The sequence below is a fragment of the Haemorhous mexicanus genome, chromosome 1, assembly GCF_027477595.1.
Source record: "Haemorhous mexicanus isolate bHaeMex1 chromosome 1, bHaeMex1.pri, whole genome shotgun sequence".
Classification (NCBI taxonomy): Eukaryota; Metazoa; Chordata; class Aves; order Passeriformes; family Fringillidae; genus Haemorhous; species Haemorhous mexicanus.
Genome location: NC_082341.1, coordinates 115,527,983 through 115,816,340, shown reverse-complemented (window position 1 = coordinate 115,816,340; position 288,358 = coordinate 115,527,983). Strand labels below are relative to the sequence as shown.

Here is a 288,358-nt window from a genome sequence, read left to right as displayed (position 1 = left end):
ATCACTCAAGTGAGGTGGGACGTTGGAGTTTGCAGTATTGATGACAAAAGCTTGAGGCATCCAGTGCCAATACAAACCATCCTGCTTTTTACTGACAGCTGCTTTTCATTATTTCCAGAGAAGCATTTCCAAGACACAAGATTTGTATCTTGCTGCTACATGCCTTCTACACGCAGTGCTTAAGAGATAATCCCCAATGCACTGTAGTATATGAAGCAATAAATGGCTGCTGAGATTAATAGACTGAGCAAAGCTGAAGCATTTAATCAATCTGCAAAAAGTACTCATTGCCAGAATACTGCAGGCAAGAGAATTTGTTCTTCATGTACAACAAACCTTAAGAGGCAGCAGCAAAATTTCCACTCACCAGTGAGCACTTGAACTGCTGAGCTGCCTTCTTTCTTAACAGGGCACCTCAGTGTGGGGTGGAGATGAAGGGACCAGCTGCAGTCATAACCAAGCAGGGAACAGGTACAGATTTAGGCCTGACTCTGCAAACCATGGCCAACAGTTTCCATGCTTTACATTGAACTTATATTGTCCTATATCTTTGTGCCATGGTACCCCCATTTAAGACACAAGAATATTAGAGCCTCTTCCTGGTACGAGAAAGAGCAGGATCCAAGGAGACTTTGGATTGTATTGATCCAGCCCAACTTGGATGCAATTTATAGCAGCTGCCAGACTGCTGCAATTTACATCAGTGCTTTAAAGTCCAGGGATTACTGGAATGAGGCTTCCTCTGACAGACCTTGATGGACAGCTCAGCATCTAGGTGGTAAGGAGCTCCTGTCCAACAGGGAGCTCTTGTATGAACACAGAACCTGTGTATGCCTTACCAGCACAGAGGTCACTGCTCAGGCTTTCTGACTTCAGAAGTTGTCCATAGGCCTCCAGTTTCCCATACAAACCCATCCAGCTGCCTCAGAGGCACTTTCACTTGCCTCAGAGGGCATCACACTCCTCTTCCTGGCCTCAGACACCAGAACAATCCATAGAGTTCAGCAAGTCCCTCTCAAAAGGAATTCATATTTCATGATTCCAGAAAAAAATATGCAAGCCCTGAAGGGACAGAAAGAAGATGGAAATGCCATTCCGTGCACTTCCCATCTTCACTCACATGTTCATCTGTACCCTTACAGCACATGTTTATTTTACTTCCCAATATCTGATCAAATGGGGAGCTAGAATTTTCACTGCAAACCCAGTTACTTTTTATTTAAACCTGAAGAAATGAGAAATGCTGGTGCAGGGCTTGGATGCTCTGAGAAGTGTTGGTGCTGCATGCCGTCTCACACTGGACTCCTAACTCATTTCTGTTTGCATCTTTTCCCTGGATATCATATTAGATTGGATGTTAGGAAAAATATGTTCACTGAAAGAGTAATCAAGCATTGGAGCAGGCTGCCCAGAGATGTGGTACAGTCACCATCCCTGGAGATGTTAAAAAATGTGGATATATGGCACTTAGTGGTAGAATTTAGTGCACTTAGTGGTAGAATTTAGTGGTGGACTTGACCATGCCGTGTTGATAGTTGGATTCAATGATCCTAAAGATCTTTCCCAGCCTTCAGGATTATATGATTCCAGGATTTTGTTGCGGATTGTCCCAGTTTTACGTGTCCACTATCACAGTCTCTTCCAGCCCTTCTTCAGAATTTTCAGGTCAGTGCAAAACATTTCCAGAGAATTCATACATGTTAAAGGGAATATATCATCAGTGGTCCCTCCAAAATCTTCTCCTACGTGACCAGCTGACACTTGCTGAGGTTGAGTGAGAATACAGATGAAGAAGCATCCCTGCCTTAAGGTCAGGTGTTTCACAAAGCAGCTCAACAAATTCAATTGGATCTGAATCAGGTTTCTAATATTAATCTTTTCAACTTCACAGACAGGAGAAAACTAGAAAAGCACAATAAAGAAGGTGGTGGCTGTTCATTTGTAAGGACTTTGAAAACAAGCAAACAGACAATAAGCAAAACCAGCTTTACCTTTCCATAAATCCAAGGTAATCTGCTTTTCCCTAGTACCTTTGTAATGAATTCTCATTAGTTTACAGATAGGGCTGTGGCATTTAAGTGCTAATGATACATGCCCTCATTTATCTTTCTTCACTCATCTGGCAGATGCCCACAGTGTCCTGAGGATGTTATTCTTTTTGAACTGAATATGACTGCAATATTTATTGTCAGACTTTCATATAATGTTGTAAAGTCAGTTAAGGAATTATTTATTAGAACAATACACTGAACTAAACATTTTTAGAAAATTGACTTAGTCAGTTAAATGGGAGGAGAGACTTTCTCAAGGCTTTACTCTGGGTTTCACATAGACTTTATTCTGAGGAGATCCTCCAGATTTTAATCACATCAGCATAAAAGTGGAGAAGCGCAGTGCCAGGTAGTTTATGTGTTTGTAGAACATGCTCTCCAAAAACATTTCCAAAGCAGGAGGCACTCTAGGTATACTTATCTTTCATGAATGTAGGAAAGTTGGAATTATCTCTGAATTTTATCTCTTTTGCATAAGAAACACGTGAAAGTCTTGGGAGTTTTCCAGAGCTAATTAATTTAATCAGTCCTTATCAGCCCCAGTTCTGAGCCTTTTAAGGAACTGGTTTGAGCATTTGTCACTGCTAACTTGAAATGGCCTGATTTTACAGTATTATCCTTTCTAGTTCTGAAAAATAGTTTAGGACTATAGCCACAATTTAGACATGTATCTTACAGGCTTTCTGAAAGCTCTGTCATCGAAATTTATGTATGTTCCTGTGAGAACTTAAGGGATGGAAAATGTCATGCTACTGTAAAGAAACAGATTTTGACAGTGACAATCCATTACTAATTTGAAGGAATCTTACCAATTAGTTTGAACTCAAGGTTGTCCTGCCTCAAAATTATTTTGCTATGAAAAGAAATGTGTTTTTCTTCTTGAAATCACATTTAACCTTTATTCTTTTTTAGAGAAGAACATCAACTACTTTTTCACAGAAAAGCAGAAAAAGCTGTAACACAGTAACCATTTAAATGCATTATATTTGAAGTGCTGTTACAGCAAGAAAAGCTGTCCATGTGGAGAAAACAAATTATCAAATGTGAATCCATTCCAATTCTTTATTCTATTGTCAAAAAAAAGCTATTTAGATAAGACTGTATCCCTATTTCTAGAGTACTGTTGACTTCTGCAATGTACTGATTACATTGCAGATATTAATGAAAAAACCAAAGTAAACCCCATCATGTACTTTTGGCATGGGATCCATAAAAAGTGTAGAAGGAGGAAACTATTATTCCTATTGACTTCACTGGGGAGGGGAATAATGTATGTAAAAAGATAGATACCAGTGTCAGAACTGAGATCACTCAGTCCTTTTCTATGCATTTAAAGGACAGGATGGCCTTCTGACAAAGACATTTTCTGTTTTCTTTAAACTTTCCTTAAATACATACAGCAAGAGAAGTGGATTTGATACTGCCATATGCAGAAATTGACAACACAGTAAAATAAGTGTGAAGATCACTGCAGCCAGAACAGTGACATTTTATTCTGACTACATATTAGCATTTTTATGCCTACTTTGCAAAAGATGTAAAATAGCAGGTAGAGAGTGACTCAGGCACCAGAGCTATTTCCCAATTAGCTGCCTTTATTAATTCTATGAACCAAGAGTATGTCTCATTCCATGCTACTGCAGGCCATTTTCAATAGGGGTTTGCTCTGACACACTCTAATGGCAACTTTTAAACAATCAAAACACATATTTTTCACTTCTTTTTAGGTATATACATATGACTATCTAATTGCTCCATGAAGAGCTTTTTGTAATCTAAACTTTCCCCAGCTTAAGGGCCTTTCTTCTTGACCTGCCATTTTCTGAGAATAAATAATTCCCTTCTTTCATTTGTGATGTTGGTTTGATAGTATTTATAAAGCCTGCTTGTTTCTCTCTTGAGTATTCACTAAGCTAGATAGTACAAAATATGTCTTATACCTCCTCTATGTAATACAAATTTATTTTACAGGTGGTTGTGCTTTAACTGCAGCTGGCAACTCAGCCCCACAGAGCTGCTCACTCAGTCCCCTACCAGCACCATGGGGTGGAGAATCAGGAGGGTAAAAGTGAGAAAAGTCATTGGTTGAGATAAAGACAATTTAATAGGCAAAGCAAAAGCCACATGCACAAGCAAAACAGAATAAGGAATTAATTCACCACTTCCCATGGGCAGGCAGGTGTTCAGCCATCCCCAGGGAAGCTGGGCTCCATCACATGTAAGAGCGACTCAGGAAGACAAAAGCCATAACCCCAAATGTCCCCAGCTTCCTTGTTCCCCCAGCTCTAAGTGCTGAGCATGATGCCATATGGTGTGGGATATCCCTTTGGTCACTTGGGGTGACACACAGCTGACCTGGCTGTGTCCCCTTCAGACTGCTTGTCCAAACCCAGCCTGCTCACTTGGTGGAGTGGTGTGAAGAACAGAGAAAGCCTGGACACTGAGCAAGCCCTGCTTAGCAACAGCTAAAACATCCCTGTGTTATCAACACCATTTCCAGCACAAATGCAAAGTATAGCCCATACTAGTTACTGTGAAGAAAATTAGCTTTATCCCAGCCAAAACAAGCACTGAGGCCTAAAATACTGTGGTTGCCCGGGACCATATTTTTTGGTTCTTTTTATCAGCTCACTGACTTCTACATTTGTGGATTGGAAGTGCCCATAATTCCAGGTGTGGCTGCTACCTGAGCCACGCATAATCATCTAGACTCAAGATTTGCACATAATCCTCCTCTTTGATATACAACCATTAATACCTTTGAACTTTATGGTAGTGGAGCTGCACTGCAAATTTTATTTGGTCGCTTGCTGTTCAAGGGGAGCCTACTGGCACAGGAATAGGCTGCACAGCCTGCTCCAGCTGCACAAGGAACCAGGCTCATGGGCTCTTGTCCTGCTGGGGGACTTCAACAATTGCAACATCTGGGAAAGAAGCATGGTGAACTGTAGGAAATCATTCCTGGAATGCAGGGAGGATGACTTCCGAAGCCCAGTAGTAGGCAGCCCTACCGGAGGGGATATGATACTGGATCTGATGGTCACCAACACAAGCAAACCACTCAGGGACATCAAGATTGGAGTCAGCCTGTGCTGCAGAGATCACAAACCAGTGGAGTTTGCATTCCTGAGGGATATGGGTCAGGCAAAGAGTCAGGACCCTGAATTTCAGGAAAGCTAAATTACAGCCTTTCAAGGAGTTAATCAATATGTTCCCCTGGGAAACTGACCTGAGAGAAAAGGGAGCAGATCGGAGCTGGCAACTCCTTAAAAATGCTCTCCCATAGGGCACAAGAGCCAGCAATCCCCAGGTATAAGAAATCAGGGAAGGAGGGCAAGAGACCAGCATGGCTGCGTTGGGATTTGCTGGTCAGGCTAAAGGGCAAGAAGGAAATGCACAGATAGGGGTGGCAGGCACAAATATCCTGGGAAGAGTAAAGGGATGTTGCTCAGTTGTATAGGGGTGGGGTCAGGAAGGTCCAGGTGCAGCTGGAGCTGAACTTGGCAAGAGATTCACAGAGTGGAAGAGCTTCTAACAGGCATGTCAGCCAGAAAAGGAAGATCAGAGAAAGTGTACACACATACACACCCACAGAGATAAATAATGCTGGCAAACTGGTAACAGTGAATGAGGAGAAGACAATTTTTTTGCTTCTGTCTTCACTGGTAACCTCTCTTCCCTCCTACCCTCTCTGGAGGGTACTGCAAGGGACGATCAGGTTTGGAAGTACCTGAGGAACTTGAAGATACATCAGTCTACAAGACCTGATGAGATGCATCCCAGAGTTTAAGGGATTGGCTGATGTACTTGCCAAGCCACTCTCCATGATGTTTGAAAAGTCATGGCAGTCAAGTGAAGTCCCAAGTGACTGGAAAAAGGGGACTATTGTACCTCAAGAACACTGGGAATTAGCAACCTGCCATCCTCACCTCTGGATCTGGAAGACCACAGAACACATCCTCCCAGAAGCTATACTAAGGTACATGGAAGACAGGTCCCTTCCAACCCAAACTATGCTATGATTCCATGAAAAATGTCACAATATGGAAGAAGGTCAGCCTTGGCCTGCATATATGCAATGCATGCACTTTTTCTAACTACTCTGTCTCTGGTACTTCCTGCAAACCTTGCACTGAGATCCAGGCCTTGCCAAAACTGGAGAGCAGCAGCTACTTCTTCACTTACCCCATCTACATCTGCAGACTCTGCAGAGAACAAACCAGGCATTTCTGAATAAAGTATTTCCAATGAGCATGACTGGAAATTATGTTAAAAGTATCCTAACATGTGCGCACCATGTTAGAAAGGATATAATTCATTGACAAATTAAAAGTATTTAACCAGGTTTTTAAAAAGAAAACCATGTTTTTACACACTGCAGAGAGAGTTCTTCCCCCAAAAGACTGCAGTATGGGCACTGATACAGGAAAATTGTCACAAACTTCTTTTTTACACTATAACCACTAAGGCTGCTACTCTGGGTAATTTTATTTTTGTTGTAAGGCATTCTAGCTACCTGCATATTTTCAAGCCATGGATACACAAAGCGACATGAGATCTTTCACTGCTGGCTCACCTGGAGATCAATCTGTCCCCCTCGGCCACTGAGCAGTGTTTCTGTAAGAGCCCTTACCTCTGTGTCACTGCAGTTCTTTCCACAGAACCCTTTCTGGAAGTCCATCTAGAAACCACTGTTTGCAGGGCAGGTATGCTTACCTATCTCAACAGGCCTCCAGTGCTTCTGGCTCTCCAGTAGCCATTTAATCTTCAGGACCTCAGGAGACAGGAATTGAGCTGTTTCAGAGCAGATTCCCCAAACTGTCTTTGTTAAACTTATTATTGTGTGCTAAGGTCCAAGGATCTTTTGCAGCCCGGCCAGAGATTTCTGTAGCGTGCACAGGCTCAGCTCAGTGCCCTCTGTAACACAGAAGCACAGGGAAAAGAAATACATGACAAATTAATGATATTTGTTACTGGCATTGTGTTTATGAGACTGCTGCCAGTCCCTTTACAGTCTGCTGCTGTTGCAAACCAAGCCTGCTGCTATTATCTTTGTCAGTCCAGAGAAGGTGCAGCACCACCAGTCAGTTTTTCTAACCCACTGGGGCAAAGGGTGGGTATTAAATCTGTCTCTACCCAGGGATGGATAGTGGTATTCTGCAGTCTGCTGCAGAAGACATTGTGGCCCTGTAGGTGGTGATGTTAAAGATTTCCCCCTACACTGAGTAGAGGGAGAGCTGCAGCTACAAAGAGCAGCTGAGGCAAACAGGTCTAATTAAAGAGTAATTCAGTGAGGAATAAAGCTCCAAGACTTACTGAGTTTCCATTTTGGTAGAAGAAAAAAAGTACAACTTCCAAATATATCAGATCTACTTGCATTATTTCATTATTAGTAATTAGGATGTTCTGGCAAAGCAGACCAAGCCTTTATTAGCTGAAGCAGCAGTTCAGCAGCGGCTGGAGTTTTATTGCTCATTGATTAAGCAATAGATACAAGCTGAACCAGTAGCCTCATGTGAAGGGTATTAGAGCTGAAAGCCTGGCAGATTTGTGTGAAGACTTATAGCCACGGGACAGACAGATCTATATATATTGCCCAGGGTAAAGCTGCATGAATGACTCTGAAAGGAGAAGGTTGCTGCATCATGGCAAATAATTGTCAATTTATCTTAGCGTGAAATCTTTTTACACCTCACATAAAATAAGCCACTTTTGTGGGAGGGTTCATTCAAGAATATTCCTTTTCAGTGCAATGATGGGGTTAAGTGCTGCCTTTTGTCTGGAAAAATGGACAGTCATTCAGTGAACTTTGGAGAAAAACCTTTCCTTCCTTTGTTAATCCCTGCTCTGACAGAAATATCGAGCAGGGACCTGAGGAAGCATCTTGCCATGGATGCTGACACCCAGTCTTGCACCCACTGTCTGCACAGCCCCTAGACAGGAGCTCTGAAAAAACCAGTCCTGCTGTCCCCAAATGTCATCCTTGCCCCACTGCCTAGAAATAACATTTATGTAGAAGAGCTGGAAGAAGAAAACCTTTGTTCCTGATCTGGTGCAGGCACACTTGTTTAAATCTCTGATGAAGATTAATTTTCAGTGATATGTCTGCTCTGGCATTGCTGTGGCTGAGGTGCAAACATTTTATTGCTGACACTGCTGTGAGAGAACTAATCTGCAAAACAGAGCATCCTAAGCCACAGCAGCTCTTTGCCTCTGGGAACGTGAGTCAGGGTGCTTAGATTGCACTGGTTTCTATTAATTGCCTGCTTAACTCCAAAGAGCCAGACATGTCTATTTCATTTAAAATTACATTTCTACAAACTTAAAATAGAATAAAATATAGGTTATAACAAGAGTTACCTAAAAACTCATTGGACTTCATTTCCCTCTGTTGCACTGTGATGTGAGAATGAAATTATGGAACCACACACATAAAAGAGCTTCTGCTGAACATTTCTTTTGCCCAGCATTCAGACCTTGTATTTGACATGAATGTCATGGTCTTTACTGAAAAAATCTTGCCCAAAAAGTTCAGGCTCTGTCTTGCACAAGCATAAAATTAAATTATAATGAACACTTCATAAACTAATAAGCTTACACTGTTTCCTGCTTCTTTTTCCTAAAAATAAAGCCAGGAAAGCAAATACCCATTTGGATGTAAAAATGGGTTTGAGATAGCTACAGGAGAGATTTCCTGGGAAAACAGAGGCATCTTCTTCTTTTTTTGTCAGTTAATTTTTCTTTCATAGAAACACCATAGTTGGGGGCAGCTATAGCAGAAAACAGTTATTGAGATCTGCTTTGTTTTTCAGAGAACGTGTGCTCTTGGTCAGTAACACTCAGGACTTTTATTTCATGCTGCAAAAGCAGCCTGGATGGAAGCTGAGCAGGGAGGTAGAAAGCAGATATTTTCTCCAGTTCCAGTTTGTTGGTTATTGCATGGCAATCAGCAGATCCCATTTTGCCTTATGATTTAAAAGTGAAATTCTCCTTGAGTGGAGCCTAATCTGTGCTTGAGTGTAATGAATGACCTGTGCAAACACAGGCAGAAGAACTTCCCACTGCAAGAAAGAGCCTCCCATGAGCTGTTAAGAGATGCAGTTATTGAAATCAAACACTGGAAGCAATTTTTAAATGCCCAGAGATGGGTTATTCAAACTTTGAAAGCCCAGCTTCACTACAGTGTGGCATAGTCACTGAGTGTTGCAGAGTGGTGTGAGAAGGCAGAACACTTCTCTGCAACAATCCCATCTCCTGGGCCAAACAGAGGCTCTCCAGGGCACTTGTTTTACAGTGATTTAGGGCATGAGCCCCAGAGCAGCACAAGCTGTGTTTAATTTTATTTCCTGAAGGCACAGACTGAAGCAATATTAGAAGCAGACTACACTGGCCTGTAGAAAACTCACGGTGCTGGATTTTTTCTTTTTTTCCACTGCTTGCCAAAGCCTCTGACATCAACTTTACCCCAACAGGGAGCCAGAGGAAGGAGAGGGAGGTGCAATGGCAGATGGCAACCCACAAGGAGGCAAGAACTGCATACTGCACTTTGGCACTCCATGACAAGGACAACTTTACAGTAACCTACTTTGCTTATAAATTGAATGAGGATTATTTGCTATTTCCCCCCCACCACCACTATGTTCGGTCAGATCACTGCAAGACAGGCAAAAAAAAAAAAAAAAAAAAAAAATCTAATTAATTAATTGACTTAGCTCTGGCAAGCTGTATTTCTAATACTGGGAGGACATAAGAGAGCTGATTTTAATATAGTTAAGCCGGACATTGGGTAATTTCAGGCTTTGATACGGTTTCAATGTGTAGATGAGCTGGGGGACAAATGTGCCTACCCAGTAGAGGAGCAGTGAGTTTCTCTGTTACCTGGCCTGAATGCCCCAGAAATCTGCAGAAATTCAACAGAGGTTTTGCCATGCTTTCTCCTTGTCTTTGCCTTCAAACAAAAGCATGTTTAATGGAGACAGACAACAGGTAAGAGAAGAGAAGAGAAAATTTGACTTTCTTGGTGTTTTCTGAAAAATGGTTCTCCTGTCTATTTCTAGCCATTAAAATTAACTTGCTATCTAAATGGATCTTGTCTAAATTAATTGTGCTGTCTCTGTGCAGTGTTTCCCCAAGGAATGCACTGAAATACTGTTATGTCTTTGCCTGTTCTTGACTGATTGAGATATTAATTAATTATATGAATAAGCCTAGGAAAATAAAAGTAGGTTTTCCTCTTAATTCATGTGAGTACTGGGCCTAAAGCTTCATACATGGTGTTTGGCAGTAGTCACTTTGCTGGATGACCTTGTTCACCACTCCACAGTGCCCTAGTTGGGTGGGGCAGGTGCAAAGAAGGAAGTGAGTTGTGCGATGAGAGGAGACTTGAGCATAGTGTTGGGCACCACGGCTGACTCCTAGCAAGTGCTGTACAGGAACAGTGCTCTGATGGACACAGGTACCCTCCCAGGTCCCAACCACAGGGCTGTCATGTAGCTAAAAATTTTTGTCATGCAATAATCCCGCTGTTCTGGGATTTATTCAGCTAAGTTTTGCATCATGAGTCAGTCAGGCTGGGCTTGGTGCACTAGTGCTGCATCCTCGCTCTGTGCTCAGGGCTCACTCATGAGAATCACAGAGGCACAGAGTCATGTAGGTTGGAAAAGACCTCCAAGATCATCGAGTCCAGGTGTTCACCCAGCACCAGAGTGCTCACCACTAAACCATGTCCCTGAGTGACACAGCTACACTTGTTTTGAGCGCTCCAGGCACTGCTGACTCCAGGGCTTTCCTGAGCAGCCTGTTCCAGGGCTTGAAAACCCTTTTGGTGAAGAAATTTTTCCTAGTATCCAGTCTAACTCTAAACCTTCTCTGGCACAACTTGAGGCCTCTCTCTTCTGCTCCACTGCTTGCTTTTTGCGAGAGCTGGGTGATTATTCAGGGACAGCTTCCCTGGCCTGCCTGACATAGCTCTATCCCGAGCATGTTGGAGTCTGGCAGAAAGCCTTTGGACAAGCAGGGAGTCCAAGAGCATGAGATGTTGCTTTTTTTGTAATTCCTGAAAAAAGAGAACCCATTTTCTGATCTAGCAAATGGAAATACCACTGTTCATTATGATTGAAGTGGACATGACAGCTTTGTTTTCTCCTTGGCTGGTTGTTGTTTGCTCATTTTATGAAGATTCTACATTTTTAGCTATAAGGAAGAGTTTCCTTACTGACACTTTTATTCTTCCCATGGTGTGGAAAACAAAACCCTGAATCATGTAACTTAACTTGCTTCAAAGCTGAGGGGAGGTTGAATGTACATTTTCTCTGCCACTAGCTTACTTAGAATGTTATATATCTGCATATAAAATAAAAAATACTTAGTTGGAACAAGAAACAAGTACTTAGTGTTGTTTAAGAATGCTAAAATTGCAGACTTAAGAGCTGTACTAGCTATTTCATGCTGCTCACCAATAAATGCCTTATACTCCTGTATTATGCCTGTCTCCAGTATACCTATTTAAAAAAAATTTAAACATTTGAAAAACAGAACTTACTTTGTAATTTAGCTTTGGCCTGTAATATTTACATTTCAAAACTCAGACTTGATTTAAAAATAACCATATTCCAGGAAAGTAGGTGTTAAAATTGCTTCTATAGTCTGTCCAAACCTTTTTCTCTGTATGCTCTGTGAACTTGTGTAATTCATATTCAGATGACCATACTGAGAAAGGTTCAAATGTTTGCTTCCCAGAACACGAGGAATTCTTTCAGACACGGCTGTGATTTACCAAGTCCCTTGGTTTCCTGTCACAGAACTGGTGAAGCCCTGAGCTTAAAGGAGAGAAGTCAGGTTGTCTGTGACACCTGAATTTCTCAGAAACACTCAGGCTCTGCTGTTGGCTCCTCTGAATTGAATGCAGAGCAGTTCATTCACTTCGATGCTGTCTAACTATCTCCTTGCTTTGCACAGTCATTTTACTTGAAATGATGAATAATGCCTGGGTAGTGTAAATTCCCTGGGGGCCATAACAGATGCTAGAAACTCTGCCAGTGGTGTTGAGGCATTGGGAAAATTATTTTCCTTCCATACTTTATACTATAAGAACTTCAACACTTCATTGCAAAGGAGTTTGCCTTGAGGGACGGAAAATTTCAGAAGACACAGAGACAGAAGTTTTATAAGTTTTAATAAAGAAATTCTAATAAAGACTGAAGAGATTGATGAACAGGAAGGACATTCTCCTGTCTGTAGTCTATGCAAGATAAAAACAGATTCACATCAGCATTAGAATTCAGTATCAATTTTTCATATGCCCTCTACTGACTGTGTCAGGGAGATCCTTCTTTTGAACTAGATACCCCACACCCCAAAAGCAGCACTTATTTTTGTGAAGAGCAAAACCATATTCAAGCCTTGATGACTCTGAAGCTTTGCTTAGGAGTGCTGTAATTAGAGCTTGTGTCTCTTTACCTTGAGCTTCAAATCTGCTTAGCAAACCTGGAGGCTTGGCTCTAAAGCCAGCATTCATGCTAAGATGCTCTGTTAGCTACACTCTTGGATTTGTCAAAACAATCCAACCAATTCTCATAGGAAACCAGAAACAAGAAGGAAAAATTTGGCCAAATTCCTATATCCAAATATTTTTACAGCATGAGAAATTGAACTAATAATGCTTCTGTCTGGTTAACAGCTGTCAAAGGATGAAAAATAAGCTACTGGGAATGTAGTCAATCACTCACTCCTTTTAATGTGGTGTGAAATCCATAAAGGCATTTATACTGACTCTTAATGTGTTTTACAGAAAAATCACTGGTAGCTGTGTTGAAGAGATGCCAATTTTTAACAAGCAGCGTCTGGTGCTTTCCGGGCCACTCCACGCATGTGCATTGTGTAGAGAACGATGAGCTTGCACTCTCTTTGCTTCTGGGAATCCATGCTTAGTAACATTCCCTCTCTTCCTCCTCTGCTTGGGGTGGGTCACCAGGACATAAGCTTCATTGACAAAAAGGCATCCAAGCCTCATCCAGTTCCTCTCTGGTGGTGACTGCAGTTTTCATCCACGTGGAGCATGGTGGCTCCTCTCCTGCACGGGCTGCATCCACAGACACGGTGGCACATGGGGACATAACCATGAAAAGTCCCACTGATTCCACAAGCCTGTTATTCTAAGACAACAGAGCAGGTGAATCACTGTTCTCAGGGCTGTGCCCCCCCTCGTGTGCTGTATTCTTCAGCCAGCAGGCAGTGCTGACACTGCCTTGCGTGGCACAATGGGATATTAACGTGTGTGAAGAGCTCGGTGTTGAACCACACACAGAACAGCCTATATATAGCCAGAGGTAGCAGCTTTCTGAATCAGGATGGCTATTTTTGTGACCAATAGCAGGGGGGAACGAAGAACTCAGTGGCTCTGCACAGAGAATGCATGGCTCAGGTTGTTGAAGGATTTGTGTTTCCCTCTGGCCCTGCTCTGCACTGGGGTTTATTGGATGGACACAGCTGGATACAGCTGCATACAGCTGTGATGGTCACGGTCTGAGGCATCTTCCTCATCTTGCCCCAGAGGAGATATACTGTATCAGGTGGTGCTAATGCAGGGGCTAAAGGCCCCTTTGGTCACCCTCCTTCTCCAGCTCAGCAGGCCCATGGCAGGGTTTAGGCTGGTGACTGCTGGGTGGCTGCAGGGATGATCATCATGCCCAAAGCACAGAAGGAGAGCCAGTCCCAAGGCTTTTTGGCATTGTTTCAGGTGAAAGCACCTTGTGAAATGTAACTCATAACACTCCCTTCCTTATATCTCCACCATCAGTTCAGCTGACCCCTAAAATCAGGCTGGCCATTAAAGACTAGTCTTGATGGCAATTCTAGGCTACCTAGGTCTGCAGTCCTGGGGACCAGACTACTTGACAGTTCATTTCCCCTAAACTCGCAATCACTTGGACCTTGCTGCCCTTTTTTCATGACTCTGACTCATTTTGTGGTCTGAGGATCACCTGTTATGTGCAATCCAGGCAAAGTTTTTAATTAATATTATAGACAGACAGGAATGGAAACAAAAAAGGTATCCTGTCTATAAACAGGCATACAACTGCCATGAGAATGCTAAAATAATAGAAAAATACAGAACAGAGTCTTGCTGTTTTCTTTTGTGTTTGTTCCCTTTACCTAGTGATCTGTAGAGATGAGCAGTTACTATTCCTCAAAACAAACATTCGCTCAGTTTTGCAATGTCTTTCACATGTGAGTTAAGGCTCCACAGTACAAATTATACAAATCAAGGCAGTAGAGATCCTTAGAGGTGAGATTGCACTCAGAATATCTTCCTGCTGTCTTGTCACACTGAACTCTCCTTTCCACACTGGGATGTGCACAGGCATAGTCATAACAGGTCAGTCCAAAATAGAAAGAAAGTGCCTCAGGATGGCTGTAGGGCAAACACTGGTGTTGTGGTTCCTGTCCAGCCTGATGCCATAAGTATCACAAAAACTGTGGTTTCAGCTGAGCTCCTTGCAGACATTAGTTCAGAGTGCAAAAACCATCCAGCAGAACCAGGATCTGTGGAGGTGGTGACCAGGGCTCAACAAGAATGGTGGTTATCTCTTAAAAAAAAAAAAAAAGAAGAAGATAAGAAGATTGCCTGTAAGGCAAACACACATGATACAGCTGCCTGCAGGCTGCTAGGCCAGGGAACTAATTAGGAACATTGGACTTCCAGTTCCTTGGCTTTCAGAAATGTATCTCTTTAATCTCATTTTCTGAATGATTTCTGAATTTATGTTCTTTGTTATATGCAACTACTACTACTAAGTACATCATACCAAACCAACACTTATGCTCTCTTTGCTCGATTTATTAATTTTTCTCTTTTAACAGATCAGCTCCCAGCCTCCAGAAATTGCATCTTATGGTAACATTGGGTATTAGTAATGTACAAAATCTGGAGGCTTTCCTAATATGCCCCTGCATTCCAGTGTGCTGCTCTTTTATTCAACTAAACATATTATGGCCTTGTGCTTCTCTCTTTCACTCATGACAGAAAAGAGGTACAATTGTTTTGTTAAGATAATACTTTGTAAAATATTATTTTTCCTACTGAACAACAAGTACCCTGAGCTTCCACTGAACTCAGTAGTAATGGGGGATGCTTATAAAACTAAGTCTGAATTCTGAGCTAAGTGAAGCATTTGGGATTTATTTCAGTCCCACTGAAATCAGTGGGAAATAAAAAGAATTTTAAACAAACATTTGGGTGCTTTGCCAAATGCAGTTAGAATGCTGAACATAGGTCTCAACAAGAAACTGTTTTCTATTTCTTACCGTGATAACATATTTTGACACACTGTTATGGTACCAAGTCAGCCATATCATCTTTAACACATTACAACCAAGAGAGAAGTCAGCCTGCTGCACTAAAATTCAGGAATAAGGATCATCTTTGAGTGGTATTTCTGAAAATCAGCGACACCATTTTTAGATGAAAAGTACAATGCCTCTGTGTCCCAAGAAGTCTTTGTATGTCTCCAAGGAGTTAGGCAGCCAGTGAGGCAGCCAGGTGCACAGACTTCAGACAGATGTTTTGCCCATGTGTGGAGCAGGCAGAATTACATGTGAGAGGGCCTTTAGGTGGCCTAGTGTGTGAGCATGCCTGAGGAGTAGAGGAGCTCACTGTGGCACCACAAGATCTCCTGCAGACTGCTGTGGCTTTGTCCAGAAGATTTGTAAAGCCACATCTATCTTCCCCCAGACAGATCCTTTTGGTGTTTGCTTTTAACTATTTTTAGTATACGGTTTCACTTTTACAAAACTTGGATCTTGGTATGCATTGCATCGTCACAGCTACAGGACTGAATATTTCCTTGCTGTTCCTGCAGTTTCTTTTGTCTTTCCAAATTTTGGAATTTATCTGAATTGTTCCTTAGAGTGTTTGTGGTAATAAATCTTTGTCTAGTTGATAGTTACTCTCCTCAAATTCAGATACTAAAGCAGTAGCTGTTCTAGAAATCTCTGAATGTAGTGTTGTGATTGTCATGTATTTGTGGAATTCATAGAACCACAGAACGGTTTGTGTTGGAAAGAGCCTTAAAGATCATCTAGTTCCAACTCCTCCCCCATGGGCAGGGACACCTTCCACCAGACCAGGTTGCTCAAAGTTCCATCCAACCTGGCCTTGAACACTTCCAGGAACGGGGCATCCACAACTTCTCTGGGAAACCTGTTCCAGTGTCTCATCACCCCCACAGTAAAGAATTTCTTCCTAATATCTAATCTAAACCTAACCTCTGTCAGTTTAAAGCCATTTCCCCTTGTTCTATCCCTGCTTGTCCTACTGCTTGTTATTTGGCAGATGAGACCAATTCCCACCTGGCTACAGCCTCCTTTCAGGTAGCTGTGGACAATCATAAAGTCTCCAGGCTAAACAGCCCCAGTCCTTTCAGATCCTCGGCACATCCTTCGAACTCCTGACCCTTCACCAGCTTCACTGCCCTTCCCTGGACATGCTCCAGCACCTCCGTTCTTCAGCCACTGCTTTTGCCACCTCTATCTCTTCCCAGGCAGCCCCTGGGAGGGTTCCAGGGAGTGGGGTGGGGTGGAGTGGGGTGGGGAGGGAAGGGAAGGTTTTGGGAAGGGAAGGTTTCGGGAAAGTTTTGGGAAGGTTTCGGGAAGGGAAGGTTTCGGGAAGGGAAGGGAGGGGAAGGGAGGGGAAGGGAAGGGAAGGGAAGGGAAGGGAAGGGAAGGGAAGGGAAGGGAAGGGAAGGGAAGGGAAGGGAAGGGAAGGGAAGGGAAGGGAAGGGAAGGGAAGGGAAGGGAAGGGAAGGGAAGGGAAGGGAAGGGAAGGGAAGGGAAGGGAAGGGAAGGGAAGGGAAGGGAAGGGAAGGGAAGGGAAGGGAAGGGAAGGGAAGGGAAGGGAAGGGAAGGGAAGGGAAGGGAAGGGAAGGGAAGGGAAGGGAAGGGAAGGGAAGGGAAGGGAAGGGAAGGGAAGGGAAGGGAAGGTTTTGGGAAGGGAAGGGAAGGGAAGGGAAGGGAAGGGAAGGGAAGGGAAGGGAAGGGAAGGGAAGGGAAGGGAAGGGAAGGGAAGGGAAGGGAAGGGAAGGGAAGGGAAGGGAAGGGAAGGGAAGGGAAGGGAAGGGAAGGGAAGGGAAGGGAAGGGAAGGGAAGGGAAGGGAAGGGAAGGGAAGGGAAGGGAAGGGAAGGGAAGGGAAGGGAAGGGAAGGGAAGGGAAGGGAAGGGAAGGGAAGGGAAGGGAAGGGAAGGGAAGGGAAGGGAAGGGAAGGGAAGGGAAGGGAAGGGAAGGGAAGGGAAGGGAAGGGAAGGGAAGGGAAGGGAAGGGAAGGGAAGGGAAGGGAAGGGAAGGGAAGGGAAGGTTAGGTTTTGGGAAGAAGGGAAGGGGTCACCGCGCCGACGCTGTGCCCTTGTTACCAGGAGAGGGAGCAGGTCCCTGCACATCCCCCGGGCTTTTGTTCCACCTCTTCGCAGACCCGCAAAGCTCCACCGTGAGCTTCTCAACTGCGGGCTCGGAGTGTTCCGCTTCAGACTTTCTCACACAGGCACACAAGCGGCTTTTAAGCAGTTTTCCATGGCTGTACAGCTTTGCACCTGTGAGTCATTAGACACAGTCCTGCCGCCCTCACTCATAATCACGAGTTTCACAAAGAATTTCCCTGGAACCTGGTGTTTCCTTAAGGAGAATTCTTGGAATTAAAGAAGACAGGAGTAGGCTGTCCAGGGCGTGCGAAGGAGAAGTGTTACACATCTTTAGTTTCAGCAAGTGGAAGATGATATGCTCAATTCAGGAATGAAAGAAAAAAAAAGAGAAATGAGAATGCATTTGCAAGACTATGGAAAAATCAGCACCCTGTAAGAGGAAATAAATAAGATTTTTCAATAAAATTATAAATACATCTAGGTTCAAATAATACAGCAATAAATACCTGCGCTGCTTTCTGCAGTAGCAAATGCTACCTTGTACGACACCAACCGAACACAGGTTGGTTTACACATTGCACAGTGCATTATTTTCCTTTTGGATGTGGGTTAAAAAGTTTTTTTTTTTCCATATTCTAACACAAATATATTTGCACAGAAGACATGTCTCTGAAGTAGAAGCTGTTATGGCTGGCAGTGCTCCCACATGTGCAGGCAGGCCTGCGGTCACTCTGGTCAAGTAATGCTTCATCACACACTGCAAAATAATATTGGGAGAGACACTAAGGACCAGTGGAACTTAGACAACTTCAAGAGCCCACAATGTTTCATGCATTCATTGTTTCCTGCCCGGGGGAGTCAGTTGTCTCTGTGTTTCCTATGTGCCATGTAAAAGCCCGTGTTTACACGGTTATCATTTCTTTTAGACTCATGATCAGTTAAATAAGCTGGAGGATGGTAGTGTTATCATGTATCTTTTATATCTTGTGACAGAGACAATTTCATCTGCAAGCACAGACTATGACTAGGAGTCAAGAGGAGGCAGCTCCACTCCTACCTTTTGTGCTCTTGGGAAACTCATGCCAACACTGAGAAACTGCAGGAGCAGCTCCAGCACTGTTACATGGCCAGCCTCACTCAGGAGGGTTGTGTTCTCTAAAAGCCAGCTGTGTTCTACAGCAAGCCATGAAGTGGGACCACCTGATGTCCCAGGCCACCTCAGACAAGTTAGACAGCATGGCAAAGGTGTGCAAATGGGGAGGCCTCCACCCCTCTGCTGTGCTTTTCTCTCACTATACTGCCAGTTTTTTCACAGCTCTTTGGTTATGCCTCTGTACATGGCCTTGCATCTTCAGAAACCTCGTCTGGGCAAGATCTGCCAAACCTAGTGACTGTGAGGATGTCTGCACAGCTTTTTGCAGGGTGACATGGTCTGAGCTGAATGAAGATAATATTGTAGGTGCCACGCTTGTAGAAATAGAAGGAACCTCAAGAAATGCCATGAGTCAATCCCAGTGCTTAGAAACCAGAGATAAACAAAAAGCAAAGTGACTGCTACTGAAATAGATGTTCATGTAATGATTGTTAAAGCAAGGCTTTGGATTTTCTTCTTTACAAACTTAAAACTGGTACAGAGTTTAAGTGGTGGTCCTTACCCTGCCATTTCTGCCTGCATATTCTTCCCATGTGCATCTGTCTGACTTCCCGGTTTCACAAAAATCTGTGCCTGGGGATGAGAGAAGAAGACCCTGCCTGAGTGCAAGCTGCACTTTCCCAACAAACTGGAGACAAATTCCCCGTGCCAATGCTCAGTGCAGTGCCCTTTTCCTCTCTGGAAGACAGGATGGCAAGGGCAGGGGATGCAAAATCCTTCCTAAAATCAGCAGTTGGCTTCGTTTCCTGGTTTAATGCTACTGTTGGGAAGGAAAAACAAAGCTGGGTATTAAAGAAGTGTCAGCAAGCAAATGTGTTAAATGGTGCCCTAAGTCTGTGAATGCAGTGGGTGAGAGCAGAACCTGTTTATAAACTGCAGTGACTGTGCTGCCTGGAGATGACTTCATGCCTGAAGAACTCCTGTAACCTTTTTCAATCGATGCTTTTCTTTTTCTCTCACATGAATGTCACATAAGGACATACACTGCGTTACATGAATGTCAGAGATAACTGCCCAGCTATTGTGCTTCCTTTTATTTCCCTTTTCTCTCAAAAGTGAGGCTTTCCTTTTTTCTGCATGTAAACAAAAATGGGATTTGATGACAAAAATCTAATCATCACTCAAGTTTTTCTTTCCCAGTTAGATTTTCAGAAGAGATGAAAAGCAGACATACAAGTGCAGCTTTTTGCTGTGATGATCACAGAGATGTATGTTCACAGTATAATGAAGATTAATCATCACTTTATCAAACTACATCAATTTTTTAAAGCATCTCAATTAAATAACAGCTTAGATTCCATAGAAGTGGCTGAGCCAAAGACGAGCCACTGGGATGTGCTGGCATCTTCTCTTCCCTGCCTTCTCCTTGCTCACCCATGCCCGTGCCTGCCTAGCTCTGCTGCACCACATTACAGCTGCTCCAGGCCCTGTGCCCCTCCAGCCTCTTTACTGTCTTTATTCCATACCCTGGGCATCCTTCTGCCATGCTCCCACATCCCAGCAGAGACTTGCTGCAGCCAGAGCTTTTGAAGTCTCTGAAGAGCCTCACAACCCCAAATATATATTGGTGCTGTCAGCTAAAAATCTACCCTGGTTTAAGAAAATGGATTGATTCTGAAGCTCTGAATTTCAAGGCTACAAAATCCTTCTGCACCAGTAAGACTGAATCCCATTCACATGTGGGTTGGTGGAGTTCAGATCCCTTTTTTCTTGAGGCCTCTGTTTGCCCACCACTAAAGGAGCAGAAAGACTCTTGCTTGCCCTTTGCTGGTAGCTCTGCCCAAGCATCTGCTGTGACCCTGCCAGGGCAGGGGTCCAGAGGGAAGCCTTAGTGGCTCTTCCTGTGCTCTTCCCACCAAAGCCTATGGGATACCTTCCTGAAATAAATATCTGTCTACTGCTGGTGGGATATTTCGGTCTGCTTGCTTCTGCTTTGCTCTGAAATAATTTCTCCAGCAACAGCTCAGCCTGGAAGCATTTGGAGATTTGCCTGACTGAGAACTGACTAAAAAAAAAAAAAAATGCAGATTTTGGCTCTAATGTTTTTTACATCTAATAGATCATTTAATTAATTCATATTTCTCTCTCTGTCTCTGATCATTTACTACCATAGAACACTTGAAAATAAAAAAGCAAAAGGTGCTCTGAGAGATTTCTAGGCCTCCTGACATGGCCATTTTCAAGATAATATTAGGAGACAATAGAAAGCATAATCATTAACTACCTGGTAGTGATGTCAGACCTCCTGTTCTCTTGGGTTAATGTATGATTCAATCAGCACAAATGGAGGTCTTCGATATGCCCTTTTACTGGGATTAAATTCTGGTTACATTTTGACATCCATACAGACTTCAAACAAATCCAGTGATCTATATGCATAATATGGTAATTCTGATAAACTGAAATTGAAAAAGATACTGATAATTATATGTGGTGAAAATGGCTAGTGCTGATGACCTGATAGTTATGTATTTTTAGTTATTTTATTAGTTTTATTGCTGTTAATCAGTGAAATTGTGAAATGCTAATAACAAAACTCCTTCTGGCTTAAATCTTACCTATGCCTTATCCTAAGATACGCAGAGAAAGAGCAAATGAAATGTATGTTTTACATTGCAAATGCAGCACAGCTGGCTGGCATTTTTGGCATGATATATGTGCGGATGCAGCACAAACCTGCCAAAATCAGCACAAAGCCCAGGGTTGCATACATTGCAGACAAACAATGAACCATCACTTCACTCTGTGACTCCAAGGCCCCTGAAAATTACTGTGTTTTATCCTACAGTTTCCTTTCTTTAGCCAACCTTTTCTTAAAATATGCTCTATTAAATGGGCACTGATTTCTATTAGCAGAGCTCCAGAAAAGCAATAGAAAAGCTGCACCCTGTGCAAATTTCCTTTGTTTTACAGCTATTTTTATCTATATCAAAATATGGTTCATGCCTGAACACTAAAATATGGTGTTGGAGATCTGCAGCAAGAGAGCCTGCCCAGAGCTCCCTTGGCACTGACCTGCTGGACCCCCACCACAGGCTGAGAAAGCCACTCACTCCAGTCTGTGTTGCTATGGCTAATTGTGGTGTAGATATTTGTCAACATGACTTAAAGAAAGAGAATCAATGCATTTTCCTAGGCTAGTGATGTACAGGCAGATAACAAGTTATGGTCACTTTTGACAAGGATCAGAGGTGAAGCAGTGACCTGGAGTCTAAAGGTAATGAACCCTGTTACCAGCCCACATCTGAATACTGCCTTGTGAGCAAGGGGAAAGCAGATGTCTTATTAGCTGCCATGCTTAAGTGGCTTTTGTCATCATGTCAGCTTTGAAATAACACACACTGGGCAGGAACACACACGCACACACACACACACACACACACACCCCTCAATGGCCAAATGAACTGCCAGGCAGTTTAAATGCAGCAAGGAAAGACACCAGTGTTTAGAAAAATCAAAATGCAAAAATGCATAGAAGTATTTTTTTCAGCTTTGTGAACAATGAGAGGGTAAGACTTGCACTCAGTTATCACAAATTACTGTGATACTTAACAGTGCCTTGTGCTTCCACTAAGCATGGACTAAAGCAAGCGAGCTGCAGAAAAATCAGGGGCAATGCTCTACACCCTCAAATTTTTAAGTTGTATAGTTAATGTAAAGCCTACCTGACAAGTAACTATCCTCTCTCCCAAAATCTAATTTAGTCAGTACTTTAGGAAGGTGGATGTCCCTACAGATGTCTCACTTGGCTGCTTAAAAAAATTCTTCCTATCATTGAAAATCACTCTTTTAAACCAAGGGAATAATTTACTGGGGCTGAGATGCATTTCTCTTCTGTCAATAAGAAGTCAGGTAGGTGAAGCAAAGCTGGCCCTGAGCTGATCTCAGGCTCTCCTGGTGCCACGTGTATTCCAAAGCTGAAGAGACACACATCCAGCTCATGACAGAGCAGCCAGGGCACACCAAGGGCTGGTGGTTCCATCAGGGGCGTGGACAAGCTGGGGGATGAGAATAACCACAGCATGAGCTGTGCCCTCAGCTGTGGGGTGCAGGCCCACAGGGTCTGGCCACGGTGGGCAGAGCCAGATCCATTTGGCAGCACCAGGCAGGGCAAGTGGAGAGTCTGGCTTGGAGTCCAGCTGGGGAGATCTGGGCACCTGGTCTGGCCTTTGCCAAATTCCTTCCGCTACAGTGGACGCTGTGCTCATGCTGCTGTGTATGATGCTGAGGGTCACAGTTGTTGGGCCAGTTGTTCTCCTGGCTCCAGAGGGGGAGTGGCTATGTGTGTTCTGGGAGGAAAAGCTATCAGCAAGGAAGGAAATTAATGATGGAGTTGTTCTGGGATCAGATTTAATGCTGCTGTGTCCTGGTAGAAGTGCAAGGCAGGAGGTAGAGCAGCCCAGTGCTGACATCAGACTGGGGGGGCCCTGCCAGCAGGGTGAGGGCTGGGATAATGTGTGAAGGCAGAATGCATGAGCACGAGGACCAGAGGGGTAGAAATGGAAATTTATCTAACAGCAAAAGAAGAGTCTGTGTTTCGGGATTAATCATGGAAATGTCTTTGAGTTCATCAGCTGTGAATGACAGAGGTGGAGTAAGTCTTGGTTTTATTAGTCACAGTGTGACAATGAGCCACAGAGATGTGTTGGCTGTGAAGATAAAAAGGGTGACCACAGAATCTATTAAGCAGGGTACTTCCTACAGAGAGCAAGGCTTATTAATTCTATCACAGAAATCTCTGGAGAGATCTCCTCCCTGCTGCCTTATACCAGTCCCTCTCAGCCAGGAAAGACATGGCCAGCCTGGAGCAGAGTCAAAGGTGATGGCTGGGGGCAGTCACTCTCCTGTGAGGGAATATGCTCAAGAGTAATTAGCTCGGCAGAAGACTGTAGAGCTTATATTATTACTCTTCATAAGTAATTCAGAAGAGTTAGTAGCAGGAAGGGAAATGGGCCACTTATGTTAAGCTAAAGAGCAGTTTTGGCACAAGAACAAGTGGTGTGAGAGGCTGTGGGGATCCCACTGTGCCAGCAAGGGAGCTGAAGGAAGGGAGAAATACCATTAACCTTCCTGGCCGTCCTTGGCTGAGTAGACCAGCCCAGCAGCTGGGGACCTGGTGGGCTTCAAAAGGGGGCTTAAGAGGTAAATGACACGTTCATTGGAAGCTCTGGGTAGCTAGGAACTTTGGGCTGGGGTAATTAGTGAGTAACACAAGCTGATGTTTGCTTTTCTAGTAGCATATGGCTATCATGAAATGCTGAGAAGTTTGGGGTATTGCAAAGGGTGAAACTCAGTTTGGTCTGTACTGAAAAATGAGGTTAGAAAGCTGAAGCAGGAGCTGCCAGTAAGCACAGAGTCTTCTTGTTTGAATCTGGGTCTTCTGCCTCTGTGCCTAGTGAATGAATTTTTGAAAGGGTGGGAGAAATGCAAGTTGCAAAATGAGCATATATGTTGAGATCAAGGAGGAAGAGTTCTTCATTCACATTTTCAAGTTTAAAGTCACTGTGGACAAAATGTACTTTAGCTGCTGGTAGCCTCAGGCATATGGAGGCTTGAATTCTTTCATCTTCCTTGTCAGAAACCACCTGGACAGATTCTTCACTGGAAGAGGAAAGGGTCTGTTGTAGAGTAGCACAGAGGACAACATACACTCTGCACATCTCTGTGCTCTCTACAGATATGAACACTTCCAGCCCTCAGAAGAGCCATTCCTTTCCCCTCTAATGTTGGCAAAGGCCTCATTAGCACCAAGCTGAAGTGTGTTTATGGTGGGGAGTTTTGTACCTCTCCAAGCTGTGGGGATCTGAAACTTGTTAAAAGGTGAAATTGTTAAAAGGTGAGCCCAGGTGTCCCTATGCCCTTTTTGATTTATATTCTAATACCTTTTGAATGTCTTCTTAGCTCCTTTTGGACTTGTCCAATGTAACACCTGGACTTATGGAAGTGCCTTCCAGGCATGTACCACAGAACAAGCATCAAATATATTGTTTTTTTCAAGGTCTCCACCATTACACACAAAATACCCTTCAGGATTATAAGGATTGCTTATCCAAAAGCCGTGCAGCTCCCTTGAGCTGCCAAAAGCCTCTGTGGTAGAGGGAAAGCTGCTCTCTCTACCAACAGCACAGCCTCCATGTTGCAGTGCAGAGCTGGTTTCCAAAAGTTTGGTGTTTGCTGCCATGGAGGTGGTGCAAGACACACACAGACACCTTTTCTCTGTGTTCATGGAGAGGTTCTTTTTGCCTGATTGTCTGCAAATGCATGTCCACTGGCAGGATCTGCTATTGCCTGCCATCACTGCATTATGGTTCATATGACTCTGTGTGGGAAGCAGAGATTCCGAGTAGCAAGAGCTACCTCAGGGGAAAAAAACCCCAAATCAGACACATCCTGGTAATGACCCCTGCTCCTTGCCACACATTCATTTTTACAACAGAAAATCAAAAGTCAAAGAGCAGGACTGAGTGTAAAACTTCGTGACATTGAATTGGGGAAGGCAGTAACCATCCTGGCATCTCTGGCTGCTTTCTGAAAGCAAATACTTGCCCTTGCTTAACACTGCTAGCCTGAATGAGAGATGTCAGTATTGAAGATGAGCTTGGTATGTTGGCACAGGGAATGTTCTGACATGGGAAGACAGGGTGGGAGGGTGACAGCAGGTGATCAAGGACAATCTGCCCCAGTGAATGAGCATGAAAGGCTGATGGAGAAGCATGGTAGGGGAGGGGGAGGAAGGAGCTTGAAGAAACATTGATTGAGGTCAAGAAGATTTTCCTTTCGAAAGGAGAGAGACAGAGGAACATTAAACAGGTAATGAGAAAGTAAATGGAGGAAAGCTACTGCACAGTACAGCTGCATGATAATCAGGAGAGGCTATACAGGTATTCCCTAGCTATTCCCACTGAGCAGCCCAGGGACTTGGATCATGGTGATGTCTGAGCATGCAACAATAAAAGGAGATTTCCCACTTGATTCTAGGCATGATCCAAAATGAACCACCTGCAGCTCTGTGGCCGTGTATACCAAATAAAATACCCAGGAGTTCAAAGGCATATATCCTGGACCCTGTCTGCCTCTGTTCCTCAGGAAGCTGAGGGAATGCATTTAAAGAGTATAATCTTGTGAAAATTGAGGTCTGTAGAGCTCTCCTTCTTATGGACAAATAACTTCCACTGAGATCAGTAGGACCCACTCACAAGTGGTCTGAATTGAAAACCTTTAAAACAAGCAAGAGTTCTTAGTCCTTCTGTTTGCTTCAGCTATGCTTTGTTCTCCATTATTTCTGAGTTAAGAAAACAAGATCCCAGTTATCTCAGGTCTGGAGAGAAGTGATATTTCTATTCACTTCAAAAACTAAATAAGTTTTTTTACTATTAAGAATAAAAAGCCCCAAACCTTGTAAGCTATACTTAATAATTACTACCTTTTGGATTAGGCAGGACTAAGACACACTTGTTAAAGCCATTGTTTTTGTAAGAAACCTCCCAGTGCTTCAATGTGAAAGTAGGCTGCCCTAGAATATGTGTCTGCATCCTCTCATCATGCTGCAGCAGAGCCTGGCAAATTAAATTACCAGAGTGTCCTGTTTACTCCCAAAGAGAAGAGAAATTTGTTTGCCTCTTGCCCTGGGCTTTCTCCTGTTGTTCAGAAAGCTCCTGTGCGGCAGCAGGGTCTGGGTGAGAGCCTTGTGAAGGCGGGCCAGCTGCCAGGAAAGCTGCCTCCAGCCCTGCTGCTCTCAGCGCTGCGCTGCCAGCTCTGCTCCTGCAGGGGAGCGGGGCTGTCGGGGCAGGCGCAGCTCTGCGCTGCCCTGCTGTCATTCCAGCACAGCCCGCTCCTCCAGGCGGCTGGGAGAGCCTCGTTAAAGGAGTGCCCTGATGTGGCTTTTCCTGCCGGTGAGTAACGCTGCTCTGCTTTAAACCTGAGCGTTTCTGGAGCCTCGGCGCTGGCTCGGCTGGATCAATCGCTGCTGCTGTCAGCGGTGCAGGTGGAAGGGTGGGAAAGAGCCTGAAGCTGATCCAGAAGAAGGCCTGCATTGATAGTGCTTTTCCTGTCTATGTGATGTGGGAATTGTAAGGGTGCCAGCAATTTTGCTCCTTTTCAACATCCTCTAGAGGAAGAGACTTCTGCTCTCTGCTCCAGTTGAAATGCTTCCACGGGTTTCTCTTGGTTCCACCTGAAAAATAGGCTTAAGATCAGAGCCTTTGGGCAACTGTTTTCATGGACACGTTCCTCATCTCTGGAGCCATAGTTCACCAGTGGAACTGGAGGAAGGTTCCAATGGAATGTCATCTGTGAAAGCTGAACTTCACCTGAAAATAGATCTCAGCTTCAAATATCAAAATTAGCTGAAATCCCGCACAGATACTCTGGGATGGTCAAGAAAAAGCCATGTGGGGGGCAGTAGCCAGGGCTTTCTGAACCCTCAGAGCCTTCCTCAATTCTCCACCTTCTGCCTTTTAGTAGACCCTTGTCCAGCTGCTGCCACCTGCCCATGACACTAAAATGACTCCAGTCATACCAACCTGGGAATACTTGTATTTCCACAGCAGTGCCTCACATCAGGGAGTGGGTGCAGATTAGCATGAATCCAACAATGGCCTCACATCTCCTGGAGATTTTCCAGGACTGCAAACTCCTCATAGGATATGTTGCATGCATTGCATTTTTCCTCTGCATTATTGTAGCACAGAGCACCATGACCAGACTGGAGGATCTGCTTCTTGCATTGTACAGAGCCCCAACCCAAATTATTTCTATTCACAATCCATTATGTGGGACTATGTCTCAAACATAAAATCAGGCTGACAATGTTTCTGGTTAGTACAATTATGCTTCAAAGGATAGTAAACTATTTTTGCATTAGTTTAGGAAAAAAAAATTAATCCAGCTAGAAGAATGATATGTCCTGCCTTGAAGAAAGGAACCACTGATTAACTTTTAGCATATATAAACCCCTGCCAGTTTCTGATAAGAGTCACCATACTTCACACAGAAATCACTGCTGAAAATCAGAAGACCAAATTACTTTTCCATGTAGAGGTAATAAGTGCATTTCATGATGGGCAGAAAAGCCTGTTAGGACACTTCTGGTTCTGGGAATTTGCAGACTAAGGAATTAGCAGAGACATAAAATGAAGACTCTTTGCTAGGATAAAAAACTCAAGTTACTTTTACCAATCTGCAATGTGATGGACTCAGCAGCCACTTCACTTGAGCCTGTTTCTAACTGGGATTGGATTCCCTATAGGTTAAAGCTGCTTTTGGTGCTCCTGTTTTATCAATTGGCTTGCAGGATATTTTTTTTTGAACGAGAATTTGCATTTAGATGGTCCAAGGTTAGTGCAGCTACTTCAATCGGCATCCAGTATAGCAGGCTGGGGCTGTGCAGGATGGCAGGGACACACCAAAGACTGCTCTGTGTCCCACTCTCTCCCTTCTCCTCACACAGGGAGAAGTCAGTCAGGAGTTCCTTTCTTACCTGGGACACAAATGACTGATCACGTGAGTGCCAAGCCCTTGTCCAAGAAGCCTGTATGGGGTGGCATTTCCTCTCCTCTGCTCTGAACACAGAGCAGGGGAAATACAGTGCAGATTGTTGCAGGGACAGGATTTAACTTGTAGGTTTATAGTACAGAAGAGGATGATCATTAATTGATTCCTTTTAGTGTCCTACAAGTCTCTCCAGCCAGGCGCTGAGACATTTTGTGGGCAGAACCTGAATGGATCCCTTTACTCCCAGGGGGTTTACCCCCAGGCTCCAGTAAACATCATGGACTGCCAGCCTTATGAAGGCAGTGGGGCAGCTTATGGATTCACAGCTATGGAGGAGGGCACAGGTTTTCAGGATCTGGCTCTTCTTTCTTCCCTCTTTCTTCCCACTTGCTGTTTCACTGGAGGTCTTTATGGAGTGTGTGGCAGGCTGCTTTTCCTTACCCTGTTTAGGTTATAGCCCTGAGATATGCCTGAGTATGGGAGTGCAGTGACTTCAAGTCAGCTCTGTGCAAACACAGGGAGGGTTTAGCTTTCCAGGAAATACTGGGATCTCTTGTGCTTTGCCCCAGGATTGTTGTTCACCTTCTTAGGGAGCAGTGCTCTCCTTTAACTCCTGGCTTTTACCAGGAAAACCGTTGATCTAACTGGAAGCTCAGATTTATCAGATGCTGATCAGAATCACATTCACTGAAGACAAGGGTCTTTTGGTCAATTGCATTGGGAATTTTACCTGGAATTCAATAAACATATGGTCTCTGAAGGCAAAGATTTTCCCTGAGTTTTATCATGAAGTATAAACACCCTTTGAGTAGAATTTGCTGTCACGTCTTTTCTGTACATGGACAAGATTTCGAAGTAAGGGTAGGCTATTAAGATCAGATTCTTGCAATGATTATGCTGCTGGTTACTTTCTTGGTTACAGCATGTAGCCTTTTTTCTCTTCCCTCCTCAAAGGGATTTAGTTCTAATAGAGGCCCTTTTGTACTGAAACAGTAAATTATTCTATGATCTGTTCACTTATTTATGTTGTTAATTCTCTTCAGACATATTTTCCTCTTTTAGCTTGGTGCCTGAACACTTCATTTTGTAATTTGCTTGCAAAGTTAGCAAACTACAGTTTTAGTCTTCGAGTTGAATAATAGAAATCCAATGTCCTGAAATTAAAATCAGGGATTTTAAAGTAAATTTGATATTTAGAGCTAATAAAGTCAAGAGATTGGAGGATAATGATAGCTCTTAAAACCAGGCTTTAAATTTTCTTCACAGAGTTTAAAGTATTACAGAGATTTCCTTGATTTTTGATGCATGTTTGCAATACACACCACGTGCATTAAAATGCAGCCAAATATAAGTTTTATACCCAGAGCAAAGGAATAGGGCTCATACTTACAGGATGGACAGACATCTTAGGAAACAGCAGCATGCAGGAAGATGTGAGGGTTCTAAGAAAGAGACAAGGCAACAGGAGCTCCCAGTGCCCTGCCTTGGTGATGGACACTGTGCATGAGCTGTCAGCTTGTAAGGAAAAGGAATTTTACCATTAAATGGAGCATTGAGACCACTATTACTGAAATAGTACAGGTTATTCTCCTGCTGGCACTTTAAAAATGAAAATGACAGAAACAAACAGGAGAAGTCCAGAAGTGAAAAGGACAAAGATGGAACCTGGAGAAATGCTTTGAAAGCTGGAGGAAATGCCTGGCAGTGACATATTTTGAGAACTCCCTCTGCTTAGCTTAGCAAAGAGAAGTAATTTGTTATCACTGAACAGTACCTTGACAGAGAAGGAACACAAATCTGAAAGGGTTTAATCTAGGTGAGGAGGCAAGAGCAGGAATGAGACTAGCAGAGCATGGGAAGCCAAAGACAGTTAAAGCTAAAATCAGGCATGCTTTTAGTGTTGCAGAAAATTGTTGGAAGAAAGAGCTGAGGGGCATAGTTGATGCTTCATCTCTGTGTGTCTTCAGTCTTGTCTAGAAGATAAGGTTCATTTTAACAGAAGTAATTCTGTGCAGTACAGCCTCACTGGACAATAGTCCTCTGTCCTACCAGGGGTCAGCCTACACAAACCAGGTTTCTGGTGCTAAACTTAATGCTACAAATGAAGTTCTGCTTAAACTGAAAGTGAATCTCATAGTTTGAGGTCTCTTTTGTAATATCCTACTGTCTCAAGCAGCAATGACAGGGAATATTTTTTTCTTCTTCTCTGCTTCTTCAGCTTTTCCATTTCTAAAATAGTGGATAATGTCACAAGTTTCAAGTCTTGATGTTTAGGTCTAGTGTAGTTTAAGATCCTTGGGCAAATGGCTGAAGTACTAAAAGGATAAAAGGATATTTCTGCCTTGGATAAAAGGCCAAATTAGTTTAAATATTCATATTTGCATTAATAGAAATGTATTTCCATCTGTAATGAAGCAGGAGGAAGACTGAAATATTTGCTGCCTGAAGTCTTAAGATGAGTATCAGCAGGTTACCACTCCTGGGGAGAAGAGGTACCCCAATCTGTCTGTACACCAGGCAATGATTTTCACCCATAAGAATAATCACAGGAGTGGGGTAAACCCCTGCTGAAACTTATTCTTATATCACTCTATTCCTAGGGAACACAGTTATTACACAGAATCCTTCTAGAAAAAGTTGAAGTAGCATCAGTTACCCATTACAACTGCAGTCTGAGACCAGTGTTTCCCAGAGAACAGTGACTATGAGATCTGTCATCAGGGAATTGCCACAACAGAGACTTGATGTGCCAGACTTGCCACTGAAGTATTCTTGGCTGCTTACTCTGGCCTTGAGTGCTGGTCTCATTTGAGTCCTAGCTAGCTCAAGAGCTCAGAGCTATGAAGGTGCTTTCCACTTCACGCTGATGATGTGGTATTGAGAGGGAATATTCCTCAGGGAGAGGTGGAATCATGACTGCAGTTCATGGGTGGACATTTATTGCTTTTGGTTTATTGCAGGTAGGAGTTCCCGCCTACGCTCCAATCAAGCACGCAGAAGCTGTGGCAGAGTAAGATATTCTTGTAGAGAAAATGCTGTTGCTTTTGAGCTCTTGTAAAAAGGCTTCTATGATAAGAGATATGCTAAAAAGGGTGTTACTGGTCTATTGTATGAAAAGAAGCTTTTTCTAGAGTCATTCTTGAACAGGCTGCAGATTGTGATATTGTCTATTTTTTTTTTTTTACCAGAATTATGTGCATGCAGTCAGTGACTTTGCTAGCCAGCCAGGTGATTTTCCTGAGCTTCACAAGCACAAGGTGATCAGATGCCCTGCAGAACATCTTTTTTTTTTTTTTTTTTTTTCTTTTGTTCCCTCTTTGCTTCTTCCTGTGCACATTGTTTTTAAACTAACTCAGGAAGTGGAAAAGTTGCATAAAATTTCTCATTGACTTTATATGTGTGGTTTAAAAATGTAGACATGTTAATAGTAATGTGTGTTTTTAAGTTTCTTTAATCACCACTTTGAAGCAAGAGCCTCTGGATATCAGTGTTGAATTGGGCTGGCAGTAGCTCTGTGAGGAGGAGTTTCCTCTGACTCCTTTACCTGTAGACACCAGAGAAAAGCTGGGTTAGCAGAATGGCATTGCATGGTAACTAGCAGTCATCTGAGAACCTGGTGCAGAGGAAAATCTCAGCTTGGCCCCTCCTTGCTTTTCAACTAGTTAAATTTCATTTGCTTCTAAAGCAAATGTGTTCATGAGGCTTCTGTGCCATGGGAGTCTTGTACTGAGCATGAGACAAAGGACAGCTGCTGAGAGACGTGTGGCTGAGGCCAGTTCAACAGGCAAGAGGTTTCTGGTAAGGCCTTAAATACTCACTGGCCATTAGGTATGGAAGTTGGATTTCATGGTCAGGTCCCTAATTTTGCTATATTGCATTAGGAAAGACTAAAAAGTTGTTATGAGTTTTCTGACCTCTTTCATGAAATTCATAAAAATCTAAATTAATCACATTATAAACCTCCAAGACTCACATTTGCAGTGTTTTGATCCATCTTTATTTCTCTAGCCATAGGGAATTCCTGGTCCAAGGGTCCCAAGAGGACCCCAGACACGTAAAAAATTTCAAAACAGATATGAATATTGCAGCTGAAAGGCAAGTTGAGAATTGGAATGCTCTGGATGCTTGATCTAGCTCTGATGGATTAGTAGAAGGACTGGAGAGGTTACTTGTATTAATGCTTCAGTACTTCAATAACACTCATTTTCATGCCTGTAAAATGACCTCTCAGGCTGCTATTCAAATCAAGGTCCGGAATTTTGGAAGCTAACAGGAATGTTTGCAAAATGTGTTATAGTTTACAGGCAGCATCCTCCCCCTCCCCCTCCATTTCACAAAACAGGAACCACTTCTGCACTGCTAATACTCAGAAGGAACCCAGTGAGTTCAGCTCCAGAAAGGTTTGAATAATTCAGTGCCATTTGCTATGTGAACACAGACTGTGACTGAGGAAGGTCTGATCCATAAGCAGCCTTGACTGTTCCTCCTCTTCCCCTTGCAGAATTGCCACGTTTGGATAAACTTGCTGCATTTCATGATGAGAGGGAAAGCAGCCAGGCACCATGAGGTGAACCACTGTGGCCAGTGGTACTTTATCAGCTTCTGCTCACCAATAAAGTTTCCAGCAAACTATTGCCCTCTTCCTCTGGTTTCCTGGAGATCCTGTAGGTCTATGCAACATGTGAGTGTTTTAGAAGTTGAAGCCATATTATTAGGCTTTTTATTAAATTAATTTATGGTTTGCCCATGACAAATGCATGCTTTCCTCACCTCAGAGGAGACTGCTTGTAGTGTGTGCAGCCAGAGACATTGCAACGGGCCACCACCTACCAAAGAGCAGTGACAAACTCGCTGGGACATGGTCTCAGTGATTGGCAGAACAATGAATTTATGTCTCACTTGTTCACTGGAATGATGTAGGTTTTGTTGCACAATCAGCACTGACAGCGATGTTGCTGAGGTTTGAAGCTTTCTCTTTCAAACAGAGGCTGTTCTTTACTTTAGGAAGAAAATACCTAGCACAGGAGCCAGCTTGGAGTGCATTGCCAGCTGTGCAGAGAGGGCTTGGGGATGAGCAGTCCCTCAGGCCACCTCACTGCTGGGCTTGGTGGTGGCTCCCACATGGCAGCATCTGCTTCTCAAGGTGATCTAGTGTGGCCCAGCCTGGCTCTTCTATTTGGCCTTTTTCTCTCCTGTGCAAGATGCTGGGACACTTAAAATCCCAAATAAGGGGTCCTGAAAGGAAGAAAATATTCAGGAGAAAGCTATTTCCACAGCTAACAAACAAGAGACTCTCATTACGTGTTCTGCCTCCCTCTCTACTCCACATCCACATGGATGTGGAAACAAAGGGAGAAAACTGGGAGGGGAAGCACCATAAAGAGCACAAGAACCATCTGCACTCAGACATGTTATGCATGTGCATGCCAACTTTTTGTATATACATTTGGAGGAAGAATTTTAGGGAATGTGCAGCTGTGGGCAGTGAGGGCCTGAGGAGCATTTTTGATACCTAGGTTTCATTTAGTGTTTGGATTTGTGAATGTACCTAGCCAGAACCACTGCCCTCTTACCACGCTCTCTTAACAGCCAACACTGCAACAAGATTCAGATGGTGACTGAGGTTTCACTTTATCTTAAAATAAGATACAAGTCCCCTTTGCACATTGAAAGTTATTTCATTTGGGGGACAGCTGTTGAATCCTGCTTTAACGTTTCTTTCCTTTTTAATTTTCAGAAAATATGTAAGTAGAGTCTGCAGGACAAGGCCAGTGCTGTCTCCCTGCATCCTCACCTATAAAGGTAGCTAGCTTTGTACCTTATGGCTTTATCATTTAAAGCAAATCTGCTTTGTTCACTGACCTTGGGGGTAAAATCAAAACCCTACTGATTTCACATAGGTGTTTACTGACAGCCCTGTGACCAAAAAAGTCAGAAAACACTACTTTTCAGTATGAAAAAAATCCAAGCAAATCACAGAACCCATGGAAAGCTAAAAGCATTAAAGGAAGGAAATAGTAGGAAATAGTTCACAAAATTTTTCCTGGTATGAGCAGCTTTTTCAAAATTATCCTTTTAAGGAGATAGAAAACCTTTAAAGCATTTTTTTTTCTGTATGACCTTGTTGACTTTGTTGTCTGTGTGAAACATGCAGGATTAAGAAGACCTCATTACTGAGAGAGGATCATTTACTAGCTGCAGAGTGAAATAATTCGTTAACTTTGGGCATTGTTCTAAGTAAAACACATGTACCTTTGCACACTAAAAAAAGCAATATTTTCATCATTAAAGCTGATTTCAGGAAAAGTGTTTCACACCATTTATGCCAATTCAGAGGAGAGCCCAGATTTTTGAATCACAAATTTTCAACATCCAGTTTGAGTCACATGCATGCACACATGTGTATGATTCTTGTGCATGTCTGCAACAGTTGGATTCCATGACCTTAAAGATCTTTTCCAACCTGCACAATTTTTATGATTCTGTAACAAAACCAATTTGAGGAGTAAGGAAGAATAAGCATTGCCTAATTGCAGCACCTCAGCATTTAGGGCTTTAATTCTGATTGTGTTTTTTTGAAGCATAACAGCTTCCATGCAACCAGGAAGGAGCATTTTGCTGGATAAGCAGGAGGTGAGTCCTTGAACTGGTCCCTTTCTTAGGAGCATATTAATACCAAGAAAATAAAAAGCAAAATCTTTCAAGGTTTGTTTCACAGAGTTTTAATCAAAACAGCACTCATGCTTCATCACAGTTACCTTGGTGAGTTGAGATGGCAGTAACTCTGCAAAAATAGATGTCTTGTAACAGCAAACATGGGCCATAAGAAACTCAGGTGAGCATTATCTTTCTGTACATATGCTAAAGCTATGAGTGGGATTTTAAAAGTGCATTGATCACAGAGCGAAAAAAAAATTGCTATTGATTTCCAATGGGATTTACACCTGTAAGTCATTTAGAGAGAGATTCTGAAGATGTATTTAAGTAGGTAAACATCTAACAGGATTGAGAGGAACAGGGAGGTTATAGGCTCAAGGGCTCTTTGGCAATTGCTGTGGCCAGCATCAGCTGCCCTGTTATCCAGCCCAATAATGAACAGGTTGGGACACTCATTTAAAGGAGACCAAGAGACCAAAGAGCAAGGGAAGCAGAGGAAAGAAAGGACAGGAAAATATTTTCTTATTATCATTACCTTTTGTGGGAAACATGATTTCCTTTGAGAGGTTTCATCTCATGTGTACATTCCTATCATCTTCAAATAGAACTCAGTTATAAGTCTCAATTTATTGTGTAAAATGGTACTTAATTCTAGTTGAGGCATACATTTTTAAATCTACCTATAAAACTTCTTGTGTGTAGAGTTAAAATTTATTTGTACCTGAGCTTCAAGTTGAGGTTTAGCAGGCTTCTGTCCTGGGCCCTACAGAAAAAACAAGAAAAAAACTCTTTCCAATGCTGTATTTGACACTGTGCATAAATTCCATATCACTTAAACTGTGACTGAAGTAACATTTGCAATCAGAACATGAGTCTATTTCCTAGAACAAGACTCCTAATGTATTCACTGATACCTCTTACTATAGCTCTAGTTTGCAAACCCCTCAGACACATGGATATTTTAATGTCCAATTTTTCTTTAGTTTAATTGTACCACTGAGACCAAATGTTTGGAAAAAAAAATGAACATCTTAATCAGAGAAGGAGACTGTATTACAAGAAAATCTTTTTGTTTGCTGAAAAGGACTAAACATTTCCTGACTTAACCCAAGATATCTCCTTGTTTTATCTCCTTTGCCATGTCATGACTGAGAAACATGACATTTTTTGTCTGCTTTTCATTCTTCTTGAGATAAGCCTAATGGCTTCCAACATCCCTTTCCCTCCTCAGGAATTTTTCCTGTACCTAAGGTGATTGGCCAAGAGGGGACTCCAATTTTTAAGCCTGGATGGAGAATTCCAGAAAGCTTAACTTAGGTTTTGATCATAAACCTGGTGTGGGGCTCAGTTTGTAGCCATGCTAAAAGGCTTAGTCTACACCTACTGCTTACTGAATCACTGGGAAAAAAATCCAACATGTAAATCACCTAATTTGAAGTATTGTTTTCTTACTTTCATCTTATTTTGTAATCTGGGTTATGAGTGTGAAAAAAGAAGTATGTATAACATTTCAGTGAGGAAGCCTTGAAAGCACAGTCACATCCATGTTTTTTTATTTCAAATGAGCAATTCAACATGGCTTTAGAGAGGAAAATAAAAGAAAACACTCTTTGGACACCAATAAAATTCAAGGTTAGTCTCTAAAAATACAGCATCAGCCTTGTCAGTTTACCAAATCCAGGATCTGGAGTGGCACAGCTGTATCCTTTAAACAAAATTGTTAATATTAATTACTATGAATTATTGTAACAGAAAAGCAGGGCAGAAAGGGACTACTTTAGTCTCTCTCACTGTTTCAAGGCAGGAATAATTATACCTGTGAGATTTTTCTCCTGTCAAACCCCAATATTTCTCGCACCAATTTGAGCCATTGCTCTTATCCACCATATTTGGAGAGAGCCTCTTCTTCTCTGAAACAGTCTCTATATTCTTGAAAACTGTGATAAATCTGGGAAAGGGAGAAAAGGAATTTTCATCCCTGATCTGGGCAAGTATTTTAGAAATCTTTTATTTGTAGGTTATGTTCTTTACTAAGGAGAACATGTTATTCTCCTCTGGATGTTCTCCAAGTGTGCCACATTGCTCTTAAAGTAAATTATCCAAAATCAGTCACAGTGCTCCAGCTGAGGCTTGATCAATGATGGGTGAAAAAAGGATCTTTCCATGTGTTTTGCAATCTAAATTTCTGCCTGTATCTCCCACTCTTAGGAGATTCAGGGGGACTGCTGGAAACAGCACAGCTATGATTTATGACTAGTTTACTCCCAGGACCCCTTACTGAGAAAATGCTACCTAACCAATTATTTTCCATCCTCTATTGGGGAAGAATAACCAGCTAACAAATGCATTGCATCTTATTTATCTTTATTGAATTTTGCCCAGTATTTTTAATCCATTTTTCCAGTTATTTAAATTCCAAATAACCCTCGTGAGCACTTGCAGGCTCTCCCACCTGGAGTCACCCTCAAGTTTAATTTCCACTTCTACTGTCTAAGTCAAAAACTAAATGAAACACCATTAGAACAGCAGGATGTTTCTAATGTTTCACCCCAGCTACAAGGCCCATTTCAGTGTCAGAGAAAGAAAAGTGGCCTGGCACATCCACAGGCTGTTATTTATTTCTTTGCAATTTGCACCACCTCTTAGCCAGCCTTTTTATGTGTGTTTCTTCTAGGAACTGACATCAGGGTGGCCAATCTACAGTGACCACAATCCTCTGCTTTTCCCATCCTATCCCATTTGCCTTTTTATAGAACTTTACCCAACTTCAAAAGTTACTTGTACTCTAACACAACGTTAGTAATTTTTTAATATTCTAGGCCCAGCTGATTTTCAAAGTATCTAACAGAGGTTTAAGGCACTTAGCTCTCTGCTTATTGTTGGAGGAGATCAGTCCTTCAACTAGTCATTGCTGTTACAACACATTTTGAAATTATGCAAAAGCCATACACTATACATGACATTTGATGTTTGACTTTTGTAAGCAAACACTTCTTTGACTTTTTCAAAAAGTACACAAAATACTGGTGGGACTTCATGCTTTCACATTTTAGATGTGTTCAGCAATTTATTAGTGAGTGAAGGGCACAACAGTGGGTTGTTCAACAGCATTCCTAAATTTTGATCAACCTCTCGTTGCAAGAATCAAGCTTCTGAATTAGCTGAACACTACTGAAATCAGAAACAGAGCTGTTTAATTCCAAATCTATGGACTATTGATGAGAGCAGAGATTTGTTTCTCTATAGCTTGTCCTCTTCCCATATTTAGTGATCAGCATATAACACTTGCATTGTCACTCCGATTTCTGGCTTTGTAAGATGTCTGAAGCAATTCTAACACTGCTTTTTATTCCAGTCATGAGAGAAAAGGACATGAGGGATGTTAGCAAGAGTCAAAGATAACACCAGAACTTAGTCTTAACTTGTGTGTAATCTCTAAAAAGCTCTGCTTTACCCATTCATTAGGCTAAAGAAGAACTTGGAACGTGTTTCTGATGATCATGACTACTGCCTTGTTACATGTCTGCTCGCAATGCCTCTGTGCATCTGATCCCATTGCCAGCCACCACAGAGCACTGATTAAAGTCTGATGAAGCTGCAGCTACAGGATGCTCCAGATCCAGGGAACCAGCACAGCAGAGACAAGAGAAAAACGTGAGTATTAAGCAGTGCCATCTAGTGTAGTGCAGGCACTCATTGACAGGGAACAGAGCTGGCCTCCAGGCATTTTTTAGCCTTTAACTGAAAGGGAAACACAGTACCAAACCCTTACATGCTGCAGAAGAGTTTTGATGGCAAATAAAAGTAAAAGATGCCAAAACGGTTTTGTGCCTTTGAAGTTCTGCCTGATTTACACCCGGGAACCCAGATCTCTAATTTTTTGGATCTTTGCCTGGACTAGAAAGAGGGGAGTGTGTCTGCATAAGCCTCTCTATAGATTTGAGCATTCATAGTGCCAGATTAAGAGACCCATTTGAGCAGTGCAATGACAGATGGCAAGAACTTGGTTGGAGGGAGCTACCAAAGCAATTTGTGTGCAGCACCTGGTACTGCAAGGCTTTAAGGGAAGCTCTAGCAAGACTTGAAGTCCCTGATGGTACAGATGCTTTCACTAGTGAATTAGAACTCCCACAGAAGAGGTTAACACACTGCCTAGTTTTAGGCATTGCCCATTCTATACAGAGCTCTGCACTGCCTGATGGTAAACTCTCCACATTCTCCATTAGCATTTACAGTTGCAACATAGTTCAAGGACAGAAATATAGGTGAAATACCCTGTGAAATCACATAATTGCTGTTAAAAGCCAATGGGCACATACAACAATCAAATCTTTCACGTGGGTCAACAAAGATTACTGTAGTAACCTTTGTATCAGTTGAATATTTTCCATTCAGCAAGTATCTCCTCAGCCCTCTGTTTCCCTGGCAGACCAGCTAGCTGAACTGAGCACAGGCAATGCTTTCTGAGACTCTTCCCAAAAGGACTAAATCAATCACAAGCATAATGTAAAGCCAGGTAAAATAGGTAAGCCAGATCTTACCACCTGACTCCTTCCAGCTCTCCACCATCACCTAGATAACAAGCAAATCACCCAGTTTTGCATAACAGACCCTTATCCTCAACATAACCCCATCTCTTCAGCCAGAGCAAGCTCCCTCCATTAAGTAAGCTGCTTGTTAGCCTTATCTCATCAGCTGGGAGACAGCTGATTAGTTACAGGTAGAGGCTAAACCTGTCATCCGAAAGCCCCATCTCCCATGTGACCTGATGACTTGGTTTTTTTAATATGTGTCTTCCTGAGCAGATACTTCGAGTGTTTTGGGATACTAAGAAACCAGATGAAATTATGTGACTGGTGTTATACAGATTAATGAATTAGAGGAGAAAATGGCTTCCTCCTTTTTAAAAACTATGATTGTGTTTTGGTTTGAACAATACAAGAAATATTTCTAGTAGTGTCTGAGTTGTAAATGTGCCCTCCTGTATGACAGCATTATTGTCACAAAGAAACCATCTCTTTCAAGGAGATAATTTCTTTGAAAATTGTTATCTATATAAATGGCTAAATTAAGGCTTTTTAAGTTTTCAATGCTCAGTTTGGATTTTTAAAGTAATCACCTCTGCAGATAAATATAACTGTGCATCTGCTGTTATTCACAAGACAAATATTTGGAAGCATACTGAAAAGAAGAAAAAAGCAGGAGCGTGGGACAAGGGGACAAGAAGGGCGAAGCACGCAGTGGCCAAGCACTTCCCACCCACTGCTTTGCCCCCAGCCCTGCCTCTGCTCCTGCAAAGCAGGGAACTGCACGAGAGGTTTCTTCTTGCCCCCTGCATCGTCTGTGCTGCTGTCCAGTACCTTTGCACATTTGCCTGCTCTCCCAGGAGCCTGATCTCTGGATTGGAAAATGCTGTGCTAACAGTTCACTGGCCTTGGAATGGGGAATGACAGCATCCTGGGCTTGGGAGCAGGAGTGGCTGCAGCTTGGGCACTCTGCAGTGGGTGGCAGAGTGTGACCTTCCTCCCTGTCCCCTCCCAGGAGGTGCATGTGTGCCTCTCTGCGCTGCTCAGCTGGGAAGCTGCAGGAGAGGACCAGGCCATGCAGCTCTTCACCTCCAGGATCATGACACACTTCTCTGGCTGAGGCTGGCAGCAGTTACACAAAACCCCAGGAGAAAGTGGCCTGACTTGATGCTGCCTGCTCATTAAAATCTCCCTCCTTCCCAGGAAGACCTCTGAAGAGTGCATGTCGATATTTAAGGCAAGATGTCTTTTATTGAGAAATCTGGAAAAGATGTCCATATCATTGCATATCATGTCAAAAACCCCACGAGGAGGAGACGAAGTCAATTGTCCCACTGAGGCCTCTTAGAAGCTACTGCTAAGGGCAGGTAGCTTTGGCCATCCCAGTGCCTCTGGGACCTCCTGGTGGACATGCCCTTAGCTCTGGCCCTGTGTGTAGACTCAGGGTGCAAGATAAATGTGGTGATATTTATATCTTATTGCTGTGTCATTTCAAAATGATTTTCAGAACCTGTGTAAGGCAGCCAGGCATATCATTCCCTTGAGAAATCTCACTGTACAATAAATGATTTTTACCCATATTTGCTAGCAGCAGTCCAGTTCCCAAAACAGGTATGATAGTGGGGGTGAAGGTCTCAGAATAGGCAAATCCCTTATGACCAGTACACTTCTCACACAGACCTGAAGTGTAATAAACCTGAAGTGTAGGTTTGTCTAGCAACAGTGAAACTACACATTAGAAACTTGTCATAAATGAGCGTTTTAAGGTCACTTAAAGATTGCAAAATTCCCATATGAAGAGCTGTTTTAAAAAGTTAAGTGTGAAACATTTAATTCTTGCCAGTGCCGGAGACCAGCCTAGATCTGTCAATATTGGCCTGCAATGATGATTTTTTTTTTCCCACTAACTACAGGGTTCTGAGTGAGTTTATCTTGAATGTCCAGACCATGCTCATTGCATTGAGCACTCTTCTCAAAGGGATGGCTATTTTCTGCAATTCGCAAAATTTCTGACTAAATGTTTAGTGACTGCTATTAAAAAAAAAAATCAGGAAGAGAAATTTAAAAAAAGTCAGGTCATTGTGGATGTCCTGACCAAAATTAAGCAGGGTGTCAGGGCAAACAAGGAACTGCCCCATTACTACCCTGATCTGGGCTCACTTTCTAATCATGTAATGTACACAGTATTGCAAATAGGTGAGGTTGTGAGTGTTTTTTTTTAATTCTTCGAAGTTGCTATTACCTGTTAAATTGCACTGCAGATAGCAGTAATTTTTCATCCTTCTCCCTCATCCTCCAAAACTCTCTAATGCCTTACCATGCATCGCCACTTATCGCTCATTTTGCCACCTGAACACTCGCAGGGAGCTGACTGACTAATCCCTGCTGTTAATGCACATCAGCAGTAGTCAGATCACTCATATCTGAATCACTCCCACCCTGTGCAAGCAGAGCCTCATCCAGGTGTTTAACATGCTAGTCCAAGTGTAGCTCTACATTACAGTCATTTATTAAATGAGTGATTGTTTTGGGCTTCAGAAGGAAATGGGAGAGGGGAATCTTTTTGCTTTTCCTTACAGTGTTGATGCCATCTAACTTTTGCAGAAAACTAATTTGATACTCATTGTAGAGTATCTTCTTCCCTTACTTTTTGTTTGGTTAAAATGAAAGGTTGTTTTTTGTTTGCTTGTTTGTTTGTTTGTTTTTCAAAATTAACTTCATTATACCTTGATATGAAGTTAAAAAGAATGGTTATGAGTTGATCCTTCTTCACAAAGAGGCATTGCATAATTACAGCAAATAGATTCAACCTGATCATGGATAAAATTGATAAAAGGATATATTATGTGAGGTGAGTAACTTTATTCTGTGAAGTAAGTAACTGACATGAATAGTTCAGCCTCTGGATCCTTTAAATGTTATTTCTGCCCAGACTTGCTACAGAGGGAAGGAGCTTTATTTTTATAAACAAATTTTTCATCAACTTTTTTTAAAATAGTGAGAATATCAAATAATTGGTTTTTTCACCTATGTCTTAAATTGCACATATGTATGTCATTGCTTTTTTTTTATTTTTCAAGAAGTTAGTGCTGTATGTAAAATCAGTTCTACTTACAATACTGTCTGTGGAGAAAGAGGCACAATTGTATCTGTGGCAGTTCAAAGACACAAAGTTTGCAGGAAAAAGTAATTAACCTCTTTGATTAGAAAAACTGTTATATTCATTTTTTCCAGCTGTAATAAATGACACTCCCTCGTCTATCTTGGCTCTTTTTTCATACTACAAATGTTGTAATGCCTTCAGATGAACTGTACAGAAGTGCCCAGAGCTACACTTTGAAGTAATGTTTATTTACAGTTCTCTGTATAGTTGGTCTCTATGACTTACCATCAAAATGTCGAAAGGGTTCTCCTTTCCTCGTGAGCAGTAATTTTCTAGGTCAAGTAACATTTGCATTAAGCACTGCTCAGAGACAGACACTCAGCTGTATTTAGACAGTATGGTCTGAGGCACTGGCTAGGAAGATCTTGGACATGTACTGAAATAAAAAATTCCCTGCTTGTTTTAAAGTAGATTTTTTCCTTTTGACATCGTACCCCTCAGTGAAATGTGATTGGGAATAGAGAGGTCCTGTTCACAGAGGTCCAGTGTTGTCTTGCTTTATATTTAGTTCTGCATTAAAAAATCCACAAAGAGCTATTAATTGATAATTTTGTCAGTGTGGCAAATGCAGCATCATTTTGGCTTGTCCAGTGGAATTCACTTAAATCCAAGACAAGGTTTCTTCTAGCTGCAGCAGCAGCCAAATCTCATTCTTCAAATTTGGTCTGGGGTTAATTTACAAAAGAGCTTGAAGAAATCAAGAGCTCATATTCCACTGAGATGGACAAGGAGTGGGGTATCCCAATTCTCCCTGTACTGTCATGGTGAACTATAACCCACGTGCCTTTGGAAATATCTGCTGTCAGTTACAGAATCTCAGAATCACAGGATAGTTAAAGTTGGAAGGGACCTTTGGAGATGATCTAGTCCAAGCCCCCTGCCAAGGCAGGGTCACCTAGGGCAGGTAACACTGGAACGTGTTCAGGTGGGTGAATGTCTCCAGAGAGGGAATCTCCACGTCCTCCCTGGGCAGCCTGTTCCAGTGTTCTTCCACTCTCAGAGTAAAGAAGTTCCTTCTCAAATTGAGGTGAAACAAACTTCTTGTGGTTTTGTGGCCATGGCTCCTCATCCTGTCACTGGGCAACACTGAAAAGAATCTGGCACCATCTTCTTGACAGCCACCTCTGAGACATTTATATATATTCATGAGATCCCCTCTCAGTCTTCTCTAGACTAAAAGAGGTCCAGGTCCCACATCTCTCCTCATAAGAGAGATGCTCCAGACCCCAAATTATCTTTGTGACCCTCACTGGACCCTGTCCAGCAGCTCCTTGTCTCTCTTGTACAGAAGAGCTCAGAACTGAGCACAACACTCCAGATGTGGTCTCACTAGGGCTGACTAGAAGGGTCACCTCCCCTAACCTGCTGGCCACGCTCTTCCTGGTGCACCCCAGGATTCCACTGGCCCTTCTGGCTGCAAGGCACTGCTGGCTCATGGTCAACCCCAAGACCCCCAGGTGCTTCTCCACAGAGCTGCCCTCGAGGAGGTTAGCCCCCAGCCTGTGCTGGTACTTGGAGTTGTTCCTCCCCACAGGCAGGACCCTGCACTTGCCCTTGTTGAAATTCATAAGGTTTCTCTCTGCCAAAAATTCCAGCCAATCAAGGTCCTGCTGAACAGCAGCACAGCCTTCAGGTGTATTGACCACTCACGCCAGTTCCATGTCATCACTGAGACATCAGCTCCCCAAGAACTGGAGGAATGGTGGGTGAAATATGATGCTCTGTGCTGGAGGTACTCAAGCCAAATGATTACTGGCTCCCCAGCCTTAGAACCTTTGAATCCATATGGCAGACAGAATGTCCTCCCAAAGAGCATCAGTTTATATTATAGTCCTTCACAATTTCCCAAGCAAATGTAGACAAAGGGAAAATGTTTGAATCATACTTACAAGTTATGCTAGGAGAACACAGGACATAGGCAGCTGTGTATTAGCTATTTAGTGCAAGCTTATAGATCCCAAAGCTTAAAAGATTATTTGGGATCATACATTTCCCCTGTATTATACAGGGTACAGGGTTTTTTGAGTTAACTCCTATAGGAACAAAATGAACAATTTCTCTGAGAAAATCAATCATTTCCAACTTCAAAATGCCTAGTGATGGAGAATCCATTACAATCTTTGGTAAAATGTTCTAATAATTAATTTCCTTCCATGCTAAAATGTGTCTAGTTTCAAATTTCACTGGTTCCTGTCAGGCATTTTTCCACTTGACCAAAATGCCATATATTATCAAATTTCTTCTCTTTTATTCTATTTCTACAGGAAGACAGGAAATTTATAAATTATATCCAACTCTCCCCTTAACCTTGTCTCTGTTAAGCTAAATAGACTGATGTACTTAAGCATCTCATTGAAAGACAAGGCTTCCCCTCTTGTCACCCTTCTCTGAACCTCTCTCTGTTGGCCACCAGTCCCTTATGGGGAACTGCAGCAGCAAACACCACTTCAGTGACCACTGCACCTCTGCCCATACAGAGGCAACACAGCTTCCCTGAGAAATCCTGCAGCAGATACAGAGCACTGACCCTTTGACTCACAACCTGGGAAGGAAAACTTACACTTGTCAAATTATTCACCATTACTTCTTTCTTTTTCTTTCTTTCTTTCTTTCTTTCTTTCTTTCTTTCTTTCTTTCTTTCTTTCTTTCTTTCTTTCTTTCTTTCTTTCTTTCTTTCTTTCTTTCTTTCTTTCTTTCTTTCTTTCTTTCTTTCTTTCTTTCTCTTTCTTTCTTTCTTTCTTTCTTTCTTTCTTTCTTTCTTTCTTTCTTTCTTTCTTTCTTTCTTTCTCTTTCTTTCTTTCTTTCTTTCTTTCTTTCTTTCTTTCTTTCTTTCTTTCTTTCTTTCTTTCTTTCTTTCTTTCTTTCTTTCTTTCTTTCTTTCTTTCTTTCTTTCTTTCCGCCTTCCTGCCTGCTTCCCTCCCTCCCTTTCTTTCTTTCTCTCTTTCATTTTCTTTCTTTCTACCCCCTTCCCGAAACCTAACCTTCCCTTCCCGAAACCTTCCCTTCCCTTCCCTTCCCTTCCCTTCCCTTCCCTTCCCTTCCCTTCCCTTCCCTTCCCTTCCCTTCCCTTCCCTTCCCTTCCCTTCCCTTCCCTTCCCTTCCCTTCCCTTCCCTTCCCTTCCCTTCCCTTCCCTTCCCTTCCCTTCCCTTCCCTTCCCTTCCCTTCCCTTCCCTTCCCTTCCCTTCCCTTCCCTTCCCTTCCCTTCCCTTCCCTTCCCTTCCCTTCCCTTCCCTTCCCTTCCCTTCCCTTCCCGTTCCCTTCCCGAAACCTTCCCGAAACCTTCCCGAAACCTTCCCGAAACCTTCCCGAAACCTTCCCGAAACCTTCCCGAAACCTTCCCTTCCCGAAACCTTCCCTTCCCGAAACCTTCCCTTCCCGAAACCTTCCCGAAACCTTCCCGAAACCTTCCCGAAACCTTCCCGAAACCTTCCCTTCCCGAAACCTTCCCTTCCCGAAACCTTCCCCTCCCTTCCCTTCCCTTCCCTTCCTGAAACCTTCCGAAACCTTCCCGAAACCTTCCCTTCCCGAAACCTTCCCGAAACCTTCCCTTCCCTCTCTCTCTTTTCTCAGGATACTGCATCTACAGACAGATAACTGACTGTATTTCAGTTAATTCTCTGAGCCTGTAGCAAGGGATGGGCTAAGAACCCCATCTTTCACAAATCCAGATGTGCAAATACCAATGATAGAGAAAATCGAGGTGAAAAACTGGGCCAGCCAGAATTAGCTTATATATGATGGACAAGTTTCAGGCTCTGTCCTTTTTCTGTTTCCTCTGACTAATTACCAAAATGAATGCATGAAATAGAAAGTCAGTGATACACCACAAGGTATCTTTCTGCCCATGCTAAACACAGCACAGTAGGTGATTACAGAGCAGAGAGTCATGCAAATTTGGAGGCCAAGGCCGAAATGGCCTCTTCCTTTCCATCAGAGCCTGAGAAGCACCATGTCTGTACTTGATCTTACAGAGAGAGTATATATCTCTTTATATATCCCTTTTGTAACCAAACCAAACTCACAGTGGAAACAGCAGAATATCTTTCTAAGGTACCCTGCCAATGTCCAGGCACATCCCTACCTGCCAGTCCCCGACAGCAGTAAGAGAAGTGAGGGCAAGGTGTTGCTTATGAAGTTGAGCATGTTATGGGATGAGCAAAATTCCCCTACTGAGTCATCATTTCTCGAGCATGTAGTATCTGTATAACGAGTTGGCCGGAATTTCAACACTGCATATGGCTTTTTCACACATGAACACATTTTTTATCACATATTTGTTTGAATGAGGATATCAATTTCAGAAAACAAAGCACAACTCTGGCTTGAAACATAGCTGTGGGAAGTACAAAGACCTCCAGTTTTACATTCTTTTACAAGAACCATTATCCAAAGTTCAATCAGAAATGTATGAAAATATATAGAGCTTAACACTGCGAAGTTCAGTATATGTTAAACAGAGTGAGGACTTTGCTAAGGCAGCATTGTTCTCTATGGGCTAGCAGTCATAAATACAAATATTCATGCCAGCCTTCACATTAAGCATTTTTTTCTGTTCCAGAGCCTTGCAACATTACACAATGGGCTGGTTGGGTTTGGTTGGTTTTTTTTTTTTTTTTTTGGTTTGTTGTTCTTGTTGGTTTTTTTTTTTTAATGGTCTTTCCCTCTTGGAAAGAGAGAAATCATAATTACATGATGATGCTGGTTCAGGTGAATCCCTCAGGTTTTAGAAGCAGTGGATGAGTCTCAGAAGTACTTTGGAGACTTTTAAGCATCCAAAAGATAAAGCACTGGGATAGTACTTGTTAAAACCACTTCTGCATTGCTTTATATACTAGAGAATGGTCACTAAATGGCTGGGGACAACAGGTGGAGAAATACCACTACTCAAAAGGAGTGAAATAAAAAAAGCATTTGTGCTGACTTGCGCTCCATCTCTACCTTTCCTCCCATATATCCCAGCTCAGAGTGAGGGGCTGTATCAAAGGGTTGCCTGGCAGAATGGTCATGGTGATACCTGGCTCCTCCTGATCTAAAACCTCACTGTCCTAAGACTGATTGTGGCTTTTGTTCAGGAATTAAGAAAACTCACTGGCACTCTGAGGTCTAACTCAACTTGCTTCTTTCAGGAAATGACTCACAAGGTCTGGGTATGGATAAATGCTGGGATTCTGGCAGATCTCCAGAGGGACACAGAGGGGTAATCCTTGGCTCATACTTTGTATCATTCCTGAGTGCTGTCATCTTCGTGTCTCCTTGTTGCACTGCTTGTGGAAGGGCACAGCCAATTAGAAATTAGAATTACAGCTAAATCCCTGTTGGTGAAAACTATTGCAGACTTCTATTTCTTTCTGCATGTTTCCACATTGACAAAAAGGGTTGGGAGAGCCCTAGAGTGGGTGGGAAAAATGGAACAGCTGTAGACCATCCCTTACTAAAAAGTACAAAGTACATGGGAGGTCGAACCTGTGAGGAGGTCCTCTCCAGGCCTGCACTCCCAAGCTGGGAGGTTTGCAGGACACAATGATGACTATATCTGGCTCCCTGTTCTGGGCATTTCTACATATAATGCCCCAAAATTCTCTACCTAACTTGTGGCAGTGTCTCACTGCTCTACTGTTGGCAGGGACCATCCCTGTTCAGGGATCCTCTCCTCACTCCTGAGGGATAACCCAGCCAGGCAGAGCACATGGAGAGTAGCAGACCAACAAACAAACCAACCCAGCCATCCAGAAGAACCCTACAAGCCAACACAAAAGTTCTTCTTAGGTCTGAACCAATTTCATTTCTTGTAAATTACTGATGTCATCTACCTGGACTTGTGCAAAGCATTTGACACTGTCCCACATGAAGATGATCAGAGGGTGGAGCAGCTCTCCTATGAGGACAGTCTGAGACAGTTGGGGTTGGAAGAGACAGCCTGGAGAAAGGAAGGTTCTGGGGTGTCCTTAGAGCAGCCTTACCGTACCTAAAGAGGGGCTACAAGAGCGCCGAAGAGAGACCTTTTACCAGGGCATGTAGCAACAGACAAAGGGGAATGGCATTAAACTGAAAGAAAGCAAGTTTAGAACAGATTTTAGGAAGAAATTCTTCAGTGTAAGAGTGGTGAGACACTGGAAAATGTTGCCCAGAGAAGTTGTGGATATTCCGTTGATGGAAATGTTCAAGGGCAGGTTGCATGGGGGTTTGAGCAACCTGGTCTAGTGGAAGGTGTCCTTGACCATGGCAGAGGGGCTGGAACTAGGTGCTCTTTAAGGTCATGGAGATCTGCAGTCCACTTCTCTATTTATAAGTTCCTAGTTGTCATGGGAATTATTTAAACAATTTGATTGTTTGTGTTCACTTTTTAACATTAATGATCTTTCTTTTCTTGTTATTGTTCAGAATGGGGTTATACTGAGTACAATTTATTCAGCAGGAACAGAGAGACTAGTGTAAGGAGTGTGTGCTCCAGTAATAAGCTGCATTTGGGCAGCGGGGAACAGGAGCGTATTGTAGAGTCGGAGATACCATTTATACTGTTCTGCTGATTAAAGTTGATACTTAACAGACACTAATTTGGTGTTTTTGAGGATAAATTTATGGAGGACATTGAATCAGTGCCCCTAAATGTTACCAAGCTCAAAAGCCCTAACACAATTTTGAAAATCCATAACACAATTTATGAAAGGGGCACTTTTCTAATGACCTTCTGGGACCCTGCCACATAACCTCAAAATGTGCACGGTGCTCTCACTTAAAGAGCATGGCTGCCTTATAGTAAAACCACAGTGGCAAAAAATGTTAAGTGCTTTGAGCAAATTTCCCCTGTGAAACAATATCAGTTGGGTTAAGGACCTGGTGGCACTGTATGTAATAGAAGGGTTGGAATTTGTGGAGCTTGCAGTTGGCAATGGTGCAGTTGAGAGCCTCTGGATAAGGATCAAGGGACAAAAAAAGTGATGTGGATGTCATTGTAGGAGTCTACTATAGACTTCCTAGCCAGGACAATGATGCCAACAAATTATTCTATGAGGAGCTAAGGGGACACTTCCAAGGCAACTGCCCTTGTCCTTATGGGGGACTTCAACTTGGCAGAAATCAAGTGGGAGCATCACACAGCAGGTACAACACAGGCCAGAAGATTCCTAAATAACCTGGATGACAACTTTGTGAAACAGGGTCCTAAGGGAGCCAACTCAGAAAGGTGCCCTCCTTGATCTGCTTCTTGTCAACAGTGTGGATCTCATGAGTGAAGAGAAGATTGGCAGCTGTCTTGGCCACAGCCACCACAAAGCAATCAAGTTTTAAAATCTCTGTCGACAGGAGGAAGAGTGCCAGCAAAACCTCAACTCTGGACATGAGAGAGAACACTTCAGACTGCTCAGAAAATTAGCAAGTATAGTTCCCTGGGAAAAAAACATTTTTTGCAGGTGCGGTGTCCGTCAGTGCTGGTCCACTTTTTTCAACATCACTCCTAAGGGCACAAGAGAAGGCAATTCCCAAATGTCAGAAGTCCAAGCAGATGAGGCAAAAGGCCAGCTTGGCTGAACAGGAATCTTCTCTTGGAATAAGGTTTAAAAAGGAAGGTGTATGCCCAGTGGAAGAAAGGTTATAATTGACATGGGAAAGAATATAGAGATTCTCTTTGCTCCTGTAGGGAGAAAATTTGTGTGATCCAAGTTCAGCCAGAGTTGAAGCTTCCAGAAATGTGGGAAAAAATAAAAAGAGTTTTTTCAAATGTAAATGGCAGGAGGCAGGCAGAAATAAACATTGTCCCATTAGAGAGAGGATGAAAATGGTCACCTCACGGACAGGGACATGGACAAGCAGAGGTGTTTAACAAATCCTTTGCCTCTGTCTTCAAAACTGATGTCAGACCAAGGGGCTCTCAGTGCTCTGAATTGGAGGACCATGATTGTGTGAATGATCAACTCCCAGCTGATGCTGAAATTGTGTGGGACTGCTTCTCCAGCTGGATCCCTACAAATCTATGGGGCTTGATGGTGCTTATCCAAGAATTCTCAAAGAGCTGGCTGATTGCCATCTCAAAACCTCTCTCAATGATTTCTAAGCAGTCTCGGGAATCTGGAAAGGTCCCCAGCTGACTGGAAGATGGCAAAGGTTGTCCCAGTTTTCAAGAAGGGTAAGAAGGAGGATGCTGGAAATACAAGCCTGACAGTCTCACTTCAGTGCCTGGCAAAGCTACAGAGAAGATTATTCTGGGAGGTATTGAAAAACACCTGAAAGACAACGCAGTCATTGGTCACAGTCATGAGAAAGTCCTGCTTATTAAACCTGGTCTCCCTTTTTTGTCAAGGTAACACACATGGTTGATGAAGGGAAGTCAGATGATGTAATCTTTTTGGATTTCAGGAGAGCTTTCCATACTATCTCTCCCTGTGCCCTTCAAGACAAAACATCCAGCACACAGCTGGATAAACAAACATATGATCTGAGGGGTGAACAACTGGCTCACGGGTCAGGCACAAAGGCTTATAGTGATGGGTGACATCAGACTGGTGACCTGTCACTAGTGGGTTCATCACTCACTTGGACACAGGACTGGAAGGGATACTGAACAAGTTCACAGATGATACAAAACTGGGAGGAGCTGCTGCCTCAAAGGCAGGGAGGCCCTACAGAGAGACCTCAACAAATCAGAGGACTGAGCAAACACCAATCATATGAAGTTAAAAAAGGGTGAGTGTTGTTTTCAGCACCTGGGAGGGGACAACCCTGGATGTAAGCATAGATGGGGAATGAGATGCTGGAAATCTCATGGACAATGCCATGGGAAATGCCATGGACAGGGACCTGGGGGTCCTGGGGTCCTGAACATGAGTCAGCAGTGCCCTGGCAGCCAGGAGGGACAACCATATCCTGGGGGGCATCAGGCACAGCATCACCAGCCAGGCATGGGAGAGGACTGTCCTGCTCTGCTCCACACTGGAGAAGCCTCACCTTGAATATTTGGTGTAGTTTTGGGCACTGAAATATAAGAAAGGTATTAAACTATAAGACAGCATCCAAAGGAGGCAACAAAGATGATGAAGGGCCTAGAGGGGAAGCTGTATGAGGAGTGGCTGAGGTCACTTGGTCTGTTCAGCCTGGAGGAGACTGAGGGGTGACCTCATTACTGTCTACAACTTCCTTGTGAGAGGAGGATGAAGGCCAGACACTGATCTCTGTGTGACCAGTGACAGGACTCAAGGGAATGGCCTGAAGTTGTGTTAGGGGAGATTTAGGCTGGATATTAGAAAAAGGTTCTTCACCCAGAGGATGGTTGGGCACTGGAACAGGCTCCCCAGGAAAGTGGGCCCAGCAGCAAGGCTGGCTGAGTTCAAAAAGTGTTTGGACAATGCTCTCAGCCACGTGGTATGATTCTTGGGCATGGGGCTGTGCAGGGAGTTGACTCAATGATCCTTGTGGGTCCCTTCTAACTCAGCTTATTTTGTGGTTCTGTGATTCTGTGAAAACAGTGAAGGAAGTAATATCTACAATGAGATGCAACAGTAATTTCTTCTGGCTTGGTCTTTAGTTATCATTGTCTATAATGTTGTGAAGTCAGGAGGACCCCATGCTGCTGATGCAAATATATGGATCAAATGCAAACGTAAAATTTGGATGGTATTTTATACCAGAGAGAGATAAATGTTGTATTTTGCCAAATATTTCATATTGACAAATTCTCTTTATTTTTGCTTCCTCCCTAGTTTCCATCCTGTTATAAGCAGGATGATGGCAGCTGGTTAAGCACACTCTGTTCCACTACTGACTTTGTCTAGTAGTGCCTGACACAATGGCTGTAGAGCCATATCTGAAACTTTCTGGAACATTTTCCAATTATTACATCTCCCTCCACGGCAATGAAGTCGAGAACACTAACAGAGATAGACTACTAGCTTTACAGCACTACCTTATTAGTCCTGGCTTGGTTTAGAAAACACACTGGGTGGTATTCTAGGAGCTGGTTTATATTAGTGTTGCCTTAGCTGAGGAAGACACATTACCTGTAGAAAGAATAAAAAATACCATACACACACACACACATATTCACAAAATCCTTTGTGCACACCTTCTTTAACATGAAAACAAGCAAGGCTGAATGTGCCACTGTAACAATAAAAAATTTTCAGTGCCCATATACAAACCTCAAGACATTTGAAACATTCTCTTTTCTTTTTTTCATTGTGTGACACATATTTACTCCCTTTTCCTTTTTTATTACCAAGGAAATGAGGAAATTTTCATGAAAACAAGAGCTTATATTCTTACAAGTTTGTCAATTCCTGCTTATATTTTTCTGTTCTGAAGGGATCGGAGCCTTCTGTACAGGGTACCGTAATTGCTTCCAACTCAACGAGCTGTGATGAATAAGAAGCAGGAACTTTTAAACAAAGACCCTGTTTTCATGCAAATATTCTCAGTAATAAAGCATAGAGTAAAAGAAATATGTGAAGTTATGTTTTGCAGAACTGCTACTTAAAAGCAAAGCAGCTTTGTAGAACGAAGCCAAGTCTGGAGTTTTCTAACTGCATGAAGGGGAAGTGAGTTTGAGCATTTTCTCAAGGGATTCCAAATGTCGCCAAAGAAGATTGTTAAAAAATAAAGACAGAATATATCCCAGTATAATTCTCATTGGCATCATCAACATCACTCTATGTGAAAAGATCCTAACCAGAACACTTGTTGACACTATTCCCACATTTCATGAATTCATTCTCACATTCTTTTATAAACCTAGAAACATACAGCCTCTTTCCCCCAAATATTTAGCAAGTAGGTTCTTATAAGCCATCTCTGAGTCATTGCTTCGGCCTACCTCATCTTAATTTTCCAAAATCACCAGTAACTTAAGAAAAATAGAGAAGAATATTGGAACTGGAAACAATTTATAGAAAAAAATTATATTGAACAGTAATTAATAGTTTAAGCTTTGTTCCATAATAGCTGATTCAGTAGATAAATCAAAACCTAGACAACCTTCCTCCATCCTTTGAAGTTTTCATACATTAGTACTACCAAGTAGTACTACCTGTAGTTTCTGACCTCCTAAGAAGCAAATACCTTAGAATTACCATCAAGGATCTTTCTAGAGTGATCTTTTGCCAGTAATATCAGTAGGTGGAATGGGGACTACTTTCTCCTCACAGAAGCTGTGTCACAGCAGAGTCCTACCTCCCCAGATGCAATCAGGTGACTGATCATCAAACCACTCAGGAGAGTCTGTCAGGAATGTGAGACCAAAGGAAGAGAGCACAGTCAAGCCCATGCAGTGTGTGAACACTGACTTCCACCTGCACAAGCATTAGGGCTTGCAGTGCTCATTGTTGCTGCCATCACTGGGCTCTAAAGGATGCAACAGGACACTTCCACTGAAATTCTCTTCAGAAGAGAGGAAAAGTGCTACCAGGTACGTAGTTTAAAGCAAACCATTTGGAGCTGCAGTTTATTCCTCAGCACATCTTCTGTCAGTTCAGCATGGATGATTTTCAGTCTGCACAGAAATGGGCTTTCCAACGTAACTCATGGACACGGCAAGTTGGAAGTGTCAAAATAATTTTTTCTCGCTATGTCAATGAACAAAAAACCCAAGAGACAGGAAATTCACATCCTCAAAGGCTACCCTTAGTCATCCAGTAATGCCATATCAAGCACTGTGCTGAAGTATGGTGCATGTTTTGCAAACATTTCTCTTCGGCAGAAGTCAGATGACAGATTTAAGCCAAAAACCTACCATCTATTTTTCAGCAAGTTTAAAAAACTTGAAAATGTCTCTCAGCTTTTTCCGTGGACTCAGTTCTATGTCACTTGTAAGACTGTAATTTCATCTAGAAACCGTGGTAACTTCAATGAGAGACATCAGGCCCCATTCTGCCTGTCTTCACTTTCTATTGCCAGTGGACTTGTTAGAGCTGATAATTCAAAAAATACAGTATTTATGATATTCATGATTTACTTTAAACCTCTTTCACAGCTTGATGCACATGAGGCAATTCAAATAGCCAAAACTCTGTTTTGCAACTAACACTTCATTCCACTGAATGGAAATGTTCACACATCTGTTGGTGGTGTATTGTTTCAGGCTGGCTGCAGAGCAATCAAGCCAGTAAGGCACGGACGTGATGTCTCCATACCAGAGGAGAGAAACTTTCATTTTCTGGCAAAGGCAAGTGAGTTCTGCAAATGCAGAGTACAGAACAGCCTTAGTCCACGGCATTGAACGACCAACACAGTCCCTCTACTCAAGGATACCACAGGAGTTTCAATTTCAGCTGAGTAACAGGTTGCCATTATAACTCTTGACAGGAGGAGGGTCTGTGCAAGCACTTTTCATTGCGAGGAGATTCCAGACTGTGTTATTAAACTCTGTTAATTCTGAAAAAAAACCCCCCACCACAAACCAGACAGTGAACTTAACCCCACGTAGTTTTTCTTATTTAAATATAATCTGATAATTCTACTTTCAGAGTAGTACTCTGAAAGATCAGAAGATCTCAAAACAGGAGATTAAAAATCTGCACTCTAAATTCACTGTATAAATTCTGCTGAAGTTACTGTACACAACACATTATATATATATAATGAGTATAGGTAATGCAAATACACTCTACAATGTATATTTATATGAAAGTGAAGCCATGTACCATGCAATTGACCTTCTTTAGATCACCAGTTCTTTATGGTAAGCATAATTTTTGTGTCCTGTGCTCATCCATTGTCTGGCAGGGTGGGTGGGGTTCCAGGATGCTCCTAGGACTTCTGGCCAAGTGATTACTGGAAGCAGTCATGAAACATCCATATCTTCCATCAACAGGAATCAAAAGTCTTAACTGTAAAACAGAGACAGAAATCAAGCCACGTTTAATATTACTCAAATTTCTACTCTCCATCCCCACAAGTGGTTTTCACCCATGTTTGTTTCATAAGGGCATGTAGTGGTAGGACAAGGGAGAATGGCCTTAAAATGAAGATTTAGATTAGATATTAGAAGGAAGTCCTGTACTGTAAAGGGGGTGAAGCACTGGAGCAGGTTGCCCAGAGTGTTACCTGGAGGTGTTCAAGGCCAGGTTGGATGGGGTTCTGAGTAACCTGGTCTAGTGGAAGGTGTGCCTGCCCATGGCAGATGATTGTTAAGATCATTTAGATTCCTTCCAAACCATTCTGGAATTCTATGATTCTATTTCCTGCCTTGAAACAGTTTGAAAAAATAAATAATACTTCCAGGGTCTTTAAGGCATGCTCCAAACTTGATTGAATTTAGGAATGTGTCTCTTCTGAGAAGACACAGGGCTCTTTACAGGATCCAAAGTGATACTCCTGGATATGGAATTATTTTCTGATCTACTAAACCATGCCTGCTTATTTCAGGCATTTTACTCATCCATGCTATAACTGTCTGGATCATCACTCCTGGCTCTGTCATATTTTCCTTTATCCCCTTTGCTTTGTGTTTGTACTTTGGATTCAGTCACTGCACAGTATCAGTGTGATACGGAAGTTACTGAGACCCTCAGCAGGAGGCTGGGTTGAGAACAATTACCTGACAGAATTGTTTAGCAGTGCAGCCCAATCCATGTTACGACCCTTTTTCTAAATGTAGACCTAATGGCACATTAAAGCAATATTACATCTCATAAAGCCTGCTGGGTAAGAGTTCAGCGAGGTTCCCCTTGCTCCCCTTCTGCACAGCAGTTCCTTTGTTACTGCCTCGCCTCTACATCCTGTGATGGACAGGAGTCCCGTGCTCCTCTAACACTAAAATGGGGCTGCCAAGATAATTTACGAGCCCTGTGGCCAACAAGAAGTCTCAAGCCTCCTTGGGTTATCTCTAAGTCCTACTTTTCTCTGCCCATTGTGCCAGCTTGTCCTCTCAGATTTTACAGATGGGAGGAAAGGTTTTGGCAACAGAAACATCCTTCAGAGCGCTGCTTTCAAACAATAGTCTTGTCCCAGCTTTGCCTGCGTCTGAGGTGGTGTTTCCAGACAGAAAGCAGAAAAGCAAACATAGGACTGGGGGAAGAGGGGAAAGAGGGGAAAAGGAAGAGGGGGAGAGAGGAAAGGACAGGTACATGTGAGCTGGGTTAGCGGGGGAGATCAGGCCAGGTTAAGGTGCCCATGCACAGGGCCAGCCCAACGGACCAGCATGTCCTGGCTGGGGTGTGTGAGGAAGGGCTTCCCTTAGCACCTTCAGCTTTTGCACTAGAAATTCAGGCTCGGTGTAAACAGCATGACATCCATGGAAGCCTTTTTCGGCAGGACACCAGAGAATGAACTAAGGTGCTCTCTACTGCCTAGATCTGGGCAGGAAAAACATACAGCTGCCTTTCCACTGGGCCCTTCCAGGCCCCGAGTGACTGGATACTCAAACACTGGTGGGATTTCCGCAGAAGGAACCCGAGGCACAGCACAGGAACCCCGTAGCCCTCTTCATTTCAGCGACCCGAGCCCAAAACGGCACGTGTTTGGGTTGCGGTGGATTTTGGGCTTCCCTCCCGCCCGACGAGGGCCGAACCCGGGGCGGCTGCCGCCCGCTGCCCGCCGCAGCGCGGGGTGCGATGCCGCGGGCACGGCCGGCCGAGCCCCCGCCCGCCCGCCCGCGGGGCCCACCGCGCGGCTGCGCTCCCCGGAGCCGCTTGCGCGGCCGGTCCCGGAGGCGCCGGGAGATGCGGGGAGCGCTGGAAGGGGCGCTCCGCGGGAGCGTGGTCCCTCCGCTCCGCCGGGCGGGGGCCGGGCCGCGGGGGAGGCGGCGGAGGGGCTTCGTTCTCCGTTACCCGGGGAAAGCCCAGCCCAGCGGCGGCCACGTGTCCCGCAGGGATCCCACCGGGCCCGCCGCGGCTCCGCCGGCCGGTGCGGCGCAAAGTGCGCGCTACCGCCGGCCCTTCCTCCGCTCCGCCGGCAGCGCGGGCGAGGTGGCGGAGGGGATGTCCGCCGGGGGCGCGGAGGCCGACGGCCCTCCGCCACGGCCCCGCGCGCGTTTCTTGCTCCAATAAGCAATAATTAGGTCCTCAGCTAATGAAGTGTCAGCTGATCCCCTCGCTCCGTCTGCGCGCGGGGAGGCGGGGGGGGCTGCGCCCGGAGACATCGCCATGGAAACGCTGCCCTCGCCTCTCTTTCCCCCGCCGCATCCCCCACACCCCCCGTCGGCCCGGCCCGGGTGCGCGTCGTCCCCCGCGCCCCGCCGCGCCCGCGGAGGCGGGAGCATCCCGACATGGGACAGCGCTGCCCGTCACCGCGCCGCGCCGCCGTCGCCACAGAAACTTTTGTCCCGGCGGCCAATCAGGGCGCGGGGGGGGCGCGGAGCGGCGCTGGGCCCGGCCCGGTGCGCCGCCGCCGCCGCCGCCAGCCCGGCGCGGAGCGCAGCGCGGAGCGGCGCAGCCCAGCGGAGCAGAGCGTAGCGGCGGCCCCGGAGCGCATCCCGCGGTCGGGCGCGGGCCGGAGTCGTGCCCCAGCCGCGGAGGTGCCGCACGGCTGCGGAGCGGGGGCGCGGAGCCGGGCGCTGGATGGCGGAGGCGCGGGCGGGCGCGGCCGCGGAGAGGCGACGAGAGGAAGCGCCGCGACGGAGCCTTCCCCCCCCGCGGAGGGGGTGTCCTGCCTGACGCGGCGGGGGAGACCGGGAGGAGCGCGGAGATCTCCGGCGTAAACTGAAGCTGTGGCAAAGGGAGGGGGGAAAAAAAATCAGGATTTTTTTCTTCTTCTTCCCCCTTTACAAAACGGGGGTTTATGCTTAGCATCCGCACGCAAACTTACTTGAATGCCTTGTAGCCAGTTTAGCCCAGAGACCAAAGGATACCCCGCACCCGAGGAGTCCTACATGTGTGAGCACCATCATTACACTGGCAGAGCAACGAGAGCCGCCTCCTTTCCTGTACCAACATCCTCCTGGGACTGATCTCTCCTCTGGTCCAATATCCAAGCCTATCTCATATATATGGGTTTTCTTTCTTTCTTCTTCTTTTTTTTTTTTTTTTTTTTTCTTCCTTCCATCGGCTGGGATCGCTATGTAAATAAATAGAGGAAAATTCCTGAAAGGGCATATGAAAATTCAATGGGACTCAATATGAGGAAGTGAAATTCTCACAGACCATTTTTTAAAAATTAAAAATTATGTACTTTAGACGCGGATCGGATGCATTAGGCTTAGAAAATAGCAGGTAAGAACTTTCTTTCTTTCCAGTACCTTCATGCCCGGAGCGGGGATATCTGAAGCAAAGCCGCCCAGCCTTGGAATAAAGGGGGAGCAAAGAGACCAGTGTGCCCTTCAGTGCTTCTTCCATCCTGCGCGGCGAGGCGGCTTTGGGGAGAGGCACAGCCCGCCAGGACAGAGACAGAAAGCTCAGAAAGCCTTCGGAGAAGACAGCCGAGGGCTGCCGGCGCGGACTAGGGTGGGCTTTTTCTCTTCTTTCCGTTCTTTTTTTTTTTTTTTTTTCCCTCTTCTTCACCTGCACTATCCAGGGTGAATCCGGGTGCAGTTGATGTATGGAAAAGAAGAAGGATCCGAGTCAATATTTTCTTTTTTCTTCGCTAAGCCGAGGGATAGGATTTTAATTATTTATCCGCCCGAACCCTCTCTGGGTAAGACGCTGCTGGAGCCAGTGGGATAGTCCTGCCTTGCACAATTATTAAAGAGACTGATCACGTACAGTGGAAGGATAAGAGGAACCTCCACCAGATCCGTTTTGCCTCCTGTGAAAAAAAAAAAAAAAATGAAGGAGAACATTGCCACACTATTGAATTGATTGCTGCCCCCCCCACCCATCCCCCTCCCGACCCCCCACTCCCCGAGCCACCACCACCACCACAACAAAAAAAAAAAAAAAAAAAAAAAATCCGCTGGGATCTGCCTGCACCGGGACCTCCTTCGCTCCGGCTCGGAGGTGGATGCATTTTTCATGAGCGCTGGGTGAACAGGTGCAAAGTGCGGCGGGGCGGCCCGGCCCCGTACCCCGGCCCGCTTCGGGGCGGCGTGTGCGTGTCCGTGTGTCTGCCCGTGTCTGTGTGCGTGTCCGTGTGTGTGTGTGTGCGCCCCGGCGTGTGCATGTGTGCGTGTGTGTATTAGGAGATTATGGAGAGCAGCGACCGGGACATGTACCGCCAGTTTCAGGACTGGTGTCTCAGGACTTACGGGGACTCAGGAAAAACCAAGACGGTGACCCGTAAAAAATACGACCGGATCGTCCAGCTCCTGAACGGCTCCGAGTCGAGCTCCACGGATAATGCCAAATTCAAATTCTGGGTCAAATCTAAAGGCTTCCAGCTCGGCAACTCGGACGAGGTCAGTGGTGGTGCTGGAGGAGGGAAGCAAGTGCTGTACGTGCCAGTCAAAACCACGGTTAGTAGAGAATTGTCTTCCTTGTTCTATGTCGGCCGCTGCAGCCCGCTCCGGGAGCGAGAGGCGCAGGGGGAGCCGCAGCCACAGTTGGCTCCTTCCTCCCTCTTCCCCCAAGTCATCATCACCATGTTGCGTTTGCCTGTCACATTATACACCGCCGAGGTCTTTGTGGGTCCTTTTATTTAAAGCGATCGTGCGCACAACGCACCCCGCCGGGTCGGTGTCGTTCTCCTCCTCGTCCTCCTCGTCCTCCTCGTCCCTCCCGTACCCCCCGGGCCCCTGCGGCGGGCTCGGGGTGTGCTATTGTCCCGCCGCCGCCGCCGCTCCGGCCATTGTGCCGGGCCCCGCCGCCCCGGGCAGCGGCCCCGCCGCCGGCGGGGCTGATGGATGGCGCACGGGGGTACCCTGCCTGGCACAAAGCCAGGCGCGGCGCCGGGCGGTGGTTCCCCGGGATCTCTGTTGGGGTTTATTTAATTATTTATGCTTTGCTAGAATTATTTTTATCCTTTTTTCCCCCTTATTGTTATCCCGCAGCCCTGGCGCCGCCGCCGAGCGGCCACGAATGTGCCCGGCTCGGCTGTGAAGCGCCGGCTGCGCTAGTAAGGGGCGGCGGGAGAGAGAGGATGCTCAACAAAGAGAGGATGGGGTTCCGCATGACCGGGGGAAGGGTGTATTTTGTGACACTTTCTAGGGTCGCAGGAGCCCCTCAGCACTCCGTTCGATGCTCTAGGGTAGCGTGGCATCCCCGGCAGGCGCTGGCGTTACGGGCTCGGCGCAGGTCTGACAGCGGGAGAGCTATTATGCTTGGTGGTGGCAGGAGCGACAGATTTTGCTATTTAAGAAGATGGGGACTGTTGGTTGCAAGTAGGTTTTGCCTATTGAACTCTCTTAATGTATCATTATTCTTCTTATGCTCTGGGTCACGCAAGCTAAGCTTCTTTTGTCTGTGCGTGGGGCGGGTGTGGAGGGGGAGCCGAGAAAGGAAACCCGGCAATTAAAAATATTCCTGCCTGGGCATTTGGCTTGGATGAGCAATAGTCTCTTTTTTTTTTTTTTTTTTTTTTTTTTTTTTTTTTTTTTTTTTTCTTGGAGTGGCAGCTTATCCAGACCTAACGGGAAGGTTGCTGGGTGGCGCAGCAAAGGGGGCTTCTTGGAAAGTATTCTGGGTTGGGTTGTGACGTAGGCTGCCGGGGAAATCTGCCTCTCTTTGCCTTGCTGAAGTCATAAACCTGGGCATTCCCAGGGGCTGGCTTGTATTTGCCCCCTTGTCATCAGTGCCGTCATGGCTGTGAGGAGGCAGAAGTGAAAATTATTTTTAAGGAGATCTTCAATATGAAGATTTAAAGTAAAAGAGAAGCTCTGGACAGTTTTTTCTTTCTCTGTGGTTTTTATTCACTGAAGTGTTTCAGGTCTGTCTATAGATTCAGATGATTTGGCAAATCTCTGTTTTAGTGTTACAGGATTGATTGCTCATCTCTGAGCCCAGACAGTACCATAGATACAATTTATAACAAAAAAGGTTGCCTAAAGCAGAAGTCTCCAATTAGCTAAGTATTTTTAAATATCTCTTCTGCTCACTGAAATAATTATTTTGAAAGGCCAGTGGGCAAGATTGTTTGTTCCCAAGACTATTTTTTTCACTACAAGTTCAAAACTGTAAGCAAATTCGGTATTTTTAAAAATAACATTGACTATCTTACTAAATAAAGAGGATAACCTTAATTTTACACAATGGAATTTAAAAATTAAGTGCTTTTCTGGTCCTCTGAAACACAAGACTCAGTGATGATAAGCTTGTTTATTTTCTCTCACCTTTGCTAGGCCATGAAAGCCTGGAGTCCCACCTTCCATCCTGTTTTCTATTTTAAGAACACAGAATCAATTTTTATTTTTATTTTTTCCCACAAGGGATTTCAGTGAGAGGTCAAGCATCTTGCAGGTCTTACCTTAAGTACATTTGTGGGAATCACACCCTTAACTGTGAATGTCACTGTATGCCCCTATACATGTATTTATATTTATATAGGAGTAACTCTCTTCATAGAGTTTTGCAGCCAAGCAGGAATTCTAATAAAATTGGGACTACTCATGAAATCAAGAAAGGAAAAGTTAGCATGACCTATCTGTAAACAATTCCTGCATATCTGTATATAACCTGAGCAATATAAACGTTTTCAGAATACATACGTACAATTTCCTCCTGCTGGCCATCAGAAATTTGTTGTCCAACATAAATGGGAAAAGGGGATGCTCAGCAACATTAAGCTCTGAAAAACAAATGCCAGCCCCTCCTAAACCCATGAATCTGGTGTCACTATCCCTCCACAAAAGGCAGAGGAGTATTTGAACAGACCCACAGGGTGGCAGTGGTTTGTATGAGCTGCTGCCAGGGCTGGGGCAGTGCCTGGCAGGCACTGAAGGCTCAGAAAGAACATGCTTGACAGAACAGGGATGCAGCCCCTGGCACAGAGAAAGTCAGTGGCAAAGCTCCTATTGACTTCAAGAGGTCTAGAATTTCACCCAGATGGGGATGGTTAGTTACAGGGGGAAAAAATTGGATTTTCATCAGACAGTAATTGTTGTCAAGCCTTAGAAGCCCATTCTCTCATTTCTTTAACTCTTAATTATTATTTAAGAGTTTTGAAATTAGTGATCATTTTTGTTTACTCCTCCCCTCTCTCATGGTTGTCCCATACAGTTGGGCCTGTCCAGTCCTCAGAGACAGCCCCAAAAGGTAGCAGAGCCCCAAATTGTGAATCTCTCCTTCATCCTCTCCCTCTTTTTGTCCATCACTTGATCTCACCATAGGTAAAATTAATTTCAGTTTAAAATTAATCACTGCAAGAGCAGTCCCTGTTCAATAACAAGATGGATGAAATTACAATTGGACTCTACAGTTATAAGCTGGTCAAAAATAAGCAAATATTCAAATACTTTGTTAGGAATTGCTCTCTCCTAGAAGCTTTAAGATTTGCTGCTCAGCTTTGCTGTCAGCCAGAGAGATTTGCTCCTGATGGTGCTGTAATCCACTGCTGCTGGTAATTAGACATCATTACTGCTGCGTTAAAGGGAAAGAGAGAAGGAGAGAGGACAGGCTGGGGCTAATTAACTACTTGATTCTAATGAAAGAAAGAGAGCCTGATAGCAACTGGGAGGTTGCACCGGAACAGGCTAGATGTACAACACAGACTTAATTGAAGCAGGGTGTCTTGCAGCCTCACAGTAGCTTAGGCTTGGTCTACTTTCATATTCTGTGGGCAGTAGTGCACAAGGTATTATTCTGCTTTTCCTTGCCTAGCTGATAAGTAGCTCAAAATCACAGGCCTGCCTTCAGTATCAAGTTTAAGCATGCCAGCAAGGAGAATGCATAGATGAATATGTGCTGGCTTAATCTATTTTACGGGCATGGTCTCCTCAAGAGCAACAGGAACAAATCAATTTCTGAATGTTCACATCCCTCTGTGGCCTAGGAGATGCACTTTTGGTCACCAGGCAACGACATTCCCTGCAAAACAGCCATTTTAGGTCCAGAGTGGGACAGCACAAAATAAGGTATTTCTGTATGCTTTAGGTATTCCCGTATGCAACCTAGTGAGTATTTCACTTCTGCAACTTTTCAGATTGTTTCTGTCACCACTGTAGGTTTTCTTTCATCGAGCCCAAGCTGCACTTTGTGAAAGCAGTGAAATGATGTCTAGCCTAGACACACTGTATAAATAAAACAGGTTAGGCCAACAAATATGCCAAATGGTTGCCACTGTCGACTTTCAATAGTTGGTACTCACCAACCATGAGGAGGTATGGAACTAGTATCTCTAGTAAGATATCCTTTCTAACTGTACACACAATTTTTATTTTTAAAATTTATTTTTTGTCTAGTTTCTTTAGCTGGAGCTACTTATTGATTGACAACTTGAAAAAAAAATTCTCCTCACCACTTTCCTTTCTCTGGCTTGATGTTGTGTGTGGACAGAAATATGGACCCTAAAAATTTTGATTTAAAAAGAAGTTATAAAATAATGGCCCAAGCTGTATCAGCAGACTTTAAGCAGAATTTTCCATTAAAAAAGAAGGGCCAAGATGACTGCAGGATAGCTTTTAAGTATAGAATTTACACAGTATTAGCAAACTAATAGAATATAACCTCAAAGGCTAAGTTCAGATTACTTTTATGTCATTACTAATTTGAAATTACTCCATTGACTTTAATAACACCACAGACTTAATGTATGAATTTTCCTGTGCTTTCTTCTATATTTTCCAAATATAAGCAGAGAATGAACTTTCATTCAAAACCAAATTTTGTTTAGCTTAAATCTTTAGATCCTCCAGGAGGATCTGGTACCTCATGGGTTGCTGCTAGCAGACCAGCAAGGCTTTCTGCAGGTGCAGGGCTGTGCTACTGAACCTGATTACAGGATTTAAGGCTTAAAATTATAGACCAGTCAGCTCTAAGGAACAGGCTATGTCCCAACCCACCTCTTGTTCTGCTGGACCTGAATAATAGTAGATAGATACAGTTTATATTCCTTTTCTTTTTAGATAAATTACTTTGTTTATGAACAATAGAAAAAATCAGATCACAACATAAATAGCTTATAGGTCAAAATTGATTGCTTTAAATTATCTTACATTTAAAATTGTTCATTATTTTAGGGCAATTTGTAGCAATTTGAAAATAAGCCTTTTTTTTTTTTTTTTTTCATTTCTCCCCATTTTTGTACCCATCCATAGAAAAAAAAATTGTAGAAGTGTTTGTCAAATGTGTATTGGTAGCTCTGTAGCCCACTGAAGTGCCAGCACATAATGGCAGTAAGTACCGCAGAAAGGTGACGCTGAGGGTGAGCTATAATTTATCCCAAGATACGATGCTGCGGGAGTTTTACAGTCCCATTAAATGCACCCTCCAGGCTCAGGAGTGGTATTCAAACCCTGCCATATCCAGCCTGCTCTAACTGCCAACCACATTTTCCTTAACCCCTGTTCAGGTCTGCAGAGCTCTGTCTCCTCCCTTTACCCGCAGCCTCTACCCTGCTGTTTGCAGACCTCCTGATGGAGCTGGTGAGGAGGGATGCTGGTGAATCAGAGAGGGAGTGCTGGAAAATGGTCACAGCAGATGGAACAAAACCGGTTTATTTGGCAACTCTTAATGCAGGCATTCAGGAGAGTGTTCATGAATAAAGAGAATAACTCTGTCCTGGAATTAAAAAATGTTAAAGCGCCCATATGTAAGATGCCATCTCCACATGCATGTGTGAGAGAGGCAAAGGGACAGGAGGAGCTGAGATTTCTTAGTAACAATGTTGATTTGGAATTTTCATAGAAAAATGAGTCAAGGAGAGCAGATTTTTAAAAACAAAGTGTTTTAAGGTTAGAAAATGTTGACTTGACTTTAGAAACGTGAAATAGAGTGTAGCAGTGTGCAAACAAAACCTAGCACTGATGTATCCATCCCATAAATACACATGTAATGAGAGAGAAGATGAAAAATTCAGTGCTATCACCTGGGCAAAGGCCAGACTTGCAGCTCAAAAGCCCAAATCTTTCCAGTAATCAGAAATAAAACCTCACAGTTTGATTTTCATGCTTCTGTGAACCTTTGCTGAGAAGCCAGAGGTGATAGTGAACTTGTTTCTTCATTCTTACCCTGAGTCTCTTGTCAGTGAAGCTGCACTGGATTTGGTCATGATGCAAGGACTGCTGCTCAGATGCTCCAGCCCTGATTTTCTTTGGACGCACCGCGTGCTGTTTCTGTGGCTACACAGCTATGTGATCAGTGGGAAATAAGCTGGAAGGTTAGGGCTAAAATGAGCTGTTAGGCATCAGTACAGCCTGATGGGACTTTTTCTGATCTTTTTATGGAGAAACTTTCTTTGCCTATCCTCTGGGGTGATCACCATCAGTGTTGTTCAACTCTAGACTGAAAGGAGACAGGATCTGGGGAGACTACACAGAGACACTGCAGGTAGAAAGGGCTTCCCATGAACACGGGCACCAGGGGGAAGAAGGCTAGTGCCAGTGCTGGATGAATGTGGGAGTTAATGATTCAAATTTCATTTTACACTACAAAAATAAATTAAAATTGGCTGACACTGAACTGTGAGTTTGTCTGCTGTTGAAAGGAGGCGACTAGCAGCTGTTAGGTTTGGTCTGAAGGAAGCTATTTGGGTTGCAATCTTCCCCAGTTATGCAGGATACACCTGTTGAAAGTTTGCTGGTAAAAGAGGAACAAAATAAGCAAAGCGTATAAATGAGGTAGATGTGGAGAAAGATCATGAGACAGCGTGGCAGGAAACACACTTTCCAGGAGGGAGGATCATACCAGATTCTGCAGCCTCCCATGCATCGCAGAGCATCGCAGGCATCTTGTGTTCCTTGTTGAGTAGGTTGACTGGTCAACACAGTCGCTCAAATTAGTAGAGCTTTACAGGATGTAAAAGATGTTTTTGTCTTGTCTATGTCATTTTAAACCTGCCAGAAGCCTCTCTGACTTTAGAAAACTCAGGCAGCGGTAGTTGGTGCAATGAGAGTTGTTTCCATTGTCCCACAAGAGTGCTGAAAGTGATCCCGCAGCTTGCTTAAATTACCCTTTTGTTCTCTTTAAATAGATGAGTCTCAAAATTGTACAATTCTACTAGGAAGGTATTTTTTTAATGCTTTATGAACATACAATATCCAGGCATTGTCAATATAGAGGAAAGAAATGCCACAGGTTGAGCATTGAGCATTTTTTTAGATGTGCATGGATTTTCTTAGCAATGATCAACTTTGTCCCAGACAGTTGTACAGGCTTCTAACTGCTTATTCAATAACTCTGCAAGATGCAAAACTTGACAGTTACTGTGTGCATCTGCTGGGATTACAGCCTAGTTGTTGAAATTCAAATGGGATGTTTGAAACATTTCCTTGTATATGGGGATACTCTTCAACTTAAGGGGCTGTCTGTAGTGAAGAGTTTACTTCATAAATCTAATCTGTGTTAGACTTAACCTCAAACAGAGACTTTTTTCAGAAACAAATATTTTGTAGAGACTTGGAAGGACAACGTTTATCAAATGACCTACTTCTGCCTAGGATGAAACCCATTCAAACTTTTGTACTTAAGAGCCTGTAATTAAACTCCTTAGGGGAAAGAGAGGTTTTATGTATTATATTGATAGTAAGGTCTGTGTGTCTGAAGCTTTTGTACATTTTGTTACCCCAGAGATTTTAATACAAGACATGGATGCTACAACATTTTGACTGTACTTAGAGAAAATTTATGTGGTGAGATTACTTGCACTTAAATGGCTTATGAATCTAACTCACTGTAAAACTTTTAAATTAATATGACTTGTGATTGCTCTTTTTGTTGCCTTTGGACTTACACACACCACTACTAATACTGCCAGGTGCAGTTTGTAGAAAACTTTTGTTAAAGGCAGATCCAGAGCTGAAGTAGCTGCCACTAAATCATGACCTATCTGTAGGGTAGAGCAGCATTGTGCTGGTATATAGGAAATCACATTTAGGAATGAGCTTTCACTACCATGATCTGATAGAAGATGAGTAACAGGCAAATCATTATTCATGTAATTAGATTCAATAAGAGAAGAACAGCTAAGGTATGGCCAGAGGTTTCAGTGGACAGGAAAGATGAGGACTATAAACACATTTCACAAAGCTTTATTTTTCAGTGTGTATCTTTTCTGATGAGGGTGATAAAGAAATATCTATCCTGGGTTTACATTTTTCAGGTGATAAAATTGAAGAATGGTCAGAAAAAGAGAAATAAAAAAGAGGGGATACTACATTGCAGTGCATCACTGGGACTTGCACAAATTCAAAACCACTAAAGAACTTAAGAATGAAGTAATTAAAATACTACTAAAATATACTATTTGCCACTATATATGCCAGTGATACAGCAGTACGGACAAGAATGTACTAGAAAGGGAAAAACAGGGTAGTAAAGATAGCTCATAGAAATAACAGACTAGTGGACCATATGTCAACACTAAGAAAAAAAATCAGCAAGAGTCATTAAAAATTATCTTAAGTGTAAATACGAACTGGAGCTGGTTGGCAGAACTAGTTTGGATTTTGTGGCAGTTAATGATGTTCTTCTAACTTGTGTTCAAGAATCTTTCAGAAATTTTCAGGTGAAAACTTTGTTTCTTGTTTCCTTCTGAAACGAAACCCGTCTGATACAGACTTTATTAAAGCAGAGTTGCAACTTTGGCTATGATGACAAATTAAAACTGAGGAAGAACTGGGAAACCTTGGCAAGTATTTGAGAGCTTTGCAATGCGCTCCAATTTGTGTATGTAAACACACACATCCCCTGTATATATATATATATATATGGAAATGCAAATTAATTAAGTCAAAGAAGAATTGGGAGGTAAAATAGGAATATTGTAACAAAGAGGGAAAAAATCATGGCCGGCAGAATTCCCTACAGACCTTTGCCAGATAATTTACATTTTATGCCATCATGATATTAGCTTTTGGAGAGGAAAGGAAGAATTCAAGCCTTTCAATCACATCTAAAATATATGGAATTAGTGTAATATCTCAAGGGAAATATTTAGGAACAGTTTCAAACAAATCAATAAGTGTATCCAAAATGAGCACAGCACATACAACAAAAATCTGCATTAGGAAAAGTATAGAGAATAACATTGAAAACTTATTATTCTCATACATTACACGGTATGTCCTTGCCTTTAACAGCATTTAGCATTAGTGTATTTATCTCATCTCTAAAAGGTTGCAAGAGATGCAAGGTCCATGGAAGGTAACCAAGCTTATCAAAGAAAAAGGGTACTTACATGAGAAGTAGTTAAAATGGTTACATCACCCAAAAAGATAAACATTAGAAGAAAAAATGCTCAGCAGAAAACAGACTTGTAAGAGGTAGAAAGAAAGTGAGAGAAATAGTGTGGTGTAAATACTGGTGAACAGCAGAGAAAATTCAGTCGCTACCCTTTTAAATTCTATTTCATGTCCCAAGGCTCTTTTGACAACCATCTCAGAAGACAAATTCAAAGCTAGGCCATTTTTATAAACCAAAGTGTTGGGAATGGAAAGTCTGCACTACTGCCCCTAGAGAAACCCTGACTGATTAATCCAAAATTTCTTCCAAGGATTTTACAGGAGCTCAGTGGCTCTCATAAGAATGTAGCATGCTCTTTATGTCAGTCCAGCTTTGCAGGCTGAAGCAGAAGTGAGGACAAGGTCATGTTCATGCCCTTCCTGCTCTGTGCCACCAGGAGCGAGGGCATTGGTGTGATGTCATGAGCTCACTGCCTGGCTCTCACCTGGTGTCTTGCAGCATCTCCCCAGGTATTGTCCCATAGAGCCTCTATCAGGGTGAGTCATGTTCCAGCCCATCCATTCAACACAAGGAAAGATTAGTGGGGCATCTTGAAATCCCAGCATCCTCCCATCCCCTTCCACTTGTACTGAATTATAACACTGCTGGTGGTCTCAGCCTTCATGCTCTCGTTTCATGAACAGCTTAATAAGTTTTAGGTATGCCTTCTTAGGTTGGCTGATGCTGTAGCAGTGGAAAATAAATCGGTCATTATTGCACAAGACACAGTATTTTGGTTAGGAATTCGTTTATTTACTAATTACTGAGCTCTGAAACATCTTTTGCAGAGTCCCTTGCAGTCTGGTACTAGATGGTTCGTTGGTCAGTTGGACTGTAGCAGTTTCTGTGGCTCGTTGCTGTGGTGATATCACTAGTCTGGAGGAAGGAGGGAGACAATCGAGTTTCTGAGGTCCAGCACCATGTGAACCAGTGCATGAGATTGTTGTGTTTTACACAGAAAGTTTGCAATGAGCTAGCCCTGGTTTACAATTTACTGCACTTGTGGTGAGAAGGAATGTGCTGCTTTCACCTCTGTGTTTTTGTCTACCTGTGTCAGCTTTTTGAGTGTGTGTATTTGTTGAGACTATTACCAAACCCTTACTGTGGTGGAAAGAAAAGAAAAAAGAGCAGAATTGTTAGAGAATTAATGACAAATATGAGAGGAATTAGCTCATTCAAATGATGACAATTTCTGAAAGACTTTGCTTTTTGACCAATTGGACTAGGAAGTATGGCATATATATAATCAGATGACATGTCCCATTGCATTTCTCAAGAAATGGCAGTGGAAAAGAAAAAAGAATGTAGCTCCTTCCTTCCTCCTTTAATCTAGACATAGTCATAGCTTTTTTTTATGACATCTTTTGGTAACCTTTACCTTTTTATATTCTGAGAGTTCAGTAAAGCCCCCTGGTTATGGTTGCTGTAATACTGAAGTATTTAATTTTTACTGAGCAAACAGTCAGCATCCTTTTAATGAGTGCTATATTTGAATGCCAGCCATCCATCTAAAAACTGTAGTTCAGGCAAATCTCATCTATTTATCCAGTTTTGTCTCAATTTGGGCTTATCCAACAAGGAAATGGAATAGTAAATTCTGTATTAATGCAGCAGCAAAACCCAGAATTCTCAAAAGGACATTTATTGTAAACTTGAACAATGACCCTGTGTTTTTTTGGAAAACTTACACAAATCCTCTGCCACATCTTACTAATGTAGAAGGTCTCATTATCATTGTTTTGGTGTAACTGAGAGTTGAAATGGGCATATAGAGAACTTTCAAATAGTTAAATTTGCTTCTAAGCAAATTATAAAGCAATATAAATAAAGCTAGCTTTGGAAGTGAATAAAAATAGTTAAAATAAGACTAATTTCTTCTTTTTAAATTGCCCCTCTATATAGAAAATTTCAGTATTATTCTCTTCATCCCAATTTTGGCAAGATACATCAGACTTCTAGGAAACTGTGGAACTGAAAATACTGTTTTACCTGTATTCCTAATTGAATCTTACATTTTGAATTAGAAGCAAAAGGACTGTTTTCAATAGCTGAGTAGGAAAAAGCATTCCTAAATAGGAGAAAGCAGGTCAAATTTTATTAATAAGTAGAACATTTCAATTAATAGAATTGTAATGAACTATGTATTTTTTCTGCTTCTTATCATTGAACTGTAATGAATTTATAGGTAATTACAAGATTTCTTTTATATTAAATTTAATTTTAATGGATGTAAAGTCAGGAAAATTTTCACATATGCAGACTTCAAAACATTCAAGAAATTTTCATTATCATTTTTGCTGTAATTTAAAAGCAGGCAAATAAGTCAAATACAATATATATGATTAAGTGATAATATTTTACAGTAAATTAGTATTTTGCCTAATAGAGCCAAAGAGTGAAGCAAGAGACCTACAATAATGCTGAAAAACTGTAGCTGAAGGAAGTTGGAAGGAGTTAAGCCAGTGACATTAGTGAGGTTTGAAGGACCCATCCTGTCATCCTAAATCATGCTGGGTGAAATCCTCTCCTGGGACAGGACCAGCAAAAGGTCTGTGAATAATTCTTAAAAATTTCCTGGAACAAAGGTTATGCCTCTGTCTTGAAGACATAATGCAGCCCCTGGCTGATGCTTGGGCTTTGCTATGGTCAGTGCCTGAGGGAGGAGTCCACCCACAAACCTCCACCCTGGGCACTCAATGCCATCAGCTGGTGTTGGCTGACTGGGTAGCAACAACTGAACTCTCAATAGGATACATTCAGATAATATCTTTTTCTATTTGTGAAGAATAATTTACATGTCAGCACTATCTTGTTTTGCCAAGATAAATTCCAATGTGCTAGAGACCAGTGCTTAACAAGCATATAGAGAAGTTTATAAAATGTATAAAAATATTGAGAAAGGTTTAGTAACAGCAAAGCCAAATCCATCTCTGAAATAACAACAAGGGCACCCTGCTCCCACCTCTTTGGTTATAATCTTCTGCAACATCGGAGTGCACTCAATGCTGTGCACTGTGCAGACAGCTCTCTGTTGTAGAAATCCCCAAGTCCTGATTGTTCAAGGAGGAATAAACCAAACCAGAGAAGGAGCTTGATTTCAATCCTTTAAGCCATACATATATTTAAGTCAAATAAACGAGCGTTTCCCACCAAGTAAACACACACAACACATATATTCACCCTCACTTACACTGTTGAGGTTATTGTTACTTGTTTTAAAATAACCTCCTTTTTCCATGGATATTGCGTTAGGACATCTGCTATGAGGAGAATTCAGATCTTTTTCTCTTTTTCCTGTCTCTTTGAAATATATTTGCATTAGAGCAATCCTGCTCCTAATAAGAGTGGAAGGAAAGTGAGATGAGAGAGCAAGTGGAGTGAAGTGTTAAAGCCAATCAAGTAAAAACAAACTTTGACTTAATAGCTTCCTGTGAGCTGATCCTTAAAGCAAGAAAGTCAGCCTTGGAAGAGATGGAGGCTGAGGAAAGTAAAATAAACCTTGAGAACACATATTACACATTTCACCATAATAATAATAATAATAAAGCTAATGAAATAAACCAGGCAGAAGAAGACAAATGCTTTCTGTTAACTGGGTAATAAAACTATTTCTTATCTTCAAAAGTAGTATTTAAGCAGCTAGGCATACCTGTCAGCTACCTAAAAGCACAGAACAACCTCAAGTTATTAACTGCATAACAAAACTGCCTGGAAAATGTGTGGAAGATGAAATAATTTTTTTTTTTTGGGGGGGGCAGGCACAGGGGGAAGCATTTCCTCAAGGAAATTTGATATCAGCAGAATTTTGGATAAATGTCTATTCCCAACCATTTATCAATTTATTACAAATTGGAGTCTATTAGTCAGCAGCTAGTTCAATGAGTATCACAGCATGATGTAGCAAAAAGTAGCTAAGCAGAATGTTGCTAGACACTAAAAAGCTTTTAGTTACACAAATAGGCAAACAGGTTATATAGGTGCTAGATACACCTAGCACTTTGAATTTGGACATGTTTACCATTGTGTCAAAGCCCCAATATCTATCTGATGCCCACACTGTGTTTTCCTCAATCCTTGTCATTTGTCTTTACTGCTGCAGTTTATTATGTACTAATAGGCAGAGAACATTTTTTCCCCCTATGCTGCCTTTATTTCCAGACCTCGAGGCCTGCTGTTTCTCATTTTGAATTCCAATCCAATGGCAGGTGCCAAGATTCAGATGTATGTTATCTAGGGGCAGGAGAATCAGCCTGTTTTTGTGGCATCAGTCGAACTGAACCACTCCCTGTGCTGGCTGCATTTTAATATTTTTAATCTTGCTTTGGAAGGCATGCTATTTTGGTGAGAAACCAAATGCATTCAAAGCTGCACACAACAGGAGATCTACAAATGGGTTTCTAAATCTAGGCTTCTGTAAAATTAAAAAGCCAAACCAAAACAAAAAAAACCACTTAAACACACATAACTGGAGAATCTATTAGGTCCAGTCCACCCACAACCATCTGGAACACAAAGTTATCTGTGGGATTTATCCAAACAAAACTTTGGACAAAACATGAGCAGAAATGAGGTGAAGAAGTTGAGCTGAAGTAATTTTTACATAAATCTTTTAAAATGTCCAAGGCCAAGAAGGCCAATTTTAAGAATTGCTGAATGATATTACCATAATAATGTGAAATAGACCATTTTAAAGGCAAAAAGCTGTTCCCACTGAAGTCAATAGCAAAATCTCACTCACTACAATAGTAGTGGGATTGGTCTGCTAAGTAGCAAACCATGCTTTAAAAAAATCAATACTTCAATTTTACAAGGTAATATGGATAACGGTATAGTTGCCTATTATCAGACCCCATAGTCTGTGGATTTTATCTCTCTAATAATGGCAAGGTTTAGCACCTATCTTATGAATCATTGAGAGGAAAGACATAAGCCATTTCAAAGCATTTCCCCTGCCCCAGCGAGAAAGCTCTCCAGAGGCAGGACGCGCTGCACCGAGCGTGCCTCCATCAGCGCCGTGCAGCAAGGATTACTCTGAGATGAATGGCTGCCTCTCTCGGAAAGAAAAAATAGCGTTAATCGCTGTGGATCTCGGGGTAGCGTTTGATGCCCAGGGTTTCCATTCTAGCCCTTCCTACCTGCCAACCATAGGCAGAGATGCCCCCAAATGGGTCAGGTTCTCGTCTCAAGCCCCACCGATTAAAAAAAAAAAAAAAAAGAAAACCAAAAAAACAAAAACAAAACCAAGAGAACAACAGGAGACCTTTTTATTTCGTATTTTTCTTTTCACGTTTCAAGCATTGCAGCGTTGTGATCCAAAACAGAGCTCTATCCCATACCTTCATCTTTATGCCGAGGCTATACATAGATTTTAACAGGTCTACAGATAGACTTTGGGGAAGGGAGTTGGTTTTTCCCTCTCCGGCCGCACCAGGGCAGCCAGACCGCTGTGTGTTTGTTCCCTGGAGTCCCCACCGGGTGTTGCCAGGGTCCCTCGGCCGCGGGGCTCGCCGGACGCCCCCGGCAGCGGGGTGTCCCCCCGCGCCCCGGGAGCGGCGGAGGCGCGGTGACCGTGACTCCATCGGACATAATGAGCGCGGCGGCTCGGCAGACACGTCCCTCACCCCTCCCCCTGCAGCCATATGGTGCCGTAAACAGCCGCGCGGGGACGGGATTTTGTTGTTGTTGTTGTTGTGTGCGTGTCCCCCGCCCCTTCTCCCTGCGGGTGTCCCCGGGGTGCGGCCGGGGCTCCCCAGCGCCTCTCCCCGGGCGCACCTTGCCGGGGACAGGACGGGGAACGGGGGCGGCTGCGGAGGGACCATCTGCCGGGCCACCCCTCGGGGACCCGCGTCCCGGGGTCCCCCCTGGGGAAGCGGCGCGGCCACGACGCCAGCTGGGTGCGGGGGCTGCCCCGAGAGGGAGCATAGCCCTCGCCCCTCTCCCAGCCCTGTGCCGGCTCCATTAATTGATTCAGGGCTCGGGCTGGCATTGAGGGCACGGGGGAGGGGGAGCGGGGAAAGGGTGCGGCTGTGCCGCCATCGCCTGCCCCCGCCTGTTCCTATGGAAACAGTGCAATACCTCCGGGACACACACACACATACACAGAGACACACACACAGACACACACAGACACACACCCACATCCACCCACACCCACACCCGCACACCCGCTCCTCGCTCCCACTGTCGGGCGGCGAGGCCCGGCCGGGCCCGGCCGCCGCGCCCTCGGCAGCGCCGTTCCCATGGCGACGGGCTGCGGCAGCACCTGTGCGGCCATGGCCGCCCCCTGGGCCCGCTCCCCCCGCGCCTGCCGCATCCCGGGCCGAGAGGCTGTGCCAGCCCTCCAGGGAAAGGGCTGCGGGTGGCTGCGGCGGGGGCGGGGGGATTTCGTGCCGCCGCGGTGGGCACAGACAGCCCCTGCGCAGCCATCAGCCTGCACCCAGTGCGGGCAGGGAGTACCGTGAGGTACATCGTCTCCGGTTTATTTTCAGTGCAATGAATGTCCTGTGCCTGCCCGGCGTAGTGCTTGCTGCAGGCACGGGGAGCGGTACGCTGGAGATGGATGGGTGATAGAATCATGGAATGTTAAGGGTTGGATGGAACCTAAAGATCATCTACTGCAAACACCCCCTGCCATGCCCAGGGACACTTCCCACTACACCCGGTTGCTCAAGGCCTTATCCAGGCTGACCTTGAAAACTGCCAGGGTTGGGGCATGCACAAACTCCCTGGGCAACCTGTTCCCTTGTCTCACCACCCTCACAGTAAAGAGTTTCTTGCTAACACCTAACCTAAATTGCCCCTCTTTCAATCTGTACCCATTGTTCTTTGTCCTGTCACTACGATTCCTGATGAAGAGTCCTTCTTCAGCTTCCCTGTAGGCCCCCTTCAGATACTGTGAGGTCTCCACGCAGCCTTCTCTTCTCCAGGCTGAGCAGCCCCATCTTTCTCAGCCTGTCTTTGTAGGGGAGGTGCTCCAGTCCTCTTATCAGCTTCATGGCCCTCTTCTGGACTTGCTGGTGATGCCCTCCTCTGTCAGAAGAGCTGTGTGGGCAGCCATGGATGGGTTTCAGTGCCAGCCAGCCCTGTTCCCTTGTTGTTGTGCATGGGTGCTGGTGTGTGTATGCAGTGATACAGCTGATACCTTTTGCATTGGGCTGTCCTGCACACCTGCAGCACACTTGCACCATGGCCGTGTAGCCTGTGGACAGCACAGGCCTTGGGAACTATGAGCTTGACTTAAGGAAGCCTTTGACTTTGGAAACAAGCCCCAAATGTAAGAAAATTCACCATGATGCCACACAAGACCCTGCTGTGCAGTGTCACGGCAGCTACAAACACTTGCTGTAAATAGCAATGTGTCATGGTTGGTGTGACTTGAGGTGCAGGGAATGGAAATAAAACCTCGTGCCACTGTCACTGCTGGTGTTCGCTGTTGCTTTCTGCTTTTGCCAGAACCCAGCACTTGAGACATGTCTTGCCACCAGCCTTGGTGCTTTTTTACCATGTGCAGGTGGTTGTATGGTGTGCAGCGCAGTATATAGTTACAGCTGTTGCTGAAAATAGTGTTGTTCCATATTTGGCCCTCAAGGTATTACATTGGCTATTACAGGCAATAAAAACATTTGCATATGGCTGTGATAAGAAAACATGGACTTGGGACCCTGATATGCAAATATTATGATATATTTTAAAGCCAGGTCTGTTCCTCTGAGGAAGACTTGTGGGTCCCTTCTCCCATGTAGCCAATGGGACAGCCCAGAAACTGGGGAGAGTGGGTAGATAGGAGGAATGTCTTTAGCCCCAAGTACCAGAAGAGGTTTCTCTTTTACCCATAACAAGAGAAAAGTGGTTTTTATCAGCTTCACTAAAGGCTGGATTGTGTGGAATAGAATACAGCTGGAGGACTCCTTTTGTATTTAAGACAGTGCTTCTGGGACCTAAAAAGTTAGTAAGATATCTGACCAGTAGTAATATCACACATGAAAATAAAAATTCAATTATTTTATGAAAAACTAACCACAAAACTGTATCCTTAAGTTGTCAATGTCAAAAAAGATCAGGAAACTTTCTTTTTCTTTATAGATGTTAAAGTAGCTCAAAAATGGAGTCTTATCAACTGTTACTATTTCATTGTGAGTCCCATGGTGTTTGTAATTTTTTCTTTTAAAATCCCATCTCCAGTCAAATGCTCATGAAAATTCTGCTTTTGTGTCAAAAACCCCCTCATACAAAAATCCTTTAGCAATCTCCACAGTTGTATAGGAAAGATTGTCTTAGCAACAACCCCCTGTCAGTTCTCAAAATCTCTCAAGGACCATAGATATTTCATTATCAGCCTTTAGATTGATGAGTATATAAAGTGTGGGTAGTTAGTGTGGTTCTAGAGACTGTTGATTTATTAATGAATAAATGGTCTTGCAGGCTCATGTTTGACAACTTCCACTTTAAAATCTGCAGATTTCCTGAGTGGACCCTGTAGACTTAGAAACCAGGAAATAAAAAAGCAGGGTTTTTTTTCCTAAATTGTAAGATTTTTCAGGGCAATTTAGTGATTTTCCATACCCCATTTCATTAATCCAAATATCAGTTAAGTAATTATCCTTAAAACAAAGTGAGCGAATGAAGGATATAATTTGAGCAGAATCCTTTCAACATAATGCCTAGTAAGCTCTTTGAAAAAAATTCAGAAGGTGCTCAAAATAACAAAACCAGACAAATTTAATTATAGAGATAGGAACACTGAATACGTCTTAAATTTTATAAAACTTGGCCTCATAATAGGGGAGTCTAGAAGCTTCAGTTTCAGAAGTTTACAAGCCAGATTGTAAAAGCTAACCTGAAAAAAGCTGTGTGACTATGCAAGATCTGGAGAAGGAGAGCATTCTAGTAAACTTGCTGAAGACCCTGTTTCCCAGGTCCCATCTCACTGGGAGACATTCCTTCTGCTGCAACACAGCAGCACAGGAGGACCAAATGTGAAAGCAGCATCAATGCCATTATTTTTTTGGCCTCTTAATAGTAATAGGTTGACTTCAGTGGGACCAAAAAAGCAAAATAAATTGCTATGGTAACTACAGCATCAATAACTCACAAGGATTAATTCAGAGAATTGATATAGCATCAGTTGAGTTGGCCACAGTCATCATCCCCAGTTTTACCAGCAGGTTGAGAGAGGTGATTCCACCCCTCACTCTGCTCTCATGAGACCCCACCTGAAGGGCTGTGTCCAGGACTGCAGTGCACAGCACAGAAAAGACATGGATCTGTTGGAGTGGGTCCAGAGGAGGGACACAAAGATGATTGGGGGGCTGGAGCTTCTCTCCTACAAAGACGGGCTGAGAGAACTGCCACTGTTCAGTCTGGAGAAGGGAAAGCTCCAGGGAGAGCTTATTGTAGCCTTTCAGTACTTGAAGGGCACTTACAGGAAAGATGGACAGTGAGTTTTCACCAGGTCTGTTGTGACAGAACAAGGGGCAATCTTTTTAAACTGAAAAAGGGCAGATTTAGATTGGACAGAAGGAAGAGATTTTTTACAGTGATGATGATGAGTCACTGGAACAGGTTGCCCAGGGCAGTGTGAGTGTCCCATTCCCAGAAGTGATCAGAGCCACGTTGTATGAGGCTTTGAGCAACTTGATATGGTAGAAGGTATCCCCATCCATGGAAGGGGGGTTGGAACTAGAGTATCTTAAGGTCCCTTCCAGCACACACCATTCTGTGGTTCTATGATTCTGTCTCTGTAACTCATGATGCTCTGTATAACTGAGTTCTGGGAAGGATGAAAGCAAACAATAGGGCGCTCAACTGGACACTGTTGTCTTAATTGATTTTTTAAAAAATTTCAGTGAATATGCAGGCTGAAACATACACTGGATGGAGAAGGAACGTCTATAAGCTATGAGCATAAACAAGGTGGCAAAAAAAAAAAGGTGGGGGGGAGGAAAAAAAGGAGCATCTGAGCAGAAAATCTAGTAGAAAAAATGAAATGGAGCAATGCTTTTTACATCAACATCCAAAATCTGAGTGAAATACAAAAAGATTTTTTTTGTGGTTTCATCAGAAATCCTAAAATGTATTTGTCCAAAAAAAAAAAATTGACTAAAAAGTATTCCTGACCCCTGGAGGAGAGTGTAATGATGGCATTGTGTTGTGAAGTACTCTCAGATGGTAGGTTACTGTTAGAAATGACTGAACAAGATGGAAAAAGGGCAGTAGTAGGGAATAGATGGATGGGATAAAACCCCAGATACAGAATGAAACCCCAACCTAAACTCATTGTATCAGCTGGTGACAGCTACCTCAAGGGTCTGTTCATTTTTCCTAGGCTACATTTAGCAGCTTGCCATGGCAGTAAAATACTGTTGAATCAAATTGAATTTAATTTCATGTATATGCCTACATGAAAACCAAGCACACATATTTACCAGATGTGCAGCTGTTCCTGTTGTCTCCCCAGAAAGCAAATTTCAGGATACATGCAGAATATCCCCAATGAAAAGTTATGCTAGAAATTATTTGATTTGACAGAAAATTACTGTGTCATTTCCTTTTAAAGTCTGTAGCACACAAAATCCAGTACTATAATAGGCTATTACCACAGAACAGAACAGGGCTTGCCTGTATGGTCTTTTAAAAATCTTGGTGATCCATGCTGGGTAACCAATGTGCTTTGTCAATAAAGTAATAACATATTTTTCTTAGAGCAGGCAAGGCTTAAATTGTGTAGATGAAGTACACACTCAGTCCTCATAGCTGACTCTGTTGGTGCAAGTGCATCAAAGCCTTTTCAGTCATTTTGGATTGAGTGACTCCTATAAAGTGCAAGCAAATGAGTGGGTGTAATATATTTACAAAGAGAGACACGTGACACAAGAATTTCTACTACACTAGCAGCCTTGGTTTTACTAAATGTTTCACAAAATATGTCCTCTCCTGCAGTGTGTCTTGGGAAATGTAGTCCAGGAAAACTCAAACCTGACATAAAGAAATGGTCAAAGTTTGAGATAACCAAATTGCAGCTTCTTGTAGGTATAGCAGTATATCAGAAGATGCAGTTTAATGTTGAATCAATGCATAAAGGAACAAAATATGCATTTGAAAATGCAGTCTTTGTTAATGTTTTGTTCAGCAGAATAAAAACATTACTCTTTTTGTTGTCAGCAAGATGGAAACAGATGTTGGCTTTCCTTGTGAGATAAATTTGAAGCTGTAGTCATCTCTGATGTGTATGGGAAACTGTGATCTCTGCATTTGCTGAGGAATGAAAGGTGATGATGGTGTGCCCCTAATCCTTTGCAGGCTAAGCATCATTTTGGAGAGAATAGGACAATTTGGAAGATTGAGCCACAGTTTATTAAAATCAATGTTACCCTGAGATTAGCTATGGTGGTTAGAGCATGCTGTTAATATTTTCAGGGTTGTGATCCCTGTAGAGGCCATTCACTTTAGAGTTGAACTTGATGATCCTTGTGGGTGTTTTCTAACTCAGAATATTCTGTGATTCTTCAATGGGATTTTAAATTATGCTGTTATTTGTGAAGAAAGAATGTGCTGAACCCCTTGCAAGGGAAGCTATTTTTGGCAGGAGATGAAATTGGGCTCCTGGAATTGGGAGATAAGCTGGAAACAAGGCAGTGACATGACAAAGCCTTAGGGAGGTGATCACCTATTTCTCACTGCCACCAAGAGGCCCTTGCTAACTCCTTCTTAGCAGATATGATCTAGTATGACAGAGGAACTTTATTCTTCTGTGAATCCTAGAGAGGTTAGTGTCGTGCCTGTGCTCCAAGTGAACATAACTAAGAAACAGCAGCACAGCAGTCTGTAAAGCTTTTGTGGTAGGCTCTTGGCATAGGATCAGCCAAAGTTTCTGTATTTACCCCTACTAGTCTGTAAATGTGTCTCAGATGAAATGTAGATCAGATGAGTGATTTATGACAAGACAAGAAATTACATTGTGAGCAACAGAAGACAGTCCCTTTTCTGTCGGGGGTAGACTAAATGACCATTTGATTTTTCTTTCATCTGTCCCTAATTTTCTATAGTACTTTCCAGCTCAAGAGATCCCGTATGACAAATTAAAGCTAAACTGTCAATTACAACCAGCTAAACTGTCAATTACAACCAACCACCAGGGTTGGTTGGCATATCCATCAGTCAAGTTGTACATATCATGTGAATGTCATGAGAGGAAGAGAACTTTATTGTCAGTACTGAAGGCATCCAAGCGCTGTTTCCCATTAACTTAATACAGCCAATATACACAGGCGAGTGAGAAAATGCACAGGTCACTTAATACTGGTAAATTACAGTTTTGATACAGTTTGAACACAGTAGTTTAAGATATTAGGAGACAGATCATCAAATTCTTCTGAACTTCATGAATATTGTAATCATTATACTGTGTTTAAAACATAATTGAATTTTAAGCCTGTGTTTCAACTCTTCTTCCTGTTCTTATAAACAGCTGAGGAACTTAAACTTTCGTCTTTTTATATAAAGAGAGAAAGTTTAAGTAAGGATGCATGCTCACAGAGAATTGTTAATATAGTGTTTGGTTCATGTTTTGAGCACAGAATTGTACTATTAATTACAAAGCTTTGTGCAGTTTGCATATTACCCATTGTAGGTATGACAAAATAAGCATGAATTTTATTAGACAGAGCAGACTGTTTCAGCTGCATATTTTCTTTTCTTTCATTAACTGTACTATATGTATACTAATATTATATATCATATATATCATATATCATATCATATCATATATCATATCAATCTTATATATATTTGCATGCAAAGCTTAGTGTATGGTAGTAAATTCTTGGGCATGCTTGGATTAAGGCAGAGACTCGCAAGCGCATCTCATTAATAAGGAGTCTTCAACTTGCAAATACTCTGACTCCCTGTCTTTCATCCTGCATCAGATGTTGGGCAAATCTGGTTACCCACTTATTCAAAACACCAGTTCTTGCAGTATTGTTGGACTAATAACGGTCCCCTTCATTATTTGGCTGTTCCCTTAATTCTGTTAGAAAAGTAATTGGGGTGGTGGGCAGCGTCATTAGTGATCAGAAGTGGGATGAGAGAGGTATCTCTTACCTACACTAAAAAAAAATTAGGCAGCTAATATCTATAAAAATTAGAAAGCTGAATTTACTCAATATAACATTATTTGCAAAGTCAGTGTTGTAGTTACCATTGTTTTGAACTGTTTGCTGCTCAGGCATTTTCCAAATTTGATGCACGAAAAGTTCTGAGTAAAATTCATGTCACTGAACATCTAACCTCTTTCTATTATGAATTGACAGTCCAGACATTGTCCATTTCAGTTTCAGAGCAACATAATAAAGGAAATTGTAACATTTACTCTTCCATTTAATAATTGATGGAAGATGTGCACGCAAGATAAGACTGCAGAACATTTTAAAGAAAATTCACACAGAGGCTTTAGATACAGCCTTTTAAAGAAGGGCACTGCTATACAGTAAAGGCCTGAATGAGAGATAGAACAAACAGGAACTCATGGAATTTCACTGCCAGTGGCACAACTGACACAGATTTTGATTTCCAGCCCTCTGGTGAGTGTTGGTGCCTGGGCATGCCTGAGAGAACATTCACACAGTCCCTGTGGAAATTGCTAGCCATAAATCTGTTTAAGCCCTGGAAAAAGTGTTTGGACTGCATGAGGAGCTGCAGATGGAATGAGAGAGGAGCAAGGGGGAGAAAAAGTAAAAGCAGCAGGGAAAATGCATTTTATCTTTGTGCTTCTGTAGAAGAACCAATGTCACTCCCACAAACATTTAAGCGGAGTATTCTTGCTGCTTTAAAAAGGGCATCAGAAAAGGCAAGAAAGACTTTGATTCATACAGCGCTTATTACAAGGTTGATATATCTTGTTCAGAGAAAAACTGAGTTAACTGGGTCTTCAAAGAAGTTCAGGGGACTATTTGAGGTCATTGTGTCCTTGTAGTGCATGACCTTCCAGGCCAAATAGAGTTTAGTGGGCTTGCCTGAAGGTCCATCATATGTAACATTAGCAAGTGTTTTCTATTACACCAACAGCTTCAATGTAATATCTGATACAGAAGAGTTTTCTATCTAAAGGAGATTACCAAAAGGATTCAAAGGGACTCCCTTTTTTAATAAGCACCACCATTTTTCTCTGAGGTTCTTTTTATATCTATTTCATTTACATCAGTGTAACAAAAATTAGTTGGCAAGGTGAAACTGTAGATCAGTGTTGAAAATTTCTCCTAAGCAAAGTCTGGCTAGTATTGACTTCAGTGTACAGTAGCAGCATGTTTGTGCTGAATGGTGGTATGAACTCCCCATCTGCAGATGTCAGCTTCCGAACTATCACGCTGGTCAGGACTGAACATATGGTGGAGCAGTGTTTTACAAAACTTGGTTCTGCAGGCAAGGATTGGCCTCTTCATGCTGTAGACTTTGTTTATGGTTGAGGAAGGGAGGAAGAAGAAAAGGAAAAAAAAGTGGTGTAAATAATCTGATTATCTGCAACAGTGCTTCCTCACAGAAACACAAGATTTTTGCAACTGGCACTTGTTCTTGCCTAGGTTACCCAGGAGAGAAAAGTGTTGCAGGAGTAAAAAAGTGATAGAATTGGGGAAATGTAACTTAATTAAAGAAAAACTCAACAATTAAGTTATTGAAGAGCCCCACATAAGCCTGCTGAGGTAATTTCATAGAACCTGATCTGTGTGCACACACATACAAATATTAACAAAACTAAAAAAAAAAAAAGGAATATTCATTATTTTGCAATTAATTGAATTTGATGATTCTTTTATTCTTTTGAGGGTTCAAGCCTTCCCTCGGGTCTGAGGGAGGATGAAAAAACTTCTGTTTTTTTCCTGTCTTTTTGGAAGGAAAACTTTTATACCCCTCCATGAAGAATCTTCCTGAGGATCATGGTTAAATATTTGGCTCATGGCATTGCTGGCTGCATCAAAAACTTATTGCCAATATCTGACATGATATTTTGTTTCAAACCTGGTAGAGAGATTGTGTATCCAATGTTTTGCCTGATTTTTCTGGGTACTGTGCTGCTACATCTGAGAACAGACCCTAACCCCTACAGTTCCTGCTTTGCTGATGTTTGTATGTTATCAGGGCTGGCACAGTGCTGCTGCTGAGAGCCCATGCAAGTTGAAATCAGTGACCTTGCATTCTGCTTGTGCTGATATGACCCTGAGTCCCCAGTGGCTTCTGTCCCTGGCCAGGTAACATTACCTGTGCAATTACAGAGAGCCCCTTCATAATCTGCTCATTTGTCCTTGCAGGAATCTAGAGGGATCTCCACTAGAGGCTGTTAATTTTTACTCAAAGAGTGTTTATTCTGGGAAGTACCTCTTTGCTCCCTGCAACAAGCAGCTTTTTTCCAGTGTGGGAAGTACATTGATAATGTGGTCAGAGATCTAGGCCACAACGTGGATGTCCTGGGGACTTCTGTCCCCTTTGCCACTGTAGCTGGGGACAGTTGTCGTTATTCTGCACTTGGCCTTGCAAGTGAGGCTGCTGAGCCAGTGCTTAGGCTGTATCAACACCAAAGCTGTGCATGGGTGGTGCAAAGCCACTGATGTTTACAGTACCTTAAGCTGCCTGTACAGAACCAGTGCAGCTTAAAATCTGATCCCCAGTGTCCTTACTGATAATGTTAATGAGGTTACCAGTTAATGGCACCTGATGGGCTGGTGTAGCAGTGGTTTTGGTGATGGAGACAGCTGTCCTCTGGGAGCTGTGCTGAGACCATGAACTCATTCTGTATAAGCAAGGGAACAGCTGTTGCAGAAACATGGATGGGAAAGATAAGGTCACACGTTTCATCTCCCTGCCACCCCAAGGCTGTTCCTTGCCATAGGCAGCAGGTAAAAGGAGGAAGCAACTTTAGGAACAAAAGCCCTTGCTAGAGTTGGAGCCAGAGACCTAGACACAAAACCACTATATCCTGTCAGCAGTCCTCTGATTCATCCTCTTTCCCTGACTTTTGAAATATTGTACCAATTAACTAGGATTTTGAACCTTTTTTTTATTTAGACCTTTTGTCACTGTGCGGTGTTGATCTGTGGTGTGGTATGCTTTTGGCACTTCACTGCAGTATGTAACACTTGGCACTTGCATTTCACATTATGTATTAAAAAAGCTCCCTCTGCCAACACCCTTACATCAGAGGCTTATGAGTATTTGGAGTATAATTAAAAAAAATATGTATTTAATATACATAATTTCACAGGCAGCACTTTGGGGTAATGGGTTCTTATTATTTAAGCTTCACTTTAATGTTAGGTTACTTTTGGTGTACAGTAGTTGCATTTCATCAGTCTGAAAAAAGGTGGCATTATAGATCTACATTGCATTCCCCTAGTGCTTGAATACCTGTAAAGTATAGCACACTTTAAATTATAACTGGGAGATGGTTCATTTTTGGAGCATGACAGGAATGTTAAGAGTTAACCTTTAATTAGTAGCTTGTCCATTTCTTTTTTCTGGGCTGATGACAATACCTGATCTTATAATTTAGGAAAAAGCCCTGAACATACTAAGCAGGCCCACACTAGGATTCACACCCATTTATTTTAAAATCCCCTACAGTAAAAAAAAAAAAATTGAGGAGAATTAGTTGGTTTATCCTTGTATTCTTATTCAGGAAAAGCAAATCTTTCATGCTCATCAGATACAAAGGACTGTCTATCTTGAGACTAAAGTTTTGTATATATTATAATTGCTGCTAACTTTTGGAAAGAAAGTTTCACGGAAATCACTGTACAGTGTGCTGAGCTGTTGTAGTGGGGAGCTGAAGTCCCTTCCCTTTAAAACACTCACCAGGAGTAGCTGACCCTTCCAGATTAGCTGTGAGATTGAAAAGGCAATTCCCCTGCCAAGCATTTAGCTTGGCATTGCAGTCTTTGCTGGAAAAGTCCTGGAGCAACTGTTTACAGCTTGGCAGAAATAATTATCAGATAAAATGTATGAAGAGTAGAAAGACATGAAAAAGACAATGTCATTTCAGTATTCATACACTTAGTGGACACTTGTGCTTCAGTGAGTTGTTGTTTGTCCTTCCATTTTTTTACTTAGTCTGATGGTGTGTTTACAGTTTTTTCAGCAGTTGAAGAAATCTCTACACAGAAAGATTACCTCCAGCCTCAGAATATCTTTGAAACTTTTTTACTGTCTTAAGAGGAATCTTATAGTTATATAACACTTACCTCTATGGTCAGTTTTACTTTCAGGAAAAGAATAAAATGTTACTTTAATGGGATGAATTTTCACACACTTTCATCTTACTTCATGGTAGAACTGAAATGTTGACAGCTTTTTAGCTTAAAATCTACAATTTATTAGAATTCATAGTATTACAGAAAATTCTGGTAGAAGGTGCTTATACCTAGATGAATCCTTTAATGAGTCATGAAAAAGGAATACATGCATTAAAACTTTGGTTATGAATGTGAGCTTAAACAAAAAGCTTCAGTTAGATTTGGCTCTCTGTTCAGTTACCCTTGATGTCCAAGCTAGGTTTATCAGCTCTTAGTTGCTTAAAATAGTGACTTTGAAGAGGGCAAGTGAAGTGTGCTGGAGGTTTCCAGACCTGTCAAGAATATTTTCAAAAAAAATCAGCTTCAATGTCAAAACTTAATTCTTTCTAATAGAATACTAACCAATTAGAAAAGAGACAATATCCTTCAGGGAACAGGAAATAATACAATCTGGTTATCAAAAAAAGAAATAGTTATTGCTTCTCTTTTAAAATATAAGCTTCAGAAAAAAAAACTTCTTTGAAACTTCCTAAGATTAGAAATTATTTTGAGACAATTTTTCAAAATTAGGAATTCACAAGTAAATTATAGTTAAGTTCATGTCAATAAAAATATGTAATTCAAGAAATTGCTTCCTTTTAAAATCTGCAGATTTTGTTTTGTTTTGTTATTGATATTATTACTATAAATTTACCATAATTTTTCAGCTTTGAGATGCAATCTGCCATTCCCCTGCAGGTTCTATATGTGCTCTTCATCTCTCTCTCTGTCCAATTCTAGCTTTGGTTCGATTGGAACTGTCACATACATTTCACTCAATATGATGCATGTAGTGCCTGGGTTACTTTTTCATGTACTAAATACCCCAACTCAACAAATTCTTGTAGACAGAATAGAGCATTAAATTGCTTTCTCTGTAAAAAAAAAAAAAAAATGAAAAAAGGCCAGCTGATATCAGGTTGCATATAATGATGGAAGCATCATCTGTTGTTTCAACAGGCCAAGTAGGCAGGAATTTGCTAGAGAGGGAGGCCTGTAGAAGGGCTAATGTGGCAAATAAAATCTGTTTCAGAATAAGTGTTTGTTCAGCTTCTTTCTGATCTCCTGAGTCAAACCAGGGCCATGTGTGTCCCTGAGCTAGATAGTTACATATCTTTGTCATCAGTTTGGGTAATGTTCATCACAATATGTGTGTGTGAAAAATCCTATCATCTTGTTGCCTTATTAAGGAAGGTATGTAGGCATTTATATTGCCATTTTAGTTGGGAAAATGAGTATGTCTTTGGAACAAAGCTCTTGACCATGTTTGCTGGGCTTTGTAACACACTGAAATATTTTTTCAGTATATAAACAGATTCCTTTCAATGAAAGAAAACTGGCATTTGATAGACATGCACCTACTGGGGTGCGACTGGAATTGTGCCCATTGCAGAGGTCCAAGTCAGAGATAACCTGAAATGCTTACGCTGTGGCACGAGCTCCTTGGCATCATGTGCTTCGCTCCGCAGATGTGCTGCTCCTGCGGTGACCTGCTTGCTGATGGAGATGCAGCTTGTGGTGTTTGGTTAGCCTGCAGCTAACCAAACCTCACAAACAGTGGAGTGTGACCCAGCTTCTGACCTGCTTTTGTTCAGAAGGATTGTGTAAATGTTGAAACATCAAAGGAAAAAATAATCAGGTGCTGAGGGAAAAGGGTATTCAGACCTCAGTTAAGAAGCAGCTCTTAACTGTGAAAAGTGAACTGCAACCAGGGCTCTCTGCCTGTCCTGTGTTCCTCACAGGGTTTCCTGCTGATCCTTCAAGGCTCTGAATGCAGGCATCTTTTTGAAATTATCTCTTGTTTCCTATGTCCATGCTTGTTTTTGGTAGGACACTCAAGAGTCAGTACCTGCACTCCATGTTTTAGTTCCAATATTTTCTGCACTCTCACTGACGATAGCTCTACATTTCACAGAAGGGGTCAGGCTGGGAGGGCCCACTGTGGCCATCTGGTCCAACCTCTGTGCTCAAGCAGGGTCATCCTAAAGCACATGGCGCCAGGTTGCATCCAGGCAGTTCTTGAGTATTTCCAGTGAGGGAGACTCCACACCCTCTCTGGGCAATCTGTCCCCTTGCATGGTCACTGAACAGGAGTTCTTCCTCATATTCAGGTGGAACTTCCTGTGCATCAGTTTCTGCCTCTTGCTATCCATATACATTTCTGAAGAAAGATGAGGAAAAAAAGTTTTTGCCCTTTAATATGGAAAGAACATTAAATACTTATTGCAGAGACCACTGGCCAGGTTATTATCCTATTCATGCCAAAGAAACCTCTGAAAATACCCTTGACAATATTTTGTGTATCATGAAATAATCTCTGGGCCTATTTTACCATGCTGCAAGGAAAGACAGGTGACAGACCTCCCTTTTACAATTTGGCAAGTTGAGTTTCACAACCCATTCCCTCTACTTGATAGAGCTTAATTTAATGGAGCTAATGATCCACACCAGATAATGGCCTCACCTGAAGAAACTCAGTAGGATAGCTCTTTTGGGTGGGATATTTTAGACTTAGGTGGTACCCAGCATTCACCCCTCACTGTTTATGAACAAAGATTTGGCTTTGGTGCTTTCCCATCATCTGAAACAGTTCAAGAGATAAAGGAGAAAGGGACTTCTGCTCAGTATTGATTTTGTGTATTGGCTGTTTTGAACTCACCTATCAAGCCAGTCCAGTAAGAGGACTTTTTGTCATCTTCAGCTTTCATGCACCAAAACTCTGTGTCTATTGCTTAGTTTTAGTCTCTCATCTCAAAGGGTAAATTAATTTGCCATTTAACTTCACTTTATTCTCTTTGTTTTCATGATCTGTGTCTACAATTAGTTTGACTCATTGCTGCCATGTCCTTGCTTATTTGTTTAGTTCTTGTAGCATATGTTTTTTCTAAAGGGAGAACTTGTCTGTTGGAAATGGTTCTGGTGTATCTGTTTTAATATAACTCTGATTTTTCCTGTCTCCATCTGCTGGTAAAAAATGAGATTTGCTGTTCAAACATGATATAATGAGGAACAGAAACTGTAAATTTCAAATAGTAAATAACCCTTTTGCTATTATAGACGTTTTCCATTTGGAACTGGACAGAAATGATCAGTTTATTTATTTTAGGCTACTTAATAATAGCTACCAAATACTAGTAACTTTTACTCTTTTGTGGATTTTCACTGTGCTGACAGGAATGAGTCAGATATTCAAATGGATGTACTCATAACCTGGGAGTTGAAATACATGGGCTGATTAAAGTAATTTGTTCATTTCTATGGGAGTAAGAGGCATTATAAAATGCTCATCCCTATTTTTAAATATCAATATATTTTACAGTTATTTTACTGAACAAGCAGATAAAGGAAATAGTGTAAAATGGGATTTTGAATTTGTTAATTTGTTTTGAATTATTTCTGCAGACAGATATATAGGGTTCACATTACACATCAACTACCGTTGCTTCCTCCTAACACTTTCCGTACAAAATTTTCGTATCTTGAACCCTGAGGGAGTAAAACATCTACATACAATCATGTCAGGAGCTCATTATGCATGAACTAACAATGTGTAGGGCTATGAGCAAAACTTTTTTGTTCATTCAGGGTATGGTGTTTCAGTCAGCAAAAGACTTTTTTTCTCATCCAGGGGAAATTCAAAACGTGGTACGAGTCAGCAGAGGTGTGGGGACATAAATGAGCTTTAACTCTGTTGCTGTCTAAGCTGATTATATGAGAAAAATGTTACACATCATATTTCTGCATTCAAAGCAATCTCAGATTTATATGTGATTTATATTATGTAATGAAATATTTAGGTGCATTGTTATTTGCATCTACTCCTAATGTTTTGTAGGTGCTTCTGGGTTCGATGCTTTTACAGCAGACGTTTTTATAGACCTGAACATTTTCTATAAAACTACCAACCAAGACTTTCCTCTTATTTTCTATTTCCGTCTATCATGTGTTTATAGGAATATTTTTCAAACACTGTCAAGATGCTGATAGTTATATTCATTCACAAAGCAAGAGGATGTTTTATGACCTATTTCCTCTTAGAAATTTCAACAGGAGATGGGGCAGCAAGGAGTTACAAGCACTTTTGTTTCAGTGGCATTAATTTTAAAGGCTTGTATTAAAATATTTTCTCCTCTGCAAAGTAACTATAAAAATGGCAACCTTTTATTTAATAGATATTTTTGCTGCCTTAAGAGTTTTATCTATTTGCTTTACTGGCAAAATTTCTTCCTTTCTTTATTCTGCCAAGCCCAGTAGATTCAACCTCAATAAAAGAGACTGCCTGTCTCCCCAGCCATCCTGGTTCATAGGGATCCTTAGCACTTTCTGGGAGGGAGGTGCACAACTCTCTCCAAAATTCACTTCTGTTCAGAAACTTATTCTTTGTCTAGATATCTAAAAAAAACCCAAGGAAACAACTTTAATCTCAGAGTACAAATGGATTTTGTAGTGCTAAAAATGAAAGGAAACATTTCTTTATTTGTATCCTAAGAACTCAGGAAAATCTCTGGATATACATAAAATCAAGAGTAAACAGGAAAAACTGTAATGCAAAGAGTAAAATGAAGTAAAATATCACTGATAGAGATTGAAACCATTCCAGCAACTATAAGGATGAATGTAGTTTGTCAGTGTCTGTCGCACTGCTGGCCAGAGAGGCATCTGAGAAAACTGGTTTAGGACAGGGCACGGCACACCTCAGTGATGGCTGAAAGGAGAGGGATGAAATGGCCTGAAAGATTGGACAGTCTAAGTTCAATGCTTGAAGCAAAGCATTCAGTGAGGCTTCCATTCCTAAGTCATTTTTGAAAGTGAGGCTTGGACCCTTTCCATGCTGAATAAAAGTCCTAAAAATACCTCAGTGATTTATAAATATCCCTCTTGCTAGTCCAGAGTTGTAACTGCCCAACTCACTTTGAAAGTGGTATTTAAGCTTCCTAGAATTATCAAGAAGAAACACAATTAATATCTAGTCTACCCAAGACAGGATTTACTCATAGTATCCCTGACAGATTTTTGCCTAACCTGGTCTCAAAATCCTCCTATGATATACATCCCACAGCCTCCCCAGGCAAACTGTTACTGAGCTTGACTATCCCCATCAATAGTAAGTTTTTCCAAATGTCTGATGTAAATCTCCCGTTGTGTGGTTTAAGCCTATTACTTGTCCTGTCCCTTGTGGACATTTCATAGCCTTTCAGTCATGGGAATAGCATTATAATGCATTCTCTCATTCAGGTTTTTTTTTTAGCCTTAGTTGAAGCTAAAAACCTGTCTCCTTAGGCAACGTGAAAATTTTTACCCAAAGTCAGCTTATAAAGCAGAGCTGCTTTGTTAATACCTTTATAAAATAGCAATTTCATGATAAAAGTGTAGTATAATGGCATATGGCAGGAAAGCCTGATACAACTGTGTCTACTTCAGAGACTTCATGGTTTAAATGGAGATTTGAGGTTTTATAAATTTCCCAGCATTTTACCTATTGGGATGTCAGTATGGAATATCAAAAGTGTCAGTAAGTAGCTACCTTTTTCAAGTTACTCATCTGGGGCATTGCTTCTGCAGCTGAGGCTCACGGCTCTGCCCAGCATTGCTTGTTGCTGGATGAACTGAGCAGTTCACTCACAGCACCTTGGCACCTTCTACAGCACTGCAGGTGTTCTGAATCAACGTCTACCTCATTGTCTTAGACAGCACCCAGCAGGATGAAGCCAACTCAGTTATGTCCAGGCTCCACTAGATAAAGTTACAGATGTAGATATTTAATTACATCCCCTGAAGCAGTTTCTACTCTAAGCCATTTCTTTCCCACCCTTTTTGATTGAAAAAGTTTGGAAAGTTTGTATTCATTTTCTAGCACTTCAGTTAGAAGTCATGACAATTTGTGCAGACTTTACTTCTGTGTATTTTTAGAAGTACTACCAATGCTTATTGATTTAGTCAGCAACATGGAGAAATACCCCTCCAAGAGCACCCCCAGCTCATACCTGCCAACCTTTGGGTGTCCGTCTCTGGGGAGGGAGGCAGGAGGACCATTAGAGAGGGCACTGCACACTATGGCCACCAAAAGCAGCAAAATTAGTTTCATTTCCAAGTTTCTTCTTTAAATGTCTTCATAATGTTTGCATGTGTCAGCTCTGCTGAGGTGGCATCTCAGGTTTTAAATTAATATTGTTGTAATGCATTTCTTTTTAATTAAAAAAGAGAGCTCCCTAGTAGGAAATTTCATAAAATAAAACTAATTAGTAATAAACAGATTAAATCTTTGTCAGTTAATCAACACTATAAACTTCTGAGTATTTGGAGAGCAGTGTGAGATAACACTGTCGTCATAATAAGAGTGTTTGAAATCATCAGGGATCCCACTGTGCTGTTTGGGTGGTGAGAAAATAATGATTGAAGATAGGCCCCCCTACAGTGCTCACATGTGAATTCCCCTAAAGATTAAAGCTGCAAAGATCTGAATTTGATGTTGGCCCTATCGCTAAAGCAATTTTTTTTGAAGAGTAGGCAATGGTGGTGGGTAGTACCAAGCAAATTCTTAATGATGCTTAACCTAAACCTGTCACAACACCACAAAGTTTTTGAGCTAGTGGTCAGCAACTGATCGTGGGCTGGGAGCTTTGCAGCTTTCTCAGAGCAACTGTTCCCAGCAGATCTGAGGCTTTAACCTGTGGTGGAGGTTGCCCTGCAAATTTCTCACGTTCTTCCACCCTCAATCCTCAACACGGTAATTTCCATCAGAACTGTGGCAGTCCTCTCATGGCACTTGTGCCAGGTTTCTGGCCAGGTCCATCTGTCTCCTGGGGATAAAGAACACAATGGAAGAGACCATATAGCTTTGGGCAGGGACCTTTCTGAAGAAAGTTGGGCATACTAGAGCAGGTGGGGCGTAGCCTGTCTGGCTGGTAGTGTATCAACACTTCCTAACCCACTGTCACTTGCGATAATGCACGTTTAGAAGGTTACTCTCTAAAGGCATTGACATTTTCTCCATTGCTACTAGGAACGTGTCAGAGCTCCTCTATATCACCCTGGGGGGGTTCTTTGGAGCCATTGGGATGATTTGGGTTCTTCCTTTGAAATATATAAAAAATTTAGGTGGGCTGGAATAAAAATAAGGGGAGTGAGAAAAATGAATCATGTTTGTCCACATACAGCAGACTTAGTGGAGTGGGTTAGCAAGAAGTTATGATCCAGGGAACAGCAAGTGGGAGTCATACAGAATTATTATCTTTTCATTTCTCATCTTTGTCTTTATTTGGTCACTGCAGCCATAATTGTATGTGTTTTGTCATAGAAGTGCCCATGTAAATCAGTTTTGTTGTGGCATGAATTAAACGAGGAGCAATAGTATTATAAAATACATTCAGTTTGGAACACTGTTATTGCTTAAAATACACAGTGAATGTTAGATTATACTGCTGCCTCCAAAGATCTAAATTCGAATACAGTGTTGGAGGACAAGTGAATTGGCCATTCTTATTTTATTTTTCATATACTGGTGTTGTATTACAAACTGCAGCCTGCTTGATAGATAGCTATTCTGGAAAAAATGAGAATCCCAGTTCTTGCTCCTTCATTAGAGCTGAGTCCATAGGCAGCTGTAAAACAAACAAAGCCTCATGTGGATGGTTCTGTTAAAAAGGCGGGAGCTGAATTGCACTGGTTAATTTCAGAGATGTTAGGGACTGTTTATTTTCAGAAGTCTTTAGCTACCCTGACACTATCACTTTTGAAAGTCAGATGCTAGATGTTCTCACTTTTCTACTGTTTCCAACTGGACATCTGCGTGCAAAAGTAGAAAATATTTAAAACACCCCTTTCTTTTCCTCATATTGTAGTATGTCTTCATGTAGTATGTCTTCATATAGTATGTCTTTGTAATTTTTGCAAGGGCAAATTGTTTATAACAACTTCCTTCATATTCATAATTACAATCAGCTCTTTGAATTAAAACCTTTTATTAAACATCTTTATGAAATACTCAGCACAGATTTACTGGGGAGTGAGAGAATAACAGAGCTGTTGCATCCTTGCTAACAACCACATAATGCATTTTTGTGCCATGTGTTTGGGACAGCTTCTGCCTTTGAATCATGTTTCTGCATTTGGAGGAAGAAGCACAGATCATTTTTGTTTTGTTTTTTTAAATACTGGAGTGGAAGATCCCTTTCTATCAAGAGGCCAAGTGTCCTGCTTTGGCAAAATGGGCTTCTTGCAAGGGTCTGTGTGATCCTTCTGATCACACAGCTTTCTTACAATACTGTGTCTGTTATTTGCATGGTGGGTGATCTTCAGATATTAATGGGTCTTTAACTCCCTTCTAAAAAAGGACAATGTGTCTCATGATTATCATAATTTGTCTATTCATCTTGTCTCCCTTACTTTTTCTGTTCTTTTTTTTTCCCCTTTTCAGGATGGAGTAGGTGTAGATGAGAAGCTGTCCTTACGGCGGGTGGCCGTTGTAGAAGATTTCTTTGACATTATCTATTCCATGCATGTTGAAACTGGGCCCAATGGAGAACAAATCAGAAAACACGCTGGACAAAAGAGAACCTATAAAGCAGTAAGTACAAAAACCAGCTTAAAGTGAACACCAGTCTCTAAAATTGTGAGTTATTTGGGTGTAGTCACATGGCATGAGATTTGTATGGCTTTTTTCCAACTAGATTAGTACTGACACCCTCACACTCAAATTGATTTCAGACATCTTTCATTAGTGCATGAAAACATATTGTTTAGAAATCACATTTGCTGTGTAAGAAGGGCCACATCCACTGACTTCACTAGACATTCTCTCATTGGTACAAGAAGAGAATTTGCTATTTCTATAATAGTTTCTAATAGTTCTGTATTAATTAATCGCTATTAAATGGATGAAGTGTTAAAGCAGAGTTAGAAGCTATTGTCACAACTTGCCTAAATGGATTGCTGTGTTTCAGCATATAAATGACGGTGCCTTATAGTTTATTGCTGTAGACTAAGTGATACCTAGTGGTTTAATGGTATGAAAACTTGTAAATGTCCTAAATTCAAAGGGCCGGAAAGCTACTAGTTATAATAATGAAAGTGTTGAGGGGGTACCTCCCATTCCTGCATAAACTGGCTGAGTAGAGAGAAAATACTATTTTGAAAATTTTAATTGCATCATAGTCCTAAAATTGCTATAAATGGCTTTTGTGATTAGTGACACAAATATAACACTTGGCTGTCCTATAGAGAACTAATGCAACATTTGCTACACTTTCCCAAGGTGCTTAAAATTCATGGTCTTGCCTGGGTTTGGGTGACTAACTTTCCATGTGCAGGGCTGTGATGGTGCCAGGCACACTCAGAGGTTGATCCTGACCCACCTGCCCAGCTGTTTCCAGTTGCTGAAGCACCAGAGTCTCTCCCAGGGTGGCAGGGCAGGGTTGTCCAGCCAAGGCCCCTGACCAGACTGCAGGGCGTCCAAGGCACCTCTCCCCCTGGTCCCAGTGGGATGAGGCTGGCAGGGAGCTGTGGACAGGGCCCTGAGGTGACCTATCCCCCTGGACACAGTTCTTCATCTTAAAAACAGCCTGCAGTTATGTGAGCTGTTTTCCATCAGGGGTCACCTGAATATGGGGAAGCTCCAGGTTTCTGATTCAATTTTGGCTGTAAGAAACAGCTGTTTTTCCATTACTGTTTCTTTCACCCTTACAGCAATCTTTACTTTATATCTGTGAATCCCTTCACAGATATTTTATTTATAGGCTATTTCAGATGGTTTGTTGAGGGATAAGCTCTTGGCAAAATTTCTTATAATTTGTTCCCAGAGGTATTGACCTTAAGATAGACATATGAAGACATCTTTCATCTGGGTGTGCTTTTGTAGGGCTTGGAGTGTTATTTCAGGGTGATCTAACGCAAACTCTCTAAATTAATTTTCACCTGGCACCTCAGCCATTTTGATACTTCATCTTCTCTTTCAGAAAGCATTAGAATACTGATATTTTCCATTGACCTTTCTCTTTCTATTTTGTTTTACCTAGTAGGTTGTTCAAAGGTATAGGTCACAAATGTCTTAGAATAATATACAGCTATAAAGAATGCTGCCAACTATAAATGCAATACTTCAAGTCATCATCCCACAAATGTGTGCCAAGTATAATATTTACTACTGTAAGAATCCCATGATTGCAGGTCAGATAGGAAACTTTTTTATTGTGAATAGCATGAAAGACTACTGTATCTTTGGTGAGAAGAACTATTTGTGCAGATTCAGAAGCCTACACAGTAGTTTAATCTCTTGTCAACTTTTATTGCAAGTGAGACATGAGCCTGTTGCATCATTAAGGGTGCCAACATGTAAGTTTTTGTCAGTCTGCAATATTTGTGCATTCATTTAATTGTATATTAATTTATCAAAGGCATTGAGTTGTCTTTCCCAGTGACAAGATTCACACATATAATTTTGAAAGACTTCCATAGATTAAAAAAATGGAAAAAATGACTCCAGAAGAAACAAATTTCAATTCTTGCTCTCAATTCTGACATAAGAATTAGGTTAATTAAACAGGCATCAAACTCAACCAGACCGTCAGGGGAAAGGCATGCTCCTTTACTGGACCTGTCCATGAAAATGCCTTGAGTAAAATTAAGAGCTGTAGTGTCAGTCTGTTCCAGGAAGCCACGCAGTATCTACCTCCTCTGTGGCACTGTGAGGAGGAAAAAGGTAATATCTCAGGTAACTGTCTCCCAAACCATTTTACTTTAAAAGCTTTATAAATCAAACTGAAGTACTTTGGCGGGGTTTAATTTCATTAAGTGAGTCTGGAACAAGATTAATTTAGTCTTGTTTCTTTATTCACGTGTCAGAAGTGAATCATCCCTGAGATCTCCGCATGTATTTATCATGCATAAGTATTCACCAAATGGTTTGAGTGAAGAACTTTTATAGGAGATGTGGTTCACAAACTCTGTGCTGCAATTGCTGTTTGTAATTCACCCCTGGCATGATCTAGTCACATTGCTTCTATTCTCTCACTGGATATCCAAAACCTTTTAACAGAGAAATTATGGGAAGAAAACACCACAAGTTCAGTACAAAATTCCTGAACTTCTGAAGTTCATAAATACTGTAATGGATTTTCAGTACCTAAGTATTTCTGAAAAATTAATGGCATAGCCCTTGAGAATTGCAACATATTGATTTTAAGTAATTAATTTGCTTATATGTGTGTGAGTCTCATTTTCAATAGTAAACCTGCTCCACTCAAAGTTTTGAACATGCTCAAGAATGATTGGAAGGGTAATGAAATTGTCAAAGGTGACTTAATTAACTACTGTCTGCATTTACATGGAGTAACAAATTTGGTATAGCTAGGGTCTTTTTAATTTTTGATAGAGTCACCCTGGGTGCTGGTGTACTAAAATACATCAGAATGTCTCTCTAAAAATGTGTTCAGAACACTTGACAAACTCATTTAGGGAATCTGCACTGCCTTGTTTATGTTAACTGCATTGAAATGCATGATATTTTTACAACTGATTGATTTGTGTGGAACTTCCTACACTGGCACTGTGCAGGAAGATAAATAGGATGCTGTACTTGAGACCTCTTAAAGAGCAGAGTACTGGAAAGAGCCTTTCCATTTTAATTGGGGTAGCAATGTAGCAAGCTCAAACTTCAGGATTTTTGGCACAAACCCTCCAGATAAATTAGGAAAGCATCTGTCCTTCAATATTTAAGTTTAGAATAAGGTCCCATTCTCTTCTCCTCTGCACACTAAAAAACCAGAAGGGAATTGTATAAATTCTGTGTGTATGATGTGGGAGAGTAACCTTGAAAATATGGAAAACAGGAGGAGTGTCCTATTTAACTGGCAGGTTTTGTGTTCATTTTGGGTACCTGACTTGTATACAAGGTAAGATTGATGCGCTGCGTTCCCGGCCAAGAACTTTAGGTAGATCTATACCAGCAAATAACCCAGACGTGGCTTATATATGTAAAATGAAACCAAGAACTTTAAATCATATCTAAAGTATGCCAGGCTGAAGGAATAATGTGGTGCTTTTAATCTCAGCTACTTTCCCAGTTCCCAGGGAAGTTTACAAACAGAAAAAACATTGAGAGTCTTGATCTGGGAGATAATTCCCTCACAAAGGCAGGATATGTGACTCAAGGCCTGGCCAAGTCGCTCGCTCAGCAGGGGCGCAGGTGACTAAGAAGATGTGGAAGGTGAAAAGAGCATGTTCCTCAGGGCAAGGGAAAGCAGTGGTGCCCAAAGAGGTCCATGCTTATCCTGCATTCCCCTGGGTCCTCTGCTGGGCCTCTCAGGAGGTGGAGTGAAGTGCTGATGCCAGCAATGTTGTCAGGAGAAAGCACCGGGATCTCGCAGGGGTATCTCTGCTAGCAGGTGCTGCCTCAGCTCAGTGTCTAAGAGGAACTGCTGTGCTTTGGGGTAGTGCTTTTCACTCTGTGTTCTCAGGGAGTTATTTTTGTATAGACATCCCACTCTGAAAGGAGAACTGTGGCATCAAACTGGGGATGGGGACGCATGGGAGAGAAATGTTCAGGAAAAGAATCCATCTGGTGTATTTGGGAAAGGCAGGCAACAAGTGCATAGCAGGCTTTCTGTGCCTTTGTAGAACTATATTTTTTGATTTAAACTATTCATCTGTGTCTACAACTTAAATACAAGTGCTGAGGGGTATATCAGAGGTGGGAGTAACTGGGAAAAGTTGTGGCTACAGTAGCAGCATAATGCAACAGGCTCAAGCTGTCAGGACAACTCTGTGATTCAGTGCAAACCAGGAAAAAATAGCCTTATTACACTTTTCAGGAAGTGCAAATGGTCTGTGATGAGGCTGGCAAGCTAAAACATCTGTGTTACTTCTCATGCCCAGCTATTGGTACTGTCAGGCCAGACGAAGTGGTTAAGCCCTATATTTCAGAATAGATTTGATTTTTCTTACTTTGTTTTGATATCCTTAAAAAAGGTATTAGAGTTTCATTAATTTAAACAATTGATAAGGTGCCTCACCTTTCTATGTTATATCTGGACACATTTTCCCACAACTAAGTGCATCATCTAGCTGAGAGCTGTGTATAAGAAGTCTCATAGCTACCTTAAGCACCTTTATTTCTATGTAGATATTCTACTTGAATTTTGTAACTATGAAGGATGATCTAATATCTGTCTGTTGAGTCTGTGAGTCTCTGTGCAAAATCTTGAAACATTAAAGCAGTGAACTTGAATTGTGAGTGAGGGTTGTCATGTCTGAGCAGGTGAAATAGGTTGGTTAATAGGACTCCCAACCCATAAATGAAAAAGGAGCCACTGGGCTGATGAGCTGGAAGAGGTAGGCTTGTTAAACATGGGGAGATACTAATGTGTCAAGGGAAAGCAGCCTGAGACAAGGCTCTCATCAGATAGGTAGTACAGAAATGTGTAACATCTGAGGCGTTAACAGGAGTCTTTAAGATGTTGGGTAATATCTGGGGTCTTTTGCCTCATCGAGCTGTTTCAGTGATAAATTTTTCTTGATTTTGGATCAAGATTTTGAGTAGCTTCCCATCTCTTCTGTCAGCCAAAGAAAAGCCTTGCTGAGACTAAGAAACAGGGGGTTACTCTTTCTCCCTCCCAAAACAAGAAGGTGCTTGTAAGTCCCCTGTAAGCATCACACTGAGTGTATTTTCCTCAGGGAATAATTTCTTGATAGCTTGCATTGTGAGGTTACATTATCTCCTTCCTGATCAAATCTGGGGCCGGCTGTCTGTCTCTGCCCCCAGACACGCTTAGGATGGTTCTTGCACGCTGGGCTTCAAAGGATGAGACTGGACGCTAGGTTTTTTCGGTCTTCAGTTTGTTTATTATCTCTTATCTATAAAGTCCTTTCTCTGCCTGAAGGATCTGACCAGCACGGCAGCCAAAGGCACTCTGCCCACCCCTAAGGCAGCCGCATCTTTTATAACAAAAACTACGTATATCATATTTACATTTTTGTCCCCAATACCTATCATCTTCGTCACTAAGAACACCCTCATCCCAGACCAATCCACAAGTGCCAACACCACCCCAGAAGATGGAAGACAGGAAGAAGAAGGAAAAGCCTGGTGGCACACCCTGATTCCTCCATCTTGTCTCTACCACCCCCCTGTACCGAAACCCCAAAATTTGTAATTCACCCTATAATAATATCTTCCCTTCACTATTTACACCTGAGTGGTTCTCGCATGTTCCATTTCCTCATACATCGGTGGCACATCTCTAGATGGATCAAAATCAAGCCACCAAGTGCTTTTGGCAACATTCCAGGACTCCCGAGCCCCCCAAGGGTTCTCTCGGTAGCTCTGGACATCAGGAGTGATGTGCTGAGTTCCCACAATCAAACAGGGCTAAAGAACATTTGGGGCTTGGCTGGTTTCTGTACAGGACAGACCTTGTCCTTGGGGAAGTGGAAGAACTTGAGCTTTGTGCAGAGCCCTAGCATGCTTAAATTCTTGCTTCCACACTGTTCTTGTGTGCATGGCAAAACAGCCAAGCCCCGTGCACTTTTGCTCTAGGAGCTTGTTCCTGCTTCTTTGCAAAGGATGAGTGTTCAGTGTCCTGGCAATTGTCCCACTAGCAGGTGTTTCCCGTCGCTTCCCTCACAGAAAGAGTTTTTGCTAGATGGGGAGAGAAAAAGGGAGCTGTGAAGTGCAAGTTTAGCACATGGGGGAACAGCATTTCCCACAGTGTAGCGGGGTAGCGAGCTCTTGCTAAAACTCCCAGCAGTGCTAGATCTGATTTCCTATGTCAGCCCTCTGTTCTGACCTCTTGCTGAGGAAAGGAGAGGGCTTCCCTTGGCTGCCTTGCCCTCCCATCATCAAGAAACCAATTTCTGCCACCTGGTTTGATGGCTGTGGGCCCAGGACAGATTATCATCTTCAGTCTATCCCTATCTTTCTCTCTCTTTCCCTCCTCCTGAAGTCTTCTTTTGATCATCTTTCCACCCTTTACCCTCTTTAATTAAAAAAACCATACAAACACACGTGTAAAATCTCTATTCTGACACATTGTATCTTCCAGACTACACATACACCCTCCATGTTAATTCTTTAGAGGTTAATAGGTTCACTTGCAAAATTTCACTCCCTCTCCTCACACTTGTCTTTCCTACTCTGCCATATGTGTCCTAAAATCTGCCTTTCAGTTTAGGACTTGTTAATTTTCCAAGCAAAAATTTAGCTCTGAAAGCTACATCATCACAACATCCTGCACTTACATCATCTGAGTATGGGAGAGCAGAAAGGAAACTTTGCTTGTTTCCTCTGCCTGTAGTGATGCAGTAGGAATGAAATTGTCTCACAGACAATTAGGACATTCATTGCTTAGCTCCAGTGTAAATCAGGTTACATGCTCAGGTAGTGGATTGCTTGCCTGTGCTAGTTGTGCTCTTCATGGGATCCAGTAAACAAGCCTAGACAGGCCTTCACTGCTGCATGATGCTATGGATGCAGTCATATATCTCAAAATATACCAAAACCTTTTTGTTAATGGTGAAGTAAGATCATAAAAGCTATGACTCTGAAACCACTGAAGTCAACTCGTTTTCCTCTCAATTCAGACTTAAAACCAAATATATGTAGATGTTCATGGACTGTATTGTTAAGAAATGCTTGCTTCTTATCTTATAATTTCTGAGGCTAAAACAAACCCTCTGTAATTTTCGTGGTTTTTGCTTAATGCTCTGGAAGTTCTGTTTCTTCTTCCTATATCTTTACAATGTAAGAAGGCATACAGCTAAAATGGCTTTACCTGGTATGCAATACCTAAACAGAAACCTGCTAGAATCTGCTGTTTTTCTGACTTCTCCATGATACAGAATACATCCAGTTATGAGATAACACATCTCTACAAGCAGCAGAAAATACACTTATGTGCAATAAAAACACAAGTAAGAGTGAGGAATCCCATAAGGACATTTCTAGAGCTTATATATTTGAGAAAAGTTTACTTTCATTTTTTTTTAAATCAATCCAAGTAATTTTATCAATATGGTAAATCAGCACTTATTGGTCTTTGATGGGAATGGGCATGTGCATCAGAAGTTTCTGGTAAGTCATGCCAAAAATATGACAGTCTGATTTGTCAGACTATGAATGTAAATAAGGCAATATTTCCCACTTTTTTTTTTTCCTCTGGCTTTATTTTTTCTTAAAATGTAGAAGCATTTGCATATTTAATTTTTTTTTTTTTTGGTCGTGGATTTACAATAAACCAATATTCTTTTTTCTATAACACATCACTGAAAAAGATGACCTGGCTTTATATTTTATTAGCTAATAGCCTTGAGGAAAGGACTAGGAGCTGGGCCACAGAAGGCAGTGAGAGGATACAGCATCAGCAAGGACTGAGTCATTACTTCCTTCTTTTGGGTAGAGTATAGGACAGAAACCATTTTTCCTGATGAAATCAGACCACTCAGGTAATTCTGTGTAATTACTTAGAAGGTGTCATAGGCCTCCAGGTTATTCTCTGAAACTCTCACATGCAAGCCGGCTCCCTGAATTACATCAGTCCAGTCTTGTGCACAACCTGGTAAACTCTACTCAGTGCTGAAATATGGGATTTTATGTTCAGCCTTGTGCTAATTTGGTTGAGCATTTCTCAGTTACAGCTGGTTCAGATCTTGGCCAGAGCAAGCAAGTGGCTATCTGCAACTTAGAAAGTAGAGGTGAAAGGCAAACAAGGGTCTGCCCTGCTGGGGGTGTGAAATTGTGCAGTTGGGAGGAGACAATTCATCTGCTTGCTGGCAGTAAAAGTTGGAGACACCTTTCTTTTCTATATATTCAGGCAACAAGAATAAGGAATGTTGTGGGTTATGCTCCTTATATATCTCTTTTAATGTGATTCCTGTCGTGTTATACCAATTTATGCAGACTGAAGTCTAGGAATGTCAGTGATTGATTCAAATGATAAAATAAACAGGGGAGGAAGTTGGTGAAATCTGGAGTTATTTAGGGAAGGGCATCCTTAAAACTGTGTTGCAGTGGGAGGTTGGAGACACGAGCATCTGCTCTATGGACAAATTTAGTTATAAAACCCAGTTCCCTTTTAGTCAGTGGAGCAGACCTATCAAATCTGGGCCTTAGCTCACTTTCTCTCCATGGAGGAATTTCGTCTTGTTTGAGCAGAACTGGAATTTTGACAGAGAGGCTTGATTAGAATAAATGGAGCGTTCCTATCAAATGCAGGGGACTAATGAATCTGTTGGTAAGCTCCATTAATTTCAATACAGTGCTAAACATGTTAAATGTTGGAAGAGAGAGGTTGCTGTGTATGTGCACTTTCCAATTTTTTCAATACTGAATTCTAGCTGGTTTTATGTTCTTTTTTTAGTTTCTATAAAGCATGAGTGTAACCAGTGTTTTCATGTTTAGAAAGGTAAATAAGCATCTGCTCTGTGGGTATAAAAACCAGCAAAAAATAATCTAAAAATATATTTTTAGTGGGACCTCCCATTCAAAAGTGGCTTCATTTAGTGCCTTAATTTTCGGGAAAGGTGTTTCCGGCTCAGAAAATATCTTTGCCAGTTTTCATCACAGAACGATATTTGCTTTTATACTAATTCTCTTCTCCCTCCCCAATAAGATTTCCATTGTATAAGAAAACAACAACAATAAACAACCTAAAAACCAATGCTATAGACATGATGGTATATTTTGCATTCCCGTTTTATAATGCATCATTTCTATGTATTGACATGACACACATCATGTCAACAAACACTAATTTAAACTGCACCTATTTTCAAAAACAATGCCACTGATAAATTTGGTCCATGGAGTTTTAGGAAATGTAAAATTCAACATAGGTTAAGTGGGTGACAAACCAACTGGAAAAGTGTAAGAAAGTTAAAACTGACCATTCTTCCTCCTTTTAGCTCCCTTTTAAGGGGCAGAAGTGATTCAGACAATATGTAATCCCATTTAGTTCCAGTTAAAAAGTGATCTTGTCCTTTCTGTAGTCACACTTTCATACACACCATCTCCATTCTTCTTCACTTCTTACTGAGACTTGTATCTCAGCATAGTGCTTGATAGGAAATCCAGTCCTGCTCTAGGTGTTACAGTAGGGCAGTACAAACAGGTTAACAACTAACTCTCTTAGTCTCTCTTCCTGGGCCTTGGTCTTTCATTAAGAATTATCTCCATAGTAAGATAGCCACCATAGTTGGGAAAAAAGAGGCTAGAGATGCATTACAACACTTTCACTGTTCAATGTATATACACATCAACTTGTACAGGGAATCCCAGAAAAGTCATGCATTTGCCTTTTTATTGGCTTGAAAACATCCAGGTTTGGATGTGTTCATCAGACACCACCCATCTGATAAAGCTGCTCCAGTGCACTGGAGTGTAACAGTTTCTGCTGATGTCTGGTTTGAATGTCCCAAAACACTTCTGTTGCTGTCCCTGGTTATACACTATAAAGGGTTTTTCTCTACAGATTTTTAACTCACTTTCAGGCAGCACTGGGCTAAAATGAGATCTTTCTTGGCCTCATAACCTACATGAAAGGAATCTATCTCCCTCAGCCTTTCCTTCAAGGTTTCCTCTAGGTTCCAGCTGCTATGATGGGCTGGCTCAGAGCCATCTCCTTCTTCTTAGCAGCCTTCTTGAAGTGTGGAGAAGAATGTGAACTTTGAAGGGAAACCTGGGCACATTATTCCAGCTGCTTTCTTACCAGCACTGAGTAGAGAGGGATAATAATTTTTCTTGATCTGTTGGCTTTACACTTAAAGTAGCCAGTATGAGATGTAGTTTGTCTGTGATCAGAGAGTATGCTGTTAGTTCAATTTCAGCTTGGCACCAGCCTCCGGGTCCTTTTCAGCAAGGCAAAATGTCTATAAAGACAGATGCATCCTTTGGGGTGAGGGGAATGCAATCTTTAAAACCAGAATGACTGCTTCCTACTCTCCCTCTCAAAAGAGAAACAAATCTCTCTGGTGCCTACTTGTGAGTATGGTTTGAAACAACGATTTTGTTGAAACCAAGAAAGAATTAAAATCTGTTGTTTCAAAATATTTCCAGGTGTAGCAGAGTCTCTGAAATCAACTGGTTCACAAATTCTTTAACTATTAGTAAAAATAACGTAGGTATTCCAAAGTACAAACCCACAAGCTTTAGAAAAATATTTTCACAAAACATTCAAGTGCAAAGTTAAAATAGTTAGGCAACCGTCTTTGCTGCTAGTACATAAAGTCCTATATCTGTCTATGTATTGTTATGGCAAAAAAAAAAAAAAAAAAAAAAGAACACATAAGAAAAGTGCTTTCTTTTTTTGGCATTGGCTATTAAAAAGAGGTCTCTCTTCAACTTTTTTTGATACCATTCCACAGTGGGATAGCTGTTATGTATGAATCGTTTTTGTTGAAAGGAATTTGAAATGAACTGTAAACAGAAAACAACCCCCCCTTTTGATATAAGTGGGATTTTGTTCAGTACCAACTGTAAGTAGCCATTAGATGCTAAGTAGGCAGATTGGAGAGATGCTTCTTGAAATCCTACATAGTATGCAGAACATGCTTTCATTGTGCTTCCTGGCATTAAAATATAATGTGCCTTATTTGGAAATATGATGATCAGGTCTGTTAAATCATGCTCAATCAGCTTATATGATAACACCTATATTTTGTTATTAATTTCAGATTTCAGAGACCTATGCCTTCCTACCGAGAGAAGCGGTGACACGATTTCTAATGAGCTGCTCAGAGTGCCAGAAAAGAATGCATTTAAACCCAGATGGAGCGGATCATAAAGGTAGTTTTAGTGTCAAATAGTGGGATGTAAAGTAATTTTATTTCTAATACCCATTTATAGGTTCCTAGCTTAAGTGAGGGTTCATATAAATGTGGTAGACTTGTAACAGTTCACTAAGTCAGATCATCTCATTTACTTAAGCTGGAAGGTAGTGAATCTTCTGCTTTCACTTAAGGATGGAGTGTAATGCCATCTGCACCCTCAATAGAAAGATGATTTTATCTGGAGGAAATAATTTATTTTGCTATGGAAATGTTTGTATGGGAGCTTAAGCAGAAGGAATAGATAGAGTATATGGACTGTAGTCATTTAGGGTAGAAGAGCTCATCAATTTTCAGGGTTTGGTCTTGGTTTTCCTTTTTCTTTGGGAGACTTCCATTTGTACAGCCTACAAGTGATTGCAAATGCAAAAGTTAGAGCTAAATAACATAACAGTCTGACTTTGACTTCAGAATAGGCTGACATAGCCTCCACAATTAACATATATTGCATAATAACTATTTTTTTGCAGATAATGGAAAACCTCCAACTTTGGTGACCAGTATGATTGATTACAACATGCCCATTACTATGGCTTATATGAAACACATGAAGCTGCAGCTACTAAATTCACAGCAAGATGAGGTAAAACCTGAAATCTTTTAAGTTTGGTTTTCTGTTTTCCTGCGTTGTTTTGTACTTGTCTTTCAGGTGGCTAGGAAACTGAAGTGAAGGTGATTGTTGATGCCATCTTTATAATTTTTTTGCTAAAACAGTCAGTCTGAAGCCAAGGCAGGGTTGTTTTCAAGCAATCAGATTGAGAGAAAATATGACTTATGGCCCTTCTGTGATTGGGGGTAGTGAGTGTACTTTGAATTGCCTGAATGTGCTCTTTCACTGGACCAGTGGAAAGAGTGATGTGGGCAGCATGTTCACTCAAGACTTAGTTCTGTGCTCAGCAGTCACTTCCATTGTCTGCTTTTTAGCTGAAATGACTGCCATGATGTTCTCCAAGCTAGAAAACACAATGCAACACATGAAAGTCCAGGCAACATCAGTTGAGAATTTTAAGGCAAAAAGCTTAATTATAAGAGTTGCTTTTGAAATTTTGTGTAAAAAGGCAGAAAAAAAGGAGGAGGAGAATTAGACTGAGAATCAAGCTTCTTCATAAAGAATTGGGGTTGGATTGTATTTATTTCTTCTCAAAGGTTGTTTGCTTTCTCTGATTTATTGAGAGTTTTCCCAGATCTTAAGATGCGCCCCATCAATTCACAGGCCCATACCAAATTATTTGTAGGAACCTCACTTTGCTAGAAGTTTGTTCATTTACCATTTAAGCTGCCAAATAGAAGCTCAGCTATGTGCCAGCAAAAAACCAGTTCTGCATTCTATGTCTTCCTGTCCAACTGCAAGATATTTTTTTAATAAAGAAAGCCTTCAAATACAGCCTTAACTGCTGGATTATGTCAAGCCCCTGACTGACTTCTGACTTGTGCAGAGTCAGCCAGATTTGTTTTCCTGATAAGTAGGTATGGGCTATTGCTGGAGATTTCATGAATTATTCAACACTCGCTAGAATGGGGATTTCACCACTCTTCTAGAAATATCAGGTTCCTTGTTTCAGTTTGGCCCTTGTTTTTAATTGCACAGGGTGTAGGGAGAGATCCCAAACACAAATTTCTTAATGCATAAATACAGCCTGGTCATCTTTTCCTTCTATTGAGTCTCCTGATTATTTGAAGGATCTGGAAGTAGAGTTTCAGCTAGCAGGAGAGAAGAGGTTTTAATTTGCAGCAGCCTTAGGAATTAAAGGACTCCTTGATTTCTACACCTTTTCCCTTTGAGAATTACTACTTCCACAACAAGGTCAAGCACTCATGCTGGATCAGGACCCCATGCCACAGATCTTCTGTAGCCTGAATGTTTTGGTGTAGTCATTCTGGTCTGACGACTGAAATTTTTGTTAAACCAGTTTTTCATCTAGACAAGCCAGTGGCAATGATATGGAGGCAACAGGACTTAACTTTGCTTGGTATTTCCCTGCCCAGCTTGGTTTTGAAGCTCTGTTGTTACTGTATATGAAATGCCTGAAGCAGTGGATTTATGAAAGTACTTTCTTATATGTTTTAGTAATAATGAATTTTTTAGGGTAGAGTAAGCCCAAGGAAAGTTTTGGATTTATGAAAGTAATTTTTGTATGTTGTAGTAATAATAACTTTTCAGGACAGAGTGGGCACAAGGAAAGTTCTCAAGATAATCCTTATGCCTTTTCTCAAATCACAGTTTGGCCGAGGTTTCCCTTTTCCCCCGGGCTGTACATTTGTTGGCCCTGAGAACAAAATGTCAGGGAAAATGCTGTAGTACAAAGGAGCAAGACATCTGGTTCATGCACTTAAAAAACAGGCTTGGGTTTGTAGGAAAGATTTAATCAATCATATCTGTATTCTTGTGTGGAACTGAGACAGGAGTAAACTTGGATCCCACTGCTAGCTAGCACAATGACTGAAAATTTAATTCTCTCATCTTCAATTCCACATTTTTAAGCTGAGACCATTCATGAGAGGGAAACAGGCTTCATCTAAAAGGAGAACTCACCACTGTGTGGGAATTTAGAGTTGGGCTGGAACTGTTATAAAGATGCCAGTGGTTGTCCATTTTTGTTCCCATGCCCATGTGTCTATGCAGATTTGGACAGAGGTTTTCACAGGTAGAGGTGTACACAGTTTGGGAAGTGGAGTGGAGGTATTCTGCAGTGCTGTAGAAAAACAGGCTGCCTATGTGTGTTGTTTTAAAACTGTGCAAGTGTCAGCCAGAGCCCCCTTTCTGTGAGCTCATCAAATTGCCTAACCTCAGAACTGAAATATGTGAGCCGCTGCTTGCTGGTTCCTGCAGGATTCACTGAGAATTACCCCTGCATTTTAACAGAAACACAGCAATCCAGAAGGTTTGGGGGAGTTTATTTTCTTTTCTTGCTCTTTGAACAAGCAGAGTGCATTTTTCCTAAACCTCAGACCCATCTGGTCTGCGTGTGTCCTGGCCCTGTCTGTGTGGGGCAGGAGGCTGGTGGGCACCAGGGTTCATCTGTGAGGGCAGTGTTTGGGTGTTTGCTGCTGCTGTAACTGGGGTGTTCCTACCTTATGTAAGGCAAGACAGGTGCCTGTTAGAGAAACCCTCACTCTTCCATTTTTTTTTTTACAAATCCCTGAGAACAAGGTATGTTTATTTCCTTATTTGTCATTGTCCCGCTGTGGCAGTGCAGAACAGCTTCACCTTGTGTGTTGTCCTACTCTTGCTCCTGACTGGCATTTGCAGTACCACATTCTAATTTAACATGAGTCATTACTGCAGGAACTTGCTTTCTGGAAACAGGAGAAATATCCATACAAATTAGAAACATTGCTGAGATCCAGGGGAGGAACTGATTTAAGAGTTAACGCTCAGAAAGAGGCAAGCAGCTGTATTAATACCTGTAATATCCACTTCACAACAAGTACACAGTAAATAATGTTCTAGAGATTGCTATTTTTCTAGGTCAGTTCTGGTGAACAACCCAGGAAAATAGTCAGAATCCTGCCTCGTCCTGTTTTGATTAAAAAATGCTAATAAAAATGAATTGGACAACTATTTCAAACATTTCAGGATGTACAAATCTATTTGCCATAGTTTCCTCTCAGCTCTTTCAAGTACTTTTCTTCTTAACAGGAGTAACCATCAGAAAAGTTGTTACTGAAAATATATTGCCTTAGGTTTGTACATTGCCTCAGCCATTTCCAGAGCAAGGCTTGTGGATACCTAATTTCTAATCCATGAGTGGATGTGTGAACTTCAGTGGGACTGAAGCAACTGAAGTCAAATATGTATTTGAATATTTTCTGGACTATGCCTAAAATTGTTTTCTTTTATAAATGGGGATAATGATCAGACTTTTACTTTTTGCCCTTCTTATCATCCCTGTTAAATGCTCTGTAACTGGACTTAATGGATAAATCATATTAAAATGTACAATGTAGAATAAATTTGCAATGATTCTCCTGTGATTATATTACTTTTATTTGCCGCTGACTGCCATGACCATGCTCAGAACCTTTATAGGCTTTCTCATTTTCATAGATGTTTGTCAAGGGAATTTGACCATGGATTCTTACCAGGTCAGGTTGCCATTTGAAAATATCTTCCTGTGAGTCTTTGTGGTTTAACCCAGCCAGCAACTAAGAACCATGTAGTGCCTTGCTCACTCCTCTACCCACTTTGGTGGGATGGGGAGAAAATCAGAAAAAAAAAAAAAAGGAAAAAAAAACCAGGGGTTAAGATGAGAAGAGTTTAATAATTTCAACAAAGTAAAATCTACTACTACTACTGCCACTACTGCTACTACTAATTGTAATGAAAGGAGAGAGAAGGAGGGATAAAATCCAAGAAAGACGTGTGATGCCAAGCAAAATTCCTCACAACTCACTGAATGATGCCCAACCAGTCTCCCTCTGGTCAACTCCTCCTAGTTTATATACTGGGAATAATGCTCTGTGGTGTGGAATATCCCTTTGGCCAGTTCAGGTCAGCTGTCCTGGCCATGCTCCCTCCTGGCTTCTTGTGCACCTGCTCACTGGCAGAGCATGAGATCTGAAAAGTCCTTGATTTAGAGTAAGCTCTACTTAGCAACAACCGAAACATCAGTGTGTTATCAACATTATTCCCACACTAAATCCAAGCACAGCATTGTACCAGCTATTAGGAAGAAAAGTAACTATCCCAGCCCAAACCAGGACAGGGGTCATTCACAGGATTGCTGACTTCTATGTGGGAAAGGCAAAGGATTCAGGCAGGGAATATAGGGAGGTCTCCTCAGCCAAATTTGAATAGCAAGGGCTTGGTATGGGGTCTCTGGTTACCAATTCTTTTCTGGAATATACTATGGAACTACTATGTAGTATCCTCATTGTTGAACAAATTGCATTTATCAGATTATCATACCAAATAAATGCTGTAGTTTCTTCCCTCTTCTTGATGTCCTCTGCTTGTTTTCTTATATAAAAAAATGATTACACTCCACACTGTGTGTGAGTGAAACAAATGGGAAGAGAATGAACTGCACATATAATGTGAACAGTGCACAATGTTTTCTGACATGTCTCTTTCTATTTGCAGGATGAAAGTTCTATAGAAAGTGATGAGTTTGATATGAGTGACTCAACTAGGATGTCAGCTGTAAATTCTGACCTCAGCTCAAATCTGGAGGAGAGAATGCAAAGTCCTCAGAACCTCCAGGGCCAGCAGGATGGTAAGGCTCTCATTCAGTACAGAAAATGTGGCATTGCCTTGTCTTTTTTCCTATTCTGTGCTTTCATTTAGAATTTGCTTTTCTTCATAGTGTGTTTCATTAGGTAATTTGAAATACATGTTCCCTATATCTCAGCATGAAGAAGAAGAAATAAGTTGTATTTTTTTTCAGGTTAATTTATGTGTTGCTTAAGCAACAGGCGAGTGCTTAGACAACTGTATGTTAAGTGGCATTATCTTACTGTTCATCTATATCTATATCCATATCTATATCTATCTCTGTAGTGTGAGTATGCACAGGAATAAAAGGAAATGAAACTCAAACCTTTCTGAGGCAGCCCAGAAAGCTGAGAAAGTTGTTTTTACGAGGAGAGAGAGTCGTGTCACAGAAGCTGGTTATTTGGGAGATAGGAACTGGAGTGTGATATTCAGAAGAAAGGAAGAAAACAACAGATTCCTAGAGAATTCCTCCTCTGTTTTGCCTCTATTTCTCCTTTCCTATGGAGAAATAGAGGCAAAAGATGAGAAAACAGCAAGCAGCATTGCACATTTGAATGGTCATTGTTTCTTTTTTACAACACAAAGCTACTTTTTGGTCAGACATAAAACTGACTTGGCATTGAAGGTACATGGGTGTGTAGTCTTTGGATTTAGCCCTTGTTATAAAGCAAGATAAATGAGTCTGGTTTGGAATGAACTTTCCTGACTTATGGACCTCACAAATAGCCTTTCTACTACAGACTGTGACAGTGGCTCAGGAGAGGCACATGAATGCTCAACACCCAAAGTGCAGGTCTATTCTTTTGCCATTAGACACAACATATTGGAATTCTGTACTTGCTACTTGGGAATTTCCTGATCATACGGGCCAAATCAGAAATGCTTTTTATATTTCTCTTGAACACTAAATATATGGGATTTGACTAACCTGGATGCTTTGCACTTCATGCATCATGGTCATTTGCCTGCTGGTAAGATATTTAGGTGAGAATGGGTGTGGTGCATGGTGGCTGATAGGACCTGGTGATGGGTTGGATCTTCAGCTGGGTTGCTCTCCAAACAAAGGAAGAAGTAGGATGTCTGTGATAATTTGATAGGCCAGATTCTAACCACAGCTGCCTTTTCTCTGAGTGTCCTCAAGCTATCACAATTTTTTTTTCAACTTTTAACTAAATTCTGTCTGCATATGTTCACTAAAGGAGCAGTTCTGATGCTCATGATATATGGAAAGATAGTTCACTTTCCTGTTGAAGTTTGATTTTTCACAGGAATAATAGAGTAATACTGCTGACTTAGAGGTTTCAGGGATACTTAGGAGGATGATTTTTTAATGTATCTGGCTTTCACTGCAATACCATGCTGTAGAAGTTTCACATATATAGTTTCTTAATAATAATTGGATACATATGTCTGAAATAAAAATTATAGCTCAGTACAGTAACCTGTGAAGAAATCCCTGTCATACATATCTTAACACCTGCTGCAACCAGATTCGTGTGCCACATGTAATCATATTAAACCCTAAGTATGAATGATGAAATGCTGCAAATCTGTCACTTGCTATTTGAAATGTATGGGAAGTAAATCCACTGTGGTCTTTGAACTTCAGACAGTGTCATCATACAGTATGGCTTTAAATCTCCCAGCTTTCCTTCCCTTCCTCCCAGATGGCACTAGCTCACCTTCCTAAGGCAGTCCTATTTTTTGCTGCGTCTTCTGGCTAAAACATCTGCTGACAGAGAGATTTGAAATAGCCACTCTTCCTGCTTCATTGCTTTCCTTTGCTAGCTGTTGACAGGTAGCAAACCTAAGTGTGGCTAGTTATAGCAACACTGCTGTTTCAGATGTGGGAGAAGGGGCTGAAGGAGGAGCAGAAAGACATGAGAGAAGTGGCCGGTGGGGGGAAGAAGAAGGAGAGGAGAGGGCAGGAAAAAAGAAGATTGGAAGAAAATAATATGAGAGGTAGAGGAAGGAAAGTTGGAACAGGAAAGAGGGAAAATAAAAGGGAACTTAAATGAATTAAGCAGTACAATCCCTTCTGCTGTCACAGGCTGCATTGTAAAATTTTACAAATTTAATCCTTAATTATAGCGCACACACACTGAAATCATCACCAAAGCATGAATCTGTGTCAAAAGTGATTCTTGCTCCCTTCCCTCAAACATTCTGCACGTCTATGAAAGTTTATGTCAGCCACCACATTCAGCCTATACACAGAGACACTTGGCATTTGCTTCATCTGAAATGTGTTTGCTGCATTCTGGCAGGTGAAAATTTGCTGTTGCATAAGGTTGCCTGTGCACATGCTGTTGGAAATGGTGTCTGGGGTGGAATGGGACAGCACAGGTCTTCTGCTGCCCCAAGCAAGCTCTCTTTGGGAGGATAATTTGCTAATGGGAATCATTAGAAAAACTGCTGCCCGGGGTAGGTAAAGGACAGCTCCAGTATACCTAAAGGTGATGTGTTTAATCACTTTGCTTACCTGGTTTCCCATGTGAAATATCATGAGAATATTTTGGGACATCCCCTGGGTTGTTTTTTTTTTTTTTTTCCTATGGATTTAAATTGATTTGCTCACATACAAACAGTCTGTGTGCCCTAGAGGGATATAATAGTGAGCTGGGCCATGCTACTGAGGGATAGATGGAGGCTCCTCCTCCAGTTCAGTTGATCAGAGCATCAGAATGTTGACACTGTCTGTGTAAAATAAATATGATGCTTTCATAGCCTCATCCCTTGGGGCTGTACTTGCATCCTACTTGGACAGGCATTTTTCATTGGGACTCCATTACAGAGCTCATACTAGAAAATTTGACCTGAGGTTTCTCAATGTGTTCCAGCCCAATGTGTGTCCTGTTTCTCATGGTTAGGTTGCTTGAACCTAAATAGAATAAAGTCAAGTAGGAGAGCAACTCACAGTATGAGCTGAAAGCAATAGACTTCTACACCCAGAAATACCATGGGAGGTGAGAAAAAAATGCTGAGGAGGGAGGGCACAGAGACAGAAGGTGCATATTTGCTCAGAGTAGATGAGTGCTGGCACTGCACAAAAGTCCTGGGCTCTGCAAGGGGACTGAGGCTTCATAATACTTGTACTAAGCTTATTGGGTGGAAAAGGTACTAGGAATTAAGGAAGTTATGAAAAGAGTGGAGAGTTGGTGAATTGTATCTGTGCTACTGAAGTTGCTGCAATACTACTAAGGACAGTTCCCACTTTAAATTAGCCTTCGTACACTTTTAAATGACAGGATCTTGAGTCACACCTGCTGGTGAATGGCTGAAAATCCTGAGCACCTGCAGGGCTGCTGCAGCGGTTGGGTAGGAGTTGGAAAAGGGCTGCTGCTCTTCCCTGGGGAGATAGAAAAGGAAAGGAGCTCTTATTTACAGTTTGTTCTTTCCCCAGCTGGGAATGGGGTATGGCTCTGCTTACCAGAGCCTCAGAGGTGTTTTCTCTAGCAGCCAGCTAGATAATAGAGCTGCAAATTGCTCCTGTGTTCCTTTCTCTTTTGCTTGCCTCTTGCTTCCCTAGACATGACACAGTTCTGCATCCTAAGCTGGTTCTTTGGAGTGAGCCCTGTGTGTAACTCATCTGCAGGGGAAGCTCCAACTTGAGAGCTGTCTTTAATTCTCTTTTAATAATGCTTTTGGGGCTCTGATGTTGCTGGATCAAACCCTTTTGCCCATCTCAGACCACAGACAGTAGGCAAGGTTTGTGAACTGAGTTGGAAATAAAGGAGCTTTTTGGTTTTTAAGTTACTTGTTCAATCTGTTTAAAAAACCTGATTTTTGTAGTGAAAAGTGACCTCTAGATAGGCCTTCAAAGAAGCAGCAACAGCTTCTACCCTGAGTGAAAATAGGACTTTTGCTGCCCTTGCTTGTTACCTGGAGCCCTGTGCAGAGGAGCTGGGTGTGTTTCCCTCCTCACTGTGGTAGTTCATTCGTTACCAAGACATGAGATATGTAGGGAGATGCTCTGATTAGAGGAAGTTAAGAACACGTACAACCTTAGAAGTGAGGAGAATTAAGTATAAATTTGACATTGCATTTTTTTCTTGTTTGTTTGGTTTTTACTCTGTGAGCTATCAAGTAAAAGTCATGGATGAGTCTATTTGATTGCAACTCAAACTGAAAGATGCAGGATTGATTTATTTTCAGTATTTCTCACCGTACTGAGGTATACCAAAACATATCAGTGATTAGTCTGGATTTGGGTGGAGGGACTGTGTTCTCTTCAATCTAGTTTTTAGGAAATTATAGTTACATGTTGATATGTATATATACAACTTCCTGTCACAGGCACTGTGTGGAGACTTACAGGAGCTTATGGGAGCTAACCATGACAAAACATGTCAGAAGTCAACCTTTAACATGGGTTGTGCTGCCGGTTTAGATGTAGAGATTAATGGGCTTTTCCTAGTTGTATTTGTTCTAATTTATAGAAAACTGAGCAGTAATATTTTAATGCAATGGAGAATTATGTCTTTGAGTAGGTTGTGATCACTTGGATGGTGTCAGTTCTCTTTCCTTGGCATGTTCAAATTGCCACGTTTTACACAATATAGATGTAGGAAACCTGGCTGTTAACATTAACTATTCCTTTCACTCATGTGTGTTTGTGACAGATGCAAGCATTGGAGTCAGCCATCTAAATACCTGTTTTCTGCATCAAAGCTATAATCTCTACACAATGGCTTCACCTGAAATAAGTAACATTAGCTGATTAAGTTGTCAAAACTGACTGTCTATGCAAGTGTGCTGACTTGCTGTTGATTTTTCTCTTTGAGCAAAGTCCAAGCCAAGAGTTAAACCCATCTTCTCATTCAAAACTTGTTGTACTGTTTTACTTTTCTGCTTTTGTCTTTATTCTACTGAAACCTGGACTCCCTGTCTTGAAACATTGACTTTTCTTTCTTTTCAAAGCAATTTAAGCTCAAGATATATGAGTCCAAGCACCAACTGCATGCCAGAGTGAAGACAGATTGGTGAAAGAGCATAATGGACTAAATTGTCTATGCTGTTGACAATGTATTGGCCCTGCTCTTGATCTTGAGTAAAGTGAGAGGTAGCAAAGCCAACATGAGAGCAGATGATTCACAGCATTAAATCCATGACAACCTATTTCCTGGTAATTAGGAATTTTCAGTGGAAATGTTATTTTACATTAATTTATAAAATCAATTTTCATCAAGAGGTATTGTGCTTTTAATTTTTGTTCAAGCACTGAGAGGTTTTACAAATGTCCTTGTTCTGAATGAGGTCTAAATCCACTTGACTTCAGTTAAGGCCCACTAAAGGTTAACAAAACTGTTTGCAGAGTTTAGATATATTTTACTAAACAATGTTTACTTCTTTAGACTTCAAAACAAAGCACCTGATATTTCTGTGGTATATGGGATAGACTGACATTACCACATGAAGTCATAAAGCCTGAATAAAAATACTAAAAATAAACTAAAAAGCAGTCTGTCAGTTTTCCTAGATGCCACCTCATATACTTTTAGAAAGCATTTTAATTTTAGGGACTTTTTGTGACTTGACTGGTTTTATTTGCAATCTGTAGATCCATATGAACAAAGCTAAAGGCTATTAAAGGTGTTTATAATGCTTATACCTTATACAAGACATTGGACATGCAAATTAATAAGCATTTTACTGTGAAGAAAAAGGTAATTTTTGGGAAAGAAAAGGTAATATAACAGCGTTAAAGGTAATTTTACTGTAAAGAAAAGGTAATTTAAGGTAACCCTCCCTTAATGGGGAGTGTTTGGGCTGATTAAGAATTTTAACTTATAAAGAGGTTAGAAAAAACATTACTATTTTTTTCTTTGGTGAAATGGCAGACCATTTAAAATTACATTTGAGCTAGGTGATATATTCAGACCTTCCAGTCTTGTTCAAGCCACTGAAACTTGCAAACTTTTGGGAAGTAATTTCACCTCTTATCACTCAGAGTGAAATGATAAATACTAGTTTTCCACTAGAAAGTAGAAATCTAAGATACCTGCCTGTCTCATGGCAGTGAAAAAGGAGCACAGATGTGATGCTCAAAGGTCTCCTGTCTCTGCAGCTGTTGCTCTGCCACCTTCTGCAATCACCAGCTCTCTTAACTGAATAAAGCAAAAGACAGTGCAGTCACACATATATGTTTTGGGTGAGGCTATGGACTGCACTGAAATGTGTCACAGATGTCAAAATCACAGAGGTTTCTTTAGACAGGGAGTTTAATATGTTGCTCTGTCTGAGAAAATCAGTATCACCTTCACCTAAGCAGAGTCCAAGTGTACCTGAGAAGCTGGCATGTAATGCTCTTTTGCTTGAGTGGAGCTGCACCTGGAGCGATTTGGCTCATCAGATTTGGTTTGATGGATTATTATTTGCATAAAGCAATGCATTGTAGTGGAAGGTGTCCCTGCTTATGGCAGGGAGAATGTAACTAGATGATTTTTAAGGTCGCTTCCACCCAAAACTTTCTCTGATTCTGTGATTTAAGAAAGAGGAGGAAAATGGTGAAACAGGACCAGAAAGAGAGTTTTGGAAATCCAGTTTCAGTGGTGTTTTAATGGCTTCTTTAGAAATTATACCTTATCAGTGCAAAAGGCACTATGAGTGACACTGTAATGACACTTGAACAGTGCTACAATGTCACTGACAGTGAATATTACTGAGCCTGGGCAAGAGCTTGAAATGTTGCTGCAGCTGTGTTAGAAACTTTCAGCCCTTAATATCGTTGAGGAGAGCTGGGTGGAATTTTCAGCAAATCAAGTATTTTAATGGACTGGCTGCTGACGAGGCAGCTGCTGTGTGCATTGTCATCAGAATACTGAGCTGTTACATGAGGCACTTCTATTGTAACAGAGGATGAAAATCTTCCTTTGACTCTACACACAATGCAAATTTGTTCAGAATTAATCATCAATGTTTCTCAATGGAGAGCCCTCCTTCCTTCCTCCTGGACCTACCTAATAATACAACAGTCTCAAACTGGGATTTGGACATGAGCCCCCATCTCATTGAAGCACAGAAAATGGATTGCTTTTATAACTGACTCTTTTAATATGTAGGGTTACTGTATTTACATTTGCTAGTTGCAAGCATCTTGTGAGTTGGCTTTAGTGAATATCTCCCCCCTGCTCCATGTTTCTTCTGTGTGTCTTATTCCATCTTATAATAACTTCTGGGATTTTTCTTGACGTGTCTCTGTTTGTTTCTTATCTTATACTGTAATTTGCTTTAGAGACTAAAATATTATTAAACATGAATAATGCATTGAGCAGACACTCTGCTAGAGTCTGAGTGGTCTGTTGCAACCAGAGAACAATCTTGTTTCCCGCACCACCCTCCCAGCTGCACAACTGTCACTTTCTATTACGCTTGCCTTGAACAATTGAGTGTGGCTTGTAATGACAATAATTGCCTCAAAATTGTTTGTCATGTTTGCCTTGTTAGCAACAAACTACTAACTGTTGGTTACAATCAGGTTCTCAGCTATTACTCCATAATTACATCAGGGAATACTTGCAGCCAATAATAGCTGAGAAATTAGAATTATCTTTTCACAAGTAATGCTAAAATGCTTGCAGACCATTCACTCTATTCACAGCCACTCATTTTTACATCAGCAATCTAGTGGTAAGTGAAGCTTGCCCCCATGTAAAAGGCTAGCTGCAGACCCATGTCCTTTTACATCTTCAGAACAGTTGTATTAGTGTTGTACATGTCCTGTAACAATAAGTATTTCACTTTGGCAATATTACTACCCATCGAGCTATCTCTTCCTTATGCACGTTCTGAAGGCAGTCTGCTTTTGATTTCAATGTGCAAACCCTTGTAACTAAGCTTAGCTGAATTTCTGAAAGTGTTGTTTGGTTTGGGTCAATATCCTTTGGTTTTTTCCCCCTATCTTAGCATATCTCAGGCTGTTCCCTCCTATTTCTCTTTTACATCAAATAAAAGGAGGGGCATTCTGCCACAGAGATTTAGTTTTGCTTTCCAGTAAACGCACTTAATACATTTTATCCTTTCATATGTACCAATTGACTTTAGCAGAGGCTATGTGCACAGATTGCTTGATTTAATTTGTCTACTTCCTTATAATAGAAGTGGAGGGTTTTTTTCATAGTTACTGTTAAAATGCATGCCAGGCACTGACTCCCCCTTTTTTTTTTCCTATTAGATATACCATAGAATAATATAATAGACCATTTATTTTTCAGGAGAAGGAAGGTAAAAAAAATGACCTTTAAAGAAATTTAATTTAGCCATTGATTCGTCACTGTTATATTTTAATTAAGGAAGCTGTTAATTTATTTTTTTTCTGAATAGGAAATTCCCTGGAGACATTGGGCTGTCTTGTGAAAAATATTTTTAACAGAAATTTCTTTGAAGCATTTATTGTTTGCTAAAATATTTGTAATGCTGAATGTTTAAAATTAGTAGTGTTTTTTTTACCAAATGAAAATAGTTTGATTGCAAGAAAAAAATGAGTATTTTTTTCAGCAGTATAGCATTTTGGAATATAAAAACACATAGGAAGTGGTTATATATATTTTCCTGAGATTTGTGAAGAGGTGTTTTCAAATAATTGGTTTAATGTTGCTAGATAGTCACCATATTTGTTGTCCTGAGGCAGAGGGATGTGCAGTTTCTGGCACTTCTAAATAACAGGATGGAAGAAAAGGTGCAATCATCCTGAAAGTTTCAGGATAGGCTGAACTCCAGTGTGTTCTCCAAGTATTCCTGAACACTGACAGCCTGGTTTGTTAGAAAGATACTAGAGGTGTTTTGCAGGCTGACTGGAGACAGAAAGATAAAAGAATGATTAAATTTAGCATCAACACAGATTAGGATACAGCTTGACTTGTTTTACAAGTTTTTCAGCACTTGGTGGATGGTTAACAGCCTGCTGAGAGGTGAGTGAGGCTCAGGCAGTCTCTCCACTGCTGCATGCCAGGTGGACATTGACCACATCTGACCATTGCAGGAGCAGCCTTCCAGACTGACAGACAGACTGACAGACTTCAGCAGCTACTCAGAGCCACTCTGGGAGAAGATGTGGAGAAGCACACTATTTAATTGCCTTTGTTGGCTCTACTATATGTAATGCTGAGAAACCAGCTCAGAACCTCAGTTGTAAGCGTTGGCATTGCTAACAGAATAAATTTAGATAAAAGCTAAATTTATGTACTATACAACTTTCAGATTTAAGTGCACAGAACTGTAGAGAAATTGATGCCTTAAGTCAGCTCCAAGAAGTTTTTCTCCACTTTCATCAGGACACTGGCCTTGCAGCTAGCACGTGGATTTTCAGCAGAAAGACTGCCTTGAGATCAGTCTCTGCTGCAGAGGTTCCTGTTTATGGGGATAGTTCCATCTTTGTGTTTAAAGTTTTTCCTCAGTGCTTCAGTTTAACTTCAGTGTTTTACAAGCTTCCTTTCTAGTGACATAAATCAAGGAGTCAGTTTAATGCATCTCTGGAGGACTAGTGACTGCTTCTACTGAACTTCTGACTGTTCTGATAGCCCGTGTGCTTTACTGGGTAGAGTTCCCTAAGTAGAAGGCAGAGTGATCCTTGTTAGCAACCATCCAAGATCCCTGCTAAACGTTTGTAAAATTAGTCATTCCTTCTGACTGGAAGGTGGAATTCAAACCTCTATGCTTAGCCTTTTCTAATTTGAAATCTGGATTTTGCTTAAGTGTAGACAGTGGCAAGGAGAAGCAAAAAAGATCATAAACCAGAAAAAAGAAAAAAGAGATTTGCTAGCAGCTTTTAAATAAGGCAATATTAATGGATTCTTTGGGGCAATAAATGATTAGAAAATTTGATTTTTTGCTTTGATAATAAAATCATGATATCAACAGACTAATCTTAAGAGTGATAATTGCTATTACTAGTTTGCTAGGAAAAGAAATTGGGAGATGCAAACTGGGAAATTTTTTTTGCTCTGCAAAAACAATATAAAGAGATGACATTTCAGTTACACAAAGTTACTGTTCCAAGAAGAACCAAAAAATGAAGTATAGTAAAATTTTAATGACTTAACTGGCAAAGACATACAGTGAGTTTGTTATGTCACACTATTTAAGTGTCTCATGAATGGTTATTCTGAAGGGAGCTGATGCTGCAAGCTGCCAAAGAGAGATGGTAAGACAGAACTACATGATGTGGGAACTCTTAATGTGAATTACTTGGAGTGGAAGAAATAAGCCCTCTTCAAAAGGAGGTGGTACAAATAGTGAGAGCAGCAGTGTGGTCTGGAGAGCTATAAAGTAAATGGAAGTAACTAGTGCTTTCAATTCAGTTTTAAAAAAGTCTCCTTGCATGTATATAAAGAAGCTATAATTCTTAGTAATAGTCTTTGAATAGTTTACAGGTCTGCATACATCTTCTAGGATTTCTGTCTGTTTAAAAACAGTTGGTAAAAGATTTAAAAAATATATCCCTCCCTCTTTTAAAAGATATCCCTCCGAGGTAACTGTCCAAGGATTGTATTTGTATCAGAAGTTTAAAAGAACTTTGACTTTTAGTGACTTAGTTTTAAGGTATTTTATCCAGCATGATCATCTCCAAAGTACATGAATGCAATGAAAATCCTACTGAAATAAATAATGAGAATTTCTCTGAACTCCAGTAAAGACAAAGTTTCTGCATATTTTCATAATAATGTGTTCAAACCCTGCATGTTTTCATAATAGGTACTCTGAAGCTGAACAAATTCAGAAGTAGTTAATATGGGCACTGAAATTGCTGTTGTATCTTTAATTAAACCATCAGTGCAATTTATGCAGTGATGATAAGTTTTAATTCAGCAAGTTAGCCAAGCTCTGTCTGTTCCTGTATCTTCATTTCTTCTTTCTGCCACATTTCTGCAGTTCTCTACTACTTATATGTGCTCTCTAGGAACTATTCATCTTAGATTCCTGGAACAGGCTATAATCCCTGATTATTCCTGTAAAACTGCAGTCATAGACTTGAAGTTGTACATATTAGTGTATATTCTGCAAATATGTCTTACTTTAATTAAAGGCATGGATATTGTAAAGCCTCTTAGCACAGGCAAATATTTTTCTCTTCTATGAACCATCCATTCAGCAGTGTGCTTATATTCACCCCTGGAAAAAGTGGGGCCTAAAATGATTACTTGCTCCGGAAGTTGAAGAAATGCTGGTGACAGCATTTAAAAGCAAATGGCACAGGTAGATTTCAAAGAGTGAAACAGCAGCCTGGCCAAGTTTCTCATAATAATTTAACAAAGAGTTATATGGTGATCCTTGAACTTAATTATCTCCGTTGGCATTTTAAAGTGTTGATTTCTATAGAAGCTTTCTTAAATGCAGCTTTTCAAAGGAAATGGTAAAACTATTATTTTTCTGAGAAACAATTTTTCACCACCTAGAAACTGGGTACACTTCAAGCTTTTTACAGGCAGCTTTGATGCTATTATGGGCACACAGAAGAACACGTTTTTTTGAGAAGAAATTCCACTACATGGATAATTTACTTAGGTGCATAGTGGTAGCCTATTTGCCCTTTCTGTTTCTCAGAACCCATTCCAGTGTAATGCCTTGTTTAGAGTAGTCCAGTTCCTAGAATCATAGAACTTTGGAATCATGGACTCATAGATTCCAGACTTGTAGAATTGTAGAATTATAGAATAAACTGGAAGGGACCCATCACGATCATAGAGTCCAACTCCTGGCCCTGCACAGGACGCCTCAAGGGCCACATCATATGCCTGAAAATATTGTCCAAATGCTTTGTGAACTCTCTCAGGCTTGGTGCTGTGATCACTTTCCTGGGCAGCCTGTTCCAGTGCCCAAACACCCTTTTGGCAAAGAACCTTTTCCTGATATGCAAACTAAACCAATCTGACTCAGCTTCACGTCTTGAGTCCTGTCACTGGACACAAGAGAGTAGAGATTGGTACCTGAGTTTCTACTTTCCCTCACAAGGAAGTTGCAGACTGCAATGAGTTCTCCTCTCAGTCTCCTCTTCTCCAGGCTGAACAAACCAAGTGACCTCAGCCACTCCTCAAAAGGCTTCCCCTCAAGGCCCTTCACCATCCTCGTGGCTCTCCTTTGAATGTGCTTTAATAGTTTAAAGTCTTTTTTATATTGTGGTGCCCAAAACTACACACCATACTCAAGGTGAGGGCACCCCAGTGCAGATCAGAGTGGGACAACCCCTCCCTTGCCCAGTACTGTGCCTGATGCACCCCAGGACAGGGCTGGCCCTCCTGGCTGCCAGGGCACTGCTGGCCCATGTTCAAATGGCCAGTGACCAGGACCCCCAAGTCCCTTTCTGTGGTGCTGCTTTCCAGCCTCTCTTTCCCCAGTCTGTACACACAACCAGGATTGTCCCATCCTAGAGAGAAGTCAATAGTTTGTGTGGCAGTTTGGCTCAGTTTATGGCTTTTTGTTTTTTTTAGGCTTGCTTTGTGGCCTTCTAGTGCATCTGCTGTTCATTGTAGATGCTTGATGTGAGCCTCTGTGAGTAGAAAAGAATTCTGCAATATGGTTTTGGGAAGGACAACAGGCATGTCCCAAGTCTGCCATGTCCCAGTTAAGCATGCTGTAATGGAACAGCAGCCCTTTGCTTTCTATCTGAAATGTGTTGTAGGACCCTGTGCTACTTGTGCTCTGGGTAACACCTGGGCATGAGCAGACTGGCCAGAATGATCCCTGGCCTAACTGATCATGCAGTACACACACAAGAGGCCAGAACAGATGCTAGCATACCAGTGTCTGTGGTTGTTTTAATGTGTCGGAAGATAGAAGAGAAATAACTATTTGGTTGTTTTAACACTTTCTGCCTTGCTGAAAGAATTTCTCTTAATAATAAGGAATTTCTTTAAAGATATTTCTGTTTTGTGGGTCAGGAAGAAATCTAGTCTCCCATGCTGTCTGACTGCCTCTTGGGAATACTGCAATTAGCTATACTTTGAACCTCAATGAAAAAATGAGGAGAAACCACTCTCTGGACTCCTCCATTATTCCTGCTCAGAGTGAAACTGTCTCCCTTCAGCACCCTTCAAGGCAGGAAAATGTTACTTATCCTACTTTCCTGTGTGAGTATGCGGTGGATGAATTTCCATTTGTTTCTCCCTGTCTGTACCACACATGTGAACAGAAATCAGTTCTGAGGAAAAATCCAGAGAGCAGAGGATTAGAAAAGCTGTGTAGGGAGTTGCTGAGGTTGAACTGCAGTGTGGCTCTCCCTTCTGAAATGTCCACTTTCCTACTCAGTTAGGTATTGGCAAACTTTGTCAGTGTACACTTGATCCTGTCTTCCAAGTAATTTGTGATGATATAAAACAGCATTGGGCCCCACGCAGATCCCTGGGGGATCCCACTTGTGGTAGGTTCCAGTCTGAAAAGGAGCTGTTCACCACCACCCTCTGGGTGCACCCTGTTAGCCAGATCCCCACCCACCACACGGACCACATGTCTGTGGGCTGTACCACATCACTCTCCAGAAGGAAGCTGTGGCTAAACATGGCAAAAGCCTTGGAGAAATCCAGGCAGACAATGCCCACCTCTCCCCACATCAAGTGAACAGGTTACTTTGTTGTAGAAGGTGATCAAGTTTGTTGAGTACGATGTGTCCTTTGTGAATCTGTACTGTTTTTTCCCAATCATGGGCTTCATCTGACTTAAGATAGCCCCTAGGAGGATTTGTTCCATAACTTTCCCAGGGACTGAAGTGAGACTGATGAGCCTACACCCTCCTGAATTCTCCTGTAAGACCTTCTTGTAGGTGGGAGTGGAATTAGTCTTCTGACAGTCTCCTGGGACATCCCTGGATCTCCAAGGCTTCTCAAAGATTATGGAGAGAGGCCACAAATAATGTCAGCCAGGTCTCCTAAAAACACCTTTGGGTGGATACTTAATAGTATTTCCTGTAATAGTTCCTACACCAAATCTTCCTCTACAGTCAGTGGGACTGTGGTTGTATCAAACTGGATTTTTGCTCCCAAGGCCAGGCCCAACAGTGCAGGTAAAGAGAGAGGTGAGGAAAGTCTTGAGAACCTTGATTGTTGCAGCATCATTGGTCACTAATTCACCTTTCTTTTTTAACAGAGGGCCAGTACTTTCCTTCTATTTCTTCTTGTTGTTTATGTACTTGAAGAACACTTTCCCCTGGTGGCATGTTTTGCTTTTTTGTTTTGGTGTGCCTGGAAAAGGTTTTGTTTGAATGTGTTTCAAACGTATCACAAAGTGTGTGCCATCTATACCAGCTTGTTTTTATCTCTTCAGCAGAGAGAGCAGTGACAAACAGCAGATGTCAGTATCTGTAGCTCCTATTAGAATATTACAGGTTTATCTGATGGACAGCAGTAGCTAAAACAGTTCAACGGCACATTCTTCCTCCAGGGATGCAACAACAAAAATAAATCTGGATGGCTATCTCCTGTACAAGCAGCTTCCATGTATATATATGAGTGTGTGTGTGTGTGTGTGTGTGTATACATATGTTCATGCAAAAATAAATATGAATCCATAGTGAAGCTCTGTCCATCCTTCAAAGTGTTCTTCTGTCACAGGATAGGGGAATCTTAGGGGCTTCCTCTCAGAGCCATTTGCATTGGTACTTTGTAGGGCAGGTCAGAGACTGAGTGGAGAAGACTTGTGTGACAATCCAGATGGAGTGCTGTGTGCAGCTCCAGGATCATCAGAACCAGAAAAATGAGTACCTGTTAGATTTCCTCCAAAGGAAGGCCACAAGAATTGTCAGAGGGATAGAACAACTCTTCTGTGAGGATAAGCTGAGAGAGCTGGGGTTGTTCATCCTGGAGAAGAAAAGCCTCTGGAAAGATCTTAATGAAGCCTTTCAATATTTAAAGATGGCATACAGAAAGAGAGAGAGAGAGATTTTTTTTCCAAGGCCTATAGTGACAGGGCAAGGGATAATAGTTTTAAAGTGGAGGAGGATAGGTTTTAGATTGGACATAAGGAAGACTTTTTTTCTTTCTGATGAAGGCAGAGAAGCACTGGAATAGGTTGTCCAGAGAAATTGTGAATGCCCCATCCCTGGAAATGTTCAGGGCCGCATTGGATGGAGCTTTGAGCAACCTGGTCTCGTCGAAGGTGTTCATGCTCATGCAGGGGGTTGAAAAACGAGGCTGGTCTCAATGTCTGTTCCAACTCTCACCACCCTTTATTTCTCTGATTGCACTAATCAAGGAGAGAGCACACACACTTCAGCTTATAAGACCTCTGTCAGAAAAGAAAGGAGACTTCTGGATCATTTCAGGTGGAAAATTTTTTTTCTTGCCATGCCTGTCTGGGTAGCCAATAAGGTAGCAGCATCATGAAAGGTCCCAAAATTGAAGAGTGGGTTGAATAATTTAAAGCTGGATATTCTTGTTACTGGAATATGATCAGGAGGTGTTTCCTTCCTCCTACCACCTTTCATTTGTCTGCCTTTGTTGTTAAAAGGCTTTTTTCCCCTGCTATCATTTAAACATCAAGACAGTTTGAGAAGGAAATGAATTCTGGAGTAAAAAGCTTTGTGCACTGGTGTCAGGTGATAAGGAACAATTTTTTTCACAAGTTCATGTAGTTATTGGAGAAGAATGCTGAGGCTTTTTTTGTCTGTAAGTTGTGGATTTTAGCAGGAGAGAAATAGTTTTTGTAATAATTCTTGGTTCTCAGTCTAAGGAAATCTGAACTACTTCTCCTCGATACTTCATCTTTGTTAATTTGTCAGCTGAAAATATGTCATGGGAAAGGAGAATGGTAGTAAAGGAAAGGGTGCTGTGTTTTAAAGGCTTGTCCTTTGAGGAGAATAAACCAGAGTAGACCAAATGGAAAGGTAATCTATCATGGTGCTTGTTTCTAGCTTGGATTCTGAGTATGAGATGGGAAAGTCAGTTTTAGCAGCAAGGAAAAGCAGTTTTCCAAAGAGTTGTCTTTTGGACAGGATGAGTCAGCAGTGACGGCCTTGGCAGAGGCATAAGTGGTAGTCAGACCTCTGAATCCTGCAGAGAGGCGGCAGGAGAGGGAGAGCTCTTCTGCCATTGGTGCCTTTTTAACCACAGCTCTTGGGGAAGTTTTGCTTGTTCTCTTCTAGTTACTCCCTGAAGAAGCTGTTTGAAAGTATTACTTGCTAGCGTGTAAAAGGAAAACACCAGTGCCGGCAAATTTGGATGTCTTGCATCCTACTCTCAGTGTTTATAGCAAATGAGGTCCAAACCTTTTTTAAAAAGAGGAATTATTTTCTGTTTACAGTACTGATTTCTGTCACAGTTGATAGTTGTCAGTGCATCCCTGTAAGCAGGAAAAATGCGATCTTAACTTTATTAATATTTGGACAATATATCAGTCCAAAGTGCAGTGGAAATAAAGGAAACCTATTGATGTCCACTCACTATCCATTTTCATCTTCAAATGGTGAAGAAACCACATAGATGTTTGTGGTAAACACCTGTGTCATTTCAGTATAACAAAATCTGTTTTGGAATACCAGCAAGTCGGTAACATGGCATAAGTGGCGTGCCTTATTATATTGTCTGTGTTCCAAAAGAGATGCTGTCACCTCTTCCACCCACCCACCCTCTGCATGTGGAGTATCTTCTCAAAGAATCTGAAAGTTTTTGCCTATGCATTTAAGCTGAAGGTCTGATTCAGTAGTTTTATTGTTTGAAGTAGTAGTACTAAAGGAAGCCTTTTTAATTGGGAGCACTTGGAGGACTATTACTGTCTTTGTTAAATGTACTCATCCATACAACAAGAGTGACAGCTTTTTCCAGTGACTCAGAGCATCATTAATCCAGGAGGTTTAGAGCTATTAGCAGAGATAGCACAGCTCAGGAAGGTTACTCTCCCATGTCCCTAGATACATCAGAAGGCTAGTGGAGCTGTAGAAATGAGGCAAGACAAGATGGGTCTTCTCTCAGAGGAAGGGACTTGGACAGATGAAGAATGTCTGTTGCTTTGCATCACAGCAATATATGTATTATTTAGAAGCTGGAGGTATCAGAAGTTGCATCATGGCTGAAGAAGCGGTCTGATTGAATGCCAGAACATACCTTGCACCCTCCAAAATAAAACAGAAAAGTCCAAACCATGTGGTTTAATAAATTCAGTTTCCAGTTTGGTGATGCTGGAATTTATTGATGGCTGTAACCTGGAACTCTGGTGAATGGATAAAGAGGAGGAAGGACATTACTGTCATATTCCTTTCATGAGAGTGAAGAGAGATGATGAAGGGTTTTTGGCAACTACCTGCTCTGTTGGGAATAAGTTGTAGAATTAGTGGAAAAAAGTCCACCTTAAATCTGAACTACACCTTAAAGAAATGTGACCAGTATTTGGAAGGAAAATATGGAACACTGAAAATTGTTTGTATTTGTTTCGTCTTTTCCCCTGGATGTTCACGCTGATTCAGCACTGAATATATTTATAATATATTTTTCTTTCAAGAAATTCATTCCTTTGATATTAAGGAGGAACAGCTTTTACACTAAGACAGAAATCTGGAAGATATTTTAAGATCCACCTACATCTTGTGAGATAGTCTTTACTACTCTAAATTAGATTCCCTAAACATGCCAAATATAAGGATGAGTAGAACATATGGTTTGGCCAAAGGTATCTGAAGTAGGAGCCTTTTCTTCTGCCTGCTCCAGCTCAGCCTGGAGTGTGACAGGCACTGTTGGTGGCACATTTGTGCAGGAAGGATAGGCTAGAAGCTTCCTCTCTGGTAAGAGCTCGCTGACTGCATGACATGATTATATAAGAAGCCATACGAAAGCTGTGAGTTGCTAATGTTTCCAAGGTTGTGCTGAGGCCTTTTGTTTGGGTTTCTCCTTATACCTGCATGGATCTGGTGCAGGCAAGCTTTGGCAGACACACAAAAAGCCAGTGAGTTCCTTTGTTCTCTGCTATAAATATGGCCATCAATGAGCCCTTTTAAAGCCTTTGTTTATGAAAAGTAGTTTAAACTAAGCCCTGGTTCTAGGTCTTTATTAGCCAGTGTTGGGGCCTTATGGGTTGCACATCCACCTCTTTAGCCAAAATGAGCTTTAAATGAGTTGAAAAGTACTGATGAACCCTGAAACATGGAGAGGACTTTAGCAGCAGAGGTAATATTGGATGGTTTCACCAGTTACTCTGATTCCAAATTTCCAGTTTGCTGCAGGGTCTGCCTTGGGCTGGAGTCCCCTCAGGATCAGCTGAGTACAGAAAAATGCCTCAAATACACAGCCTTTCCTTATTATCTCTCAAATGGGAGCTGCTGACACTCTGACCCTTGTTCCATTTCAGGACTAATTCAAACACATGTGGAAGTGGGCTCAAACTTTATCCCTTTCCATTGAGTTTGCCACTTCCTATTGACTTCACACTGAGGTAGAGGCACCTGTGTGCTTAGCTGCACAGCTGCATGAAGCTGTTCCCCATGGTGTGGGCTCTCACTGCTCTGGTTCCAGAGAGACTGCAACCAGGAACACGCAGGAAGAGCTGAAGGTTGTACAGGAAGGCTGCCTCTCAGCTTCTGGCTCTGAGAAAGCTTGGGAGGAGCAGGGTAAGAATAGGAATTTTAGCTGATTAAATGATTGATTCCGTGTTTCTCTTGGCAGGATGGGTCAAGAATCCTCTGAGCTGTAGGCACCTCTCAGTTATGCACAATATCCTAGGTTTGGAGGAGAAAGGAACTTACTGGTTTAATAGAGATTAAAGAATAATAGACAGTGCACAGGTTGCTCAGCTAAAATCATTAACAAGTTTGGATACATCCTTAGGAAAAGAGTTGATTTGATAAGGAAAAGTAATCATCCTATCTGAATAGAAACTATTGGACATAGACTACCAAGAGATTGTCTGCTGACCTCTTTGAAGACATGAATGCTTAGCTGCAATTGTTTTAAACTCATTCTTTTTGAACTAACCAGCCTATGATAATCAGTCAAGAATAGGTTCAGTGGTATGTTCTGGAAGATATTCCTTGAGGGGAGAGATTTTTGCACTGGCACACATATTTTACATCACTGCATTTCCCTGTGTGTGTTCATCTCTCTTTGGACTCATTCCCACAGTGTTTGTTTGTTTCATTCAAATAATCTGCCTTTGGTTAAGTAGGATTTCCATCCTTTTAAAAAACCCTATTGCATGTTAAATGTTCACCTTCTTGACAGTGTTGCATTTTCTCTCTTAGTGTACACAAATATGTGCAAAGTTATGAATAGAAGATATTTTCTAGATACTGTTTATGTTCTAAATCTACACACTTGGTGCAAAATCATGTTTTTGTGACGATTTAAGTTGTGAAAGCCACCTTGACACAAAGGCCCATCAGAAAGCAGTAGATTTCATGCACAGGTGGACACAATTGTCTTTTAAATAAGATTGTTGATATGATTTATCATTTTTTCACCAGCATATGAAGGAGACCACACAGAAATCTGTTGAACAATTTTGACTTGGAGTTTTTTGGATTTAGTGTGAAGGTGTACTGCTATGTGAGGGAGACAGCTACACTGAATCTGAAGTTTTTCTGAAAGAAATAGTATGAGAAAACAAACTAAAGTGGAGTCTCTTAATGGGCAAGTGGGAGGCCCTCAGGCAATGAGAATTTGATTTTAATACTGCTTTCTTTCTAATACTGTATGAGTCGAAGTGTTTCTTCTTAGGAGATAAACCCCCTTGATTCCCTGAGAGAAAAAGATAGTTAATACCATCTGTAAAAGCCATTAAGTGTTTGTTAGGCCTAAATATCATAAAAGCCTTTTAACTAGTCACATGGGCAGGGAGGATAAGATGGCTAATATTCAGATATATTCATATAGATTGTCCTCTTTGCCTTGCTGGATTTGGTGGAAAACTGACTCCTTCATATTGAGGAGTGTGGGAAAGATAAAAACTCTAAATCTATACCCCAGCTCCCGAACTGCATTTTAGTTAATGTAGGGGAATGTAATGTCATGACAAAAACTTTAAATAGGCAAATTAAATGAGCAAAAGCTTCAACTTTACAGCTGAATGTCCCTTATTCAGCCTTGAAATCCATGTCTTTGAGATTGCATTAAGCTAATGTAGACTGATTTTTCAAAGGTCATTGGGACTTGCCCTTTACTGGTTCCTTTACTAAATCACTGCAGGGCATCCTATCTGTTTTACACTTGCTGATAGGCACAGCAATATGACAGTTTAGCCAAAATGAATGAAAAATCATTAAAAAGGATATTTTACTAAATACTCTCAATGTCTGGCTCTACCTATGACAGTGTTTGGCTCTCTTGCTTGGAGTCATGGCTAGCTACACCATGTGACAATGTCCTCCTGTCCCACAGCTCCCAGTCCAGACTGGGGATGGTCTCAAGCCCTGTGCAGAGCAGTTCTGACTTGCATGTCAGAGGTCTCTCCAAGCAGGGTGTGTGGGCAGAGTGAGGACTCATGCCCTGGCTGGGGAGCCATGAAGTGCTTCCCTGTTCCTTTTAAGACTCGATTTCTGAATAGGTCCCTCGGAATGTTTGGCAAATATTTATGTATTAATCTCAGAAAATTTTAAAACACCCACTGCTGATTCAGAGTTGGGTTTTGATGACTGAATTTGCAAAGGCATTTAGCTGTGTAATTTTCTTTAAAATCAATGAGAACCAGGTCTCTATCTACTCCCTGTGTAAGAGTTGTGAAATAATGCAGGCATTTACTATGGGTTAATAACTCTAATACCATTTTGCTGCAGTTTTTCTTCTGTGGATTTTCTCCTGTTTTATTTTCTGAAGAGCATATTTGTATTTAAAAACATAATGTAACCATCAATTACTGTAATAGCCACTAGAGGTCTACTGATATCAAAATTCCACCAACATCAATTATTTCTGCAAGTATTAAAAATGTTTCATCCAAAAGAAAATGCTTCTTATTAAATATAGTTTGCTTTGTGAGGTGTATAATTTAAATTATCTGAATTTTAACCCCTTAGAGTTGTTTTAAAATCATATTTAACTGAAGTAGGGAGGACTTGAAATTTAAAACTATCAACTGGAGAGTGACTTAGAAAATTGCCAACTATATTCACACTGTAAGTATGTTAAAATGTAATTCACTAAATAGAATATATTTCTTAGTGGTTAACCTTGAAGCAAACAATGTTTTAATGAAATTGTTCTACAATTAGTGGCTTCTTATGGCATTATTGAATTCTATATGCCTTTTAAGATTTTTTTTTATTTCTTAGAAAATAAATCAATCTTCAAACCTTCTTTTATGTGACTGTAGTATGATACCTTGTAAATTTCTAACACAAAGTGAGAAGTAGATTTTACTGCCTTTCTTTAGGTCTAGCTGTTCATCACAAGAACAGGAATGTACTCAGTGGGACAAAAGGGATAAAAAGTAACATTAAGGACTTTTTTCCAGTGACTTCCCCATCAGGTGACAAATACTTCTTCTCGGCCAAAACAAACACAGAAATCAAAACCAAACAAAATGGGTAAATTGCAATTCCCTGTGATTCATGAGCTCCTTACCTAGAGTTTGTAGGTATTCAAGCTGGGTCATGAGAAGATCCCTTTGAGATCTAGCTAATGGTTCATGACTGTCTGTTCCTACTCAGCAAAATGTTTTACATCCTTTTTGTTGTGGCCTAACAAGTCATGGAACAGTAGCCTGTGAGTTTCAGAAGAAGGCTAAGACTCCTCAGATCTCATCTAATGGTGCTTCCTGTTTGGTGCAGGACAAGTGGAGATACTTTGGTTTTTTTGGAGAGAAGGTGGTATCACAGGCAGTGTCACAAAAGCAGCTGCAAAGGATACAAACAAGGCCTGATTCAGAACATTTGTAAAACTTTCCGAGTGTGTACTTAACTGTATTAGGTGCTTTGTTGAACTGGCATGTATCTTAGTGGAAATATTTATTGTATATTGTGTAAGTATTGGGTCTTGTAGTGAAATATTGTTTGTTTTCTGACTGTATTGTGACTGCTGTACTCCCCCAGTTCTTAGCCTAATTCTGTCTCTTACCTTGTGCATAGTTTTCCTCACTCACTGAAAGATGAGGGCTGTGACAATGTGGTGCTTCAGTTCTGTGTGTGAAGTCAGTAGCTCATGGCTGATAGCTAAGGTAGAGGAAAACCTACAAAGTGTGCTCTTTTTTCAGACTGTTTATTGTACTGAGAAAAAGATCTGATGGATGCATTGGTCAACCTTCATATTTATTAAGGCATTCAGACCTGCCTCTACTAGTCAGAGTGCTTAGTATGAGTACACCTCTTTACCAGGAGAGGAAATGGTTAGTGTGATAGCAGAATAACTCGGTGTAAATGATTAACTAAGGTTTTCCATAAACCTGTGTGTAAATGTCCCCTGTGTACATAAGTCATGCCCAAGATAGTTCTCACTTATTGCACTTTGTGGAAATATTTAATTTCTCTCCATCTTCAGTTTAAAGAGGAAATGCCACTTGAAGAAGGCAAAGCTTTTCTTAAGAAAGACCAGTGACATTAGTTTTTTTAGGAATAACCTTGCTTTCTTCATTGGACTGTTGGAGAATAAGTAAGTCCTTTGCATGAAAGGCAAAAGAGCAGATTCATTAAAGGCAGTTCTAGGAGGTGTCTCTCTGCAGGAGTGTGGAGCCAGCATCCTAATAGGGATTCCCCAGAGAGAGCAGGTGGTGGAGCTGCTCTGCCCTTTCTAGGGGTTCAGGAGAAGGGAGGTGTGAAGTTGCTGTCAGGACTCCAAAGAAGTCTTTTCAGTGAAGCTGGTTAGAGCAAAACAGATTTAGCCAGAGTAGCTGGGAAAAGTGAGGAAAATGGTTCATTCTCCAGCCATTTGTCTATCTTGTTCATTAGCATCCACCTCACAGCTCCTGGATGAAAAATTATTTATCTGTTTTTATCTAGTTGAAAACTACAGATAATTATAATTGTTATTACTGTTGCTACTGTTATTAATATTATCATCACCATCATCTCTCTCTTAATAGTCCCCAAAAACTCTTCTGGTGCTAGGTCCACACGCAGACTTTGTGATGATTGTAGCTTCTGTACAGCCCCAAGTTGTTCCTAAAGTGCTGGGCAGCAGGCAAAATACTGTGATTGCCTGGCTTTCCACCTGAACATCCCATACTCGAGAGGAATGAATGCTGAAAAATGATTAGTGTGAGGGACAGAAAAGATACAAGATATACCATGGGCATGGGCTATTATGTTTTTCATATTTAAGTAAAAGCAGATGTAAGCTATGTGAGGCTAATGGGGCATTACTTACAGGGTCTCAATGTAGCAAAACTAATGGGAACATTTTTCTTCTTAGCTCTAAAATATAGTGTTTAAATGGAATTATATGGCAGAAAGGGTGGAGCCAGCATGGCATTTTCTCCAGATGTTTGAATTCCTAGTTATTCTTTCGCCAAAGCTGGTGATTCATCTCTTCAAAACTTTATTCCCAGTGTCTGTGTCAGCAGTATTGTGAACACCTTTGCTGTCCCATTTTTGTTTCTACAAGTAAAAGGTTTGGGGGGAAAAAAGAATATTTGTACCAGGAAAATGCACCTTACTATCCTTTTTCCCCTGGGAAGAATAGGGCAAATTTCCATCCTCTGGCTTCCTTTCTCTGCAAGAAGAGGATGAGGAGTCAAAACGCAGCTCCTTAGCACTTGCAATGCTCACTACTATCTCAGGTGGGGACCTCTGCCAGAAACAAAGGCATTAGAAGTAGATGAGAGGAATACTGTTCACTGCAAGAAACCCTACCCTTTCTCAAGCTGGCAGATATAGAATCATAGAGTTTGTTGGAAAAGATCATTGAGTCCAACACTAACCCAGCACTGCCAAGTCCACCACTAAACCATGTCCATAAGTGCCACATCTATATTTCTTTTAAATACTCAACCATTTCCATGGGCAGCCTGTTCCAATGCTTGACAACCCTTTCTGTGAAGAAATTGTTCCTCTGTAACTCCCCTTGCACAACCTGAGGCCTTTTCCTCTTTTCCTGTCATTTATTACCTGGAAGAAAAGACTGATCCCCACATGGCTACAACTTCCTTTCATGTAGTTGTAGAGCATGATAAGACTCCTTTTCTCCAGGCTAAACCACTGCATCTCCCTCAGCTGCTCCTCAAAGGATTTGTGCTCCAGACCCTTCAGCAGTTCTGTTGCCTTTCTCTGGCTTCACTCCAGCACCTTAATGTCTTTCTGAGAGTGAGGTGCCCAAAATGGTACATAGCACTTGAGGTGTGGCCCCTCCAGTGCTGAGTACAGAGGCACAGTTGCTCTCCTGGTCCTGCTGGCCACACCATTGCTGATCCAGGCCAGGATGCCACTGGCCTTCTTGGCCATCTGGGCACACACTGGCTCATATCCACTTGGCTGTTGGCCACCACCCCAGCTCCTTTTCCTCTGAGCCACTTTCCAGCCACTCTTTCCCCAGCCTGTGGCACTGCCTGGAGTTGCTGTGACCCAGGTGCAGGACCCGACACCTGGCCTTGCTGAACCTCACACCACTGGCCTCAGCCCATCGATCCAGCCTGTCCAGATCCCTCTGTAGAGCCTTCCTGCCCTCCAGTAGATCAACCCTCCCACCCAACTTAGTGTAGTCTGTAAACATACTGACAGGGCACTTGATCCCCAAATCATCAATAAAGATATTAAACAGGGCTGGCCCCAGTACTGAGCCCTCAGCAACATCATCAGTGACTGGTTGCCCCACAGATGTATCTCCCTTACCACCACTCTCTAGATTTATGGCCATGAAGCCAGTTTTTTACACTGTGAATTATGAACCCATCCAAGCCATGAGCAGACAGATTTTCTGCAAGAATGCTGTGGTGTGGCAGCAGCTCTCTGGCCACAGAGAGAAGCAGACACTTTCCCAGAATGATGCTTGGGAAAGTCTTTGAGAAGATCAGAGAAAAGAATGAGAAACAATCTTTATCATAACTTGCTGCGCCTGGTATTGTGAACTTCTGGAATGTGTTGTGGAGATTTGTTTACCAAAGGGTGGTTTCTTAATTAGCCAATGGTGATGGTGTTTTAAGTGAAGGACCAATTAGGTCCATGCTTAGTGAATAGGATATAAAAGAGCAATGGGTTTCTCAATAAAGAAGATTGATCAGCCTTCTGTAAATGCATGGAGTCTATGTAACTTACTACCTGGCTGGGGGCCCGGTTGCACTGACACTGTGGTAGTATTGAAAGGTTTACTGAAGTCCAGGTAAACAACATCCACAGCCTCTTCCTCGTCCAGTAAGCATGTCACATTGTCATAAAAAGATATTTTGACAGTCAAGCAGCACATGCTTTTCCTTAATCCATGCTGACTGAGCCCGATCCCTCGGTTGTTCTGTATGTTCTGTGTCATTATCTGCTCCATGATGTTCCCTGGCTCTGAGGTCAGACTGACAGGTCAGTCTTTTCCCAGATCCTCTTTCTGGCCTTTCTTGTAGATGGGCGTCACATTGGCCAACCTCCAGCCACCTGGAACATCTGTGATTAGCCAGGACTGCTGGTAAATGATGGAAAGCAACTTGCTTAGCACTTCTTCTAGCTCCCTCAGTACCTTTGGGTGGATTTTGTCTGGCTCCATGTGTGTATCTAAGTGGTTTGGCTTTGGCTCTTTAATTTTCTCCTTCTATAGCCTCATGACATACTTGTAGCCCTCTAAGTTGCCTACCTCTTCTTCCAAAGGTCATAAACTCCCCTTTTTTCCCTGATTTCCAGCTAAATAACTCTGTACAGTCAGGCAGGTCTTCTTCCCCGTGAGCTCATTTTTTTTGCGCATGGGGACAGCCTGCTCCTGTGCCTTTAGGATTTCCCTCTTGAAGAATGTCCAGCCTTCCTGAATTCCTTTACCCATCAGGACTGCCTCCCAAAGGGATGGCATCCACAGTCTCCTGAACAGGCAAAAGCCTGTCCTCTGGAATTCAAGGTGTTAGTCCGGCCAGCACCTCTCCTTACTTCTCCAAGAACTGAAACTATAATTTTGTGATTGCTATGCCAAAGATGGTCTCCAGCCACCAGAGCACACACAAGTTCTTCTCTGTTCACAAACAACAGGTCCAGCTGGGCATTTTTCCCAACTGGCTCAATCACCAGCTCTGTCAGAGAGTTTTCTTCTACATTTTCCAGGAACCTCCTAGACTGTCTCCTCCCTGCTGTGTTGTATTTCCATCAGACATCTGGTACATCTAAGGCCCCCAGGACAACAACACATAGTGATAGTGAGACTCCTCCCATATGCCCTTAGAATATTTCATCTGCTTCTTCACCCTGTTTGGGTGGTCTATAACAGACTCCCACCATCACACCTGCCTTGCTGACCTTCCCCCTCATTCTTACCCAAAACCACTCAGCTGTATCACCACCATCATCAAGCTCCAGTTGTTCCTGCTGCACAATGGCTTCCAGCTCCTCTTGTTTGTTTCCAACAAGTTTGACTAAATTAACAAGGAGAGCTTTTTTGTTTGTTTTGTTTTTTTATCCATTTATTTTTATTTTTTAATTTTAGTTCTCCAGAAAATGTGGTTGATTTTTAGGAGAGCTGTAAGCAGAAATACTCATTCAAGCAAGACCCAATGAAACACTTAAATAAAATGCAAAAATCCGTTTTGCTAAACAATGTAGATTTGGGGATTTACTTATTTATTCATAAATTATTACTCTAGTAATTTTGAGAATCTTGAGCTTCTAATTTGGGGCACTTGATATAATGAAAGTGTAACTTATGGATAAATAATTCAGGTTTCTGAAGTTCTTTTCACTTAATCTGTGAAATCAGAAACTTTGACAACTTAAATTGGATGCTGTGTTCATATAAAATGCATTTCTTAAATACCAGAGATGCAGTGAACTGGATATGGATACCATGCTGGAAAAAGCCATAATTGGTGCTGGTTTTATTGACCAAATCGACATACTGTGTATTTCACTTAAGGCTAGATTGTCTATAAATTAAATAGCCTCAGGCCTGTGGCTGAGAGACAGGGCCTGGGTTTGTGTGCTGCAAGTTGGGTGAAAGAAATCCTTGGAAAGGGTTTCCCTCTGGTATAGAGCAATATACATATAAACATGTGAAGGGAAAAGACAACTTTTCTATACATTGCAGATTCAGTGACTGGAATACTAATATCCCTGTGTGAAGCCTTTACTTGCTGTAACAGCCTAATGAGCCACTGACAGTGGCTGTCTGCTTGTCCTGAGTGAATGTCCTGCATTATGTTGTTTGTGTTGTACTGCAGGATGCTGAAGTGTGGTTGTCTGACTGCTGTCCCCTCGGGAGGCTCAGGAAGAGATGTACCGGATCTCCCAGGAGGCTATCCTCAGAAATAGTTTTCTACCTAAATAAATACCATCTCCTGGGGATCTTCTAGAATAGTAACCGGTGCATGACTGCCAATATCTTTTCATACTGTGAAATTTTAAAACCTTAATTGTAGAATCTATAATATGAAGACACAGTTAGGATGCATCTTCTTTTTGGTATATTATCATTTAATGACTGAACAGTTTTGGCTTCCTACCTGTTTGCACGTGTAATTTCAGTTTTTTATACACTCCATTCTGTTTGGGAATAAGCTTTCTTGAGGATTTATCCTTATTTACCATATGAAAGCTGAGGTCATCTGTGATGTGTTCTTTGATATTTCTTAGAAGTGTGTGCTAAACAGAGGAGGGAAGATTTTAAAGAGTTTAAAGTTTGCTGTATTCCTGTGTAGGATTTCTTAGCTAGAAATGTATATCTGTGTATCCTGACAGTGTGTAGTGTGAGTCCAGTTCATCAGAGTCACTGAAGTGATCTTTAAAAACAGCTTGTATGTTCTTCTGAAGAAGAATTCGATAGCTTTTTATGGAAGAGTAGCAGATTTGGACTTCTCAATCCACAGCTTGTTAATCTTTTATACATATATTGATCTCATATTTGTACACTTAGGCAGAAATGTTAGCTAAAAATCTTCTCTGCTTCTTAAAACTCTGTTTAAACGCTGCAAAAAATTTGCATACAGAATATGAATTCATTATCATGTTACATTCTGTGTGCTTCCTTGAACTTAATTGCATTATCACACCTTGAAAACTGATATTATAAAACAAATACTGTCACAAAATGCTCTAGGCCTAGAGAAGACACTATGAAGAAGGTGTATAAAAGAGAGAGAGCTGTGAAATTAAGAGACATTAAATAAACTCCTGGACATTTCATTTTAGGGAAAAGTATGCCTAAGGGAGTGTTATGGCAGAGGTTTGTACAGTTACAAGTTCTGTGTAGTGGTAAACATGGTATTATTCTATACTGTTTCTCAATCTGTAAAAATTGGGTCACAATAAAATGATCAAGCAGTGAGATCATAAAACCAAAAGGCATTTTTGCACACAGGCAATCACTAAGTTGAGGTATTAGTGTCATAAAATGTTCAGAAGCAAAAAAAACCTGAAGTGGACATAGTCTTAAAGCATAGATCAACTGATGGCTATTCAATATATTTTTTAAAAACTTCTCTCAGAGAAGGTGATAAAACTTCTCTCAGAGAAGGTGATTGCTGAAAGCTGCAAGGATGTAGTAGGAGACAAATCGTTGTATTTTGCCATTCGTATGGTCTTCTGCCCAACATCTGCTTAAAACTGAGATATTTGGCCAGATGAATCCTTGCTTGACCTACTGTGATTATTTGTGCTTGTTTTTAGATTTCCAGACATCCCATCTAGATGTCAAATACTTGATGGAATACACTGCATAGTATCAAGGAAACAAAGTCCTGCAGATAAAATAAGCGAAGGGATTCCCTTCATCCAGCAGAGCCTCAGAGAGACTGCAGCAAAACAGAAAGAAAAGGCAGTGCTCAGTTGCATACTGTATTGCAAGGCTGCTGTTTGATTTTTGGTCTGTGTTGTCCTAATTATCCTCGCCAACCAACATAAAGACTGAGTGTGACTTAAATCTTTGTTTTACCTCTTCTAATTGCTTAATACACTTTTTGTCATCAGTGAAGTGGAATTCCTTACTGAAAAGCATCTGATTATTTTGTGCTAACGTGCTCAATTCAACCATCCTGAGGCTTTTTAGAGTCTGTTACTGCTTTTTTTTTTTTTTTTTTTTTTTTTTTTTTTTTTTTATGGAGACTATGTTGTTAGATGCTCCAGTAGTAACGCAGAGAAATAGATGTACCTCTGAACATGTTGTTGGTGTGGTAGAAAAAAATAGCTTAACAGCAAAAGTAGCATTATGGAAGTGACCAGTGTGCAATCCCTGCTCTGGTCATGAGTGGGAGAGATGCAGATTCAGGAATTCAAAGGGTTTGCATTTCCTTCCTAATAATCTTCGCACTGGTCAGATTTCTTGATTTTTTGTTCTTGGTTCTTCTCTGGAGAATGGAAGGGATAATATTGCTTTAAATCCATGTATTTTCTTTCTTGTCCTGCTTGATCCAGCAATAACCTTCTAGGCCAGGAGTTTTATGGGAACTCACACGTATGGGTACAGTGGTACCATAATGGTGACCTGATACAAGCAGGAGTGTGTAAGTGCTAATGCAGACACCTGTACATATATGTTAAGCAGCAATTCTAAAAAAAACCCCAGACTAACCAGCCAAAAGAAAAAACTACTTGAGGACAAAGAATAGGCAGGTCTTTGGCTCTTCATTTCAGTACCTTTTATTCTCTGTTTATTTCCCCTCATGTATACCTCTGACACGCTGACTTTCTTTTCCTTAACCTTTCTCAGATGGCAAGAGCAATCTCTCTAAAACAAAAAGCCTGTCTCTGTTTGGTGATGCTCATTAAAAGAAAAAGTATACTATCAGGGCTCGCTGCCTGGACTGGATGTGCCTGCCTCCTCCAAACAGGCACTCAGGTGCTTAGGCGTGTTCCTCAGGGATTGCGCCCTGCTGCAGCTGGAGCTGCTTGTGCCCACCCTCATCACCCTCTTTGTGCAGAGAGTGACACACTCGTACATGCCTCGGAGGCAGAGCTCAGTGGAGACGCAGGTGTTGCAGGCAGCCCTGCAAGATGTGCCTACTGGCAATGTCAAACCAGTGTACCAGCTCTGCAAAAGCAAACCAGAAGCACACATCCAGCCTTCTCATGAGGAACCAGCACCCCAGGGCACTGGCGTTAGAAAGTGATTCTCTGTGTATCCATGACCTTTTAGTGATTTGGTGGCAGGAAATGTGAACAAAAAATTAAAAAAAAACCAAAATCAAAGGGACTTGACTCTGTCACTGAAAAGCTGTAAGGCTGAGATGCAGGATGAAAATGTTGCCATTCTCATTTTGATATGATCGAAGCCTTTATGTAATGTGAAGGTTGGTGGGGAGCAGTCTCCCTGAATCGTGTTTACTGGTGGGAGTTTCAGAACTGATGCGTGGGTGGGAACTAACAATAACCCCCCCCACATCCCTCTGCTGCACTGCATGGATGGGACCAGGCTGGCAGCAACAGGCAGAGATATTACCCTCATCTCTTTGGTCTTGCATAGGGGACATTAGGCTTGTTGGCGTTTCTGTTTTAGAGGATACGCTACGGATGTGATATCCCTTTCCCGCTCCCATTCCTCCTCCATGGTGAGTACTCTTAGGTCAGTTTCATGGCACTATCCCCCCTCTGTCCCTGTTAGATATTCCTTAACATTGACATCTATCTGTGAGCATTAGCTAGCAGATGGAGTGAGCAGAGATTTTGGCCCAGGTAATGCTCTCATGTCTCAACTTCATTTGTTTGTCTTTCTTATCTGCAGTGCCTAAGTGGTTTGCTTCAGGGTAGATGTCCTTGGAATATTTTCTTCATATCATTCTTTGAGTCTAATGCCAGCTGTTCTGAATCAGTCAACTGCCTTCTCTTCTGGTGATGTAAGATAATAATTTAAATGAGAATTACATCATTCCCCTCTAGAAACTAGTTTAACTGTTGCAGCTATCAGGTCCAAATAATTATTCTTTCTATACCTGCTGATGAAGCTTAACAGTACTTTGGAACAAGGTGGAAAACTCAAGAGGAAGTAAAGTTTTCTTCACACTCTTCCTCATGTCCTTTTGAAATGCCTTTGCTTCATTATCTCATACAAGTCTTCCAGAGATGCACCTCATAGCAAAACAAAGAACCAATGCGGGTATTTCGATACAGATCAGCTGTGCTTAAAATGTTGTAGCTGATAGTTTGTGAACTATCTGTTTTAAGCTTGCACTTTCTTTAGCTTCGCCTTATTCTCTTCCTCAGTTGTCATCCAGCAGCCATGGGGTAATATGAGTAAGTTTCTTTCAAATACACTGATGTCTACTGAACCAGAATGAAAATGTGAATACTCAATTCTTTTCCCATATTGGGTGTTCCTTGAGTATGATGCTTTGTCAAGCCAGACAAAGCACTGTACTCAAGGAATACCCAAGGATGCTGGATAGCATATCCTTCTTGCCTCTTTATAGAGATGCAAAAAAATAGATCATAAGCTGCTTCACTTTTAATCTTGATCTTCATGGTCTTATACCATGTATTTATCCTTAGATTTTAAAAGATAAATAACTGGGATGCTTTTTTTGTCACTTTTCTGGGCCACTAACTTTTTTGTGTTACCTGATCTTGATTTCTCCGTGTTTCTGTCATAAATGGCAACTCTGTGAGAAACATCATCAGCAAATAAGGTTTATGTAAACTTTGTTATTTACTGTGATCTTTAAGACAGAAATTATTTAAAATGTTTTCTCCTGCTCTGAATTCATAATTAATATAGTGACAGGACAAGGGGAAATGGCTTTCAACTGAAAAAGGGTACATTTAGATTAGATATTAGGAAAAATTTATTTCCTGCCGGGGTGGTGAGGCACTGTAACAGGTTGTTCCAGAGATGCTGCAGATGCCCCATCTCTGGAAGTGTTGAAGGTCTCAGGTTGGAGGTGACTGACTTCAGCTACCTGGTCTAGTGGAAGGCATCACTGCTCATGGCAGAGGGGTTAGAATTAGAGGATTTTAAGGTCCCTTCCAAGCCAGACTATTCTATGATTCTGTGATTTTGTGAAAGCCATTCAGGGAGCTTCAAATAGAAGATCCCACCTAGCACAATTGGGAAAGGGGCATTTTTGGTCTTTCTAAATTGTTTGTTTACCGAAACTTCAGTCATCTCACTATGTGTTGTTGCATTTATTTTTGCTTTAATGTCAGTGTCTTTCTCCTCAACCTTAAGCTAAATTGATATATATGGGAAAAGAAGCTGTACATTTCTAAAAAGACCAAGTATTAAATAATTGAAAACCAGACTTCCTGTTACATTGAAAACAGACCTAAACACATTTAAACACAGAAATGCACAGGGGGTCATCCATAGTACTGCAGTGACATGATTTGAAGTAATAAGAAGGAAATTTGATGCAGCTTCTAAAATTAATTTCATTTGAAACCATGAGCACTACAAAAAGCATTTATCATACTGATAATTTCCCATAATGTCATAAATAAGAGCAATGAAGCAGAAGTTGCTGCAATAAAGGTAATCTAGATTAAGTTTTCCTTTCTTAACAATGCTCAGAAAATAAAAACTTAGATTTCCTGGATTTTTAAAATCAGCTGAAAAAGTCAGACTGCAGAGTGTGTCATAGAGATGGTGCTTTCTGACTGAAGTGATGAATACTGAAAGAATAAAGTAATAAATACTCTGGAGGTCTTAATTTTTTTGTCTGAAAACTACTGCATGATACTTTGCCCATTTGGATAGCTTATGCACAAAGACACGAGCTTGTAGAGCAAAATTCATAATAATAAACAGAAATCAATTAGCTTCTTTAATGGTGTTAAATGTAAATATAAGAATCTGAGAATAATAGAATATCTCAAGTTTAAAGAGACACATAAGAATCATCAAGCCCAGCTCCTTGAACTGTCAGAACTCACAGAACTGTCTAAACCTAAATCATATAACTGAGAGTGTCATCCAGACACTCCTTGAACTCTGGCATGTTTCGTGCTATAAATTCAAAGGTGTACTTCAACTCTGCATAACAGCAAAAACACTGAGCTTGCAAAAGATGAGTTTGTAAATGAGCTTTTTTATTTCAAAGGGTTGAACATTTTCATTTGTCCAAATTTACATGGTGCTATATGCAACCTTTTTGTGATAGTACTCAGATCGTATTTAATTTAAATATTTTAAGTACACGTGCCTTGGATTTCCTAACTGGGAATGTTGAGCTTAAGGCTCACACTTACTTTTTAGGTAGACAAAAAATTATCTGACCTTCAAAGCATCTTGCTTTGAAATGGAAGATAGCAGATGTGAATCTTGCAATGCTGCATCTGGTATCCAGGGTACTAAAGCTGAAAAAAATCAGAGATCTGCACTTGTCACGTTGGTACAAAACTGTCCTGAACAACAGGCCTTCTCTGTAGGAGCTCAGTAACACAATGTACTGTGTCTTACATCAGGGGGAATTTCTTCATGGAAAGGATTTTTAAACGTTGGAATGGACTGTCCAGAGAGGTGGTGGAGTCATTGTCTCTGGAGGTGTTCCAGAAATTACTGCATTGTCACCTCGTGACAAGGTGTTGTTTGGTCAAAGGTTGGACTCAATGATTTAGAGATCTTTTTCAACCTAATTGATTCCAGGATTCTGTGGCAATGGAGCTGGATGGCAGGAGGGTAAGTCAGGGAAATGCTCTCCCTTTCTTCTCCATCACGCCTGTAGCTGTTGGTTTGTGTCAGGGTTGGGAGAGTTTATCTGTTCTTTTCCTCTTGCAGGAGAGTGTTAAGGGCTTATTGCTGGAAATATAGTGTATTTCAAAGTCAGTGTTATTTTCTATATATCCTCTTTTTGAATAAGAATGTCCATCAGACAGAAGTATGGTGCAATCTTTTATTGTTGCTCTTGCTCACCAGAGACTGTACTGCCTCAAAGTAGTCAATGTAACTCACAGAATCATGGAATAGGTGAATTTGGAAGGCACCTCTGGAGGTTTCTCAGTTCAGTGCTGCTGCCTGTTTAGAAAAGTTATGAAATTCAGTTTTTAGAAGCTGTAAAAGCAACAAACATTTGAAAGAGCATTTTTATCTTTTCTAGGCCTCTCCACCACTCCCAATCTGATAAACTGATCTTAAAGATCTAGAGAAAAGAGCATCCTGCTGAGACATCTGACCTCATCTTGCATTTATGATTTCAGTGTATAAATAATTTAATGTCATTCAGTGTTGTCCATGTCTTGCAATGGGGTGGCTTTATCCCTTCAGCAAGTAATTCTACATTTTCACTATGGTCATAAAATACAAAGCATTTCCTTAAGGAGATAAAATTATATTACAATTTTACAAGTACAAGGCTGTTTTAGTTTTTCTGTATAAGTTCCTTTGGCTGTTGGAATGATATCACAGCACTCTATCATTTTGCATGTTAAAAAACCCCTGTTTTCTGAAAAGTGTCATTACTTAACACAATAATTTGATTCAAAGGTCATGAACACTTATTCTGCTGATACCTACTCCTATTTGTAAACCTTGAGTAAAGTCAGTGAAATGAGAGGAGCTACAGGGAGGGGAAAACATGTGTGAGAGGTACTGGAAATATGTCCTGATTTCCTAAATGATCCAGTGGTAAAATTACAGGTGGGAAGTGCTTAATTGTATGACACATTTAAAAAAACCCAGAAGAAAAACCATCTTTTCCATTTACAAATGTAGGTGTATGCAGGTGATTAGCTCTGTGCCATTAGTTCTGTGCTTAGAAGATGAAGTCTGTGTTTGCTGTCAGGAGGTGGTGGTACAGCTTGCACTGGGTGTGGGCTGCTGCTTGATGTATCACTGCACACTGCACAAGGACTGAAGGTCACTCTGTTCCATGTGACCAATTCATCTGACAAAAGCAGGATCACAGTATCCAAGGTATATTTTAAAAGAGAAGGGAAAGGGTAGGGAATTAGGGGATTTAAAACCCCAAATTGCAGGCTTCATCCTATAAAGTACTGGGCACTGTTGCTCTATTTCAGCAAGACATAAATGTGCTTAAACCTTTTGTTCAGGGCTCAGCATTTAGCACTGTTCAATCTCAAATGAATAGTTCTTAAAAAGTAGAGTGATATTTTCTTTCATCTGCAGATTTCAAAGGATTCTGTGAACAACTATGTATAAAAATTGTATTATAAAATTGAGAATTCAATTATGATTTCACAGTTAAACATAATTAAAAAAAAAGACAAGAAATCAAAACAAAAGCCTTCACTTTCTCATGTCCACCTTTCATGTTGAATCTATATATAGTTTTATTTTCCTGTCTTTTTTCTTGTTTATTTTCAATGTGAAATCCTCAGACTCCTCATTTGAGGTCAAAGCTGTGAACTTACACAGAAACATAGAACAGGACGTGTCTTCTGACCTTCCACATCTTGTTTTTAAGCTGTGAGTGTTCTGTTGAGAGGGAAAAGGGCTGTTGTGTATTCACCACTCGTCCTCTTACAAGCTAGAGGGTAAACTATGAGCAAAATTCAAACTCCAATCTTGATAAAGGTGGATTCTATCTTTGAAAAAGCTAGGAGGGACCTAAAAGAGTGGTGGGGGCATTTTTTGCTAAGGGCCTAGAGCTGGTTATTCTACTCAAGCCTTAGAAGTGTACTGCTCTGATTCTGGGATGTTAAACTTAAGTGTTGTTTCTTAGTCAGAGTAGACCACTTAAATATATGTCCTCAGCTTTCATTTTATCTTATCCCCTGTTGTGGCATTTTCCACCTGGGTTCACTAAAACCATTGCCTTTTCCTGGATATGTCCAGGGGTATATGGATACAATAAGAATACCTGTGAGCTCTTGGATGTTCCAGGAGATCTCCAAACTTAGCTCATTTAAATTCCTTTTGTTACTTCACATCCATGTAAGAGGGTGTGTTCCTGCTGAGAGAATGATTTGGGTATTCATCTGAAATAAAGCACAAGAAGTTTTTGCTAGAAATGAAAAGAATGTGGTCAGGAATAGCGTGGGCCAAATTTAGTACTGGGTGTTACTTGTTTAGGGTGCCAGCAGGGGAATCCATTCCCTATCCAACAACTAAATGAACATAGTACTCATGTTTTGTACCTGGCTGAAATACAGAATTTCCAGGAACACAGGATACAGTATTGTTAAATGGAAGATCTGCCCAGGAACACCGAGAAATGAATGATTGCATTCTAAGGGCAATATTTACTGGTTTCCACAGTCATAGCTTGTGAAACAAAAAAGAAACAGAACCTTACCTTCATTAACCATAATAGTAGTTTAGCTATTTTCACAGCATTAATCTTGCTGTTAACTGTTCTTTTCAGATTGTGAAGAGACAGCATGTGACAGGAAAAAATCTATAACATCATTCAATGTCTGATTATATGCCCCTTTTCCTCAAAACCAATTTGCATACCTACAAATATCAGTGTTTCCCACTGGAATTGAAGGTGTAAAATATTGTCTTTCAAGCTGAAAGTTATTTAAGCAAAGATTTTTCAGTATTTGGGAATTCTGGCTGGATGATTTCAAAAGCAAAACCATATGCCGCTTACATGATTTGGCATTTCTCCAGCTGGATAGAACTTGAGTGGAAAAGTGGAAAAAAAAGTAAAACCTAACACTAATTAGATGATAATAAATACAGGTGCTATACTGTGTGGTGTAATTCATCTTCATAGCAAGCTGTGGGATGAGTCAGAGCCAGCAGATTCTGAGGAATACTGTTGTGTGTATATATATTCCTGACACATGGTAAAATCCAAATTAAGGTTAAACTTTAAGGGTTGTGTAATACTGAGATACTTTTCAAGGTTATGGAGGTGTGAAATTGTATAGCCATGGAAAAGGAATTTTATGGGGTTTTTTGGTTGAGTTTTTTCAGAGGGCTTCTCATTGTAAATGCAAGCAGTGTAGTACCAGGATAAAACCTGATCATTGTGAGATCCTGGCCCAGACTTCCACATAGCCTCCTCCTCCCAGACTTCCCAAAAATTTCCTTACATGTTCCAGTCATCAAGGTGCCTCCCCAACATGCAACCTTCCCTCTTGAGCCAAATTCTTGGCCTTATGTATTTTGCCAAGACAAAGTTAGCTGGGACTGACCTGCCAACTGTCCTGTATAGCTTGCTGTAGAGGGAAAGCTGTTGTGCATCTTCCCATTGTTTCATCCACTCCCACCTTCCCTGCCTACAGAAGTTCTGGCTAAATGCAACCCCTGGGCTCCTTCTCTTTCTTGTGTCAGAGACCTTTATGGAGGTTCTTTCCTTTTAAAATTTCCAGAGAGAGAAGTGGATTCAGATGGTGTGGCTTTGGCTCACCCACTGCCAAATCTTTTGTACTTGGATAGCTAAAGCTTTTACATGTGCTGAGGGGATTGGTGTTGCCTGATGATGGGGTGTTCAGTGTGTGGCCACACATGTTACATACTCAAAAGTGAAGGACAAAGGAGGCAGGATTCCATCCCAGGCAAATGAATGGCTTATAAACATGTTTAGAAAGTGAAAATTCTCAGTTGCTGTGGCTTTAAGGTATAAGCTCACTGAGACATGCTTGTTTCTGAAATAACAGCAGAAGACACTGCCATGGTCCAGTCTCCAGGAATTTACCACAGTAATGTGTGTGATTTTGCAAGAGAAATTAAAACACAAAGAAAACCGCTCTGCATGAAAATTTGATTGAGCAATTAAAAATGTGTAAATAATTGAAATGCAGGAGCTTAAAAAGCTTTCTATTATTCTCATTGAGAAAAAAAAATCTTTAAAGTGTAGGATTCAGACATTATTCTGGGGCAGAAAATAGCTGATATTTACAGTATAGATTACTCAATTTTCTTTTGCCTGATGAACAGGGCTCCCAAAGCTTATTGTTGCTGTTGTGTCGTTTGTATAAGACACGTGGCTGCTGTGCCTTGCTTTTCTCGGTGCCCCCTCCCCCACAAGCAGAACCCTTTGAGCTCCAAACACAGATGTTACACTGTGCTCTTTGTGTGCATGTGTGTGTATGAGCATGTGTGTGTATGAGCATAAAAACGTGCCTAATATGCTGGAAAACTGAAGCTGAAGCACAGGACTTGGCTTGTGACTGTATTACAGTGAGATGTTAGTCTGAACCAAGTGTTGGACTAATGTGTATGAAAGAGCAGTGGTTTAAAAGCAACCACGCTTAAATCAGCAATTTAATGTAAGGAGGAATGGCAGTTTCATTAAATAATGCTATGATCTCTCAACCATATTCTTAACTAGTAATCTCCCCTCAGCAAAATACATAGCTAATCAACCTCCTAGCCTGTCAGTAAACTTGCAAGGGAATTAAATCCTGGAGGAAGGAGCCCGTAGCCCCGGAGGAAGGCTGAGTGCATGTTTCACTGTCGTCTTTTCAGCTCATCTCAGTGGTCCCACTGCTAGAATGTGCTCTGTTGTCATGGCAACCCCATCTCCTGCTTCCTACAGGAAAGATTAGCTTGTACTGTGCACTGGAGAGAATTTAGGGGAAGTCAAGCTAATCCCTGGGTGCACTGCAAGAGAAAGGTTGGACCTCGCCTGAGGGATGCTGTATCTGCAATGATAGAATTGGCCTGCCACAGACACTGGTATTTAAGTTGAAGAGCAGAATTCACAGTAAGTGTCAGATCCTCCAGAGAGGAATATTGAATGAGGTTTTCTAAGTCTTGGTGAAGACTGTCCCATGCCAGCAGTGGAATGACAGCAGGAGGCTGTGTGTGGAATACCAATATGTTTCACCCGTTCAGGTGGTATTTCAAATATAGATTCGAAGCCTCAGTTCCCTGGAAGTTAGGTGATAAAATTTTAAAGCATCATTGTGAGATGCGCACATAGAAACCTGAAGCATGTCTCATTTGGTGCATAAAGCTGAACAAGTGACGAGGAGAGTGCCTTACAAATTGTGGATGCACTGCGCAGGGTGCTAGAGAATTCCTGGCTGCTGAAAAATAAGCGGGAAAGCATGAGGAAGCTGGTCTGTGTGTGCTGCAAACTCAGCTGCAAAAGTGCTGAACTATCAAATTAAGCATAAAAAATTACAACTCCTGATGCAGTCTTGTTTTTTCTTCATATAATAACCCAAACAATGAGATCTTTAAAGGCACAGTCAAAATATGAGCTTTTCTTTGAGGAAAACTCATTTTAATGTAGCTGAATTAAGGTGCTGTGTGACGTGATGTAGCGTGTAAAATTTGTGTTTGTTTTCTTGCTGGTAGAATATAACAGAGGATATTCTAGATTTTCCATTTCTGGTTATTTTAATGTTCTGCCTTTCTTTGATATGATCCTGCATTTCACTTTAATAGATGCTCAGGATTCCCAGCTTTAAACTAGACTGTTTGCAGTAAGATTTTAACTGTCTGCTTTTTATTACTGTCAGCTTTTCCTAACTAATTTTTCCACCAGTTTATAGGTTCAGCCTATGTATTCGTGCATTTTTATTATGCATGCCTTTTCTGGTTTTAATCAAAAAACCTCTTTATAATTATTTAATGGTTATTTTCTACATAGCCATACCCTCTAACTTATATCTATTATGCATATGTGTTTTACATGTAAGAAATGTATGCATGCTTGTGTGTTTTTGCAATACATACAAGCATATACATATGCAGACAAGTGGAGTCTTTGTTTTAATGAGGCCCATGTGTAATTCATGATAATATAACACTGAGGAAGTTAAAGAGCTGTTTTCACCTTGCAGGATAGGTATTTTCCTCCTATCTAAAAAGCTTATTGCTGAAAAATCCTAGTAAACACGCACTCAGTCTGCTTAAAGAAACAGCATATGCTTTATTTCTCTGTGCATCTATAGAGCTAAAAGCAGAATCATCTTGCTGATATTATAAAAGAGCACTGTGTTACCTTTCCAGAATTTTGGGTCCATGGCATGGGTAGTTAAGAGACAGTGGTTGTTTTTTTCTCCTCCCTCCCAGGACAGCTCAGAAAGAGTCACATATAAGCTGCAGATTGGTTAGCATAAGAACAGTGTTCTCTTCAAACTTCTTTTTTGGGCTGTTTTACGCAATAGTGAGAAGACTGAAAATCAGAGAAACTGTGTCTTCTTTGCAGTTAAGAGACTCAGTAGCCAGTGTACATCTATTATGGAGGACTCTAAAATAAACACAAAGGGTGTGGAAGATTTAAGTCATCATTTAGACTGACCCTTGAATCTGTGGTGGACATATGGGTGACAGGGATTGCACAGAAATGTCAAGCAAAGTGGGGATCAGGATAAGAGCAAATTCATCAAATAAATGCTTTTAATTGGAAAGAGCACTATGAAATTATTTCTTGATATGTGTCAAATTAAATCAGTGATTAAAAAGTCCCTTCTGTGATAGAAAACACACTGGGAAAGATTTCCCAGAGGTTTCATTGTATATTTTCCCCATCTCTGTGAGGATATGTTTGTGGCTGTTTATAGCCTTTAAAATCACTGAGATTGTTAAATATACAGATTTTCTACCTTGTTTGATTGCTAAATGCACAGATTTTCTACTTTGTGTGTAATTTTATTAAATTAATTAAATGAAAAGTTGGGGTTTTTTTTTTTGTCTTAAGGTGATTTGTTTCCTTTTATTTTTCTCCAGCACTTAACTTGTGCTAAATGGAGTAACGTTGGCTAGTCAAACATTATCTTATTCTCTTTTCTACAAAGTGTGTGATTTTAGGAATCTAGTCCAAGTTTTATTAGGAACTTTCACAAAGGGACTTGAATTTCTTATCTGCATTTCTAGACAAGAGTAAACATTTCCTCCATGGGAGAAGGTGCAGTGAGCTTCAAAGCATGCATCCAAACCCATAGCCTGTGTTCACATTCTCTTTCAGGGAAAGGGCTGGAATGCTTCTTGTAGCGTTGGGATTGTTTACACACAGGCTGGTAGAGTTGGTAGAGGCTGCTCACACTCAGGAGTCCAGGCCACCAAACTTGAGGAAATTCCTGTATGAACTCTGTATCAATTAAATAAACTGAAATTCCTTGAGTTACCAGAAACTGAAAAGCAAAGTTGTCTCTATTTGCTGTATTCAAAAATGCCAGTTTCTAAACTTTTAAAAAGACCACAACTTGTGAATTCTGCCAGGGGTTCTCTTTGGCACTCTGTTGTTCTGAGAGCTGCTGGCTTCCCTGCAGCAGTGGGTGAGTGTCCTCTGCCCAAGCTTTTCTCTTCATTCCTTCCCTGCCCATCATTCCCACTCACAACAGGTATTGTACTCTTCCTGAACTGCCTTCTCCCTGTTCCACTGTGTCCCAGTGTTCAAGCTGTCTGCTGGCCAGATGTTGGACTGGCTAACATGATGCTTTCTGATGTGTCTTTGCCATGCATAAAAGTAAGTAGGATGATTTAACGTATATACTGATTCATCAGAACAAGGTTTTGAGTTATGGCACCAAACATAAAAATATTGTCAATAGCGTGTCACTCTATTTCCTTGAAACATTTCTCACTATTGCAAAAATAGCCCCAAAACTTGAACATCACAGCATCTGCCTACAGCCTCCATTTGGAATTAATGACTAAGAATTTGTTTGTCTTTCACTGGGATTCTCAATCAGGGAAAAATAGATAAAAAGTTCAGCACTTACTGGGTGGTGCACTGCTCGTTGCAGAACTTGGCCTCTTTTAACATCCACAAGTATAAAGCCACAAACTTTATTCTGTCCCAGAAGAGTTCTTGCTGCTGATATTCTCATTAAATCAGTAGCAGAAATCACACTTCTATACTATATATAGACTTCATATGCAATATCTGTGTGTCTCTACATATCAGAGATTTATCCTACACATTTTAATAAGAAATAAATAATAGTGATCATATTTTTTCTTGGTTGCAAGGCATCTTATTTCCTGAGGCATTTCTGCCTCTTTATATCCTTATTTCCTTTAAAATGTGTACATACATATATATATAAAATGTTTCCAAAGGCACAGTAAATGTCAATTTGATGGTAGCAGATGTGGACCTCAATGAAAGAAGTGTACCTTCACTTAAAACACTAATTTTAAATCTATTGAGTTTTTAATGTCTTTAAAATAAATTCAAATATTTTGATCAATTTTTTTATTTAAAATGATCTAAAATATTTTAAAATATCTTTTGAGTTAAAAGTTTGTCCTAATTGGAAACAGTAATAGCCATCCACATGGGAATATTTTGATTATTTTAAACCTCCTTTGTCTTCCTTTTCCCCTCAAAAGAAAACCTCTGAAGCCACTGATTGTATGTAAATTTCATGAATTTAATGGACTAAATTATTTTTCAGGCTGCACATGCTGGGTCCTGTTGATTCTAGTGAAATTAAGATCATATGCATCCAAAGGTAGATTTTAGCTCAGTGTGTGATGTTCTTCTGGCCAGCTTTCTAGCAGTAAATTAAAAAGGTCTTTCTCAGTGCTGTGCTGCTGGCTCTGTGGCTTACTGCATAGCAGGTCCTTTATGTTAGCTGAAGAGCTAAGAAAAACAGCAATGCTATTTTTTAAAAGGGTCAAACACAAAGGGAGGGAAACCAAGAATTCCTGGGCAAGTTCTCTTTCCTAACGCTGGTTGAGATTCTACATGCAGTCCATCTGGCAGCACTAATACTGAATGGAGTGTGATTGTTTTTGTTGCAGCTCCATTATTCTAATTTTTTATGCTATCATTCATAGTAATCTGACTATTTTTGTCTTTTCCAGAGTTTGTTAATCAGGTCATGACAGCAGGTGGCTATAAGGAGGATGAGACAAACACATGCATCCTCAATGGCAATGCTACATTTTTTGGGTTTTTTTAGATTCTAAATTTCAAAGTACCAATACCAATAATACCAAAATTTCAATAGCAGTAGAAAGTTATGTACAGTAGGAATCCAGTGTTCCTGTTGTTCTGTTGCCAGAAGAGTCCACTGGAAGTTTTACAGGGGATGGGAGGATGAATGTGATATGGATATGAGTGATCTTTTCATATGTAGTGTATTTTATTTTATCTTTGCAAAATCATTCTTGAAAATAGATTATTATCTGGATCCCTTTAATGGTGTCTCTGTAGGTGAATAATGGGTAATTCTGAATTTGTCATTGCTCTAGTTGTTATGATTGAAATTGTTTTCTGAAACACGCTGAGGAGAAGACAAGTGCTGTATGTGTGGGTTGATGGCAACCACTGATTGCACCTGTGATTTGTGAAAGCCTCCAGTCAGCAGCAAACTAAATGGGATCTGATCAAAACTATCATTTGGATATTCAAGTCCTAGATCAAGAGTGCTGTGGTATTCACTAATGTCCTTCCATTCTGCTCTTTACTACTATGTAAACTACTGAAGATTGTTTTTAATGGCTTCTATTGTGGTCACCACCCGATGCATGAACAGATTCAGTCCTTTTTACTGTCTGCAAATGTGCTGTCAACATACGTTCCTGTCTGACACAAAAGCTCAGACTCTAATCCCTGTATTTTATCTTCAATTCCTGCATCAGCAGCTGTGGTGTTGAGTTTTGCAGGGACTCCTGGTGTAGGAATCTCCAGAAATTACAGATTGCAGTGCTGAAGTTAAGAATAAATATTTCTTGGGAAAACAGGCCACGTGAGAATTGGCAGATGGCATCTACATAAAAGGGGCTTAGGGTCAGTGATTTCCAGTGCTTTTCACCACATTATTCAACTGGGTTTGGCATTTTTTGGAAAATATTTCAAGCCAGAGCTGTCCCAGGTGTTCTTCAACAAAAGAAGATAATGTTGAAATTAAAGCAGTTCTGAGAAAATTTTCATCTTCAAAGGCTTCTTGAGTGAGCCTAAAAGGTTTTGGACCAATATTTCAAAAGCTTCCAAGAGCAGTTTTCCTAGGGTGACACTGACTGACAGGATGAGGAACTAGAAAGTCTGTGTTTATCTGTTTGCATAAAGGGGAATGCCAAGAATATCTCTCAGGCATTGCAGACTTTTCTGAAGAAGATGATAGCCTTAAACCACCTTCTAAATTCTCCTGTACTAGAGCCACTATATTTGTCATGAGGTAGTGAAGTGAGAGTTTTTCTTTTAGGAAGACTGTGCTTTGAGTCCTTCAAAATGTTTTTATTCATATTTTGCAGAATCAAGGTTGATAACTGTTTCTTTGCCAAGATAGGTGAAATTTAAGTACCTGAACTGACACATATTTTGGCCTGCTTTAATAGTTTTCTGTATGCTGGAGCCCATCACACTAATTTAATCAGGGATGGTGAAGTCATGCTTTCCCCAGATTGTTTTGTAATTTGGGGACCAAGGAAATATCTAGCTCTGAAGTTTCTGGTGATTTCTACATGCAGAATATGGATCAGTCTCAGAAAGCTGCCCTACCTGGATCAGCAGGTACCCTCAGCAACAAATCAAATTTGTGTTTGAAGTGCAAATAATAGATTTGATTGTGGTGTGTTTACCATTGACAGCTCTCCCTTAGACTGTTGGCTTTTTTGTTGTTATTGCATTGGTTGTATAATTTCTTCTGATGGCTTCTATTTGCAATTGCAGAAGAGGAAAAACCTGCTTGTGTTCTGTGAAAGAGAACACTCTAGGCATTTCACTCTTTTGAGTGTTAGTCCTAATGTTTGCTCTTACATTGGATCTAAAAGATAAAGCCCCCCCTCCCAAGACTGTAATACTTACAAGGAATAGCATTCTATTCGTGATCAGGGTTGAAACAGTGTGTTTCAGCATAAGTAGCTTTTCTGCTCTATCCAGTGGTGAAAACTTTCCACCCAGAAGAAATAAGGTTAATCTATTCTCTCAGCCATCTTCAGATCCATGTTCTGCTTCTATAAATTTTTAACTTGGCTTTTGAAAAACCCAGTCATCTCAGAAATAGTTTGTAATTATTATTTAAGAAGGAAGGTGATCAGTTTTTGAAGGGGATGTTAGGAATTGCAAAGTAATGATCTAGGATTTGAAAGAATTTGTCAGGATTCTGTTGTTTTGAGGGACATTTGCAATTTAACTAAGCAGAAAAAAGATTATTAGAAGTGTTGTTCATTCTCATTAATTTTTTTTGCGAGCACTGTTTTCTAAGTTTTCTGGAAGCTTGGGAACAGGTCTGCCATACAGCTGTTTGTCATACATCTGTTTCTGCTTCTAATGTGCATTTCAATTAGATTAAAGTAGCTATACAGTGCTGATCCTTTCAAAATATAAAGTATTCCATGGGCCAAATAATCTTGTTTACAGAGTGGAAAGGGAAAAATGTTATAGATCAGATTTTGAAATATTTTCATCTTTACTTCTCTATTTAAAATAACACCAAGGATATCTGTGAATGCTCTTACTCTAAGAGCTAGCTTTGTCACAGAGAAAATCATCTGTGGACAGAATTTTTGGTTTACCAGAAGCAGCCTGCTGGTTTCCACACACAGATCTGTTAGGCCAGCTCAGTGTCCCTTTTTTACAATTCCATGCTGCCCTTTATTCTCAGTCAGTCCCCCATCATAAGGTGGCCAAGCAGGTATTACAGATGGACTCTTTGGCAAGATTTTATTCTTTCCCTTTTTAGGGCTCTGACATTTAACAACAATTTGTACATAAATAGTTGTTGAACTTTGAGTGAGAATAGGACTGATTTGCTGATATTAAGACATTCTAAAATGCCATTGGCAATGGTGCCTTATCAGTAGTGTAAAGCACAGGAAAAGCACATGCAACAATTACGCTGTGTGCACTGTACTGTTGCTGAATTTTCCTGGGCTAACAGAAGCCCTTAAGTTAATTAGAATAATGGAATAATTATTTTACTTCCTAAGAAATCTCACCAGTCTGCAAAGAATAGCAAAACAGCTCATGGTTTCTCTCTGAAGGGTGGAATTCTGTTTGCCCTATTTTCTGGCCTTTTTGATTAATCAAGTTCAAGAACCTGTAGAGTTTTTGTTGGCATTATCTTCCCAGAAAGGAAGTGTAAAACAACAGCCTTCATGCAAAAGTTTTCAAGTGCATGAAGTTTTCAATTTTTAATCTTTCATTTCCGGTTCTGTTCATTACACACTCTCATACTTGCTCTGCATAGCACTGGGAGGGAATGTCTGAAACAAGAGGTGCATTGCTTAGTCAGGTGGCTTGGCAGTGAACATTTCAAGTCCACAGCTCTGGTGAGGATTAGCAGTAGATATGCCAGAGCTACCTGTTAGATCCTTTGTGAAGTTTCTGAGCTCTGAATCATAGTTATTTGGCCTGACAGGAGTATTGTGACAACTGACCATCTAGTAAAACCTTTAGTAAAACCTTTTTATCTTTTTTTTTTCTTTTTGTGTTCATATACCTCTTATTCTGGTTCCTTTTTTGCCAATGTATAACCAAATTCTCATCTATATTTTGGGAATTGTGAAAAAAGTTACTGACTTGGATGAAAAAAGAATATGGTTGATTTTTTTTTTTTCCCCCAAAAAATAGTTTCTGCAAACAGAAAGGCATGTTTAAATTTTTTCAGTCAGATTGAAAATTAAGATCTGTAGGATTATGAGGCAATTGGGATTTAAAATGGTGACTTTAATGAAGGTAGAAGACACCTTCCTGTAGTGTTAATACCTCATGGGAGCTCTGCTATCTTCTGTGTAATACCATCCAATTGGTGTCAAATTCCTCACATTGTAGACATTTGTGGATAGAGTTTGCAAATCTGCCATTTTTGAACCCAAGTTATATTACCTATTTCAGGATCCCTCTAACTTCAGCCATTCAGTTTTGTAGAAGGAAGACACATTAGCTGTTGTAAACTTCCAAGCAGATTCTAATGTCTTAATTTTGATAATACCTATACATCTTACTTGGCAGTTTTGGCATTCGCTACTTGAGACAGATTTTTCAGATCAAAGGGTGGTCAATCATCAGCACTGCTTATTTTTCTGCCTTATAATTGCAGTCACATGCTAGAGAGGCTCCAAATAAGCTGTGTCCTCTACTTCAGTGGCAGTATTTTTGTGCTCAGGTGGCACTGCTGACTTTTTTAGCACTGCTGACCTTCACCACCTTTTGCATTCTTTTGGGTTGGCACTTGAGCATTGGACATGCTGAATTTTTTTAACTTGCACTTGATAAAGTAAAAAAGGCAGTAGGAAAGGCATAATGGGTATAACCATTCAAAAATGGTTGCTTGTCAGGTGAAGAAAGGCCAAGTTTGTTATCAAGTGCTGTCCTGTGTGACCAGAATAGTGTTTTCATTTAATCAGTGAGGAGACCACTTACTGTTGTTACCCCTGGCACTCTCAAAGCAGGAAACAGTAATGTACATGCTGCCATGGACACCTATAAGCATTTTAAAGTGGCAGAATCAAAAGCAAACATAATTGAAATGGGACATGTAATTTATATCCCCCAGACATGCTTATTTGCTGAAATTTGTAATAGCAGCTTTCCAAGCTCTGGAATTCATTGAATTTCTGAACTTATGGTTTATCTCTAATAGAGTTGTATACTTGACTCACAGAGACTCTGTCTCAGCAAAAACATTAATTGCATCACAGCCACTAAATAAGGAAAGAGCAACCCTTATGGAGTCCTACACTTGCATATTTACTGTTCTGACTTCTCAGATTTGCTAACATCCACTTTCCTAATGTATTGAGGAAGTTTTAATTCACCTTTAACACTAGATGCTGCACAGAAGAACAAAGGCTGTAATTCTTTCTTCCTATTCCACATAGTTTTCTTCTACTTCTTCCCAGCTGTATGTTTATTAACTATTTTTAAACTGAATTTCTGTATGTGAATATCAGAGGCACTTGGTTTACTCTCTGCTGAGGTAGGAAATTTTCCTGAAAGCCTCTCTGTTAATGTGAGTGGAGACAACTGAGTGGAAAGGACCTGACAGAATTATTCCAGAGGTAAAAACAAGTGTTTTGCAAAAGCTGCTTCATTTTACCAACTATTAAATAAAAACTAGGAAAAAAAAAAAAGAAGAAGAAAATCATAGGAAGTGTTTTCACTTCTTTTGAGGAGTTTTCATGTTCTAGCTTTTAGTATGCAGTTGTAAGTAACAATAAAATTGCTTTAAGTAATACGAGTCTTTAGATAATACTTTTCTGTGTAAAAAACCAACCAAACAAGAGAATTAGATTGTAATTTTGAAATTCCGAACTATAGAGTGACAAAAATGATCATGAAGAGTCTAATGAGTCTGAACTATTAGAGAAATATTGTTACTGAGAGTTATGCTGTCAACTCAATTAAACTATTTTTATTAGTATAGAGATACTCAAAATATTGGACTGACAGGGCACTTTGATCTCAGCTGCTCTTTGTTTTATGTGCCTAAACAGCAATTGGCAACTACTGACAATGTGTATAAATTACAAATAAAAAATAAAGAATGCTTGCAAGTCTTCTTCAAAATAGTTCTAAAATAAAATTTGAAATGCAATAATAGAATCCATTGAACTTCAGCAGAGCTCTTGCTTTTTGTACATCTGGGAATGTATTGGTATATTTTACCAATTCTCTCTTGGGGTTTTTTTTTTTTTTTTTTTTTTTTTTGGTAGGGTAGGTAAGATTTTTTTCCTTATTTCTATTCTGTTGAGGTCATCTAGTGACAAGCACAATATTAACAGACATATGCTTTTTCATATTTCAAGAGGAAACTTCTACTAAGCTCTCTGTTAGGAATATAGCAAACGGGCAAATCCAGCAATTTGTACTGTAAACTTTGGGGACCCAGGTCAGAATGTGGGTTAAATATTGTTAAGGACATATAAAGCTCAAAGCAGCCATTTCTGTTTATTCTTATGGCTTCTCCCTCCTTTCTCTCCCAGTTTCACTGATGAAGGGGGTATAATGAGCCTTTCCATAGCCTCTGCTCTTATGGAAGAGCAGGCAGCAATTTGCTGAGGAGATGCAGAGCTGTCAAACAATTACTTCTTTTGCTTGTGCTCAGGGCTTCACCCTTCCAGAAAGAAATTCAACCTGACATCACTGTTTGAACCCACTCAACACACTAAACCTGGTGGGGTATATTTTAAAGGGCTTGATTAAAAATTCCAGGTTTGGGGGCATCCAGTCTGCACAGAACTTCTTCTACTGACTCCAACTTGATCTCTCCTCTTTGCTTTTGTCTTCTGGCTAATCCTGATGAAGTAAAATTCTACACTACACGCCCACACTAGGTCCAAATGGTAGATAAGTTTAACATAATTCCTTTCAGCTCTATTTGTGTTGCAGTTTTGGCACCAAACGTGCACCTACACATTACTCTTTGTCTGCTACTGGCACAGCACCAGATTCTTCATGCTGCCAGGAACAGTGGCAGCTGCTGCAAATGCTAAAGCATAAGCCTTTTCCTGCTGGACAAGGAAGAGGAGAGTGCAAGATCTCTTTGGTTACCTCTTTTTTATAGAAAAGGCTTCACATTTCTCCCTTTCGCAATACGTTGCAGTCTCAAACATCTTTGTTTGCTGATGTGTTCTGTGCAAGGTTGGAATTTTAGTGACCCTCAAATGTAAGAGCCCTATTTGCCTGCTTGTCTCCCAGCCTTCCTCAGTTCCTAGCTTCTCATCAATAAACTGCTCTGCACTCTGAGTCCTCTTTGGGAGGAGCATAAGACAATACCTCTGGCACCACTTGTGTTGTTGGGCTGAGAATTGTTCCTGCAGTGCTTGCCCAGAGATGGAGCTCTAAGCCATGTTCTTGGTGCCAGATGACATTTTTGCCTGTCAAATATGATCCCATATGAGTCATAAAAACTTTTAGAAGAATGGCATTTTTTTTGCCTTGAGAACTGCTTGATAGAGTCTTTGCCACAAAAAGCGCCCTGGAGGTTTCTCCAGAGTAAGGGGAAAACCAGGGATTTTTCTCCCCAGAGGCAGTAAGGGCTCTGTGTTCTGAAGTGCAAATGCCAAAGAGCAAGGAAGAGCTAGATACTAGTGGTAATAAGGCCACTGTGCACCCAGTGAGCTTTCAAATTGGTTATTTATGTATGCAGTACCCTCCTAATAGACATCTCCTTCATCTCCTTGCTGTGCATATGCAGGGACGGTTGCTCTGCAGGCAAAAAAGTAAATGTGCAAGTCACTCATGAAGCTTTATAAATGAGCCCTTCTATAATGCTGTGACTGACAGGGCAGTATTATTTTTCTATGTTTGTTGATGTCATGGAGTGGCAGTTGTTCACTGCTCTGTTATTTAACATTATAATTGAATAAAATAGCTTCCTATTTTGTGCCTCCAACAAGAAGAGATGTTTACCCATGGAAAATTGTGAATTACTGAAATGTTTGTTTAATAATGAAATAAGATTTACAGCCTGGCTAATGCTGATTCCACTGTGTATGTGCATGTGTATATCAGATTTACTGTACTCTTGTTGACAAGGCTAAGGATCAGTTTTCTCTGTTCCTTTTCCTTTTCATAAACTCATGCAGTGAGTGATTGTATGAAGTAACTCCTGTCCTATTCCTTCGCCACTGAAAATAACAGTAAGGAATTTTTTGATAAGTATCACTGAAACTGATGGACATTTCAGATTTAAATTCAATGCAGTGAGTTCCATAGCTGAATTCACAGAAGGCAATGCCATGAGGAAAGCATATATGTCAGAAGGAGAAAAAGAATTGTTATTGTTATTGAGGTTAACTGAAGAGGATAATTAATACATGTTCTTGTAATGGACCAAACACAGTCTCACTGGGAATAAAAGGACTGAGCTCTGTGCACACCACCCTGCTCTGTCCCTCTTGCCCACCTCTTAATTCCTGTGCTTTGTTTCCTTGATACAGGACAGTGGAAACAGAAAGAGTGGCAGTAATTTATTTTGAGGAGCAGAGAAGGGTGCTTGAGATTAATACAGGTTCAAAGAAAGACTGGATACTTGGAAGGAAAAAACATGTTGAGCATCAGTGCATAACTAGAAGCCACATCCTGCACAGGAAAATTGCATTTGAAATTATGAAGGGCTCAGGAATCCACAGGAGGAAGAATTGTATATGGTCTTCTCCAAACATCTCCTAATAACCACTGATTAGGAGATAGGATATTGGACTAAATGGATTTTTTATCTCACAAACTATGGCCATTCTTATGCTTTATGAAATGGGAAGGTCTGAGATCACCTTTGTACCTCCATTAATTCAACCCCTGTTCTATATAACAATGGGAAAGGGAATGGAGATGACGAATAGATAGGGTTGATTTGGAGTGGCGTTTAAGTTATGTTCTGAACTTATGCTTCAAACATGACTTGTGATGGAAATGAAGCATAACCAAATACATAACTGTGACAAATTAGTATAAAACAGTCCTTGTGAGAAGTGGTGGGAGTGAAATGTGTCCCTGCCTTTTTATCAGTTCATTTAGAAAAGTCTCTATAATATTTTATACTATAGAAGTTTCTGTGAGTCAGCACTGTACACCACCTTTTGCCTGATTCATGGTGTTCCTCTTCAAAAACTGCCTGCTGTCTGTTGCCACCAAAAGAGGTTTTTTTGGTTAATCCCCATTAGGAAGGTTGCCTTGGTGTTGTGGAATTGTGGAAGGAATTTACCTTAGTTTATAATGTTTGTCTCTGCAGCATATTATTTTCATTAAAGTTGTATTTTAACATATGAAAATAAAGCACGTGCACTATTGAAGCCAAAGGTTAAGGAGAACAGCATGGTAATTCAAAATTGGTCTTGAACCTGCCACTCTCTGGTCTGCAGTATTGCCTCTTGCATGTGATCATGTTCAAATGGATTGGATTGCTAAGTGTGTAAGGTGGTATTTTCAAGGTCTGGGCTGATGGTATCCAGCCCAACAAGATTAAAGCAACCTTCATCATCCAGGATTTTGGTAGACAATCTTTAAGAGTGGGTGTTATGACAGCCTGCATTTGCACAGCAAGAAGTTTCAGTCTCACTCATCCCACTCAGCTCATTCACTTCCAATCTCCTCCTTTTAGAAGGAACAGTTACCCATCTTGCTGCTCTCAGAAATTCTCTGTTGACAAGCAGCCCACTCAAAATGTTCATTTAACCTGAGTGCCTGCTACCTCAGAGTTTGCAGGCATCAGTGTCTGTCTGCATGTGGGCCCTCCCCCATCTCTGTTCCTTAGAGGAGAATGAACCCAACAAGTGCCTTGTTCTTTTGATGTGATTAATCGGACTCATTATTATCAGGAGTGGTTTTGGTTTGTAGGGTCCCCTCATGCAGTCAGACTGTCTCAAAATAGCCAAAGGTGTTGTAAGGTTAATTGCCTTTCCCTTGTTTTTGACTGGTTCCTAAGCAGGATATCTGCCCTTTAAATGGAGCTGAAATTCTGTGTGGCTGTATGATTGGACTGTGCCACACTGCTGCTGTTAGAGTTGAAGCCCAGCCCTGTGCATTACTGACTAGTAAAATATGTTTCAGGTAGCTGAAATCTCAGCTGTATAAACTGTTAAAGTATGCTCCAAATTGCATTCTCACCTGAGAGGTAATATGAGAGAGGGTCAGGATATATTCAGAGATTTGTCTTGATGTAGAATGGCTTGCTAACTCATTCCTGTCTTACCTGCAGTATGAGAAATATGAAGAACTCTGGGTGATTTAGAGTATGAAACTGATAGCTAAGAGATCCTTTAGAACATCTGGAGATTTTTCTCTCAAGGATACAAGTGAGAGTATATATTTGTACCTTGGTTAGCAATTCATAGTACTTCAACAGCACTTATATCAGAATTCAGATCTTAAATATGTGCTCTCAGAACACAAGTGTTGGATGAACTTGTTATTCCAGCAAGATTTGGTGCACACTTCAACTTGCTTTCTTTAAGAAAGCACTCTTACTGAGAACAGTGTTGAGCATTTGACATATCTGGTGTGAAGACAGCTCTTTTGGGGTAGAACAACTGTATGTTAACTTGTAACCAAAGAATCTCTAATTCTAGCTATGTATGTTGTTTGCCCATTCATAAATCTAGACATCGTAGGAGAATGTAGGGGAAAGTAGGAGAACATTCCTATAAATTAAGACCTAGTTTTCTGCTCTAAATGAGTATCCTTAAAATGCCAGCTGCCACTGATATCACCTTGCAGAATCTAAGATGTACAGGGAAATTGGGTTGGGGCAGAGATTTAGGCCATGATAATGTGAATGTCTGAGGCAGAGAATTGAAGTGAAGGATGCAATAGTTCCAAGCATCAAAACTCAGAGCATCTGTTTCCTTGGGCTTTCTTTGGCACTGCCTTTTCTTCCCCCCTTTCCAAATTTCCTTCAAAAGCTGAGAGAAAAGCTAACACAGTGATGACTGCAATGAGCTTGGAAAGTTCACAGCAGGAATCTGGAATTCTCATGTGTTCAAAAACAAAGCTGGTGTCACTTTGTATCTTGTTGGTCTCAGTGGGATCTGGAAGGAGGAACTGGAAGCTGTAATGCAATGTGATAAGACATTAACTTGAAGTAAAAAAATTACTGTAGGTCTTGTTTTGAGAATTAGAATCATAGAACTGTAGAACAGGATTCCACTAGGTCAGGTTGTCCAGGGCACCATCCAGTGTGCCCTTAATCATTCCTAGAGATGGGGCATCTACAACTTCTTGTGGCAACTTTTTCCAGTGCATCAGTAAAGCATTTTTTCCCTAATATCTAATTTATACCTACTCTCCTTCAGTTTAAAGCCACTACCCCTTTGCTCTATTGATTACCTCTGACGGGGAGAATACTTGGACTAAAGGTGTCCAAAGGGTGTTGCTCAGACCAGAGCACAGGATCAGTGTGGAGCAGTGTGCAAGGTGGAAGAAGGAGGTGTTGGCACCGAGAGGTTTAAGAAATATTGACCCATGAGTGAGAAGTCTGTGCCTAAGCCTAGAGAGTGTCCTATGCTTCAGCAAGAATGTGGCTGCTGCCCGATCCAAAGATACTTTCCCTCTGCTCTTAGAATGTTTTGCTTGTTAGAGGGGTGATGCTCTTTAATCCCTGGAAGAGGATCTCTGCATAGGTGAAGGAGGCTGCAGTTTGCTGTTTGCAGATGTGAATACGTATTTTGCAGATCGACTCCCTTTTCAGGCTTAAGTAACAAAACCCGGTGTAGATTTACTTCCAGCCTTCCAGCATTCTGGGATAAGGGTTTGACAGCTGCACAGTTCCCAAAGACATGCCCTGCCCTGAGCAAGCAGCATTTGATGGCTGATTTTCTGTCATTGCTGATACTTGCGGATAAAAGCAGCTTCTGGGTGGTGATGATGTGAGCTCATCCCACAGCCTCTTTTATGACTGCCCTAATATCCAATGCAGGGCATGAAGCCCTTTGCTCCCTCCCCCTTCTCAGCTCCCAATGTCTGTGGCAGGCTTTTCTGGAGGCCTTTCCATAAAATTCACCCTGCAGCGATGGTTCAGACAAGGGACAGGATTTGAAAATGTGCTGCCCTTGCCTCAGTGGAGTTTAATGCCGCTCTCATCAGCCAGCTCTGGGAAGGGAGGCTGGAGTGAGCCCAGAGAGGAATGCTGTGGTTTGCTGAGCCTCCTGTGTGTGGGAGGGCAGCTCTGCAGTGGGTTCATGTCTGCTGCCCCATGTGCACCTGTCTGGGGTGGACCTTGCCTCTGGGGTGGATCTCATCTCTGTGGAGTTCCCAACAAGGAGCAGGGACCAGTGGCCATAGCTGGACAAAGCCCCTTCTTCCCTGAGCTCTTCCCAAGCCACCATGCCTCTGCCTCTGCTGGATGGGGGGGAAAATAATACTTGGCGAAAAGAGGCTTTTGGCATTAGCAGTTCATTGTTGCTGAGGTGTTGTGCTAGATGAAGGTGAGAAAACAGCGAGCAGACTCCTGGTCCCAGTGCAGTCTCTGCTTTAGGTGCAGCCCCACTCAGCAGCTGCACCAGGCGCTGTCGGGACATGAGGTCTCACCTCTTGCCCCTGGCAGAGGCAGTGGCCACTGGGCACTGTGGTGTGAGGGACAGGTCTCCATGGATCTGTTCTTGCCCCTTGGCATCCGTGTGATGGCCATGAGTGCTTGCAGTCCCTGCAGGCCCAGGAGTGGTCAGGAGGTGATTGGGCTGTGGTTGCCTGTATCCAAGGATGAACACCACTACCCTCTCCTGGGCAAGATCCTCTGGCCTTTTTCCCCAAACTCAGACATTCCTGATGTGTTTTGTGTTTATGGTACCTTCTGAGAAACACTTGCTTTAAAGTAGCCTTATTCTTAGTAAAAATAGACAGCTGCCCAGGGAGGAGGAATGTACTAAACCTTGTAATCTGGTTACCTTGGTAACATCTGTAAGAAACTATTGCTAAACCACTTTCTATTTTTTCTTCATCTCCTTTATGGAAATACATATTTCTGTTTACTTGACAAAAGTGCAATTTATACCGTACCTGTTGTGGCCATTCTCTTGACCATTATATTGACAAACAAATTCCCATCTCTAACAAGCAAGGTTAAATTACTGTAAGAACAGATATTTGACTTTATAGTAGAAATCAAGATTTACAGTCAAGTAACTAAGCTTTTGCAAAGAAAAGCACAAATCTTATAAAAGTTTTCTATTGTTTCAGAGAATTACAATGCTTGATCACATTTACTCAACATAGGAACTCTTTTGAGTGGTCATGTTTTAGAACAAACATAAAAATATTTTTTCTTCTGCATTGTAACATTCTCACACATTTGTAAGGTTTAGTTGTCAAACATATGTCATACAGGGCAACAAAAAAAGAAATTAAAGCATTATTCCTAGGCAAAACTAACAGCTGTGCTTGAGAATTGGCTGTTCTTGGATCTAGCTCTTAGCACAGCTCCCCTCCCCCCCTTCAGCCCTCTGTGTCCTGGTAGAGGACATGAGCTGGGACACTGGAGTGCCAGCACTCAGAGGGATCAGACCTGTGTGCTGCTGGGTAGGCAGTGCCCCCACCTTGTAGGTGGTTCTTTGTGTCCTCTGGTTACTCACTTGTTTCTGTCTTTGCTGCCAAAAACAGGGAATTTTCAGAGCCCTTCAAAGGGAAGAGGATCCCTCTCTCAGTGACCCATTCACTAACTGATTTAATTAATTTGAAACTGTCACTTTTTAAACTATTAATCAAGAAGCCAATTATCTGTTAACAGTCCTAAACACAACAGTAATCAAAGTGTTTCTCTGTTAAAAAATATCTGGGTTTCTTTCTGTTGTCTCAGAGCTTTTAAAATAAGTTGGAAGTGTGTCTATTTTCTTTAAAAAAATAAAGACCCTATATTAGAATTCCATTTTCTATTTTGGAGTAGTAAAACTGCTTATTTATTTCTGAGAGTATGTTAGAATTTTAGCCTTTTTTATATGTTATGGCCTTGAAGACAAAAGTCTCAGGACATGATATGAGGTTTATTAAGGATAAATCCTTCTCTTTTTATTCACTTGCATAGCTGAAAACCTCAAAGCAGCATTGCTCTGTTACAAGTTTGTTTGGTATACACATTTAAAAGTCTTATTCTAGGAATGTTATGTCTTTTATTGTATATACACTGGTATTCCCAGTGTAAAAGTGATACATATCAGAGCATAGTTGGTTTTTAATTGTAGCCATTAGTTATACAGCTGTTTTAGAACAACAAAAAATGGTCCTAAAAAAACATTTTTAAAATTATGACTCTTAATTTATATTGTTAGAAAATTTGATTTTTTTTACAGGTTTACAAAGCAAAGCAATTTAAAAAAAAATGTGTTCATACTGCATGCCCAGTCCTGTATATATTTATGGCATAAAAATGTTTTTGGAGTGCAGAAAGTAAGAGAATGATGTATGATAGCTTATCTCTGGCTTTTCTAATTCAATTGAATTAGATCACTACCCGTTTATCCACTATTTTCTTCTCTTTTAAAAATCTCATCTGAGAGTGGTGAATAGTTGTTTTTTACTGTAATAATGATGGTGAGTCAAGAGTTTGATTAATCATGTAGTTAAAGCATGAGTATTTCTGAGCACAACTGTTAAAGGACATGTCCTGATGGGTTTTTTGAATTCCTCATGTGTATAAATGTGTTTGCTCCTTTTCCACAGAAGTTGTTTAGAAGGGCCCAAAAGAGATGGTATATTAAGGTGCTGATATATTAGGGTCCATCTCATTCTGTATCTCCAGTTTCAATCTGAATGCATTCCTGACTACTGACCCCACAGTTTTGTTTCCAGCTTCATAGTGTGCAATAAGTGAATCCTTGTAGAGCCCTGGGCAGGTGTTTGCACCATTAGCAAAACCGTGTAAATTGCCAGCACAGAGGTGCTTTAGAGAACAAGAAGAGGGCAAAGTGAGTGCCAAATTCTACTGCCATTTAATCCTTTGAAAAATAAAATGTTTTACTAGATAGCTTGTTGGCCAAAAGATTGTTTAGAAGGAAAGAAGGGCTGATTGGTAGGACAGGTGGCAAATTCCAGTGCTGACAAGAATAGGATACACAAATCCATAAGTATGTGAAGACACGTATTAAAATCATACAATCCAGCTGTAAAATCTTCAGGGTGACAATGACACATCAGAGTTGTTGGATGGAGCCTTCAGGTTTATAATTTAGACCACTATTTATCAATATTTTAAAGTATATTATAACACACAATGAATGAAAGAAGTGAATGGGCACCTGAACAAAATAAAGACAAGATCTTTATTTCTGGAATCAGCTCTTCTAGTGTAATCTCTGCTGCCTGCAGTGAACACATCAGATGTATTTACACTGTATCTCTGCAAAAAGATATTTATGGATATGACACATGCTGTTCTGCACACTTAAAACCTGAGATTCAGATTCTCTCTCAGTACCATGTGCACCTCTGTTGATTTCAGCAATATGTAATAGTGCGCTAATGAGTGTGATATAAGAATCTAAATAGATCCATAGCCATATGGACAGCCAGATTGATCGAGGCAGACTTTATCACTTTGTCCCTAAAAATCCTTTGTGATTATCCTTGATGTACACAGTGGTACTAAAGTGTCAGCCCGGATAATTTCCCTTTACTTAATAATATTTTATGGATTTACTTAAAGCTTTTACTTGAAAACATGGAGGAGTGTGTTTGTGCTTTTTACAGAAATTTACTGGGGCTAGTAATAGAAACAGCTTTCATTCTGTTTTGAAAAAAAACATTGTGAATATATAAATTATTTTTGAACTGGACAGAGATGATTATATGGCATGTGACTGAAAATGTATCTTTTTTAATAGATGATTCAGCCGCAGAGAGTTTTAATGGCAATGAGACCGTGGGACACAGTTCCAATGCTTCAGGGGGAACACACTGCAGGGAGATGGCAGAAACCAACAGTAATGGCAAAACAAATCTGGAGCAGGATGAGCAGCCTCTGAACCTGAGTGACAGTCCCCTCTCTGCTCAGCTGACTTCAGAATACAGACTAGATGATCACAGCAGTAATGGAAAGAACAAATACAAGACTCTCCTAATTTCTGATCTCAAGATGGAGCGGGAGGCAAGAGAAAATGGAAGCAAGGTAAGATGCTTCCACATGGTCCAGATATGAAGCATGTAGTTCAGAAAAGAAAAATATTTGAGGCCAAACTAAAGGTTTTTCCCAGCTAAGCACTTAATGTGATGTGTCTAATGTTTGTCAGATCATTACTTAAATGCCATATGTAGATTTGTATGCTCTGTTACACATATATGATGCACACATACATTAAGTGTATGTGGATGTACATGAGTGAGTAAATATGTATAGGCAAATATATTGTGAAGACACACAGGCAGAAATGGTGTAATTCTCCATCAGACATGAATTTTATCAATCCATTTATTAAGAATGGTCTACATTACCAATTTGAAAAAAATATTAAAGTATGTAAATAATATGATACATATATATATGTATAAATATGGAGATATATATGTATGTATATTTACAGATGGCCATCTCATCACTTCTATTATGTATCTGTAGAATGTTCATGGTTTAAACCCAGCTGGCAACTAAGCACCTCACAGCCACTCTCTAACTCTCCTCTCTGCCTTGGTGGAGTCAGGAGGAGAATGGAAGAAAGGTAAAACCTATGGGTTGAGATAAGAATAGTTTAACAATTGAAATTGTTAAACTACTACTACTACTACTACTACTACTACTGATAATTGTAATGAAAAGGAATGCAACAAAAAGCAAAAGAGGAATAAAATCCAAGAAGCACAAGTGATGCGCAATACAGTTGCTCACCACCCACTGACCAATGCCCAGTCAGTGTCTCAGCAGTGACTGACAGTTTCTGGCCAGCTCCCCCCAGTTTATATACTGGGAAATCTTCTCTGTGGTGCAGAATATCCCTTTGGCTTGCTCCCTTCCAGCCATTTGTGCACCTGCTCACCAGCAGAGCCTGGGAAATTGAAAAATCATTACCTTGGGATAAGCACTGCTTAGCATCAACTAAAACATCAGTATAATATCAATATTATTCTCATACTTAATCTAAAACACAGCACTATAGCAGCTACTAGGAAGAAAATGAACTCTTTCTCACCAAAACCTGGACAAGAATTAATCCATATGAATGTTAAGTGTGTATGGCCAAGAGAATTCCTACCAGTGAATTATCAACATCTGAAAGGAACTGATTTGGTTTCTTCATGATTGTGTTATGCAGGCATCTAACCTGAATTAAAACTGACAAGTTTGCTTTAAGAAGCTGTAATCCCCTGAGGGCTTGTTTCTATTATGTGGGTAAGGAGAAGCAAGGGTGTTATTTTGTAAATAAAGACAGATCTTACAGATTAAGTTTGCTAGCTTTCTAGGATGGTGTTTTTCATGAGGGCCTACAGTAGGGAGGGTGAAGAAATGGCATATATCATAGAATTTACCCATTGGTAACAAGTTCCTTTTTTTTTTTTTCCAATTAGTATCTGATGACCAACTGGCTTACCACTTTTACAGTAGCAATAATAGGATGTGAGTCCTGGATCCAAAGACTATTAATGCTACTCACTGGCTTTCAGTAGCCTGACAACATAGATATACCTTGAATGGGCACATTTTTTACAGGGCTTTGAAACAGAAGTGTTAAAATCCTGAGGCAGACTTAGAAAGGGAAAACACATGAGTGATACTAGAGAACAACATTTAATCATACTAAGGTTTTATCTCCTATCTTCATTGCCTGTGGAGTAAAAATAAAAACTTGTAATGATTTTGTAACTTTAGTGTCTAAGTTTTAGTGGGCAGAACAAAAGGAGACTAAATGGGAGACTGTTAGTCTTTCCCATGGCCATTAAACAAATCATGCATCCCAACACTTCTCCATGAAATCTCTATGAAAAACTGTTTTTCTGTATGGAATACTTTTTTTCTCACAAACTTGCATTCTATGGAAAATGTTCTGACTTGCTGTAGTCTCTGCCTGTGTATGAACCCAGTGCTGGATTTACTCAGTACTTTGAATTGCACAGGGGGTCCTAAATTGGCTGATATGAATGGTATCTTCTTTTGCTTCAGGGCAGATTGTTCTAATGAACCTTTTATAGGCTCATCACCCAAATATTGACAGACACACAGGGTCTTTTGCCCGAGGTAGGTTGTTGCTTGTGCCATCACTCTTGCAAATACACAAATAAGCTTGGCAAAGATGGGAAGAAGTCTTAATGTGACACTCATTTATAGCTAAGACAAGAACATAGCCTAATGTTCACTTTCCAATTTGAATCAGTTCCAACTCAGATGCAAGAAAAATGTATCAAAAAGTGTTAAAAATCTATAATGAATTTAGATGACAATCAAAGCCATCTCATTCTTTACAAATTTTAAGAGGCCAGAATCATCCCCCACATCAATACATTCTTTCACACTTGCTGTCATCCTGCCCACTCTATATTGCCAACAATATGCAGATTTGTCTCCTCTTTTTGTCCTAGTGAAACTCATGTTGATGTTTAGAGTTCATTTAAGTATATGATTAATTAGATATGCAGTAAAAATTATTAAATATAAAGACTTCAGGAAGAGCACAAACAAAATTTGTTAGAGCTTTGTAAGATGAGTTACTGAAGAAAAGATCTAGTTTCTAAGTGAGGGAAAATATATTTGAATTATTGGGCTAGTATTGGAGGAAGAAATCCATTATGCTTCCTCCAACTTCCTCAATGTCCCATTTAACCTCCACAAGATATTATTCTCTTGGGATAGTCAAGACTGTGAAACTCAGAGGCAAAGGAATGGAGCTATAAGGATCTCTTGGCTGACATGTTCTGATAGATAATTTTGTATCTGCTGCAGAATTTTGATCAGAAGAAGCTGTTGAGATAAAAATGTTAGTTTTTCCATCATATTTTCTTTGAGCTAAAAGGGAAATCTTTCTTGAAAATGGTAGTTTCTTTGTGGAAGTTAAATTTTCAGAATATTCATCTTGTCCATACCTATTTGGAGCAATTAAATGCTCATGCTATAGGGAAAGTTTGCAAAAATAATGGTATTATTCTGCAAAAAGTCTTGGATGTTTAAACAGGGATACTTAACATTTTCCTAGAATCAGGCCTATGGACACAGAGGATGTAATTAGTGATTTGTAAGAAATGTAGGGTTTGTTTTTTTAATAATAAACCAATGTAGGGTTTGGGGTTTTTTTCCCTGAAAAAACTCTGATAAATAACTGGGGAATAGATAACCCTGTGAAAAACTAAAGTATATTTTTTAAAGAATGCTCGGTTCAGTTACTTCAGATAATGACTTTAAAAACTGGTGTTTGTAGCACTCTTTAAACAAGTGTGACATTTCAGTGGACAGTGCTACTTTGAATCCTCAGTTCAGGCAGTGAGTATGTGTGGTAATATCTTCATTTTACAAAAAGATCATGACTTGAACGCGGTGGAGGGAGTTGGCAAATTGTAACAACCTTAAAATCTGATCCAAAATGTTGTACTATTCTCTGAAAATTTGTTGTGCAAGGACAAAATGGGTTTTCATAGTGCTTAATGCATATACGTACAAGTAATTATGTATATACACATGTGTGTATATGTGTGTGTGTGTGTGTGTGTATATATATATATATATATATACACTTCATATATATGTACTGTTATTGAGCTTATATTAGGAAACAGACCCTCCAGTAAGACATAGTTGTTTGCAGCAACAGAAATCTCTACAACCATTTAGGGCTAAACTCAAGTTTGTGAAATTTTGCATAGCTGCAAAAATACATACATAAGTTTAACTTAACTGGTCTGGGTCCTTGTGCTAGAAATCACTTAGAAAGTATTCATCAGCAAATGCACTGCAAACGTGGTTGTATGAATTCAAATAGTTACATGCACGTATGAATTATTTCAGATCATTACTTATGTGTGAGCCCCCTGGGTTTTTGTATGACTGTGGTGAAGTCTCTGTAGCACGGAGGTTTTTTATTGCTGATTTCTTTGTTGTTGCTACTTCCTGTACCGTATATTTCATTTAGAAAAGTTATTATATAGCTTTATTTCTTCTTCATAATTTATTTCATTAAATCCAGCAAGCCTACTCCTTTTAAATTATTTTGTCTCTTTTGCATTTGGAAAACAATGTTATTTTATTATAGTACGGGAAAGCAGGCTTTTGAGCTCACCGGTCATACTTCCATTATGCCATTATTTCACCTGGATTAATAAATGGTTTGTTATGTCTGTATTGCAAGGGGCACTCCTAATAGTGAAGGCAGAAACTTTATGGGATTTTCCAGATAGAAATATATGCTACTGATCATAAATGCCTAGGAGAGGCATTAAAATGAGGTGACAAGGACAACACACGTGCCCATTTTGTCCAGATACCTACTAAGTGCTAACAGTCGGTTTTCTTTCTTTCTACCAGCTGAAATTTCTGGTAGAAATTTGGACACCTCGAGTCCCTCTGTATGTATGGTAGGCTAAGTTAATATGCATTATGTTTAGCTAAAGTGTGTAACTGGCTTCTTGAAGAATTGCACAAGATAAGAAATGTTTCCTTTAAGTCTGGAAAGTAAAACATTGTTTTAAAGGAGAGAACAGTAAATAATGATTGCTGCATATCATGACCTTTAATTATAATACTGCATTCTAATGTGCATGTCATTCTAGCTACAGTTGTTCACCATGAGGCAGAGTTTTCATAGCGTTTTTTAGTCTCTAAAACTAAAATCTCTCTGTCTCTCCTTTAATGCTGGGTTTTTGAAGTGTTTCTCAACCTTTTTTCTACAGCTTGATGTAAAGGACAGTGTTATTGTCATGGGCCATTGCCAGGGGCTGTTTGCTTCCACCAATTGCAACTTCAAACACTGTTGTAATGGATGTATCCACACTCTGGTAGGTTAGCCTGGCACGGTCTGCTTTTAACACAGGCCCTGCCCCAGAAAGGTTTTCAAAGGCTGTGACCTTGTATGGCATCTGAAAGCCAGAGCATGCGTGAGGTCCTGGGTGAAGTCTGAAGCTCCTGCACGATACTCCAGTTAAAATTTAGTCATCTTCAGTGGTTAGCCCAGCTGTAGAATCTTGTAACATCTGTTTTGATGGAGCTCATCATTACCAAGGGACACCAGGCATGACTGTCCAAGCAGCCTGACCTGTGCATGCAGTTATACTGATAAGCCTGGTGTCATCGTGGTGAATCCATCTGGTTTCCAAAAGTGCACATGAATTTAGCCACAGATAGACACCATCTACGAGGAGCAAGGTGGAGTCTTGATGGATTTCTTCCTCACTCTCTTTCCTTCTAAAAGATGTGATTGCATCTTAGCAAAAGGTGGAAGGTCATTCCTTAAATCCAGTGAACATCATCACATCTGACATTGTGTTTCTGAGGCAAGTGGAGTCACTGCCTGCCTAGTTCCCTGTGCTTCTGTCAGCATCTTTCCTTGGGGAAATGGCCATGGTCAGAAAATAAGAGAGCATACGGCTTTTTTTAAAGCAAGTGGAATCCTTAGGAATTGCAGTGCACTTTTGAGACTGATAGAGGCCAATTGAGAAACTTATGAAGTAATTTATTTTTAAAAATTGTTAATAAAATGTTAAACAGTTGTGCAGCTGCTTAAAGCAGGAGTTAAAAGGAAGAATTTGGGAATTTGTATGTTATTAAGAGCAGCGTTGGAGATGGTGTTTTGGGGGTTTTTTTTCTTTCTTTTTTTTACTTAATAATTCAATTTTTTTTCTTTCATCATCATCAATTATTTATATTCAAGTGGAATAGACAGGTTTCACCTGAATAGGACCATTGTGCTGTGGTTTTTATATGAGATGGTTACCTCAGGTCTAAGCAGGAGGGAAGGTGGAAAGGGTAAAATAGAAGTGTCTCCCTCCTGTTTTGAGGATACCACTAAACTCTGCATGTTGGCTTTTTTAGTACAAAGAAAATACCCTTTTGCCCATCTAGTTTATTTTGCTAAATAACCAAGTTAAGATAATTAATCTGGATTGAGAGTTTAGCCTGTCAGAAAGGATCTTTTGATTTCCAACTTGTCTCTCCTCAGAACTTTTTATTGTCTCCCTTGCTTGAAGTTGGGTCTCACTACCTAGGCATAAGAAGAAATTAGACTTTTTTGGTTTTGTTTGTTCTAACTGGTATGTTTTATTTCGTTTCCAAGGTCAGATAGAAAGTGTTCAAGCAATGCCATATTTTACTGACTGCTGTTTTGTTTATGGAAGTATCTTAAGACTCTGCAGTCCAGGGGTTTGACAGCTTTATTTTATGGCTTAATTGTTAGGGCTAGGAAGAGACTTTGCATGAAATACTGTTTGCTGCTGTCATAATAACTTATGAAGAGTGAAGCCAAGTCTCGTGAAAGGTTTAGAACATGTTACTACAAGTAGTAGCACACTAGATTTTGAGCAGACAACAACAGAAGTGAGGCAGAAGGCAAAGCCAGCCTTATAAACATTCTGGAGCAATGAGATACCAGTACAAAACAAGTCTTCAGCTCCACTAGGGTCCAGTCTGCTTTCACCATTCTAATCACAGCACTGAGGAGAGGATGGTGACATACTCCAGCTTTGCCTTAATCGCTACCCAATCATTGGTTCCATCATTGCTGCTTTACACTGAATCCATGGAAAGAGTTTGTACTGAGATTTAAAAGTAAAGATGATAAAAAACATGAACAGAAGGAAGAATCCACCCCTGCCACCATCATGTGTAAGGGATACCGGGCTACATCTTTAGTCTTGCATCTCACAACTTTGGTGTGTGAAGGCAGGCTCAAGGGTTCTGTTGAAGTATGTATCCTCTTTCTCTGCTGTGCTCAAGTTTGTGCAAAGGTAACTGGCATGTCAGTGCTTTTCTCTTCTTGGGAGATAGATACTCTACAATAGAAGATAAACCTGTTCTCTTCTCCTGTGCATGGAGAACTTGAATGAAGGAACAAAAAGTGTATGAAAGCAGTTTTGTGACTTCCTAATTTTTTCTGCCACTCACCTACAAATTAGCCTGTTTTTTTCTCTTTCCCAATGAATTTCTGCTTCATGCATAGGAGCTTTAGAAGTTGCTCTCATAAAGTCTGAGTCCTTTATATTTTACTCTACCATTTTATCTGACGCCTTGATTTAACTCTTCCCTACTTTAAGAAAACAAGTAGAGAAAATCAGTTTTCTGACTCTAAAAGTCAATTTATTTGTTTGGATAAATCATGTTTGTTCTAAGAAGAAAAAAAGTTCTTTTTTTTTGCTGCTCTTTTGTAGGAAGTTGTTAGAGGCCACTGAGAAGCTTTAGTACCAAAAAACTTTTGATGTTAGTTTAGTGGTTTAATAAGCACTGTTTAATCACTGTTCAAGTGTAACAACTACAGTTTTAGAGAGCACTGTTTTTTCCAGGCTTCAATCTTCTGATTTTGGGGGTTACCCATAATAAATGGCTAAATATGTCATTGTTTTGAAGAGCATGTTTTTCATGCCACTGCAGCTGCATGAAAAAAACCCAAAAAACCAGTGTTGTGTTTGTCAGAAAATATGAATTCTGTGGCATCCTCTAACAGTCACATTCATCAAAGTCCTTTGTCTATGATACCATCAGTCCTATGTCTAATTCTTCCCACTGGAAGTACATTTAGTAGAAGGTTTTCATGTTCACTCAAAGCTCTTGAAAGTGAAATTGATTTCCTGTAGGGCATTCATTGCAATGATGTAACTCCAGGTCAATTAAATGGAAGCTGATGCAACTCCAGATTTACATACCTGTGAAATAGAACACAATCTGGCTCCATATGTGTATGAAATCCCAGCTAATGTAAAGCTGGCATGGAAGAGAATAAGTTTTGATGTGACCTTTTAGAAATTTTCTCAGAGGATTTTTTTTAAAGGAGGAAGAGCACATGGGTCAAGTACCAGAAAGTGGTGCTCCTGATTCCAGACTGAATGTGTGTTACTCACAGATCCAGCTGTCTATCCTCATCCACTTTTATCTTTGGAGTCTTTCGTCACTCATATCCAACAAGAAGCACTTGTACGTGAAGGAGATGCAGGACTTTTTCCAACTTGCTTTTAGAGGCTGGACATCTGTTCAGACAAGCCAGAAAGCTATCAAGTGCCTCTGCAATCAAAGAGGTAAGGTCTGAAATTACTTCCCTCCCTGTTTACAGCCAAGAACGTTTTATAACTTATCAGTCTGGGAGCACATGTCTGTACCTTTCAGGCAAATTCTTGTTCACTTCAGCCTAGATTTGTTCCTGATAGACACCTTCAAGGCTGAACCTTGTTACAATCTCTGATTCTTATTTTTGTGGGGTTTTTTTGGTTGTGGTTTGTTGGAGTTTTTTTCCCCAATAGGAATAAAATTGAATTTGTGTTGAAGTCTTATCACATTAAATTATTTGCTGCTCCTTTTTCTTCTTCTGTTATCACATATGCAGCTTCTCTGCCACCTAGAAAGAGACTGAAAGCAAATCTTGCTCTTGGAAGATTAAACACTATTTAATGGTAAATTGAGCAAGATATAACGGGGCAGCAATAATTGCTACCTATGGTGATTTTGTTTGGTCTTAATATTATTTACACTTAATGAACTGTCATTTTTTAATTTTTCAGATGCTGAGGTTGAAGAGCTGATCCTCGAAACTAATCTGTGATGAATGGCTTCCTATTTGGCTACTTCTACACATTCAACTCCTTCAAAACTATATTGTTATTCAAGAAGTTGAGAATCATGAATGCTACTCCTAATTTTTTCTTTCTGGTAATGAATTCTTTTCTACATGCCAAGACAAGTCCTGAGAAAAGAGAGGAAAGAAGCCAAAGATTTTTCATCTTTAATGACATTTATAACAATATATTGATGAGATTTTAAAATAAATATAATTTTTATTAGTTGTCTTACAGATATCTCATTTGCTAATCTTTTTGTCTTGTTGAATGAATGGCAGTAGTCAAATGTCTTGCTGACTGCTTGATACACTTTCAAGCTGTGCTTTTGTGTGCTCTCCATAGTAATTGCTGGGAATAATTAATTACATTAGAACACTGAATACTTTTTTTGGATACTTATTCAAGCAGCTGGATTTGTTGGGTGATGTGAGAGAAGTGAATAGGTCAATTTTTTAGTAGAGGAAAGAGGGAACAAAAAGTAGAATTCACCTTTAAAACTATTTAACTATTTTGTTCTCTTTCATCTTTCCTTTTGTTGCTTGCCTTTTTTTGCTTCAGATTTTCTGGTCATTCTCCTGCATCTGCTTCTGAAGACTCATGGAAGACCTAAATAAATTTTGGTTTTTATGAACAAAAAAATAGATAAAGATAACAGTATTACTTACCAGAATATAGGACTGTGAGGAATTAACTTTAGTTACTGAGTCTAGTCCTCTGTAGAGGGGAACCTAGATGATAGACATTTGCTCCAAGAGGATATGCAAGAATTCAATTCACAATGTCCACAGAGTTCTGATTAATAACTTTCAGCCTTATAAAAAACAACAGTGGTGCAGCTGTAATATGCCATGGAAAACAGTGAGGAACTGGAATCATGGTTGATGTCCTAGATCCCTACAACAACAAGGGATTTGCTAGATGGATTTCCCAGATGGTCTCTAGCAGCATCTTATTCCCCGCAGAATGGGGAGTGAAAAAGAACAACTGCCAATAATCCCTATCAGTCTGCTTGAGGTTTTGTCTGCCATATGTTTCATCAAAACATCCTGCTTTGTATTTCATCTCTAACAGTGACTGATTTTGAATACTTGAAAGAAGCAATTAAAAAAACAGCATCTACATTAGTTATTGAGGCAGGGAGGGGATAGTGATGTAGGTAGGCATTGAAAGCTGTGAAATATTTGTTATGTTTATTAAACACAGTCAAAAGAAGGCAATAAAAAATTTTGCAAAATGCGTGGTAAGGAATAAGACATTGATGGTTACAAATATTACAGAATGATATTCTTGCACAATCAGTAACAGATCCTGAAAACTGGTATTTGAGAGCTGTGTAAACAGTCAACAATTGTGTTTCACTGGGAACTGATGAAAGGGTATAAATACATACAGCCAAAGGTAGGAATCTGTAACTGATGTGAGTTTCCATTTCACCCATGTAAGTGTGGCATGCCGTGAAACATTTTAATACTGGATGAATTCCATATGCATCTCTAGAGTTTTCCCTAAGCTGCTGCTTCTTGGAGCTCACAGTGTTTCTATGAAATACTGCAGCTGTGGCCTGGATCTTGGCGTGGTACAACTGAATATTTCCCATAGAGATGCTTCTTCTCATCAGCTGCTTTGGTCAGAGTGTCATTCTCAGTGTCCCTTCACACCTATTCAGTCTGTGCTCTCCAACTCTTCTCATCATGAATATGCAATGAGCTACCCCCAGATCTGACAGGAAGTCGTACAGGCTGTTCTCTTCATATACATGCACACACACACAATATATATACACACATATATATATTCTCATGTATTTTTTCCCTTTGTCTGATGAGAACAGTCATATCCAGTGGCCATGAACCAAAGTATGGAATCATACAGATGAACCAGGAGCCTACAAAGAGCTCATGTTGTCAAGGCACCTGCAATACAAACATAAACTTTGTGTACAGGTGCTCTAGCAGACAAGAGTGTGATTGTTTTTCATGTGTGTTTTAATTAATATTGGGATGAAATCTTGTATCTTGCTTCTGACTCCATTTTATATTTTGGTAGAGGTCATGGAGTAATGTGTTTCCTCCTCTTGTGTTTCCCATGGCATTTGGGAATTTTCTGACTCCACCAGGAAGATCCTTTTCAGAACTATTCAGAATTTCTTCCCTGTACCTTCTACCATTGAGCTCCCAGGCTGCACCCTCTTTGGATTAATAAAAGAAAAACAGGGAAAGGTGAGTTGATTTCCTTAGGGGTTACCATGAATGGCCCCAGTACAGTTTGTCCTCAGTCCACAGCGTTATAGTGTGAGCTGTGTATTGGTTCTCAAAAGGACACATGGATATTCTTTGTGCCCTTTTACTTGATCAGAGATATATGGTTTTTTGTACCCCTTCTGAATGAATTTATCCTTGTCTCACTTTGTACAGTTAGTCATATGCTCTTAAAAAATCTTTTGCAGATGGAGCCCCGTGGGACTGGACCTGTTTCAAAAGCTGTATTAAATGACTAAAATAAAGGTTTCGAAAATTCCTGTTTCCCTCAGTGTGTTGCTTAGCAAGACTAGCTGTATTTAGTGGAAAAGAAGTTAGATGAGTCTGTGGCATGTGTGCTATCACACCCTCCTGGCTCAGCTGGGAGATGGACACATGAAGGAATGACATAAAGGCATGTTTTGGAATATGCTGCTTGTGTCAGTTTCACCTTAAAGACACCTCTCACAAGGTTGATGCTTCTCTATGCTTCATTAGAAGCTTTATAAAATCCACCTCTATACGTTCAACAAAGTGTCCACCCTGCCTTCAGAAAACACATAATATGCAGGTTTATATAATACTGGAAAAAGAAGCTGGAGTTCCTAATGGATCTAAATGAGTGATTAAACACTGAGGAGCTGAAAAATTTGCTGCATAAAGATGGAATTACTCTGTTAGAGATAAAGTAGCCATGACTTCATCACAGATCTCAGTGGTTATTGCCAATTAATAGGTTGTTGTCTCTGGAAGGCAAATTTATCAAAAGACTCAGCAGATTAAACTTCTTTTTATAGGTTAGGTTGGAATTGAGATAAAATATTTTTACAATGATTGTAACAAACCATTCATATGAAAGTAGTCAATCATTACACAAAAATGTGCAAGTAAGGTAGGTGTTCATTTTATAAATATATGTACTAATGAATCTGAAAGTATATGAGGCATGATTGTGTCATTTAGGAAAATGGTGACAACTATTCTCTTCTGTTCAAGAGCTGAGTGGTCATGTTCTGTGGTTCTGTGAACTGGGAGGAGTGTCTTGAATGCTTAAAGAGCCAAAAAGGCTTTTAGCATCTCACTTTGCCAGTTGCATGGCCTAAGCTTTTCAGAAATCTAGCTTAAATATCTGTATTTCATAATCTTAAGTACTTAGCCCTGCATACTTCTGGTTTGAGGTACAAACCCCAGGACAATACTTATTTTTACTGCACTCACTATGCCAATTCAAGATCATTCTATTTAGTACAAGAGGTAAGTCGTTTTTAAGGCTGTATCTAAGCTCTGCAGAGATAATTCTTTATCTTCTTTTTTTTTTTTCTTAGTATTAAATTGACAAGATGTACGCTGGTTTGCTTTTAGCCTGTTTCTCCATTCCTATGTTTAGATTTTGATTTTATGTGATTTTTCCATATTTAATGCTTACTTTATAGCAATGTTTACAGTACCTAGAACTTTTATGTAGGGCTATTTATGTGAAATAGTAAACTAAAAGAAATAGACTCTGTAACTCTACTGTTAATTGTGAGCTAGTGGAGCTTTCCTCTCTAGGTAGTGTAGGCAGTGGCAGCATCTTCAAAACTTTTGCTTCAGTTTTTACTAATTTTTCCTAGTTGAAATTTTTGTCCTTGAAATATATAGGATACTACTGTGTTAATTTTTACATTTTTCATTTAACATCTATAATTTATATAGGTAATATAAATTTTAGGTTATTCAGTTTCTAATAAGATAATTCTGCATAATAACTTTATACAAAATGAATAAGTTGTTTTTACCTTCATCAATATTTTAATTGCCAGAAGTTCCTATATCTAAATTATTTGAATTTACATAGCACACTTGGGATTCTGAAATCATTAATAAAAATAAATCAGCTTAACATGACATTGGTCTTATGAGGCAAACATGTCTACTGGTTGGTAACTACAGGCATGGCATAATTCCTTTCTCAAATTTGTTTCTTGTGTGCTATAGCTGAACATTAATCACAGTATGAATCCTTATCTTCAGACATTCCTGTTCAGTTAAGGTAAAGATCCAGAGTCAGCTTCAACTCAGTAGCCACTGGAAAGTTTCCTCTAACTTTTTTAGCACAGCTAAAACTCAAACCAGTGGTTTTGAATGTTTATTTTAACTCGAGCTTTGCTGGAACCACAAGGAATACATTTTCACTGATGGTCTTGATCAGTCTTTCCAGACCTCATCATAAAAATATGTTTATGTATGCCCAAGAGAGCCTATGGACTACATTATTAGTATTTGTGTGATTAAGCCTTAACTGACCTAAAGTTGAATGCTTCACTTAGATTCAGTCATACAGCTTACTTGTATAGTGCATTTACATATTGAACTGAGGATGTAGCCCAAAGTGAGAGAGCTGCAGGAGGAAGAGGCTGTAGAAGTGTTAGAATATTCTAATTTTCTGTAGATATTTAGCAGTTGTTTTTTTTTCTTTTTAATTATAAAAAGAGGAGTCAAAATAAAAATAATAGTTCAAATCACTGAAGCATGGGACTTCAAATCTGGGTTTTCAATTTATTGTATGAAATATGAGTATGTCTGTGCATCTCTGTACCTGTATAAAGCAAATTGTTTCACTTCCTCCTTAAATGTATCTTTTTACCATACAATCTTTATTTCACAATGCTCTATTTCAAAAGCTTGCTTGGCTGAGTGCTCTCCTCCTTGCTAAATCCTTCTGCAACACGTCAGAGGCAGGGTAAGGTGCAATAGCCCCTTCCTTCCTTCCTTCCTTCCTTGCTTCCTTCCTTCCTTCCTTCCTCCCTCCCTCCCTCCCTCTTTAAAAGGGCTTTGTCACCAGCACATAACATTTTCACTGCCATGTAGCCGTTTTAGTCCTTCACTTCCTCTGCCTGTACCTCCCAATTGGCACAAATGACTTAATATTATTACCCCTTGTCTCCTGTGGTGTTTTGAACTCCGGTTTAATCACCCTTAGGTGATTATAGGTGTTAATCCAAATTACCTATACTGTGCTTTGCTACATAATTATTTATTGAGAGAATTAAGCTCAAAAAGTGGATCTACTCTATATGGTGATCTTCTCTTTATGCAAGACTATCCCAACAGGTGATCTCATGACTTTCAATATCTCTTCTTACACTTCTGCTGCAATATATGAAGACAACAGCTAATAGAGGAGTCAGAAAAGCTGCCCATTCAAAATTCAGTTCATGGTATGAGTTTTATGTTACCACCACCTTAGTTCAGTGACCTTTTCTTGTAATTGCTCATTTCAGAAAAAACACTCAAACCACTCAGAAAGACAATTTATTGACTAGAACAAGTGCTGAGATTGACAAGAATAGAAAATATTTCCTATCTGATCTTGTAAGCATGCCTTACAGGTCACTGCTTTACCTTGATAAAGTATCAGAGGGAGGAAAAATTCTGAAACTGAGGAAAAAACATTATGCAGACTTGATGTAGCAAATGGCAGGGCGGGGCTGCTGGCAGCAGCAGGTCCCAATGACCAGCAGACGAGCAGGAGGGGGTGTGCAGGTCACAGCTCAGTGCAGGAAGGGCAGGGAGCAAGCCAGCAGCAGCCTGGGACATTCTTGGCCCCCACTTGCTCATGGTATAGCTCAGCTTCAGTGGGGCTCCTGGGAAGGGGCACAGAGGTGGGGGTCCCAGGAGAAGTGGCCAGAAAAAATAAAGTGCAAGGGTCCTGATGAGGGCGTGGATTAATAACAGAAAAAAATAAAAAAGGTCCTGATGAGGGTGTGGATTAATGACAGAAAGTGTAAGAGCTTTTTAAATGGCATTGGAACCAAATGAAATGTTAACCTCAGAGCCCATTCCTCTCTGACATGGGAGAACTTGTATTTATACTGCAAGGGCAAATTTCCATGGGCTGTGCTCAGGCCACAGCTGGCTATCTTACAAAGCAGAGATGTTTTCTTTTGACTTTGGTGGAAAGGCAGATACAGGCAAGCAAAAGGATGGCGTTTAATTTCCAAAATTAATGGGCCTCACTAATCCTACCCTAAAGCCTTTCATCCTACCAAGGAAAAAAAAAAAAAAAGCAGACAACATCTTACCTTGAATTAGTTAATTGAGGGCAGTGCAGTTTTCAGTGATTGGATCAAGTGAAGGACCAACCATTTTTCATGTGCAAAGTTCATGTGTAAATAGCATTTCCAAGTAGTTCCAATTATTTAAAGCCTATGAAACATGATCTCTGAAAAACATAAGGCAGAAAGCTTAAATTTGGGTCCCATGATGGGTTGTGTATCTTTTTCCTTGACTTTTGAAAGGCTGAGTGGTAAATAGGAAGTTTTTAAAATTTCATTTTATAAACCTGGGGGATTTCAGTTTTAATTATAGCTGGGATCATCCTAAAATTCATGGGGAACTTTGATTAAGCATATAATGCAGAATTTATTAGCAATTAAAAACTACTGGATGGTCCATTTGTCATCCATGTCTTAGAACAGGGCCTTGTAAGGCAGTGCATTAAAAGAAATATGTCCATGCACTGACATTCTGTTCTCATATTAGTTAACTTATTAGTCTCATAGGTTTATTTAATAGAAGTGGCTACTTGGGTTGAACCTTTTAAAGAATATCACCTTTTCAAAAGTTTTTTGTGAAAGTGATTTCATACTTTCAACAGATTTTGTTTAATCATCAATTTATATTTTTTGCCTTCAGTCATGCTGTGAGGTTAAATTATGTTAAATAAATAAAAAAGTGATCTCCCATATTTATGCAATGCTTTGAGTTTCTTAATAATACCAGTTGTACAAATATCCAGAAAATTAATAGTGTATTAGAGCACATAATGCTATGGCAGTGGCTAATAAATATGGGGTCATTCTCTGTATGGATGCCTCCCACACACCCCTTTGAAATTAATTGTACCTAGATCCATAATTTGCAAGGTATTTGTTAGATCTTTTCAAAATATACTTTTCCGTAAAAATATATTTAGATGCAAAGTGTTATTTAGAGATGTATGACAGACTGTTCCTGTTTTACTTATGTCCCAGGTAAAAAATGTGTTTAAAAATCTTGTCTGCCAAGAAAGTTTTATACAAAAAAAGTGCTGTTATGCTATCCATATGGTGCATTTTATTCTATCAGTGAGAAGGTGTTTGTTGCTATTTGTTGTCTTGTTTGGTTTTTTTTTTTCTAAAGGGGGTGCTTTATGCTCTGTCAGTTTTTCTGTCCCTGAATAACCTTTGAATCTAATTTCACAAGGTAGTAATCTTGACAATGTTGAGTTGCTATGAGCTGTGAAAATCTGCATTTGGCTCAAGTAGAAAGACTTGCTTTCATGAGGGAATTGGACTTTTGGGAGGCAGATACTGCTTGGGCAATGAGTGATCTCCCAGCCCTCAACAACCCACAAAGTCCTGCCCTCTAAGAGTGAGAGAGATATGGAGTGAAATGAAGAATGCATGCTGCATGGTGAGATTTGGGGATTTAGAACATACATCTTTAGGATGTTAGGTTTCTTCAGCTCTACTTTTTGAAGGTAAACTGGTTTAGGTATAATATAATGGATATCTATCTCTGTGTAGGGATCAGTGAGTAGACATTAAAGCTACTCCTTTACAGGACTTGTAGAGGTTAGCTGTGACTGCCAGCACAAGTAATGTATTTTGTTTGTTTCTTATGGCACTATTGAAAGCATATACTACATAGAAAAAAATCAGTGGCTTGAACCCATATCATCACATTCATCTAAAACCACTACTACTGGAGTTGCAAAATTTCTTGACAAAGCCAAAGAGATCGTGTTTGCCCAAGAAAATCAGTTTCTAAATGCTTCCACTGCTTGTGTGTTGTTTTTAATAATGGAAAACAAAGCTATTAGCATCCTATGCCACACATGAGCACATCTTTGTGTTCCAATAGAGCCCTACTACAGGTACACACTAGGAAATAGGAACTTTACCTAAGTTATCCCTGCCTTTCATTTTTCAAAATTGATTTCTGGTCAGGCATTAATAAAACCTGCTCAGTTTTTCTGGCCTGTGACGTGGCCACACAACAGAGCAGAACCAATGCCAATTCCAGTGACAGTGATGGGGGATGTTCACAGAAAACTCCTCTGTCCCTCAAATTTGGTGCCTCCTGCATTTAAGTTTAGCAAAATGCAACAGGTGAGAGTTACATTCTATATTCCAGAAGGATCACAGCCTGTAGATCAGAGCACTGCATGCCTTGAGCTCAGGTTGGGCTCTGTGAAAGAGGAGATCATGAGCACACAGCGTAGGCAGTTGTACCACAAGAGGGGGGGGGGGTCACTTTGTAAAAATAGATCTATAGATGAGTTCCTTTAATTTAAAAAAAGGTATTCTGTTTTGGTTTCCTCTTTGTTCTTTAAATTTCATCGGTGGAAGCTAAGGATACAATACTAGTCACACAAATTAAGAAAGCAAATAGAAAGGGACAGCAACCTATAAATCTTTAGTCCAGCTCAGATCCAGATTTAAAGTTTTCAGCTAGTTCTCTTCATATGATAAGGTGACTTATTATAAGATCAAATCCCTTTTGCCTGAATTTAGTGGCAGGATGTGGAATATTAAATGATTTGGGTTGGAGAATGATACAAAGCAGTTTTTATAGCTGTTCAGTTCTCCATAGTCAGGTATTGAGTTATGATATCAATATGAGAAAATGCACTGTATGCTCTGATATATTTAATTTTTCTGGCATAATTCTAGCTGGTTTTCCTCACAGAATTCTTCCTCTGCAAGAAGGTGGACTGAATGTGGTCTTTGGCGAAGGTGGAGTTTTGCCAAATAGGATTTTATCCTCAGCTTTGTACTCCGATAGGGGAATTCTCCATGGCAGGGTGGTGATTTAGTTAGCTAAAGTGAATGCATGTAACTAAGTGGTCCCAGTATTCACAACTCAAATTATCTTTCCTAATAGAAGGTAAAAATTGTTTATTGGAAATGAGTTTGAGCCTTTACAGACCAAGTCTATTAGATCATCTTGGAAATTTCATTGCTGCTTGACGGCTGTATGGTTCCCTCTAACTGAGCTCCAGGTACCAAGTGACAGAACCATTTTGCAGTAAACAAAGTTTATTCCACTACAAGAAATCACAGAGAGTACTGGGACATGGAATCAAGTTGGTAAGTGCAATTTCCTTTCTAAACAGCAGCTGTTCTGGGAGCTTACAGCATGCCATGCTATCCTGGAGGAACCTGGCCGATTCTCTTCTCCCAAGCTTGAGAGTTTAACAGGCAACATATAAAATCTCAGGGCTCATTTATGGCCAGACCAACCCAAACAGCTCACTTTTGTATCAAATGTATACTAATGTCCATACAAGCTGGAAAGTCCTGTACCATCTCGAGCAGGTAAAATGATGGTTTACAAGGACAGCTTCTGGTTTCTTCAGGATGGTACCATGAAAGCTACCACCCAATAGAGATATTTAATGATATTTGTAGGGATTTAGGGGCTACCATGACCTGTCTGACTCTTCCGGGGAAGAGCGTTTGCTCTTCAACACAACTGTGTTGTTTGCTAGAACTGGCTGCCTGAGTAGTTTGAGCAGCAATTGTTGAGCAGCCTCCTCTGGGAGTCAGGTTTAATGCTTTTCATAATATTGTCCTCCATCCCCCACCCCCAAAATGTCAGGCCATGTCTTTAACAGAAGCACAGTCAGCATAGATTTAGAATGGAAAGATTCTTTTGTTGCTTCTGTTTCTTCCTGGTCTTTTTGCATCAGTCCTAAGGATACATTGAACTGGAGAACTAATAGGCAGAAACTGCCTTTATAAGGAATTCTCCTGCAACATTCTTATGATTGCTGTCCTGTGATAACCTCAAGCAATGCCTCTGGCTTAGTCTTATGATAAATGTTTTATTCATCCTTCCCTAAACAGGGAGGGTCAAATTAGATGCATTTCTTACAAGATTTACTTGATTTACGAGATGCATTTCTTTATTTGTGGCAGATAAGTAGGGAACTAATCAGTAATCTATTCCACCAGCTTCAGCTACAGACATCTCAGCTGCTTCTCTCTTACTCAGACTACTGCAGACTAGGAACAGGCCTCCCCCTTGGCTCAGGAGCCCTGTCTTCATCTGTCCCTTCCTGATTGGTCTCAAATTCTAAATCTTCCCACCTGGTCCTTAAGCAATAATTAGGGCCATTAACCTCTGTCTCTCAGGGGTACTTACTGGGATATTCCAGCTGATTTACACCCAGTGAATTTTTTAAAGCTTGCTAAAGATTGCTGCTATAAGCAGATAGAAGTGAAAGGCCAAAAGGAAAAGCAAGAACAAGCATTCTCAAATTGTACCCTATACTTCTCACTGGGCAGTATGCTCCTCTCCTGAATAGGCAAAAAATTGGTGTTGTGTTCCTGTTGTGTTCCTAGCTTCCCCCTAGAAAAATCAGTCTTTAATATGTCATCTTATTACCATGATCAGTTGTAAATGGCTGTTCAGTACTGTGCAGATTCTTTTGGGTCACATTCCTGTCATTTAACTATTGATTTTCTTCTTTTCCTGAGTCTGTCTCTCAATGTTACTGTTACTGTAATGTTACTGTTACTGGGGTTTTTTTGTTGTTTTTTTCCTTTAAGGTGTGCTTCTGAAGATGCAAATGATTGCTCAGAAGAGAAAGAGTGTCAGGACTGTCTCCTCTCACCTATTCTGGCATAGGACTGTTGTGACTGAGCAACACAAACTGTAGGAGGGAGGGCCTAAAATTCTCCTAAATGATGGAGGTAGATGAGTTGGAGTTCCCTTCTCCACTGTTTCCATCAATTGATATTAATCTCCTTCCCAATTATTTGCCCTTATGCCATGCTCAGACTAGAAAGGAGAAGAGGTGTGAGAAATTATGAAATGCCATTGTGTAGGAATGAACTAGGAAGAGGAAATCAGCTAAGGGAAGAACTTATGATGAATTCAGAAAGAGTACACCAAGAAAGGTCCATTGTTAAACCATTTTCCTCTCTCATCCCAGTCATCACTTCTAGTTCCTCGTTATTTCCAGCTTTTGTTGTGTGCACTCTGTTCTTCCTTCTCATATGAGTAAGGATACAAAATTCTGCATGTCCTTCTGTATTAGACAATAAAGGTACACAGCTCAGCATATAACTATGTGTTTAGTAAGTCCAGCTGCTTCATGGCCTTAGGCAGACATTATAGGGAGTTGCTGAGTTCCTGGATGTCAAATAGCACTCTTTTGCCAGAGTCTTGACAAGGATGGGACAGAGGCACCCTTTGTCTTTGTGCTTTCTTTCTCTTTACCTATTGAAAACAAGTGATCCTCTTGTCTGCTATTCTTACAGCACACAAACCCTGCAGTGATGTTGTGGTATTATTTCTGCATCTGCCTCTGCTGTCAGTCTCTGGAAGTGCCTTTTGAAACTTTGTATAATCTGGAAGCCTCTTGTGCACTTTCCACCTCTTGGATACAATAGGAAAAGGGGACAAGATGAGTGTCAACAACCAAAAACCAATCTTTTCTTCTGGATTCCTGATATAATTCAAACTCTCATTTGCAAATGTGTTTGCTCTCTGGGAACTTTTTGTTGCATTAAAGAAGCAGAGAACTTCCGTGGTAAGGACTGTGAGGAAGAAAAAGGCAGTGAATTGAAAGGGCAGGTACAAAGTCAACATTCTCTGTGGTCATAGTTCTCTTAGCAAGACTCCACCTCATGGATCCTCATGGATTCAAGGAGTGTTGTTTATAAATAAACACATAGTTTCCAAGTGTAGATTCTTGCTTTGGGACTTGAGGAGATAGCCCTATATTTTGCAGAAATGGAATGATTTGGCTTGGAAGGAACCTTGAAGATCATCTACTTTCCACACCCCTGCTGTGGACTTGAGCCCCTTTCACTTGACCAGTCAGAACTGCATCGTTCCTGGCCTTGAACAATTCCAGGGATGGGGCATACACAACTTCTCTGGGAAACATTTTCCAGTGCCTCACCAACCTCACAGAATTTTTTCCCAATACCTAATCTAATCCTTATTTCTTTCAGTTTGAAGTCATTCCCCCTTGTCCTGTCACTACATGCCTTTGTAAATAGTTTTTCTCAATCTTTCTTGTAGACTCCCTTCAGGTACAGAACACCACAAGTGGGTCACCCCAAAGTCTTCTCTTTTACAGGCTGAAAAAACCCAATATTCTCAGTGTTTGCCCATATGAGAAGAGCTCCATCCCTGTGATCAACTTGTTGTCCCTCTTCTGGACTCCCTCCAACAGGTCTGTGTCTTTTTAGGACTGAAGAAGAAAACAGGTTATCGAACTGTTTTGATGTCACAGCTTAAATTTATGGCAAGAGGAAGCAGAGAGAAATTTAGGGAGGAAGAAATGAAGGGAAAAGTATCAGAGACGAGAGAAGAAATCAAGAAAAGACTGAAGCAAAAAGGAACTAAAGGCATAATGAGTTCAAAGACAAAGAATGAAAAGATCTAGGAGAAAGCAGCATGGAAAAAAAAGGCTGAAACAGAACCAAAGGGCATGAACATAAAAAATAGCACAGAAGGAAAAAAAAGATTATGACAGCTTTCTAGTTAATTGTAGATGTCTGACAAGTGGCCTATGACTAAACCAGTGTATTGCATGTCCTCTGTATTTCCTGGTTTTATTCCTCACTGTTAAAATGAGGAAAAGAATTCTTCTTATGTTTTCCATCAGCAATATGCTCAAGATTAAAACAGAGCATCCAGTGATGCTGTGTTGACAAGAAACCCTGCTCCTCTGTATTTATGACAACATTGTTTCCCTACATATAGGTACCCATAAGAAATTAAAACCATAGAAATAAAGCAAAAAGCTTAGCACATTTAAGCTACTGCTCAAGAAATGATATCACTCCTGTATCTTCTGGTTTTTGCTGACATTAACTTCTTACCTAAGTAAGACTTCAGAGAACATTGCAGTATTCAGTAACTACTTCTGTTTTGAAAGCTGGCAGCAATTTGAGATATTTTCAAGCAGTAGAGGTAGCACTGTTGGTCTGCAAGTGGGATCTCTAATGGATAGACTGGGTTTTGTTAGGGATTCTGCTGTTTCCTCACTGCAGAGTTGGAGTTTGCCTGTTTTAGCCTTTTTGACATGTTTATATCTTAAACCTCTGTCAGTTAGATTAGGACAGGCTGCAAAGAGGGGCCTACATTGTAATTGTCATTGTGATATTCAGCTCTTAAAAATGTTCTCCATTAGTTACTTCCTGAATGTGTTGCCTGCATTTGAGGTTTCATTCTCAATTTAAATAGAATGAGAAGAAATTAATAGTCCCGTGTTTTTTACAAAATAATTTTTAGCTCTCACCAACCAGTTTCTAACAATTAACTAAAGAATTGCTGGTCAAAAATGCTCATTACCTGCCTGTAATGTAAACCTTAGTAGCCACTGAAATATATTCCATAAGCAAAATATTCACTAATCCTCCTATAAACTGCTGCTATTTCATTTTAAAAGGAAAATAAAATCCCCCAAACCTTGACAAAGCAAAAACTGGAATCTGGGTGGAAACTGTGAAGAGTTTTGGCAAAAGGCCAACATTTCACCAAAACGTGGAAATGATAGGTTTCCAGTAGATGTTTTAGGTTGATGGATTTTGCCAAAGGCACAAAAACTATGTGGGGCTCTCTCAGGCTCTTGGCTTCACTGAGCTATGATACCACCTGCAAAGTATGCTATTATTGTCCTTGGAAACTCACTGATGAAGTGCTCCTGACTTTGATAACAAAGTAAGGTTGTTGTTTTTCTTTTTCTTATTTTGCAATGTAAGTTCTTTAAAGAGTAAATTAATTCAGATCTTCTGGTTTGATTTTGGGTGTACTATAGAAAATGTTTAAATACTCTGTTGGCACACAGTTTTCAGAAATCCAGAAATTTGTGATGAAGCTTTCCTATGTGGCAACCTGTGTTTCTCAAATTTTCAGAAACTCTGTCAGATCCTTTTAGAGCTTCAAAATAGCAGCGCATGTTGCCAAAAATAATTTAATCTTTTATTTGAGTCTGTCACCATTTTGGTTTGACTTTTCAACTCCCACAAAGGACATTGTATTTTTTCCAAAGACACAGCAGCCACATTTTGCAATGTGACTAGTTATTGGTGGTTATATTAATATGTTCTTTTAGTATTTGGTTGAAAAAGTCTGGCTCCCTACATCAGTTACAGGAGTTCTTGAAGTTCATTAATAAAACAGCTTTGTAAAATGAAAGCTATTTAGTAGCTAAGAAGTAGGCAAGTCTCCTGCTCTGTTAAATCAGCTCTGCTCTGGTACTCTCAATACTGGTGTACTAGGGTGATTTGGAGATACTTATTCTGATTCCCCCAAGAATTCTCCTCCTCTAGAATAGCTGGGGAAGGAGCAGGAGCTTTCCTGAAGATGCCCAATCAGGTAATAAGAAATTGGTTGTGGAAAAATTAGATAGAAGCTCTTTAAACTATAGCCTGTAAATACACTTTATTCTTCTACTTGAGTGAGAATCTCAGTTGCCTCTCTTTTTTTAATCTCTATTTAATTTTTGAAGTTATTTCTATTAGGTTAAAGTGATGTATTTTGATGTTGGTCAATACCAGTGGGGAGAGGCCTAGGGCAGACTGTATTTTAGCTAAAAGGAGAAAATAGCATAGGAAGATATGTGTTTCAGGTGGTCTTTCAATTATTTCTTATCTTTCAATTATACAAACTTCTATTTAACCAGATAAACCCACTGGAATGAAAGTGTCTGGGTAATTTATAGTTTCCTTATGGCTAATAAATGTGCTTCTGTTGAAAGGAATATTATAAACAAGTACAATATGGCAGATTGGAAAATTAGTGTGAAAGGATGAGCAGATAGTCTTAGAAACAGTCAGTGTTCTCTCAGGGACTACTGTAAAAACAATGACTCTGGAGAGAAGATCATGCCAAGGATAATTTGGGAGCAAAATATTTTTATTTCTTAGTTCCTGTTGCAAATAACTGAACAGTTTGTTTCTGGAAGTCACATTGTTAACACAGAGCAAAGGGAGAAGATTTTAAATATTTCAGTGTAGAACAAGCTTTGTGTAAAAAAGTCCTTTACAACTTAGCAGTTCACTTGTTAGATAACACTATTTTAGAGTCAAACCTATGAAACTCTAGCTTTCAGCTCTCCATTCTTCCCATAAAAATGCTGTTGTCCTCATGCTCCAAATAGCAGAATTGCACACAAGGATGCCTTCCCATTATCAAGGGTGAAATTTTATAAAGGAGCTGGAAAGGCCAATTATTGTGTAACAAGGGGAGCAAACTGGTCAAAGTCAGTTGCAAAGATATGGGTAAGATGAACAAATATGTGAGGATTTCATAAAAAGGAGGTTAATTGGATCTTGAAATAAATGGTGAGATGCTGGAATTGTATTTGGGAATTCAGAGTCTTCCCTGTAACGAGAAAAGAAGAGATGGACAGTAAAGTTCCACACATGTGACAATATGAAGTTTTAAAGGGGCCATGAAAAAGGGTAATAACAGTAAAGTCTGGAAGATAGAAAAGCATAGGATTTAAGAGAGGTTGTGGAAAGAAAATGGCTTATTAATGCAAAATAATGGAGAGTTGGACTTCTATCTATAAAACCTGATAGCAAATTCCTTAGGATAATAGCTGAACCTGAGTATTCAGTTATGCCTCCTTCCTTCTATTTGAATTGAGGAGCAAAAATTAGGAATTTTTTTATGGTTTCAAGTATTTCAGTAACAAAATAGCATGCATATGCCAAAAATATTTTATATTTTCTAATGTGTTATTTATATTACAAGTATTATAGATTTAATGAAAAAAATAAAACCAAAGTGAAACACAAATACCTCCTGTAGGCAAGTTCCCTGCTATATGGAAAACTCACATTTTGCACAGGAATGAATTGGAACTCTAACAATGCAATATTAATTTCAAATATATTTTTAAGGGAAATTTATAGGATGTGAATTTTCCCTTAACCTTTCAGGCTTAACTTTAAATTTTTTTATATGTCAAATAAAAGGCATGCTTCTCACTCATACCAGTTTACCAAAAGCTAGTTTTTATGAATTTTCCAAAAACTTTGTCATATGTAGAATCAGTTAAAAATGTAAATGTGAAAAAAAAAAAAAGGTTCTAATTTAATTGATAATTTTGGAAAAAAGCAATCAAATCCGTTGTCATAAGAATGTTCTAATCCCTTTCTGTGTCATAGGAATAGTTTCTATGAAAATATTTTTGCTACACAATAGCACATGGGGAAGTATACAGAAAAGCACACGTAATTTGCAAGAGTAATTGCTGAAAATGTAGATTTTTGTGTATTCTGTGGCAGAGAGTGAAATAATGAAATGTAGGAAAAAGATGAAAGGGCTGGATGTACAACTGGGGACAAGCAGAATTCTGTCAGCTTTGGAATAGGGTTTTATGTATTTGTTAAAAAGATTGAGTAACTTTTACCAATGTGAAGGTAGATTTTTAGAAGAGAATCATGTAGAGCCAGTAAAGTGTTTTCAGCTCTGCCTGCCTCCTAACCCCTTTCCTTTCCATGCAGCATGGAGACCTCTGCTGCTGTCTTGCCAGCTCTTCAAACGTTCAAGTCTCTCTTGCTCACAGGAGTTCTGTGGTTTATGAGTGTCTGATGCAACAACTGAGAGAATTACACACTACTCAAATAGCTGTAAAAGTCTCTAACTAAATGCAAATGTAAAATGTAATGTAAATGTGAAAAATGAAGCTTCGTGAAAACAAAAGAATTGCCACACTTCCATCAGAGGCATTTTGCCCTGAAAAGGTGGTGTCTTCTCTTCCAAGTTGGCATTTTTAAAGTCACAAAGACATGGTCATTACAAATAGTCACCCTCAGCAATTAGCTTCCATCACTGAATTAGTTTTGGTTGGGTAATCAAGTGCCAATTTTGTACACTCACCAGGGGAGCCAAGAGTCTCTGCTGGGATAATCTTCCTGCTGTGAGTTCATGTGGTGTCATCCTCCAAACCCTGTCCAATGGCCATACACCAGTCTTGAACCCCAGCAGGCACTGAAGCACTGTGGTAGACTTTATATTTTTAAATGTTACAGATTACTTCTGCTTTGGTCCTTATAAAATAAAAGCACTATTTCTGTTGGCAACTTTGTAGTTTCTGCACTGCTGTATTTGCATCTTTGGGGTATTGTGCAAATAACAGGGATAAGGTTTTTCTGCTGGAAGCATGCTAGAAATTGATAAAAAAAGATTTTTTTTCATATCAAAGAAATATATTTTTCACAGAAAGTCATCAAATGAAATACATTTTAGAGTTTTGGGAGTTGCTTTTTGAGAAGGTTTCAAATCAGGTGGAAAATATCCGTGAAAAACGTGGGTTTCACAGCATAAATGAATTTATTGGGAAGAGAAGACTGAGAGGAGGGGATGCGATAACAGTCCTCAGTTGTTGGAAAGAGTCTCATAAAGAGGGAAGAGAATGCTCTCTTCTCCCAAAACCAAAACCACACCTTTCCTCCATTGCAATCTAGGTTGACACATGAAAAAGAAATAGGCTAATACATTTAGTAAAGTCAGAGGTGGGTTTTAAAAATGTTTTAATAGTTCTGCAGACAGTGAAACACTGGTGCAGGTTGTCTGGGGGATGCATGGAATCTCTGTCACTGGAAGTCTTAAGATAAAAACAGTGGTCAGGATTGACCATCTGACCTTGTTTTGGTGCAGGAAGATAAAGTAGATGATACTGTGATGTCCTCCCAGGCCTCCTGTTGTATGATTTGACTTCAGGTGAATGTTGTTGCTGACTTATAATGTCTTAGAAAGAGGTTGATATTTCATGTCACAACCTCCTAAAAATAGGTCATTAGTCATGAACCTTTACTTTCTTTTTGATGAAGCAGTACTGCTTAGTACTTATTGTTGCAAGGAAGAAATTAAAATAATGAACTCAGAAACTTCAAGAAAGGGTAAGAACAAAGTGGTCACAATATAAATAGCAGCATCTCAGTATTTTTAAGACCTCTCGATAAGCATCTAAATGTTTGGGGAAGGAAATAAACTTGTCTTTGGCCTTGGCTTCATTTGTTCTCACTGAATAATTTCTCATTGCTGTCACTTTTTTTTCCAGCCCTCAGTTTTTAAGCACAAAACGTTCACCTGTGAAACATCTTACATCTACTAATGCTTCTTACATCTACTAATGCTTCCACTCCACCAAGATTTAATCTTTCACTGATGTTAAGAGAGATGTGTATGCTCCCCTCCATGCTCATACCTTCGTGTTAGCACAAAGGTTTTTGCTTTCAGGTGGTGAACTGAAACCAAGAACTGATTCTTGTCTTGAGCAGACTGGCAAATATTAGAAAAAACCAAATACACAAACAAAGAAGCAAAACCAAAACATTTTAACCAAGTTTACTTCTTCAGTCTAGTTTACTGCAGGACCATAAAATGTATTTTTCAAGGTCTGTGGAGGAATCTGAAAGAGCATGTTTCTGTCTGTCAAAGGTGGGAGCTGCCTTTTGAAAGGACAGTGCAAGACCTAAAATTGGGTATTGTGTATGAACTATGAGTTGTCCTCTACTCTCCCACCCCTTGTTTAGCACTGCAGCTACTTAATAGAGTAGCAAAAGGAAATCCTTATTGGCTTTTGCACAACTGCAGAGTCAACACAGGTGAGTGATGTCTCTTCCTTCTCTGAATCAGTATTCATCTGTGTAGAAATACAGAAAGGTAGAAATTTTGTTCTTAACTGAGCTTTTGCAAACTCAAAGTGAGCCTTTTCCTTCCTCAGTTTGCTAATGAAACAGCTACGAGAAAAACACTTTTTTTTCCTGGTACTGTACACAGTCTTCAAATTCACAGTGAATAAGTATGGATTTCTGCCATGCAACTTTCTCAGACTGTTTTTCCCCACAGTTCATTTAAGATGGGAAAGTCGTTGTTTAAATAAAAACTTTAGAGAAGATGTTGGGCAGGGTTCTCTATGCAATACTTTCTTTAAAAACCAAACAAAACAAAACAGAGCTGAAAACAAAAAAAAACACACCCCGACTGTTGCATTTTTAAAATACATACTTAAGCCATTTTGACCTGAATTTGTTTCCTTCACAAAAGGAAATCTCAATGCTGGTGCATAATTTATGATCTTGGCATCCAGCCGAAACATATGTACATACTGAAATCAGTTTTGCATCTGTTTAACTTGGTGCACATGAGTAGTCTAATTGGATTTAGTCTGATGAAATGACACATGTGAGATCAAGTGTCTGCACAACAAGGATTTCAGTTAGTAGATTTCTTTAGGGCAGCAGCCTCTATGCTTTGTGTGGTGCCTAGCGCATGAAATGGCTTTTTGATCATCTCAAAGCCTTCTGCATGCTATACAGCTGTAGTGATGGGTGAAACAAAGAACTACAGAAGAACAAGTCTTGCAGCATAGGTCAGATCTTCTACTGCACAGCACTGTACAAAAGTAGCAATTAATTCATTGGAACTTTCTTTTTTTTAAAAAAAGGTCTTTTGATAATCTCTTTAGGTTTAAGGGAAATCACTCTTTCCTTTGTTACAGGCTACCAGGTTGCAGCTGTTGGCCTTCTGGTAGCCATTGGCCAGGTTAAACACTTTTGCTTCCACATGCTAGACACTGATAAACTACAGCCATCACCTCCTTTAGGATGGACTCTGAACTTATCTGACTGGGCAGCAATGTAGATACCATCTTCACAAGACAAGCTAACAGTGTATCAAGAACTGCAGTTTTGTTTTTTCTCCTCTTGCAAGCCTTGTCTTCCCATGCCATCTTGCATCTGCCATCTGGAGCCCTGGCTAATTTCTTGCCCCAGAAGGGGTGGTACTGAGCTTGCTACTTGTTGAAACTGTTTTTATCCCAAGGCCAGCTCTTCTGGTTTGTTCTCATGTTTTCTCACCCTTCCTAAATCTGCTAGGGAATGAAGGGTGGTCTAGAGAGTGAAGAGACTCAGGCAAGGAGATGAGAGAGACTGCAAGTTCTGATATTAGGGGCATTAGAGATTAAAAACTGGAAATCCAGGGGATAGGTACTGTGAGAATATAGTCTGGGAGGATATATAAAAAAGGATGGCTTGGAATATGAGTGCTGTTAAGGCAAGGCGAGTGACTCTAAAACTGATGGTGTACAGAGGACCAAAGATGGAAATGAAAGATGGAAAGATGGACCAAAGATGGAAAAACAGGAAAAGGGGAAAAAAGAAGCTGAAGTAAGAGTATAAGGCAAAAAAATATACCTTACGGATGAATGGTTTTGTTTTTCTTTCCCTTCTACCGCACTGTCCAGATTCATTCTGTGGCTGGCAAAATACCCTGAATAAAGATAATTTTAGGAAGCTTGGAATGTGGTTCAAGATGTGCCATTTGAAATGCATTTTTATTTGAAGGATTATGCTCCTGACTTTTGCTGATATTAAGGGAGGAGGCATCTAAAAAGAGTGTGTGTGTGTGTGCGTGTGTGTGTGTGAAATTTGTCATGTGGCACCTGATTCAGACTACAGAATGCTTTGAAGCAAGAGAGAAAAATAGTGAAATATTACAGCATTAAGATAAAGAAATAAAGTTTTGCTCTGATTGACCTAAATGTGAATCTGATGACGCTGGTGGAGATACTCTCGGATATGTTTGTGTGGCTGGGGAAAAGCTTTGATCTTTATGTGGTAGAATGTTAAGTTGTGGAAGGCTTTCTGTTACTGATGCCTTTTTATGGTCTTCAGTTTGAAGTGTATGCAGTGGGAACAGTCAGCTGAGGACTTGATATTGCAAGGGAAAATGCACTGTATTAACTTTTGGTAATTGGAAATTTTTTGGTCCTAAAAATGGGTACTCTTTATTGAGATGGTCATCTGTTTTATCCGACAAAATGAATTTCTGCTCAGGGGAAGGTTCTGAATGCTGATTTTCAAAGAAGAAATGGTTTTACTACATGATTCTCAGGGAGCCTTCAAAATGTAAACCTACACATCTCTAATTCATTCTGGGGTTTTGCAAGTGAAACTAGAACATAATCATATCCTTATTTTGAATAATTTTTTTGCATCTCTTGATAATATTTAATATTCATTGGATGAATAACTGTGTTTTTTCTAATTGAATACTCTTTTGCCTTGAAATGTTTAAATTTTAATTCTTTGGAGTTTTGTTCAAATCAGCTATCCCTTATTTACATCTTGATTAATACAAAAAAAGTTACTATTCATAAGAAACTTCTGTAGGTAGTACTTACACAAGGCTGTATGGTAAAAATTTCATGTTAACTGTAGTCATCATGGGTAATTAATTTGTTAATGGATTTACTGAATTTGCAGTTGGTCACATTTTTTTTAAAGCACTGAAATTTTTATAATTGTGCATTGTTTGCTCTTGGAAAGATTAGGAGCACTTTATGTTGAATAAAGTACAAAAAGAATTCATGGAATTCTTGAAATATTTCCTGAGCATTTTCTGATAAGTAAGACCTTATTTTTGCTGAGAATTTTTACAAGCATATTTTTTTTTCTCTATTTTCAGTCCCCTGCACATAGCTATTCAAGCTATGACTCTGGCAAGAATGAGAGTGTAGGCAGAGGTGCTGAAGATCTGTCTCTGAATAGAGGAGATGAGGATGAGGATGACCATGATGAGCAAGAAGATCCTGAGAAGGTTAATGAATCAGATGGGGTAGAAGCTGAGCGACTGAAAGCTTTTAACGTAAGCCCTCTTGCACTCACCTTGTTTACTTCTCCTGTTCCTTTTGCATTGTTGTTTTTGGGTAAGTCTGACAATATTAAAGGCATATTAATTTGTGGGATTTATTTCAATTATTATTTTAATACACATTAAACTCTTGCCAACAGACGACAGATTTGCTGTGTTTCATTTAGAATTTTGGGGCAGAGTGCCATCTTTTCCAGTGAGGAAAACAAAGCTTTGTTCTCTATGTGTGCATGTGTGACCATGTGTGTGGCTGTGTGGATGTGCATGTTCACCCACTGAATGGAAAGAGACTGTAGCTAGTTTTGTCAGGAGACCATTCTGGTGGTCAGCTGTTCTCTATTGCTTTCTCAATGTATATAATTATGCATGAAAACACAAGCAATTGTTCAAAGAAAGAAAAAAATGTGAGTCAGTTCAATAAAATGATTAGCAATCACAGCTTATTGTTAATAATGAAACTTAAGTAGTGCCTATTTTCACAGTCTGTTCTGGTTTATCTCACAAGTTCTGTATCCTATAGACTTTTCTTGTCTATTTTTTTAAACCCAACCCACCCCCACCCCAAATAACCCTTTAAAGAACTGTTTGCTTTATATTTCTGGCTTCCCGTTACAAAGCTCTTCAGTGGATAGAAAACAAAAACTGTCTTCCTATCAGTAATCAAGCCAGGAAGCTAGGAAGAGAAGAGAGCTGCCCTCCAAACCCATCTCCTCTGTCTCCCTCTTGCCAACAGATGTTTGTCAGGCTGTTTGTAGATGAAAACTTGGACCGAATGGTCCCAATCTCTAAGCAGCCCAAAGAAAAGATCCAGGCTATCATTGACTCATGCAGGCGACAATTCCCTGAGTATCAAGAGCGTGCCAGAAAACGCATACGTACTTACCTCAAGTCCTGCAGGCGGATGAAAAGAAGTGGTTTTGAGATGGTGAGTTTTGACTTAAAACCCAGCCCTAGTTTCCATCAAAACCCCATATGTAAATCCATGGCACTATTTTGTTTTCATCTTAGCGTCTTTATTTTTTGTTTGGTTTTTTTTTTTTTTTTTTTGGTAATACCAGGTCAGAGATTTCTTTTTCCCTCCTTCATTCTTCCTGAATTTATTCCCCTTGATTTAAAAGTGCAATAAGACAGTAGAGTTCACAAAATGAACTAACATGGATCTATAGGAAAAGAAGAGCAAAGCAAGGCATAAGGAGGGAAACTGAACTATGGACTATATAGTGACTTATTTCTTACTTTAAGTTACAGTTACAGATTTTTGCCTGGAAAAGTCCTGCTGTAAGATGGATTTTTCTCTAAAATGCCTCTGCTAGCTGGATTCCAGTGAGCTCTGTAAAACTGACCCTCAAGAAAATGCCCAGTGTAGTAACATTATAGTGGCAATGGCTTTGGCTTTGGGTGTTTTCTTGTACACCTCAGCCAATTGCTTATCAATGAAAGTTACTCCTTTGAAATCTTTCAGTTGATATATAGGTGTGCAAAACATGTTTAATGGCTGTAAACCAAACATGTTTGGCCAAACTCACAATTTGAGCATCCCAATGGTTTAGTAGTTATAACTGAACCAAAACTCATGAAGATTATCACGGTATACAACTGACAGTGTTTTCAGACATTGTTATTTTAATATTACTCAGTAGCACAAAAATGGGTAAATAAAGTCTTCTCATTAACTGGGAGCTTCATTATCTCTGGAAAACATTTGTATTTCTAAAATGGAGGAAAGTCAGAAGAAATTAGAGAGCTGCACTCCTTTTGTTTAATGTCTTAGCTACCTCTCTGGCCTTTAAGATGACAACAAAAACACCTCATTATTAAAAATAGATATCATTTAGTGATTAAACATACCATTTTTTTTTAATGAATCATCTGCAAACCCATTGATTACATTAAAATCATTGGAGATGATTGCATTTTGCTGTTTTTCTCTTTCTCTCTGTCTTTCTCTTTCCTGCAGTTTTTTGCAGAATATTTATGAGTACCATATGTTGTTTAAGATGGTAGCTGACAGTTTTAAGAACAAAATATCAAGCTTATTTGTAGGGTAAGACCACTATTTGATAACATCAAAAGCAAAGACAGAAACTAAATTTTTGTGTGTGCTTTGGATTCAAATCAATGGCGTGGTTTTATTATTTGAAACATTGGGATAACACTGTTTCTGAACAATGGAAGCTCAGATGAAGAAAGACAGGTAGAATAAAGGACATCTGTACAGCCAGAAGTGCCAAAGATTGACTGGTGATGTACATGGCAGATTGTTTAGCCCTAACAAAAGAAACTAAAAAACCTAAACCAAACCAAACAAACAAAAAAGGACAGATAGAAAATAAATATTTCCTACAATATACTAAGTAGCATTAAATTGCATTGACTCACTGACAATAATTCATCAACATAAATTTCAGCTTTCATGAAGCCAAATATTTTATTTTGCTGTACTTTCAATTGAAAATATCTACAAAATTGGCCAATGCTAGCAAGTCTCCTCACTGCTCCAATTGATGGCCTTATTACTATCATTTTTCATGCTGATGAGCAGTTATGTAAACTGGCTCATTTTTGTCATCTGAAAGACTTGTGCAACTGTTTTGCAATATGAAGTAGGGGCTACAGTCTGATCCATGAGACCTGGGTTGGCTTGACTTCAGTGCACATTTGCAAATGTTACTTTCATATGAATAAAGGTTGCAGGATCAAATTTTTTCCTGGAAGGGGAAACGAAGCAGAAATTATCAGGAATATGATCCAAATAGGCAGTCTTTATAGTTCAGAAAGATTGCCTGGTTTTAAAATGTTTCATGATGGCTTTTTTTTTTTTTTTTTTTTTTGTTAATGATGGGCTTTATGTCCTTTTAAACAAACAAATCACCCTCTAAAACATTGACTTTTTTGCCCATGAGTGGAAGTGACAAGGCACTGGAACTCATGCCAAAGACTGCAGCCCTCTTGGGCCTGAAGGGATATTTGCCTGTGTCCCTGTTTGCAGATAGAAATACAAGCCAAAGACTATCCAAAGTCTCTGGAGGAGCTCCCATCAGCTTCCTAAGAGAATAAACAGCATTTTATGCATATGTCTTGAATAATTCTGAAATTTTGTGTGTATCCCTTTGGGTTTTTAAATTATTTTCTGATTTGCTTTCTAAGTTACTGTATCATTATCTCTTGATTATAGGCATTTTTAAAAATGCTGCCATGGACAGAGGCATTTGACTACTTGATTGTTTTAAACATCCTTACCATTTTGGTAATGGAGAAGAAACACCTTTTCTGGATAATAACGTTTGTTCAAAACAATCATGAAGGGACACAATGGTGTTGTTTTGAACAAGGGGCTACCCTCAAATACAGCAAACCAGAATAATGATCTGCTCAGCAGCAGTACCAGTACCATTCTTCTATTAAAAAGGATGTCAGATAATAACCTCCCCAGGAGATGTCTTTTGCTATACCCATGTTAAATACAAGTTTTTTATTTTGTTCAGGTTCAAAAATGCTACATTTTGACCACTTAGTTGCATGAGAAAAAGAGAATATTCTCTTTTATGGCATATGACAGTTCAGACTGGATGTGGAACCGTGCAGTTATCCACAGCGTCATACTGGAAAGTGAAGAGAAAATGTAAACACTATGTTAGTGTATTAGTGTAAAACTGCATGAAAAAGATGAAAAAGCAAGCCTGGAGCCTGATTCTGTCAGTTATTTGCTGCCTGTAATCCCAATGACAGCTCTTGCTGCATAACAGGCCAGTTCTAGCTTTGAGGCAATAAAAAATGCTCAGTCTCATGAGCATTCATATTGTTAATTAACATGATTCTTAGTATTATTATGTTTAGGAGATTATTTATAGTTATTCTGCTTCTCCTTGTGACAGATAGCTGTCTGTGGACTCTGAGGCAGCTTGCATAGCTTCTTGTTACAAAGATGCCTTGGAGAAGCTCCTTTTCTGCACTGGAAATGCTCTGCCCATTTGACTGTGCAGATGTAGTTGTGCAGTTTTCATTCTGACACAAGTACGTAGCTCAATAAGGCACTCAGCTTTTCTCATGAATAGGAAGATTGCTTTTCTCCTCCTGCTGTCTCTTGCTAATGGATTGTTGAGAATGTTCTCTTACTAAATTCTACAATCTTGCTCAGAATCTTTCCTTGGGAGAGAAGTCTGTCAAATACCAAAATCACTGGCTTTTGGATGGAATTTCTAGGTTGTGCTTCTGCCTGCATTGTGCTGTATTGCTTTGAGAAATTAAACATTTTTGATATTCTTAAAGAAATTATTTCTTTTTCTCTTCACTAGCCCAAAAAAAAAAAAAAAAAAGAAAAAAATTACTTCCTCATTTTCAAGGACTGATATAAATGAGAATATATATTAGGTGTTTTGTGACATCTATAATGTATGCAAGAGAAATTTTCTCCCTGCAATATTCAGATGGCCTGTTACACTGTTTTTCAAATCCTTTGTTTAGACTTGTCCCAGCCTCTGTGAAAAAGAACTGCTAATTAAAAAGGGTTAGTAGACAGATGCTGGAGATATGTGGTATGCATTTATTTAGTTATAGTCCAGAAAAACTTTAGATACTAGAAATAATCAAATGAGGGTCAATTGTCTTAATAGTTACATTTTCTTAGTACTCTCTGCTTCCTTCCATCTTCACAATCTCCTATGATCAGTCTCACTGCATTCAATTTGAAATTGCATCTTACAGTATCTTTTTCACAGATATGCCATTTTTTCTGTGAGCATCCCAATGCAAGAACAAGATTTTCTTGTTCACTAAGAGATCCATCCTTTATTTTTGAGAAAAAGGAAACCCTCCTTCTAAACACTACTGTAATACAAAACAATAGTATCAAAGAGCAAAGTGTTCTGTGTTGGAGAGAAAAGGCTAGTCATAAATGCTTTTTATTGTCCAAAGACAAGTTTGGATGTGTGGGAGAAGAGTCACACTGTACCCAAGACAGTTCCTGATTCAGGTCCCAGGGTTGTTCATCCCAGCTCCTTCTGTCCTATTTCCAGCCTCAAGAACAAATAACTAAGCTCTGTATCTTTCACTGCTGCTGTCACTTGGTTGTGCCAGTTGGCTGAGGGAGGTGTTTTAACAATTTGCAACTGTGCTCATGTTAATCAAGGTGTTTTGAATGTGTCTAGTGGCTTGTCATATGTCTGTACTGAGATGGAGCAACTTTGGTGGGGACTGGTTTCCAGAAGGGGGAAGTTTTTGAAATCTGCCTCATTAAGATTACTTGGGATAGGTGTCTAGGTTCTGCTTTTTAGTTTTAGAAAGAGAAATCTTTCAATATTTACTGAATTTAATGCTGAAAATCCAGCTGCCCTTGCAGTCACATGGGTTTTCAGTCCTCCAGGCTTTTATGTCTGGAAAGGGCATAAGCATTTTCAGGAAAATGAGGATCTGTGGATTCAGGGATGCATATCTAATTGATTAACAAGCTGGGAAGCATTAAGAAAATTATCACAGCAACAGCTACATGAAGATCTACAAATACTAATAGAGTTGTTGCTTTGTATTATACCCCAAACTCTGTCAGTTGGGCGCTTCCCTTTCTAAGCATCTCTCCCTTTTTTGGTAGTGGCTAACTTATTTAAGTCTGATGGGCAACTTGGTTGAAATAGGCCAAAGCTGCTCTCTGATAAAATTTGATTTTTACCATTAGATCTCCTATAGTCTTGAAAAAATATTCTAGGATCAGTTTTTCTAAGGCTCTTAAATGTGCTGGTTTTTTGTTTTGTTTTTGTGGGTTTTTTTTGTTGTTGTTGTTTGTTTGTTTTTGGTTTTTTTTGCCACAGAACAATACTGTGGCAATACTTGTGTGATTTTTAAAAACTTCCTCCTAAATCTTCCCCAGATAACTTTTGCTTTTAATGACTTTTCAAAGTATAGGCAATTTTGGAAAAGGGAGCAGTGGAAGAAGTAACACTTTTTCCACTAGCCTTGCAAAATGTGAAGAAGTTAGCTTTAAAAAAGGCATGGTATTTGGGAAAAGAATTAAAACTAAAAATTGAAAATACCTACCAAGCTGATAGGACTTAGTCTCCTACATCCTGTGAGAGAGGAAAATATAGGAATTCAATTTAGACATTTGCTTCAATTTTTTGTTGAATTTAGAATAAAAGTTATCCCATCTGAAATAGCAATAAGCTCTGATGTAGAAAAAAAAAAAAACTCCAAAGAATAGGTTAAAAGAATGTTCACGCTGTTTACCTGTAAGCTTGAAATAAAAAAAAAAAAAAGTAAATATTTTAGTGGTTTTTGATACTGTGATTCTGACTTAAATTGAGAGCTCTTGCTGCAGTGTTACTTGATTAACTGGCCTGTGCCAATGGTTTAAGGATAGGAAGCCAACTCAATGTATTATTTTAGGGGAAACAGTAAATAATGCTAAATCATACTCAGTTTTCCTAAAACTCCTCTGGAGTTTTGCTGTAAAGTGCTATCAGTGTTCAATACAATCCTCACCTGACTCTGAAGGAGTTGGGTCAGCAGGATGATTCCTGGAGTTCTCTGTCACTGCAAAGTACCAGATAAATCATAGAGATAATTGTGCCTAGGTTTGTTAGAGAAATTAGTTGACTTTGTCTCCCTCAGCAGTCAGTGAAGCACTTAGATGAACTGGTCTGAAGAGGTTCATCCCCAGCTGTCTCATGAGACAACAATGAAACAAAATAGAAGCCTGGATGACTACTTTTGAGAAAATACTTCATTTTTATGTAAATAAAGTCAGATGCATATTCTTGCTGTTGTTCACATAAGTAGTTTAAAATTTTCACTAACCCTGCTGAAATTGCTCAAATAGGCAGAGCCAGACTTGGTCCCATATGGGGCCATAGCAACAGCAACAGCAGCATGGTGGTTGATTGGCAAGAGTCATTTGCTAAACTTTTAGACAGGAATATTGATATTTTAAGATATACTTTGTGACATTGTTCACAGGGATCTTAGGATGAGGGAAGAGATGAGAAAGTTGACTCTTTGTTCAGAAGGCTTGGTTTATTATTTTATGATATATATTATGTCAAAACTATACTAAAAGAATAGAAGAAAGGGTTTCATCAGAAGGCTTCTAAGAATAGAAAAGAAAGGTTTGTCTCTGACTGAGACAGTCTGGACATATGGACTGTGATTGGCTATTAATTAGAAACACCCAGATGAGACCAATCATAGATCCACCTGTTGCATTCCACAGCAGCAGATAAGAATTGTTTACAGTTTGTTCTTGAGGCCTCTCAGCAACTCAGGAGGAAAAAAACCCTAAGGAAAGGATTTTTCACAAAACATGTCGGTGACAATACTTGGATTTATTTGGGTGCCATCATAATCAAGGTGCAGTGTTTCAATTCAATGTATTTCAAAGCTGAAAACTTAAAAAAGTGATTTGAACATCACTTGATGTTTCAAAAAGCCTCTTCTGCCATTTAGGAAAATATTTCTAACTATTTCATTGAGTCTTCTAACAATTGGGTATTTATCACAAGACCAAGAGACCGAGCAAAATATATTAAGCCCAACAGAAATGCAGGGCTACAGGCATTAAAATGCCAGTCCAGGTGTTCATATTCCACTATTCTGTACTAACAAATTATATAATTGCAAAATGGTTTGGGTTGGAAGTGGCTTTACCATTCATCTAGTTCCAACCCCTCTTCCATGGGCAGGGACACATTTCTTTCACTAGAGGAGGTTGCTCAAAGCCCCACCCAACCTGGCCTTGAACACTTCCAGGAATGGAGCATCAACAGCTTTTCTAGGCAACCCAATCCAGTGCCTCACTCCCCTCACAGTAAGGAATTTCTTCTCAATATCTAATCTAAATCTACCCTCTTCCAGTTTGTGACCCCTATAAAAGTACATCTAATATAGTGCAGTACTGTACTTCATTTGGTCTTTAAATTCAAAAATACTCTTTAGAAGGGTTTCTGAGTCCTTTGCTATTGTGCTGTGCAGGACAGTTCTGTTATACATTTCACTGCATTGTTCTGATTAAAAACTTATTTGAAGATCATGTCTTCCCTGTCTTGTAATCTATTTTGCATGTTTTCTATGAAAAAGTGCTATTTAGATATTGCACACTGTTACAGATATGTCGGGGATTTTTGGACATGGTGTTGGATCTTAATATTTTATGATGATAGAGTTGTGGCATATTTGCAGTATTTAATTTTGGAAATGAATTGGTCTTGCAATACCTGAGGAAAATCTGACATGCAGGAGAACACTAGGGAGTATCTAATTTTTGGGAGTCCACTGTGCAAAGAAATGCCTAGTGGTACCTTTGGAAAAATGCAGTTACTGTCAGTGAGGCATCTTAGGCATTCATCTTCAATTTTGGATGCCAAATCACTTTGAAAAATTTTAAACCAATTTTTTTTCCAAGTTTGATTAATAGTTAAAATACTTCCTCATTCTCACATTTATATTAATCTCCCAAGTAGTAAGCAATAGGAGTAGGGAAAATGGCCTCAACTTGTGCTAGGGCAGATTTAGATTGGCTATTAGGAAAAATTCCTTCATTTGAAGGTGAAGCATTGGAATAGACTGTCCAGGGAAGTGGTGGAGTTGTTGTCCCTGGAGGTGTTTAAAAGAAGTGAGGATGCAGCACTTGGGGACATGGTGACATTGGGAGTGTTGTTTTAATGGTTGGACTCAATGATCTTACAGGTCTTTTCCAACCTAAATGATTCTGTGACTCTATGATTTTTATTAGAGGTAATATTATTATATTGTGTCTATGAAGAAAATGAAGTAGCTTGCTTGTGTATGTGTTTCCAACTGTGCTATACTGAAAGATGTAATTTTCAGTGTTAATTTGCCTAAACTAGAAGGTAGTATTTATGCACACCTCAGCTTATGGTGTTTGGCATTCAGCAGGTGTACATGTGTGCCCATTACCTCACTAAACAGATAGCTGTGTTTTTTCAGAACTGAGCCAGACTGATGTAAAGTGTGAAAATATGTAGACAAAACTTTTGTACGACAGCTTTGGCTTTTATTTTTACTGGATCTCAAAAACATGCCAAGGTAGTAACTTTAGAGACAGTGGATCTCTAACCACAGGTGGACAGCACACAAAAATGACAAAAAAGTAAATTGCAAAATTCTTTTTAGTGAATATACTGCTCCTAGTGGTTTAGACTGAAATACAATCAGTTATCTAGGATATCAATCATTGGTAAATTTATGCCAAAAATGGACATAAGAAATTGAAACATAGAAAAGAAATACAGGAATTATTTGACTATGCCAGAAAAAATATTTGGTGTTTTGCTTGAAGATACTGCAATAGTACCTCACTTTAAACAGCAGACTTCATGATGCTGCATACAGTTGTTATAGTGAAAATATCTATTTTAAAACATATTGAACATGCTAGCCTCTCCTTTCTCAAGGAGTCAGCAATTATACCAAGAGAGCTAATTTCTAGATGAACTGGGCTAAGAATTTCTGATTTCAACTACTAAAAATCAGCAACCTTGCAGAACTACTCTGTAACTCCAGACAGGCTAGTTGTAAGATGCTTTGATTGTTGATACCCAGATCTAAGGAGCATGTAAGGCTTGTTGTAAGACAAGCCAGAAAGTCTTGTTGTAACAATGCTTTGATTGTTGATACCCAGATCTAAGGAGCATCAAAGTCATGAAAGGGTCTTCATTAGGGTTAACACACTTTAAGGCAAAACAGCACTTATTAGACTAGAAAGAAGTAATTTGATTTTCCATTAGGCAGCTTGCAAAAGTATATCTGTCAGTGATTTATAAACTCTTCAGAAAGAGAAAAAGGGATGAGTGCATAAAAAGTTCAAGCCAATTTGAACAAAAAATTATTTCCCACAAATGCATGCAAAAGTGCATATCCAATAAGGTGGTTAAGTGTGCATGTTGCTTTGTTGTCATTGTTGTCATCTACAGGCTCTGTGGTGGTCTCAAAATAGTTTCAAATGTGGGAGGACTGAAGGTGATTGGTCATATCCCATGGGTTACTGAGGGAATTCCAATCACTTCCTAAATGTCACTCAGAAATTGTTATAAACAAAGGCATCCATGTGCATAGGCAATCCAGCAGGTTTTCCTTACATCATTTATCAAAATTCTCTTCACCTGTGTTATGTTAGAGGCTGGATGTAAGCTGTGTGTCAGCTGAGGAGATGTAAAAACCAACACCGGATGTGTGTTCAAAATGTGACTCCTGGTTCAGTGCAGTCACGAGCAGATCATGCTTCCATGTAAATACAAAACAATTCTGTATATTGCTTTTGTGTGATGGACATACAGTCTTCTCAGAAGGTCTGTATTACACTGTTCACCAGATTTCTTCTAAGTTTTATTCATCTCTTCACCTGAGAGTTACTATAAATTTTTCACATGTCTTTTCTATCTGTCCTTGGTTCAAAATGTCAAAAATGTTATCCTGCCTTGTGATTTGCTACTTCTGGTAGATTAATTTACAGGATTTCTTCTTTACTTCTGTTTTATACATGGGTAGTTCCAGAATAATTATTTCCTGTTTTACATCACTGTGAAGTGAGAGAAATACCAGACGGGGGCTGTGAAGGTTATGCCTCAGACAACACTAAGCACATTCCAAACCAGCTAAATCTGGTTGGGAATTTTTTGGTAATGCCTTTTTTTTTCTTTTTTTTTTTTTCCTCCTTTAAGAAATGTTAGTTTGTCAAGGGTTTTCTATTTTGACATAAAATGAAACCTGGTTTTCTGCTAGTTCAGTGGGCAGGTTGTGGATCCAGGGATTGTGGGGGCAGCCTGGGAGCCTTTGGAAAAAGTTCTCCTTGGCTCCCACATTTCCTGCTGTAGTTCCAAACTTGTAGGAACCAGCACTCAGCACTCAGCTCTGCAGAGGGTAGCTTGGGAACCTGCAAAATGTCCTTTTGGCTGAGATCTGCAGGCTTCCTTCTGCAAAATTGAATTATATCACTTTTGCCATGTTTTCCAAGGCCTTTGAATCTCACCCTCAGCTTGGGAATTGAGAGATGTTCAGAACCCAACAGGGATGTTTGAGCTTCTTACAGAATTGGTTTTACAGCTGTAGTTATGAGAGAGATCATGAATAATCAGAAGTAGAGAGGAAAAGGAAGCTGAGTTAAGCCAGAGAGGGGCTTCTGAGCTTAGAAGATGGAGATATTAATTCAGTTTATTTAAAAACAATTTTTTGAAGTGGTTATTTCAAAGTAATTTTTCCTCTCAGACGAGGCTTTTCAAAATTGATCTTTTTGAGACTTTACAGATATGGAATTTTGCGAAGCAGAAAAATCTCCTTTTTAACATCTCTGCTCCTGGTGACAGAGAACTATATTCATCTTCTCAGTTAATGCCATACTAGAGCTCTGTTGATGGAGCCTGAACCCTGAGCAGATGATTTTTCTCCTGTGCTTTGTTACAGTACTTCACTCCCCAGGTGACTGGGCCATGTATTCATTACATTTTCCCTAAGGTTCACTCCAGGTGGTTCTTGACATGAACATGTAAACAGCCAGCTGCAGTGATGATTGAGAGAAATTGTGGGTTTAGACATATTTTGAGAAGAAGATACTCTAGTACCCAGAGATTTCTTCTTTTTTGCAGGTGCTAACTTGAGTTCAAAATTTCAATAGTGAGCACATGACCACTACACTCCTTTTCAAACATAACTGCTTGATTTTTATAATAACACTTTATTTTTTGTTCTATAAAGCACTCCAAAAAACGTATTCTCTCCCATAAATAAATAAACTGGGAGAACTGGTGTTCAATTGACTTTTTGGTCAGAACATTAGGTTTTTGGCTCACATATCACCTTCTAAAAATCTACTGAAGGGTAGGTATAGTTACAGGTTTAGCTAAAGACCTGAGCTGGAGGAATTATCCAGATGTTTGCTCACCATTTCCCAAGAATATCATTGTATGAACATCACTGTTACAGGACCACAGTGAGGCTTTCATGCAGACAACAGTCAGTGCACCTTGAACATTCATAAACCAGTGGCATGTACAGTGGTACTTGGCCAGCAAATACAGAGAGAGGTCTAGTGGGATGAGTAACAAATTCAGAGTAACATCACCATTCCAGGGAGGCAGTTTATTAAATATACTGCTTTTTCATTGAAACCCTTCTGCAAAGACTTACTTTGGAGCTCTGAGTAGGGTGTCTGCCTGTACTGCATGTAATGTTAACCTCTGTCATGACACTGGGGGTTAGATCAGTGTCCCTCATCTCTTAGATTGAATTATTTTCAAACTGGAAACAAGTTCAATACTTTGTTCTGTCAAATCAATCCAAGTATAACTTATTGCAGTATTGCAGCCTCTGGTTGCCTTTCTTGCAGTGCTGCTTTGCTGATGCTAGAGTTTGTTCTCATGTAAGTGGGGAGAAATAAGCCTATTGCACTAGTGAGGAAGACCCATAAATCCCTGTCTATTTCTGAAAGCTAGTTCATCTTCCATTCCCAGACAGACTGTGGTCACATCCTTTAGAGATAGTAGAGTGTCACACTAAAAATTGGCATTCTGCAGACCATATCCAAAGTCAATAAATGGACTTCAATTGCTAGAAGTAAAAATCTAATACTGATAATGGCTGGCTCCTCAGTTTCTGGAATGTTATGAAAACCATAAAATCAGTTAAACCCATACAATTAACCTGTTTTAAGGTTTTGGTCTAGGAACTGAATGGGAATAACTTCAAAATTTCCTTCCAAAATTAATTGACACTTCATATCCGGTTCATATCCATGTTTTTGGAAGTAAGAAAGTAAAACTCTTCAAAAACCAAACCAAACAAAAAAACCCCAAAAAACCAAAAACCAACCATCCAACCAAAAAAAACCCAACAAGCAAAAAACCCCACCCAAACCCCCTCAAACATGGCCATAGCCTCACTAGGTAAAAATTTACATAGTGGATGTAAATTTGAGTTCAATGAAGCTTTGAAAATTTGTGGAAGTTCAGAACTGGGTTCAGTAAATTGCAGTCTCTGTAATGAGCTTACATGTGCATCAGTATCTCTACTATTATCCCCACTTTGTTTATTTTCTTGGTAATTCTGATATGTCTTTGTATATTAATGAAGAAGATCATTATGAGCTTCATCTTTCAAGAAGATTGTTTTGTATGTAATCAGGAAAAAAAAGCTGCCTAAATATTCTTCCTAATAAAATGGTAGGCAAGATCATACTGGAGCTCATCATCAACAATGATGCTAAAAAGATTCTATCATTCCCTTTTTTGGGGGGATCCACTGCAACTTTAACCTTAAATGTGTAAATGCTATGAAATTAGTAATGACAGGTTTTGAATCAGAAAAATGAACCATATCTAGTTGAACAACAAAATATCTGGAGTGTTGGAAGGCTGGCATTATCGAAAGAAAACAGAATTTTTTAAAGTCATTTTAATCACATCAGTCATGTTGCAGCAAGGAATGCAAATATTCATATACTACAGATTGAGGCTGCTCTGAATGTTCTGACAATCTGTTAGGTTTTGAGTGATGTTTCAACCCTATCACTTGGGTTTTTTTGTTTTGTTTGGTTTTGTTTTTTGGGTTTTTCTTGGTTTTTTTTTTATGACTATAAAAAAACACTACTCATCTCTGTCACATGCTGCACAGGATAAAAAGCCTTTCAGTTTTCTTAACAAGAATCAGACGGCCAGGGTGCTGCTGGAACGCAGAGAATATGCCACTGTCTGTTCAAAGTACAGCTTAATGAGCCAGACTAAACACAGTGGACAATAGAGCTGTGGGGGGAAAGGGCTTCTCGTGGATCTGTGGATCAGCTGCAGCTTTAACATCTAACTAGTTTCATTTTTCATCTTTGCAAGTTCCATTTCCCTGTTTTGTTGGTATAAACTGCATTTCAATGAGCGGACTTTCCTGCCTAGGTGATGGTATGGTGTGCTTTGCAAAAGGATGTCGTGGATTACGCCAGGAATAATTCCTGTGTTTCTTTTTCTCTTTCATAGTCACGACCTATTCCCTCACACCTTACTTCAGCAGTTGCAGAGAGTATCCTGGCTTCCGCCTGTGAGAGTGAAAGCAGAAATGCTGCAAAAAGGATGCGCTTGGATAGACAGCAGGTACTGTGCTCTTTGGGGGTCTGCCACATCCATATTTATAAATGCACTGGACTCATTTACATAGGGTGCCATGCAGAAGGGTGGTGCAGTGCCTTGTATGTGCTTCTTGCTAGCAAGGTTAATTAAAATACAAAAGCTGTAGCTTTTTTTAATGAACACACAAGCATGTCTTTGTCTATATTTACATAAGCTGTGTCAGGGTGTCTAATATATTTGTAATGTCCAGCTGGATAAAGCTATATATTTACTTTTTGATGGCTGTAGATTTTCAGAGCATAATGTGTAATCCCTGTACTAGAATTAAAAAGAACTGAACATTGAGTGGATATAATGTACATAAATAACAGAAATGGTGCATGTGTCCATGAATCAGTGTATTTATTTGTGCACATATTCTCTTTGAAAAAGTGTATGCATTTTAAATAGAAGGTGAAATATTATTACTGACTGAAAATAGCTATTTGCCTGAAACAGAGAAGTTGCAATGCTGTATAACAAAATGCTGTCAATTAACTTATTAGTGAGTTTTTAAAGCTCATACATTTTTTCTTGTGTGATTATTCACATTTTGTTGTGCATGTTACAATTTTATTACCTTTATATTTCTGGAAATTGCATGTTTTCTATCAGTTTTTAAAAATCTAACTGGTAGTTCATTCCAGGCTTTGATTATTTACTCACTCCACTGATACAGTGAATATACATTCATATTACAAAGACTATTATGCTTTATTTCTCTTCAAGATTGTAACGATGTAAAAATCTTAGTGATATCTCATGTGTTCCAAAATGCACTTCTGTCATAGCAGATGAATTTTTATTTTGTGGATTAGAACATTTTTTATAAGAACATTTTCCTTTCATGCATAGTCCATTGAGTTCTTTCAGGTCATGCCCTAACTGTATAAAGGATTACTACTGCTACACTTATAAAATGGATAGTTTAGGATCTGAGAGTGTATGTTGCTATTTCTTTTTGCTGTGATATTTTTTGCTAGCATTTTCATTATTGTGCTACATTTGCCTTAAGATTTACAAATCACGAGATGTCAAAGCACTGTAATGCTAAATATAATTTAGTTTAGAAGCAGTGCTCATTCAGATTGTGCAGGTTTTATATTCTCTCATTTTCTCTCTGATTTTTCAGCAATGATAAAAAGAAAAGCTACAAAGTCACTGTGCTCTTAGCCCAAGGGGAACTAGAAATGACTTGCACAAACATCAGTAACTTTCATTGCACAAAACTACTGGCTCAATCCCTTGGTCCAGTCAGGGTGAGGCAGAGTTCAAGTGATTTGAGTGAGAATTCCATAATGCTCTTCAGGGAGCCAGAGACCTGTTGAAACAAAAATAAATGTTTAAATGGTGGTTAGAACTCAAAAAACCTTATTAATAGGATTTTTTTTCTTTTATTTGTGGTATTACTATCACACAAGGACTTGATAACCTCTGTGGGTGGAGAGGCATATCTTTACTTTTCATTACAGAATTAAAAATCTGTAGTCAGACTATCTCCCAACTGCTTGCCTTAATTGCAACTGTGATGTTAAAGTAGCAAAGCTGCCTATGCACAACAGGTGTTGGGTTCTGCCTCCTTCAGCTCTTTCCCCTTTTTGCCAGTGAGTTCTGGGAACACAGTGGAATTGCAAATAGCACCAGCCATTTGATTCAGCAAGTAGTAAATTATCTGAGCTAGTATAACTTTGGTGCTTGCAACACTACTTGTGAATTCAGGACAGATATGCTGAGTAGATATGCTGAACATGCTGGAAAAAAAATATAGCAGTGTGTGTTAGGTAGCTTCATAAAATTTAGTGAGAAATTTACCCTTCAGGGTGGAATAGATAAGTCATTAGAGAAGTAGAAAACCTTGGGTTTAGCCCCAGTTCCATTGAAATTTAATTATTTATTCTGAGGATGGGAAATTAATGAAGTAGACTGAGAGCACAGCATTCCAGAGTATTTCTGAGTGTGGTATTTAATGGACAATAGTGTGCTCAGTTCATCTGCTGAGATGAGAACTGGATCTGGATCCTCACATGCAGAGGGTGTGACTAATAGGTAAAAGGGTTCTATTTTGCTTGTCTTCCTATTTTTTTCCTCTTAACTTACTATTAAATTTCCTTCACTTTTCTTACATATATCTAAAATGTTTTATTTTCATTAGATTTTTCCTAAACAGAGAAAGATTGGAAAAATTCAGTTCATCATGTTGTTTTGTCATTCCACAGCTCTTAAAAAAAAAAAAAAAGCACCTTGTTTTCAGACAGGCTTTGAGGATGCCAGTGAAAATTTGGGAGGAAGAAAGGGGAAATAAGATAAATAAGATTTTGATGATGAAAATTACCACTTCATAAATTATATAAAGAGATTTTCAAATTGAAGACAGCATTAGACAGTCCTGGAAAGTAGATTGTCAAGAGGATCTGGCAAGAGCACTCATTCAGCACTTCCCCTCAGAGCTGAATGGAAGCATTGCATTAAGGCTACTTTTTTCTTGCATACAGTACAGTGAAATTCTGCCTTTTGTGTTCCAGGCAGGTGATCTGCCTCAAAGTGAGATGTAGCACTCAGTGCCATGGTCTAATTGATGTGGTGATGTTCTTGTGATAGGTTGGACTCGATGATATCAGAAGGCTCTTCCAATCTAATTGACTCTGTAGTTCTGTAATTCTCAAATTTGTAACCCCACCACCACCTTTTTCAGAATATTACCCATAAACCATGAATTAATTAATAACACAGTGAGTGTTATGCCCATTCCTGAAGCCTTGCAGCCTCCTGAACTCCTTTTCTTGTCTTGTTTAGGCCTTTTCCTTTTCTTCTCCAGTTTTCCTTCTCTCCCTGACACAACACAGGTCTTGAGCAGGAAGTTCTGAGTATCTTGCATGTATGTCCCTTATGGAAGTCTCTATTTGTTAAAATGTCACGAATTTCCAAATTAAATGGGTTTGTTGTCTACAGTGTTAATTTTAGCAGGGATTTGATGAAAAAACATCTCAATTATTGCTCAGCAGAAAGAAGCAGCTTAAAAGTCAAAACTAGGGACGTTTTAAGACCTCAGGTTTTTTTAACAGATAGTGTAGGCCTTGCTTATGAGTATTTTCTGTTTCTTTAACAAATATTAAATGTGAAAGACTGGCTTTATATACCTAAAATCCCATGCACCCATTTGTTTGCTCTTCAGAAGAAACCTCTCCTTGTGTATATGTGTCTCTACACACACACAAATACTTCATCTTATTGATTATTTTCCAGAAGTATTTCTAATAGCTGTGTGATCTGGGGACAGTGTTAAGAGTGATAAAGTTAAGTCTGAATAAGGAATAAACCATCCTTCAACCTGTGTCTTAAGTTCCACCTATATGATCTTTGTTCAAGGCTGAAAGGCTGAGAATTTCTGCCAGCAAAAATCCAATCTTAAAAATAAGTTAATGAAATCTAGTTTCACTGGCATCACTGACTTATATTCAACACTGTTTTTTTTCATGCCAGGAATTTATTTCTTAATGGGAAAATGAATGCTTTCTTGTCTTTCAGGAAACTAGTAATTTCCCAATACTGCAACAATAATTTCCCAACTGCAACAATAAAAGCATTGTCAGTTTGTGAGACTTCTCTTTAAAAATCATCACTGTATTTACTAGGCTGTGGTAGCTCAGACTGTAATGCTTTGGCTGTCTGACTGTGTTAGATGTTACTCAAGTGCTCTCTTAAGCTCCAGTGCATTTTCATTATCTTGAGATCAAGCACTGTTTGGTTGGCCAGAAGCTTTAGTGTTGAGTAGTTATATATTTGATACCTATTACCCAACTGAAGAGTCCTGTCGCTGCCACCTTTAAATTCTTCCCAGTACCAAAAATAATTTATTCTGTTGCACAATTTTTATAGATTTATATGTTGAAATTGTCAAGGTTTACTGGTAGTACTGCTGAACAGTGAAATGCTTGTGACACTGGGCTAAATTTGGCTGGTCTTTCATAGTCCAAATAAGGAAGATGGTACAGAGGCAAAGAAGAATTTTTGTGTCTCACTACAAATCACCTCTGTTGAGTCTGGATACTGAAAAAGAGGAACTCTTTTGAATTTTAAAGACGATTTTGATCACAGTTGATGAAAAATGCAGAAACAATAATTAAATCAACCTTACATGATTTGCTTCAGTTAGAGATAGAAGAGGCATTATCTGAATCCTTAAGATTTTCTGTGCTTCTTTGGATATTCTCCTGGGATAATCCTTCGAGATCCTTAATACATGCTTAGCAATATTTGGTATAAAGCAGTTGCATTAAGTGAAGGTTCTGAACTACAATGAATAAGGGAGTCATGAAACAAAATAAGTAGAGCTAAAATACAGCCCTTTTCACTTGTATTCATTGCATATGGTGAACAATATAACCATTCTTCTTTTGCCATGCTCTTCGCTTTACAAACCAAATTGAGTCTTGGCTGGGCAAAAGAAGAATGGTGAAATAAATACAAAAATCTGGGAAAAGCCATCCTGTCATTATGTCCTGGGCAGTGAGCAGAGGGGCAGGATGCCTGCTTTATGCATTCCAGAGACCTTGGTCACGTGGCTCAATTTGTTGTTGATCACAAAAATGGAAGTTTTGTTCTAAGAGCTGAACCATTGTCAGTCTCTGCTTCTTCCAAACAGATTTGTGTGTGCTGTACTCTTTGTAAAACCCAACACGAAACAGTGTGGAGCAGGACTGGGCTGTGGGACTCTGGAGAAAGTAGAGGTGGGTTAGTGTTGCTACTGTTCCACCTGAAATTAAAAAAAAAACCCAAAAACCAATGAAAAGTCTTCAAGGGAAGACATAAGAGTAAATAGTAATTTATATACAGTATGCAAGAGGACTCTTTTTTTTCCCTAAAGTAGATGAACTGGTGGAATCTATCTCTGGAAAACCACATAAGAATGGTAGTAGGAAAAAATGCCTTCCCCTTCATTTGGACACAAGTGATTTTTGTAACAGCTGCATTTTGTTGAGTTGTTTTTTGTTTAGAAGTTATACTTTTTGCGTGCTGTCATGTTGCAAAATTTATGAATGAGTGTTTTTCTCTAATTGAAAAAAGCAGTTTTTGGCAATCAAGACAAAATGTCAGCACTTGGGAATGAGGAGGGAGGATGAATATAGGCAAGCAGGAAAAAACTGAATCACAGAGTAATATGACTGTAGAAGTATATGAACCTTTTTATGGACATGTCATGTATAGTTTGCCAGATCATTTAGAAAATTGATGTTGCTTCATTCACAACATGTTGATTCGTACCAGTTAGGAATCTGGACTTTTGAGAATACATTGTTATATTTGCAGGTAGAATAGTGGTCACATATGACTGCAAAGCCAGTGGCCTGGCTGCTCTCCTGGATTCAATCCATATAATTTTAGCCATTTGATTCCACTTCAGTGACTAATGTCATGGAAAAGCTGCAGTAGCATGCACAGGTTTTTGATCAGCCAAAGGAGGGAGCTGCATACACTTCCTTCATCCTCATGCCCCAAGTAATTGGACATGCAATGTGTGATTCTATTGCAGATACACAGCAAATGACAAGTTGAGCCCAAGAAAAACTTAAGCTCAGAGGAAAATGAAAGTTATTGTTATCTTACATATTTCCCATCCTAAAAATGGCATTTCTCAGTCAGGGCTGGTGCTCTTTAAATTAGTAGTCTGTTCACAGAATGCTTGTCTGTAAATATTTTATAGAATATACATGATAAGAAAAAGTTATTCTGCATTTAATTTTTTAAAAAAAATATGAGTTTAAAAGGTACACTTTCATTCCAGAGACTACATAAAAATAGCAGTAGTCAGACAACTTTATAGTCTGATAAAGGTGTTGTCCTCACAATACAACTCACTTGATGAGCTAGCCTCAGTTAAAAAAAAAGTCTTTGTTTATTTGAGCTTTTCAAGTTGGCAAGGGCAAGTCAATGTTCACAGAGTATTATGCTCTATGATGCTATGAAACAGTTCTTTTTGATAAACACTGAATGCATTTTTTAAAAAAATCTCTCATCAAGATGACACCTGTAATTTTTGTACTATGCTGTGACTTGTAACCAGTCAAATTAAACATCAGTAATCATTGTGGTGGAGGAAGAGATAATTTAAGGATCCCAAACTGTATGAGGTTACTTGTTCAGCCTGGAAGAGGAGACTGGGGGGAGACCTCACTGCAGTTACAACTTCCCTACAAGAGCAAGAGGAGGGGCAGGCACTGATTTCTTCTCTGTGGTAATCAATCAGTGGCAGGACCAGAGGGAACGGCCTGAAGTTGTGTCAGGGGATGTTTAGGTTGGAAATTAGAAAAAGTTCTTCACCCAGAGGGTGTTTGGGCACTGGAACAGGCTCCCCGGGGAAGTGGTCTCAGTACCAAGCGTGACAAAGCTAAAGTGTTTGGACAGTGCATTAGGGTGAGGCTCTTGGACTCTTAGAGACTGTGCAGGGCCAGGATTTGAACTTGATGATCCCGATGGGTTCCTTGCAACTCAGCTTATTCTGTGATTTTGTGGTAAGTTTGCAAATAAGCACTTCAAACACATCCTTCTCAGCTGTTTTTGTTTGGGGGGAATAAAGCAAGGAAAATCTAGAGTTTTCAGTGAATAAGCTGTTAAGGATATTCTAACATTTCATCATTTTAACATTATTGCTTTTATCTGTTAGAGGAGTAGGAATAGGTGGCTATTAGGTTTCTGACAAATGAATTATGGCCTAGACACATTTGCTGGGAGCTGACCTAACATTTGACTCTGGATAGTTGTCATAGCAGCAACCTGAATAGAGCAGATTGGTACAAGTGATGGTCGCAGAACTGGATACAGACTCTGTGCTAATGCAATACATCTCAATATTAATAAAAGTGCACATGCACTATGAAATCACTGGTACAGTGTGTCCTTCTGTTTATATCTAATTCCCTTTTTTTTTTTTTTAATTTGAGGTTTGTGAGGAGATGTTACTGATCTGCCTTCATACAATTTCTGGTGCTGTTTTCTTGTATGCCATAGGGGGGTTGACATAAAGAAAGACTCTTCAAGCACCGTTTTATTAACAAAAATAATGTCTGGCTACTGCAGACCAGGAACAGTTTGTGTTTTGATTAAGAAGGAAGGAAATTACTGGTGGACAAATTACAAGTAATTGTGAAACTGCTTTGGTAGAAATGAATTAAAAATCTAAATTGCAGTGAGGGCATGGACCTCTAATGCAAGATCACTGTATCTGGCTTTCAGCAGTGACTGGTAAGAGACTTCTAAACCTTCATATTTGGAGGACAGAGACAATTTTGCAATTAATGCCCAGCTTCTAAATCTTGACACTGAGGAGTTTTTTGATGTATTACCTTTCAGAGAGCAGGAAAGAAGGAAGAAAGATATACGTTTGTGTCCCTCATAAAGACAGCTCCCAGGAGGAAGGAAAAATTTGTATGGTTTTTAAATGTTCCCTATATTCTGTTATTTACATTGTATGGTGGCAATATAGGGCAATATATTGTATGGGGCAGATTTGGACAACATTGGTTACAGAAAAGGGAGTTATACAAATATATCTCCCAGCTGATGCTGGAGGATGCCCTGCTGAGGCAGTGCTGCTGTGGCAGAAAGCTGCAAATGCAGAGGGAGCACAAGGAAGTGGTTTTGTGTCAGGGTGATGGAGTCCTTGTCACAGCTATTCAGTATGCAGGAAGAGCACATCAACTGTGCATCCTTGTAAGAGGTGGAGGAGAAAGCATCAGGAGTTCCCTTCCTTTTGGGTTTCACAGAGCCTAATTTGCTCTAGAGGATGGAAGAAAAAAGGCACTTCATCCAAGTGGCAGCTGTGCAGAGGGATAGGGCCATGTCCTACCTCTGCTGTGTATTTATGTAAGACCTGAAAAATTCCAGCTCAAAGTGATTTTTGCTTCAGAATGGGAGGCTTCTGGAGTCTTAGAAAAGAGCAAAAGGAAGCAGATGGTTCACTTAACATAAAGCAAACAAATAGAAATCAGAATCCCAAAATCCACTAGAGGCAAATGTCACTTAACTTGCAAAGAGCTCAATGCCTCTTAACACTACAGAAGATTTATTAGTAATAGCTTTTTGTGCTCAGACATCTCTTTGTGATTTGGTATTTAATAGGGATGAGAATGACTTCTGTACTTCAGTACTTTATCCTTTTTTATCTGCATTCAAAATGATCACTAAGATGACTGTAATGCCCTTGGATACCCACACTCCAGTTTGCATTTCAGGCCTTGTTCACTTCCATCATTTTCCCACCTAGTGATTACTTTACTTCTAGGTTGGTCTTTGGTTTGTTTTTGTGGTTCCACATGATCTGCCTTAACCACTGAGGCAAAAAATGTTATGCAGGCCCCCTTTAGCTGCATGTGGATTATTGTCAGGAGATCAAATTATGTGCAAGTATGGGGAAGCTTAGCTTCCTACCCAGAATGCACTGGCCATATTGTCAAGGGGAAGAAAATAAGTGGTATGCATTGTAATTTTAAATCCTTCTGCCTTTCAAGTCAGTGGCAAAATTCCTGGTTTCAGCAGTGCTGGAGAGGGCTCTGTCATTAGCAGATGCAGCTGGAGAGGATGCCAAGTATCACAGGGCAGCCCCCCTCCCTCCACACTCCAGACCAATCTACATTAAATTTGCTACATGCAATGGAAAGGAATAATGTGCAAGGCATGCAATTGCAAATAATTTCATGCCTTGGATTTTCAGTGAGGCCCTAAGGTGAAGAGCTAATTTTTCACCTCAACACAGAGATCATTAAATTAAAAAAATGCTGTATTTTTCCAGGCTCTTTGTGCTGAATGTGTGTAGTTGAATTTCAAGCTGCTGATTTCAGAGTATACTTTAAGGCACCCTGAGCTGCAGTAAGGTCCTGAATGTGAAGTAAAATTGATGTCAATTTAAGTTTTCTGTTCTGGAGGTTGATAAAGCTGAAGGCTCAAAAATGGAATATTGTGTTGCTTCTTGGACAGGAACTTCTTAGCAATCTTATCCCCTTTCCTACCATAGGTGGAATGAGAATGAACAGGGTTGGGAACAGCTTTCTTCCAGGTGTCTTTAACATCCATTTTATGTCAAGGAGGCAGAAAAGGAAAGGCCAGTGGACATCTAGATATAAGAGTTCTCTATTCAGGTCTGAAGATGGAGTGTTTAGAATCAGGACTTCTGTTCTTCCAGCTCCAGCCTTGAAAGCCAGGAATAGAGAACATTTTTACTTATCCCTTTCTTATATATGGCAAGAACATATTAAATGTGAAGCATATTCTTGCCTGTCAGGTGTTTCTATCACAGACACAAGTATGTATCTATTTTCCTGTGTTTAGCTAACAACTTCACTGCCCACACCCCCCTGCCCACAGCACAGGCAGGGAATAATGTTTCTGGTGAGTAAATCCCCATTATCACGCAGAGTTTGGGCCAGTTTAATGACATCAACACAAAGCCAGTGTGCATGAGCAAAACCTTATTTTTCAAGGGAGGCGAATTCTGGTTTTGGTTATTGAATTAGTAAGATTTAGTAGGTTTTAGAGAGACATAAATGAATCCTAAATTCCAAACATCAGCTGCACAATGGATTCAGAAGTGTTCCTCAATTAGAAAATATGGTTCTGCCCATAGAAAATACATGTACAAGTGAATGCACAGACTGCTTATGTTTGGTAGCAGGAACATGTTTGTGATTCAACAACTGGCTTGATGTCCTAAACTAAATTTAGAAACATATTTTTCTGAGAAAAAAATTAAACCTATAATAAGCTGTGGGAGCAGGAGCTGAATGCAGTGCCTGAGAGCAGTACCAGCTGCTAAAGAGGCTAGGCACAGGACAAGGCAGCCAAGCAGGCTGTGGCCAGCAGCCCAGGCATTGTGCCAAAAGAATTCTCCCCAGAAATGAGAATATTTGGGGAACAGATTTGCACTGCAGTACACATATTTCATGCTTATTACTCATGGTATTTCATATTAAGCTTCAATTTTACTGTCTCCATTAATAAAGCAAATCAGAAAGTGCATCCTCCAAAGGCCAGTCAAAGTTCATTTCTTTGTTTCTTCCAATGGCATATGCTACTTTGGTTTGATGACTATGGAGTCAAAAGGCCATGCCCCAAACATCACTTCTTATTTACTTAATCTTTTAAAATACAGAAGCCTCACAGTACTGAAGTTAAAGGATTATAAAGTTCTATAAAAAAGATTAAAGCAAGTCTTCTTCAGTAGCAAAATATTCTCTTTCTATGAAATAGCTGAAGACAGGGTGTGGAGGTCAGGTTTGTTTGGGGTTTTTTAATACCATTTACTTTTAATTTTTTTTTTTTAACTGTAAAAGTTAAGTTTTGCCTGAGACAGTGTTCATTAACAGACACCCTGCATTGAATTAATAGAAAGAATTTTGTTTTCCACAAACATGCTGTTAAGGTTTTAATGCAGATTTGAAATACAATAATAAGCATTCAAATTTTTCAAACACAGGGTAAAATATCTTTAAAATATCTGAACCTACCTTTGAAAAGAAGAACCAATCATTAAGTGAATACAAAAAAAGCAATTTCTCACTCTCTAACTGACAAGAAAACTGGGGCTTGTTGGTGTTTTAGTTGTTCTTTTTTTCAGAAGATCTATAACTGTGACTATAATTTACCTGTGGAAGCAAAATGATGGAATCTGCAGTGGGCTTCCTTTTCTTCCTTTCCAAAGTGGAACACACAGACATTTTTAATTAGTTAAAAATGAGGAAGTTAATTCAGCATTGACCTCAAATGCTTCATGTCTAGGCCGTCATCTGTTTCTAAATGAAGAAGAATTTAATTTGGAATCTAACATAAAGTGCTTTGGTCCACTCCTCCTGACACACAGCCACGATGTGTAATAATAAAAGGAAGTCTGGAGCAGAAGAGAAATAGGAAGAATCACTCAAAATCTGAATCGTACCCCATAGTTTTCCATAGATCCTTTTTCAGTGGTTGCATCTCAATATCCCAGATCTGGCAGGAGTATGGAAAACTGTTTTGTGTCAACAAAATAGGCCAGCAGTGGTGGGAGTGATACCAGTTGTAGTGCAGTAGATGAAGAGACCTATAGTAGGAGGTTTAATTATGGTGACCATGATGATATTGTAGTAATAAATCTGCAAAGCTGGCACAAGCATTGCTCCAGTACTCCCACACAATGTTCCTTGTGTGCTTCCTAAACACTTGATTCATAAGTTTAAAGATTTTCTCTGTTGGTGCTGTGGTGCCACAGTCCTTCTGCACTGAATGGAGTAATGCTGATCTATCCCAGCTGAAAATGTTGCCCATCACAGTCACTGGAAATGGCATTTTGGCAAGGGGGGAAAGAAACTCCTGCAGGAGTACCTTACTGAGATAATTTCTTTAGGACCATACACATAGGCATGAAAAGTACAGAGTAAAATGCTTGATTGTTATCATAAAAGTGGAGCTGCCTGAGGCATAGCAAGGCTTGTTCTGAATGAGAGGATTGCACTGCAAAGGAGGAATTCCTCCTGCTTTGCATATTTCTGGTTCAGCAGTAAGTACTGCTATGCCTTTGTCATCACACATCAGTTTCAGTAATACATTGATTCCTTCCCCACCATTACCTGCAGGCAAAACCACTCTGGGGATGGCAAAGGAGGACATTGTTTTCTTGCAGTTTATGTTGTTTCTCTTTTGGAAGAAAAGTCAGATATTCAGACTCCTCCATTAATACTGCCTGTCAACAAAGAGGCAGCAAAAATGATCAGTAGCTATGATCTTCTGCAAGGTGCTAGCCTCTGCAAAGAAACTGGCTTTCAGAGGGTTTATGTAGCAAGATGAGAATAAACATGACATAACCTCTACTTCATTTCTCCTGAATTTTTACCTTCATTTTCTTCAGATTTTTAGCTACTCTAATTCTGGCAGGGGCATCCTATGCCCTGGAGTTCATTATGCTGCACTTCCCTTTTGGAATTAGGCATGTACCAAATGAAGTCTCTTAGGAAAGAGCAGGTTTAGCAAACCTGTGCCCATGGTCCTGTGTCCTGAGTGACCTTAGACTGAGAGCTCTGTGGAGGTGACAGAGGGAAGGAAAAGATCCATTCATATTTTCCTGTCAGAGGCTGAAGGAGTTTGCATAGTCTTCCAAGGGAGACTTCCTTCCTTTAATGGAAAATGGGGGCTGGGAGTGGGTGGGGAGTTGTAAATGTTAGAGGTGGGGATTCTCAAGGTTGGCTACTTAAAAACAAAGCCTCAATCAATAACTTGTCATAAGGTCCAAGGGAAGGATCGTATCATGCTGTGCTGTTCTTTAGGTCAGAGTAAAAGTCTGCCTTTGTTTTCTGCCTATCCTAAGAGGAAGAAATTCCGTATGAGGCCTGGGCCCTAACAACTCTCTTCCCTCTGCTGGTACAACAGGTGGGCAAAAACTTCCACCTGCCCTCTCTCCTGTTGTCCTCCTCTGCAAGGCAGAAAATGGTGGCTGAAGACTCTTCTGCTCTTTACATGACACCTTTGTCTGCGTTTGTACTGCTCCATAGGAAATGTCATGTGTATTTTGTGAAATACACTGTCACCCACAGGAGTTTTGCCAAAACTCAGAGGTATTGGCACAATTCCCATATTCAACCAGGCCCAGTCCTGCCTTTTACATGTCTGAAGCTGCTAGTGACCTGGGGCCAGCCATTGTTAGACATGTGATTTGAATTTGCACTGAGGAAGTCAGTGCTGTGCACACACTGGGAGGCACTGTGCAGTCTTGCACTGGGCATCTGCCTTGTATATTGAGAGTAGTGGTGGAATACCTAGCTCTCTAAATTATTTCATATATTAAAATTCTCTGGAAAAAGAAAGAGCATGACCAGTATAGCTTATGAAACAGTTTCTGAATGGTGATATGAAAGTTATGGTAGTGCAACCTAAGAAAAGAACAGCAGAAGCTGTAGAGAAAATTAACTTGCAAGGACACTTTCTACCATTAGTCCACCTAAAATGGGATTGCTCCATTGAATCATTAAGCTTTTTAATATTCCTTTATTCCTGATGGGAAAAAACCACACCAAGGAGAGCACATTCAAAAATGAACTATCTAGAACCTCACTAAAAATAAGTCCCTTATCTTAAGGGCCACAGGAAGAGATAAATGCTATCCCTTTCCATTTGGGCAGAGAAATACAGTCCTTTAGTAGAACTCAGTTTCTCTTTCCCAGGGACTGAGCATCTCAGTTAGCTAAACTGTAGAAGTAGCTCATCCATGTGTCCGTGCTCAACCAGCAGCACTGGTGACCTCTGAAAGCTCATGCTGCACTTCTGCTACCACAGTGGATAATGAACTGAAAAGCTGACAGACTGTGAACAGTGAGCATCTGCTTAAGTACTGCTCCAGCAAAAGTGGTTCTCCAACAGCTCCTTGCAGCAGCCATACAATACCTCTTCCCAAAGGATGTTTTCTGTACTGCAGGTGCTGTGGCAGTGGTGGTGAAAAAACAAGACTCAAATGCTGCAATGTGGAAACACCAACCTTTTTAGTTAAGGTTAACATACCCATTCCAGTTTATAGATGATGTGTCATTCTATCAGAAATGCAGAAGTCTGGGGTTCATTTATCCCTCTTCTACACAATAGCACCTTTTTATTTTGATCTTCTTTTTGCATGTCAGTCTCATGCTTTCATTTCTTGTTGAGCACTGACTGATGTCATTTTTGATGCCTGGTGACAATACTGATGGTGACAGTTCATTTCAGTGTTAATAATCTGAAAGCAAAAGGAACCTATGCCATTCTAATCTGAAACTGAAACATGGCTTTCTTTTCTTGGCTCCATACCCTGTGTCAGGAGGACAGTTGGAGATCCTTGAAGTGCTGGCGGCTAACTTTACATTTTGATAGGCACTCTTCAAGTTTGCCCATCACTGTTGGTATTTCAGGCAGTTTAGATGCCTAACTGGACTCTGTATTACACTCAATTTAACTCAATTAGACTGTATCAATATTTCACCACCATCTAAAAAATTCTAGTTACATTTTTTTTTATCAGAAATACGAAAAAAATTTTTATACTGGACTTCAAAGCAAAATCATCATTAGTACCTAGACTTCTGGCAGTGACAGGTTCATTATGGTTGCCTCTGCAGGCTAGGAGCACTTCTTCATGTAATCTCAGGTTTTCAGGCCAGAAATTCTACTCTGAGACTGATGTGCTCTCCATGTAATGATGAGATGATAGACTCACAGCTAAAGCATGAGTGTTCAGCTTGGCTGGAATACCCAGCTCCAACTGAGCTACAAATTGAGTAGTATGTCACACAAGAATGGGCTTTCTCATTTTTTATACATTCTTGATTTAAGTAAGTAAAAGTGAAGAAAATAATGCAGAGAGAGTGGCAGAGAAAAACATAGTCTAGATCTGATGACAGAGTGGAAAGCAATTTAGCAATCCCCCAGCTGCTCCTTACAAGAGGAGAAATAGTGTGCAAACCCAAGAACAGCAATTATGTCCCACTTGATTTTACTGCTAAGTCCACTCCTGAATTATCAAAACATTTCCCAGTCTAAGAAATATCTGGCATGAGTTCTGTGATATTATTTGAACTTCACTTCATGTTTTATTTTTGCCAGCTTGCTCAAATTTGCATTAAGTACTTCTGGATAAACTCTCAGGGGTCTTTCTGCTGGCTGTAAGTAGACCTCATCCATAAATCTAGTGCCTTTTCCTGCAATGTTGTTTTGGAGGATAACTAAAATTAAAGGGGAAGGAATCTGTCTAAAGATGCAATTATTTTGTTATATCTATCTGTACTGATGGTTCTGGACACCAGATTATGGGACTGTCAATAGATGCATCATTTTAAGGAATACTGTGAATAGCCTGGGAGGTGGAGAGATACCCATGGAGAGATATTATGTGACAAATATAAATATATAGGTTATTAGAGAAGAAATGTCATTAGAGAAGAAATCTTCCCCTTAAATAAAATATTGCTGTTATATTTTAAGTATTTTCCTAAAGAGACTGTAAGATTCTAGCACTCATTTTTCAGGTTTCAGCTATGCATCCGGTACAGCAAGTTGAAATTTCAAGTAGATGTTAATTTTCTATTAATAATCCCTCAACATAAGGACTGGAAATTTTGTAGAACTTTTTTCAAAATAGTTTGGAGGTAAGAAGACATGCTGCCACGTGGCAAACAGGTCACAAAGGTTAACATTTCTGTATGCAAATCCAGAGGCTGTAGCAAATGCTTTGCTTTTCTTCCTGTGAATACTGAAACTCTGCCGACTTGACTGAAAATTTGGCTTTTGTTCATTCCACTGTAAGAGAAATAAGGCTTTCTGGGGAAGGTAGTATCTTTTCTTAGATAAGCTTTTGGGCAGAGAAGTTCTCCTGGTCTTGCCTTACAGTGCCTCCGTGCTGAGCTTACAGCAGTAAGATCACATCCTACAATATTAAAAGCAGTCCTTTTATAGGACTATAAATTTTCAGTACTTTAGATGTGAAGGTCAGCCAATGCAAAGGATTACTGTGTAGCTTCACTTGGATTTCAGACTTAGGAAATTATGTAGGTCTATGAAACTATGAATTATGTAGGTATATTTTCTTTTTTTTCAAGCCTCACTAGTCTTGAGCAGGCTTTATTTAGTGTAGTTTATTTAGCAGTAATCCCAACACAAACCTTAGCAACTGGAGAGGGAAGAAAGAATGTGCAATGGAAACCAAAACTGAAGTGAAAACTCACATCCATCATTTGAAGAAATACCATTTCCACTACTGCTAAGCACACTGAGTCAACAGCCTTACTGCAGAATTAAGGGAAAATTGGCCTACTGTGATTGCCAAAGTAATGTTTAGCTGTCCAGGCTTCCAGGATATTAGCTGTAAAATTAAAAGCTGGGTTAGACACTAGAGAGTTACTTTAATGTAATTAAAGCTAATAAAAGATCCAGTATTCTGTCAGAACAATGTGTGTCATCCAAGCAGTTGGTAGAATCACCACTTATTAAGATTTCCTGACATTTCCCATTACAATACTAGGTGTGCAGTTCAATGATAACTTCATGACCTTCAGCCCACAGGGATTACATTTACTCTTCTCTATGTCTTCCATCTGTGGAACTGTCTCAGATATAATTACAGCCATTTTCATGAGAAAATATTTATCCTATAAGGGTAGTTTGATCCTTAAGTACATTTACCATTTCTTTAAAAAAAAAAAAAAAAAAAAGGCTCTGTGTTTGCTCTTGACAACATGATGTCATTTATACCTGAGGATGTAACACTGGATGCACGTTCACACATTCAAAATATTTTATTTGCTAAATTCTGATCTCCTTGCAGAAAGGAGGGGAAAAGTGTTAGGGCTGGAGCCTGGTGAGGGTTGACTGGAGCAGTGAAACCAAGGGACAAAGGGAAAGTGACATTATGAGAAGTTGAGTGAGCTGAGGCTGGCAGTGTGATGGAAACTGGCCAGGTGGATTAAAGAACTAGTGGTGAAAGAGGACCAGATACTACAAATGAGAAATAATGTGAGTTGAAACCAGGAGCTGCTCTGGCTAATTATGGAACCTGGCTTTGCTCCCTGTGGACCAAGATTTTTGGGATTAGGATACTGATAGGAGTCTGATCGTAGAGAGAAAATCTCAAATGGAACCATCAGTGAGTGTAACACTGATTAAATACAAACAAGGAAACAAAAGGCCTTGAGTTCTTGAAGCTACTCAGGGATCTGGAATCAAGAGACTTGTTTAGAAAGGAGAGATTACGATTTGCTAGGCAAGAATATTGAAACTGAGATGAAGGGTAGAAGACAAGACTGGAGAAGCAAAATCCTCTGGGATTTTGCAAAGGCAGAGCACAAGGTGTACACAATCTGGTCCTGGCAACAGCAGATTGGTGTCTAAGAAGGGGCCAGATTCTGGGCCCTTCAGTGGGAGCCAGGTTTCATGTGGCTTACCCTCCTTTAAAAACCTTGCTCCATGCAGATGGTGATGGCTGCTTACCCTGGCAGCCGCTTCTCTGTGCAAAAGCTGAGATGGGCAGAGAACTCCCAGTCCCACAATCCTCTGTGGATATAACAGGGTGTCTTGTGATATAACTTCTGAGTTTGTTCCCAGTTAAAAACTTCAGAGTTTTTAAAAATTAATTTGCACAAAGAGAAGCTCATTACGTTGCTACGGTTGCAGAACTCAAGAACTTTACATGTTAGGTAACTCTAGCTTAAGGTTGCCTTTGTTGCAAAATCTCATCATCTGAAAAGCACTGATAGAAGTCCTATCTATCAAGAGTATTGTAAGGATTAATTGAGTATGCTTTGAAAAGTGTTATGTGGTTTTATCATATGTTTCCATTTATCTTACTTTTGATTGTAGAATTAAATTAGTGGGATTCAAATGAGAAAAATATATGAAACCTTTATCTCCTTTCTTCTAAAGCCATATTACAGGCTACTGAAACCTAAAAAAAATAAATGTAAAGCCTGCTTTACTTTTACAAGTGAATGAATTTTTTTTCCTATGCTGAAAAAGTGGAAGACCATATGCAAATAGGCTTGCCTACTTGTTTGAAGACTTATCTGCATTTGAGTTTTCCTAACCTCAAAGTGGTATTGTAAAAGAAGTGTTTATTGACAAGAACAACAAGCAATCCACACTTTTCAGTTTAACTTATTAAAAAAGGCAGTATCAAGAAATATGAAGCGAAAATGTGTTTGACTTTCTGTCTCTTTTCTAATTCATGGGGAAAAAAATCACGCTGACACAGGGGCAGTGAAAAGCTGTTATTGTCAGAGTCGTTGATTTGTCAGTCTGGCAAGTACTGCATTATTGAAAGCAGTAGCTCTTTGCATGTCACCAGCTTTGCATTTTTGGAATATTATTATTTATACTCTTTTTGCAGAAGTTTTGTTAGCCCTGTGGTGAGCTGGCACTGGCCATGTGAGTTGCTCTGCACACACACTCCCAGTCAGGATTTACATTTACATGTTAGCATGCTAGCAGGGAAGCCAAGGCAATAGTACTGCTCTCTCTTCATTGGAGTACACTGAATTTCTGACACTTGTATGTATAAGGGATCAAAACTCAATGTAGCACAGATTTGCCAGGGCTCTCTATTTTCGCAAACTATTCCTTTTTTTGTGGTATTTTGGGGGTGGTAAACGAGATAGGGAACAGAAGGGATCAGTGACACTTCTAAAGATGCTTCTATGAAGACTGTTTTAAAAGAGCTGTGTGTGCTGTCCCTCTGCTGGCAGGGGAACAAGAGGCTGGGAAGTGCCAGTGAGCTTTGCTCTTTGTACCACAGTCCTGACAATCTGCACCAACATCATGTTGCTCTGGACAGTGATTCCTCTGTAAACTATTCATTTGCTGCTCAGGGCATCAGTCAGAGCAAAGAAAGGTTTCTTCAATATACAGGTTATGCAACAGCTCATGGAAAATTTTGTTAGGATGTACTGTCCTCAGAGGGTTACTAAATTGCTTCCCTGATTAAAAATAAAATCAAACATATTTTTCTATCTCTTATTTTGTGAGGAAAAAAAAAGTGTTCTCCCAGTACAGACCTTGACATCAATCTGAGACATAAATATTTCTGGTGTATATCAAGTTGAGGATCACAGTAAGGACCTCATACTTCCTCCTTTCAAGTCAACAGATAAATCTTTATTTTAGCATGCTTTTGAACCTACAAAGTATTTTACCATGTTCTGATTTCAATAATTTTGCAGGTAATGTGCTCAAGACTTAAATAGCTTCTCCTCCAAAATAAATTCAGAAGAGGAATATTGTTAGAGGGATGATTTATTTCCTTTGACATATACTAAATTAAGATAGTATGAGTCAAATTCTAGATGAACAGATGTTTTATCTGCTCCTTGGTCATACTTCTTATTAAAGGTAATTTATAAATAGTTTAAAAATGGTTAGTTAATACCTCAAAAGTTTAGTATATTGGTATGACAACAGTATATGTTCCAGGTAGTTATGTCAAACATGTCTCTAAATAGTTAATTGCTAATGATTGTCTTGAAATCAAAGTATTTTTTAAATAAAAATTTAAATAAATAAGCCTTTTTAGTGTAAACATTATATAGGGAGAAACAAGAGGTGCTGAATAACACAGAATATTTCAAAGATCTCTGTTTTCAGTGGAACAACAATATATTTAATTTCTACATTACTTTAAAATCAAAGGCATTTCAGGTGAAAAGAATGAAGAGAATGAATCTATTAAGAATGAATCTCAGGTATACAAAATAAATATGATATTAATATTCTCCATCCCCAAGAAAAAGGAGACTGGCTTCTTTATCCTTGGTATGACTCCAAGGGAAAATGGTACAGCTTTGCCATTTGAACATTAAAAAAAAAAAAAAAACAATTAAAAAAAAAGCTTAAATCCCAGGGGAATGTGTGAGGGGCAACATCTAACCCCCTGGAACCAGGCTCATGGTTCATAATCCTACCAGTAGGGCTGAAGTCGGAGCCTGCTCAGAAAAAGCTTGACAAAAATCCTTCCCTATTTCTGCATGTAGTTGGAGTCATGAAGACTGAGGTAAACACCTTATTAAGGATCAGATTTAATGTCTGAAATGTATGGCAACTTATTCATCATACAGGGACAGGTGATCAGTGTGCTGTTTAAAGAGATGTGTAATATTTAGAGGAAGCCTCCTTTTGTGTAGTGGCCAAGAGATTAGAGTTCATATGCAGAACCAGGAGTCCTGGTTGCAGCATCATCCTCAATCCTTTAGCCTGCCTGAGAATTCCTTCCCCACTGGAGTGCCCAGACTGCACCTCAAGCCCCATCCCTCGGCACGTCACAGTGTTTTGAAGGGCTATGATTTGTTCTGTACAAAGATCCCCCTTCAGTAGCACAGCTCCAGCCTTGGATTTCTGACCTCAAAGCTGCCTGTGGATTTTGTGTTAGGGAGGAGCAGGAAGGGAGCCTCGCAGGGCAGAGCTTCTGAGAGGGACCTGAGTCATGCTCCCCTCTCATGTGCAATCTCTGTAGCCCTGTGGTTGTGCATTCCTTCCCGCGCAGTGGCACAGCTTCAGCGACGACTCCCACCGCAGCTTTGCTTGGAGCCTGGTTGCTAGGAGATGGCAGCTCTGAGTTCAGGTCCCTCCTCACCACAGCCAGCAGAGACCCTGCATCCCAGTTTCTCCGCCTCTTCACCATGCACGGCGACAAGTAGCCAGAACTCCGGTCTCCCACTTCTTGGCCGTGTGCTCCGAAACACGTGGGCTGGTGTGCACCGAGGTGCACCAAGCTCCCCTGCTGCCTCCTCCAGCCAGGCTCTGCCTTCTGGGCTTTGCCAGGAGCTCAGTGCATCTGCTCTGCAAGAGACTCCCAGTTAGGGCTTCAGTGCCCTGACTGGAGGGGCTCTGGAGGACATGTAAATCCAGGGACAGCAAATCTGTGGGTTCCAGACAGCAAGGATAAGGAGACCAATCCTGAGACACTCTGCTCAGCTATAGGAGATAGTCCTGTTTGCACTGTGCCCCTAACACAGTTTAGTCCTTGATAGTTTTGCAGAAGTTCTGCTGTTGAGCTCTGTGAAAAAAAAATGAGGCTCTGAGTGAGTCTATGGCAGGAAGTATCATTCAGTTTTCGACATAAGGAGGCAGAACATCTGAGTCTTGAGAGTGTTAAAATTTTGGACGATGAGTTAAGCTATGTTGCCAAGATATAACTTCACTGTGTAGCATATGAATATTCTCTGAGAAAATAATGCATTTTCTCCCATAAGAGATATCAATGACCTTTGGAGATAAAAGATCAGTGATATTAAAGTTGGATTCCTGACAAAAATACATTGCAATTCTGGCCATTTGTTCAAGATTATTATTACTTAAGAAAATGCTTAGGAGACCACTTTGGCCAACTGTCTTAAAAATGTAAAGTTTTGCCTTAGCTCATAATACTGCCCAAGAGGCCCCATTCTTATTATTTATGGAATTAATTCTCTGATGGTTCAGAGTTCCATATTAAATATTAGAATTTCTGTTAATAGTATATATCCCTCCTCCTGAGTTATTTCAGTTGTGCTTCAGGTGAAAGTCTCTTTCACCAATAAATACCTGCAAGACAGGGATGTCTTCATCTAAGAAAAGCTGATAGTGTCTTTTTGAGAACTGAAACCAACAATTGCTCTCAATGCATACAGGATTCATAGCCCTTTTTACTTCAACACTGAGACTGAACACTGCTTGAACCATTTGATCTAAGTAAAAACTATAAAAAAGGTTTCAGAAATTTTATAGAATTCCTAATAGGTTTGGTATATTTATGAACCATAAAAGAGTTGTGCAGCAGAGATATGCATAAAATAGCAAAAAATCCTACACAAAGGCGAGGTAATTTTAGCAGATCTTTTATTTTTTCAGTTAACTACTCTGAAAAGGTATTTTGAAAACAAAACTTCCATAGATCCATTTTATTTGAAAACACTGAAATATGTTTTCATCAAAGAGTATAAAATCAAACCCATTTAAAAAGTCAAGAAACAAAGAAAATGTTCAAACATATACAGACTAGGTCCTATTTTGTGTCACTGAGGTCCCTGTGTCAGGATGATCAGTCACACAGTGATAGTTTTCCTTGTTTCCAACTACTAAAATGCATTAAAGCTTCTCTTAATGCTTTTCTTTATTTCACCTGTGTCATTAATAAAGTTGCTACGGTGGCATTCTCTGATCATGAATGGAGGTGAGGTACTCTAAGCAGTAGATACAGTCAGTACAGATGGGGAATAATACACTTTCACCTGAAGCATCTCCTTTCAGGGAAAATTGAAGGGCTGTTGTGCTAAATTCTGTTAAATATTATGCAGTCATCAAAGAGGCAAACAGAAAGGACTGAGGAAAGCTCATGGTGTACAAACAGACACAGATAACAACAGTATTCAAGTCACTTTTGTGGAGGCATCCCTACTTTATGGCCTTTTTGTGGAAGGACACTCACTCAAACTTCTCCAAACATAAGAATGCAGTTTTATTCCTTTCTTCTATTCCTTTTGTCATTTCTGAGACTGACACATCAAAATAAGTAGATGGTGCATTCTGTCTTGGTTTATCTTATCAAGAAATATGTGATTCTCTGACTTGTAAGAGTCACTGCAGTACTCAGGACATGGCTGTTTCTTTTTTGTCCTTTCCCACTGTTCTGGACAGAGTTGGATTTTGAAGAAGAGCTCTTCAGGGTGAGAGGGTACATGTTCTCCTTTGAGAATCAGTATGGCTGGTTTGTGGAGCACAAATAAATGCATATTCTCAGATTTTTAGGAAACCTGTATTCTTGCTCATTTCCATTGTTTCCTTTATGCTGATATTTGGTAAATCAGAAACATATCTGTGCTTATTTAACATGCATTATACTTTTATAAAAGCAATAGATGTAGAATCTTAACAATGGAAAAGACCTTCATATGCAAGGTGAAATGTAACCAGAATTCCAAACCTTTTCTTGTTTTTTGCAGGATGAGGCTGCTCCAGCTGACAAGCAGTGCAAACAGGAGCCAGCCCAGGTCACTTACTCAACATCAGCTGTTTCCAGCACGCAGGAGGTGTTGTACATCAACGGCAATGGGACCTACAGTTACCATAGTTACAGAGGGCTCGGAGGTGGGCTGCTAAATCTCAATGATGCTTCTAGTAGTGGTGAGTTTCCTTACAAATTGTGGCTGTATGTATATGTGCTGATGTGTATTTCCCCCTGCTGTACAGAAAGCTAGTCCATGGGGTTCAGTAGCCATAGGCTATTATCACATAATGAGCAGGAGCACAATCCTGCAAACAGCTGCTGCTGAGCAAAATACTTGCTCCCTGCATGCTAGTCTCTTTCCATCTTCAAGGGACTAATACACAATAGGGCAAGACTGAACCAGAAGCCTCTAAAAAAACTGAGTAAAAAAAATGCCAGGTTAGATCTTCAGTCTGTTTGCATAACTTTATAGGACCCTATCATTACTGTCCTCTCCTACACTGATCACAAAAGGAGGCCATTAGTATATTTTCCGCTCAAGTTTCAAAACACTCAACTCCCTATTGTGTAATACAGATGAATTGACACAGATTTGTCACATGGTCTCACCAGCTACTTTAGTTTACTGCAGATAAGGATCTGGCAGAACAAGTGTTAAATAAGAAATCAGCATATTCATTTATACCCTACACCAAAAATGGTAAGGTAAGTATGTGTCACCATGAGGTTGTATGTCTCTCTGAAAAAAACAAGTGGTGTCATTTATTTATCCTTTCTTCTTACTTTGGCATGCTTTTGTAACATAAAAATGTAAGCAAATTGTAGTATTTGTTTGAAATTATCCCTCATATTGATTTTGTACAAATGCAGAGAAATACCCTTCTGATAAAAAGGGTATTGTCTCTCTGTCAGAGAAATGCGATTCCTCTGGAAGCCTGAGGTTTTATCAACTCCCAGGACTGTATTTAAAGAAATGTCTCAGAGGATGGAGAAATCCCTGGGGTTTTGCCCTGGCTGATCCCTGTCTGGCAGGTGAGAGTGCCAGTCCTGGTAGAGTGGCTGACTTAGGCTGGATAATAATTGCTCAGCTACAGCCTCTACATTCGGCATGCTCAGCAATTTTCAGAGCACTACCAGGGCTGCAGCCTGCAAGGAGTTATTGGAATGTGGTGTGCTGAGGATCTTCAGTCACATATTCTTCCTCCCCCCCTGCCTGCGAAATTCTCAAAGGTCTGTTGATGATTTGGGCTAAGTTTTCGAAAGTCTTTAAATAGGTAATACTTTAGTTGTCAAAAGTCTTTGACTCTGTGTGAATGATGATTACAATTGTTTCCATACCCATGAAAGGCACATCTGAGGCCCTGAATATGGTCTCTGATCAAATATTTTCATAACAGTAAGACAAGCCATGGAAATCTGGGTTTGTTTGAGAAAATGCACAAGAACTTTAAAATTGTCTTTTACATTATGCCCAGAGAGATCTGTACCAGTTCCCACTGAAAACAGTTGGCTTTTGCTCTTTTACCCAACTAAGAGGAGGATTAAGCTCCCCATGTGTTATTTGTCAGCAAAAGCCATCAATATTGTCCTGGTTTATATAATCTTAAACTGTGAGGAATCACAGCTGTTTTGTGTACTTGTTTTTCCCTTCAAACTTCTTGTTATAGGATCCATTTTCATAACTGGCATTTTGCAGTGACTTGTGGGGTTTAGGCAAAAGTGTTCAATGTCGCTTCAGCATGCAATTTTGAAAAATTATGTACAAATTAAATGTCTTCTGTAGCATCACACGAGAGGTTTGTTGGGAACAGATAATAAGCATCAGCACCCACCATCCAACCACCCACAATTTTAGCCATCAATTCATTGTGGCTTCTGATTAGAAGCCACATCTTCTTTGTGCCTTTAACATAGAGGACTCCAGTGTTTTTTTCACAATTAAAGCTCAAGACAGGTTTGTATGCAGACATATGCTCAAACATTTCTTCTTCCTTGCCTTTCCCTACATGCACAGGACAGTTTGTCTGTATGTCCTTTTACTTTGAAAACCCAGTAAGCCATTGCACTTCTCCCCTGTGGTTGCACAGTTGGAAGGTTGGGCAAAGGTGCCTGTCTTCTCCACAGGGATCCTACACGAGTCAAAGTATGTAGGATCCAGGAACCAAAGGTCTTTGTGTGCCAGGACTTGGAAAGCAGTTGTTGATGCTGACATACTAGTTAGGTTGGTGATTTGTGATCCACTTGCCATATCAGGAAGATCATTAGGAAGGTTGTGGAAAGGCAACTCCATTCATTCCTTTCTCACTGACACAAAAGCAATGAGGAGCCAACCTAATTACCTCTCGGAAATGAAGGGTAAATTGCTCTGGCTCTGGTAGCTGGTTTCCCCACCGGAGGAGTGGGAGGACTCTGAGGCCAGTGAGATCTGTCAGTCCTCTATGATGTGTCCATTGGTAGACAAGAGGAGTGGCTGGAGTTGCAGTTGACAGGGATAACCATTGCCTTCCTGACACACCTCATAGGACCCTTGGTTGCAGTCATTGCACTGTTTCAAGGACTCTTGTTCCAAACATATGCAAGGCTGTTAAAATGGTTAATGAGATACTTCTCTAGAGAACAGGATATTTACTAGTGAATTGTTTTCAGGAGCGATGAACTAATTTAAAAATGCAATTCCTTTTCGATATAGTAACCTATCAAATGTTCTTGTCACATTTACAGATGTTCTCCTAGTGTAAAAATAAATAGGCACCTCAGTCAGAATGCATGTATAAACAAAGAAGGTCTGTTTTTTTGTATCTGCTAAAACAGAAAAAAAAAGAAGTTGCAATAGCTGCAATAGCTATCTAAAACTCACTGCTTGATTACCAATTTCTGGACCTTCCCCCACAGTAATATAATAACTAATGTCCAATTAACTCTCTGTCTAGTAGTCCAGCTGATGTATGTATTTTGTATTCTGTGACTCATTTAATTTGGCTGTTTCCTCCATATAAAGTTCACCCCTACTCTGACCTTACAGACTTAGCTATCTGTTCACCCAACTGTTTGGTGGCTCTGGCTCAGGGACCTCTCTCTGCCTGCTGTTGCAGTGCTTCCCTCCTCATGGGGAGGTCAGTCCTTCCACATGGCTAATTACAGAGCCATAATTAGCTCCTCACACAACTGCATGGGGCAAGCCTTCATGAAACTGCTCAATATGAGCAAACAGAATGTACCAGCTTGTGCAATGACCCCTCCTTTATTACGGGCTGGCAAAAAAACGCAGAAGGAAAAGGCTTGGTCTTACAGCACCAAGGTGTCCTTTTCCCCTCCTTTTAGACATTTTAGGCCAATCCAACTTGGCTGGAAACATTCACCAGGCAATCTGTGGGTTGACACAGTCTGTGTCAGCCTGTACATGGGCTGGGGAGAAGCCTTTGGTTATGTTGTATTTGATTTGTTTAGATGGTAAAGGAGAGCTACTCTTTGAGAAGGGTGGATTTCCACAGCTCCCCTTTTTTAAGGTTTATGCAGTTCCCGTTAAAGAACTGAATGGAGAATCTCCAAGGTGCAATAGCTCAGTGAATGTAAATAAATTTGTCTGACAGCTCTTAGCCAGCCACAAAGGCTTCAGCTGTCCCCCTTCTATCATTCCTGGACTGAGCTCAGAAAAATGTCCAGCTTGAGGGCAGGAGGGTGAGGACAGGAGATAATGTTGGGAGCAAAATCTCTTCATACCACCAGGAGCTGTTGAAGTCCCTGCATGTAGCCTGAGCGCCTCCTGAGGGAGTGGGGTTGGCTTGTCTCCCCATATATTTCAGGCCAATGTGTTGGTGTCTGCCCTCTCCTGATGACTGTCAGCTCTCTCTGAAATCATGTTGGGCTCCTTGGAGTCATGGTCTTTGCAGTTGCTTCATTTCCTGACGTCCAGTTTCTCTAGGAGTTGTGGGACGTGTTTCTCTGCCATAGCTGGGTTGCCTGGAGGTGATTTGGGACTGTTTCTTCTGCATCATTGTCTGGTTTTCTAGCCAGAAATGTCAGTCAGTTCCTTTTGTGTGTGTAAGAAGAGGGTGTTTCAGACTCGGTGTTGGGCTGGTCCTGCAGAGTATGCCCTCATGTCACAGTAAGACAAAGTGTTGTGTCTCCATTTCTCTCCACAGATCTGCAGCCTACCTCCACCACAGCCACAACTCAGCACTGCATCCCAGGCACCACAAACGTCCAGTCCCCTTCCAGCTCAGGTGAGTTCTTTGGCTGAATCCCATTATGTTCACACCATGGCAGATCCTGGCCCTGGCAAGCTTCTCTTTCAGCCTCCTCTCCCACGGGCAGACCTGCTGACCATGATGGCCCAGCTGGTGGCTGAGAGACTTCCCCGACACTGCTCCCCCCTCCCTGCTGCTCCCTTCCAGAGGCTATGCCCTCCAAGCTCTTCCCTGCTTTAGCCAGGCCCATGTGCCAGTCAGCCTTCCTGGTCCTTTGCACCCTGGTGGTGCAGATGGAGAAGCCCTGCTGAGGACAGCGGCGTAGCTGGGGGAGCCTCCCAGGGCAGGTGCTGCTGACCTCCAAGGATCAGCACCACCATGCTGATCTGCAGCAGGGAGAGAAGTACTGAGCGCTCTTGTCCACTTGTTAATGAGACAGCACAGAAGGAAGGCACCTCCTTTCCACATCCAAAAATTTGTTCAAGTTGTAGCCTTCTGTAAAATCTTGGCACATGCATGATTGATGGCGGTGATAAACTTGGTGATATTCTTGGTGGCAAACTAGGGGGAAAAAACCCCAACAGATGAGAATATCCAATCTGTAGCTAGTTTTTAAAGTGTTCAGTGGGTTATTCATAGGTTGGCTTGCCAGGGTGTAGTAGTTAAATGGGGTTTTTGCTGTGGTTCCTCTCTCCAGGTCTTCTTTATACCATACTCTTGCACAGTCTTTTGTGTTCTCAGTGCTACCCTGATGACATCAAAGTGGAGAGAGGGGAAAGAGAACACAGTTTGTCTCTAACACAGAGCTTGAAGCATGAAGGAATGGATCAAGAGTGATAGATATAGGAACCTGGGATAGCATGTTTAATCCTATTTGAAAACCCAAAAGGTGGAGTTGGGAGAAGTTAAATGGTTTGACCTGTATTTTGGCAAAGGGGAACTTCTTGCTGGAAAATACTGGCTGACTTTTCTGTTAAGACCTTCCCCACATTCCTCTTCCTCCTTCCTCATCCACTTCAAATTGTCAGACATGTGGCACAGGCAAGTACTACTCTGTTCCCACTGCAGGGATGGAAATGGAATGTTCTGGGCAGTATCCTACTTTCCTACCTCTGCGCAGAGCTGAGGTGACAACTGTTAAGGCAACACAGTATACAGCCCATAATTAATCTCCTGTGGTGGATAGGGAGGATCTCATATAATCCTTTAATCACAGACCACTGTGTTTCCTGATCACTGAAAATGAAAGATGGCTGTAGGCATTTCTGTGTTTTTCATATCACTTTCCTCAGGCAAGACAGCATTTTTTCCCTGCTGGCTAAAGTAGCAGAAGATGTGTCTTCCAGAGGGAGCGGTGTAGAAGGGAGAAAGCAGCTTAAAAGGTCCAATTCATAAATCTCTGTTTTCTTGATTTCTCCTGGCACTTGAAACAATACTTCTAGGCACATCTGCTCTGTGTTTGAAGGCAGGAGGAAAAGAAGCATTGACAGATATGTAATGTCACAATAAAGCATTCTTATTACAATAAATACATCTGATTAGGAAAGAAAAGGTAGCATACGTTGATAAGTTTTTTTCAATTTTGTTTTATTGCAGTATATAAGGTTTGCAGTCAAACCTCTAAAGCCATTCATGGGGAAAAAATTGAAGAGGAGGACAGGTGCCATAGAAAAGTTACACACAAGAGATTTCAAAGTATGGGCAAATGTATTTTTCTTAAATAAGTGTCACTGCTTTTTGCATTATCACTGCTGAAAAAGGTTGCTTAGCTATCAATGAACATGTAGATGCTTAAGCAAATGAAGCTTTTAAAAATTATTTTTTATTCTACAGTATTATCTACAATAGTGATAACCATTTTGAGAATCACTGACACATTTATTATTCTTTCAGTACTTGTTAATTATAAGATTGGTAGCTACCCAGTGACAACATACAATTCTTAAGGGAGTTTTGCTGAGACATTTGATAGTGCCTAAGCAATCAGTATCAACACATCTACATCTGACCCATATTTTGGAATTTCATATAAATCACACTGGTAATGAGTAGTGCATGAGGCAGTAACTAGTTCCATTAAAGTCTTGTAATTTACAGAAAAAGCCGTTTGTTCCACTGTGTATTTAGTGGCAGACATTTCTAGCAGCTAATTTGATGAATGTTTGTCTAGCACATGAAAAGTGGGTTTTTGGAGTTTTCATATTCAGCTTGATGTGCTTCCAACAAGAACAATTGCACCTCACAGGGGAAATTAAGTCAATGTAACTGGACAGAGATAGTAAATCAAAAATATTCCCATCTAAAGTGTCAATCAGGTGGCCTAAAAAAGAGGTAGATGAGCAATACTTTAGTCTTCTGAAAGAGTATAAAAGAAAGGGTTTGTCTCAGCAATTTGTTTAATCCACTGCTTGTGAGAATGTTGTGCTGTTATAGAAACTTGGAAGGTGACAATTTCATGTTATAGCAATATGCACTAAGAGAAAGAAAAAATGGAAATAAGTCTCCTATCTTAGTCTCTGTGATATATGCTTAGTCTTTGCTTGCTCAGCAGACATTGGGGAACCTGATAATAATGTTTGCAATCAAGATTTTTAATAGTCCTGAAGTACTCCAGAATAGGAAGCAGTATGCTAAAATGTGCAGTAAAATCTTGGAGGAACATGACACTGCAAAATTCATTGCAAAAATGTTCAGATTTCTATCTTTATGAATATACACTTTCTCATTCCTGTGAAGACTAGCAGCTTAATAAATGATGTTAAGTAGAGAAAAGAAATAGTAAAGATAATTACTAAAAGACATGGTGGTAAAGCTGTTCAGCTTTTTCCAGATTTAGTAACCTGTAGTGATGGCTTCTGGAGATAGATGTACATAAAGTGTCCTTAACCAGCTATTTTAAGCCTTCAAAATAGCTGTGATTTATTTTCCTGATTAAAGAGATATGGTAGGTATAAATAAGGTTTAGGTTTTCTTGTTTCAGTAACTGATTTGCATCAAATTACATGGGAAAAATCTACAGTACAAGAATGCACTTACAGGTTGCACTTATTCCTTAGTTTTTGAATGACCAGGTATGACTGATGAAGCTACAAGTAATTTACAATATTTTAGTATTTAGCAGCCTGGCCCACCTTTGAGAATCTCTATTACTGCCAGTGAGTGTCTATCATAGCTATTAAAAGCTGAGACCAATATAACTCATCCTGGGACTAATCTCTGAGTGAGGTGTTCTCCCAGATATAGAGCTTGGGCTGTCATAGGTGAGCTCTAGAGGTGAGATGTAGGGGTCACATAACATAATTAAAAGAGATAGAATCCTTATCTCCACATGAAGCATTGGCTTTTTTTTTTTTCTGTTCAGTTCTCTGGCAGCTTCCCTTCCTAAAAAGGCATGGGTGTTCTCAGTGTCCCAAAACCATAGCTGTGAAACTTTTCTCTGTGTGTGTATTCCTTTGTTTTTTTTCCTCAGAGTGGTTTTCTGTGAGGGGGAAGGAGGACAGCGCTATGAGTTGTAAAGTACAAGGCAGAAGTTGGGGAGTAAAGTAAAATCCCATTTTCCTAGTAAATAAATAAATAAATAAATAAATAAATAAATAAATAAAGCCCACCAAGTAGTTTGAAGAAGCTGGGTATGTTAAAATTTGAGATATCTTTTCTTTGTATACAAGAGCTCTGACATAACAGAAATCTCCCAGACGAAGAGGATTTTTGGGCTGTGATTGTTCCTTGTGTATGCCGACTGCCATGCAGCTTTTTCCAGTACCTTCAGGATGCAAAGATGAATATTCTGAAGAATTAAAGAACTTAGAACTTTCTTCATGAAAGTTAATCCAGACATTGAGGAATACAGAGCCAGCCAGATCTTCAGACTGTGTAAATAACTGTGACCCTCTAGACTTGTGAGGATTTATGCTGATTTGTGCATGATGGATATCTGGTCTTCTCCTAGTTTTCCTTTCAGAGCAGTGCACTATCAGTTTGTGTAAGGAAAACCTGAGAGGTATGACCAAGCACATTTCCATGTGTATTTTACTTATGAGTGACATAAACAGATATCCTATTCTGTCACTTAAAATCTGGATTACCAATGAGAAAAGCCCTTCAGTTACATTCCATAAAATGAAATGATCTGCTGGAGAAGCTCTGTCCTTCCAGATACTGTGTACTGTGCATGTGTGTGTGTGTGTGTGAGTGTGTGTGTGTGTTTTTGGCAGTGACATGAATGAAAGTCAAGGAAAGAACAAAAAAGATAAATAGGTTCATATGGAGCACAATGCCCTCAATATGTCAGTGGCAGCTTTTTCACTACTGCCTCAATAAATTTAAAAGTCTTTAATGGCTGCTTAGACCCATTCAGCCCAACTGGCATTATGATTGGTATACCATTCTTCTCGTGCTAGGTTAAGATTTGAAGATTTGACTGTGAAGAAACTCAGAGGATGTTTTTAAATAGTCATCATTTTCCTGCAGTGTGTGGTCACACCAAAAAAATTCACAGAGCTCATTATGCTTAATTTATCCTCTGTACACTGGAAGCCATTTAAAAGTCAGTTCATTTATACTGGTGTAAAACCAGATAATACAGGTTGTAAGGCTAAGTGCTGCTCATGCTAGTTGTGTAGTAGGAAATCAGATCTAATAGGACCCTTTTTGTTTGAGTAGTTTCTTTTCATAGTCCCAGCTCTGCTTTTATTCCCTCAAGGGGAAATTTTTCATTAACTTCAGTTTTTGAAGGGACATGGCAATCTTCAAATTTTTTGTGGTCTCTCCTGTACCTCTGCACAGATATATAAGAATGAAAATTAAATAAGATTTATGACCAGATCTTCAGCTTCTGAAAATCAGACATCTCTTGCTTATGCTTGCAAGTCTGTGTTTTTGAATCTTATAAATTTTGTGAGATTATTTAGGAAAGCCTCCACAGTATGAATTGGTGTGTTCTGTGTTCTACAGTTGAATATGATAAATTTTAAAATTATTCCAGTCTTTGTTGGAAAATCTTGGCATTGACATATATTGTACTGATCAAATTGAAGAGTGACATTTTTCTCGTAGGAAAGCAAAATACATTGCTTTGGATATCTTGATCCCAATTTTCATTAGAGTATTAAGATTAGGGTCAGGCTAGTCTGATCTTCTGCCTGCTGGAAGTATAGATTTGCTACACTGCCAAAATGAGACAGCATTATTTCCCAGATTTGCTTAATAGGTACAGTTGCCATCTATATCCTTCTATATATGCTAAAAAAAGTCCTCTGTCCAATTCTACCTGTCCAAATTTGCACTCCAGGAAGAAAAAAAAAATGTACTAAGTGGAAATTACAAACACTTCATTAAAGCAGCATGTGTCTTAGCTGGTTAATAACTGATCAAACAGCCAGGGAAATTCCACACAAAGCCAAAGTTCATGATGGCAGATGTTTTGCCAGTGACAGTAACCTGCAGACTGCCCTCAGGAATGCTGTCTTCCATATGAAGTATTCATGGTCTTGAGAATATTTTTTGAAGAAAAGTGCTAAGCATATTGCTGTGGGCTGCCAATACAACAGCATGATGATTGCTGCAGAATCTCTTGTCAGTGTTCTGGCCTTACAAGATCCTTGCAATGTGTTGCCAGCTGTATGCAGTCCTCACAGATGATAGTGTGCTCCTCACTGTGGCAGCCAGATTGTCACCAGCCTAATCTCATTCATGAGCAGCTATTTATGTAAGTGATCAGACAGCATCAGGCAAGTCATGTGGATGACCATTTATCTACATCTGCAAGGGATTCAATCTGGCCACATGCTGACTGAAGCATAAAATGTGAAAATAGCTGTCTAGAGAACATAAGTTGGATTTTCTGTGATACAAATTGCAAGTGAGCATATTGCCATAAAGTCCACCATGGCAGCTGGAGCTCGGGGAGGCACAGGAGATGAATCTTCTGCCTGATCACCATCGTCAGATCCCAGGGCAGGGTTTGGGGTGCAAATGGCTCACACTCATGGAATATGCCCCCAGAGGGTAATTTTCTGCTGGCAGTGGACTTCCCCCTCATGTTCTGTAAGTGGGGTCTGTGATACATAAATATAAATTGCCGTTGTTCCTGTCAAGGCGACTGGTAACAGGACAATTATTGCTTATTTCTGCTACTAGCACTCAGCTGAGAGCAGGTCCTACTGCTCTGCATTTGTATCTACAAACCTGTGAAACATCTCTGGCAGCCGATCTGAAGCTTCTTTTCTTTCCCTTTGCTGTCTGCAGGTCCAACAGATCTCAGTATGAAGAGGCAGTTAGCAAGCAGCTCTGGATCCTCCAGTAGTTCCAGCTCCAGACCCCAGCTGAGTCCGACCGAAATAAACGCAGTGAGGCAGCTTGTGGCAGGGTACCGAGAATCAGCCGCGTTTTTATTGCGCTCTGCAGATGAACTGGAAAACCTTATTTTGCAGCAGAACTGAGTCATGTGACCTTCACACCGGCCTGGTCTTATCTCAGAATTTCCACTAATGACATTTTGATTTCCCAGAGCACACACTTCAGTTACTGCACAGTCTTTTAGGAGAGTTAATTACCATAATGCCACACTGTTCTTGATCCATAAAGTGATGTGTTAAGGTGCTTCAAGTGAACTTCGACCTCTGGTGTTTCCGAGGTACTTTACTGTGTCCAGGCTATTGCTTTTGTTTTAGTGTGTCAGCATAAATATCGAAAAAAGTGGCTAGAAATTAACTCATTCTAACAAGTGGAGGAAACGGAAGATGCTGTGATGGCTTTTTAAAACAAGTGGTTCAAGATCCAAGTGCAATATTAGTGGAATGTGATACTGACTCATTGGACTTAAAGCTGCAGTATATGGCAAAACATTGCCAAATGTCCTGTTGCTACAGGGCACAATTGCAATTAAAAGGATCTTGTATTTTAAAAAAATGTAATTTTTATAAAAAACAAAACAAAAGATTTTTGTTTTCATTCAAGATTTTTCATTTTTACTTTGGTAAACTTTTTCACTGGTCCTGAAAATGTTTTGAGGAGCTATTTTAAGTCCCCCCTTCCTCTCTTGAATCCCTGGCTGTGCCCTTCTCCCCAACTTCATATTCTTTCTACAACGAGTAACTCTTGATGCTGGATAATTTCCTCCCCTGTGTACTGTAAATTGTCATCTAGGGAATACCTTCCAAAGGAAGTATGCATTTCCTGCATTCATGCCATTCTCAACTCCATTCTGTAATATATTGCAGCTTTATTAGCAATTAATAAAGAGTTGAGTGTTTTTTAAAAAAGACATATCGTTGAGAAAAAAAAAAAGATGATTTGATTTCTTACGGTGAGCTCATCTGACTCCATGATCACTGCTGCTGTCTTATACAAGTCCCTCTAGTTGTGATTGGATGTAGATGATGAATGTTAAGAGGTTGCAAGTGACAATCTGAAAATTTGCACTCTTGTGTGTATTTATTTTTTTTCCTTAATTTAAACAAAATTCTTAACGAGGAAGGTCATTGACACTTCTGGTATAATTTGTATAATTCCCAGGCCTAGCTAAAACCTGTACAAAACTGTAAGTGGATGCAGCTGCAACTATAATAAAACTCTTCTCTCCCCTTCCCCACTCTTCCCAACCCCTCTATTTCTTATTTTATAATATTGATTACACATTAATGGTGTTTTCTTTGTGCACTATGGCAGGCTTCTTTTTAAGTATATAGAAAAAGGTACTTTAGTTTATGCTTATTGTACTATCTGTTCTGTTGTTTAGCTTTTGTTGAATAACAAGTTTCTTGTGCATTCCTAAATTTGCCTTATTTCATGTACAAAATTTTATGTAATTCCGTTTTTGACAATGAGTTTAAGGCATCAGTGATATTTTATATCTACTTGTTACATATAGTTTTCCAAGTAATGACTGTGATTGTGACCAAGTAATGTGCACTTTTTCTTGTAACTGTGGACATTGCTATGCTTTTTTTTTCTCTAGTGTTTCTAGAATTACTGTTGCTTACAGTTATGTAAAAGAAAAAGAACTTTTGTGATACTGTTGGTGAATATTAATGTGAAAAAGCCTATGAAATATGAGTATTTTGGAGGTACATAGATACACAAACATCTCTAAGTTGTGGACTCATGTTCACATATTTAAATGAGAATTCAAAACCTGAGGGCTGGAATCATTTCCTCTGTTTTGTTTGGGTAAATAAACAGATTTCTGTGTTTAAATACATGATTGTGAAACATTATAACATTTAAATGGAATAACATCTATAGCTATAACTGTAATGGTCTTTAAAGAGGGAAAATGGCCTTCCAGTCCAATTTATGCAGCCCCTCAAACATCATTGCTCAATATTAGTAAATCCAGTAGGATTGAGTAACTAGCATATATAATTTAAAGTTGGCTGGAGGGAACACTATTTTGCCACTCTACATTTGTACTTAAAAAACTATTGGATGTCTTTTTAGAGGCCCCTGTTCTTGGATATGAGAATATTGTTGCAAATCCTTACCACTTGTTGCCCATCACTTGGGAGGTGCGTTTGTTTCTAGCATCATCTCCCCGTGCCCCTGAAAGCTACAGCTCATCTCTGCCCTAGAGGTGGGGCTGCCTCAACTTTTGTCTCACCAGGAATTCAAAAACCCCTTCAGATCCAAGAACTTTTTTCCTCTATTCTGCTTTCAAATATCTAGACTCACTCCTGTCTCCTGCATGCCAGGAGGGGATGAAGCAGGTACCTTTGTGCCAGGTCACTGTGTTGTCCTCACTCAAAAAAAGCTCTAGCATACATCTTCCACAGATAAGAGTGGCCAATGTGCCCAGGCTTCCAAGTTTCCTTGGTCCTGTTGTGCAGGGCAGTGTGCCTCACACTGCCAGCTAGACAGCAACCAGCAGTTTGTCCAAGAGGCTGTTTGCCAGCCAGGAGTCCTTCTCAGCTGAGCAGCCTCACCACTTCTCAAGCTCTTTTGCTAAATCCAGGTAAGGACAAGAAGCTAGAGGACAAGGAGGTAAGAAATTTAATTCAGTTTTCTGTCCTCTGATTGCTCTTTGTTCTCCCTCAATTACTCCTTCTCTTGAGGGAGAAGTAGGAAAGTTTGGAGTCACCATACAACCTTCAAGGCCCATGAATAGTTTCCCCTTTTTCCAGCTCCATTCCCAGCCTACTTTGAAAGTTCTCCATGTCTTCTACACACATCCTCTTCTTCTGGGCGCCTCCTCTGGAATATTAGGGTCTCCTTCAATCATAGGAGCAATTGATGTCCTCTAAAGTCTTATACAGATACTTAATAGTAACTGTGTCCTCAAGTGGTTTGTCTATACCAAATTCCATCAGACAGATGGGAGTTTTTATTCCAGAGCTGTTTCTACCCCTAAGTACTGGGTTTATTAATTTCCTCTTTGGAACAATCACCGATTCAATTATAGTTTTAACTTCCTCTTCTAGGAGGGTACTGAAATTCAGACCCATCCTGTGAAGGAGAGACCATAAACCTCTGTCATTTTTGTGTGCAAAAATCTAGACCCGAGCATTGCAACTAAATTTGTTCTCTTGAATCCGCGTCTCAGAGCCCCCTACTTTGTGTCTGCTTTGAACCTTCTCAGGCAGTAGAAGCACAAGGAGAACATCTTGCTCAGGCACCCAGCAACAACCTCAGGGTTATTTCTTTCTCTCATCCACGTCTTCTGTAACAAAGGCCTGGTTACCTCAGCCTAAGTTTTGCTGTTAGGATACGGCCAGTTTCTTCCAGCATGGGGCATGCCTAGTGTCCACTGAGTATGGCTGCTTAAGGCTGCCTTCAGAAAAGCATTACCCTTATTTATTAAACTAGTGCTTCAAGTTTGGTGGATGTCTCAGCACAGAATTTCATCAGTGCAGACTGGCAGGTGCTGGTCCTTCTTGAGACAGCCTCACATCTTCCCAACTATCCTGGAGTTTCTTTGTGAGTGGTCCTATCAGACCTCTAGTCTCCAAGGGATTGTTGGGCAGGGAGGGATGGTGGGAAAATGTCATAATGTCCATAAACTTCCCTACAGAGTTAAGTACCAAACCTGACCATGGTCTGGGTGTATTGAGGCCTAATCCTCTTTAGGATTGCATACACACTGGGAAGACAAGTCAGTTATCCATTCTGCTCTCCCTGATTTCCAGGGTAGTTTTCATGGACAGCTGTGGGTAATATCTTTAGATTCCAACTTTGGGTTGTGAGAGTGGACAATCAGGCTAGCTTATCAACTAATCAGATTGGTTGACTGCCTGCTGGGAAACTGGAAACACATGAAAAGAGATCTGGAGTCGAATGTTTTTTATCAGATTGGCACCTTGCTGCCTGTCATTGAAGGATGACACCTCCATACCAGCCATGGTGAGTATCAGAAGCTACAGAAAGAATATACAGAGGTAAGCAAGTATTTGACAGTTCTAAAGCTGCCCATCCACTGCAGAGAAGGAATTTTCTGGATGAGGGAAAGCTGGTGGCTATAAAACTAATTTGGAAAACAGAGTTATACTGAAGTGACTGGATATTCTTGCTGTAATGATCTGAGTCACTGCTGAATACAGTGTAGGTGGAAGTAGGTTTTATTGGTAAAGTTTACCATTTTCAGTGGTAAAACTCCATTGAAAATGAGGAGCAATTTCGTTTCTTCTAACTGCCTAGCACTGTCTTAAAAGGCTCTCCATAAATTTGTTGAAGCTCCTCTGAATCTGGCTTTGAAAGGCTTGTGAGGTATTCATAAGGAAGACATGCTTTTCTATGTAAAGAAAAGCTGATTTTGATAGATCCTTAAGTCAGGATCTAGTCCAGGTTCCACCCACTGTGGAAAAACACCAGCATGTGAAAAAGAATTGTGAAATAATGGGAGAAATCAACCAATGTCATACAGGTGGTTACTGGATTAAATATGTAAGAATATAAAATGTCTGTGTTGGACAAGATCAGGCCTTGCAGCCTGTCTCTGAATAAAGTGTAAAACAGATAAAGATGTACTAGATGTAACAGGCCAGAAGAAAAGAACAAGCCTATAACAAGGATTTCTAAATGCACGTCCGTGGCCTACAACAGCTTGAGGCTGTGGTGGGCTGGCCCTGGCTGGCAGGTAAGTCCCCATCCACCCTCCCACTCCTTCCCCACAGTGGCACAGGGAAAAAAATCCAAAGAACAAAAGCAAAGGAAAAAACTGGGTCAAGCTGAGTAAGTGCAGAATGAAAAAGCAAAAGGGATGCAGAGGTAATCCTTCATCACTTCCCACTAGGAGACGTGACGCCCAGCCAATCCCCAGGTGATGGCTACTTAGGATGTGTACCCCACCCCAATTCCCCCTACTTCTTTTTGGCCAAGAATGATGTCATGTGACATGATATATCATTAAAAAATAGCAGGCAAAAGGAGAAATGGGTTGCTTGAGGCCCCGCAACCTCTGAATGCCTGGGTCTGTTGACCCGTTTCCATGGTCAGAACTAAATTAAATGTTGTACAACAGGGTGTAGAAATGGTTTTTTACCTCTTCTCAAATTACTTAAATCTCTTTTCCACCACTGAACAAAGGAGCACAAAGGAGCTGGAAAGGCTGTAAAATTTCTGACTGCTTTGTGAATAGAAACTTTATGTTGTGCCACATAATTCAGTTGATTTCCCTGAGTCTGGATAAAGATATTCTATGCAAAATTTTTTTCTCATTTTTCTAATTATGTCTGGAAACACAGTGTAAGAGTTCTAATTATTGTGACTATATATAAAATGTTTTTGTAAGTATATCTTTGCTGTAGTTAGCCAGCTATGGTATAAGGAGAGCTGGGAAAAGGATCCAGCACATAGATAGGTTTGTCTTCCTTTTCTTGACTTAGCAGGGAGGTAAATTCCAGTAGGTAATTAAAAAGAAGCAGTGTTTTCCAGAAGATTTTCCAGAAAAGAACTTAAACTAAAATTTTTCCTAATGCTCCCCTGGAACTTAGATAATTTTCCTTTTTTCCTGCCAGGCTGCTGTTTTGTTATTCTAGGGTCACTAATCAGTTCTTGGTGCTGTTTCTTTCCACGCTCACTCTTAGCACAGTGGAGTACTCATAGCAGAAAAAGCAGCAGGAAAAATTGGAAAAATAGGAGGGATAAATATCATTAATATTTACAACATGTCATTGTTTAACTGTTTACAATTAATTTTATTTGTGGTTCCCAGATCTCAGTGCTTTAGCACCACGAGCTTGACCTATTTATTTCATCTTAGATTTTGTAGGAGAAATAGCTTCTAGCTGAGAAGAGCTCTTACTGCCTTAGCCAGCAGGCAGCCTTAACAATGTTCATTTGCTGCACCTGATATTTGAAAATTGCAAGCTACAAGGCATACTTAACTCACAGCGCCCTTCTCTAATATTTAGAGGCACAGGCTATTTTTTAAATGTCTCTGTCCAATCTAATTATACTTTATTAAACCATATAATAATTGATTTAAATGATAAATAACAACAGAAATAAAATTAGGGATTTAGTACAAATCCTTAAGATCTAGCATAGAGTTGGAAAATTTGTCTCAGTGCTTAAGTATAAAATCATACTATTTGTCTTTTTAAACAAATTGCTGTTAGTATTTTTTGTTTACAATTGATGGAGTCCAGATTTCTTCTGCTATTAGGGGGAAATCTCTATGGTGCAAATCCACTCTCTTGTTTGGACTTAAGTTTCAAGAAGACAGCATACCCCATTTAGTCTCCCTGCCATTCGTAATTCTGCTGCCTCACAAACAATGATGATAAAGGGCTTGAAATCATGGTCAATTAAAAGACTGCCACATGGTTATTGACTAAAGTTTAATGGTTCAAACACGAAATCATTTACATTCTGGTGGAGTCATATAATCAGATAATGGTTTGGGTTTGGGGGGGACCTTCAAAGCTCATCTAGTCCAACCTCTCTCCATAGGGCAGGGACAACTTTCAAAGCCCCATCCAACTAGGCCTTGAACATTTCCAGACGTGGGGCATCCACAGCTTCTCAGGGTAATCTCAGGGTTCCAGTGCCTCACTATCTTCATTGTAAAAAATGTCTTCCTTACATTCCATATGAATTTACCCTCTTTCAGCTTAAAATCATTGCCCTCACTTCCCCTTGTCCTGTCACTGCAGACCTTGGTGAAAAATCACTTTCTGTCCTTCTTATGTAAAAAAAGGCAGTTCTGGCTGCTCCAGAGCCTTCTTTTCTCCAGGCTGAACAACTCCAACTCTCTAAGCATTTCCTCATAAGGTGGGAGTTCCAGCCCTCTGACCATTTTTGTGTCCCTCCTCTGGACCTGCTCCAGCAGATCTCTGTGTGGGGGACTCCAGAGGAGGCCACAATTTTCATTAGGAAGGCAAGGTTGTGTCTGTCTTTCTGGCCTGCAAGCACACATTGCTGGCTTGTGTCCAGTTTTTCATCCACCAGTATTCCCAAGTCCTTCTCCAGTCCCAATCCATCCATTCCCCAGCCTATATTGATGCTGAGGGTTGCCCTGACCCAGGCACAGAACATTGCACTTGACCTTTTTGAGCCTAATGAGGTTCACATTATTCCACTCAACAAGCCTGCCAAGTTCCTTCTGGATGGTTTCCCAGAGGATCCAGTCTCTTGGCTCTTTATTAGCCTAGGAGAGGGCTGTTATGAGCTCTGTGTGATGCTACAGGAAAGCTCTCATTCCCAGTGGCCTTTTGGCTGAGTGCTGCATTCCCTGTATTTTTGGGCTGAGAAGATTTTGGAAAATCTCTGTGGAATGATGCAGCTGAGGTATAAGTGTCACTGTCACTGGGACTTCAGCCTGATATTTTAGAACTGGAAAGAGAATTCCACTGCCAAGAAACTGAGAGAGAAATGTGGTTACTAGCTGTCTCTCTGTACATTGTGCTAAGATGGTACATTTTTAGGATGTAAAGCAGTGAAAATTTATCTTCTTCGCTTAAAAAGGGCCATCTGCCCATCCTTGTCATTATAAAAGGACACTTTTTTATTTTCTTCCGTAGGGGAATATGAGAATACTAAGAAGGATACTGAATTTTATTAGGCTTCTCTTTCTCCCCACCAATAAGAGGATGTCATTGTTATGGTAATACAGAGTGAATGGCAAAATATGATGACAGAAATCAGTAGGTGTTGGGTGCCTGGATGAGCACCAGGCCCAGAAAGGACTCGGCAGACTGAAGTTACTTGAGTCAGGACTCAACTTGACACATTTTGAGAGGGCACAGTTTTTGTTCACTAAATTTGTATTCATGAACTATGAGGAACAGCTACCTACAAATCATGCAGATCTTCTCCCAGGCGGTGAATAAAAGTTATTGGGGCCACTCCTGAATGGGAAAATGAATGGAACCAATGGAACAGAGAGCAGCAGTTCTCAGGCTAAGGCCTTTGAAAATCTTTATAAAAATGAGAAGCATTCACCTCAGTCACAGCTTCAGAGTTTGGCAAACATCACAAAGAGTGTGCAATGGCCTACCACCCAGTCAGTTCCCGAGCAGTGGTCCTGGCCAGCTGTCCCTCCTTTCCCTCCCTCGGGTTCTGTATGGAGCCATATGGTGTGGATTACCCTCAGACCAGCTGGGGTCAGCTGTCCTGCTTCTTGTGTCCCCCAGCCTGCTCCCTGGTTGGGTGGGATCCCAGCTGAAGGATCCCTGGCCACTACAAGGCAACAAGTAGAACACCAGTGTGTTATCAACATTGTTCTCATTCTAAATCCAGCCACAGCACTGCACCAGCTACCGGGAGGATTGACTCTATCCCAGCCAAAAGCAGGACAGTTGATAACACATCTTTAATTATAACAGCTCTTCCAACAATCCAAACTGAGCTGGGAGGCCTGCAACATGTACTGTGACCATAAGTTGCTTTCTAGAAGGCTGACAGGTCTAGAATGAAGGTAAAAAGCTCATTCATAACTGGTTGAGACTCCTCCAATTAAAAAAACATGTAAGCATTTGGTTTGGGTGCAACAGACTCTGTGTTCATCCACTGAAACCTGCTAGCTAATTTGGTATGTTCACTTGTAACATTTGGTTGCCAAGTAGTAGATTCAGCTGGAATGCTAAGAAATGGTAAACCACTCTGAAGTGGGCTAGTTGTGACAAGCAGGCTCACTGTGGTAGCTTTGCCTCATGAATATTTCACTGTTGTTGAATTCAGCAGAGACCAGACTTCTTCCCAAAGTATTTTGAGATACCAAAATAATGTAGTGATCTTGTCTCATTTCCTTCAAGAGTGACAGTATGACATGCTGGAGGTGTGCTGTGTAAAACCCACACTTGTCAAAGAGGTTGTATTACCAATTAAGAAGTTTTGGTTCTGTTCTGCAGATGGCAGTGCTTATCAGCCAACGCTCCAGTAAGACCTGGGTGATCAGCCCCTCCGGGTCAGAGGTCCACAAGGGCTTTTCTGTGGGTGTTGGTGAGTCTGACTAAAAAGTTCCATCAAGTCTTGCCTGACTAGAAGTCACTCACAGGCTCCTTGTGGTTAACCCTGTACCGTGGTACCTTCCTAACCTCCATGCTGTGTTTGTTCTTACACTCCCTCTTTACTGAACTTGCAGAGTTGGAGTTTTCACTAAAACGGAGTGCATATCCTTAAATATTTTTTGCTTCCATCTGTGCTGAGGAATCCTTTTAATAAGCCTCCATTTATTTTTTCATCTTAACCCTTTAAGAATCTAGAAATTAAGTTGTAAACATAAATGTCCTAAAACTGAAGAATAGATTCAAAACTATGGATTGCAAATATCATTAAAATCATCCAGAATAGATTTGCATGATTCCTGAAGCTTAGATTAAGAACTTTGCTGAGAACATGAAGCAAAGGTAGACAAAGGAAGTTTTAGAAATTTCTCATAGGACTTTGAACTTCAGTTTTTATTCTCTTACTGATTAGCAACAGGCCCTTCCATGTGATGTCATGGGGGTGAGTTTGAGGGTTTTTTCCCAACCTTTAAAAGGCTAAGATAAATAAATAAAAAACTCCAAACCAACCAACCAACCAACTAACCAACCAACCAAGCAACCAAAAAAAACCACCTCAAAACTTTTAACAGATGCCTTTATTGGGAGCAGGAGAAGTGCTCAGGAGAAGTCATTAGGCCAGCAATCAGATCGAACTTTGAAACACTGCTACTTTACTCCTAAAATGCAGCATGCCTATGCAGGCAAAAGCCTGAAAAGCCAAACCCCCTGTCTGGCATTAGCACCAGGCTTGCTGTTGGAAAGGTGAGAGAAAACTCATGTCATGCTGTAATTTGCATCAATTCTGAATGGATGCAATCCTTGTTAGCACAGGCACCTGATTGACTATATGGCATATACCAGTTCCTTTTAATTGATTTCCCAGAGTAGACAGCCTTTTTTTTTTTTTTTCCCTAGAAGGATGAAACCAAAGCCATCACAAAAATGGACATGGCTAAGACTTGTCCTTTGATGTGTGTGACAAAAATCTAAGTGGACTGCTCTTAGACAGCAAATGTGTGTGGCATTTGTTTTGAATCTCTTTCTCCAAAGGAGAAGTTATCATTAATTTCTTTAGAGATGTCAGTTGTCAGTCACTTACCCACCCCATTATTAGTGTGTCCCACTGAAGGGCAGGTACCACTCTTGGAAGGAGAGAAACTGGTGTATTCCACAGGCATCTAAAAGAAATTTTGGGGGCAATGACAGAGGTTTTCATTTGCAGCACATCCAAAACAAGGGGAGTAATATCTGTGTGGCAGCATTTAGCAAAATTGACCACCCTTTTAACCACTGGCATCCAATGATATAAATGAAATTCTGTAATTTTTAGTTTTTACTTAGCCACTTCATCGCCGGCTCCACCAAGAATTTTCACAGGTTGCTGTAGCATGACACCTACTGGTAGATATAACCAAAATAAATCGATGCAGCTCCTTCTGGATGATGAAATAAATCTGCCAAGAATGGGATTTTTGTTTCCCATTAAAATGATTGGATGTATGTCCATTCACATGGGCAGCACAATCACTGCAGCTTGCAAAAGGAGGGGGTGTGTTCAGACACAGCAGCGTCTGCAAGGGGCAGCTGCAGCCTGGTCAGTGTGGCCCAGGGCAGTGTGGCATCCTTGGCTCCTGTGCCCTGCAGTCCAGACAAGCCACTTCATTTTAGCTTTGGCTGAAGAACTGAGTAAAGAGCACCACTCCTACCTGAAAGGCAGAGCTGCTGATTTAGCCCAAGGCTTTGGATAGCTCGTCACGGACAAGCAGCTTCCACAGTCGTATCCTGCAAGGGCTGCTGAAGTTAAGCCTGAGTTTCTTTCATTTGAGGTAATGTAACAGTTGATGGAGTTTTCTGAAGACACCAGGGGTGGACTGAAGGTGATGTGAAGAGAAGCAGTAGAATCACACTTTCAATCCTTTTATGTGGTTATCATCATCAGGGGGCTTTGTGACTTACACACTTTCTCACCTTGTATCATCTGTTTCATCCAGGCAGAAAACAGATTTGTGGGAACTATAATCAGTACTTGTGGGTTGAAATTAAAATAACATGTTTTACCACATCACTCCATCAAAGGGTGCAGAATTTTCCAAGGTGTTTCTAAACCAAGTAACTTCCTGGCGTCTTCACAAAAAGCAGGATCTTTCCACTCCTCAGTGCTAACTCCATTGGACTGTGACCTTTCCAACTCAGACCCACTCTGGTACTCCTATTACCACCTGGAAAGTCACCTGCTTCCCTAGTGTGTCCTGTTTCATTATTGAACAGACTCTCTCTATTTGACAGGACACTAGCAGTGCTTTCATGTCTCAGGATATGGTTTACCAGTGAGCTATTGTCTAACTCTACTCAAGCTGTTGAGATCCAGTCTAGATTTTCTCCTCTAAATAAATTACCACAAAAATGTCACTTATCAAATTGTCATCCCTGTTAAGTTCTTCCACTGTGCATAAATCCATTTTTACACTACACAAAGCAGAGTCAAGAAGCTTTTCCATCAGTTTCCAAACTGTATGTCTGGCCAATACTTCATAAATCATTTTATGTCACTCAAATATGAATGAGAGCTTACGTATATGGAGAGAGAGGAGCAAAAGTAGTAAGGATACCAGCATTTCTTATTTGTTCTTAGCACACAAAAGGAACTTTATTCCCTATTGCAGTTTCCAAAGCAGTAAAACAGATGGCACAGGTTCCCAGTGGAAAAAGTACGTTTTGCTTTAAACATTTTTGAAAACTTCGTTTGGAGATATCCAAGTATTTTTTTCACAGGACTATCCTTTTAAAAGCTGCAGTTGTATCTTTGACACATTCAGTTGGATTTCACCTGGAGGAACTTTTTGCATTAGCTAGAAAGGTGTGTTTTTGCATTAGCTAGAAATACTCCTAAGCAGATATCCCACAGCTTTGTCAGGGGGGAAAGTGCAGATCTGAATTTTTTTGTTAGATCCCTTTTCGCTACAGCCGCATTGCCTTACTAGTTTGTGCGCAAGGAAAAAACATTCCCACCACTCCTTTACTTGTATTTTCTTTTTGCAAATGAGGCCTTGCTCTTGGGTGTTCTTTTAAACAGTAAATTACCTCCCACCTGAGATAAGACAGAAGCAGGAGCCTTCTTGTTAGATCAACCTCTCCTGAGACCTGCAGCTGATGTATTTACTGTGCTTCATAGACAACAGAGGCTGAAGCAGGAAATTGGTCACCTAAATCTTTGCAGAAAGAGATTGGGGTTTTTTCCATTAATTTACAGCAGAAAAGGTGATGTCTAAGACATGTTTTTCCTTGAAAAAAAGCTTAATTGGCTAATTATAGCTGCAACTCCACTTCCACTATCATCTTTCCTCCTGGGTAAAATTTTCTGCCAGTTCACACAGACAAGTTAGTTAAAAGGCAGTACCTCTCAATGAGCCAGTTTATCAGCTGTTTTTCTGTTTTTTGACGAATCCTCCCCCAATACTATCCCCTCTAGTAGTGCTTTTTACAACCTCAAAGGATGGCTTGCAAGTTCAGTGAACTGCCCATTCAACACCACCCACGTCCCCATGCACTGGCATTGCACCCCTCAGCCTTAGCAGAAAAGACAGCTGCCACTTTAGATGTCCTGAATGTCTTCTGAGCATGGTGTAAAGCACCTCCCTGGACATGGGCATGGAAACAAATCTATGTATAAACAAACATGGGAAAAAAAAAAATAAGGAAACTAATTCCATTTACACATCTACTCCTAACTCTGTATAAAGACCATGCAGGCTGCACTTTGATTCATTAATCCTCCCTTCTTCTGTCGGGGTTTTCCCAGGTTGATGACTTAGTAGCCCAAATCTAACCAAATGCATACTATTCCTGTAGTCCCCTTTCCCACCCTTTCCCCTCTGTCTGGGGCAAGAGGGAAGGGAACTTAGGAGGAGGCTCAGTAGGCTCAGTTCTGTGCTCCCAAGAGCAAAGAGCATCAGAGCATCTCCACCTGTTTTGCTAGGCATGTGGAAACTTTACCCTTAGGGATCCCAGGCTCCTGATACAGCAAACAATTTTTCACCTCTGTTGAGGCAATGAAAACCTTAAGCCTATCCTGAACACACGAAATCTGGTGTTTCTTTTCTTCGTGTGCCATTGTGTGTGTAAGAGGAAAGAGTGTGGATCAACAGCTGCCTTTTAGTCACTGCAGTCAATCGGCTTAAGGATGTAATCATCTAGAAAAAGGGAAGCTAAACTGCTGTCACTTGCTGCTAATAAAAGTTACAGCATTAAGCAACAGCAGGAGACTGGCCTTTGTTCACTCCAAGTGTCTGGCTCTCTGTGTGCCTTACACTGTGGCAACACCCTACACTGAGAAGGGGTCTTACAATGGAATAAACTTGGAGGAGACATTTCTTCAACATGCTACTTGCTCTGACATTCATTTCTAGTCTCCCTGCTACTTTGCTGAATATTAATGGTCAAATAAAGCTTCCCCGTCCTCCACTGTCTAATTCTGCATTGTTAGGCACAATCCAGTGGTTTTGTTTCTTAGATTTTCGAGGGATTTCTTTTTTTAACAGCAGCTGGTTGGGTTTGGCACACTAATTACTGTTGTGTCATGCATTCAGCTAAATGGCTGCACTACAGGACTAAGCAGTCAGGCTGTGGGGCAGCAAGTCCTTACTTAAACAAAAGAGAGCTAATATGGGCCAGGAAAAATATTAAAAAATATTTGCAACCAAGTATGGGCTCAGTTACTTGACAGACACCATATTCCAACCTGCCTACCCCTTTGAATATATTATCTCTCTTAGTTTATTTGGGATTGTGGGGTTGAGGGGTTGGTTTAACAGAGTTTAATTCTCACATAGGGAGCATTAGAAGGATGGTGGAGTCCTGTTGACCCACAGAAGAGATGAACATTAATTCAGATTTCTGCATTGACTAGTGTTGTTAAGGACTGATATGGCAAATACCTTGGAGGAAGAACTTACCTGATGTTCAGATCTTGGTGTGTTTTCTGAGACCATGCCCGCCATGAACTGCAAGAAGGGCGTAAAATCATTTCAGCTAGACAGACACTGAAGAGTTACCAGGAAGCAATTCCCTGTTTCAGTATTGATAATATTCTGGGATGAAGTAAGAAAACCAAGGCTAAGGCAACTGATCAATCCATGATGAAAAGTTCAATATCTAGGTACAAGACATAAAAAACCCAAACCTAACATCCAAAACAACAATCCTTTTGATCTACTGGCTATTGCTAGTTGCTTCTACAAGGAATCCCAAATCTGATGGGTTTCCTATATACTTTACAAACTAGGTAAATATGAAAATGTAGCTATAGCTGTTTACATCATAGAAATTATGATTACACTGAAGCTCTTGAACTGGGAGCAAAAAAGGCTGACCTTCCAATAGAAAATGATAAAAAAAGGAGGCGTATTTTAACCTGTCAGTGGACAAAGTAAGTTTCTGAGACTTTAGTTTCTCATTTATGTTACTTTTTTTTCTCTTATAGTATTGTGTAACACCACCAGTATTTGGAGAGCTTGGGATGACAGTCTATGAAGAGTCATTTAAGCATTTTTTTTCCTCTGAACCAGCTCCTGTACTCCACCCTGTATACACTGCACTTGGGATTACTGCAGGCATTTAACAAGTGCTTAATGTAAGCCCACATTAAGTGTATCCAAGATGTTGGGACCATGGGACCAGCCCCTTGACAGAAAGCTAAGTGTGAAATTTTGGATAATTCCAGCCACCCTCAGCACACTTTGCTGCCCTTTGTGATGAGAAACTCTTCTCTGTGCGAGTCAGAAACCACAGCTTGCCTTGAACGCCCAAAGGGTGATTCAAAAACAGCAACCAAGACTTCTAGTTTGAGTTGTTGCTCTCCATTCAGTGCTGACCAGGTTAACACTGCCAGAGGCCTATCCACCAGTGGAAAAAGACAGGCAAGGCCCTGTGAGGATGTGCTCTCCCATCTCCCAAAAGCTAGCCTTTATTTCCTGCACACCTGCTCAAGGGATAACTACCAGCAGTGGTGTCAATGGATGAATCTGGTCCTGATGGGTGCATCTGCCTCCTAATGGATTCAGGGCAGGTGGAAAACAGTGCAGTAGCCAAGGGCTGACCTGAGTAAAACATCCCCACTCCCTCACCACAGACCTGGGCAAGGTTTGGCCAAAAGCCAGGTTTGGCAGGAACTACCTTCTGTAGTTTATATGCAAATAGGACTGTAAGTCATTGTCCTACTCCATAAACTGTGGACATCCAGGGGCCTGTTGAGCTCTCCTGCACAGCCATGGGCTGCACTCCAGGATCTCCCCTTGAGCAGGGATGCTTCTCAATGTTACTCTTCAAGACTGAGAAATTTCTTGCCACAATGGATTCTCAGTAGTAATACTCAGATTAATAGGTTACTCAAATTTTAAATCTCAGCTAAGTGATATAAAGGATGGATTGTGTCCACACAATAATTTAGCTATAAACCATTGGTTAAGTCTGGGTCTAAGTCTAGATCCAGCTGCACCAAAACTCCCTTCTGAAAAGGAGTTTAGAATAAAAAGGGGTATTTTTTGAACATCATGACTCAATGGGAAGCTCTCCCTGATAGTTTTGTCTGGCCCTGCCCTCCATGAAGTAAATAACCAAGTGTTCTTTACCAACAAATCTTGTCGAGCCACTGTTGCATTTGCTATCAGATTTTGGGAAATTGCTCGTTTATATCAGTAAAAAAATTGCTACTTCTTTCTCATGAGTGAAGCGCGTCACTCTGTCCATAACAGGCACCCACAAATGGAGTTCATCCTGTGAGGGACACAGCAAAGCTGGTGGCCCAGGGAAGGGGTAACAGCATCACAGTTTTCCTGGAGTAGTCTTGAGCTTTCACACCTGAGCACCAGGTTGGTGATGCCTCGCTGGGTAAGGCACACAAGCCAAGGGGCTCAGCGTCAGCCAGAGGTGAGGCGTTGTTCTGTGCTGGAGTTTGGCACTTAGCTGAGATCCTGAACTGGAAGTGACAGCCTGAGTCTGCAGAGCCATCCAAGGAAGGAAAGAAGAGCAGCCTTTAAGCCTGACAGTTATGTGCCTCCCCGGTGCAGTAATACCAGAATCATGTCATGGGAAGATTTAAATAGAAAGTGTTCCATTTAATGGGATTTTGGTCACAGTACTGTGGCTCTCTTTAGCAGCATAAAATGTACATTTGAAGCACTGCCTCTTTGCCATAAACTTCTGGCTCATTTTTCTTTGCTAGTGCTTTAATGGAAGGCAATTTTTTTTCAAAGGGAGGAATGTTCTGCAGCACCATAGATGATTCGATGGCTTAACATATTGCACTGCTGGCTGCTGGAGGCAAAATACTGCCTCTTCAATTTATCTGTGTTATATGCTAATTGATGTAATTGCAAGAAAAAGGAATTAATTATGGACTGTAGAGATAATTTCATTGAAAAAGGACACTACACGAGACAAACAATATGGCATTCCTTCTTCAACTGAAGATTTTTTTCCTCTGGTTTGTATTTCTCTTCTTCAAACCCTTTGTAACTCCATTCTTATCACTATACTGAAGAAGCTCAGGCTTTGTGTGTGAAACCTGAGACAGGGACAACAGAGGAGGTGAAACAGATGACAGAGTAACTGCCAGAGAAAACAGGGGAAGGGAAGGTTGATGGGAGTGGATGAAGCAAAAGAGTGAGGGTATCTCTCTTCGTTTTTTGTCAGAGCATCCTTTGCTATCACCCACTTCCAAGTGGGAAATAGCACAATTCATGGAGGAGCTGCCCAGTCCCACCTGAAACAACCATGTTCTTCCATTCAACAACCTTCTCTCTTTTCTGAGGCAGGCAGCAACCCCAAGAGTGGATACTGCTTTCAACAGCACTGCAAGACTTTAATTTAAAAATTAATTCAAATACACAGTTCTTCTACCACCAATACAAAATTGGTATGTGTCCCACTCCTTGGAGTCCCACCTTTTACCTAAAGCTCCCTGGGGGCCCTTCCACCCCTCAGGCCAGTCTCCCACACAGAAATCCCCTCCTTGGGCTAGTCATCATACTTAGAAGAAAAAGAAATAAGTCTACATTACCCTGCTCTACTCCACAGTTCTCCTTCAAGACCGGAACTCTCTTTTCCCTCAGGAAACAGTTCCTTAGACCTGCTTCCTTCTCAGTGTCCCCTTCAGCCAGTATCTTCTGAAGCCAAGGGCCTCATGATGTCATAGCAGGTCTCCTCTCAACAGCCTCCACAACAACCATTAGCCACTGCCAGCACACTCTTTTTGAAGGTCATAAAAACAGTACCTAGTTTTCACTCTGAAAACTTTTCCTGATGCCACTATTATTTCTACACATCCTGCAGAACCTTTGCTACTGAACATTCCTGCCATGAGCAAATAGTACATGTTCCAATGATTAAACGGTGATTTTAGTAGTTGTTACTACATGTTCAATATTTGCTTATAGATGTAACATATTTGAAATTTTTAAATGCAGGAGGAGCAACTAAGTGGGATTGGTATGCAAATAAGTCATAGAATGCAAATGTGATATGTAAATTGTACTATCTTTAGAAAAATTATGGAATTTCCCCATAAATTATACTTTGTAGAAATGCAGGAGTTTGTGGTTAAGGAGGGAGAAAGTAATTCCCAGTTCCAAGTGGCCCATATGGTCTGAAAAGTGCAGCTGCAGCCATAAGCTCCCACCTCACCTTTTCGTCTGATTTCCAACATCTTGTTTTTCCTGCTCCTCATGTCCTGTCTGTCTCACTTTCCCTGCTTTCTGCCAGCCCACCAAGGCCCGTGTGAATGACCTGCAGCTCACTGCTGTGCACACAGAGCACAAAGCACACTGCCCACAGCCCACCCGTGAGACAGCTCAGGCTCTGTGTGCTGGTCCATGTGCAGGAGAAGGCATTCAGTCTGTAGGTCAGCATGGACCTCTAGGGTCCCATTTGACCCCACTTCTGTCTGTGGCTTACAGACCACCTCATCCTCTCAGTCCTTTTTATTTTGTTCTCCTTTCTACTCCAGGGCAGTAACTCCCTTCACCGACCATGTTGTAGCACCTCTGCTGAGCAGGTGAAAAGGCTGTCTCACCTTTCTTGGGAGTTCTGAGCTACCACTTGCTTCCACCCTCTAGCAGAACAGATGAGCCATTCTTAATGCAGAGTTTTCCCTTTGTAGGCACAGTGGGCAGAAAAATAAAAAATCCTGTATTTGAGGATATGAAGCTCCTCCTCATACGAAACTCCTTCTTCTTTGGTTTCTTGGTTCAAATACCCTGTTCCTGGGAGTGTTCAAGGCCAGGTTGGATGGGCCTCTAAGCAAGGTGGTCTACTGAAAGGTGTCCTTGCCCACAGCAGGGATATTGGGGTTGGATAATCTTTGGGATCCCTGTCAGCCCCAGCCACTCTATGACTCCATGATTATATGATGATTGTGCAATGAAGCTTTTTGCATGCTTGTGATGACCTGCCCTACCTCCTCATCTCTCCACTCAAGTCCCAACATCCTGTATTTGGCTCCAAGTCCTCTGGTGAAGGCTTGCCTGAAGAAGGGAGTTCCAATAAGCGGGTCAAGATTTTCCAGCTCTTCTTTGTGCTCAGAAAGCCGCAGCAGGTAACACTGCCATTTCCAGTAGTGATTGCTGAGGCTCTTTGCAGACTCAGTTTTGCATCTCTTGAAATTTTTGAACTCACTTCAGTGGGAGCAGTTTTGACCATCAGAAAACGGATAACTACACTAGGTGTATTTACTGATTCAAACATTTCCTTCTCAGCAACACCTAGTTTACTCTCCAACAGCTTTCACTCAAGACATCCTTTGATTATTTTCCTATTCCGCTTTAATCTTCTTCCCCATCGACCTCTGTCATGCTTTGCTTTGATACAATCATCTACTTCCAAAGTTTTCTGTCCTGTTACCTGTTCCATTTTTGTCTTTTATCTCATGCCAGCAACTGCATTTCCTTGGCCTTTACACAGGAGTTCACCTGACAGCTCTATTTCAAAATGCTTCTTTGAACTTTGTTTAAAGATAAAAAGTGAAAGTCATGATATACAGCATTTGCTAACAGCATTTACTACTATGTGATACCTAATGTAACACACTTTTTTTGTCCCTGAAGAAGAGCTACCAGAAATAGACCCCAGCATCCCACTGAATTGAGACTTTTTATAGGTTAGCTTTTGTGATACATCTTAATTTATGTGTTGGGCAACACATCCTTCAGCTGAAATCCTGTCTCACTGCCCATCTCCAATATACAGCAAATGAAGAGATCATGTCTTAGAGAGCAATTATAGGCATGGCTTCTCTTGATCAATAATAAAAAAAGTGATTAAAAAAACTTTTAACGGTTTTAAATATTCTTTTTTAAACTCTAGAAATCTGAATTTCATGGGAATGTGCAGCAATCTACACATAATCCTCTGATGGTCCTGCAAGTGCTACCTCAATCACAAATGGTGCATATTAACAAAGATCCTCACCAGATGAAACAGAATGTTAAAGAGTAGTTGAAGCTTGATGGATTTAATACAACCAACTTTGACTCCTTCTCAGATTGAGTCAAACAGCTTCCAGCTATATTTCTGCAAGAGGGGGAGGGGGAAATCCCAGATGACAGATGCTGTGCAGAGCAAAGCCCTCTCTAAAAGAAAAGAATAAATCATTTATGTACAGTATTCACTAAAAACTGCAGGGGGCAAGAGACTGCAGGTTTTCCTTTTAATAAGGAAGAAAAATGCATATATAGTAATTGCTGTTGCAAACATACACAGTGCACAGAAACTGAGCCTGGATTAGTGTCACGCACTTCCCCAGGACAGAACATAGGTAAGTTACTCCTGGGTCACTAACCTACTAATATAATCAGGATTGTCCTGTTACAAAATGAAATCTCTACCATTATCTTCTTAATCTGTGAATTTCTATCATTCAATGAAAAGTCCAAAAGGCACATTACCTGTCCATGCGCACAGAGTCCATTTCACTGAGCATGCAAGAGGTTACAGAGTGCAAACATAGTTGGGAACAGGAGTGGTTGTATGGGGTTTGCAGGAAGGGGGTTTCTGTCACTGCTGCTAGACTCATTAATTCAGCAAAGTCAGTGATTTTAGCAACTGTTGCCACATCTGCTCTGAGTTTAGCTTTTTCACTTTTCCTTTTGAAACAAAACACAATTCTGAACAGCAATCTGTTGACTTTCAAACTTCATAGAGCAGAGCACCCATTTTGTGCTAAAGCACACAGGAAAAATAAACTTTGATGGTCTAATTTATGGCAATAAATTGGAAATGTACTAGTTCCCACTCCTCATGTTATGCCTGCTATCACTTGTAGGTCTTCAAGCTGCAGGACCTTCTTTCCAGATGGAAAAACCTCTGTGCCAGAGCCAGCCCTCCTGTCTGCTCCTCCAGCATCACTCAGGATGGGAGGGCAGGGGCTACCTGCCTACTGCCATTCAGCCATTTCTGCCTGGTCAATGGTCCCTTGAGGGCCATTAGCCACAGAACTCTGGAGAGGAGCTCTGAGAGACTATTCCTGATCTCTGGCTGCATCATCTCTGAGAAGGTGCAGCCTCTAACCTTTTTTGGCCTCCTTTCCTGAGTTATGCTCTCAGAGGACAACTGCAGCAGAATACCTGGGGGTCTCACACACTGAAGTCACAGAAGCACAATGCATCACATGCATTCTCAGAAGTGCATTATTCATTGTAAGATACTTTTTTTAATACTTCAAAGACATGATTCTTTTTTTCAGTAGTAGCATCTGTTTTTTTCAGAGGGAGATTTGTGACTACTGACACTAATTGCACCAAGCAGCAGCTGACAGGACACAGTCTCAAGCTGCATCAAGGGAAACAGAGGCTGGATATTAGGAAAAAAGTTTTTTACAGAAAGGGCAATAAAGTTCTGGAATAGTCTGTCCGGGGATGTGGTGGAGTCACCATCCCTGGATGTGTTTAAAAAAAGACTGAATGTGGCACTCAATGCCATGGTTTAGTTGAGGTGTTAAGGTTGGACTCAATGGTCTTTAAGGTCTCTTCCAACTTAGTCATTCTGTAAATTCTGTGAATTCTGTGAGTCTCAGTTAATGCAGCAAAGACCATGTCCACTCTTGAGAATCAGCTAAGGGGCTAACCTGCCATGCCACATTTGTGGAGGCAAGACAGCCCACCCAAATCCAGGTTCCATGAGGAAAAATGACCCCACACTGGAACATCAGGCTGTGGCTGGCAGGTCTGCTCCCTGCCAGAGCTCCAGTGCATCACACTTCCTCCATCACGCCATCAGCACCAGCACAGCACTCATTCACCCCGTGCAAGGACTGGGCCCTGTGTATTGGAGAGGGTAAAGTCTGAAGTGCTTGTTGGTGTTCCTCAAACATCCTGGCCCGGCATCTGTTGGAGGCAAGGAAACACAGGCATATCTTATCTCTCCAAGCCCTTGCTGCTATAGCTGGTGTGCACGTGTTGCTGTCAGATAAACCCACAAACTGCTTAATGGCAGGTACATAATAGCCCATTAGTTCAGGTCTGCCTGGGATGCTGGCAGGTGTTTACATGAAATTTTGCCCTGCTTGTCATAGCATATAGGACAGCCAGCACCTGGCAACCTCGTACCCAACAACACATTCTTTAATTGCTCCGAAGCAGTGGCAGCAGCTGACGCCAGCCTTGTTAAATAAACAACAGGTTCTGCACCTGCCTGAGCAAAACCCTGACCCGTCTCCCAGCCAGCCAGTGGGCACACAGAGAGCCCTGCCTTCCCCCTGCACAGCAGCCTCAGGGATTAGTCAGAGTCTATCAGTATTGATTTGTCCTTCAGCAACAGAGGTTTGCCCTGCCCTTGTCTCGGAGTATTTTACTGAGCCATGAGACACGAAAATCTCCCTAATTAAATTTCTAGTTTATGAGTTTGTGGATAATTCTCATCACACACACACAGAGCACCACAGACATACAGGCTCAATGATAATGAAAAAAAAAGTACTGTGGCACAATAGCCAAATGCCTGTGCCTTGTAGAGTGCTTTGATACAGTACAGAACAATTCTGAGTTTTTTCTGAGGCTTGGTACAAAATAGGAATTTTTATTCTCCAAGTGGAGCTGTGCAAAAAGCCTGATTTTTGTTAGGTATAGCCATCAAAGAGAAGAGAACTATGTATTCTGACTTGTAACAGGTGAGCTGGTACTCTCAAAGCTATACATTATTATTTTATCACTCTCTTGTCTGATTTAATTAAATCTTGGCATCTTATAAGGTTCTACAGTAAAATAGTTTGTGCCTGGATCTACAACCTTACCAAATCAGGAGGAATAGTGAAGAGGAGGAGTTGCCTGATGCAAGGATATTTCCCCCTCAGGTGTTTTCCTTCCCTCCCCTTCATGCTGGTGAAGAGGATGTGCTCTGAGGGATGCTACAGCATCAATCCAGCCTCCAGCCAGTGGCAGGTACCTGAGGAGGCTTCACATGAGGCACAAGTGTGTAAAAAGGAGTAAATGCAGAGAAAGGTCCTTCTTATTGACACATAAGAAAAAAGGCACTGAAAGAGAAGTTATTACAGCAAAAGAGTGGAATTCCAGTTGAATGCTAGAGAAAAGCAAGAAAATATGTCACCAGAACCCCCCAAAAATGTGACAAAGATCAAGACGGTCCTTTAAGGACCTTTAAGGGGCTTGGTTTGGGGCAGCACTCCAAGAGCAGTGTGCTGTGCTAATTGGGCATTCTTCTTTTGATCCACAGAGCAAGATTTCCTCCATTTACATGTTTTCTTTAAAATTAAAAGGCAGAAAATAGTGGCATTTCTTACAGAGCAATTTTAACGCCCAGACATATAAAGGACCATCTGTTGGGTCTCTCAGCTACAAGTAAGATGAAAAGGAAAAGGTGAAGCAGGAGCACCACATCTACTTTTTAGTTGTACACTCACCCAGACACAGGGATATATTAACCATGCTTTGGAAGCATTAAATCCCTGGCAGGGACAAGTTATTTACTAATACTCACAAAAGCAAGTCAGCACACCAAATCCCCTTCACACAGTCCTACAGGCCTTCAGGTGTCAATGGTAATCAAGAGACTAATATTGGCATGTGACTGGTTTTTTCCAAAATATTGTCATCAGCCTGCATTGCAAACACAGCTGATTATAGATGCAGTAAATGCTGTTAAAGCACAGGACTGAGCACCTATGTGTCTCCAGGGACCGCTGCCCCTTCTTGTGCTGTGCCTCTCAAATGCTGCAGGGCTGCAACCACTGCCCAAGAACAGTCCTGTGCTTTTAACAGATCCTCTAGTCATGACACACACAAGTGGCAGAAGTGATTTCATTGAGCAGCAGTGCAGGGTTTGGCTTAAGAAGCTCTGAGAGAATACTGTTGGCATACTTGGGCTGTTTGTGGGATCATGTTGCCTTCTAGTGGCTGGCCCCAGCTCCCTACTGCAGAAAGGTTTTGAGATACTCTTCCATAAATATATCAGGAGTACAGGATATTTTCTAAATTCCTTCTAGGAGAGAAACAACTGTCAGACATGAGTCATGCTCTGAATTTCTTTGGAGGCACAAAAAAGTTTTATCAAGAAAACTTTTCTTTTTGACACACATTACTGTTTGAGTGTCTCCTAGAATAAATTTTAGGTGTGTTTTAAGCTCTCCACAGCCTGTAGCATGACAAAACAATGGAAATTTATCAGTTAATGGTGCTGGATAGGCTTGTCTCTCCCACATAATTCCAGAGAAAGAAGCAAAATTAAAAAAAAAAAAAAAGGACAGGTGGAGCAATTTCATTCAAAATACTAATGGCACAACAATCACAAGAACTGGAGCTGAAGGAGAACTCAGGGACAAGTTTTGCTGATTGGACTCTGAGAAGCAGGATGGTTTCCATCCAAGAAAGTGGGGAAAAAACCAGTTACTGCTGAAAAGCATACATTTGTTGGGGAAATACTTAAGTAAGCAGATTCTGGAAAACAGAAAGCAGGAGAAAAAGAGAAATGACAGTCAGATGGAGTGGTCTCCTTCCCAGACTTATTAGAGGAAAAATTCACTAGTGATGCAGTTAATCTAAGGTCTTTTTATGTCTTCCACAATCTGCTTGAAAAACCAGTTTCATCTGAAGCAGTTGCACTTGAAAAGCAATGGCTGCTTCACGAAAATACTTCCAATGGGCTTGGCCCATGTTACCTGCAGGATTGTCAGCAGGGCTAGATCCTAAAATACTTATCTAAAAAAGGAAGAAAAGCCATTAAAAGAAAAATAATTTTAAATGACAGTAGGAAAACGGTGACTAAGCTGCATCACTGGAAGAGACAGACAGGTGAAAATGGCCAAAGCTGTGAATTATTTGGAGAAATGCAAATATAGAAGACAATTTTTTTCCTCCTCTGATGTACAAGACCATGGCTGATGGGGGAGTGAAATAGGGGTTGGACACAAAGAACAGACAGAGAGGAAACAGAATTACAGCTGAAAATTAGAGGAAGAAGCCAAATCATTGGAGGATCAAAGACCGGATTGTCAGCTCACAGGGTGAAAGAAAATGTGACAGCAAGTAAAATGCAAGGGTCTGCTAAAAGAGACCTGAAAAAAATTCAAGGCAACATGTCAAGAAACTAGAAGAAAAGCCTTTCAGTTGCACAGATTACAAAGAGTTCAAGGACAGCTGTATGGGTCTGGAGAGGAGCCCAGTCATTGGTGGTGTGCACATTTTTTTACGATTCAACACCCCAACACTTCCCTTCTGCTTCAACATTTAAGGGTTTTATTCTCTCAGGAGAAATGAGGTCCTTGGTACTGAGGACTGCTGAATAACATAACTAATGAAATAAATCCTTCAGTCAAAATGGGATGTCTGCTCTCCAACAATTTCACACATGTACAGAAGAACGTGATGTAAGAAGTCAGATTAGACTGTTGCACCCCCCTCTTGGCTCTGTAATCTGTGAATATACTTGGAACACATGGCTGTGTCATCCCCACCTGCTCTCCAAAACCCTTCCCATGCACACATTGCATACATGGGGGGAAAAAAGCAACGCATACGTGAGCGGCAGCTGTCCTCACCACAATCTGCATGAGGTAAACATGACAGAGATGAGCTAAACACATGAGTATACCAAGCAAAATCCAAGTCTGTTTCTTCTGTTCAGAGTTCCAACTGCTGACTCTTGGGGAACTGCCAGTTTGAAGAAGGCAGCTCGTATTCCTTGAAAACCCAAGCAGTGGGACTGGTGGAAATACGTGTTATAGACAACTGTAACTCTGAATCTCCTGCAAAGTACAGGAGCATTAATCGGTATACAGTGGCATACCTCTTATCTTTTTTAAGTCAAATGATCAAAAATAAAATGTGCCTTGTGAGTGTGTCTTTATGCATGTAAGATTGAATGGCTTACTGTGGCTCTTTTCCCAAACAGGCTGCCATGTGAGTAAGTGCAGTGCAGAATATTCCTTCCTGTGGGCCAGCAACAGAATTGATGCATACAAGTCTGAATTTAAGCTACCAATTGACATTTGCTTTTTTATCAAAGGCCATCAGCCACACTTTTCCTGTCTTGTTAGATTCTTGGGTGACATCATTCTGCACAAAAAATGCTGAATTATTTGAAATGCAAAAATAGAGTCTTCCATATTATCACCTGCAAACTCGGGTCACAAAAAGAAAGAAAAGGAGAAGAACAAGGAGAAGATGTAGGAGAAGGTGAAGGAGAAGGAAGAGAAGGTGGAATGTTAGAAAAATTTTACTAGCAACTTCCTTATTGGTTTGGTGCTTTGAGAAGGTCACGGCTTAAAATTTAGCCCCGTTTTCCAATGAAATGTCATCTAAAATATTTATAGGGATGCCTCTTGGAAAGAGAAAATACCCCAGACTGCTGAAATAATTGTGGACTATCTAATGAGGTGATCCTGGGTGTGATATGGACCAACTGCATAAAGCCCATAGGAAATTATTTTGCTGCAACAGTCAACACCTTGCGTATGAGATCACTCCAGATGATTTGTTTTTACATACAGATAAAGAGCTTGGTTGTGGTAAGCAAAGAAATGCATTTGGTATAGGGTAACTAATCACTGTAATATTCTTCCACTAGTTGGAATATTACCTCACTCTAAACCAAACAAATTTACTCCTAAACTACCCAGATTTAAAAACAGCAATTCCTTTTTCCTCGAGAAAGAGAAATAACTCAACATTTAATAATTTTTATAAGCCTAAAAAGGCAAAGGTATATTTAATAATTATACAATAAGATCATTCCAGAAAGTCACAGCATACAAAAAATGAATGGCATTGATGAGATTGATTGAAAGTAGAAAAGAAAGTGGAGTTCAGATTTTAAATAAAAAATAATTGTGATTCAGTTAGATGAAATAGTGCCAAAGGAGAATTCAAAATTTTTTTCAACATTCCTTCAGGTTCATCATAGCACATTGATTAAACCTCACAATGCCCATTCCTTAATCTTCCAGAAAGGATTAATAAGCAACATAAGCAATGTGGAACAATATTAGTGCTCGTCTATGAATTTAGATATTCACTCCACCATTCTGCATTTCTAACTTCATTTATTTATGAGAGACAAAAATAAAGGCTGGTAGCCCTTATGTCAGCATCCCCAGCTAAGCTTCACCAAGACAAGATTCTATCCCCTTGTGGATGGACACAAAAGCTTTTTATTCCCAAGGAGGGAGTTTTTATTTTCCAGTGTAAACTGTGCTAGAGCCACTTGTAGCTTAGTGTGTATATAACACTTCATTCTTATTCTTCCCATATTGCCACCAAGACATAAAAATTGGTCTCCTGGTATCCTGTGCCTGGCACCATATTAGCCTCTCCATTTGCAAGCAGTGGGAAGTTCATCTCATGACCATAAAATATCATCCCATGTTCCTAAGAGGTGACAGCATATGGATGACTGATCTCGTATGTAGAACCCTAAAATATAAACCACAGAGGAGGTTTATACTACTTTTCTAGGAGGAATCCCATTCTTAACAGGGAGAGTTGATTCATCTGTTTTGCTTCCTTTTACCTATATTACCCACTCTCAAATTGAAGTGTTAAAAGAATATCATGTTTTTAAAAATCGTGAGGAACTGAGTTAAGCCTGCATGGCATTTTTTGCACTGCCATTATCATACTCTGCCCACACTTGGAGTTTGCTAGAAATAAGAGATCTCTGAATGAAAGCTAGACAGTCATGCCTGCATAAAGCTGGGGCCCAAGCTAATAAGTCTTGCTGAAAACCAATTTGTTGTTATTGTTGTTGTTGTTTTGTGTTGTTGACTCATTAGCATGGCTATGTAGTTTCAAGTAAGGCTGTAGCTGTCACCAGTGAAGTAAGCTCACATCTGCTCAGGGCATGTGTAGACATATTTACAGACTATAAAAAAAATTAGAGAAGAGAAACAGAAGGTTTTTAAATTACAAACAATAGACTTGCTGCAGTCATCCACAGCACACCAGTCAGCACAGTCAGTCTACTGTTAGTCAGGATCTACTAATCCTTCTATGTCACATCTCAGGGAGCATATCACAGCTCCCAGAGTCACAGCTCTGTCCCTGTTCTGCTCCTAAGACAGCCCAGATGGACCCCATGGCTGCTGCAGAGGCCATGTTACAAAGCCAACAATTGGCTTATGATTAATCTTAATTTTCCCTTACTAGTCATTGGTTTAGTCTCTTCTACAAATATTGCCATTAAAACAATGTAAATGCTTAGTAATCCTGATTTACAATAATGGCATATTATCCATTCCTAATTGCTATTCAATCCTAATTGTCTCCTTGAAACACGTACCTGATTAGATCAAGATTGAAAGACAAGAATCAGAGCAAGTGCTTAGGACCTCAGACCAGTGAGGACAGGCAGGACAAGATCTGTCTGTCAAATTTGGAGGAGGTAGCAGTGCAAGACAGTAGAATATAGCTAGAAAAGAGGCTCCACTGTGCTTCCATGTGGAAACTCCATAGCTGTAACACCAGCTCTGCATCTGATGTTAGAAAAATTCTCTCTGGAGTGTGAGACACCACATGTCAGAAGTGTACTGTGAAACATATGTTCATGTTTTCCCTTTAAGATAGAGTATTTCACATTTCTTCTTTTATGTATACTTTAGATTACAGATGAATCTATTGTACCAAAATACGGGCAACTGCTTTCCAACATGGGAGGCTGCCTTCCCTGTTCAGCCTCCATGATTTTGACTGTAAAGCTTTTCAGCATGCTTTTACATTGATATTCATTACCTGTATGGCTTGATAACAGAAACATAAACAGACCAGTCAATAATATCAGCTCATATTGACCAGCTGTTCCTATCCTGAAATAGGAATGCCAAGCTTCCATTGATTCACGTTCATGCATTGCGTAAATATAATTTAAAATTAACGTGTACAAGAAAGAGCACATACTGCTATTACCACGTGGAGTAACCTGGGGATGCACTGCAGCGCAAAGCTGGTGCTTGAAACAGAGCTAGTCAATAAAATGCAAGGTGTAAATTGCCACTGAATATGCCATGAACTCCAAATGTTGCTGGCTGCTACAAAGCTGTAGTCCAGTCTTGTGCTACCACCAGTAGCTCCTGCAAGCCCTAGGTGAGGCAGAGAGGGTACAAAACACGTCTGAGCAAGCTGGGTACCAAAAAACCTCCCTCTTTCCTCTACAGAGCACTAAAGAAACAAAATCCCACCTAGCACAACTGATTAAACCTCAAAACCTAACTCACATCATGGAATGGTGGAACGTCTCAAGTTTAAAGAGAGCAAGAAGGAGCATTAACTTCCTTCTCTAGGATCAACTAGAACTAAAGCATATGGCCAAGGGCATCACTGGCATGCTCCTTGAACTCTGACAAGCTAGGTGCCATGATGTCTTCCCTTGAGAGCCTGTTCCCGTCACTGATCATCCCCACAGTAAAGAAACTTTATCTGAAGTCCAACCTGAACTTCTCCACATGCGTTTTCCATTTCCTTGTGTGCTACTGCTTGTCACCAGAGAGCAGATCAGCACCTCTGCCTCTTGGAGAAGTTGTAGATTATGAGGCCACCCTTCAGCCTTCTCTTCTCCAAGTGGAAAAAACCAAGTAGCCTCAGCCACTGGTATATTATCTTTAGGAGGACCTTCTTCCCAGAAAGAGTGCTTGGGTATTGGAATGGGCTGCCCAGGGATGGTGTGGAGGTGTTTAAGAAAAGACTGGAGGTGGCCCTTTGTGCCATGGTCTAGTTAACAAGGTGGTGTTTTTTCATATGTTGGACTCAGAGATCTCAGGGTCTTTTCTATCCTAGCTGATTCTGTGGTTCTGTCTTATCCTCAAGACATTTTGCCATCTTGGTCACCCTTCTCTGGACATGCTCTAACAACTTTATGTCTGTTTTATATTGTGGCTCCTGACAGTGCACACAGTACTCGAGGTGAAGCAGTCCCAGCCCAGGGAAGAGCAGGACAACCCCCTCCCTTGCCTGCCTGGCCATTCTGTGCCTGATGCCCCCAGGACAGGGTTGGCCCTCCTGGCTGCCAGGGCACTGCTGGTTCATGTTCAACTTGCCATGGACCAGGAACCCCAGGTCTCTTTTCACTGAGCTGCTCTTCAACTTCTTGCTCCCCAGTCTGTAGGTGTGGCCTTGTCCCAGCTGGACAATCCAGCACTTCCTCTTGTTAAATTCCATGCAGATGGTGACTGCCCAGTTCTTGAGTTTACCCAGATGTCTTTGCAAGGCCTCTATACCACAGTTCCTCTTAATTTAGTAGCATCAGCAAACTTACCCACTGTATATTGGATTCTTGCTCCCAGATCATTTATAAAAACACTACAGAGCACTGGCCCTGAGACAGAGCCCAGGGGAATGCCACTATTGACTGGCCACCAGTCTGATGCGACTTCTCACACTATAATCCCTGGTGCCCACCTGTGAGCCAGTTCTCCCCAGTTGCATGATGTGTTTGTCCAGCTGTGTGCAAGACAGATTACCCAGAAGGATACTGTGAGAGACGGTATCAAAAGTTTTGCTAAAACCACAAGCCCCCCATCTCCCCTTGGTCAACAAGATGGGTGACCTTGTCATAAAGGGGAATTAAGTTTGTTAAGCAGGACTTTACCCTTGTGAATCTGTGCTGGCCATGACTGAGGACTGTGCTGTCCCTCAAGTGTTTTTTAGTTACTCCCAGAAAAACCCTTTCCGTAATTTTACTAATCACTGAAGTGAGATGGACAGGCCTGTATTATTAACAAGGAGTAATCTCCTTACTCTTCTTGAAAACTGGGGCAACATTTGCCAGCTTCCAGACAAATGAGACTTCTCCAGACTCCTGAGACTGCTGAAAAATAATGGAGATGTTCTGTGATGACATAACATTGGCCAGCTCTTTCAGTACCATGGGATGAAGACCCCACTCACCCTCGCTTTCAGGAGCACTGACAAGATTTTTCAGCTATTTTCTTACGTGGGTTTACTTGCTTTTTAACAAAATAAAACCCATTAAAGAACCCTCAAACCCAAAAGCAACTGCTCAGCACAAACACTACCATTACAATGACAGCCTAAATGAAAATACCTAAATAAATCTAAAACCCCAACAAAAAAAAAAAAAAAAAAAACAAGAACTAGGCAGTTTGTTTAAGAAACTTTTTTTTTTTTTAAGAAGAAAAAAAGGTTCCTTAGGCAGAAGAGAAAAAGGCACTCCAGCTGTCTTCTTGCCAAGTCAGGACTAGACCCTGGTGCTGCAGCTCTCCAGTTCCACAAACAAGTTTCACTGACACTCTCTGTTGGTGATGAGAAGGGCCATGTTTTATCCACCAGCACCCTGATGCTGTAAGACCTCTGTGCCCTACATTCTTATCTATTGAGGGCTCGTCATCTAATGTTTTCCAGGAAAAAAAAAAAGCAGCTCACTGATGAGAAGAAAAAGATAGCACAGAGCAGCTGCAGCTGTAATTGGCTGAAGGGCTAACAAATGACCTAATATTCTCCTAGCTAGGATTTATCCAGCTGCTCACTGTTCTGATTAAATAGGACTAATCCATCAGGCAAATATTGCTTTGTTGGTTCAAGAAATAAACTTACCTATTTCTTAATTTTTCTTTAATTTTATTATTAGAAGATAGAGTGCCACTTCTCTAATCTAATGTTTGTTCTAAATTATTCATGGATAATTTTGTAAATTAACATATAAACCTGGTCCCTTAGAGCTCTCTTATGAAGCTGCTATTTCTGAGCTTTATTTAAAATTGTGAATTAAAACAAAGCATAGGATGAACTAGTAAAACTCACTGACTTTTCTATCAGTGAATGTATTTCATACACATTGCAGGGTTTTTGTCAGTATGCGACCTCTGAAACAGGAAGCTAACAGTTATAAGTAGCATTTGATTGATTGCTATATATACTTATAATTTTCCCATTTCTGAAAAATGCTCCTCATTCCAAGATAAATATGCCCAATTAAATTGCAACCAATATAATTTTTTTAAGTAACTTGGTCCCCATCATGAGAAATAACATAAAAGGAATGTTAAAGATGATTGAACTTTTGACTGTCCTTACCTTAATTCAGTTTTTCTCTCCTGATTCAGGGTCTCAGCATCCTGCCCTTAAACCCTTTCTCCTGAACACCTCTCTGTGAGCCCACCAGCCACACACCACTACCCATGGAGATTCTGCTACTGCTGTAATAGAGCACTTTCCATCTCATCACCATCTTTGTCTCAGCCTTCCTCATACTGAGGAGAAAAATGATGCAAAGGCTCAAGTGTGGTGCTATGAAAGGAACTCAAGTGTTTTGCACCAGATAATTTACTACATGATATTATACATTTGTTTCAGCTAACATTATTGGTCTAGTGCTAGTAAATCTCACTTGATCTGCTACGTCCTGCCAGGAGAACACATGTTAAAAATACTAATAAAAAAGTAAAAATTAAAAAGGGGAAAGAAAAAGGGAGAAAGCAGGAAAACAGAAGAGTATGGGAGCTTCCACTTGGAGCAGAGTCTTGTTATGCATACACTTAATGAGCAGAATGTTCCTTTTCCAGTGACATTTGTGAAAGCCAATTTCCAGCACCGTGTGTCTTTTTGAACGACACTGAAATACACCACAAATCTTTCCTATCGAGCCATTCAAGAGCTTAGCATGGATAAAACCAAACAAATATATTCACTGTGTCAGCACTTTCTTTCCTCCATTGCACAAGTGACCTCCATCAAGATCATGTTTCACTTCTGTTCCATATGGCTGAGCGCGTGTTTCCGGATCTTACTCCCTGTCAGGGCAGAGACAGGTATGGCTTCAGTTCTGGGATGTTTGCTATGGAAACCAGGAAAGATATTGGAAATGCTGGAAGATTTTTCAGATGGAACTGCTGGAATGGATCATGAAAGAAATAAAAGACTAGATAGTTTATGGATGGAAGTTCTGACTTCCAAGTCTCTCTCTTCCTTTGAAATACACTATGTAGTTTATCTACCAGAGAAATGGAACAGCAATCAAAGCTGCAACGTGACTAATATTTCACCAGATGGCAATATCAGGTGAATTATCAGGACTTTACCAGAGCCAGGCGGCCAGATAAAAGATTAGATTTTGGTGGGGCACTGGATCTGACTGACAAGGTGCATGTTTTGGCAATAGCAATGTTCACTGTTTCGCTCTGTTCAAATCAAAAATCACAAATGTATTTCAAAGTCATTGTAACTATAAAGTCAGACTTCATGATCCTAGTGGGTCCCTGCCAACTCATCATAGTCTATGCAAATAATCAAAAGAATGAAAGGAAAGAGTGTAAAAATGATTAGTCTCAATTTCAATTCATATTCTTGTTTAATGAATCAAGAGTGTGCCTGATGGAAAAGGACTTTGTGACCTTGCTTGCTCTTATTTCATATATGCTCAAAACCAAAGGCAGAATAGAGAAGATAGCATGTACTAAAGGTGCTATACATGTTAAATGCAAGTGACTGTTATTACTGAAAGAGCTGTGTGTAGATACAGTTCTTCAGCAAGAAACTTAGACTTAGGCAACCTACTGTCTCGCCTGAGGGACCCAATCACCAGCCACAGGTTCATTTCAATGTTTCTGACATTTGGTCCTTAACTCTCTCTGACATCTGGGAGGCCCCTGGGACTTAGCCCTCCTGGCAGAACAGGAGGCAGCAGTTCCAGGGAATGGGTTTCTCCTGGGTAGAGCAATCATTTTCTTGCGCTTAAATTGTTGATTTTAGCTTGCTGCTAAGATCCCTCCCCACTTTCCATCTTCATCTTGAAGCTTATATGAAGCCTGTGTTCAGTATAAGGCTCTGAGAAGCTGATCTAAAAAGAAATGTCAAGGCTTTTATGGCTATAAGAAACAGAGCCTTATAAAATTGTGATCATTAAGCCTCCTCAATCAAATAAAGCAAGAAAGAAAATTATTTCTAAAGGTTTTAGTAAACAGATCTGAATTTTGCCATCCTGGGTGACTAAGTACTGCAATAAAATGCCAAGTAGAGACTAATATATACTTACATCCTCCTAATTTCCTGGTTTCAATAAATCCAATATAATAAAATTGACAGATGCTATTTTATCTACTCAAGTGATTCATGAGGGGCCTGGAACTGCAATGCTGTAACAAGATATGACATTTCTGCTAGGGTCTGGGTTTTTTTTAAATAGAAAGAAATGACTGGCCAAAGACTGGTGATAGCTTGTGATTTGCCTAACACAAAATGACAAGCTTGTCACCCTTGCCTACAGAGGTAAGAGAATTACTAAACTTGGCTACTATTTACCTATGTATTGCCTACCCAGACTGTTATTTTGAAATTGCTGAAGAGAAAGTAAAATAAATAAAGGAAATAGTTGAAATTTAAAGCTAAATTAGATATTTTTCATGTCGCCTGTTAAAATTATGTTAATTGGTATGCATTTTTAATGACAACATTAGCAGCAAGTAATAAAAAGTCAGCAGGATCTACACATGGATAAATAACAACACGCTAATGATAATTACATAAACCTTCTGTATGGTGACATGCGGGTCAGAAATTGAATTTGCACTCTCAAATTGAATCATCTATCAGGGCCCCACATCATCAGTAACAAATGTCACCAGTAGGTTTCATTTTCCTGTGTTTAGACTGCCCTCATGGCTTTGTTTGCTGAAATCCAGTAACAGATGATGTTTCAAGGCGAAATCTTGACACCTAACGGTGCTCAATAGGAGTGTTGATTGCAAAGGAGTAGCAAAAAGATTGCAAAAGCAGTATTTGAGTTTTGAAAAAGAGCCTATTTCAGACACTTAAAGAACCTAATTTCTACTTTTTTTTTTAGGCATTTAAAAGGGCTTTTCCGATAAGAAAAGGACTGACTTGAGTGTTTTTACAATTCCATACTGACATAACTGCCTTGTGGAAATGGGACCTTTTTTAAGTGTGTGGCTTTATCAGTGAAGTTTTATAGACTGAGCAAAGAGTTCCTGAATTACTGAAATCAGGCCAAATAGGAAATGATTGAAGGCAAATGGAAATGTTCCCTCTAGTTTCAGAGAAAATACACATTTTTACATTCTTTTTTTTTTTTTTGACATAATGGAATATGCTTTCTTGTCATTACAGAACAAGATGACAAAGTAGCTGAAAATATTTCTCATGAGATCAGAAGAACACTGTACTTCCAAACATGACCTTATTCTTTGCTACCAGGAAATATTAGGCAGAATAAGTCAGAAAACATGAGCTGGTTTGGAGCCTTGAAAACAACATCTGCTACGCCTCGCTTTAGGCATGGGCTGGACAATGTTTTGATTGTAAAGCCTGAGGTACAATGACATATGAAAAAGAAAAGCCTAGCTGCTGTGCTGAGCACAACAGGCAGCGTTTGGGTAGCTGAGGGCTGCATGGGAGAAGGTCACGAGCTGCCCTGGGTAGGAAACAGGTAGGTCCAGCCAGCTCTGAAACTGGTGTGAACATCTCACAGCCTGCAAATCTTCAGTGTTGAAGGAGACGTGGTGCTTCTGCTCCAATGCACTTTGGAAAAGGAGAAAAGGCAACCAGACAGGTCAGAGGGCACAAGAGGAGGGAATTTTGGGCAGATACAGGAAGGAGCCACAGGGAGGGAGACGTTTTGGGGCACAGAGGTGAGTCACTGCACATCAGAGTGGGGACAGCTCAAGGGACTGCAGCCTGGGGCACCCCTGAGGGACTGTGCCCAAGGAGCATGGGGAAAATGAGCAAGGAACAGCAGAAAGAAATCATTAGGTGCAGAACCTGCCCATGCACCCATGGAATGAATAAGGAGGGGCTGAGGGTAATCCACAGCAAACCCAAGGCAGGGTGATGCTAGAAAGAGAAGTAGAGATGTTTGCCTTCATCCTAGGAAACAGGAAGGAAAGAGTTACTTTTTCATTCATGACGCCCCCCACCAAATACCTGAATCAGAAGATGGTGCTTATTGACATTAAATCAAGAAAAATTCTCCCATTTGAGACTCTTTCACCCATGACACCTGTTTTCAGTTGTAATGGTTGAAATAGATAAGGCCTAGTGAAATGTTGACGTGTAAATACACAATAGATGATTGTCCACAACTCATGATGGTTCAGGACCTCTTTACAGAGATTTATCCATTTCCTGTCATTGTTAAAAACATAACTTTAAATTGATCAGTTTAGCTTCTAGACAATATATTTTTTACACCTTCAACAAACAGAGTTATCTATTAAAAATCCATGTTCAACTTCTTTAACTACCTTCAGGATTTAGATACCAAGGACCTTCAAAGTATTTTATCTCCAGCCTTTGGCAAGTAATTTTACTGTTATTTGCCAAATTCTTACCAAATTTTCAAAGTTATTCATTAGTTTTGGACACCTGAATTGGTGGGCTTTAGTGGCAGTCGCACAAAAGTCAGAGTTAATACAATCTCTACATTCCAATTGAAATCAAACTGGGATTGTCTATTGCCTGAAAAAAAGTAAAAAGATAGGCTGATTTGTTCACTCAGTCTATTAAATTTGATGATTATCCATGTAAGAGTAATAAATTTTTAACTCAGCCTGTGTTTTTGTGAATTTTAACTTGGACTGATATTTACTGTGTTAATTCAATAAGCTGTTGCTCAGTTTTAATGAGAAAAAGAAGAATTTCTGTTCATATTACAGGCACAAAGACAGTGGTGAAACCATAGTTTCCTGAAAGTCAAATTACATTTTTTAAAGTACAGTATAGTTCTTAGGAAGACTAAAATAAAGATAAGGTTAATTACATATTGAAGTGTAATTTGCATTTAAAGTTAAATAATGGGGATGTACATTTAGTCAAATGTTTCAAACAAAAGGGAAAGAATTAGCATTTTCTTCCTGGAATAATCTGTCTACTTTCATTTTTAATTAAACTAGCTATATCAGGTATGTATAGATCATGAAAATAATGAGAAATAATGCATAAATCTAATAGTCTAATAGAATATTTCTCCTTTTGAATATTTCTTAATGGGGTCAGAACCCCAGCTTGTGATTTTGAAAAGGATTTTTTATCCTAAAATCCTAAATCCAAATCCTTTAACAGATTTGAGAAGCCAGAGTTACACTCCTTAGCACAGGCTACAGAAACACGGGTGATTAGCCCAAAAAAAGATTGCTTTATACATGTTCCCCTCCTCTTAAATAACTTCCCTGAGTCCAGTCACCTATCCCAAAGGAATGACAAGGGATTGTAAAGAGGAAGAAATTATTGCACACACTTGAAATCCTACACAAAGACTTTTTTTTTTTTTTAAACAAGTATGATTCAGAATTCTTGAATATAGGATACAATGTGTTCAAAAAGGATGATTTTTATGGGAAATGTCACCTGGGCTCTACCCATAGTTACCTCTTCAGCATACCAAGCACACCTTGGAATTCTGCTCGCCAAATGTCTTCATCAGGTGTTTTGGGAACCAGTAATTTAGTTGTAAATCCTGCTCATCAAGATTGATAGATCAGTTAACACCCACTACAGGAACTCCATTGCCTTATATAACCTGAGTAACAGAGTCCAGAGGAGAGCCAGAGACGGTATGAACAGGATGGTCACCAACAGAACCCTCCTTCTTCTTTCTTCACTGCAGGTTCCTTCAGCAGGAATTGGTTGGGACCATCGTTTCACACAGCTCACATAAGCCAAGATTAAGGTGAATTCTGCTGGGACTTGTGAGACTGCATAAACAGAAGAAGGATATTCGAAAGCTAACTAGTGAAAAATAGGAGAAAACAAAAATGAATAATGACTAATAATATTACTATTTATAAATGATAACTAATAATTATGAGACTAATACTATATTCTTTATCATATTAAAGTTTTCATTGAGTCTTAGAAGGAAATTTCCCCCCATCTTCCTCTGCATTTTTCCATGTGACAGCTCTGAGACACAAAATTGCTGCAACAGTCAGTATGTGGTTTTTACACACTACTATAACCTGAGGACTTACATTCACAGAACAAAACAGTGTGAAAAGTCCAAAATAAAGGTAAGGGAAAGGGGGAGTCCTTGTGTTAGAAAGATGAAATTAGAAAGAAAAGATGACACCTTTACTCCCAAAGAGAGGAGGTCCTCATTCATTCATGCAGGCCTCCTGCTGCTGGCTTGATTAAGTTTTTGTAGGGATGGGCCATTCTTGAGTTCAGAGAAGTCATCCCTGAAAATCAGCCAGTTCTTCTGGACCCTTGTTTTCTCCAAAGCTGTATCCCATGGGGTTCTCCCATGCAGATCTTTGGACTTGTGGATGTATAAAAGAATCACCCTCCATCCCAAACACATCCAACAGTGTCTCCACTATCTTTCGTAGAGAAGCATCCCTGAGAAATGAGAACTTGTCTCAAAGGCTCGTCTCAGTGTTAGTAGACAAGAAGTGTTGAACAAGTAAAACTCCAAGTAATTAAAAAATTAGAGCAAAGGCAGCAGATGCAGGAAACACCACACCACTGGACAAGTCAGAGCAGTAAAATGAGAAGGAAAGGAAAGGTATGGAAGAGATACAATCAGAGGGTTAGAAGAGGAGCTGGAGAAAGGTTAAATTTCTGAGACAAAGGAGAGATCATGAAAAGCTGAGAGCACTGATATTGTGGGTGTTCTTGCCTGAGGAAAAATACAAGACTGAGTCTTTGCAAAAGACAATGAAAATTCCAAAATGTCTTGTAAATACTGGAGAAAGGATTTTCTTGCTCTTATTAGAGATCTGAATTTTTCTTCCTGCCTTCTGTGAAGTAAATTCTGGCTTTCAGAAGTACAGCTGACTAACACAGCACGTTTAGAGAGAAGAAAAAAAGCAGATTATACTGAAATAGAGTCGAGGTGATAGATGTGTAATGCTGAGCCCAACAGTACAAGTGAGCTACGTCTGTATTTTCATTTTGAGAACATAAGCTTGTTAAGCTGCTGAATGAGAAAAAACTGAGAAACACAACAGTGAGGAGATCATGAGTAAAATCTGCAGCTATGTTAATCTTACACTTAACAGCTTCTCAGCAAAGCACAGCAACAAACGATAGAAGGAAGAATAAGATCAAAAGTTAAAACAATTCTTTGAACAGACTCAGCCCCACTCTGAGGGTTACCACATTACTGCCTGAAATTTTCAGGCTAAAAGCGTGTCTCTAGTGCACATGCAGCAATTCTGATATGCCCACATTCCCTGATGACTGAGGTATGCCTGTAAAAGTGTTACATCTCAGACTCCTTGTCTTGCTTGTGCTTTCACAACGTGACCTGAGCAACTCACACACAGGAAATAAACCCTGTACATCCTGACAGACAGCTTGGCTTCTTCTGTGACTGTAAGTTAAGAGGCAACCAGGACTTTTTTCAGCAATTAAACACAGTCATGCCTACTAATGCACAGCAGGGACAACTTTTGCTGAGGTTCTGGCCTGCACCAAGAAGCCCCATTCCAGGGAAGTCCCAGTGCTGGCTCTGCCAGTTGGCCTTGGAGCTCACAAACATTTCCAGACACGGGTACAAACATTCCCAGATGTCAGTAGTTTAGGCAGTGTGGCCTGCTGTCCACACTGACTGCAGGGCAAGGTCCTCCTGCCTACCAGGACAATAACTTCAGCAGAAAAAGCCTTTGGCAGATATACTCTGTAACTACAATGAAACTTACATGCATAATGCACACAAATGCATGTGTAATTAAGAGGCCATCAGGATTACCCCACCCATGTACTTTGGGACACTTTATGTGCTTGTGCTACATAACTCTGCTTCATTCCCTGTTGCTTCAGAGTGAATACAGTGAATTCATGCAACTCTTAGTAGGAGGATGAGTACAAAGTACATTAATAAGCTTTAGAGTGCAAGTAGAAAGACAACTAAAGTGTAATAATTTTGAAATATAAGGAAAGGTTATTGTTTAATATCAAGTACTTTTTAAATAAAGCCCTATCACTTAAGCAATAATAAACCTTCTTCTCTATGCCATCAATTTGGATAGGAGAAGTTCTGTGTGTATGAACCCCATACTCTTTAATAACCTGTTGCATCAAGCAGAAGAAAGATTATTTTTGAGGCGTGAACAAGAAATGTTTTTACTTTCTAAATCTCTGATTATTTATTTTTTTCACACTCCTGCATCTGCCAAAGCTGAGATCTCCCCTGCCTGGTCGAAGAATAGAGAATTTATTTATTTTCTGCAACAGCTCCTTCTTGGCAAAGCGATGGGGGGGCATCACTGCAGAGGGCTGATAGTGGCAGCTGCAGGGGAGGTTTTGCTGCACTTTGGTTGGTTGGATGTTACATTTTGAAATCCTTCTGCATATGCATTCCAGTCCCAAACAAATCCCAGTCTGTTCTAAGGAAAAAAAGGATCAAAACATAAATAATGCCAGTGGTTTTATTTTCTGTGTGCATGCTTTGAGCCAGTCTTTACTTCATGTACATGCAATGCTTCTGCATGAGGAGGCTCCAAACCATATATTAACATTAGAGGAAATAGATTTTTTCATCTTGACAAGTGACAGAGATCTATTCACAGGTAAAATGAACATTAAGTTGATTTAGAATCCTGTAATAGTGAACTGGTACCCATTTACACTTCCTAACACTGGAGCAAATAGCTACCAGCTGTATAGACACAGAAAACCAGTCAAAAAAATACTATGTTCTGCAAAATGTGTAAGAAAGGGAGGAAGTGCAGCTAATTTAGTGTTTATGACAGGTGAATTAGTCCTTTGAAATTATTTTTGTGTGATGTATAAAAGGGATTTAATCTCTTTATATTTTAGATCAAACAGATATTATGCTCACTATTTCTTTCTTGTTTTTCTGTAGTTAGAATTACAGTTCATTTTCTGATATTCAGTATGGACCCTTCTTTTTGTTTCAGGACTAGCTTTATTTTGATAAAAACATATACTATGTCAAGGTACTATTCTCTTCATAGTTTGTCTTTATGATCTGAACATCACAGCTCCTCTCTTGTCCATTGTATATTATTGATCTTGAACACCTTGAAATTGATTTTACATTTTAAATTTTAGAAATTTTCAATAATGTTTAGGAGGTATTTTATTATTTAGCTTAAAATTACTTGATATTTGGATTGTCACAAAATTTTTTGGTGTTTCTTTTTCAGTTCAAACAAAGTTTTGAAGAAGCAAGTCAATTTTTACTGCAGAGAAGTGATAAGTGATAGCCAGAGGACAACTTTTAACAATGTTTCCTCTTCTGGAGCACTTCTTTTCTTGAGGAAAAGAAGTACACAAAAAGTGATAACCTATAGTAAAAGCCTGTGATGATGAAATCAGAAATGCCAAACAAAAAAATCAAGTTTGATCAGGAAAGGACATTAAATACAACAAAAAAGGCATTCTTGATGGACATCAGCAGTTAGGAGGAATAGCAAAGTGCTAGCTGGTCAGCTACTTAAAGGAGAGGGAAAACCGTCATTAAAACATTGATTATTATCAGATAATTAGCATAATTGGCACCAGTGAGAAAAGGGTACATCTCAGTCTTAAGTGAGAGAGAACATCTATGAGCTATGTGTTTTATACTGATGTGAGTATCAGGATTGTCACTGGGTAGCACTTGAAGTGGGGCTGATTCTGCCAAAGGGCCACCAGGACTTACCTTCCAGAACCTGTGAAATTAGGTGATGCAAGGAAAACTGTGGAAGGATGAACATAACAGCCACTTAGATTTAAAAAATACCAGAAGGAGTGACAGGGAGTTAGTATCATCAGCTTCATTTCATTCTCTAGAAGTGTTAGTACAACTCAATGGTTTATAAGCACCCCCAGAGATAAAAAAATAAACCAGTTATGGTCAATGTGAATTGGTGAAGAAGAAGCTGAACCAACCCAGTCTAATCTCCCTCCTGTATAGAGTAGATCTCACACTTAAATTTCAATAAAGCTTTTAGCATTATTTCAATGATGTTTGCATAAGTAAACTGGAAAAATAAGGTCTAGGCAAGACTGTAAACCAATTAGTCAAAAATGGGGGGAAAACCATTCCAACACAGTCATGGCAGCAACTGCAGCAGAGTCAGTTCTGGCTTGGCTCTTTGTAAACATTTCAGTCAGTGAGATGAGTGATGGGACACCAA

General features: G+C 40.4%; 1 protein-coding gene and 1 long non-coding RNA gene across 6 annotated transcripts in view; both read left to right on the top strand.

Annotated features, from left to right (window-relative positions):
- Positions 1-11,420, top strand: part of LOC132334206 (uncharacterized) — a 14,646-nt gene extending 3,226 nt beyond the window's left edge. Inside the window, exons 4-6 of one of the 2 annotated variants that reach the window (XR_009488352.1) lie at positions 1,892-2,008; positions 4,023-6,030; positions 9,524-11,420. This is a non-coding gene — a long non-coding RNA (uncharacterized LOC132334206). Of the gene's footprint in view, positions 1-1,891; positions 2,009-4,022; positions 9,484-9,523 lie in introns of those variants that run through there. The other variant, XR_009488351.1, reaches the window with a different exon arrangement.
- Positions 11,421-59,311: 47,891 nt separating this feature from the next.
- On the top strand, positions 59,312-248,591 carry NOL4 (nucleolar protein 4). 4 transcript variants are annotated; one of them, XM_059854172.1, is made up of 12 exons: positions 59,312-59,765; positions 94,354-94,503; positions 105,597-105,708; positions 106,220-106,332; positions 110,833-110,965; positions 168,918-169,201; positions 199,476-199,655; positions 200,395-200,586; positions 213,626-213,739; positions 236,200-236,380; positions 240,347-240,427; positions 246,638-248,591. In XM_059854172.1, the coding sequence occupies exons 1-12, from the start codon at positions 59,499-59,501 to the stop codon at positions 246,829-246,831; spliced, it is 2,001 nt and encodes a 666-aa protein (XP_059710155.1). In that variant the 5' UTR covers positions 59,312-59,498; the 3' UTR covers positions 246,832-248,591. The 4 variants fall into 4 exon arrangements, with proteins under 4 accessions (XP_059710155.1, XP_059710246.1, XP_059710340.1 ...); XM_059854263.1 differs by lacking the exon at positions 240,347-240,427; XM_059854357.1 differs by lacking the exons at positions 200,395-200,586; positions 240,347-240,427.
- Positions 248,592-288,358: the final 39,767 nt, after the last annotated feature.

Bases quoted from the DNA above. Each gene is read 5' to 3' on its own strand.
- NOL4 (XM_059854172.1), top strand. From the start codon at position 59,499: ATGGAGAGCAGCGACCGGGACATGTACCGCCAGTTTCAGGACTGGTGT. The intron at 59,766-94,353 runs GTTAGTAGAGAA...TCCCCTTTTCAG, and splicing joins ACGTGCCAGTCAAAACCACG to GATGGAGTAGGTGTAGATGA. The intron at 94,504-105,596 runs GTAAGTACAAAA...TATTAATTTCAG, and splicing joins AAAAGAGAACCTATAAAGCA to ATTTCAGAGACCTATGCCTT.